A 288,358-nucleotide genomic window follows, 5' to 3' on the forward strand; every position below is an offset into this window, starting at 1 on the left:
ACATTCCTGCAGAACTTCTGTGATCCTTAGGTATAAGTTCTACAGGCTACACATATAAATGGCATAGTAAATATGCTGGTGTGGCCTCACTTTGAGTGCTGTGTGCAGTTTTTAGCACCATAGTATAAAAAAGATATTAAGCTATTAGCAAGTGTCCAAACAAGGGCCATGAGAATGGAAAAGAGCCTTGAAGGGAAGGTGAATGAGGAGCAGCTGAGGTCACTTGGTCTGTTCAGCCTGGAGGAGACTGAGGGGAGACCTCATCACAGTCTTCAACTTTCTCATGAGGGGAAGAGGAGGGGCAGGCACTGATCTCTTCAGTGACCAGTGACAGGACCCTAGGGAAAGGCCTGAAGCTGTGTCAGGGGAGGTTTAGGCTGGATATTAGAAAAAGGTTCTTCACCCAGAGGGTTGGGCACTGGAACAGGCTCCCCAGGGGAGTGCTCACAGCACCAAGCCTGACAGAGTTCAAGAAGTGTTTGGATTACACTCCCAGGCACATGGTGTGACCCTTGGGGAGTCCTGTGCAGGACCAGGAGTTGGACTTGAGGCTCCTTGTGGATACCTTCCAACTCAGCATATTCTCTGATTCTGCAAAATGCTGCTCACAACTAAAACAAAACTAAATTAAAAAAAAAAAAAAGGTATTAAGGAACTACAGTGTCTACAGGAAATCACCTGAATTCAAAAGACACAGAAACAGAGAGACAAGGTGACTTCAAGGAAGTTATTCTAGACTGTATTTTCAAATACAGATGATAAAATTCAGTTTCATTAATGCATGCTTAGAGATTAATACCTCCATATTTTTAATACACATTTAAAGAGCTCAGTAATATAATTAGTCTCAATAGTCCTAATTAGCTGCTTCTCTCACTGCAATCCAGAATGAAAATAAATACAAATTCTTAACTTAAGCACCTCTTAAAATACTGACATTGTTTTTCTACTCCTGCAGAAAAGCATTTTGAGCTTCATCTTTTTGGGTACATCTTTATCTTGAGCAATATATAATTATCCACAACGTTGTAGTGTTTGAGCATAAATGCAAATGTTTTTCTATGGTGGAAATAGCTTAGGGGAAAAAAAATGAATTAAATATTTGCTGTGTGTAAACCAATGTTAGCAAACTCCTTTGGGATCTTAGAGATTTGGATCCCTTTGAAGAGTGCTATGAAGCCTCATTTCCACAGTGTGGGTGACCATTCTTCTGTGATTGCAGAAAGAGTGGAGCTGAAGTCTGAAGAAGATCTGAACTGTGCACTGTCCACTATGACAAAGAGGAGCCAGAAGTATTTGGGCAGGATGTTGGTTAGGGTTTACACTGATGCATGTAATTTCTGTGACTCAGCCCATCTCACTTGTGCTGTTGGCAGAGGATGTCCAAGTGGCAACAAATGCTTATGGACTTGGCAGCCATCCTCAGGCTCAAACTGTCAGACATTTAGATTAATCCTGCCTTCACTATGTTGGAGTATAACCAGCAGACAAGAAATCTATAATGAAGACAGCTACAATCTGCACCAGTAACTGACCAGTATGTACTCTGCTCTTCAGCAGATCCTGAGAGCTGGGCTAATGACAGTGTATGATTGATAATTACATCTGTTCTTTCTCTTCTGTCTGCCTGTTCAGCAGAAAGTGTCTTGGCTCTCTGCAAAGACAGGGAGAGCTTACTTTTTACATGCAGCCACACATGTTTTCAAAGGTATCATTTCTCCTACTGGAAGGGTATAACATTCTGATGAAGTCATTGACATACAACTTGAAATATGACACCATATGGAATCTGTTCTTTAGATTTCACACACTTGTCACAAGAATGACTTGTGACTTTCTGTTAACTTCTGTTTTCAGACTTGTCAGTCTTAAAATAAAGTAGCAACACAGTGGTTTCATTACTTGCAACTGATTTAAAATGTCTCTATATTGCATCATTTGAATTATATATCAGAAACAAAACACAGTGCTGTTTGGTCAAGTATGTTCAGATCCTTCTGTTCTACAGTGTAAGACTGCAGGCTGATAGGCATTTATCACTTCAAAAGAATCTCTTGTAAATCAGACTGAGCACTGAGACCAGCCACCTAATTTATCATCAAGTACAATCAAAGATTACAGTTCATCAAATACCAAGAGCAAAGCTGTTTTCTATAGGTTTTTTCATAGCTCTCTTAAATTAAAAGAGGCTTCCTTCACTTTGATAATATGTAAATAATAAATAAAAGTGTCTGCTTATACTTTTCTTACTAGCTTCTGTAACAACCCCGTGGTGATGAAAACAACTATCATCTGCTAACTTGTATAACTGGCATGGTTTTAAGAACTCTGAAATCCTCCTTCAAGGCATAACTAAATGTCAACAGAAAGACATATTTCCCACCTACACAAGTAGGCTCGTAAATTGTGATTGGAGAAATACTTGGAGTGTATTTGTTCTCATTGACAAGAAATTCACAGCCTTCTTATGAATAGATCAAAAAAGAAAAAAAAAAAATTTGAAAGATTTAGGTGCATAAAGCAGGACTTAGGCAAAAGGCTGTTATGTCTTCATCTGTGGATGAATTTGCTGCCACCTGAAAACTTCTTCTCAGATGTCATTAAGACCCCTTTGATTGTAGTGGATGACCTCAAAGGCTGTAAGTTACATAGTTACCTAGTTATTCAATCCGTGTGCAGAAGTATGATCCCATTTATATGAGGTTGGTCACTGTTGAGGGCCCTTGAGTAATCTCAGCTGCCCTTGATGTGCCTGATCCTGTTGGCTATTTGGAGCATCTGTTCTTGAACCATCATATTCCCAGCAACACACCACAGCCATTGCTGCTGTCTCTGCAAGCAGATAGACATGAACCACTTACTATGAAAAACATGGTACTGCTGCTTTGTTTTCCATAGTAATGGTCACCCACAACATGCAAAGCAGGCTTTGCCTCTCCATTTCAGAGGGCTTCAAACCTGTGTCTTTCAGATGCCAAAAAAGCATTCTGCTTCTTACATACTTAAGCATACAGGCAGTCAGGCTTCGAAGGGAAAAATAGGACATGTACTTTTTCCCTGGCCTCATGGAAGAGACAGGATTGATGAGGAAAAAACCCCTAGGCTACATAAACAAAGCACAATAAGGATTATAAACCAGCAACTAATAAAATAGGCAAGAGACAGGTTTAATGTTTTACTTATGACTTCATATTTTAACCTACTAAACCCACCTTCTTTTGGAAGAGACTTCTGAGCTCAAAAATCTAAAGGACAAAGGCTCTTTCCTCCATGCTGTTGTGGGAATTTCAAATAGGCTGCCTGTACACTCAAAGCAACCTTTTCTTGTTGCCAAGCCTAGAAATCCAAATAGTCCCTTTGACATATGATTGTTTCTGTTCTTGAGCCATCCTACATGCCAAAAAACTTGCCCCCCATCCCACCCAAAATATCCCCACCAAGAAAAAAAGAAAATCAAATCAAACCAAAACACTAAAACCAGAAAAAAACACACAAGAGCTAAATAACTCGTTTCACTTACCCGCCAAAATTCTGCTAATAGCCTAAATTGTAGGCATCTAATCTTTATCACTTAACAGTTTAATGAATCAGACCATAAATTACTGGTTCAAGATCACACAGGAAGCCTGTGCCAGTAACTGAAACCCTCTCTTCTCATACTTGGCCTAGCAGTTTACCTGACCCTGAATTTACTTACTAAAAGCAACAGCAGACAGTTTGCTTACATCACTTCATCTATGCAAAACAGTGGTGTATCACATTAGCTTTACATGCACGAGGAAGACTGCAACCATCCTTGTACTGTATCACTAATTTATTTGTCCATGAAGGAAGACTGCTCGAAGGGAAAAGAATATCCACTACATTCCCCATGAACCCTGCTGAGAATCACAGTTACTGTGGAGTTTGTGAAGAGGATTCTTGATTACAGGAACTGGAACAAAATCATAAAGCTGGTTTTGTGAGACAGCTGATGTACTCTTCCTGCTCTCCACACCTGCCAGATTGCTCTATCCTGATCTTCAAATTTACTGCTGTTAGCCAGCAAAGGTCATCTTTTTCTGAAGCTCGAGTTCTTGAATAATGATGTAAGAATAAATGGCTGGCAAGAATGACACAATGACAGCATTCTGGTAGCCAGAATAAACACAGATGAATGAAAGAGCCTCCACCTGAAATACCCCATATTGCACTGTGAGAAAATCCTGTTTTTCATTTTAGCTAATTCTAAAAACCTATGGCTTCCTCAGATGATTCAATCAAAGAGTACTAAAGAAGGCAAAGAGGATTATGAGATAAATGGTTGTGAATCATGCCTAAAATTTCATCCTTTTCAACACATGGCACAGGCATATTTGAGAAAAACCTAAACTACATGAATGGGATTTTGCTGGTACTACTCTAAAAGCACAACGAGTGGACTTGTCTCTATATTCCCAGTTCATAGGAAACTAGGTTTGGGTTTTGTGTTTGCATGCAGAATTTCCCGAGAGAATGTTTCATGGAAGAAGTTCAAAGCTTTTCCACAGTGGCTGGGTGCAATGCACCTTTTTTTTGCACTACTGTTTGAACTTTTTCACTTCTTGTTCACTTTTTATGTCACAATTCAATAGTGATTGAAGCAGGAAAAGGCTCCCCTGTGCAGGATTTGAACAGTGAGTTACATCTGCTACTCCATCTATATAACTGTAGTATCTCTCCCCTTACAGGGGTGTTCTGAATGCCTGATCTGCCGTGTGTCTTTCCTTCCTCTCATTCCCCAAACGCCGTTCCTTACACATTCCCCCGTTCATTCACCCAAGATAAAAGAATTACCAGGGAAATGCCATGATGCCAATGAATTTTCAGTGGCCTGACTTTTAGGGTACTGCCTGGCCACATAGATTTTAGTCCCACCTAGAAGGAGACTTTGGGGACTTTTCTCTAACTGCTAACTATCATTCAGCCTAATCAGAAACTCCTGACTCATGCACAGCATGTCAAGTCCAGGCCTCCCTTGAAAGTCCTAATGCTCAGTTACTGCAAAACTCCTTCTTGAGGTGCCTTGATGAATCTAGCTCTTGATAAATATACTATCATGCATTAGTAACTGATATTCACAAATATTTTTTGTCACCAAGTAAGTGATGGAAATTTTGACAAGCAAATGACAATTATTTTACCTTTTAGCATTACACTTCTTTGTCCTTTGGAGTATGAAAGCACCTGCTTTTCTTTCAATATTAAGATGGGCATATCTCTTACTAAAGAATTAGGTGTTGCACAGCTTATCAGAACAGCAAAGAAAAAAGAAAAATTCTTAAGTAATTTCTCCAGTTGTATTCCTTCCCACTTGCCTAACTCAAGCCTCTTTTACCAAAAATACCATCTTCAGACTGTGTTTTGTGCAGAAAGGCTGTAATAGAAGTGTTTGATTTTAGAAGCCTTGTCTTTAGTCTTACGTGGGAGTTGCTTTGTGTGTTATTACTCACGTATGCCCAAGAATAGCATTTAATTTTACCATGTAATAAGAAAATAAACCTCCTGTTTACTTTTGTTCACCACTAATTAGATATAATATTTCCTCAACATTTGGCAAATCATAATTGCATAAAATTAAGGAAATTGAGAGAATGTTCATAAGGAGGCAAACACACAATTCAGTGAGAGTCTTTCCTCTGTCAGGTAAGTAAATTCCATCCATCTACACACCCAAACCAACATCTCTCAAAATCAATGGAAAGGCTCCCTTTGACCTCAGTGGCTTTTGGATCAGATCCAGCCTATTCTCATTAAAGTCAGCTCAGGACTTGAGCTAGATCATGATGTAAATGAATTAATTAGCATTAAATTATGAGAAACTACTCTCCATTACTACAAATTACTTGTAAAATAGCCAAGCTTTACTGGCATTAATGATTTCAGCTGTGTTAGATGAAAGTTTCTTTCTATGAATATTACTAATTGCAACTTTAGGGCCAAGTTTGGGCTTTCAGATTCCCATTCCCATTTTACATTAAAAAGAATACAAAAGCATGTGTGCCACCTCATTGTGTTAGGTACCAGTGACTTGAGATGGGCAGAATCAAACCCACCACTGTGACTCTTCTCCTGGACTGCATGATTTATTGTGTTGGGCCATCAGGAAGTTCCCATTCCTAACGAATTTTGCACAGCCTGAAAGTCCTCTGCTGTGAATTTCTAGTCTGTTTGGATTTGGTGCTCTGATTTAATATATATAAGAGAGTTTCAAGCTGGGAATTTGATGTTAGGTCTGTAGTGCTGGCTCAAGCCCAGCTGTCTACATTTGGAAATGTATTTGATTTTGGAACACAATTTTCTGGAATGGAATGTCAAGAAAATACATAATCAAGAGGGCATCATAGATAACGAGCTACAAAAACCTGTTTGTCACCCTCCTCCCACAATGGCGAAGAGCCTTCTACAGCTGCTAATTAGAAAATTAGAACACCACAAATAGATTATATTTTACTGGCAGCAGAGCGTCTTCCCCCCAGTGTTTTGAAGTACTTTTTGAATTGTTTGCTGTCAGCAAAACAAGTGCGCTACCTGCGATCCTATAGACAACAAAGCCCGGCAGCAGGATTTTAGTCAGGTGATGTCACCCAGGTAAAATTGTACTGACAAGCTTTTAATTAAAGTTTTCCCACACATCTTTCTGCTGGTCCCCAGGAGCTATTATTCATTATGTGCCGACTGTCAGCCAATTGTGAGTCGGGAGGGAAGTGTTTTATTTTCAAAGCCCTTGCTGACAGCTAGAGAACACTTTGTTATACAATCTGTTTACTTTTTTCACACACACAATCTTGCTAAAGGGGAAATGGTCATGCAGTAGTGTTTACAGTTTATGGCAATAATTAAATGCATCTGGCAGAGCAGTAGCTGAAAGAAGGTCGGTGTGGGTGTGGGTGAAAAGCCATAAAATTCCTCCTATAAACAGTTACCTTCACCTTGCAGAGCCCCTAGCATTTTAAGAAAAAGTTTCTTTGGGAAAGGGCAGGTCTAAACAGGTGTACATATTCTGAAGTGGGAATACATGGATCTAGCCATGTTGTACTTGATGCTAAGAAACACTGTCCAGGAATCAGAGTAACACTGTTCTCGTCAATGATTAGAACAGTTTGAACTTGTTATAAAACAGCTGCTTGTCCTTTATGATGTTAAATCCCAAAGTACTTACCTCTGTAAGAAGAAATGTGCACTGAGAAACAACTTACCACTAGATAAAGGCAGAAGGTAGTGTGGAGCCCTATTTCACCAAAGGGACAGTATTTAACACTTAATACCTACAGAGAAACAGTTCTTTCAAAATTTTTAATAGCGTATGATAAAATTCTTTTTATCTTTTATGACTGGTGATGATAAATATTTATTTAGAGTTATTAGCAACTTTTAAATCATGGTAAAATATTGTAAGCAATAATCACTGCATCACCTGAAGTATTTAATAGTTGTGTTTATTAAGAATAATAGGAAGTCAACAACTATGCTTAAATCTTAGCAGATGAATTAAAGCCAGTGCAATATTCACATACACAGGTAAAAAAGAAATTGCAGACCACTCACGGTGAGACTGTTGGCAAAGCACTGCAAAGCAAAGAGACTGGAAAATAATTTATTGGTCAAAATTTAAATACCATCTTCTACTGATATTATTATAAATTGCTATGTAAATTATTGAATGGATGCACAGTTCCATTGTTAATGAATGAAAATCTTTTGTTGCGGTTAAATGTCTTTAAATAACTCTATTCTTAGAAAATAATTTCATTAGATGTAAAAAAAAAAAAAAAAATAGGGAAACTAACAAATGGGTTCTTTCTTGTGGTTATCAACATTAAACAGTGGACCTTAGTTGTCGCTGGACAAGGGTGGGAGGTGGTTGTGGTAGACAATGCAGTATGCCCACTTTAAGAAGCTTTTTCTGTTTGGATGCCATAAAATTTCTGTAGCTCACCAGCATATGAACACATCAGTGCAGATTCCATTAATGAAAAGGCATATACTAAAAATTCTGATTGCAAATTTCACTCATAGGTTTCACTTTGTAGATTTTGCTTTCTCACCATTCCTGTATTTTCTACTTTCCTCTGAAAAAAAATATTTTATTCTTTTTGAATTTCACTGGATGGTAGGAGCAAGATGATATTTTTTTCCTGTCACAGACAGCAAATAAATTCTGAGATACTACACAGCTGCATTCAAATTAACATATTTGTGATCATACCGTTTTCATCTTCCCAAGCTTAATAAAATCAACATACTAAACAGTTAGTAAGCAGTTTTTATTAATCTTTAAGATCAATGTTATAAGGGAGTATTAATGTTTTAGGTTCAGCGTTACAAGAACTTACACCAAGATTTATTAGAGATTTCAGAAATCAAAGCATAGAGATTAGGTGATTTTGCCTGAGATTTATGGGGTAGAAAAAGCAAGGAAGCTTTTTCTTCAAGGTTCAAAGCTGCCCATGCATTTTAGTCAGTGCCTATGGAATCCAAAGTGCATGGAGTACAACCCCAGGCTTCTACCTGGTAAGGGGAAAAGGCCTCATCAGTCAGTATGGCCATTTCACTCTCTTCTCTCCCATATGCCTTCTGCCGCAGAAAGGCTGGGGGAGCTGCAAGACACAGGAGCCAAATATCGTCAGACAGAGCAGGTACTTCAATCCAGCAGGATCATTCCTTCAGGCACAGTGCTGTGTTAATGGAATTGCACATCTCCCTGCTGGAGCTAGTCCACATCTAGGTGATCTGAAGTGATAGGAAGCAAATGTCTGCAAGTGGCTTCCCAGCTCCCTCCCTTCCTTTGTGACCCTGTACTCGGGGTTCTCATCTAACAAAGGAAAGGTGCAAGGAATACCACTGGCTCATCAACTTTCACATGTAAAAGGAAAGCATCAGTCAAAACAACTGTAAAAGATGAGTTGGATAGATGCTTCAAACTGATATATTATAAAGTTACCAGGAAGCTGGAGAGAATTCATGTTATGAAAATAGGATTTTCAAATAGATCTAATATGGGTTCTTTAGAAAAAAATCAGATCTGTCTGCCAACATGTGATCTTACTATGTGGATGTGTGGGTGGACTTCTATCAGGACTGAACAGCATCTAACCTAATTTTTAACAGTTTGCTGAAAGGATCTATATTCTTTTTCTCAGTGAAAACTGATACTGTCATCAGAGTTCCGACAGGAAGTTAAATATGAGGATCATGCAAAAAGAAATGGACTTACATAAATTCTAAAGACCAGTCAGTTATGAAATATCATTGTATTTCAGGTTAAGAAACATAATAACCATTTTCTCTTGAAATAAAACAATTGGATTTTAATAATAAGCATGAGCCACCATCCTTCTTCCAGAATACACCATAATTTAAACATTCTTCAAGTTGCCTGCCATCACCCACATTTTCTGCTTCTTTCAGACCCTGGCCTTTATTTTCTAAATGATGTTTAAATTGGGGGAAGAAACGTTAAAAAACTCGAGACATATTTTATTGAATATTTTTCATATATTGCAAACACAACCAGATATCTCCTAGACCCCTGCCCAAAATGGTCTGTTTAGAGTGCAAAACAGATCTGCATCTCAAAAAAACCACAACCCATAAGACAGCCAAACAACTTTGACAGTTTTGCCTACCTTCTCCAGTCTCATCGCTCTCCTTTCTCTTCCGGATAAGATCTGAATAACCACCAGAGAAACCAATCATGCTTCATTTTCCAATGTGATATCCCCTCTGGCTATGTAACTTATGTCTGGCCTAATAAAGGAAGAACTACTTATGTCTTGAGTATACCCAATTCAGACTTGGAATGTTTTAATCTTTAGCTGCTCAAAAATAGTGGGTTTTGTCAGAGTTAGTATATCAAGTGATTACTACTGTATCAAATAAAGTTAGCATGGCAGAGATCATAGCTGGACAATGAACTACAACTTGTCTTTCTGCCATCTTTTGGACCCCTATTTGTTGTCTCAGAAAGTAAATAATAACTCTTATCTTTTCCTAGTGGTAACTTTCTTGAAAAAAAATTCATTTCAATACAGTTCCCATTCTTTTCTTGCCTTTCTTAAGGGCTGGCACATCCTCTTCCTTGTGTAGCATGTTTTAGCTGATTTGAAGTTACCAAAAAGCTTTTTTTAACTTTTGAAATGAGATTTCCAAAAAAGTCCCTTTGGAAACTGACAGTGCCCTGGAGGGCTCTTGCTCCAGGCAGCTGAGAAAGCTCATGAAGATAGTGTAAAATCTTACGTTTGAACAATTCTTCCTTCCTCAGCTTCAGCCAGGTTATTTCCCCAGTAAACTGCACATTAGACTGGCAGCTATCTTGCCTGTCTTTCTCTCCCTTTTGTTTTTTTTGCCTCTGTTTATGTTTTCTGTGACCTGATGCATCTCCAAACATGCCCATTACATTTTATTTCTCATTAGCCAGTACAGAAAATTGCTCTAGTTGTGGTCTCTCGCTCACAGTTCTCTCTTCAGGTGCTGCAACAGGAATTTGTCTTTATTTCCAGAACTTGTTACAGAGGAATACCTGTTTTAGCTGTTGTGTCTGTATGTGTTGAGGTTTTTTATAGCAGAGAAACAGGAAAGATATAGCAGGTATCTTTCAGTAGCACACACCACTCTTGTCCCTCTTCCTTTACTGCTTTTACAACACCATGAATGAAATAAGGGATAAGAGGCAAGCTGCATGAGGAAACCCACACAGAATTATGCTGACAGCCTGAAGAGGTGCACTGTAACTCACTGTTCATGACTGCCCACACGTGCTGGAGCTGTGAGTTCACTCCTGGTTCATGTCTCTGCAATGCAACACGAAGGGGAGTTAGCCCTGGAGACAGTATTTCTCTTCTCACACTCATCAGTGTGGGTCTCCCTATCATCAGCTCCCCATAAAGCAGACTTTGTGCTGAGTCCTCAGTCTTCCTGTACCTCCTCCTCTTCACGTTAACAGTGTGAATGGAAAGCAAAATCAGCACAAATATCAGGCTCACTCAACAAGCAGCTGACACATGGAATCTTATGGTAAGCCAGACTTCACATGGCTCAGCCTCTTGCCTTGAGCACAGAATAAACACAGACTTCACACCTGAGCTACCACACCCATTTGGCTGGTGTCTGTGAGGGGTAGTGTACTTTGAGCCATGGGCTTCTGAGCAGCCTGGGTCTGGAAGGAAAGGAACAGGTGGGAAAACTGGGACAGAAACACCTTGTCAGAACAAACATCCCTGTAATCTTTTCTCTGACAATACCTGTCAGAAGACACCCCTGAAACAATTAGGAAACAGGAAAATCTCACTCTGATGTATCTGCTGAAAGATCTGCATCTCTCAGTGGCAATTCAAACTTCTGAGCCAGAAACAGTATTTTCATATTTATAAATTTTTCTTTCATTATTTTTACCAATCACTTTTTATCTCAGATAAATTTTTTCACAACAAACCACACATTATATGAAGAACTGCCTTCCTTGTTTGGGACTTACCAATAACTTGCTTCATTTGATGACTTCAATATTATTGCAGCAGAAAAAACTGTGCTAAGTATTCATCTTTCCTTCCCATCATGAATATACATGTGTCCCATCTCTCCTGTGACATCTCCTTTACAAATGTCCCAGTCATATGAGATATTTACCTGCATAGAAACCATTCCATACCCTTGATTGTCCCTGCTTTGACTTTGACAGATCCTGTGCTCCTTTCAAAGTTGAGATACCAATTCTACATTCAATATTCACGATGCAGATGGAGGATTTAAGCAGAACATTAACATCTTCTATTTTGAGCAGTAGTTGTCATCATATTTCATAATATTTTATTTTTCTTTTTAGCTAGCATTGAGCATAGTTTCCATTGAACTACAAAATGGACAGAGTTCCCTAATACATATCACCTCAAATACATCTAACCCAAATTTTATTTGCCATTTGATCTGTGGCTCTTGCCTCATCATGATGTCCCTCTGCAGTACTTTGCAGACCTCTCTCATTTTTAGAACCTTGATTAACTTATTAAACCCTGTGATTTTTTTCACCTTATTACTCACTTTCTTCTTAAATCATTCATTGGGATGATAAACAGCACATATATCATAGAATCATAGAATCATAGAATGGCCTGGGTTGAAAGGCTTAAAGATCAACTAGTTCCAAGCCCTCATGCTGAGGGCAGGGACACCTTCCACTAGACCCATTTAAGTCTTCATTAGTGATCTCCTTCCACTGAGAAAATTTATTTCTACATTATTTTTCTCATACCATTTTTTTTAATCCATGCAAGATTTTCTCTTATCTCACAACAAGTCAGTTCAAGAATTTTTGGAGAAGAAACTCCATAGAGAAATTCTTTTGGAAAACCAAATGGCTACATTAACTGACTTTTCTTACTTACATACTTGTTGACTTCTTTAAATAAGTCATAGATCATTAATGGATTGGAATTCTTATTATAACAACTCAACGATTCTTTCCTGATATGTTTTGATTATTCACTCCTCATGTGTTATAGTCCTTTTTCTATTTATCCTTAATGTATTTATTCATGTTATCGAATCCTGTGCTGTAATTTTTACAGATTTTCTGGGTACACATAGACCTTAGAGATTTAAAAAAGTTCCTGAATGATCTAAAAAAATGCATCTTCATTCTGTGATACAAGGGAAATTATATGCTACAGTTAATATTTCATCCAAGGGAACCCATAGAATCCGAGAAGAAGATTTTTTTTAATTGTTTAAGTTCACTTTACTGATTTTTTCCTTAAGCCTGCACATTTATATCTTAATTTTGATAGGTATCATGAGATTCATCCATAAATATGAATTATTCTGTTTCCAATTTTCAAAAATCTTCTTATGAAAAATAATTCTTTTGTCACTATAAAATTATCTTTTCTGAAGTCCTTTCAGATCTCCTGGCAAGCTTCTTACTCCAGAAAAATGATTAGTACCTTTTATGCCTTTTGTAAATTGTTTCTTAGACTCTTTTTTGACTTTTCTTGATTTGTTCAAATCAATAATTATCTTAAAGTTTTTTTTTTGATTTCTCCCTTTGTATAAGAATCAAGCTTTGGCTCTGCTATACTGAGGAGGTACAGCAGCCTGTGCAAACACAGAGAGATGTAAATTCTCGGATACTCATAAGGAATGCAAAATGAAAGATTATGTTATTATTATGTCTGTTTCTTGATGTCTTTTGAGAGTGGTGGCTCAAACCTGAAAGATACCAGTGAACAAATTTGGCATTAAATCTGTACTTCAATAAGTCTGGAAAGTGGAATCATATACAAAAATGCTCCAGTATATAAGAAATAATATAGCTTGAGCAGAGAGGGGTATTATTCAAACCTCCAAATTTAAGCCAACTGACATTTGTCTCTACATACACAGCCTCTGTCTCACCAAACATTTAAGTTAAACTGTACTGACATGTATACAAACACATACACCAACAGATTGCAGCCACTGACAGAAAATAGGCTGCATGCTGTGTTCATAGGGTTTTTGCTTTTCAGGTTATATGAATGCTTAAAACCAGTAGAGGCTCCACAGTTTGTCTGTAATACTCCAAAGAACTGTTCCACAGAGCAAAAAGTTAAGTGCACTTTCTTCTAAAATACCAGGTACCTGGGGTTGTTCATGCTGTTGGGGAACCATGAAACTCAGTGGATGCATGAGTGACTTATTTTTAAAAACCGTTCTAAGAAAATCCTAAAACTCAGTGTAGAAGTTGGTCATTTTAGAGAAGGTTGGGAACTCCATAGCTTAAGTACCCTGGGTCTTAGCCTAGCAAAGTAATTTTACAGAACAAACTCATAAGATATTTTTACTTTACTAAAACAAACAAAAAAAACCCACCAAAACACCTGAAAATAAAACACATAAATTGAAATTACTTTAGATACTTGAGACACAAGTATCTAAAGACATCTTTATCTTGAGACACAGATAGGTATTTTTGTAGTCTTTAGATAGACACACCGACAAACAAGTGAACACAGAATCTCTTCCATCACAATTGGCAAAGGGAAAAATCATTTTTCTATTCCATACGGAGTGGTTTGTTTCTGCCATCTATCCATATAAGCTATTAAGGAGAACCTGAAGTGAACTGAGGGTGTTTCACATTAAAACATTCTTTACCTTCTTGAGACTCAGTGCTGTACAAGGAGCACATTTTAAATTCCCAAGAAAATTATTTCTTCCAACTAATGTTTAGATTTACTTCACATAATTGAGTTCATATCAGAAGTATATCAATAATCAAAATTAATGCTCATATGGTGTTTAATTATTTAAAAGTCGGTTTAGTTGACCATTCTGCTCCATACAGAATAACCCACTGAAATAGCAAGTGCACCACTCAGTGAAATGCTTTATGGAGAACAAAATACAAGTACTTTGTTTCATTGGAGAATTGCCATAATCTTGTGATAGTCATACTATAAGTTATGGGTAAAGAGGCAAGATAGTGCACTAGATGAATACTTTTCCTTTTTAATCTATTAATATGCTATTCTGGGGGATGATTTTAAATCCACTGCGCAGCAAAGTGACTGAAAATCATTCCATCCTGACAACTTTAAAAGATCACAAGTGAAACATGGTAAGAAAGTCTCAACCCTGTTGATACTGAACAGAAGCAGTCACCTCAGAGGACATCCAGTATTGGTCCTCTCTCTGCATTCTCACCAAAACAAATACCTTCATTACACAGAGGAGTATTTCATGCTCGGCTGGTGATAGTATGATTGAAATACATGCTAAAGCAGTCCAGGATGAGTGCACTAGAGGTTCACTGTCAAAGAATGTTTAATGTCTGCCAGTCATGTATAAAAAGCTAGGAGAACATTTTACCTGATGATGCTCGTATGAAAAGTGCAGAAAGATAAGTTGTAAAAGCATTGTCTTTTATTTTTCTTAAATTTTTAGGAAGGATAAGAGAATGGCAAAATCATCTAAAATCAGAAAGAAGCTAAATAAACTGTTTTACAGCATTATTACACTATTCTAAATTATACTTCAATAGAATACTTTTCTAACTCCTACTGCAGTTAGAAACACTATAGGAAGTTTGGTTTAAAGCATTTTTTTCAAACATGAAAAAATATTCCAGCTACTGCTGTGGTTTCTTTTCTCTTGCTAATAAGTGTAAGTATAGACAAATAACATCTTTAGTACTTTTCCCGCTGGTGAATTCCTAATTAAATAGTTCATTAGTAGATTATCTAACCTTCATTTAATGAAGCCCTCCAGATGTTGCGTCTTAAGTGAAGCAAAAAGGAAAACAGCTGAATGCTGAAAGCACAACATAATTGGATATGGTCAAGTTGGAAGAGACTGAATTCTCATGTTACCATTACTATAATAACCTATGATTTTTTCTAGAAATTGTCAATGAGTGATGACCTAGAGAAAATCCTTTAACTATCTCCAGTTATAATTTTAAATATCCTTAACTTCTATTTAACATTAGTCTTCTCCCCACTACTTATATGCAGCTGTCTCTAACACTTAGAGATTATGGCTTGCGCTTTTCTGGTTTTTTATGACACTTCCATTTTTATGATAAAGTTTCTTCTATTTGTTCCTTCTAGGAAACCATATCCAGTATAGCTTCATATTTCCTGTCCTTAATTGCTACACAGAAAAGTCATCTCAAGTTATTCTGTACGGTTTCTCATGATAATAATTGACCAGAAATAAAGCATTTAATATTTAAGTAGAACAAACAGAATTTTCATACAGGATATGAAACAACCTAATAGCATAACTGACTATCCAAAAGTCTAAATTTAAGACACTGCCTACATAAGCACAATTAGAAGCTTTTAAAACAAAATATAACAATTTATTTTCAGTAAACACATTGAACCTTATTGGAGAAGTATTAGATTTTCTTCTACACAAACATGGTAACAATTCCTTTACCTTTTCAGTTATTATTAGAATTATTCTCTTCTTATTATATTTGTAAAATTAGTCACGTGACACTTCTTTGCAGAGTTCAACAATAGAATTTAGATATAGGAAGATGAAGTATGAGATCTTGGGTTTATGATGGAAAATTCTATGAAAACATCAATTTGATGCACTCTGGCAGTCGAAAAGGCAAATCAACCATTAGGAATTAGGAGAAAAAGAATATTTTACTATGTCGCTCAGAAAATGCATATCCAATCCACATCTTGAACGGCAAAAGGTCCCTCCTTCTTGTCCCTCCTTCTCATGGAGGAGATCATTGAATTGGAAAAGGTTCAGAGCAGGGCAAGAACAGCCAAGAATATGGATCACTAAGTAAGTAATTCAGTTTCTTTAATTTAGAAAACAAAACAAAACAAAAAACTATAGCAGGGTATGACAAAATCATGTTTGGGATGGGAAGAGTTGGCAGGAGTGGCCAATTACTTGAATAGTAATAACCAAGAACTAAAAAAAGGAAGATTCATAGAGAAGAAGACAATCCTTCCAAAAGCAATGCAGTTAAGAGTGGGATGCCTTGTGGCAAAATGATATAAATACAAGGAAGCTATTAAATATTCAGGAATCACAATTGAGTGAGGAACTCTCAGATGACTGGAGGAAAGTGAAGCACCTTTTCCTTTTCTTTTGGAAAAGATTTCTTCCTTTTACAAGAACACAAAATAATAAAGTTTATAAAAAAACTCCTTTGAGAGTATTTTCCCTGTTTCATTTCTATTATTCTGTATTTTTCCTCTTTTTCCTTCAAAGTTCATGAAGACACAGATAATATTGTATATTTTTATTATTCCTTTGCCTATCAACAATTGTTCTGATCTTGAGAAAGTTCCACAGTGGAAAATAGGAAAAACAATAGAGACTTTTGAAAAGAAATAATTCCATGCTTTTCATTATTTATATTTGTTGTCAAAATAGGATAATAACAAAGTAGAAATAAAGATATGGATTTCTGGCACTACAATTTTCCAAAGAAACATGATAAGTTTGGAAATTCTAAATGAAGAATATGTTTATTTCTAACTTCCCATAAAAATGTTCAAGTACAATAAAAGTAATGTTTTCTTATAGAAGTTTTTTCTAAATTGACCTTGGTTTATTAGCTGGATATGCTTGCATTTGATGTGTTAATAGTTGAATCAAAATCTCAGAAAACTGAGCATTTTTACCTCTTTCTGCCAAGTATTTACTGTATATATACATATAAAAGTTTATATGTATAAAATTTTTACCTATTTTACCTGGTTTTTAAACACTGAGATGATTGAATCTACTCCTATTTTAAAGTTTATACACACATTCTATGAATAAACATATGTTGAAAATATCGTAAAAAGGCAAAAGGGCAATTCTGCAGTCATTTAAAACTGACATCATGAACAAATACCTGTGAGGGTTTGCTGGACCATGTGGACATGAGGAGGAGATAGTGAGGGAAAATAGTTTGATACCCTCATTGCTTTCCAAGAACTATGCTCAAAATGTAAGCAAGCAGAGGCAAAACCTTAACTCATTCCTATCTTTTGCATTAGGTGGTTGCCCTTGTTCCTTTGATCATCGGTTCTGCTGACCTCAGGCTAAACTAAAACTGCCTGGCTTTCATCCAGGTATTTATTTCTACTTAGAGACTAATAGTGGAAGTAAGCACTAGTAAACAGTGTTTTATTCAAAATGGGGATTATATGTTTATCTAAGTATTCTAAAACCTTGTGTTAGCACTTAAGACCTGACTGTCTCACATTATTGTCAGATAGTTTAATGTGGTGCTTCATAATCCTGACAAACTACTCAGAATTGTTCTCCATGATGAACGGCACCTGCACCTTGCCACTGGCAGACCATTCTCAGAGAGTGAACCATCTGCAAGGAGGTAACCATGACTGACTGGTTTTCTATCTGGCACAACTGACTGGACATTTGTATTTATGTATTTGATCTATGAGTTGTGTTGAGACTGAGTATTTGATGGAACATTCATAATAACCATTTTTTTACTTGTTAGTAAGGGTTAGTGAGAAGTCACCCACACCCCATGATCTTGTTTCTGTACTCTGATTGGATCATCTAATCTTGCTAGATTCTTTATATCTCCATTAAAACTAAGATGAGCTTTCTTTCTTTAATAAATTAAATTCTTCTTTAATTACCATGAACGCCTAAAGGAATAAATATTAGCTGAAAGTGGTAGTCATGCAGAACAAATATATGAATACAAGTGCATCAAATTCAAGCTGCCATTTGATTTTTTTTTTAAGTAATTGTGAATATTTTTCTTACAATGTCAGTTAATACCAGTAAGGATGATTTCCATCAATAAAGAACAGAATAGTCTGTCTGAACAATGAGGATGGAGGAGGTATTTGGGAGTTAGTATGCAGAAAGTACTTAAACAAGCTTTTACAAACCTGATTTTCGATGACTGTACTTAAGCTCCAGGGCTCCTAGGAAACAGATCAATCAGACTCTATTCTTAAAGGACTGTATGAATTGAGATAAAATTATTTATAATTCACACTAACTACAGTCGAAGTCTGAATCCACAACAATCCAGTGTGTGTTTGAAAACTGCATAGTAGAACTCAATGGATATCAAGGTGTTTACCGGGTCTTGGCCAATGGCTTGAAATGTGTTCTCCAGGTAAGTGCAAGTACTCCCAGGACAAAGATCCTTTGCAAAACCAGAAATCAGCTTGAGGCCAGCTGTTTATTTTCTCTAAGGATAGTCACTTAGAGGTGTTAGGAAGTTCTGATACAGCTGTCTGGGCTTCTTTGAAATCAAATGTTCTTTGAGCAATTTTCCCTCTGTATCAGAGTTGCAAAAATACATCATGTTTTCTTAATTTGACATTGCCATGAGTTATTTGAGATAAAAACATGGTAAAATATGAAAAAAAGTCAGAAAATTCCCGTGCTAGGTGTCACTAATATAAATTAGACCTATTTGTTCTTCCACAACTTACTTATTCCAATTTAAATGGCACACTTCTGTTCTAAAGTGTAAGTAAATACTAATGAACTGCTCCAAGTAATATGCATAGTAGAAATGTTTGCTTTGCACAGAAATGTAGTAATGACCAAAACTGATCTATAGTCACATCTCACACCCTACTGCAGAAAACCCCGTGGGCAAAGCTAAGCTCTTCAGCACGACTCAAACACTAATGCCTGCAGGTAGGACAAGTTAAAAAGCAAATCCAGTGTGAAAAACCATGGACAGAGACTGGTGTCCTACCCCGCTTACTTTAGGTCAAACTCATAGCCTTACACTGCACTTTGCATCAGGGGCACAGATGAGCTGATGGTGGAGCACCAGTCTCTCAAACCACATTTAATACAAGATTCAAAACCATCACATAAAATCCTATGGAGATTGCATCTCAGAGTGACAAAGGGATGGATTACTGTATCAGGGTCTGTATCTGAGAGAGAGAGTTGCAATCTTCTGAGAGAGCACAAAGACCCAAAAGACCTTTGGAAATCAAATTAGTCTGCTTATTTGACCTGTGAAGGAATAGGCCTTTTCTACATGACAAAACACACTCAAATTTAGTAGGAAATATTTTTATTTTATTTATGCTATATACAAATTTTCTGCAGCATGTACTATGAAATTAATGATGTTGTTTTTACAAGTTCCCTATCATAGATCTCTGCTATTAAATCATTTTACTACTTTTGTGTAGATCACAAACCAACAAGCAGCAGAATGTAGATAAATATTACAGTTCCCCTAAAGAGTAAATACTGTGCAAAGTGTACAGTAGCCTTTATGCCAGCAGCCTGATTATACACAAGTGTGATGTGAAAAAATCACCAGCAGGAAGGAATACTTGGAACAGAACAAACTATTATTTCATCAGTCATTTCTTTTAAAAACACTGAGTAGTGTACTAGAAGCACATTTTATGTTTGTGTGTACTGAGTAAATTCCTGTTTAAAATATTGTGGTTTCGTTTGACTGTAGTATTTGATGGCAACACACAGTTCAGTTACTTATAAAAACAAAATACCAGAAAATAGCACAAGAGGAAAATCTCTTTCAAACTCAGATTCATATGACAATTTAATTTTGTACCATGAAGGATGTCAGCTGACTTATACCTTAACACATTTTAAAGAAAAACACCAAGAAAAAATAGTAAAGAAAGCAAGAATATTAAGTTGAAAGTCATACATTAACTGTGAAAGAATCAGAGCCTAAATAGTGAAAATTAAAAATTTCTCTCATAAACCAAATGTTTTGTGTGAGAGAACAAAAAACAAAGGCAAAGGTCAGGAAATGGGATATTTCTTGCTTTGGTTTGCAAACCACAGGTTGCCTATAAAAACTTGGCAAGCACCAGAGGCTCTTCATACGAAAACTTAATGCTGAAAGTAATGGCAGCAAATGCTAAGCATATTTATCTTTGAAAGTACACATTTGGCTTTTCATTATAATTTAGTACCATAACCTTTAACCTTCCATCAGTTGCAAGCTCCTAGCAGGACTTTAAACTTATCTTCACAACTAGAAGTTTTAGAAGCTTTGTGGTAAAACTGCAAGCACCTCTATAAGAGCAAAAAGTCTTACAAAATTGGGGGCTGTATTTACACATTTTTTTATTTGTTGTCTTTAAACATAAGGAATGGTTGTGTTAGGACAAATGACAACTACCATTTTAGAGCAGATGAAATTCAAACTGCCAAAGACAAGATAGAATTGAACATCCTTACAAACCCCCTGCAGATATGCACATCAGTGATGTCCTTTAGACTCAGCTCCAGTATGCTGCCTTTGGAAATCTGCAGAAGCAGATTTAGTAGGAAATCCCACAGATTTCCTCTGACTCCTTCAGCAGGCTTTTCTTGTGCCTCCCGCAAGGCCTTGCTCTCTGTGTGCTCTCTCCTCTTCCCAGTTGTGGACAAAATCCTTGCTGTCCTCCAAATGCTCAGCTGCTCAGGTGGTGAAGTTGTCCTACTCATAGCTGTCCAGGAAAAGGGCAGCTCCCAGCCCCAGTCAGTTCCTTTTGAAGGAGATGTGCCGCAGTAAGATCCAGATGTAAAGAAAGTACTCTCAGTCATAGTGAGCCATAAAAAATCCCCAAACAAACAAAACAAAACAACAGAAAAAGCAATCAAACCCCACACTTTTCTAGTAGAATCCACTTGCAGTAAAATTGTCCATTACATAAAATTTCCCAAATGGTAAAAATACCACATTACATAATTTTCAGTGTTTTACAACAGCTTTCAGTGTTTTGTCTGAACTTGATATCATCCTGTTGCTTTGCCAAAAAACAAAACTGAAGTACAGCAAGCCAGTTCTCAGCTAAAACAAAGCACTAACTGTGATAAACGTATACTTACACACTTATCCAAAATAGAGGTGTGAGTGAGATATCATGCTTGTTCTGAAAAGAAAGGTATAAACACCCATGCTTGTCTGCTTTTTAGTTTTAAAACATATGGTTCCTCTTAATCAGACAGAATAACAACATCAGAATTTCATTATAAGCCATTAAACATGAAATATTAACCTAGAATTTCAAGTCAGTCTTAGAATTAAGAACAAATATTTTTAAGATAAACTAGATTTTAAAAAACCTCAGAATTAGTATTAGCTTACACTAAAAACAGTCAAACTGAAATAACTAGAGGTGACAGTAACCTCGAATTATTCTGGTGGCCTTCTATGATGGAGTGGCTGCAACAGTCAATAGGTGAAGACCACCTACAGATCTGTTAGACCTTTAGCATGGTCCCACATGACATCCTTATCTCCAAATTGGAGAGATGGATTTGAAGGGTGGACTATTCAGTGCATAAGAAATTTGCTGGGTGAACACAGTCAGAGAGTTGTGGTCAATGGCTCTATTTCCAGGTGAAAGCCAGTGTGGGACAAGTGGTGTCCCTCACTCATTAGAGTGAAATCAGAGTTCTGGGGTCTGTCTTGGGACTGGTACTTTTTAATACCTTTATCAAAGACACAGACAGTAAGACCAAGAGACCCTCAACAAGCGCAGACATGACACAAAGCTGAATGGAGAAGTAAACACAACAGAAGCAAGGAATGCCATCCCGAGGGACCTGGCTGCACCTGGGTTGGGGCAACACCAGACATGAGCACAGACTGGGAGAGGAACTCATGGAACACAGTCCTGTGGAGGAGAAATGGGGCTTCTAGTGATTGAAAAGCTGTACTTGAAGCAGCAATGTGTGCCCACAGCCAAGACCTGGGCAGCACCAACAGAGGAGTGACCAGTAGGTCAAGGGATGTGATTCTTCCCCTCTACTCTGCCCTCATGAAAACCCACCTGGAGTGCTGCACCCAGGTCTGGAGTTCTCAGCACAAGAAAGAAACAGACCTGTTAGAGTGAGTCCAGAGGAGGGCCATGAAGATGATGAGAGGGATGGAGCTGGAAGGTTTGGGACCACTCAGTCTGGAGAAGACTGCAGGGAGACCTTATAGCAGCTTTGCAGTACTTAAAGGGGGTCTACAAGAAAGCTGGAGAGGAACTTTCTACAAAGGCATCTGATGATAGGACAAGGGGGAATGGCCTTAAGACAAAGGAGGGAGGGTAGATTTAGATCAGAGGATAGGAGAAATTCTTTGCTCAGAGGGTAGTGAAGCACTAGAACAGGTTGCTATGTCCCTGAAAGTATTTGAGGACAGGTTGAAGACAGGTTGGATGGAGCTTTGAGCAACCTGGTCCAGTGGAAGTTGTCCCTGCCCATGGCAGGCACTTGAAACTAGATGATCTTTAAGGTTCCTTCCACCCCAATTACATGATTGATGCTATGATTCTATGATTCTAGAACTATTCCTTGTGTTAAGCACAGGCGTCCTTAAATTTGTGTTAAATTCAATTTAAATACCATCAAACCAAGAGGAATGAAGTAGTATATAATTAATAGATTTTTTTTTTTTCATTAAAACAGTAAGTTTTATTTCCCTACTGTGAGATAAGGCAGTGCGGACTTTTTTGGATGTTGCACAGACATTTTGCATCCTCTGCAATTTTCATGGAAAGGTTTTACTTTATATAGAGTTCACTCTATATGTTCAGAGGTATTAAGGAATTCTCAGAAACTGATTTGTATATATCTCGAGTTATTTCTCTGCTATTCATAACTTGCTGTTGTACTACTCAATTGCATAATTATGAATGAGCTTTTTGTTGTTTAATATATAGAAAATAAGAAGTGAAAAATTAATTGGAGGCAATTCATTAGCTCCTCTGTATCAAAAAAAAAAGGTGCTACAGCTGGAACCCCAAGATTCTAACTCCAAAATAATCAAACTCTGATCTGTTGAAAATTTGCTCAAACCAGCTTACCAACTACTCTACTATTTTCCCAAAATTAAAATGAATGTAGCAACTGGCCTTATATCTCCATGCCTAATGTAGACTTTATGGCATTCGGTCTGAGAAGATTTTGTCATGGTTATTAAGTTTTCCACTAATCGAAACAAGAATGCCTTCCCTTCAGACATATCTCCTCACAGATATCTCTATAAGCTTGTACAACAGCTTCCTATCACAAGGTACTAGCCACTTGTAAATTTAGATGCCAAAAGTTAGGCTCCAAAATCCATAGTAAGGAACCTAATTCTTTGTGGCTACATCTGAAATCAAACTGCAATCAATGCAATCTCACCTTCCTACAAATATTTTTATTTTATCCATGTGCTTGCAAATGGATTTAGAAATTTTTTTTTAGGAGACATGGTTCAGTCACTTTGGATTATTATTTTGTTTGATCCTTCTTAATCATAAGAACATGATTTCTGCAATATGGAACAGTTTGGTCAACATACTTTAAACTTCCTGCTGTAGATTCAGATTACAGCTTCAAATTATTCTTTGAACACTTGAACATCTGCAAGAAATACTTACAAATTGCAAGAGAAAATGGAAGACATCTTTTGATTTTTTTTCTTTCTTTGGTTATAAAAGACAAGTTTATTGTGGAACTGGACCATTCTAAAATCAGAATGCTGTAGAAAGCAGTCATCTGCCTCCTCAAGGTGGTTGCGATATGGTGTTGCATGCTCAAATATTGTATTTGCACATCCTTAGTTTCTACATCTCCTGTGCAAACATTTCACATGGGAAAAAATTCTGATAACACGGTTTCATGTCTTTTAAATAGCCAAGTTGGCATATTTTGATGAAAGAAAGATGCAGAAGAAGTGTCTCTGATTTGTAATTATCATTCTTAATTTGGGGTTTCCTTTCTTCATGTGGCTTACAACACTGAGACTTCTATCAGTGTTTTGTAATGCAAGAAAAATGTTGCTTCAAAAAGACCCTGGAACTCCTGTTGGGTTATTATAATTACTTATTCCAAATCTTCAATTAGATTCTTCATAACATGATGTTGTCTTGTTTATTATTTAAAACAAAAGAGACCAAGCCAAATGCTTTGAATTTATTTGTCATTAAGACATTCTTGAATATTTTGCTGATAAGGCAATGCACGTAAAGAGTTATTATATCAGCTGTTCTTTGGCACAGACATAGTCCGAATTCCACGGAACTTCAAGTAGTTCCTGAAACTTGTGCCAATGTGGAAATAAAAACAAGTCACAACCCACCAATCCATTTCTTCCTCCAGATTAATTGATCAAATTCTATTAGATACACAGATGTGAAGCTGAATTAATTCACTGATGAATCTGACATTCTGTTAGTAAATATATTATGAAAAATTAGCAACACAGAGATTAATATGACTGATGCTTAAAACTGCGGAGTCTTTGGTCTTAAGTTATGTAACCGAGCTCCTAATTTTAGGAAAAAGTCAAACTCTATGTCACTCTGCTGTTATATCAGGACATGATTTAACCTACATTTTTATAAATTTTTTATGCTCAGCACTTGAACATTTTCTTTGGAGGAATATTTCTGAGAGGCTGTTACCACCAGTCCTTTCAGAGCTGAAGCTCTCTTTAATTTTACTTAAGTGTGTTTTGAGTGCAACTTCTTGCTTATGCAGTGCTTTGACTGCTGTGGTGTAATTTTATTCACCTCTTTTCTAAGGGCCATGATGAGTGGCTTCTTTATTTTTTAACTTCAACTTCCTCCCCCTTGCATTCATTGTCCATTTATACCACCCACGTCCATCTCTTTGAACTAATTCTCTCCTTCTTTCCTTCCTCTTCCTTCTGCCTTTATTTTTCTATTTAGACCATATGCCATTCAGACCCTCCCTGAAAGTCTCTTTGTTTTTCTAAATCACTGTGTACAAAATGGACTGTTGTTCTCTGTTTTCCTTGATGCATTTAATTGAGAAAATGTTATTTTTTTCTGAGGAGTCAGGTGAGACAAATGCAACCTCGACCTAAATATCAGGACTCACTTTTGAGCAGCAGGAGGACTGTACACCAAACAGAAGCTACCAAGTGGAGCACACAAGAATGCTGGCATGCACATCATTGCACAGCAGTGGCTCACATCAGCCAAGGACTTAAAATCTTCTTAACAAACAAATGTGCTACTTCCAAGAGAAACAAAAAAAAGTCAGACTAATCATAAATTTGAGAAAAACCAAGATAATTTGTCAATCAACATGGAGAAGAATACACTGTCCCCTGCACTAAACACAGTGAGACTGAGCTGTTTGTTGCATGTGAGTTCACCTACATTCAAATTATATTGAATGACTGTGCCAGTGTTCATGGAGAGGTAGTTTCCTGCACTCAGAATTAGGGGAACTTTCTGCTGGGTTTACTATTTGAATATGGAATCAGTGTCAGATCAGACTAGAAATACAGACTAGAATTGTACAAGGCTGTTGTGCTAAACAGAGGCAAGATTTTGACATAGTATAGAAAGCACATCTGCCAGCTGGAGAAGTTCCACCAGAGGCACCTATGTGTCTTACTCTGAGTCAGATGCTACACTAAGCTGACCAGTGATGAATTCCTGCAGCATATCCACATGGAAAGCCCAGGTGTAATGGGCTGGACATATGGCTCGAATCAATGATGTACATATGTTCAAGCACCTCCTATGAAGGGAACTGGAGTGTGGAAAGAGGAAGCAATGGTGATCCAAGAAAGTGCTTCTAGGACACCCTAAAGGCAGGATTGATTGAGTGCAACCTTCTGGCAAAATCTTTTGAGTCCTTTGCCAGAAAGATACAGGAATGGATCATCAAGGTGAGGGAAGGCATAGGCCTCTTTGAACAAAAACAGATGCCGTTGGCCAGGACAAGCATGCGGGGGGGAAAAAAAGCAGATTTTGTCAGCAACAGCAGCAGCAATAGATCATTCCATGCAGATAGTGAGTGGCATGGTGACAAGCATGGTAAAAAGTAGTTATCCTTTACAGGCCTCTACAAGCTTTAATTGCATCCACTGTGTTTGACTCACCCATCAACTGAACAGGACCGCCTTCCTTCACTTGGAGGAAAAAACTGTGAGTGATTCAACAGTTTCACACACATAAAAAATACCTGGGGTGAAATATTTTGGTGGTTTTTTTTCCTTTCACTTCGATATTGAAGCCATATTCAAAGGGATATTACAACAAAGCTAACTCAGAAAAGAAAAACTTTATTCTAATAAGTTAATCATGAAGATCCAAACATTTTATCTTTATAACTCCTATTCTTTTTCTTTAATTTTTCTAACCTTCTCAAGGCCTCTGATCTCTCTCTGTTACTCTGATAGTCTTCTAATTGTTAAATCTGACATCTGTCAGGTTTTGTGCAGTTGAGTATATCAACTAGTTGCTGATTTTAACAACATTCGTATCTTTGTTCCTGGAAACTTTATTCCAGGTGGAAATCTTCCCAGAAACCATGGAGCAAATGAGAAGGGAAGCTGACCTACCTCAGAGACCTCTGCAGCTCAGGACAGAAGTAGCCTGGAGAGGTTATGTAACTTGGTCTGTGCTTGCATCTTCTGAGGGAATGACTAGAACCCAGCTCTGGAAAACAACTTATGTGCTTTCAGTGCTTCCCCATGCATCCAGGAAACTGCATGCACCTCAGTCCTCTGGCCTTTAGCTAAGGCTTCAGAGACACAGTTTGTCCCACTACTGATTATAGAAAGAGCTCAGCGTGATTATCTCAGACTTTAATGTCTGCCAGTCAGATATCAAATGTAGAACAAAAACCTGTGGGGATCTGAACTTTCTGAAATGGAGCTTCCTAGACTTCCATAGTCCTGCTGTGCACACCAAAAGCTGTCCCCTCCCTGGCAAGACACAATGCTTAGTCAGAGGTCATAAATTTAGCAAAGAGTTAATGGAAGTTTCACAGGTACCACTTACCTTCTCAATATGCATTTTGTAAAATAAGGAGTGGCATCTCTCTCCATCTGTTTTGGGAAGGAATGGCTCAGTTGATAATGACAACCTGTGCTCTGCATTGCAGTTCTTTATTTGCTGTTGACTGTCACAGATCTGACAGAGTGCTCAGCAAAGTACGTACCTGCACAAGATAAAAGACTCTTTTCTTTTTCACATGTTCCAGGACAGTTTTTTTGATCTGCTCAGTGGCTGTGGTTAGAGTCAGGCTAAGGAGACTAACTATCCCAATCACATTGTACAAAAAATTCAGCACCTGACTAAAGGCTGTTAAACCTCCTTCAATTCCTTCAGGGATCCAGCAGCAAAACTAGCTTTTTTTTCCCTTTCAGTCATTAGCATTCATGTTGCTTGAGAAGTTCTCTTCAGAGAAGTGGAAAGATCCAAATAGTAAAGACATATTCAAAATTTTTGCACTTTTTTCTTTCCTGTTGGGAAAGTAAGGCAGTGTTCTGTTCTGAGAACATCTAGGCTTTAGCAAACCACAGGTGACAGTTTTGCAGTTTTCTGGCTCATCTATGCAGTCAGCAAGTCTCCTAGCTTTATATCCTTATACCATCTGATCCTTGTAAGCCCTCGTATCTCTTCAGGGCATGAAAGCCCATTGAGATGAAACTACTGATTAAATGAACAGCAGCAATAAGAAAAACTACAGCGTTACAATGAGATTTGAAGAAAAAAAGAAAAACTTGAGCCGATACTATTGCACTTACCTGTGATGCTCATCTTTGCTGCAAATAGGTAAGTATAAGCTCAGTAACTATAACAGAGAAAAAAAAAGTCTATGCAGTAGTTTCAGACTACTATTAGTGCCACCTATCTACTTTTCCTCTTTATTAGCGTTATTTACAAATTTCCAAAAAGTACTGGGCTACAATTTCTGTCTCCACCATATAACAGTGAAAAACAAAATAAATGTGAACATTATTTGAAATGTTCCATTTGAAATGGAAACCTTCCTCAAAACCCATATAGTCAAGAGCAAAGGAACCCCAAGAATTATATACAGAAAGCTAAAGAGCAGATGAAACCACATAATTTACTAAGTGCATCCGAAGGAAATCAGTATATCACTTTCTAAGATCCTTACCTAAAGCACTAGCTGGCCACACTCACCAAGTTGAGTAAAGTACCCTTTTCAAAGGCAACATCTAAACTTTATGCCTAACTTATTAGCACATGCCGAAGACCTCTTGAGGTGAAGTGTTTCAAGAAGCAAGTCCATTAGGAACACAATACCTGAGTGGAGTTTAGGCTAAATTTAAGTCCAAAATTAGTACCAAAAATTTTCCTTGGCTGATGCCTTGCTCTGAAGGCAATGTGAACTTTACAGTGTTCAGATTTGCTCTAGTTCAAGCTAGGATGAGGAGCTGGGCACCTTGCTCACTAACCTGGTAGGAATCCCAAATTAGTCCAGGCCCCCTGGGGGACTCTAGTAAATGCTTAGCACTTCTTGCCCCTTGAATGAGTCCCTACTGGCTGAGCTGCCTGACTCATCACAACCCACAGAGTATGCCCAGGAAGCACTAATAAAATCAAGCTGCCAGCAGCATCAGGAGAAGCTGTGCTTCAATTTTAAAACCCCAGGGCAAGGCAAAATGAATGCACTTAATCCCATTAATTAGCCTATGTAGTAGGAATAGAGTCTACAACTCAGTACATCCCATTCCCCTGGTTCAAGGGGTTGAGGACACTGGACTGGGACAGGAGTTACACATAGGAGAGAAGGAAATTTGCAAAAATTTTCCGGCTCTGCAGCTGTTAGTCTGTGAGCAGGTGATTTCATTTATTGAAAAGACTGTATCCTGCTTATTCTTCCAAAGAAAATCAGCAACAGCCTAATACTGGAGAGAGGACACAGATATGCAGTGCGCAAGTGGCCACAAATGCCTGGGTTGGGCTGCTTGCACCCCAGGGACAGGCAGGATTTCACACAGCCCTGCTCAATGTTTCCTGGGCTGGTGGATAGGTTTTGATCCTGTCCTGACATACCTAATCTTCTCCATGGACTGTACAGAATGTTCAAGTCTGTTTCCAGAGAGAGTTCTCTTGAATTATGATCAAATTGGATAACTTTGTCATTTTTGCAGCACCCTATAGCCAGACCCAGCTGTATAAATAAGCACAGCTTAGCAGAAGTCTGTGTAACTTCACTGATCTATGTCTGTGTAGATTTTGGCCTTAGAATATTGATTTATTATCTGGTATCTTAGCACTTATTTTCATGGGCAACAGGCCTGATTTTTCATACAATCAAATGGATATTTTTTGAGTTGCTCTTCAGTAGTAATCAGTATTTCTTTTTACATTCAGTGCATAAAAATTGCTAGCAGCTTTAAAACCACCATAATACAGTCATGCTGATCTTTGACAAAGAGTTCTCAATGTCCCAGAATTTTGTATATGAACCAGAACAGGAAGCAGTTTTCCAGGAACAATTAATCCATCATTTGTATATACAAATAGTATGTTAATTATGCCTCCTCTTCAATCTATTTGACTACTTTAACTTAAAGTTATTAAAAAAAAAAAAAAAAAAAAAAAAAAAAAAGAAGAAGAGAAAGCATATTTGACAAAACAAAGCATTTGTCTAAGTTGATTGCTAAAATCTGTGGAAATTTTTGTGTGTACAACATGAATTTAAACATGTCAGAATTTAAGCCGGTAAGTCATAGAACCCCCCTTGGATTCAGATTCTAGTTTAGGAATAAAATTATGCAAGTATAATTATGTGGCAGAATTATGCTTAACACAACTGAGAGTAACCAAGGATTGAATTGCTTGTCTTTCTCCACCTTGTCCTCAGCCAAGTGGCAGGAAACAGCTGGCCAGAATTTTTTAGTGTCTTTAATGAAGTGAATACTTAGTTGTTAGGATTTGGTGATTAAATGAACTACGACTAATATTCCTGTGTGGATTTATGCAATATCATTGTCCTGAAAAGAAGACAACTCTCTATGTGAGGTTTAGCTAGGGAGAAAACTTATACAGAAGTTTAAATTGTGGAAAAAATTCTTAGGGGGTTCTATTTCTTAGTGTTGTTATCATTATTACAGGACTCCTTAAAGACACTGAACCAAGGCACAAATTACCTGATTTATTTTGATGTCTCACCTCAACCATATAAGTACATACAAATGGCTAAACTAAGTAAATAAGCTAAGTGAATTTATTCTGCTCTCAGGACCCTCTTACTGTTCTATGGCAATGAATATAAAGCTCAGAGGGCTATTCCAGAGTGGTCGTAGATTAAATGAAGTTCTTCAGAACAAAATCGTGAAGCTGCACAATATAGAATCCTCAGTATACAGGAAACTCATCCTGATGTTGGTAGTTTAGGTATAACAACGGGCATCAAAAAGTGACCAAAATTATTATGTTGGACATTTTGCATCTGTTTATGTTTTACTAGAGGAGAAGTAAGATATTCCAGATTTACTTTCATCGTTTGGTACTTACAGTTAATGTATATTCCAGATTTGCTTAACAAGAAATATTCACTTTGTGTGAATTCACTCTCCCTCTTAGCTACACTTGTAATCATTTCATAATGTAAGCCATGAGCTAAATATTTTTTTGTCAAATGATCAAACTAGACTTGCCATTCTTTTGCAGGGAAAAAAAAAAGAGAGAGGAAAAAATAAAGCAAACAAGCAAACAAACGAGCAACAACCAAAAAAAAACCAGGGTAAACTGAGTTCACCTAAAACACCAAAACACTGTCAAGTCACTTTAATATCCACTCATATGGTTCTGACAGAAATTTCATTCTATTAAACAATATATTGAATAGTCACATTTGTGTTCAGATTATTGTTTAAAGGCACTTATAAAGCTATTTAACAAGAAATCTCAACAAATAACAGCATGCATAGACATCTTTATCTGTCATTGACAAGTAAAATGGGTTAATTTGATTGGCTATGTTATCCTCCTGAATAGCTGAAACAGTCTCAGCATCAGCCACTTCCCCTTCTAGAGCCAAGAAAGGGTTTGAAAATTCACAACTCAAACTCTTTTTACCAAGCCTTTTTAAACATGAAAAAATACCTCCACTTACAATTTCATCCATATCTCAATTAAATAAAAGAGATATTTTCTGACAATTACAGTGAACTTTTAGTAAGGTCTGTAAACTGGCACAACCCACTTGACTTTAATCAGCTGACAGAAGTCTAAAGTGTCACATCTAGCTACTGCGTGTTATGCCTCTTGGGTTTGGTAGGGGTTTACTGCCTGACCTGAAATAGTGAAGAACTCAGTTCTATCAGTAACAAAGCAGACTGTGAAAAAGTAATTAAAAAATAACAGTGTCAACAAATTCCAGGGGAAAAGCACAAAATAATGGATCTAATTGGTCTTATTTTTTCCCTTTTGCATTTCTCAAGGCTTCCAATATTCTGATGGTATTTAAGAAACTTTCTAACAGTATTTGAATTTTTGTACGCATTGCTCAGCTCCTGTTATTTTCATTTTCGCCTGTAAGTGGATATCATAACAGCATAACCTAAATGTCCACAATACTTGCTCTGATCTTTGAAAACCTAATGTTTAAAACACTGATAATATCTATAAAGAGAAACCTCTAAAATCTAGATATTTAAGCAAAATGTTATAGTGGGCACTTATGAGACATTAGATCTGGACACTTGCCTTCCCAGAGCTGGGCCCCAGTCCCCCTTGTCAGGCACAAGCTCCTTAAACTTGGGAAGGCAAAACTGATTTCCCTCTGGACCTTAGTCAAACCAAATGGACAACCTTGGGCATCCTGACGAAATCCTCCAAATTTCTACTGTGAATTCCTGCACATTTTAGATCCCTGTGTCCTTTTACATTTGTTATTAATGCTACCACAATACTGCCTGCTTAGAGTCCAGCCTTCTTTCAGAAGCAGGGGATCTGCTCAGCCTAAGACTGCTCTTTTCCTGTTACTTCAGTAGAAAGAAAGACATCTCCAACCAGGAGTAGTCAGCTTCACCCCTGAATGCTACATCCCTCAGTCCTTGTCTGAGACAAGGTCATAGAGGTCATAAGCAGCGGAGGTCATTGTCCCATGTGGCACAGTCAGGCACTCAATAGGTCAGACTAACTACCCCTAAATTTGTCTTAATTATTATCTCAGTCTTTCCTGTACCCAGACAACCCATTTTTAAAGCATATGAAACCTTATTATATAGTGTCAAAGAAGACCAGCACATGGCTATTGGCAAGACAGGAGCATATTAAAGTAAGATATTTTTAACTGTAAAGTCACAGACACTACCAGGCACAGGCCTGTTCAAATACATTTCAATTGCCTGCCTGAATTGGCATAATTTTTAGACAGTGATGCTCTCCTGATCTGATACATAAATTATTGAGATTGATGGGTTTTATATGGCATAATAGACTTTTTTTTTTTTAGCACTGTTGGTTGACTATTGCAAAAAATGCTTTGATACAATTCTTTTGTTATTATAAATACTAATCAAAAATTACCAAACCTTCTGAAACACAGCATCTGAGGTCAAAATGTGCTGATGATTTGCATAAGAATCAATTATGCTAGAGAGAAGTGTCTGTGCACACGTGTCAGCATTTGTGTAAAACACCAGGAGAAATAGAGATATATGTATCCATACATGAAAACCGGGGATCTGAATTCTTGCTGGTGTGACTCCTAACCAGCATAGTTGTGAACTGCAATTTCCATAAAATTTTACTTCCTATGATTCCCTATTTTCCCATTCCCTTCTTGGATCTCATCAACTTTTAGATGTTTGTTAGTCATTATGTCACGTCTTATTTCTCTGGAGCAGCTGAAAGGAAGAAAGAGAAAAATATACTTTTCTCTAACACAAACCCTTTCTGCTGCTAAGTTCTTTGGCTTGTTTTCCTTTCTAGGGGTAATTTTTTGGGGGGAAAGAATCACTGACTGACTAACCAACTGACTCAAGAAAAGCATTAGATACACTATGAATGCTCTGGCAGGACTAACACATTTGTCAGTTTAGGCCTGGCTTGTCCATATCCTTTTCCCATTTAGGAAGACAACAAATTAACCAAGGCTCAAATCCTACAAATATTAATGTAAATCAGTAACTTTAAACTTACAAATGGCTCAGTGCCTGCACTGACACTAGCTATCTGCATACATTCTTGGACAGATATGGAACTCTGTATGTGTAAATTTAGCATGGAGCCTTGCTGCAATCAGTTAGTTACAGCATATTGCAGCACTAACAGTTGGAAGAAACAGAAAGTCTCCAAATAACTACAGCCAGCAGTTGCAATCCCAGAAACTCTCACATCTGAATAACATCAATGTCACAAATTCTCATGCTGGATTTGGCAGTCCTCACTCAAATAAGGTAAATTACTTCACCAACATAACTGTTTATAGGATTATGTAATTCCCCGCTACACTTTTTCCATCTTCAGCCCACAAAAAAGACATAAAAAGAGAGAACACATACATGTATATATATACATATATATTTATATGCATATAAAGCACATGTATGTGTACATTCACACACACAGAGACATGCATACATTTAAACATAGTATGGATGATGAGTGACAAAAAGCCCACTTGTGTCATTTCGTTCCAGCGCTTGCTTCTTGATTCAAGAATCAAGTTTAAACAAAATATTGGGGCTACAAGGCCAAACACTAAAAAGTTAGGAAATCCACTAGCAAAGGCTAGTTTTTGAAACAGTGCCTCATTCTGAGGGATCTGTCTATTCAGCAGACAATCAAGTGGGATGATGCAAGGCCTAGGAAAGAAAAAAAGATAATCACTTCTTTGTTTCTCAGTCTGACAAAAATGTTAATCGTATGAAATCTTTCCAATTCTCACATCATGGACAGCAGCATTGGAATCTGAATTCCAGCAGAAGTTTTTCACATGAAAAAAAGGGAATAATCAGCAGTGATTTTGGTTGCACTGGTATAGAGAATAAGAGATATACACTGCCAGTGACGTGCTAGTTATTTAGTAAGTAGAAGAGGAACTCTGAAAAACAGAAATCCTGGGTCTTACCCCAGGTCCTGGAAGATTATGTGTTTGGGTGGTCATAGACCTTTTGCAGTCTTTTCTAACCTGTCATATTCCACCCTTATCTTTTCCTTTGGACAAGCTGTTCTCACTTCTCTTCCTATTTTTTATTGTTTCTACTGCTTGACCTTGTCTATAACCTCTTCTAGAGCCAGTTACCTCTTCTTTCAGATCCCAGGTCCTGCAGACATCTCTCCCAGTCCCAGCTCTGCTCCCCACTCAGACTTTGATTCAAGGCTGATTAATCTGTCCTTCTTCAGACTGCCCTGAACTGATGTGGACAGCAATGAAGGAGGAATGAGAGCAGAAAAAGAGACAGTATTCTTGCCCTCACTTCTAGAGTTACTGAGGCACATAAGAGAAACAATTATGAGGAATGACATGCTTAGCTCTGTTCTGATTGCCAGCCTTGAAAATACACACTACAGATGAAATCCACAAATAATTAAACTCTAAGCTATTATATCAAATATATCCAATGATAATTCTGCCAAATGGGTGTGTATTTTTACAGGGAAAGAAAAAAATGCACCTCCTTTTCGCCTCAAGATACCTCCTTCTTAAATTTAAATCATTTACTGTAAAGGCGTTTATTCAGTAAGGTCACGCAGATTTTTAACATTACCAAACAAAACAATTTCTCCCTATCATTCCTGGAAACAGTTAAACTGTTTTGTTGAAGCTTTCTTGTTATATAAAAGCAAGACATGCAGTGTGCGGCTGACATCAGTCATAAAAAATTCTTGTCTGAAGGATTACATCTAACAATAAGAACCACACCAGAATCTTATATAAAAAGAAAATGTTATCCATCTTTAAATAGGAATCTTACTTTTAGCTCCATCTGCAGTGTATATATACATATAAGTGTTCATTGAACATTATCTGTTTTTAACAATCTGCCATCATTGTTATTTTGCATGCATTTCTAAGGTTTTTTTTGTTTACCTGTATTTGCATGTAATCATGCCAAATCCATGATCTGTTTCTCTTGTTAAATTCACATAAAACTCACCAGGCCAAATGCTTCTGAACAAATTCACCAGTCTCTTTTGAGTAACATGAGTAACTGTTTTCAACTAAGATATGCTTAACACTCATGTGGAAATATAAATGCACTTAGGTTTTCTGACATGGAAATTACTTGAACACTTTACAGTGCTCCAGGTTCCTCTTCAAGGTCATATATTGAATGGAATTGTTGAAATCCTGTTGCACATAGTTATTTACCACTCCAAAGGCTGACTTATTGACAGTTTAAGAAGAAAGAAAAAAAAGCCACCTTATTTAGAAGGACTTTTCCTCAAATTACTATAAATTCTGTCCTATTCTCTTTATATAACATAGTAAACCCTGAATAGTTGGATAAAAAATATCTTCTTTTTTTTATCTTCATTTTTTTGGTTTCCTTACACGGGATTCATGTAGGAGAAGCTTACAGAATATAACAAAAGTTGCAAACATAAATCTTAAATGAATTGATGGAAAGCCTAACCTCATTATGGTTTATCTATTATACCTCTAAATGTGTTTACATTCTTAGATAAAGGCAACCGTATTCCCTTAAAGTCAACTCATAGATCCTTCTGTATTGATTCATGCATTATTAGCATATTTGAAGAGATTAATATGTTTAATATGTACCCACATAGAGCTACAGTAACACGATGTCATGTTTTCAGTGTAAAAAATATTTTACAAATATATAGTTTTCCTTTAACTTGGGTACTGCCAGTGTTATGTTACAAGTTGAAAGTTCTGTCTCATCAGATAGACAAATCCTGGCTGAACATTATAAAGCTCCGATTCTGGTAAAACTGTGGTTTCCTCCTCCTCTCTCCTGTATATAAACAAACCACATTTCTCTTGAGAGTATTCTCAGTATTAGGTACTTACTTTCCCCCCAGAGGAAAAGTAAAGGAAGGCCACAAAAATTGCCCTTCTTTACTCCCCACATCAAATAATTGTGATGACTAAGACATCTAACAAGGAACAAGTCTATCTCTGCCACTGGTAGACGCTGTTCCAGAAATATCTGATGGCTTTGACAGATGAGGTGAAAAGAAAGCAGTCAGGATAAGCTCCCAACAGTCAGAATAGTCCCAGATCCTCATGTTTGACACTACCTAATGTATCAGTCATTCAGTGCAGCTGATGATGAGCATACACAAAATACTGGATTCTTACTGAGGAGGATAGGTGATAAGAGTTAGTTACAGCACAACTTATTTTTATCTCTTTTTAAAAATGTGGAAATAGCATACATGAGGAAATATCAGATCTGACATATTTCATACCATTTGATTCCCAGCATATTGCCCTTTGCCAGTGCTTGTGCCTCACACATTTGCAAGGCAGTGATTTCTTTCTCTCTTTCTTTCTCTTTCTTCCCCCACCCATCTCCTTCTCTCTTACATATGGGGCCTCCATATGACCCCCACACATCAAATGCAATTGCCTGACCTGATCTGTGATGTACTAACCAGCTGTGTCTGGAATCACAGACTGAGAAGGAAGCTATAAGAGATGGAAGAGTGCATCACAGCAGATTTCTTCCAGAAAATCCCAGAAGACTCCCAGATCCAGATCAGGACAATAGCCTTCCTTGTCACATGGGCAGTGTGCCTTGGAGGCAAGATCATCACAGTCTTGGGCTCCAGAGGTAGCTGGAGTTTGGCCACTGCATGACCCAGTTCAGGGAGTCCAATGTATTACAGTATCAAAAAATAGACAACTGAAGAAACTCATTTAACTTATTTATTCTTTCAATTCAATCAGTTGGTAGTGTGAATACTACATAAACAATGGCTGTGGGATCTTACTTTTATCCTCTTATGCATATGTTTTACAATGAAATAATTATTTCTATGACCACACAGAGTTGATTTCACTGGAGTTCTCTCCATTCTGTACAAAGGTGGATATCCACGGTAGCAATTTTCCACCAGAAAGATGGTATTTTCTGTTTCATTTTTAGGCTTGTATTCAATAGGGCATTTTAGATTTTGAATTTTAGAACTGGCATACTCTTCTATTACCCTTAAATGCAAAAATAGCTAATTCATTAAACAATATTAGCAACTGTTTTCTCAGTATTAATTGATGAGTGATTTCACATACTTTAAAAGAGGACGCTTCCCACATCTGATTTTTTTACAGCATATCCAATACGTACTTTTATTATAATATTCTAATGACACTGTGATAATGGAAGAAGATGACTGAAGCTGTATTACCCACTGAATCACACAAGCACCTAATGCATTCATATTTAATATTCCCAGGCATTATAGACAGGATTAGAATAAAAGAAAGAAAAAGGAAAAAAAGAAAAGTGAGACACAAAATATAGATTTATCTGTTGTCCAATCCTTTCATTATCTTGAAAACAAGTTTATTATGGATTTACAGTGTGACTTATCTTCAGAATCACAAACCTAATCCTAATCCACTAATAAAAATAATATTATATGGATGCTATATTAAAATAACTTAAGGATGAATTGTTCAACTTTACCAGGATTTTTAGGACTGGATACAATAACAGAAATTGGACTCAGCTGTACGGATTTTTCAAGGATATTATGGACCATATTTCCATGGACATTTTTATTGTTTCTAGTCCTCTAAAACATCCCGAAAAATGTGCTTTTATCTGTGTAGTTTCTTCTGTTTATTAGTTTCTGTAAACATTTTTTTCCTCTTATGTCAATTGCAGGACTATAATTTCATTCTTGCTATTACAGATAACGAAATTTCCTTTTAATGCTACTTCGTGAATATTTAATTCCCACTGAAGTTAGCTGAAGTAGAATTATGTGTGTTTGTAATTCAGAAGGGGCTTTGCACAATGGTGGTTCAGAGGATTCCACTAGATTGTTCTTTGTAACTGTTGTAAAAAAAAATTGAAACAATTTGTTTGATATAGCAAACTTTCCATACTCAGATAGGAAAGATAAATAATGTGTTCTTACATGTTCACCAATAATATTCTCCAATTCAAATTATTTACTATTTATTGCAAAAAAATTCAAATAAATTGGATTTTTATTCCTCTATAAGCACATTTTGCAGCTCTAACAAGAATTTTTTTTAAAAAAAGTGTGGGCTAATGAAGAGGGAAGTGCTAGTTTACAGACATTAGTACCAGCTAAACACAGAGAAATAGAAATGTAATCATACAGTTGCTTTGCTGACAACAATAATATTTTAAAGTAAAGTTAGATTTCACTGTTTAAAGGAAATCTCATGCTCCTTTTTGTGGAGAGTTTTTTTTACTTCTAAGCCCCAGATCATGGAACGGAGTAATGAGGTAAGTATTCCACATTTCACAATTTTATAAATTAATACCCCTCTTCCAAACTTAGAGTGTAAAACTTAGTGTGAAAGAAGTTTGAAATCAGATGACAAAAGAAAACCCACCAAAAAATATCTGGATGGAGAAAGAAACAGATCTGAGCACGGCACTAGAGGTTTTGGGTTTGGAGAGGGTTGTTTTTTCCCAGGAGAAACATGTGCTGAGAATAAGATTCTTCTCATGCAGCAGAAGAGCAAGCAGGAAGAGAAAGAAATCCCGCAGCTTTCCCCTCGCACTCCCTCTCACCACCCCATCGGTGGGACTGGGCCTCACCTGCATTTCGGCGGCTGCCCCAGAGAAGCCCTCTCCCTGAACATGAAGCCACCTCACCTGTGTGCAGATATCCCATACGAAATGCAAAAAGTGGCAAAATGTGGCTTAAATCTGCTCCTGTCACAGGCACACACAGTTCCAAGCTCAGGCAAGATAATGTCCATATGCTGGAGTCTGCCTCTCCAGGAAAATCCTGCTGTCTCCCTCACAGAGAGGTAAAGAGGGGGAAAGGGGTGGGAGGGGGCTTGCTCTCTCCCCCTCTCCTAATGGGGCTGTGCAGAAAAAGGCACAGCTCTGGAGAGGCAGAGGCAGCACAGAGACATGGTTGCATGGCCAGGAGGTTAAGTCACATTTTCTATCTCTACTTCAGAGGTTTTGTGTTGGTTTTGTTCTGTGCTCTCACCAGCAGGAGCAATCCCATCCCATGCTGGAAAAGGTGACCGCCTCCAGCAAGGAGTTAGGGTTTTAGGCCTGCTTGGAGAGAGTATAGCAGCCTGAGCCCTTCAAGAACACGGGGTCAGCATGCTGGGGTCAGCATCCCAAACGTGGTTAGGCATAATCTTCTCACCTTTGTAAGGCTGAAGCTTTTCTAGACATAAGGGAAGACAGCACCTCATTTCTTGGGTGAGTTTAGGGTCAAAAAATAGTACAATCCTGAAGCCAAGTGTTCCCAAAGATAAGAAGCCAAGTAAGACCTTTCTTTCCCATTTACACCTTGTCTCCTTCTTGAACATAGCCTTAAGCTCCTTTACAAGCAGCACAGGGAGGTCCTGATGCCTGGAGGCCTGTCCTTTCTGATGATAGTTTTTTGGGGTTTGTTTTCCCAAAGAGCAACAAAAAACCAAGGTACTACACTGAAGCCCACATGGTTTACAATGTGAATCCAGAACATATGGAAAAAACCCACTCAGGGACCAGGTCCTAAAGTTCATCCAGACCCGTGGTAAACACCCACGATCCAGAGGCTTGATAACAGCTTTGCATATCTCTTGGTACCCACATTAAAGTTCTCTCTCTTTAAGACACATTGCAAATGCACTAACTACCAGGTACATCCCTACAGGCAGGGGGAAATGTCATACCAGAAGTAGGAAATACGCCCGTCTTAAAAGCTATGAAAATCCCTTCCACTTCCTTAAAACGTGTGAGAGAAATGCTGCAAGACATTGCTCCCCCTTCTCTTGCAAAACCAGGCCTGACCGATTTCCACCAGCACAACAGAGCAGTGAATGGCTTATCAGGAGAAGGGCAAAGCATTCCTGGCCAAAATCAGTGGGTAGCTCTGGGCCAGATCAATGCCCTGATGCAGCATGCGGCCGGCAGCCGGCAGGAACCATTTCCACGTGAGTCACCTACAAGACTGCAGGTGCTGGAGGCCTATGGAAAGTTGAATCCCAGCCACTAACAGCAATGTAATCGTGTTGCTTTCTCAGATCTCCTGCTGATAAATGCACCCAGTTACTCCTAACTGTCTCCTGTACAAAATAACACCTTCCAGAACACCTACCTCTTCAATAGATTTTAACCACGCTGCAGCTGCACAAGAAAATCCATTCATCAATTATAAATCAATTGAGGAAGAGAAATCTGCAGCTCGCCTGATTGCCCTTGCTGTCCCTGCTACTCACTGACACATCCTGCCAGGTATTATTATTATTACTACTGTTATTATTACTATTATTATTATTTCAGAGGCTGGATGAATTGAACAGATCATTCCCTCCTTTATTGATAATAACTGCAGGAGTAATTCGTTAGCAGAGCGATCATCCCTCTGGTGGGAAGGGGGCAGAGAGGAAGAGGGAAAGGGAGAAAGAGAGAGAAGGAGTCTGTTTGTGTTCCACAAAAGGCCATGGAAGTAGGGTGGGACAGATGCAACCGCAGTCCCTGGCTACAGCTCTCCCGCTCTGACTGCGGGAGACCTCTTTAAATAGGTAACTACTCCCTGAGAAAGAGCTCTGCTCCTCCTGTCCTGTTTACGCTGTCAGTTCCAAGCCCTCTCATTCCAGGAAAAGAAGATTTGCATTATGCGAGGCTGCTTTTAACAAGTAAAGCATTTGCAAAAAGTTTACTTCAGAGGGAAGGATTAGGGGGGCTTGTTGCTCGATGAGGAAAAAATGTAACTGTCTGGATAAGGAGAAGCAAAGGCAGGCTGGAAATGTTAAAAGGACTGGAAAGCACTTCAGGAAGTTTTATCCACTCTCTGATAAACATAGCTGCATTAAGGATCATTGGCAATGGGGAGGGGGGGCATGCTATATCAAAGTCTGAAAAAATATAATTAAAATAAATTAACAATAATAATAGTAGTAATAATAATAATAATAATAATCCGTGGGGGAGGGGGGATTTTTTACCCTCCCCTGCTGAAGCAGGTTTGTGTATATTTTTCTATTTTATTAAACTAATCACTCTAAATATGACAGTATGCTAGTATTTCTGGAACTAAACAAGTAGCAGGACAACTGGATATTTTACTCTTTTTTTGGTGTTGAGTGTTCCGAGGTGACTAAATTTGCCTTGTTGAGCCTTGTAAAATCCTGACTTAATCATGTAAACTTCTGTGTAAGCAAAATAGATGAAACTTCAAAGGGTCAAAAACCCTTTAGGGATTTGTGAGGAGACGCCAGCAATAGATCCTAATCTGCCTCCAGAATCCTGGCTGTATTTGTCCAAGAAACTGGTACCAGCAAACTCTCGAAGGTAGAGATAGTGGGTTGATTCAGCCTTTATCCCCTTAGAGAGTATTGGCTTTGTGAGGCTCTAGGCAGCGCTTCAACGCCAGGGGATCTTGCCCAAACCCTCTAAAAATGAAGTACAGGAGTAATTTGAGATAATGACTTTGTAACAGGCTTGGGCAGACCTTGGACAGAAGAAGTGAGAGATGTTATCACCCCAGCATTCCTCTTAAAATGCAGTTTTTCCCCCTGCTTATTCCCAGTTAGTCAAAGCTACATTAACATTCCATCCAGGGCTGCTAAACAGAATCTTAATTAGTCCTGATACTCTTGTGCAAGGGGTTTATTCATTGCACTCTTAACTAATGGTTGCTGTCAGAGTATTTTTTTTCTTCTTTGGGTTCTTTGGGGATATCGTGTTCTTCTGCAAAGCATGACAGAAATGTAATGTGCATGCAAAAAAAAAAAAAAAAAAAAAAAAAAAAAAAAAAGAGAGAAGAAGAAGGAAAAAAAGCTTGCAGATCTGAAATCTTGCGACTGAGCCTGATTCCAGCCTTGTCTAATGGCGAGACATTGTTAGGACTAATGAGAATAACTTCACCAACAGAAATATCCCTGCAATTTTTTTATCTTAAATTTTAGTGGTACACACTCTCTCACTCTTTTTTTTTCCCCGTGACAGAAAACAATACATACTTGTTAGTGTTTTGAGTTCAAGCAGCTCCCAGTAAATTTTTAGCCCTCTGTATTTTGCATTAGCCGCCAGTGGCTCAGTATTTAGCAAGAGAGTCTGAAAGTGGAGAATTAACAAGTTACCGAGCAGCCCGCTGAGCCTGCGGGACTCTTCTCTCTGCATTAAATCGTATTTATAACCCCGCTTTACAGCCATTCCTCCCTCCGCCCCTCGTTTTAACACCCACACACGCGTACACCCGTTTCTCTTTCACACGCACACGCGTGTCCGTCCCCGCAACTCTCCGCTCGGACTGGCGCCGGTGCCTTCAAGGGAAGGCTCAGGCGCCCGTAAGAGTTGTGCCCACACATATCGTTTGAGGTGACCATTCCTCAAGGTTATTTGTGGCTCGGGGCTTAATCGTGACAGTGAACAGCCACGACACACACCACTAAAGCCAAGGAGAGGCGAAGCGGGGGTGCCTCGCTCTCCGCGCTGGGCTCTTTCGTTAATCAACCGCGGCAGAAGCTGCTTTTTGCTTCTAAATCTACGTTCAGCTACACCGATCTTGGAAACAGATTTATAAGGCTATAAATTACCGTTTCTTTCTTGGGGCTTGCAGGAAAGAAATAAAGAGAGGGAGAGAGCGAGAAACAGAGACACTGAGAGAGAAAGGTGTTTCTTTAAAATAGGAGGTCCGTGTTACTTAGCTGCTGCTCACCCCTATTAAAGCCTCCTTCCCATAAGCTTGCGTAACATTGATTACTCACAAAGAGTTCACAATAACTATCATGTAGCTAAACTAATTGAGACAATCATGCTAAGTTATAGTCAGCCTAAAAGGTACCATTGATGTGGTAATGCCTATAGAAAGTCAGACATGCGACTCACTACCATTTAATTGCTCCTTTAAACCTGTTATTACAATGTTAACTGGCTTAAGTATATATCGCTCCCTTTTATTGCCTTGATGTGACAAATTAAAACATACACTCTGGAAGCGGCATTCATTTGCGGACGTAGTTGCAGGAAAAAGGGAGCCGGGCAATGTCAAACCTGTCAGGATGAATTAATTTTAAAACTTGCATTTTGCACTGCAATTCCCAATGCAGTTCTGTTGCACTGGGAAAACATTTTTATATATAAACGTATAGCTGTTACATATAATATCATATACACTTATTCCACCTCCCTCAGAGCTACCGTAAGACGGGCCCCATCGCGCTAATAAATAAATAAATAACTCAAACAAAAAAATACCACCCCTTTTGGCTCTGAGACCTCTCCTGACGCTAAATTAAGTAGAGGTCTAGAAAAGCGGGCAGGGAGGCAACGATGGAGCTTCTACCTCGGCTCAGCGCCACACGCCTCTGCGGGGCGGTGGAAGGGGAGTTTTCCGTAGTTACCTCCCCCAGGCTGGCGAGTCCCAGGCCTGGGGAGGAGGGGGTTACCCACGCCCCAAGACCCTGGAGCAAGGCGGCAGCCGCGGTTCCTGCGGGCTGCTCTTCTGCTGTTTTTCTCCACCACGAAGCTCTGCCGAGCTCCCGCAAGGAGGGGAAAAAAAAAAATTTCGTGCTTCCCCATCCGCAGGGCTGAGGCGGGTTGAGGGTCATTAAAACGCACCAGGCTGCACCTCTGCCGCTCCGAGGAGCTGAACCAGCCCCGCACTGCGCTGCGCCTTTCCGTCCCTGTCCCCCGTGCATCCTGCGTGGGCTGGGCGGGAGCTCCACGGGCTCCAGGTGAAGCCCCTTCCTTAGAGCAATGGTGAAGGCATTGATTCCCCCAAACAAGAAGTATGCAGTTTCATTCTTCCCTTTCCCCTCCTCCGCTCGCGGGAAGATGTCAGGGGGTTAAAATGTCCTGCTCGCCCTCTCCCTTGATCTCGGGGAGAGAGGTAAGAGTTGCTGGCACCTTTATGGGACTCAGACCTGCGGCGGCTGTGGGAAGCGTCGGCCCCCGCTAACTTTGATCGGCCTTATTCATCCCAGCTGCGCTCTATTTGTTTGTCATTTCGCCTTTTTACTCCCAGAATCGTTATTTATGGTCTGAAAAGTGAAATGCGCAGTGATTTGCCTTTACATGGACTCATTGCAAAAGGGGGGGAGACACCTCCTCCCCTCCCTGCGAGGGGAGGGGGGGTGCCAAAAGAGAGGGGAAAAAAACCCTGTCTCAATCATTATCAAATCAGCTTTGAATTCATTACTCCAGAGCATTAACTAATTACCAGATCAGAGAGAAGAAAAAATAAATATCCCTTTAAATAACTGAAGGTAATTATAACCCCGTTGTTGACACTAACGATTAATAATTGATCAGGAGTTATACACAATAAATTGTCAATTTATCTCCCTATAAAAATGCACATACTTATTTTTATTTTATTTCCTAGGCATTCTTTAGGAGCCCGAGCAGCAACAGTATCCACACAGCCGCCACGCGAGGAGCAATAGGACTTTTGTTTCCCCCTGCACAAATATTCGAGAGTATTTTGAAATCCCCCATCACGGATGACACAAGACCGAGTGGAGAAGCGACTTTTTCTGTCTGCGTGCGTTCCTGCCTTTCCGAGGGCGGCTGGGCCGGGCTTGACACCTCCCGCCCTTTCCTTTCAGTCCCTAAATCCCGAAAGGATCTAAGTTAACGGTGGCCACCCCCGAGGCCGAGTGGCCGCGTCCCTCACTTTTTGCTCAGGGAAAATGCAGCTGGCTCAGTCGGGATTGGATGTGAAACGGTGACATTATTCCATGAGTCACGGCAGGGGAGGGGGCGCACGGCTCCAGGCTGCGGGAGCCCGGGTGTCACCTCGGGCAGGGCGCTTACAGGTAAAACACTCCCCCGGAGCCCGCCTGCCTCCAGGTCGCTGCCTGCAGCTCCGAGCTACCTGCGTGCCAGCGTGTGTCCCGCGGGTCGCACTTTCCTTGTGTACTTTCAAAAAAATTGCTTCAGAGACGCCGAGTAATAATCAGGGATTAGATACATGGGTGCTTTGACTGTGCACTGTGGATCCCTTTGTTTTTAACTTTTTTTTTTTTTTTTTACCCCTCGGTTTTATTTCTTTAGAAGCTGGAAACATACCTAAATTATTAGTTACTGGATGATAAACAAAGGGGTGAGCACCACATTACTTAATGTGGAGTATTACTCTAGTAACAGTAATTTTTTTTTTGCCATCATGATTAAGTTCCTACAATGGAAAGGCTCTTTTCGACTACGTGGATCGTGGGAAGCTTGCCTAAGTACCCGAGATATGTCTGAACACAGAAGGCAAAGAATCGACCTATATATAAATTCTGCCCGGGATTTTTGGGTTTTTTTGGTTTGTTTTTTTTTTTTTTTTTTTGTGGGGGTGGGGTGGTCTGTATGTTTCAAAAGTTAATAAGCAGTAAAACCCTCCCGGTATTGATTACATTCCTGCCACGGTCTCTCAGACGAGCGCTGAGTCTGAACGGCCTTCAAGTGAGATGTAATATGTGACGGAGCCAGAAACTTTCAGTGGTGACAGGGTTGTGTTTTTTTTCCCGTGAGGGTGGACACGGAGAAGCCACCAGGGAGCTGAGCGGAGCGGGTCGGGCCGGGCTGCTCCGCTCCGCTCCGGGCTGGTCGGTCCCGGGCCACTCCCGCTCCTCGCCGCGGGGCTGGCGGCCCCGCCGTGTCGGGAGCTGATTGATGCCCCGTTAGGGAGGTGGGTGCCGTCAGGTAGGGCTGAATCAGACGCTCCACCTTACAATTCCTTTCTTCGCCTGAAAAATCACCCTTCCTTCCCTCCCCAAAACCTGAAGACCACCTCCGCGAGTAGAAATTCGTGAGGGCAGTCCTTTTTTGTTGTGTTGGTGGGTTTTGTTACTTTTTTTTTTTTCCCCTTGCACCCTGCCTCTCTGTTACAGGGGCTGAGCAAGTCGGGCGCAAATATGTCACTGGAGCAGGTAGTGAAACGCAGATGCCCATTGCGCTTAATATTAACTTTCCCCTTAGCCGGGCCCGTTTCCCTCTAGCCGCGAGCTGGTGCGCAGCAGCAATTCCCATGTCTGTCTGTCTGTCTGCTGCTTGCCTGAGCTGCATGTTACCTCCGTTCCCACCCCTTCCCCCAGCCTCCAGCCAAACAAAGGTGGGCGAAGCTTTTTTTCAGTTCCTAAAGGCAGTTGGTGAGCAGCTTTCCTGAAACAATAACTCTCTTATTGAGAACAAATGTTGACATTTGCAGGGAGCGAGGAAAAAAGCAGCCCAGGAAGTGTAAAGTGGAAAGCGACCCTCTTCCTATTTGACGACAGCGCCAATTCCACCGGGATCCCACCTGAGATTAAAGCCCGAATTTCAATAAATCAGCTCTAATGAAACCTCTGGCCCCGAAGAGGGAAGGGTTTGCCTTTCCCGCTCCGAAATGAGCACAGGAACGAGGGGCGGGGGGTGGGGAGAAGAGGGAGTAAATATAGAAAAGGGTGTGAGATTTTAATCCCAGGGGGCTGATTAGCATCGTTATGAAATAAACCATACACAAAGTGATGCATTTTACCGTTCATCCCTCTTTCTTGCTACATTGAAATAATCACATTGTTTTTGCCAACAGTCTAGCAAGGCTACACTTTCCTCCTGCTTTCAATTTTGATTACTGAATCTCGAATGATGTTGAATATGCAGTTCTCGCCCATTAGTTTCTTGTTTAAAAAAATAAATTCATATGCCAAATCATTTCAGTGGCGCCCATCTGCATCCATGAGCCGTTTGTGAATTTCTCAGAGGATGAGAGAAGTCCATTGGGTTTTACATACATAGTGAATACTTGAAAGCGAGTTTTCCGAGTCTTTCTACTTTTCTTTCCAGAAAGAAATCCAGGTCTAAATACTAGCAAGGGTGGGTAGATTATGGAAATCTTTTATAAGTCTTTGGGCGTATAAACATCAAAGGAATGTCGTTAGCCTTTTTTAATCTCTGCCACAGCTTTTGGTTTTTACCAATTGAAATGTACACTTTGTGTCCAACAGAGACCTGGGACGTATAATGTGGGTGGTGGGGGCTCATGGAATAGGAGCAAGAGTGGGGGAAAGAAAGTTCAGGCATCTCCCCTGACATAAAACGTCCCTCCATAAAATCTTCCTGGACTGCACAGTAAAGACGGTCAAGGATGATTATAGTAAATATTTGCAATCTACATCATATGCTAAACTGGAGGGGAAAAAATTAATTACTTCTTAGCTGTTTGCCTAATTGTACTACACACTACATGCAGATACAATGGCATTCTACCTCAATGAAAAAGAGGATGTTACAGGAGCAAAGAAGCATCATTCCACAAGCAGTATAAGAGTATGAGTAGGCCTCCAGCTGCAAAGATCTTCACTGCTTTAGATTTAGCTAGATGGATCCCAGAGTATTCCAGGAAAACATTATTAATTTCTGCCCTTTCAGCTAAAAAACACACGCGTTTTCTCAGTCAGTTAGATGTCTTTATAGGGGTAAATTACAAAAGGGGGGAGGGGGGTGGGTTGCAAGGGAAGATGGATCATGGGAATTGTGTATATGCATTCAAGAAAAACAGCTTCCTTTCCCTCTATTTAATAAAATCACAACATATTTCCGGACTCCAGACTAGCAGGGCTCTTTATCCAGTTAACATTCCCAAGGCTGATGCCTGAAGTATCTAAGATCACTTTCAAATGCCCTTTCTAACAAGACCTGAGCAAGAGGCCACTAATTTTCACTGAACAAAAAGCCACTGGAGAGAGATCCGTTTGTCAATATCAACTGGTCCAGCAATTTCCCATCTTCAGACACATCAGCCTATCTGAGCTGGCAGATGTTTAGACAAGATTTTATAAATTGTTCAATATCAGACCATAATGAACCCCAACTGACCATTCCAAAGCAGCTAAAAGCATTCAGGATCTCCCCTGCTGGGATCTAATAATGCTCTCACGCTGGAACATTATTAATCATGGAATAAAATAGATGAGCCTCTTGAAAAATAAGTGTATGATTGATTAAAGGGCAATCTAAGAAGCTATTATTCTTGGTTTATAACCGTAAGTTATATTCACTCAATTTATCTTTTGGGGAAAATAAATGATTGTTCGTTTCTTTTCTGAAATTATATTATATGAGGATTCCCATTATTTTACTAAAAATTAAGATTATAAGTTGGCTAATTTTATGATTCAAATCAAAGCAGATATCCAATGTAACTGTAAAGATATGTTTTACTGATATAAAGAGGGAAAACCATTAAAAAACCCGAATAGGTATTGGACTTTTAATCTTTTTTTCTTTTCCTTGCATATTTTAGCCAGAAGCAGAAAAAAGTAATTAGAAGTAAACCATAGCTGATAATAACTTTCCCCCTAGAAATAGTGAATTTAAAGAATGATAACTCAAATAAAGAGCTACTTCACACCAGTATAAACAGTTTGTAAGAAACATGCATATGTTCCCATCACCTTTTCTACACATATTCATATATATATATACAAATATGTATTTGTACATATGTGTGTATTTAAAGCTTAAGTATAACGGAACAACTCAGAAGGAATTAATTTATGCAAAGTATATATTTGCAACATATTTACATTGCTTTCTCATTTTATGGTCTTAGCTCTACTAGTGAAATTAGAACTTTCCTCATTTTCCAAATAACAAATTATTATTTTAAGGGAAATGAACGAAAACACAATGTTGTTGCAGACTAGTCTGTTTTTATTTACAATTAGAGATATAAATTAGTAAAGAATTCTTGTTAAACAACCAAAGATTGTATAACCATCAACGTTTCAAATAAAAACCAGGCAAAATTTATTTACAAAAAGTTCAGATTCCATTGCAATACAACTTGCATAAATTACTAGAAGCTTTATATCGTTACAAAAATAAATATCAAATTTGTTTCCACTTTGTAAGGACTCAAGTTCTCCAATCACGTCTTTATTATCTCTACTGTATACATCTTTTACAAATAAATTTTACAATAAATCCTATCACACCTATCGAATAGATACCGTGGCAATGAAGTGATCAATTCAAGATATCCTGAGAAAAACAGATCTGTTTTCAAAAGTCACACATACATTGGGGAAACTATACTATACCAGCAAACTCACATATGTCCAACAAAATTCTGGTTTAATAATTAGATTCTGAAGATTTAATAGTGCTCTGTGGTCTTCTTTTATACAGTGGCACCAGATGTGATCCGGATTTAGAGATTTGTTATATATATTAGCTCGGGGAGAGATGATGGCTTGCTGACTTTTTTCAAAGCAATTGTGACACCTACCTGTGGACCAAGGAAAAAACCAGATCATCCAAAAATCCTTCAATTAAACTCTAACACCATTAAACGGGGTGGGCGGGAAAGGAAGTAAGGCAAAATTCTTTCTCGTCTAATTTATTCTAACAAAAATAAAAGTTAGTTGAAAAATATCGGCAAGGCGATTTTTTGTTGCTGTTTATTTAGCTCTAAATAGCAGAAGTATTCAGAGTGCCTTTGCTAGCTAGGCAAGAGCCAAGTCACAGATAACATAACCTTGCTTAAGATTCATGTCGTTCTCTTACAATTGTCCCTTTTTTTTTTAAATACGCAGTCACTGCGTGAAGCCCCACTCAGGATGTGCAATTTTAGCACTGCCACGTGAGCACAAGTGCTCTGTTTTTAAATAACAATACCTTCAAAGGTATTTTTTTTCCCTAAAGATTTCTTTCCGTAATGTTTAAGTAGTCTCTATGCTTTGCCTTACACAAGCAAAAAGTATGCAAAGTGAGGGAACTGTCTAACCTAACTTGAAAATTAAGACAAACTCCAGAAAGGTCATCATAAGAGATTTCCGAAAACAGCAGAAAAAACACTGTTTTACTTTGTGATCAAACTCTCAAGTAATGAAGCAAGAAATTAACCTTAAGCAAGTCTAGAACTGTGCAGCCCGTCTCAGACCTGATGCCAAATGATCAGTGTAATAGAAAATGTTCTCACTTACTTGCATTGCTGTGTGATTGCACTTCTATAGGTATGGTTGTACTCCTACTGTGCAGACTTCAGTGGCATCTGTCAAAATATAACCGTCAGTTAGTCACAGGACACAGCCAGCTAACTAGATTATACAGTCTGTGTAGGTCCCAACCCTCACTGGTGCAGAATTCGTAGCTAGATCCTTTAAAAGACTAGTCAATGTTTTATATTTGCCTGTATCTCGAGTATTTTTGTAGAATAAGATGACAACCATTAGTGCAAAACATTTTCGAAAAAAAAAAAAAAAAACCCAAACGAACCAAGAAGCAACCAGTTACAAAAAATGTTACGCTTGACGTAATTTCACGTCCAAGGTCAGCAATTATCTGAACCCAAAGCTGAAAAAAACCCCGTGAGAATACTGGAAACAAAGAGAGTCAAACCAGTTTGTCAGGAAAAAAAATTACAGGCAATGACACCAATGGTCTGGATAGCTTTGTGCGTAGTTTCCCTTTTTTTAAAAAAAAGTACTGTTTAAAGCTGCGCCTGCAGCCTGTGAGACTGATCTAAAAGTCGCCTTTTACATTTCCTCTTGCGGTTCTTAGGGGTAGGTACCGATAGGACGGCGACATGCCGGTTTTAATCCCCAGATTATACGAGTGCCCATCTTCGCTCTGGCAGCGGTGGCACTGAACTCGCTGTTTTCTCCAGAGAAGGTTTCAGTATTTTCAGCGCATAGGGGACGTCTACGGGTCGGGGAAGGAGGACGAGGGAGAAAAGGGAAGAAAGCAGCAGAAACAAGTCACCTACCTTTCTTAGAGTCATAGCTAGAGGGCCTATAATGTTGTTCTAGCTGGTTAGTGATCGTTTTCAAAGAGTCACTGCTCTGTTTGTGGACAGAGCTGGCATTTAGGACAGTCTGACTTAGTCCCTCGTTTGAAGCCACTGCTGAGGAGCTGTATCTCAGGATGCCCTGGCTCTGCAGAGCGTTAAAGTTCCCATAGTTTGTATAATTGCTATAAAAAGGTGAGGTGTAATAAATATGCCTCCCCAGGAGGGAGGAGGGCGAGTAGGCAGCGCTGTGCGGGGCGGAGGCGGGGGTGGCCGAGGAGAGCGGCGCAGCCTGGCAGCCTTGGCCCAGGGTCTGACTCTTGAGGTCCGAGGTGGCGATTTCGGCCAGAGACCAGAGCTTGGGCTTGCTGGCCGGCGTCGGGGGGCCGGGGGAGGCGCGGGGGCCCAGCGCCGCCTTGCTGGCGCTGCGGGCGGCGTCGGCGTGCGGGTGGCCGAGGAGCGGGGCCTCCACGGCCGCCAGCGGCGAGGAGGTGGCGGGCTTGGCCGGCGGGTCGCGCTCCCCGCCGCCGCCGTCGTCCTCCTCGATGTCCTCGTCCTCATCCTCGTCCTCGTCCTCGTCCTCCTCCTCGATGTCCTCGTACTTGTCTTTGCACTCCGAGCCCGACTCGCAGAGGGGGTCGCCCGCTCGGCAGGGCAGCTTCTCGCCGTCCGATTCGGCGGAGCAGGAGTGGTCCGTCAGCGAGTCGACTTGCAAGCTGATCCCTGCGGGGGCCCGCCGGGCACAGAGAGGCAGTCAGGAGGGCGGCAAAACAGAGCGGGAGAGAACGAGCCCGGCCGCCACCGCGCCACCGCTGCGGACAGGGGGGCTCAAGCCTTCCCGGCCTTTTCCCATTCCGAGGAGCATCCATCCCCACGGGCTGGCTCCTCCGCGGCGCCCCCCGCACCTCCCCGCTTAGCCCCTCACGGCGCAGCCAGCCGCCCCCCGCCCGCTGAGACACTGAGCGGCGACAAACGACCGGAGCGGCCGGAGGCGACAGGACGGGACAGATTTGGGGGTCGCTTTTGTTAAATGCCGCGCCCCCGCTCCTACCCCGCTGCCCCGCTCCCGGGGGAACTCGACGGGGCGGGATGGAGCCACCCCGCCGGGGCCGCAGTCACCCCGCGCCTACCTTCGTCCTCCGCGGAGGTTTCGTTGCTCTCGGGCATCTTCTCGGGGCTCTCCTCCTTACTCCTCGCCCCATCGCCTTCGTCGTCGTCCTCGTCCTCGCTCTTGTTCCGAGGGGCCCAGGTCATCTTGTTCTCCTTCTTGAGCCGCCGGCGGGCGTTGGCGAACCAGGTGGAGACCTGGGTGAGGGTCATCTTGGTGATGATGGCCAGCATGATCTTCTCGCCCTTGGTGGGGTAGGGGTTCTTGCGGTGCTCCTGCAGCCAGGCCTTCAGCGTGGCCGTGGCGTCGCGGGTGGCGTTCTTCCTGTACGCGGGGTCGTTGAGCTGGTAGGGGTAGGCAGGGCTGCCGTACGGGTGGTAGCTGATGGCTCCGGTCATCCCCGTCGTATGGGCATCGTAAGGGGAGCCCTGGACAGAACAAAACGGTGGGGTTGGCAATTTGTTATTGCTGATAGCCATTAGTGAGTTGTCAAGGCGAGATCGGCGGTTATATTTGTATTTCCCCGGGATGGTGTCTTGTATCCATATTCTATGAGGGGGAGTAGCAGCACCCAAAGGCCATTAAGTTACAATTCCCCCCCTCCTTCCCCCGCCCAGCACACAGACAAGCACACGCGCTTAAAATCGGCGATGTTTTAATCTTTCTGACTAATTTCACCCTCTTGTAATTGAATATTTCCCAATATAATTTTTGAACCGGGTAGACATTTTAAAGGCCCTACAGGTAGTGTCTTGATATCAACATTTCTCTCAAAGGTTCAAAAGATGTTTCCTTTTTCGCTATAGAAAATACAACAAAGCCGCCACTTAGCAATTCACTGCACTAATGCATTGCAAATCCAATTTGCAAATCAGAAGATATGCACCGTTTCGAATTGTTCAAATGCGATGTAATTAGCATTTTAATTCGCTCTTTAACGTTTAAATTGCGCTTATTTAAGTCTGCATAATGCAAGAAAAGTTGAAGATATTGCTAAGAAACTCGCTAACTTTCAGCACGTCTCTGAACCCCGCAGATCGGAGAGTCACAGGCTCAACATCACCCAGTATCCCGCATAGTTCACAACCTCGCTGCAACTTCCAGCCACTCGCCTACTGCTTCTCAACAGGAAAAACAAGAGAGACCCTCAGATCTTTTATACCATAGATCTTTTATACCGAATAAAGACTGCACGACAATTTATGCACTGTATTATGAACAGACGGAAAGGAAGTAGTTTCCCTGTCACTTTGCAGGGAGACCTAACTACCCCGCTAACATGCTCTCCTAGGATATCGACAGCGGCTCTAGTCTCAAATTCCGGGCACAGGTCTTTGTGTGTACGGACTAGATATGTGTCTGACTCTCTGTGTGCGTGCGTGTTTATAAAACTATATAACCATCTAGACGTGCAGTTTATTTATGTAGTTTATGGTTTTATTTATATACTTTATGCACAGAGCACACACAACACGCAATTGCAACTGCTCCTTAAACTAATAAGAAGAAAGTGAAATCCGAAACTGCGGCCACCACGACCATCTTGGGCTTAAGCGAAGCTCACAGATCGCAAACAGATGCTCCTTTTCATTTCCAAAATCCAGTTAAACCATTAGCACAAAACACACTGAAAGTAAATAAAACCACACGGGGATAAAGACCGCAGCGCCTCTAAACACCGACTTAAAAGAGAGAGAGAAAAAAAATTAGGGGAAAAAAAAAGAAGAAAAAGGAAACCCTCCCCTATGCCATCAAAGCGAAAATAAAATATATATATTAAAAAAAAAAAAAAGAAAAAAAAAAAAGAAAAAAAAAAAGGAGGAAAACAGGGGACACACACGAAAACAGTGGGAGAACGAAAGCATCCAACCCAACCCAACTGACTGAGACCATCCGTATTTTCTTAACCAAAGCGCCCTCCCGGCTCCTCAAGCCGCGCGGAGAGCCCGGGACCCAGGCCTGCCGTCACCGCGCTCGGCTGGGAGGCGAAGCGGCACCCCGGCCCCGGCCCCGGCCCCGGCCCCGGCCCCGGCCCCGGCCCGCCTCTCCGCTCGCCTCCGCTCCGCTCCGCTCGTCCCCGGCCGGGCTGCGGGGCGGCACGGAGCGGTGCGCGGCCAGCGCCGGCAGCCCGGAGGCAGCGGCGGTGCGCGGTGCCCGGTTGTGCGGCGTGGTGTCGGGGGCTGATGGTGAGTGTGTAAGGAGAAAGGCTGAAGATGATGAGGATGAGAATGCGGATACTAATGAAGAAGGAGAGGGTTTCTCTTCGGTAGTTACCATGTAGGAGGGGAATCCCGTGGCGGGGTCTGTGGAGTACTGGAGCGGGCTGGTGAAGCCTGTGGCCGCCGCCTGGGCGGTGAAAGCTGCCGATCCCGGGTAAGGGCTGAACGCCGATCCCGACGAAGACCTGGCCAGCTCCTCGCTCCTGGGGGCCGCCAGCGCCGACGCCCCGTACGCCGGGCAGGAGTACAGAGCCAGCGAGCCGGGGGGCTGGTAGAGGTAACCCTGAGGATAGGACATGGCTTGCACTGGCGTGCACAGGAGCAGGGAGGGGGCGAGGGTGACCGGCCCTGCTGCTGCCGCTGCTCCTGGCGCTGCTTTCGTGCTCTCCCTCTCTCCCGCCCGCCCTCCCGCTCCCTCCCTCCCGCCCTCCCTCTTTCTCCCTCCCTCCTTCTCTCTCTCTCTCTCTCCCTCCCTCCCCCCCCCCCTCCAGTTGGCTCTGTGCAGTTATGTAGAGAATCGGAATTGTTATAGGCGCCCCCCCATGCGCACCCGATCAGAATAAAAACAAACAGGAGGGAAAAAAAAGAACCCCCGAAAGGAAAATTAGTAGGAAAGGTCAGAAATCTATCCGGGAGGGGAAGGGCATCTGGGGGAGATGGAAGAGGAGAGGGTTAATAAAAAAAAGAAAGAAAGAGAAAGGGAAAGAAACAGGAGAGAGGAGGACAGAGAGGGGGAGAGAGAAGCGAGCCCCCGAAATCAGAAAAGTGGCTGCTGCATATGGAGTTCTCCCAGTCAGCCAGCCAGCTCCCCCAGCGCCTGCGAGCCCGTATTTTGGGGGAAGTATAGAGTCTGGAGTGAAGAGTTGAGGGAAGCAGCACTCGAGTTTCCGAGGGACATTGGAAAACAGAGCTGTCCGTCACCGCCGCTCATCTGCATAGCCCGGCGGGCCCGCCCCCTCCCGCTCCGGCCCCGGCCCCGGCCCCGGCTCCGTCTCCTCCCGCGGCCGGCAGGCAGGCAGGGAAGGCAGGCTTTGTAATGCAAGGCAGCCTCTCCGACTGCGAGCACGCTGCTGAAGCCAAAAGATGATACTGTTCATCAGCTCCTGTTCGGACTCGCGGAGCCATGAACATTCTTTCGCACACTCTCCATTGCACACCCTCTCTCCCTCTTTCTACAGCCACAGGGGCAACAGAGAAGGATGTGTGTAATAGATATCTGCATCCCCTCCCGCACGCACTCTCCGAAGCGCTGCAGGAGCGCACACGCGTGTGAGATGTGTGCGTTCGCACGCGTGTGTGCGCGCAGGGCCGGGCGCGGCGGAGCCGGGCAGCGCGCAAGGGGAGAGCGAGCACTTGATAAAAGTACTGCCCTATATGGTAGGGAGAAGAGCAACTGCTCAAATCAGCAGATCCAGGATCGCACTGTTCCTGGCAGCGTGAACTTTACAGTTTTATAAATTGCCACAAACAGTCAAGATCTAGTCATGGAAAGTGTTTGCACATGAAGGAAAAAAAAAAAATCCCACCATCTTTCTTTATTTCTATTCTTCGCTGGTGCGTGGGGGAGAGGCCTGGGTGACTTCTTCCGGGGGGCTATCTGCTTCCCCCCACGCCTTCCTCCTTTCTGAAGATTTATCTCCCGGAATATAGTCTCTATGTAATTAATTTCTTCTGCCTTCTCCCTTCGGCCCTGGACACTCTTAGCTTCCATCCAGTGCCAGAGCTGCTCCGGCCCGGCCGCAGGACAAAGTGGAAGCACCGCTCTTGTGTCCTCAGTGCAAGCTTAAATACGCACATCTATGTGCACATTGCTTTAATGGTTAGTCCTGAGCGTCCCTTCAGAAGCCGGCGGCGAGCTGCCCGCACTCAAGCTCTGCCCTCTGCCTCCCGGGACGAGGCGCGGTGCCGGCGATCGCCTGGGCCGGTGTCCCCATATTGGCGGTGGAGCCGGGGCTCCCCTCCCCAGGCACTCCTCCAGTCCGACAGCCTCGGGGCACGGCGCTGGGCCCTGCCCGTCCCACCAAGCCGCTGTCGGGGGCCGAAGCGTGCTAGGCCGCTCCGCGCATCCTGGTCCGCACCTGCGTCCCGCAACACCGCCGCCGTCCGTGCGGAGCAGCATCAGGGTCAGTCCGGCAGATAGGGCTGCAGGTCTGGAAGCCACCGCGCTTACCCACAAGCCCTTCACCTGCAACTTGCAGCAAGTTACCAGCCCAGAATGGCCTCAGTAATATTGTTTAGGTGCTAGGGAAAAAAAAAGTTAATCAAACTGCTTTTTATTTTCAACATGTATGAGTGCACACTTATTCCGTACTTAAACAAATGAAGTTGCTTGACATTTATTGCCGAGTTCTTCAAGAAGTACCTCAAGTAGTTTCAGTCAGGTAGGATGGAGAAGACGCTGGGGAATCTGTTGGCCACCGACAGGAGGGGTGATGGCAGTAGCTGAAAAATTGCGGGTGTGCAGAGCAGCCTATTGTTAATCAATTAAACATGCAGCTGATAAAAAAAAAATACACTTGGAGAAGCCGTTTCAATAGCTTGGCGCACACAGCGGGGAAAATGCCGTGCTGGAACTACGGTCAAGCCTCGGGATGTGTAAAGTGTCTGAAGCAATCCGAGCTTTCAGCTTTCTTTTTCTATCTCAGTTTTTATTTCTCTCCTTTACTCTCCTCTTTTTCTGTGAAACCCACATACCAGTTTACCCCTGCCGCTAAAAGCAGCAGCAGAGATCTGGCCACCAGACACACCGGATTAATTCCTATCTAGATCTATCAGCTGGCCTGTAGAAGAGACAATCCTTAAAAAAGCAGGTGAGGGGGAGGAGGTTAACACCAACAGGTATTTCTTGTCATTAACTCCCGACTTCCTGATAAGAGAGTGATAAACAACTGGTAAACTCAGTGCAACAGATTACAGAAAAGACATTTGCTTCCCTGCTTGGTGATTAATGCGCATATATTAAATAAAAATAGAAACTCTAAAAACAAGAGCTTTATATAAAACACATTCATATTTCAGTATTTCTATGGAATAATCGATATCATGCGACTACATCTGAATAGTCAATTGCTGTGTTCCGCAGACCAATTTCTAAGTATATGAGCTCTGCTTCTGAAAGGAGCAGCAGCTGGAAAGCCGAGAATGCAAAATTAATTATAACATTATAAAGTCATACATGAATCTCTCTAAGCCAACCTGCATGCCTTGCAAAATGTGCTATACTCTGCGTTTTTATTTGGGAAGCTGTTCTGTTTCCAGGAGAAGTGGTGTTTATCTTCACGAATTGATTGCTTTTAGTTCCTCCTCTTTAATAATTAGTGGAACAATACAGATTGGGAATACAATGGCCGTTGTGTTTACATTATAACAGGGGATTAATGCTATTAAGTGAGTGTTACAGTTATGACCTGGGAAGAGTACTTAAATAAATACCGTAATCCCGGGAGAATTGATGTAATTCAGTTCAGAGTGTGCGTAGATACGCACAGACACACACGCACACACGAGAGATACAAATCTCCATACATATCTACACGCATAGACATATGCTACACACGTTAGCTCTACGTGGCTATCCGTGTAAAATGTAGGTGCTGGTTTTGCCTCCATCTGCATGCCTTTCGTCTATGAGAATAAATTTTTGTGATTTTGGTGTGAGGAATGTTTAAATCAGGAACACTACTCCCCTTCCTCCAGACACATAGAGCAACAGATTATATTTCTGATGTTTTAATTTGTGCAGTCCAAAAATATTGTTTCATATACAGAAACAGGGTTAATTTCGCAATCAGAGATTAATGGAGTAAAATATTATCATTTCAAAGACAAGTTCTTGCGTTGATTTGATTTGCATAATTTTTGTATGGCTTCAGAAAGGAATGGATTTAGCCACTGCAAGGAGCCGGTATGCATTTTATTACAAGTACACCACTAATTTGACTCTGCACAATGTGGAGGACTGATAGCTAGTAGGGTCATTTAAATATAGCTGGCAAAGGCTTTGAGACACACAAACCAGAAAACCGTGTCAATAATGTTTCTAAACAGCGATCAGTGTACGTGTCTGTATTTAACTTCTTCTCGGAGTTATTTCTGTTTGATTTGAATGCCTTTCACAGGGAAGAGGTTTTTCACTTGCTTGGGTCCACAGCCGAAATCCAATTCTCCCACAGTACTCCTCGTTACTAATACAAAGCCGTCTAACTTGCGCTGTTAAACGCCAGAATAGTATTACATGCACTTTTTATTGGTAATAACTGTGGCAAATTAACATGCCTACACAGAGACATTAAGACTTTACACACTGTGTTTTTTCATTTTAATAATCTATTCATTAGGTCAGAGTTTACCTTTCCAGATTTTAAGATGCGACCTCACCTTGTCTTCTTTAATTCAGTTTGCCCCAGCAGAGCTGAGAAGGTAGACGAGAGCCCCCCCCACCACCCGCTGCTATCGCTCATTGCTGTCCTGGGAGACAGGTTTTGCGTTTTGTCATTTATTAGCTACATCTCCTCGCACTAGTGACAGAGGCTGAAGTTTTCGGGCGGGTGAAGTTGAAAGCCCCGTCTGTGGGGATGGGGCTCCTGCTGCCTCTGCCCGACATTCGGGCGTCTGCCCGGGGGCCATTCACTCCGGACCCCCCTCCCCTCGGTTTTACACAAGTGAAAGAAGAAGGAAAAATATAAAAACACAAGCCTCGTTGGGGTGAAGGAGAGGTTTCCCTCCCCGGGAGGGCTCCCTGCGGCCCGGAGAGGCGCACACGCCTGTCACCCGCACAATGCCAATTGCCCAATTGTCGTGACACCGGTCACAGCAACTTTTCAAGCAAAGCGAAGTGGAACTCGGTGGGGTTTGAAGATGTAACACAATGCGCAGCTGAAACAGTTTCCTGTGACATAACCACACAATGGTCTGGGAATGCTTTCTCCTTTCGCTCATGAACTGGGGGACCGCCACCATCTCCCAGAGACAACGACGTTAAATAATAGACTATTGTATTTAAAAATAACAAATGACACACGCATACTGTGCAAGCGGAGTTGTCCGGTTTTCTAGTAAAAGGAGCCCAGTTTATAGGGCTCTTTCTGAGCGAGGTGCCTTGCGGGAGCGACCTGCGAGAACGCGGGGGAGACAGGACGAGCTGGGCGAGCCGCTCGTGGAGCTGTTCACGGGGTTAAAGCGAAGAGTGGTGAAAACGGCGAGTGAAAAAGGAAAAGAAAGAACTTTTCTTTGGCCATCTTCGGGATAAGATCGTTAGTTCAAGCCGCGTGTGGGAGGGGGCGCTGTGGCAATGGATTCTCCAGCGCTCCCGAACGCTTGCAGAGGAATTGTTCATGGAAGCTCCTTCCCTGAGATTTTCTTTAATATTTCGACCATTACTTTTATTAACACTGTTATTTAACTGTCGTCCCTTAATACCTGCACTAAAAGGTGGACTGTTCGAGTGAGTTATGATCACTTGTTTTCCCCTTATCCCAATTATTTTTGGTCCTTTTTTTTTTTTTTTTTATTTTTAATTTTCAGTTCAGGAAGAGTGCAATAGTGTGTTTCATTTTTAAAATGCATTGCAAGGAGGGTCTGTCCAGGGTAGCACCGAGAATTTAGACGACTCTATAAAACGAAAAGGGCATGAATAGATCCACATGAAACACACTCCTTGTTTGCAGCTTCTTATTAAAAAAAAAAAAAAAAAATCCCCAGGGCGTCTGTGGCTTGGATAATTTGCACTAATAACGGGCCATGTCTTTTCCAGGATTTACCTCCCTCCTTTTGAGACGTTATTGGGGGGAATGCTTAAAAATAAATAAATAGAAACAAAAACCAAACTAAAGAGAATCTCTAAAAAACAGATATGAGGCTGAGAAAAATTGCTTCCCTTATGTCACACTGTTATTAAGATTGATAGTAATTTTCCGCCTAGGGAAATATAAGCAAATATGTATCCGTCGGTATAAGTTTAAAGACCTCAAAAGCTTTCCTGGAGCCTGCTATTTTCACCTGAAAGGCAGACAGCGTTTCTCAGGGAGAAAACAAGTGTACGATCCACAGGTGGGATAGTTCATCCTTCTTAAGGGGGAGAGGGACAAAAAAAGAAGGAAAAAAAAGAAAAGAAAAGAAAAGAAAAGAAAAGAAAAGAAAAGAAAAGAAAAGAAAAGAAAAGAAAAGAAAAGAAAAGAAAAGAAAAGAAAAGAAAAGAAAAGAAAAGAAAAGAAAAGAAAAGAAAAGAAAAGAAAAGAAAAGAAAAGAAAAGAAAAGAAAAGAAAAGAAAAGAAAAGAAAAGAAAAGAAAAGAAAAGAAGTCACACTATTCATTTTTTGAACGAGCCGCGAGCAATCCAGGCTGTGAGGGCAGAGGCGCGGAGGTCCCGCCGCTGCCCAGCGGATCCCCGCGGAGCCTCCCGGGCCGGCGGCCGCCTCCTGCGCGGAGCCGCGGCTGCTTCTGCAGCTCCTCGGTCTGCTTGGGTGCCGGCCTGGGCTGGACAGCCTCCCTCCGCCGGCGGGAGGGAGGGAAGGAGGGCGGGTGCCCTCCGGAGCTGCGGGCAGGGCCGGCGGGGCGGTGAGGGGCTGGCTCGGACGCCAGGAGAGGGAGAGGAGGCCCCCCTTGGCCCGCCTGCTGCCCGGGAAAGGAGCGCTCCCCATCCCCCATTCTCCATCCCCGGCCCCGCGGGCAGTGCCACGTCTTTGCCTCTGCATTTCCTACGGGGCCAGCGCGCCTCGGGAAGGCTGCTCCAGAGCCAGCGGGAGGCTGAGTGCCTTCAGCGCCTGGCGCACTTGCGAAGTGGGTGATGGACAGAGTACAGGAAAAGTGGGACGGTTTAACTGGACAGTCGCTTTATTTTAAGGGCTTATGTTAAAATGGATTCTTTGGCACAGGGATAGTCAACAAGTAGGTTTGGACACTCTGCTAGGCACGCTCCTAGGAGTGCTTCACCCGGAGTAGTTGTTGAATAAGTGGAGTTCTCCTACTGGCTCCTCCTCATACTTATGCCAGAGTTAAAACTGTTTTCGGCAATTTTGAAGTCAGTCTGCCTTTCCCATTCTTGTTGCCATCATCTGTTTGATCACCGCTTTTAACACTAGAGAGCACCTGCTCACCTGCTTTGTGCTTTTCTCTCATTCGTTCATACATACATTCCCCTCCATGTGAGTACACGTCTATGTGCGTCCTTCATTGTAGACCCACAAACACATTTCTAGATCAAGCCTACCCACACTCCCAAAACCAGAAAGTCTTACTCTCTTCTTTAAATAGCCTTCCTGAACAATGAGAACTCTTTATATCCATTTAAAACTAGGCAGTTTCCTTTCTCAGAACAATCAATTATTCCCTTTTTATGTTAAAGTATTTCAAGGTTGATGGAGCATTACCAAAAGTAGTCAGAAAAAAAGGACAGAAGACCTGTTATCATAGTCAGGAAAACTATTACATCTTCATGTACTTAGCAATACCATGATGTATTAAAACAAAATCTATTTAAAACTAATGCATAATTCACAAACATACAGGTAGATTTATGATAATTTTGAATTTTTTTCCATTAATGGGCAGAGTCAAGGGCAATTGAAGTTTTTATTTTCATAAAATTTAAGTTGATATTTCCTTTAAGTCAATATTGAACTCCCAGTGTTCCTTGCATTTAATTAAGGAATAACTTCAAAAATATTTTTTCTATTTTTTTCCTTTATTCTTTACTTTCAAACTTTACTCTGAGTTAGAGTCTTTGAATTTGAGGGGGAATGTTCTTCATAGTATTAGTCCCTATATATAAAAGTTAAATGAGAACCCCCCCCCCCCCCCCAAATATTGCTTTGAATATTGTTATGAGCAAAACCCCACCTATTGCTATTTCTAATTCATTTAAAAATGCTATCTACATTTACTCATGTGGTCTCACTGCTTTTCTTGGCTTTGTAGCAATACTGGAGTAGACTGCCAGTTGAACCAAGTTTACAGCCTTCCCTCGCATCACGTAAAGGAAAGGCAGACAGACCATCTGGCCCATAGCTTTTCAACCTAGAACTGTGCAGATTTTAAGTTACTTTTGTCTCAGAAAGTCTGGTCATGATTTTATCAATGAGAAGTCTAAACGTGCACATTTCTTCTTGTATATCTGACCCATTTCCATCATAAGGGGCGCAGAATGAAAATTCACAAAAAAAGTTGTGCTTTCTTTCCTTCTGATATGAATATGACTTTAAGAATGACATGAGCTGTTGACTTTGTTGTGTGTTTGACTATGCTCAGCACAAGAGTGGGATCTTGTAGCTAAAATACTGTGTACAAGCTATATCTCCACTCTAGGGAAGGTTTGGAGAGGTTGTATTGTTTTGCTTGTAGTAAGACAGCTGTGAAAAAAAAAGACTGAGGTCTTCTGAAATATTGATGTTAAACTAATTCCAGCACAAACTAATCAACAGATTTTCTTCCGTTTTCAGAAATACATTTTAGTTTTAAAGTGCAGATTCCAGAAATTTAAAAGAACAAATCTCTTCATGCTTATCAAGAGGCAGTGAATTCTGCTTTATGCAGCCCAGCCTTATAGAACATGACCTTTTAATGTATCACTAAAAGGGAAATAGTGAAATGATCCTTTTTTCTTTGCTTGGATGCTCCCCAATTGTGAATTGGTGAAGTCTTAGAAGATTGTGCCTCCTCTGCACTTTTGAACATGGACTTTTGAATTTTGTTGTGAATTATGTGATGTCATTATCTTAAACACCAGAGGTACACAAAGATTAAATTTTATTTTGCATGCAAATATACCACCCAATTTTTTCATCTGGGCTCCATTTGGTGGAGTCCATGTACATGAAAGATAGGAAGTGATAAAGATGGGAAGAGAAAACCCCAAGTAACTAACCAACAGCCTCCACTATGACATTTTTTCTCAAATAATTCTGTCCTGGGATCATCATGATTATAGTGTTCTGGTCTTTCAGTTTTTTAAAGCTGTTGGGGTCTCAAAACAAAAGTAACCCAAAAGTTTCTCCCTTTCTCTCATGCTTTCCCTCCCCTGCAGTAACTCTTTTATTATCACTTAGTTGAGATTTTCTAGAAAGTAATGTTGTGCCAGATGCATCATGACTTGGCAATGGTGGACTTGCCTTTGTGACCTTCAAAGGGAATAATCTCACCGGAAGAGCTTTATGAGCTGTTTCTTGTTGTTTGAACTCCAGTCAATAGTCAGACATGTAAAATATCCTTCACTATGGGTTAGTGAGATTTCCTTATAAACTAATGAATCTTAATTCTGCAAATATGATGTTTTAAGAAATTTTTCAGCACTGTTCTTTTAAGAATGTATAATAGGTCTTTGCTTTTCACAAACACAGTTAATACAATATATGCATTTGCAAATCAGTTAATTTCTTTTTCACTTTGTTTTGTTTCTAACATCTCTGGTGCTTCAGTTGAATTTATGAACCTTATCAGATTTATGAGCTCTATCCATTAAAAATACTTCCATGAACTTGATTAAAAATTGTGTATAAAGGGAAGTATCCTTGTCAAAAGTATGGGATATAAAGAAATTTTTTTCCCTGTAAATACGCTTGTTTTAAATACGCAATTGAAAGAAGAAAAAGTACACTTAATATGCTGTGCTCTTTTTATTATTTGCTTTTACCTGATTAATAGAATGGTCTCTTTCAGCTCTCTTAAAATAAGAGATGTTGCTTAAATATTATTTAAAATAATTGTTAGTCCACCAACACTTGAAAGTGATATGTGACTTTTACTCAGAACTAGTCTTTTACTAGTCTTTTGCTCCCTCCCTTTTCCACTTTAGTTTGCCACATACTGCCTATCAGATTTACTTTTTTTAAAATCACTGCTTAAAAACACTGTTTTGGTCAAAGGAATGTGTAAGCCATGGCTGATGTTTAGTTTTCAGACTCAAAATAACATTCGTAGGAAAACTCAGTGAAGCTTTGTTGTATTTTTTTTTTTCCAAAAAGAGGTAAATAACACTTTCATTGATATTCAAGATTAGTCTTTCATATTATGTAAGAGATCATGAGACTCCATACTTCCAGGTGCAGCACAAATGCACAGATGGAAGAACAGCTCCTAACCTTCACAGTAAATAGGCCGCATATATACAAATGCCAGTGAGGAAGTATTAATGCTAACAGACTTTTGCAGATCTGTTAGTAAGTTCAGAAATATAAATTAAGTTTTTCAACTGAACACTTTCAGGTAGGTCATAAAAAGGATGACAGGCACAGAAGAATCAAAGAGAATGTTAAAAGGTGAAAGGCTGTGGAAGCAATTGACTTTTCCAGCCAAGAGGAAGGACCAAGTGTGCAGCAGGACTGATACAGGTGACCACTGAGTGAAACAATGTGAAACTTTACACAGAATGAGCCAAGAGATGAAGCAAATTAGAGACATCTTCCAAATCCACTGTGCCTTCATCCTGTGTTATTGCTCTTGATGGTAGTTTGCTGTTTCCTCTCAAAGGGGCAAAAAGACTTCTCATTTGCATGGGTATAGATTCACTCTTTCTACTAAAGGAGGACAGGGTGCTAACGACTTTGTTGTAGGATGTCATCAAGTAAACATTGTTGCTGTAATTACACTCAGACATGACTTCCTCATCATTTAGCCTGGTAGGAGAAGAACATTCAGTAAAGCACATGGAAGCATCAGCAGCAAGGCTGTTCTCTTCACTACTTTTATTAAAAAATGGATTAAGAATTACTTCCTTCACACAGCATTTGTTTTTCATCATTTTATTACATTTTTCATATTCAAATGCTGATATTTATGGCAAAACTCATTAAATTTATTTATTTAGGATAATTTGGAGCTGATCACTTGATCTTTCTTGGTTCTCTGAAACATGCCTGGGTGTCAAAATCAACAGGAGAGGAAATTTGGATTACACACCAAGAGAATCATAAAATGGTTTGAGTTGAAAGGGACCTTAAAGATCATCTAGTTCCAAGCCCTCTGCCATAGTAAGGGACACCTTCCACTAGACAGGCTGCTCAAGATCCCATCCGGCCTGGCCTTGAACACTTGCAGGGATGGGACATCCACAAATTCGAGAAGGTAGATTGTTACTTTGGCTCATACAGTTGAAAATTCTATACATTTAAACATTATGCTTTTATTGAGTTCCACAATTAAAAATTCCTTTTCTATTGGTCAGGTTATTCTGTGTGATATATAAGTTCTAGATTTTGTCACACTAATATAAAAAGGTTCTATAAAATAAGATATATATAATAATAAATGGTTTCATGCATTACTGCACTCCCTGTTTCATCCCGTATACAGGAGCTGTATATTAAAAGTAAAATTCACATAAAATTTAGTCATAAAGCTCAAAACCAAGATACAAACAGAGCACATTTTACAAATCAGGAATGTGTGCTCTCTGGACCAGCAAGAGGGATTCCAGGTAAGTATATCAGGACAAAAGCTGTCTCAGCTCACACCCCCTTCATTTCCATTTGACTAAATTAATTTCTTGTGGGAGTGTGAAGCTAACTGTGATGATTCCCATCCAGCCTGGATGACCAAGGGCTCGAGCCTGTAGGCTGCACTGTGGAGGGCACTTCCTCCACTGTGTAGACCCAAGTGTTGTGTAGGGATTAGGGCCATGGACGCTGGTCTGATGGGCATGCTGCCCATGGGCACACAGAGGGGATCACAGGACTGCCATTTGAATCAGCTGGCTGGGGAAGCTGGTATGATGATGGGTCAGAAACAAAATACTACAAGGGGTAAATTCCTGTGGTTAGGATCTGTCTGAAGAAGCTGCACCAGCAGCTTGGCCTTGATTTTAGGGAGTATTTTGGCATTGCTTCAAGAGGACTTCTGGGCCTCAAAGACATTTTCAAAGTTGTTTCAAATAGTTGCTCTCTCAGAGAACAGCTATGTTGCAAATGGTATTTTACTGTAAAGGTTATTCTGGGAAATCCAGGGCTGAGAATTCTTACTTTAGCACCAAGAAAATTGGTTGAAATGCTAATTAAAAGCAGAATTATAAAGGACCTAGTTGAAAATAATATGACGGAGACAGAACACCATGGCTTCTGTAAAAGAAATCCGTGCCTCTGTAAGATATTCACATTCTTTGTTCACATTAATTATTGGGTGTGATAACAAGAGAGTGAATACAAGAAGATTGGAAGACATGATTTATTTGGATTTTCACAAAAGATGACAAAGTTCATCCTGTAAATCTCATGAAATAGCTAGGTTCAGTAAATAGATGTTCAGTAAACAGGACTTTCTTATCAACAGGTCTATCCACTCATGAATTCTTGTTGTTCTCAGTGTGGCAAGAGCGAAGCAACTTAGGATAATTTTCAAAACCCACTTCACCTTTCTGATGGTACCTTAGCCAAGAGCAAAGTATTCTGTATAAAGGTGCAGCACTCTGACATGGTAATTGTGCTACCATTATTTTGTATCTAATTTTTATCACTTTAATAATCTGATTGTTCTTCTGAACAAAAATTACCTAGGTTTTTTTTTCCTAAACAGTTTCTATCTCTTCAATCTGTCATCGTAGAAGCTTGTCGAGAATAATTTTGTTCATCTGCCTCTGCTTTTGTTAGCAGCTTCAGCAACTAATTACAATTTTGGGCAAAGTCTTTGTTCAAGATCCTCATTCTTTATACAGCAGCGCCAGAACACCCAGGAAACAAGACTTCCCAGAGCTCCTCCAGGAAAAAAAATAAAATGACAAAGACCAAACCTGGTATTCCTATGATGTTAAAAATCCTTCAAAAGGTCAAAATGAGAAAGAGAAGGAGAGAAAGAGAGAGGAAGAGAAGGAGGCAAAGGGAGAGAAGAAAAGAAGGAGCATGAGAGAACTTTCCAGTGAATTCTGTTTTTCAGATTAAAAAAAAAAATAAAAGAGGAAGATAATAGTGATTTAACAAAAAGAAGAGTCATCCTCCAGAGAAACACTAGAAGAAACAGAAGTCCCCCATATGAATTCATCAGCACCAGAGGACTCTGTCAATTAGGAACAGAGCAGATACTTTTATCTCAGGGACATCAAACTGATTTAACCTGGTTTCTTTTGCAGCATCCTGGTACCTGCTGTGATCCATATTCATCCAGCATTACTAAATAGGGACAGCATAAACCTAACCCATGTTGACACACTCACACAGCATTTTTCCCTGTGACCTAAGATCCTGCTTACTTGGTGCTTTGGGAGCATGTGCAGATTCAAAAGCAAAGTCACTTTGTTCCTGACGTGTGATACTAAAACTGATAAACGCAGCCAAGAGTTGAAGTGGGGCATCTGTATGGCACAGCAGCAGGACATACAGCTCAGCATTTCTGGTCAGCATTAGCTCAAGGTGCTCCTCCTCCAGAACAGTTTGATGGGATTGTACATTTCTTGGAGGTCTGGGAATGTGTGAAAATACCCTGTAGGCTCTGTTTTTCCTAAAGCCCACAAGTTCTCCTTTTCTGCTTAACCTCTCAGATCTTCCTCTTATTCAGGAGAGTCCTGAGTCTTCAAAGGGAGTCTGGCATGTCCTTCACCTTGTTGTCAAAATAATTATGTATCTTTAATAATTGAAATTCACTAGTGATGATGATTCTGGATTTGTTTCCTCTCTAAATTCCAAAGAGGAAACATTCATCATGCCCATGAAAATCTAAGGAATAAAAACTTCTGAAATATGTTGAGGCTCTCTGTAAAACAAGCCTTTAAAATCACTGTACCTGAATTGACCAGGTGAGATCCCCAGCTAACATAATCTAATTTATGAGTAGGGAGACAATTTGTGCCAGCAAAGACTTTGACTCGTAATTATTCTGGGGACATATCTGTGTGGAGATCACAGGATGTTTTATCCTGGAGTGTCTGGTACACAGGCATCTGAGAAGGGCCAAAGGAGGACAGAAGGAATGTAAAAGAAAATGTGAAATAATAAAAAGCAACAAAAACCATTCATGATATAGCTGTTTCCAATTTTATTCTTAACAAATCTGGGTTTCTGGTAGGCTATTCTGGTTATGACTAAACAAACTCTTTGGGAGCACTTCCGATCTGCATGGCCAGAAAATGTTCAGTGCTTGCATGTCTTTTGGCTCTTAATGTTTAGCTGTTTGTGAAAAATTTCAACTTTTTTTTTTTTTTTTTGCAGCAGGGGCAGAGATATAACAAAAATTTTTGCAAAATTGTGTTAATTTTGTTGAATGCTTCACTTTGAAAAGTAATTTTTTTAAAGAATCAAATATTTCCTTTTGACATTTTTGTAAGTCAAGCCTTTCAAATATTTAATTTGAAATAACATTCCATTTTGAAATTTCCTTTCAATTTTTTTTTGAGAAAAACAGTTTTAAAAGGTTTTTGAAGCCACATAAAATATTTTGGGTTGCATCACTTTTGTAATGTTTCATGAAATTTTAAAACAGAAAATAGTTTTCAAATTGATCAAAAAGAGACACTTTCTTTTTTTTCTTTTTTTCTTGCCCTGAACTACCAATGAATCAACATCCATTTTTCTCCCTATTTAACCTATTGAAACTAAATGAAGAATTATTAAGAAGTTAACTCATATATTTTTCTCAATTTTTTATACACCTTTTAGAGGCTGCTTAATGTCACAGATGAAATTCAATAACTGTTTCACAGTATTTCTATCATTCACGTATCTCTAGTGCTGAGCAGCAAGACTGGGATTGGTCACTTTGGATCCCACATCTTGTGAGAAGACAGACAGAGCTTTGATGACGATCTAGACCTTTCTTTCCTTCCTGCAAGAAACCTGAAGAGACCAAAGGGTCTTTTAAAGACAATTTGTACAGAATAGAAATTAGAACATTTAACTTTATAAATAAACAATTTTGCTCTCTGTGAGGACTAAACATATACATATAAAAGAAGAAAAATTAATAAACAGCTCCACTCTTCTCCCCCTGTGTGGTGTTAGGTAGGTACTTGTTTCCAGGTTTGGTTTCAGTCAATTTAGTAACTTTCTGAGTTGCAGCAAGCTCCATGCAGTCCTCTCTGATCCCTAGGAAGTTTTCTTCCTGTCACCAAGGGAGCCTGGCTGTGCATATGTTCCCCGCTCCTTTCATGAACCTCTCCTGAACAGCAGGCTTCCATCTCCTCAACAGGGCTCTCATTCTCTTCTCGTCTCCCCACTAGACCCTGAAGAAGCCTGGGAGCTCCTCCTATCCTCCTCCTCCCACCCAGTCCTCAAGCATGCTCATCTGCTCTGCAGGGAAAGGAGGAATCTCTGCTCCCTCCAGGGGGTCCATCTGACCTAGTCACTCCCTTTTTAAAGGAACGGAGAACAAAAAGTAAAACAGATGCTGTCCAAAATAAACCTTTTCACATGCCAGAACAGAAAATCAGCACATCTCCCAGGCTTGGTTCTCTCAAATCCTCATCATGTGCATGCTTAGGCCCTCCAGCTGTTTGTTTCCTGTGTATGGAGCAATGAGACTGTGTTATGGTAACTTCTGCACAAACTGGCCAAGATCCATCAGAAATTTTTGATCCAAAGCTTTTACTCATTTCCAGATTGCAATTTGCTCATTGCATTTTACACAGGACATGAAAGCAGAGAGAGTTAATCCGAGACTGTTTGTTTCTCTTTCAGGCTAATGAAAATAGCAAGGGCTGCATGGCCATTGGTGTCTAACATGGTGTGCTTGTGGACTGCCTAAAAATACTTGTGCTACTGTGCAGGGGCTTTGATAACCATGCGGGACTTTTTTGTGTACAATCACCTCTTTCTTATCCTCCCCCCAAAATGTGCTAATTGCTATTACATTGGTAGCAAGCCCGAGTTCAAGTCCTCTGCAGCAACCTGATACAGTCTGAGAGTCAGTGCCTGTATGGACTTGGGCCAGTAATTTATGGCAGAATTAGAGAGAGAGCAGGGTGAAGTTGAGAAACATTTTCAACATTTTTAATGCTGTATCTCACTGTCTTGCTATGTTCAGGTGTCTTATTTTCCTTCATGGAAGATTAATGGAACTGACTGATGATGGTTTCATGCGGTTTAGGGCCAGAAAGGATTATTAGATCATCTTAGCCTGACATCCCATGCATTACAGCCCATAAAAGGTATATGCACATGACATGGTGCAGTGCTGTGCAGAGATACACACGCTACCTCTGAACAAATTAGCTCAGCTACAGGAAGCAATAAGGCTGCATTAGACTGGGAGCAGTGCTGAAAGCGCTACAGCTAACGGAGTCCAGGCACGGCAGCTCCCGGCTCTGCTCTCTCCAGGACCCAAACTGTCAATGCCGGACATGGCTCAGACATGGCCTCTAATAAATTTCCTCTACCAAGCAAACTATTTAGATTTAAACTTTTCAGGTTTTAGGGATGCTAAGCTGCATTTCACAGGAGAGGTGAAGACCATGGCACCACTGACTGGAGGGGATTTCTCCACCGACGCTCCTCACACTATCCCTATGAGGAGAGCAAAACCTCATTAAATCACTGCCTGGTCAGAGGCTGGTGTGAGATGACCCACAGCAGCACAGCTCAGCTTTGTGTGTTGGGTGACCCCTGTCACAGTCTACCCACAGTCTGCGTGGAGGGACCAGGCAGCCCAGCTTTTTGGCTTTAACTAGTCTCACAGCCAGTGCTTGACAGCTAAGGCAGTGTGTGGAGACAAGACCACCTCTCTGCTTCCACTCAATTATTCTTGTTTTATAAGACTGTGGATCATGTCAAGTCTATTCTTATTTTTTTCCGTACACTTGCACTGGTAGTTGAGGTGGTTAACCGTAGTATCTTTAAATTGATCCTTTTGCCATGCTTTTCTAAATTAGAACCACTCAGTGCATAGGCACAATTTTCATTCTTTATTCCCAAGTATATTACTTTGTAACATGTTAATATTAACAAATAAATTGGGCGTGGAGGGGATGGCATTTTAAGCAGGATCATTCTTGATGATCCTCTCTGTTATCTATCTCACTAATCTTTGAATTATCTGAAAAAATTATTAACAAAGATTTCTTATACCATCTTTTAGAAGACTGGCACATGTATAAAATAATATGGCTAAAAAATTCACTAAAGAACAGGAATGTCTAGTTTGAAATCTTTCAGTGAGCTAATTTTAACCTGTGTAGTCTCTGTCAATTTTAAAGTGTCCTGTGTTTTGGAGAAATCCAGATTTATTATGCTAGCCCACATTGATTGGACTCGTAATCTTGACAAAAATGGCTGTTTGGTCATAATTTTTTGCCCAAGCTTATCTGTAAATAGTATCCTAAATTTAAAATCTTTTAGTTAAACGAATTTGGGTGATCTTCTGTCAGAATTGTATTGGCACAGGAAATTTTTAAATAATTTGAAAATTCCCCATTTTTCATTTATTTACAAAACATAATGGTGGTTGCTCAAAAGTATGATTAGTTTCTATACAGCTTAAGCCTGTAAAATATTTTCATGAGCAATGTTAGTTTAAAATGATACCATCTTAGCACATATTTCCTGTGCCATCCTCTGAAGGTGATAAACTCAGTCCCTGGAACTTTATTGAATTGTGACTGGTGTAGTGTTTTGTTAAAATGACACCCCAAAAAAATTTCTATGGAAAATACACACACCTAGCTACAGTTTGCAATCTAGAATAAGCATACATAACCCAGAGATTTTCTTGGTCCTCTACATTTAAATTCTTTTTGTTAATTTGTGTTGCTGTAGTCACAGTTATGAGAAGATACTTTTACTGAAAATTTTACACGGAAAGGGCATGTTTTTGCTAAGTTAATAGATGTAACTGAAGAAAACACAGAGACTTTTGGACATGCAGTCTTTTTTTCAGGTTGAGTATATTTCAACTTGTGGTTTATAACACTTCGTTATTTGCTCAGGTATTGTATTAATATTTTATATTCTATTTTGTTTTCAATCTTCTTTTAACTAGGATATCTTCTTGCTCTGTAAAATCTGTTTTACTTGTGAACCAGGCTTGTGGGTCTCCAGGATTTTATTTTTTGACAGGTCTAATATTTTGCAAATACTTACCACTTTAAATATGTGGTTGAAATGACTGTTCCATTGCATAATATACAAAAAATAGCCAACAAAAACTATATATATGTATATATATATACATATACAAGCAAATAATTTGGTCATATATTCAGTCTGCACAAGGTAAATACAATCAGATCATGATATCGATACCTAGAAAACAGTTTGTTTTATGTAAGCAATTAACTCCTAGTTAATTTAAATAAGATCCAAAATTGAGTTTGTTTTTTTTTTATCTCAGGAGTTTCTGCAAAAATATATTAACATTTATTATTTTTAGAAATACTTGAAAGTTTTTTGATGCATGAGATGATGAGCAAGCTTCTTCCAGGATGAAATCATCCCTATTAAAATTTTTAACTTTGTTACACATTAAGGACAGATGTTAAAGAACAGTACAGGCTGTTATCTACTGTGAGCAGGTTTTGTACTGTGGAGTCTACAGACTGGCCAGTAGATTTTTTTTCAGTTCTTTTTTTTCTCTGTAGATGTTTCGTGCATAACATTTGCCTCCCATTCTGACCTTTCAGAAACAGCTAAGAATGTCTTTGATGTGAAAACCCTGTCTGTGCCTTTTTCCCCCATTTTATGCTTATGGGAAAAGCTGGAAGTTTGAAAAGCTATTTTAGCCATGACAACTCTCTTACCATATTTCCAGTACCAAATACAGAATATTTCTTCTCAGGCAAGAGCATCTCTGTCTGCTATTTTTATTATCTAGGCTCAACTCACTAATGCACAAATGGTTAAAAATGTGTTCCTTATCTGACCTCTTTTGCTTACATTATTTTGCAGAGGATACCATAAAACTGGTTTCAACACTTGAGGATATCTACTAGGATTATCCTGTTACCACCCTCTGCCTTCATGGTTACATTAACAGCAACCTAATACCTTACCTAGAGATTATTCCATCCACTACTGAGATGGTATCCATTAGAATCATGCAATCTGTCTCTGTCCACAGTATTTGTGTACTCCACTGAGTACATGCTCTTTCTCTTTAGACTACTGGTAAAATTACTCAGAAAGAAAAGAAGATACAGTGGTATAAAGAGATCTTAAACTTTAGAAAACGTGGTTTTCGGGTTCCTGGGAAAAGGAGGCATTTTTTACAGAATTGCCACAAGAAAAGGAGAAAAAGGACAAACTTAATGATATTGACCAATAAATAATTGCTATCACATTTTCCCATCAAAATATATTTCATTGAGTTAATAGAACTACAAGAGAATAATTAAGTAAAAAAAAAAAATCTCAGGGTTCATAATGGCACAAAATCTTATATAATCATGAAGTAAAATGGTCTCATTATTACAGAAGCACATGTAAAAGCACACATTAAAGTAGTCCCACTTCCATGAAGATGTACTTAAGTTCAGAAACAGGAAATATGAGAGTTTTACATTTTAGAAAGTAGCTAAAAACTATAATATGTTATTGATCTCCTTCCACACAGGATATAAATAAATAATACTACTAAAAAAACCCAGCAGAAGTAGGATATGTGTTTGTTCTCTCAGCTATGCAATGGCACAGACGGGCCTTAGAAACCCATAGGAGAAATGTCCCAAGGGGAGGTGGCTGAAGTGGAAGCCCTGTAACAAATATACAGATCAAAATTTCAGACCTTATGAATAATTATGTGGTGCTGAACAACTGAATTGTAGCCAAATCTAGCTGTCTGTGACATGTTAAAGGGGCTGTGAAACACCCGACTGTCTATTGAGTATCAGTTTTGGCATGGTGGTGGTTCCGAAAAAGAAAAAAAAATCCATGTTGGACCTTACCTTCTTCCTCCATCTTTGAAGTCTGCATTTCTACTCAGTGTCTGCTGCAACCATCTTCAGTTTGCCCATACTGTGCTCTAATTTTCTCTTCCATATCTGTGCCATCCACACAGGGAGCAGTTATAGTCAGGATATCGCACCTGGGGAGTGTAACAGCTGTGTGGATCCACCATTTCTTTTAGCATCTGCAAGAGGCAGAGCACAGGGCATGGGGTGGACTGCCTGTGCTGGCAAACACCTCTAAGGACACAGCAGCTGCCTCACTTCTGAGCTCGTTGTGAATCATGATGCCACCCTGAATTCCTGCATGGATAGGGTAGCTCTTCCTCATCCCCCAGCACTGGGTTGCAGTTGTAGGCCATGGTTTCGCTCTAAACAAGTAACCTTTACATTCCTTTTCTTCTGCAAACAATCAACAGAAATCTAAACATGTGCATAACAGAATATAGTAAGAACAGAGCTCTAAATTTAGAAGTCATGCATTTGGGATTTCAAAGCTGCTTCAAGTGCTGTTAGTACTTTTGGCAGCCCAGATTTATGTTAATTACATGAGGGTTGCTGGAGATGTCTCTTAGTGTCTGGACATTTTTGCTTGTACTCTGTCTGTCTTGGTTTCCTGCCTGCCACAGTCTTCAACCGAATGTCAATTTTTTGTTACAGCACTGAAATAATAATTCCACACAAATTCTGAGGGGCTGGAGAGAGCTGTATTGCATAGCTTAGGTTTCTGCAGCAGTATGGACTCGGTATTAAAAACCATTTAACATGTGACTACTGCTGAAGGAAGGAGGCACAGCTGGCAGCTGTGTGGATGAGCAAGCACATTGAATGAGGACATTTTTCAAGCACTGGTTGGGGACAGAGAAAAATATGCAAATAATTTCTTTGGCAGTGTTTATTTATTTATTTTGGAGCTCACCCTATTGTTTATCATCATGATAGTTTTTGACAGATCATGTGTTGTGGTTACTTTGTATTTCAGAGGCGGATGTTCTGATATAAGAAATTTTACCCACCCCACTTATTAATAGCAAGGGGTAATAAACTTCCATAACCTCACAGTTTATCATATCATATGTTACGCCTTGTCTAGGGTGAATGTTTTCATCCCTGAAAAGCTAGATAATAAATAGACAATATCTTACCATAATTTGTGACAGCCAGAGGGTCTTTGCCAGGAAATGTGATGGCCAAGCTGGGCAGACCACATGAACTGTGCTATCCAAGGCCATCCGACTACTGAATGTGTTTGAATACGAATTTGTGAATGCCCAACCAGTGCAGTCATTCTCCCCCTATAACAAAATTTGACAAATGAAAAGTCCATTGCATTTCTATGCAAACCTTCTCCTTCTTGTCCCAGGTGTTTTATTTCGCTCAGTCACATATGGCATCAAGGACAGCTGATCAAAGAGGTGTAGCAAAAAATCTGCTTCAATCACGACATCAGCCTTGTAATGTCCAAGCCTTGTACCAAATATTGCATATATTTATGGAAGCCTGTGCTTCCAGGAGAACTTAACAGGAAGCGGGGATCGCCTGTGGATCCTGGCCTTTTATACACTACCATTCCCTTAAGGTCTGTAGTGACAACAGTGAACCCCTGGCTACACAGAAAAGCAGTCTCAGAGAAGGATTCAAGATAGCAAAATAGCACTGCTATGAGTCCAAGTTAGTAGAGCTCAGTTAAAAGAAGGCATGAAGGCAAGATGCAAAACTCTCATTTGGCCAGAAGCTGGCTGAGAGATTTTCAGCGGCTGCAGAGAAAACTGAATTTTCCTGGGATGCAAGGGCCGGGAGAAGGGTGGGAACTCTTGCAGTGAAAGAGAGACGGAGAGGGGAAAGAGCAGAATTAAATGAAGAGCCAAGAGGAAAACCCTGGAGAGTTAAGGTGTTGTTTGTTTTGTTTAGTTTTGTTTCATTTTGTTTTTGTGTTTTGCTCCTGCCCAAATAGGTTGTCTTCTTTGGGCAAACTGCTCCTCTGGCACGGAATGCCTTACTTGCATATGAAATACCATCCCTCAGTGGTACAAGCTCACTAGGAAAGGGGAAAGTAGACAGAATGCCCAGGACTACTTGCTGCCTTCAGGAACTGCCTGCTTCGCCATGTTTACAGCTGACCCTGTCACTCTGTGGGGAGTTTATACCATATCATACCTCTACAAAGCACTGCTTTCTACTGATGACATGCCTTCTTTAATTTAACCTGGCAGAACTAACTGTCTTAAAATTCTTCTGGCTGCAAAAAATACTGTCTGTGGCTGTCTGTGGCAGCTGATTGGAATATTCTCTTTACTCTATAAGTACTACCCGGGGTATTGGAAGCAGATCTGAAAGAGCTAGTGCTAGTAACCCCAGCAGATGCCTGAAGCACAGCATATTCATAAGATGAAGTTGCCTTTCCGCTAGTTCATGTGCACACCTGGAAAGGGGCATATTTTCCAGCAGGGGAACTCCCATCTGCTCTACCCTTCAGGTTCCATTTCTCTAAGGCAGATAAGGAAATCACTTCCGAGGAATAATGCATTAGCATGTGTTTTTAACCTGGAACAGATCTAGATCTGCTAGTAGGCATATTATGAAACTCATGTGTGTGTGTGTGTGTAAGCAGTTCTCTGGATGTAATTTGTACAAGCAAAGCCATGGCTTGATTCTTCAGTTATGAGCCTTTGGTTCTTGGGCTACAGCTGGCCAGGGTGAATTTATAGAGGTGGCTGAGGGTACTGAGCCCACTCTCTTTCATTCATGCTGCCCCTTGCAGTGAGTGCTCCTGCCCTCATGGTGCCAGAGCTGGACTGCACCCTGCTCTTTGTTTTGCTCCCCTTCCAACCAGGCCTCTGTTTGCTCCGTGCTTATTTGTATGAGACCTTGTTGTTCAGTGATTTCCAGCATATAGTCTGGAGGCTTGTAATATTACCAGGGACATTTATTTATGCACAAAACTCTTTAAAAAACAGAAGATTAAGAACCATATCACTAGCTCCCTTTAAAAGTGGAATCCAGCAGCCACTCAGCTAATTAACATAATGAGGTTTTTTTTTAAAGTCTATTTCTCTACTTTTACAGAAAAATAGGATGTTTGAAAATTAACAGTTAAGTCTACTTCCTCTCTGAACGCAGCTCTTTATAACTCAGTCTCCCTACACCTGTCTCAGACTGGCACCCTCCCATCTTCAGTCTGCAAAAATATGTGCAAAGGTCAAAACAACAAATTGCAAGGAGATTGCTGGAAATAGAGCATTTAAATAGGAAATGGGGTTTTCTAATCTGTGTTTACCCCAGTCTCTGTAAGGGCAGAAGGTTTTATCATGGTGAAAGCAGAAGCCAGTAGAACCTTGCCCATGTAGCCTCTCTCTAAGCTGGAGACGAGGTGTGAAAATAAAGCAGCTGCATAGAAATTGCAGTACAGAAGTGATATGTGAATTGTATTGCTGCTAAGTAAACGAGGCAGCATTGCCCCAGTGTGTTCTCCTGTCTGGCTGTGGGCAGAGCTCACTCACTTCACACAACAAATGGCAGAAAACAAGTATAAGCACCGGCTGCTAGAGGGGAAGGATGAAATATTCCCTGGCCAAGAGTTTTTCCTGAACAAGCAGGTGAACAGAGTCTGGTGATCCTTTAATTGGTCTTTTTTGTTCTTTTTCAGAGTGAATCAGTTGTTCTGGGCCAGCTACAGATGCTGTCCTGGGACACTGTGCTATGGCAGACAACCAAAAGTTTTGAAACCGTTGGTGGAAAGGGATGCTTTTCTGAAAATGTACATGGAAGTGAAAAGACTAAGCAATATTTTTTGGATATGAAAGCTGACTTGAAAACGTCTTGGAATCTCAGAAAATATTGGGAAACTACATGCCTTGCCTTAAAAGTTGCTGGAGTTGGTATATCAGGGGAAGTGAGTAAAATAACCTCTGGGGGGACATTACAGACCAAGAGAATTACAGACTTTAATACTATCAGTCTCTTGCACCTTTAGTTCGACCTTGACTTCCTCCACTAGTTTGCTGTGTACCCCATCCACCATTCTGTACCATGACAAAGGCTGTCACATCTTTTTAGGCAGTGGTTGCAACAAAGCTTGATAAAGACTAATAGAGTCCAGTTAGTGCTTCAGGCTGTTTGAACAACACACTGAACTATTGTCCCTGCAAACCCCAGCATTTATAATTTGTCAGGTGTGCTCCTGTGCAGCTTTATTCAACATGAATGAGGGATATCTCAAACATCCTCCTGAAGAAAAAACAAATACTAAATATGCTTACCCCTAAAAAGAATTTTTTGTATTATTATTATGTGTTCAATTATTTTAAAATAAAGAATGTCCTCAAGTAAAGCCTTTAAGTTATATGTTTCTTTCTTAACTGGTTTATCATACAGCAATTCTACTGCTCACATTAAATGCATTTTGTAAACATTCTTGCAATGCTTACACAAAAGTAAGACCACAAATGATCACTGGGTAATTTATGAGTATGAAATATCTTAGAATGAGTAATAGTTTAGCTTCTTAAGGCCTTGTGCTCACAAAACCTAATGTTACATATTTCATCAGGTTTCTTCCTTCTCTAGTGTCAAGGCATGATGAGTAAGCCAAACAAAATCTACACCTTCTAACCTTGTTGAATAAACTCTACTATTAATCTTCTCATAAAGAAACAGATTATTTTCTTTCTACAGATATGGAAAGAGAAAGACCAAAATAAAGGAAAGGGAAGTAAAGAAAAGTTGTACAGAAACAAATATGAATGTTTCATCTGTCATTCAGAAACCACTAGCTTTGAAACATACTATAATGCTGTTTCTGAGCATATTTTGCAGCCCTAGATTGTGGCAAGATATGTTTTGATCTGTTCTCAGACAGTTTTATGCTTCAACCACAGAAAAATTTTTTTTTTCAATATATAACATTTATATTATTATATTTATATTATATTAGTAGTACTGATGTTGCCATTATAATGCCTTTTTTTTTTCCTTTCACTTCTGTTGATTGATATCTAACTTCACCCTTGAGGAATTCCATAGTTTGACCCACTGAGGGACTGTGTTATCATAGACTAACATTAGGATGCCACAGGTCTCCAAAATTCCAGCTTAGCTGTGCCTGAGCCTATTTAATGGAAAAAGCTGTACATTTATGTTTAACTCATTCTGCTGAACTGGTGGGAAAATCCTGAAAGTTGAAAGTATGTGGCAGAATCAGTGTCACAAAGTATTGTGACACAAAGTATGTGGGTGTTGCTCTCTGCTTTGGAGTCATTTATGCATTCATTTCTAGCTGATATTTCTTGCTAATGGCATCAATCCACGATTTTTCACAAGATTATTTAAAGTTTGAGGAAAACTCTTATTAAAAGACTTCCATTAAAAAGTCCTTGAAAGTTAGTTTTTCTGAGCTTCTTTTGGGTATTTGAGAAAAATTAATCAACTAAATCTTTGTTCCTGTAGCTTTGATTCCTTCAAAAAAAGTTCTGTAGGTTTGTCAGGCATCATTATCCTTCATAAAAAATCTTTTCCCCAATATTTCATGCTTATCCACGTGCCAAATAATGTGAGGCCCATCTTCTTTTTAGCTTATTTTTCCTATCCTTTATCAATCACTGATTTTATCAATAGTTTCAGATTATTGATAAAAAGACTAAGTAGGAAGGAATAAGAACTGATCAATAATATTTCCCATTTCATATTTTTACTGAACAGTTAGAAAGATTTTTTTGTTTGTTTAATGAAGGTTACTTAGTCTTCATTATTAATTTGACTTCTTCATTAGGATATGTAGTATTTGGTCAACAGATAAACAACCCTTCACTATCCTGCTTTAAGTTCTCCCCCATCATGTTGTTGTTCTTTTGTGTGTGTGTGTGTTTTTGCTTGGTTGATTTTCGGTTTTTGATTTTTGCTTTTTCTTTTTTTTTCTTTTTTTGGTAAGAGATATCTTATGGAAAAATGTATAAAGCAAGTTTCTGTAAATCCATATTCAGTAGGATCAGTTATATTAATCTTCCTAATTCTTTTTAAAATCCTATCACGCTGAATACTTGATTAATCTGTGGCCAGTGTCAGGTTAGAGGGCCTGTAATTGCTATAGACTTTCTATTTATTTTTGTAAAATATGGACACAATAGCATGTCCATTTTGGGGAACATTCCCAAATTCCTAGAAAAACAGCCCTAATAATCTAAGGTGCTTTTTTCCTAAGTTCTTTTAAAAAATGCATATTTGCCAGAGTTAATGATTTGAAAATACCTAGCTTTAACAGATGCTGTATAATATCCAGGTAATAAATTTTTCATCTGAAAGTGTTTCATCATCATAACACTCTCTACCTATATAATCTGGTTTTCTTCCAGAGAGGTTTGCCTTCTTGCATTAATTCTTGACAATTCTACCATTCATATTTTTCAGGATTTATTTTCTTTTTCATAATATTCTAAATATCCCACCTAATTGGCAATCGACTAATAGCTCAATGGGACTGTGCTTTAATTTAAAGAATTCTTCAGATGCAATTACTCCCATCACATTTATGTCTAGTGCTTAAGTACAAAAGAAGGACATTTCCAACCCCTGAAAGACTCGTGATTATGATTTTTTATATTTAGGGAAAAATGACATTCAGAGATAAAAAATATAATTGCAGAGGAGGGGATGTGATGAGGAATCCTGCTTCTGGATTCAAACAAGACAGCATAACAAAGAAGCATCTTGTCTGTCAGGAAATAACCTCAAATGCTGAAAATGGTGCTTTGACCAGAGCTGGTGATTGCAAGGAGACAAAGGACAGCTTAATGTTGTCCTGGAATATTCCCTGTGTCTTTGTCCTAGGATTCCTGGAAGTGACTCAGGTGCCTAAACAGAGTCCAGAATATATATGGACGTCCTATGCAGGGATGTCAGATATGGCATAAGAGCCATGGAAGAGCCATACACTTCTGGAGCAGCAACTGAGGACCAAGCAGGATGATGGAAATCCTCCAGAATGGGCCATGGTTAGATTATTTGGATTGTTGCCCTTTTGCCAGGCTGAGAAAGATGACTTAAATTAATGTCAGTGGTATGCATTAATAGTGTTTTTCTTGTCTGTTAGATTTGTACTTAACATCTTGAGTTCTCTTGACTCAGAAGAGCAGACAAAAATTAGAACTGAAGATACAAAACAGTGCATTTTACTAAGTACCCACAGAACTCATGTCCCAAGCATCTTAAATATGTGAAATGTTTGAAAACTTTTCATCCTAAATGCTATTTATAAAATAAGTCACTAAAATGTTAAAACACATGCTGATCAAAGACTCCCAGAAAAGGATAGTAGACTCTCATTCTTCTACTGACTCACATTTAATCTGTAACGTGGAGTAAATAATTTCATATGTTTGCAGACCCATTGACCTACTTGCAAACTCAGACTAGTTATATTTGCCACTTCTGCAGAAGCCTTTTTGCTGCCTATGGATGAAAGAGTCTATCCATAACAAATAGTATTTTAGTTTATGGAAAGGAATTTGAGGTACAGAAACACTGAGTAACTTACTGAAAGTTGTAGTTAATTCTTCTAGAGGCAGAGAATTTTCTGTCAACACATCAAGACTCTGAATCTGTAATTTCTTTAGCAAAAATGTCTGGTGTATGTATAAGCTAAAGTGAAATTGAAAATTCAGCAATGTTTAACCTCACAACAGTCAAAAAAGTGATTTATTTTTAAGGAATATGTCTAAGATTTATGCTAATTAAAGTAAGATAATACAATGGGGAAGTTAGCGCATGTTGAAAACTAATTTCTTTCGTATTTGAACTTTTTTGCCGTGGTTATGACACACCTTCTGACGGATCTGTGACCATTAGCAAGTGCACAATGCCATATGTCCTCATGCACATGGCTCTGATTCAAAAAAGGAAATAAGAAAAGTCTGAAGGACACACATTCTGAAATGAAACAGGCAATTCTCACAAGATGTCCGTCCATATTTTTCACATCCAAAACCTTTGTACAGTTCAGAAGCCTTCACGCTTACATCCAGAGTTGTAAACTGAGACTTCAAGGTTTTTGAAATTTGGCCATCTTTACTTAGTAAACTTCAATCAGAAACGTTTTAATGTTGACTTCCTGTTTCATTTGGATAGCAGAGACTTTTGTTATTCTTCTCACTTGGCCGTTTAAGCCACTTGTCCACAAAAAAAAAGGACATATACAGGTAGAATCTTCACAACCCTGCAAATGAAATATTTTTCCCTAGCATTTAGGATTTACTTGAAAAAAGTTGTGTTCTATTCCACAAAAAACTTTGATACTTTGGCATAAGGATTGACCTTGATCCTGAAGGTGTGCCTCAAGCAATATCTCCACTCTGTCAGGATTTTTATGCCTTGTAGTTTTTAAAGAATATTATTGAAATAGTTCCCTTTTATTATATTTCATGCTTTGAGAGAATATTAGGATACAGATACTACCTTGTCTCTTTGGAAAGCAGTCAGAGCTGCAGACTTCTAAAACACGCTGGCTTTCCTAGTTACCATAGTGTTTATCTAATTCGAATAACAAAGCTTGAAAACCTTTAATAACACCAAAAAAAGAAAGAAGGGGAAAAAAAAAGAACCTCTGATGAAAGGATTTTGAGTCTGCTATAATAGTACAATTCAAACCAAATTGTTTTAATTCAAGTATTTAGAATGCAGTAACACATTTCAAAACCATCATGTGTTTGTAGATAACCCAATTTCTTTATGCATAGAAATCTCAAAAGAGAGATGTGAGTTTGTTACTTAGTTTTGATCATTTATTTTGTATAAGTAATGACTATAACCTAAAATACAGTGTGTTGAGTTTTTTTTAATTTCAGTAAAATATCTCTATTCCATGTTTAGCACATGAAAATGCAGATTTTTTTGAAACAAATGCAGAAGGGCTTACAGTAAGTGGATTTTATATAAGTACAGTACAGTGACAGCAGAGCCTGGCTCTAGAGCAGACTGAGTACTCCCCCCTAATATCCCTTGATGAAGCCAAAATAGGGCAATGGGATGACTCTGGAACAGTAGATCAGAGGATGATCCTTTCCAAAAGGGGAGAACCCTGTCTCTGCGTTGTGTTCCACCATGCAGGAGCCTTCATATAGGTCTCACATATTTTGAAAGGCTTAATTTTGTCCCAAAGTCAAACTGGAAAAAAAGGAACAGCAGAATGTTTTTCTTATTTTTTCTTGGGGTAGAGACTTTTCTTCCCCATCAAAATTTTCAGACATGGTCAATATCTGTGAAGAGAAGGTGAGTCTAGGAGAGGCCAAGAGGGACATAAGTCAGGATGGCCTGTTAAAAAGAAAACGATTGAGGATATGGGGTAAATCCTTGGCCAGAATATAATTAGAAGACAGAAGGAAGTACATGTCTCTCTATTGGATCATGTATCTGGAAGTGAACTTTTTCCAAGGGTTAATACAAGGCTGTGTCCATCAGGGGGTCTGCCTCCCAGGCTTTGTCAAGCAGCTGGGAGCTGAGAGGAGGAGAGAGGGAAAACTGCCTGTCACACATTCAAAGGTAGAACAGAATAAAATACCAAAGATGGCATATGTGGTTATCCTACCCTAAAGAAACCTACTCTGAGGTTTTCCTGGTCATAGAGAAACCTTGGAGGTTGAATACCTTCCAAGCACGAGTTCATAAGTGCTGTGGTAATGGATGAGTGGAATTTCTTTCCAGCTCCCCTGTGTCCTGCTCAAAGTCTGACTGAATGGACTTAGCAAAGGAGAAAAACAATGACAAGTTGAAGGGGAGGGCGGAGGGGGGGAATTGTTTCCCTGCAGCCCAAAGCTCGGATGCGCAGAAGTTATGCTGCTGTAGCCATCCACCACAGAGCTCTCCAGCACAGCAGCTCTGTGGGATGCAGAGACAAAATAACAGTCTAACTCTCAAGGTGCTTCTCCCAGCTTCCTCTCTGCACCCTTTTGGAATGACAAAAATTGTGCAATGAAATTCAAGGACACACGGAATTAGAGGCTTCGTCTGCAATTTGCCCCATGGCACCCTTTTGGCCTCTGGATCCTTCTGCCATGAGATTTAGTATTTGGCATAAAAAGATTTAAGGTTTGGGGGGAGTTTACTTGGACTTGTTTAACAGACATTTTTAAAGCTTCAGGCAGTAAATACAGACTCATTTGGAATGTTTATATGCCTGGAGTTTGAGAAAGAACTGTATCAACTGAAAAAAAAATACATTTAAAACATTATTAAAATATGCATTTACATAAAGAGCAAGTTTGTTCCTGTCTGGGTACTTGGTTGCCTGCACACGGAAAAGACCACTTTAAAGTAAACAAATGAGTATTTTAGTTAAATGATCACACTCAGAAATGTAGGAGAATAACTTGACAGCTAGGATACCCCTTGCAAACTTGCTCCTAGCATTGCTCCCGGCTGCTTACTCTGACTTCTCCCACACTCTGACTGTAGTAGAAGGAAGTGTAGACTCCAGACATGACTATCATAGAGCTTTTCTTTTTCATTTTTTTCTAATGACTGCAATAGGCTGAACCACAGTCTTGCACAAATAATGGCATTATTACTCCAAGTGTAAAATATCAGAGCATAAAGAGGAAACTCCTGTACACTTAAGCTTCTAAATGAAAACTAAAGCAACATTACTATACTTTCTGAAGGAAATAAATGCCTAAGAACAAGTCACTTGTTCTTTTCCACCTTTGTTTTGTGAGGCTGACTCACAGCTCTGAACAGTGCCAAGATGGACTTGAATCATGAGTACATGGATGAGAAGTGGGATGTACTCTGTGAAGATGGCTTTATTAAGGAGCTTCCTCTTCAAGCCACCAATTATTACTTCTGTTTGCCTTCTTGGCACATTACAAGGTGGTATAATGTTCAGCTGCTGCATCTGTATGTGCAACAGAGATAATTCCATATGTCTGAATCCTACAATTGAGCCTATCTGGATGGTTTGCACAGGAACAGCTATGTCAATTTGTAATGTTGGGTCAATAATTATGGTAGTGTTCCAACTCTTTGTACAGAATAAGACATTTTTAATTAATGGGGAACATGAAGAAATCATCTTTACAGTCTAAAATTTGTCCTTAGCATTCACATATGGTAAACAGCTTCATAGCTACATTTGTTATTCTACCAGTTTCAACAGAATTCCTCACAATACTTTGATTGCAATTGCTTTGATTGCACAATTTTCTAGAGAAAATTATTAAAATAAGTAAGTTATCTTTCAGCTACGCCATTCAGTCACATAAGAAAATTTTCCAATGGAAAAGACTGTTTTTCCACAACTGAGAATCAACCAAGGGTATTCACCATCACTCAGAGAAGCTTTTCCAACTGAAAGCAGTGTTCTCCTATCTGAGAGGAGAGTACCCATCATCAAGATCCTCATTTTTACCCATGGTGGTGGTAATCATGGAGCATCATGGAATTCAAGAACAGGCCACAGTGGAAAACTACAGCAAAGTGACACTGTGTGTGAGTACCTTGCACTGGAGCACACTCCAATGTGGCACTACCAGGCAGGCATTTTCATCCTTGTGGACAGGCTAAAACAAAGCAGATCACTGTGAACATCCTGTTCCCAATCCAGATATATTGGTGAACAGATAAATGCTCTGACTGTTAATCTATACTCTCTGCTGGAGTTACCCTTTTAGTACTTGGTCATCAGAATGATCATCTTCAGTCGGAATAGCTGGAAGAAGAGTTTGCTGAGACATTTCTCAGCTCCTTCAAGCAGATTCACACAGGTTATGGCACAAAATCATGTTAATAGTTTAAATAATATGTCTGATTTTCCTTGAGGTAAATTGGGAAAGATCGACATGATTTGCTCCAGCATTTGTCTGTCGATGTTAGTAACTTCCTGGTGGAAGACACAGTTTGGAATAATGGTTTCCATTCTTACAGCTGGATGTGGATGGCAAAGAGTGAAATCAAAGAGTAATTTTGTGGACATGAGTAGGAATTAAAGTGTCCAAAGCATGCATCTCCATACTCTGTGATGGATCTCAATCTAACCCTAACAGACCTGGCACATGCACACAGCACAGTGACTTGTGAAAAATAACTCAAATTTGAGGCTTAATACTTGTGTAGGAACCTCTTCAAAGCTGAAGATGGAGCCGAGGAGAATGGATGCAAGCCTGTTGTACCATCACAGGACTCTACATTTCAGAACCAGTTAAAAATTCTAACAAAGTTTTGCTAAGAAAGTACATTTACACATTCAAGTGTACTACATTTTATATGCACACTTACTATATTTTCAAAGATATAATCTGCTTTTTGGAGAAATGCAGAAAGTGACGAAATCTTTACAGTAAAAAGCACAAAAACCTGGGGTTTATGATTCCATCTCAGCACTATAGGTATATTTATATATTTGGCTTTTTTGGGGGAGTGTTTTTAAAATTTTTTAAAATTGCATTAAATGCATAGTCCAACTTTCATTTACTGACCAGAATAATATTTTAATTTAATGATGTTAATAAAGGAAAAACTCCACAAGTAAAATATATAATTCTTTGACATTAAATGAATGCATTATATTTCCTGCTTTTCTACTACAGTCCAAGTAGTAGATCACTAATGTTTTGATCACTAATAAAATACAATCACCGTTCTACTCATGAGATTAGCTGGAGAAATCACTTGCTGTTATGGGCCAAGTTACTCTGTTAATCCATGCTCATGGGATTAACAGCGATTATATCCTTTGGGAAATCATGCAGCTTTCTAAATATATTTCTAGTTTTCTTCAGAAGTACTGGTAGGAAAACAAGAAGTGAACAGAATATAGAGAGTGATTTCCCATGGTCTTTGAAAATCAATTCATCTAATTGTATTACATTTACATAACTCCTAGGCCTTTTGCTTAAAAAGTGGGCTTCTTTTAATCCATCTGTCATACTTTATTCTACTACAGGATAGAAATCACAAAATACTTCAGAGAGTTAATCATTAAAGACTGTGAATTGCAGTTTTATGCACAAAAGGGCACAGGCACTGGCACAAGTACACATTATATTATTTTATCACACTATCTGCTACACACTTAACCACCTTTGATCTTATCTAATAATAGATATATTGCTGAAATAATCACCATTTAAATATATTAGGTTGTTTGACATAGGTACTACACACAAGGAAAATCAATAATGATTATACAATCACTAGATACAATGTAAACTGCATACCGCAAATGTCTTTACAGGGTTAGATAACATCACAGAAATCCTAATGAACGTCAATAGCCATTAGTTTTTAGAAGCAGCACTTGAACTTTTGGGATTTTTTTACAGTAACTAGTCCAACCTTAGGTGCAAGACTTGAAAACAAATGAAGATCAAAGGAAGAATGACAAGTAGATTTAACAAATACATCTCTGGGATTGGTCAATATTTGCTGCTCTTTTAAAAAACTAGTAAATATATATTCATCTCCTGTAGTAAATGGAATCTCTGCTAGCAAGATTATCCAGAACCTTCGGGTGAAAGCATTATTTTCACCTTTTTTTGCTATGATAACTGAGCTAATAACCACCACCTGTTAATGCTCAAAATTTGAAGGCAGGTCATGAGAGGTAAGGTCAGTGTATGGAATTCCTTAGCAAGGCTTTATTCCTCAAGATAAAGTTCAACCAAAAAAAATTACAACAAAGTGTTCAACCATTATTAAATGTGTTTTCAAAATCAGAACGCAGTTTGGGAATATTGCTTTCTTCATCTCAGCCCCTCTGAAACTGACACTCTAATATTCTAGTTATCCTTTCTTAAGTTATATTCCTGTATAATTTCTGTCTGTGTCTATTTGGCAGTATTTAATATTAAACTGAAATATGATATCTGGATTTGAAAGGTGCATAAATTAGTCTTTTTTTAATGGAAACTGCAGTGGTCATTAGAGAAATAGACAAGTTTTTGTCAGAAGTTGAAAATTGAAAGAGTTTCACATGTTTTGGAATAGCAAGAATGTAAGGACTTTCTGCAAAAGGTGCAGCATCCACCTTTAATCAAAGATGAGAGCAATTTTCTCTCTACACAAAATCAGTTGGTAGTTCTTGGTACTTTCCAGATGTAAAAGAAAGTGCCCAATATAATTACACCGACATAAAGGTCTTGCTGCTATCCTCACCAATAAGATATAGAAAAGATTTTGGAGATAAGCAGGCTTTGAAAATAGTTGCAGAGCTGTAAAGCAATTTTGTCTCAATTAACTGCTATTTTAAACAACATTCAGAAAGCAATACAGTGTTTATTTTGTATCTCTGAGGCTTTGAGTCAAAAAATTTTCAAATCTCAATTTATAAATAAACACCAAAAGAGGATAAAAAAAGTTTCTCAAAAATATAATTCCGTCATTCCTGTCTTCTTATAAAATTAAAAGATTTTGGAGGTATAGAACCAACAGTTTATAACCCTTATCTTCTATCCACTCTAACATGGCTGTCAAATTTACTGTTTAAGCTTTTCTTTGTAATCACACTATTACGCACTTCATCACCTTCCCCACCCCCATCATTCGATCTAATGGTTTTAAAGGGAAAGGAAATTACTTGTCTTCGCTGCCAGCACTTGACACTTTTATGGGTCATTTGTAATGAAGCTATTCTTTGGTTTTAATGGAGACCTTGATTTGGACCAGTGTGAATAATTGTCAAAAGGTGATTAATTAAATAATCACCACCACCCTGTAAAATGGATCAACATATTACATTACACTGATCCAAAAGTTATTTTATTCCTGCATTAGACTTCAAATTCTATGCATTTAAACAAGCCTTAAACTGGGCAATATAATTTACTACACATTAATTATACATATCATGTGGCTAAAGTATGGAAAAGTGTTTTACACCTTTTTTAACTCTGCAAAATATGCTGCCAAGGCTTATTACAATGAAAGATCCTTTAGGGGAATAATATTCTTGACTGACAATACACACACACACAAACACATGCACATATATAAAGTAAGTGTTGTCCTCTACATAAGTGTAACATTGAGAAAGATCCTTGTGTTTTAGAAACATACAGTTTAGGTGAAACATATATTTAAAAGAACCCCACACAACTTCACATTTAGTTACATCTGAACAAGAGACAAGCACATGGTTAATAGCCTGTACAGGAGATGGATAGATATGTACTGTTAAATTGTGAAATATTATTCTTCAGTTTAGACAGTCCTGTGCAGGTTCATGTACTGCTAACTCTTCCGAGTAATAAACTTTGTTAGAGCTATGGCTTTTGTTATAGCTTATTGCCTTCAGTTCCTTCTAGACAGCTGAAATAGTATTAGCAATACTATTTATAATTTGCTAATGGTCTATATAAATGAAACGTCAGGATTCTGAATCCCAATTTTCGAAACTAAATAAGACAAGACAGTGTATTTGTTGCTCAACCTTTCCAGAAGAAATTAAGCTTAAAAGTATTGCTGTTTAAGGTATAAAGAGGCACCAAGCAAAGTGCATATATAAATAGTCGTTGTGGGAAACTGGAGTGAGAGAGAATTTTTTTGAGCACATTTTTGCACTTGTTCCAGTGTCTACAAAATACTTCAACAGACTGACAAGAGAGTCACATTTCAGGCAAACATTAAATAGCACCAACACATTAAATGATGATATAAAAGGTAATAGTTCACAGAAATATGTAGGTGTCTGCTGCACACAAAAGGCAAATAGCTGTTTTGAACTGTGAAGACTATTTAAAGGTTTAGTGTACACCTTGGATTCCTGCTGCCTACATAAGTACAGAGACCTAAATCCACTGCATACTGGGACTAACTGATCAAAGCAGTAGTTAAATCTATCCATGGAAAATCTAAGTAGTCTTTGGAGGCAATTCTTTGAATGCAGATTAGTGATTTCATTGAAGTAGTCAATCAGCTGCTTTTTTCTGGTTGTTAAAATGTCACTGAGTGAACAGAGTAGATAAAAAAAAAATGATGAGCAAAAAATAGTATTTCAACTTGAACAAACTTGCTATTTGTAGACTGGATCACATGAATCTCCTTCAGTCAAGATTATTTCAGAGGTAGCTACAGGAATGAATCCCACAAAGGGACTAAGTTTAATCATCCAATCCCAGACTGTATTGATTTTGGAACTACTTGCAATGACTATATAAATAAGCCATTTCTTTGCAACTGTATCTGGAGTCGGTCATGAACCCAAAACCTTCACAACCTGGTCCAAAGTGAATTATGCCCTGCAGAAATAAATTAATAAAACTAACACGGCTAGGCTTCTCTACCAACTTATTTTCACGTTTCAAGAGCTTAAAAATATAAAATCAATAATCATTTAGTCATAAGGGTAAATGAAGCGACATAACATCAAAGTATACCCTTTAGCCATTCAAGTCATTCTAGGTAATTTATCTCATCAAAAGGCACTGGTAATAATCCTTCCCACTCTGAGACAAGCCACCACACAGCTGCTGTATTATCCTAGAGTAAACAAGTTTGGAGAAAATATTAAAAATCAATATCTGTTTCCTTCTATCAGGCCACATGGCATCCATCATAAATCTGCCTTTGTAAAGAGTTCTTTAGATTTAGCAGCTAGAGTGTGAAAGACAACTGAATTAACAATATAAAACTAAGGCCAGTTTAATAGGAATTGACAGCTGGATTTCCTTAAACTTACAATATTGAGGCAACTGAACAATTTGCTAAAATTCAACAGACATGGAAAACAATCGAGTACATTAATGTGCTATTTAAAGGAAACTTTGACTAATGTTAGACACTCTGAACAGTTAACATTAACTTCACAGAATCCATAATGGCACAAACATGAAAGACTCTTGAATTGTCATTTTTTGCATTCTTGTGGTTCTCATGCCACAAAACACAGCAATCACCTCTCCTTTGAGGGTCTGCCACACAGTCCTATTGCTGTCAGGCAGTACTTACAAAAAGTTTTGAAAGAAGGAATCCTATTACAACATCCGAACACAATAGTTGCAATGCTCAATCAGATTTTGTACTAGCTGTTTAAAGCACTGCTGCATTGAAAGACAAATCTGCAAGTTCATCTCAGTCCTTTACGTACAGCTTTAATACTGATTGCGCCACCAAGAAGGCAACACCTACCTTCAAATTTCAGCACAAACTAGGTCCTCAAAGTGGAAAAGACTTCTGTAAAGACTGTCATATTTCATGTTTTATATCCTGCCAAGGGATCTTTTCTGAAGTATTGTAGAAATAAGTTATCAGGTATCCTTTTGTAAACCTGCAGAATGGGGTGCGTCATGCTGGAGAGGGCTTTTAAGCACTCCTAGTTCAGTGTTTAACAGAACTGTACCAGCTCCCTATTGCTGACATGTGGACTCCTCTGTTCGGTCAGCCTCTTTCATCCTCCCCTACTGTTTTTACTTAAACAATCCTCTGTTCCTTGGGTGCGTCCAGAATGTGGGACTTCTAACCCTAGTCTTCAAACGTGAAAGACCCAGGAAAACCCCACCCTGTCAGTGTTCAAGGTGACATCACTGCGTGCGGCTTTTGGAGGGATTTGAGAATCTGTCTTCAAACAGAAACATTGCTGCAAGCTTACTCGCAGTGTGGCTAATCACCACACCATGATACAGTTTGATGCCAACTCAATTTCAAGGTTTGAAGCCAGAAGAATTTAGGTCTCTTCTGGTTCACACATGACACAGATATTTATTTGCTGAAGGGGCTTCAATTAGTCACTGAGTGTAGTATAACTGACTTGTGACACTATATTTCAAATTTCATCAGAAACATATGCTTTTTAATCAATCCATCATTTATTCTCAGTCATCTGTATTTTCCCAAAGTAGATGCACATTCATTTCTCTGTGTTGAAGAATGACTCAGATTTCACAACAGTACACTTCCTTATGTCTATATAGCCCCAGAGTGCAATAATTTACAGTCTTGCCAAATCTATGGCCAGGAGCAGATGAATTATTTGTTGAGCTTTTTGTAGTTCTGTATTTGGCATTAGCTAATTGATAATTTCCATATTTCCAGTTCATTTACACAAGATCATAAACATCAGGTGATAAGGCAACACATCTTCTCTCAAGAATACCTGAGAGAAGGCATAGCTTATACAAACCTTTCCAATCTTAGGGAGGATAAACAGGTGAATACTTGGGGTACTGAGAGAAGGGTTCTCAAGTCGAAAACTGGGAAGTGCCTGGGATGAAGGGCAGCTCTATTTCATAAGGAATGGGGAAAGCTTCTGGGATATATACTAGCTTGCTCCTCGGTCTCTGGCAGTGCTCCCTAGCTTCTTTTCTTAGGTACAGCAGATGTAATGGACAGAATGATCATTTGACTGGTTGCCCAGAGGAGCCACTGGCTGTCCTAAAGCAGCTTTGATAGAACTGTGGTAAATTCTTCATTTTAAGTAAGTCAAAAGTGTGAACTGTGGTCCTGTCTGCCATAAAATTGCCTGGCTGGCAGAAGGAGCAGCTATCACCCACCTTTTAAGTCTTAGCTGCTTAGGACATGGACATGGCTTAGCTTATTTGCAGGAGCCGACGTCTGGCTATCAAGTAAGCAATCATCCAGAGATATGAGACTTGGAGGGCTTCCAGCTTTCAGGATTCTTCTCTTGCTCCCATGCTAGCTTCTCTCATTCTCACGAAGATTCCTCCTTCCCTCTGCTCACTGATCCTGTTACTGGGTTCAGAGCACAAGTGACTTTGTAGTAAAATTTGCTAGCATAATAACTTTCAGTTAGTAGTTGAGCTGGAGGGCAAACAGAGTCTTGTGATATGATAACATTTTCCTATGAAACTGCACCTACAAGGAGAGCTGAGACAGAAGTGCAAAGCTGTGGGAGGAGGGAATAAGTTTGAAGATGCACCCAAAGAAAGCAAAAGCAAAAGAAAACAACAACAAACTGGTCCTCTGAAAAAGCCTGAGTAGAGATTGGCAAGATGAGTTAGATGTTTAACACAGATATAGATATGTTTCTGGGAATAGGATCTGGGTATCAGATGACTGGAAAGGTCTACTTACTATATAGTATCCAGGTGATGTGAGGCAGTGTTTCTTATGCATTTCCAGACTCCCCTTTTCAAATTTGTATCAGTATTCTCATTCACATAAAAGGATGCAGAATGAAGGACTGATTGTGCCAGAAAAGTCATTAGATTTAAGTTATTTTCCCTTCCCGCAGATCTTCCATGAGATAAGATGGTTACATTGAAGGTAATTATATAATATATGATCATTTAAATAATAAAGATGGTGAGACAAACATGTCAGCTATTTTCCCTTAAAAACTATAATCATTATGTGTAGCTATATTTGTCAATGCTAAAGGCAAAGGAGTTAAGTTTTTATTAAGCAGAGTTTTATAATTACTCTGCCTATTTTATTTCCTCCAAGTAAAGTTATTATTGATGTTATCATTTGTATGAACTTAATGTTAGACAAATAAAGGTAATTATTTCTGTATGTATTGTCAGTATTAAACAATTTATTAAGTAAAGTAGAAAGATTAGGCAAAGTTTCTTCTAAAATACAACAGCTGAAATAATATTCTTTAGTATTTTTATGTATTTTGATGTAGTTAATAACATTACTATCTCACATGGTCACAGTAGATATCAGTTAAAAATGTTTCCAGTGGCTCACTCTAGAGGGCCTAAAGTCTTGACAATACAGAAACTTACAAATTACTAGTCAGGCTTCAAATGACTACTTTTAAAAAAACCCAACATATTCCTTGCTTTTGGAGCTAAGTTCAAGTGGTGTGGACAGAGGCTGAAATATTTGGCAGAAATTAAAGATCTTTCTAGAAAAGAATAAGTCATCTACTGTAAAGGCATAACAACGACCCCACCTCATATTTATAGCTGAGAACCTTTGACATTTCCTTCATTTTGTTTGATATGGACTGAAGTACTGGTACTGACTTCACCTGGACTTCAGGAAGTGAAAACATAGTCATCCAAGTTTGATAGGAGACAGATACACACACTGCAGGCTCTTATACATGAGGGAGGTGTCAGATGACTTAACCAGAACCTCCCATAATCCTACACAAAACTGCTATGGACAGATGATCAAATTCTCACAAAGGAAAAGCGTTGCTACTTAACAAGGAACTGGAGATGAATTAACAATATTCTGTGGCCCAATAGCCCAAAAATAAAAAGGCTGCCAATGAGCTGAAGACTCAGTATCACACAAGTTTACTTTCATCACTGAGGATGGATACCTCTGCTGCAATTTGTCATTTATAGGCATGTTGTCTAGTCCCGATGCAATCACACTGTGTGCTCTCTGTGGCCAGTAGAGGAAAACAGGTGTCTCCAGAGTCACTAAGATAAACATTTAAAATAGGACAGCTGAACTGCCTTTAAGAAGCACTTCTCTCCATTGATTATAACAGCAGTCTAAAGCAAGGAGCTCAAATGTTGATGTAAAATTGTAATTGTCTAAAACTCCATCAGAATCTCATCATGGGGAACTGATATTCAGCCTAGAGAGCAGCTATATGTCTTTGCCACATCTAAGCCTAATCACATCTAAGCTTAATCAAGCTTAATTTTATCTCCATAGATAAAAGCTCAGCTAATTCTAAAATTCATAAGGAAGAAATTTTCTCTGAGTTGTCTTCTTGCATAAAAACCTATGAAAAAAGACCATTATATAGAAAATAATAATCTTTATAATCGCGAGTATTTATTTATGCAAACTGACAGTATTAAGCATGAGACTTGCTTGGACACTAGAGATCAAAATTTTACTAGAAGTCTTTATTTCTCAATAGACAAAACTGACCAAAACTGCAGTCAAGAGGATGATGTCTTGACAGCCTGAGACCTGAATGTGTCCCACTGCAGTGTTCAAGTGATGCAATTGCCACATCGAAGAAGGTATAGTCTGGAGCAGTTATGTAACAAATTGCACAGAAAGAGTCTTTGTCATGGCAGTTATGAAAGACTTCAAATTCTACCCCTTTCAGAATGAATACATTTAAATCCATGTTAAGCTATTATGCTCCTCTGGAAAAAAAAAAAACAAACCCAAACAAAAAACAAACCCAACCCAAAATTCTGAACTCCAGCCCTTGACTGGACATTCTTACTCTTAAAGAGAGTTCACAGTCACTTGTTTCCTGTGTTTTCACTTTGTTGGGAAGTCAGTAATTTGTCACATGCTTATCTCTAATTCGTTGAAATACAAATCCACAATGGATTTGTATAAACTGTACATGTTCAGTTTCTAAAGATCAAAAGTAAGTATCCTCTCTGCTCCTTTAGCATTTGGGCAAAAATATTTCTAAACTTTAGGGACAGACTGATATTTAGATACATAAATAATATAGAGCTTAACCTTAAAGCAGCTCCTGTTTATTGTGCAACCACTTCAGTTTCAATTAAACTCCATTTTGTGAAAAACATCACCTACTGTAATCTACCAGCATTAATCAGTCTGTGAACTAATCAAAAGCCAAAAGAACCTAGGATTAAAATCAGGCATACATTTCTTGTTGCAAAGAAATATTAAGTACCTATTCCTGGATAATGCCTGGCAATTTTAACACCAGTTCCCTTGATACAAGCACTTTTTACACCTCCTACAATCCAAGATTTCTTAATTTGCTCACCTTAGAGCATACTAAAACCATGGTTAATAATTTAACAGAAAAGTCTAAATTCAATTCATGCATGCACAAAAAAAAGCATGTATACGGCACAATCCTAATTTTCAAATGGAAAATAAAAAATTAATATGAACCCATAGGAGAAACTGAACCTTGTTATTTTTAGAACTTTTTTTAATGAGCATGAACTCTTTTGTTCTTTTGATAAGTGTCATGAAAAATTGAACATTCTTGATTTCCACTTGTGGTGATTCTTTCATATTAGACATTTATTTACACAAATTACTGGTCTTAAATTGAATTATATTCCTGCAACACCTCTGATCATTGAATACTTTTAATCTTTAATAGAAATAGAACAGCTTTCCACGTACACAGCATACCTAGGTTATGAAATCAGGACAGTAAAGCAATATTGTTTTCAGATGGCAGAAAAAATTAGATGACAGCTGTTTGATATAAAAATATAATCTATAACTATGCTATATGTGAATAGATTAAGATTCTTTATTAAAGCATACCTTTTAAATATTCACTTTTTAACTTGTCAGATACATAGGTTACTCCCTCTCAAAAATATATGAAATTCCATTTCAGCAAAGATATTTAGAAAAATCTTACATTTGCTTGTTCTATTGTTTTAGTTGGGATTTCTGCCTTGAATATGAGAACTGCCTCCTCTGCTATTTACATGTCCAGTTGTGTTGGAACTGGTCTGCATGAACCTCTGCATCTGAAAAGCATTCAGCAATCTGAAATAGTATGAAAGTTTTTGTGTGCCATTGCAGGACTAAATAAAGTGTATATCCTCCCTCTGAAACACAGGATGCAAAAATATTAGTAATAAATTTGATTAACCCACAGCATGCCAAAGCCGTAGAGAGGAATGAGTAAATTATTCACCACAGTAAAGCAAAAAATGCTCTGTTTGAAGCCTGCCAGCTTCAACATACAAAAATATAGTTGGTCCTTAAAATGTTCTGAGTTTTTTCCACTTTTCACAATTAACAGATTAGCCAGGCTAAGCAAGGGCCTCCCAGACACAGGTATATACTGGATAAAGTGCTGGGGCTGTGATTGGAAATTAGGCCACCAATATATCCTAGGATTTAAAGCTATTCTTATGTAGCTGAGGAGAGGAGTTTCATTTGACAGTCCTAGCTCAGAGTTCAGCAGGGATGTAGGTGTAACAGAATTTATTTTTTTTTTTCTGATAGGCCATTTTTTCTACGTTTTGGAAATTTGCTGTTATAATCCATGCTTTCACCCTCTGTTACAGTAACTGTCTCTTGTCTTTTCTCCCACTTTTACATCTGGAGCTCATTTTGGTTTATCTACAACATCTGAAGTAAGTGCCAAGATAGTTAGAGTAAATTAATTTCTGGCTGAAGTTATTTTACCTTGATTTGACCTGCATCTAGCAAGATGGGTTTTTTTTACAGAAAATAACAGGCACCTGCATTCCACAAGAAATATTTCCTGTTGTTGTATATGGTTATTTAACTAATATTTTGGTAATGGACATTTGAGCTTCAGAGTTAAAAAATATGACATCTTAATAAACTTTGTAAACACCTTTCAGAGCTCTGCCACAGGGCTTATGGTAATTGAAACATGCAGAACGTTCATAATGCTGGTCCAAAAAATAATTTAAAACTTGTCAGGTTTAGGAATTTAGCAACTCTGTAGTTTATGGAATTAAGTAGCAAATTTTTTTTTTCCAAGAGATCTATCTTGAAAAACACACTTAGTATTGTTTTGAAGCTCTATACACCAAACAAGTTGGTTCAAGGAGTGACACGCACATACTTTTCATAGTTTACAAAGCCCTTAAAATAAATAGCTCTGATTCCAGGAATCTGAAAGTTAGTTAGTAACTGCTTAAATATTTATAAACATAGTTGAATGTTGGATAAAATTAGTCAAAATCTTTTGGAAAGAAGATGTTCTTAAAGTGAGAAAACACTGTTCATTCAGTTGACTGTACAAGTGAGTTTATTACGACAAGACTATTCATTTTGCATTATTAATCTTGTATTTTACAAGTCCCAAACAGATTATGAAAAGCACTATAAATTTTGCCACAATTATGTTCTTAAGAGTCTTTGTTCATATTATTTTAGGTAAACAAACCATGAATGTGTGTTATAGCAGGCCTGAAAAAAATATCCACTAAGGCCAGAACTGAGCTACTTTCACCTCAAAGGATTCAGAAGGATGCAATAGTAATAATTCCTAGTCTAGAAAACTGCATTAAGGGATTGACTAGAGAAGTCAATCTATTTTGTTTGTCTGATAAAAAGTTGAGTGACTGTGCTTCTGTACTGTATGTGTAGCTGAAAATATTTCAGATGGAAGGGTCCTTCATCTAGCTTGGGAAGGTATAACATGGTCTTTCAGCTGGAGGTTAAAAAGAAATAAATTCAAAGTGCATATTTTTAATGATGAGAACTGTTGTCTTATCAACACAACTTGTTGAACACAAATAGTGATGACTTTTGCATTACTTGAAGTTTTAAAATAAAGGTTGGTGACTGTATAAAAATGTGTTCTGATTAAATTGTAATCTGTCAAAGTCATGTAGGAAACCTTTAGTGTAAATCTCAGCCTTCTGTTATTCAGGACAGCCAAAAGAGACTGCTATAATGGCATAATGTGATCTTTCAATTCCCTTCCTCTTTTTTTGGCTGAGATTCAGGTTTGATTTGGTGTAAAGAATGATGAGGTCTGCAGCTCTAGAGGGGTGTATAGGACCCTAGATGGTTGTGTATAAACCCTACAAATTTGAAGAATATGAACACATTGTTTTCTAGCTTGGATTCTAGCAAAAAAAAAGTGAAGAGTAGCATGCCTATCATTAAGACAGTTTGTAAGGAAATTTTGTTGCAGAATGTGCTGCCAGTCTTTAAACAGGAGTTCTTCCAGACTAAAGAGATGAAAAGAAATAATTTTTGAATCTTATATGCAGGCCAGAAATTTCTTCTTTGTTGTATTTGGACAGTGACGTATTTTAAACAATGTATTTGTACATTTGCTGCAGAAGTTTCACCACAAGCACAATCCATTTTTCCAATATCTTAGGACCCAGAAGCACCCAATATGAACATTCCCTACCACAACTGCTGAGATACTGCTGATGAGTCTGCATTATCCATTATCTTTTCTGGCAAACTCAGGATCACAGCTGCTTAGATAACATCCCGAAAGTTGTTATTTAGAAATCTGATGCTGAATATTTGCTAGTACTAGAGAAAATAATGGTCACAGGGACAAAGGACACCTAAATTACCTCACTTGAACTTCAAGGAAGAAAATACTGGGAATTATATGTAGCATTAGTTAGAGTAATAAATGGATCACAGCACTCTGGGATACTGACTGCCCTGTTGACCCCAGGAATGACAGCAGAACGTGCAGCCAGGATTCCTGCCTCCCAGGGCTCTGGGATGCTTCCTGCAAGTATTTAAATGCATCTTACCCAGGCGAAGATGAGACTCATATCTTGAGCTAAAGTGCAGTGTGGACTGTCAAAAAGGTTCAGTATCCTAGGTTCTGGGTGCCTGGAATGCCCTTGAACTCAAAGCTCTTGGGGAAAACTTTGGGACCACTGCCACTGAAAAATGATAGCACATGTGGCGCCTAGCTTGACTTCTAGGTGAGTAGTACAATTAGTGTCTTACCACTGGCTTATTCAATGGGCATAGTCTGTCTAAAAGGGGCAGTCCAGAGCATTCAGGGAAATTCAAAATGTTCACGGAACATAGGTTGTTTACAGATTTCATTGCATGGAATGGCTTAGTGCCAACATATGAGAATTTGAAAGGGAGGGTGGCCTTGCCAGTGTTTTGATAGAGGAAAATAAGATCTTCATCAGCATGAATCCCCTTTGCAATGACATTTTCTTCTGTTTTGGGTTTTCCTGGCCAGGTTTTGGTAGCAGGGGGCTACAGGGGTGATTCTATGAGGAGCTGCCAGAAGCTTCCTCTGTGTCTGTTCTAGTCCATGCCAGCTGGCTCCATGATGGACGTGCCACTGGCCAAGGGTGGGCCAATTAGAAATGGTGGTAACACCTCTGTGATAACATACTTAAAAAGGAAAAAAAAAATGTTTTTGTCAAGATGTTATTGTGGCAAGAGAAGGGTGGGGTGAGAATATGTGAAAAGAACAGCCCTGCAGACACTAAATCAGGGGAGAAGGAGGGGGAGAAGCTCTAGGTGCCAGAGCTGAGGTTCCCCTTCAGCCCATGATGAAGAACATGGTGAGGCAGCTCTGCCGCTGCAGCCCATGAAGGACCATCGGGATGCAGATATCCACCTGCAGCCCAGGGAGCAGAACCACGCCAGAGCAGGTGGATGCTTGAAAGAGGGATGTGAATCCATGGGAAACCCATGCTGGAGCAGGCTCCTGGCAGGGACCTGTGGACCTGTGAAGAGAGGAGCCCAAGCTGGAGCAGGTTTCCTGGTAGGAGGTGTGACCCTGTGAGGGACCCACACTGGAGCAGGCTGTGCCTGAAGGACTGCACCTTATGGAGGAGTGACCCACACTGCAGCATTTCATGGGGAATGTTGCCCGTGGGATGGATTCATGTTGGAGAAGTTCATGGAGGACTGTCTCCTGTGTCAGGAAGCCCAGCTTGGAGCAGGGGAAGGACTCCCCTCCCTGATCAGCAGCAGAAACAACGTGTGACGAACTGACCATAACCCCCCTTCCCTGTATTTCTGCACTGATGGGAGGGAAGAGGTGGAGGCTGGGAAGGAGGAAGGGGTGGGGGGAAGTTGTTTTTAAGATTTATTTTATTCTCATTATGCTGCTCTGATTTTGTTGGTAATAAGGTCAATTAATATCCCCAATTCAAGTCTGTTTGCTGGCAATATTACTTGGTGAGTGATCTCTCCTGAACCTTATCTCAATTCATGAACACTTTGTTATATTTTCTCTGCCCTTTCCAGTCGTGGAGCTGAGTGATGGAGTGACTTTGGTGGGTGTCTGGCATCTAGCCAGGGTCAACCCACTACATCTTCCTTCTAAGGTGCACTGATACAATAAGAAGGAGTTTTTTCTGAGACATCAGGCTCTGCTTTGCTGCCACTTTCTCCAAGTTCCCTGGACTTGCATGTGACATCCCAGCAGGAGACACTGATGGAATCTGAAAATCTTGGTGGTGGTGACTGAAAACTCTCTTCAGTTTTGGGCACACTGTTGAGGATGAACACTACAAATATTTTCTGGTACACTGAGAAGAGAGTCAATGCAGATGGGATCATTTAGCTGAGTCTTCCCAAGAACCAGACATAGATGGGTATCTTGCCTTCTCTCACATGTGTCTTTGTAACTCTACAAAGACCTTTCAAATCTGATGGTTTGACCAGTAAGTAGCATTATGGTGATTATACACTGAGACATTTTCCCCAGCAATTTTGTCCAGTCATATAAGCAATGCTAAATAGACAATAATCTATTTTTTATCTTTGCTAAAATATAGTATCTATTGTTTGTTAACAGCAAGCTATCAGGAAATTGTTCAAAAGTTTATAAATAGTGGAGTAAAAATATCAAATAGTTGATTTAAATTTTTCTTTTTTCCATGGTTCTGTTAACATGATCAAAGAATAGTGGTATATTTTTGAGGCATTAAGTGACCTTTGCAAAAGTAACTATTTTTCAGCTACCATTATGTTGCATAACTTTTCTGTCTAACCTAATGACCTGGGAGATACTGTCCATGGTCACTTGTAGTTTAAGAAACTTTCTAATCTGTCATTCCCATACTCACGCTTGATGAAATAGAGGTATATCAGCCTGTTGATATACTAGTTCAGGCAGTTAGAAAAACAGGGTAGATGTTTTGGACAAGAGCTTAGACACACCAATGAAAATGCTAAGATAGTAATAATAGAAATCATCACAATGATATTCAGTTTACTTTAGAGTTTTCTGTTTTGTTGCTTTAGTGTCTTTGTTGCCTGTATCCACTTCACAAGAATAGATCTAGCATACATAATTCCTACCCACTTAAATAAAAATTCCAGTTAATTATGTTGATATCTAAACAATGTCCATATTCCCGTTATACAACAGCAGTTCTAACTAGGAGGAGCACTAGGACAATGAATACAGTTCTGGTATGCCTAAAATATTTCATATTCAGCTGTCATTTGTCTACGTTGTTGCCTTTTTTAAATGAAGAATTTATGTTTTACCTGTGTTAGTTGATATTTTAAAAACCAACTAGATAGTATTTGGGCTTGATTGAATAGAATTTGTTGAACTGAGTTTTTTTGTGTTTGGAATAAATTGGCCTTCTTTCTCTTGAATACTTCACTGTTGATAACTCTTGTACAGCTGTAAAATACTCACTGGAGAACAGAAAATTTTCACTTGATGTTGGAATGTTTTTAGTACTGTATTTGATAACTGTATTTTCTAGCTTACTTTTATCATGTGAAGATGAATTGGAAAAGGAGAACTAAAGAGGCACTAGCAAAGCAGACTAATGTGGCTGAAATTAGGGTCACTCATAATTTATGAGTGATATGGATGAAACTTGGCAATGCATGTTGGATACTGTCATGGTCAGTCAGACCCTGTTATGTATCCAGAGTTATGTATTCACATTGGTGCTTATATCAGAGCAAGCCAGAAGCTTTCACTAAACTCAGTGGTTACTGCTTAATATTGACTGTGTTGTTGGCAGGCAAACTGAAACTGGAGTCTCACTGGCAAGTGTGGCAAAACATACAGAATGTTTTTGTACTTTCTCATAGTATTTCTCAATATCACTCAAAATATTTTTCCCAGACATTCCCCACTTGAAAGAAACATATGTGCCCAGAAATTCTAGTCTGCTGCAACAAAATGTTACTTCTGCTGATTAGTATTTGAGGAAGCCTTTCAAAACATCTACTACTTTTTCTGAATGGCTGAAATTTTGAATGCTAGCACTGTCAGTGATCTCAGCTGAGATACAGTAACTTCCCTGATTCTGACATCTATCACCAGAAGTTTAATATTTGCAGTAGTAGTCAAATAGCGTATGGTATCAGCCCAAGAGTATAAAGCACAGAGCAAAGTGGAGCACCACAAGTGTCATGGTATTACGAGCAGAAAAAAACATTGGAATAAGGGGACGAGGTCATAATAAAAAAATCTAACCACAGTCTTGTTGTAGCACGCCGTGGAAGTGCTTGAATTCCCTCACTAAGTTGCTCTAAACATGTACTTCATGACTTTAATTTCAATGGCAGCTTAGGCTATCTAAAACTGTAATTTTCTTCTTCCTGTTCTTGACTAGAGTTTCTGTTCTCATGCTCTCTGCCAACACAAGTTTTTTTGAGCCCACGGTGAAATGTGTGTTGAGAAACTTCTCTGTCTGCTGGGTTTTTTTTCTTTCATATTCTAGCTGTGTTTAGAAATGAACCTCTCTTGGTGTCCTCTGGGCAAACCTAACAAATTGAATCACAGAATCATAGAATGGCTTGTTTTGGAAGGGATCTAAATAATGTCTAGTTCCAACTCCCTGCCGTGGGCAAGGGCACCTTCCTCTGGACCACGTTGCTCAGAGTTCCATCCAACCTGGCCTTGAAAACATGCTGGGATGGGACACCCCCAGCTTCTCTTTGCAACCTGTTCCAGTGCCTCAGCACTCTCACAGTAAAGAGTTTCTTTCTAATATGTAATCTAAATATACCCTCCTCTCCTTCTAAGCCTTTCCACCCTATCCCTCTATGACATACCCTTGTGAAAATCCTTCTCCCACCTTCCTGTAGGCCCCCTTTAGGTACGCTATAAGGTCTGCCCAGAGTCTTCTCTTTTCTAGGCTGAACAGCCCCAGTGCTCTCAGTCTGTCTTCACAGGAGAGGTGTTCCTCTCAGGCTCTGTGATCTATTTAGTGGCCCTCCTCTGGGCTCCTTACAACAGGTCCGTGTCTTCCTTATGTTGGGGGCCTGAGAGCTGGATGCAGTGCTCTGGGTGGGGCTTCAAAAAGGCAGAGTAGAGGGGCAGAATCACATCCCTCACCCTGCTGGCCACATTTCTTTTGATGCAACCCAGGATACATTTTATATTCTGGGGTGCAGGTGGACGTTGCTGAGACATGTTGAGCTTCTTGTTAGCCTACATCCCCAAGTATTTTTCCCCAGGGCTTCTCACAATCCATTCTCCACCCAGGCTGTACTAATGCTTGGGAGTCCTTCGGCAGACATTGGGACAGGCTTGCCTTGGGACAGGCATGCCTAGCAACACTATCTACTGATGTGCACGCCAGGCCACCATGACATCATTAGAAATGATGTCAATCACAATTCTATGTCCACCTGATACGCGTTATACTGCGTGATAGCACTACAAAGTCCTGAAAGCAGTTCTGTTGAGCACTCCTTAATTCCACCTACCTGAGCACATTTCTGTCTCCTTTCCATTCTTGCGTTGGGTGGTGAAGCTGGGGTCAGAGGTATCTCTATGGTGTCACTGCAGAACTCTGGTATCCCACAGGGAAAAATCCCTAGGGAGAAAGTGTATTCACTCATGTGTTTTGTAAGAGTCACTTTTGTGTAAAATCTCCTAAGCAGATTTTGCTAACTCAGCTCTAGGAACTATGTAGACAATATGTCAACCCAGTTAGGAAATAGTAAATCCATTGATTTAAAGGGGACTTAGCCTGAACCACTTACAAGACTTAGTGCTCTTTAATGTCAATAACAGTGGCAAAATTGAGTTCTAGATGTAAAAATGTGCAACAGCTGTCTTCATGAGACAATTTCTTGATCTTTTCAGCTCTGATTGGGAGCTCTAGGAAGTAAACAGCAAATAGAGCTTGTAGGTAATAATCTGCTGAAATGTTTTACCAATGGAAAAATCAATTTTTTTCCTCCTTGAACGGAATTTTTTGATACTCTAGGATATACCAGCCTGATACAAAAATTACAGTTACTTGATCTTCTCAATAAAATACTAGTCACTGTTCTAGTTGATGAACTGGAGTACAGGCAGATGGCAGAAGGTCCCAATCACCTGCTCATGGCTTCTTTTTCTTCCTCCAAATATGGCTGCAGGAAGAACAAGATACTTGTGGAAACCTTTTTGTGGGTGACCTGATACAACATGTATTTTATTCCTCTAGAAAATGTAACATTTTGCACTTGCTGGGATTTCCATGTTATATCCAGCTTTGGTGTCAGAATGTCTGCCAGATCTCATACAGTAGCAAAAAAAGAACATTTCTGTTGTAGCATCTGTTACTACAGTGATCATTTAGGTTGGAACTGATATGCAGGGGTCACATGCTTTATGTAATAGTGTAGAAATTCATGAACTGGTGGTCCTGATTGCAACCTTAGCTCTAGCTAAACCCATGTTTAACTCAAAAATCTTAGCACAGGCCAGGAAATTGAAACAGTAAAAGAACGCTTGAACTTAATAGGAAGAAATTAGCAATACAGAATCACTGACAATAGTTTCAGTCTCACTTATGTTTCCTTCCATACTCCTGACTTAAAACCACATTCAACATGGTTAGAAATATTTTTGTGTGTATGCGAATCAGGTAGCAACAATGCTTACTGAGCATTCAGCCTACTGCTTCAGTGAAGAAAAACCTCAGAGGAGGAAAATAAAGTGAAACAAAAAAGAAAAGAAAAAAAAAAGTAAATTAAAGCAGACTGAAGAGTTCAGAATATTGAAAAAATTGCTTCTTTATGCTTCTCTTAGCATGAAGTAGTATACGAAAGTAAATGGCATTTTATTGATTTTAGCCTTTCATTTCAAACAGAATCATTGATATTGTATTGATATTCTCATATGTAACTACTGTTTAATGCCATGATCCTATTTATTAAATGTACTTGTCACAATAAAACATTTTTGAAGGAAAAAAATATCATTTATCTAAGTAAGGAAAGGTAAGCCAAAACTTGTGCAATTATATTATTCACCTTTTGATCTTTAAGAAGCCTATTTTCTAAAGAGAAAGTGTGGGTGCTGTTTAGCTTTCCTTGAGCTAAGATCAAACCATGAAAAGAGATGCAAACAAACAATAGAATGAGTGGTTTTCACAGCAGTGGAATTTTGTCAATGAACTGAAGCTTAGTGTTATTAAAAAATAATTAAGCACTTGAAGCATGGTCTTTTACACTTGCTAATTTTGGTGACTGTTTACATGCTATAGTTAGTTAAATGGCAAAGTTTATTGATTTGGCAAATTCAGTACCACATTGTATATTTTTATTCAGTCTGTGTTCCTACATGCAGTTCAGCATTTTTAAATGTCAACTGCAAAGTATTATTGATCTGTAATTAAAAGTGCAGAGAAAAATTAACATAGTAGAAGTTTATGGTCATTAGTACAAGTACTGTTAGGCAATTATTTAGCTTGCTTTGACATCTCTTTTTTTCATTTATTGACATACAGTACAATACTCACCTGCACATTTTTATTTTGTTAAAAAGACAAGTTGAATAGCTGCTGAGCAGTGGCCCTTTACAGGTTTTTTGAAATAAAAACTTTGTGGAATTATGTAAAAATCATTTCTCTGAAGGGTCTTCTTAAGTGGAAGAATATTAAAGGAAAAATAGCAAGTGTTACAAGTATACTCACTATCTAGAGACATTTGTTGTCTGAAATCAGAAATTGCTTTTCCCACATGAATAGAGATAAAAAGGGGATTGGACGTTTATTTTTCTAGTTTGAGACATAGATGCATTGATAAAGTACATAATATGTAGCATATATATATTTTTTTCTCTAAAAATACTTTTTTCTTCCTTAGATACAACACATGTCCTTTGAAAATCATCTAGCACAGATAATTTTGTTTCTGATTCACCTCAAGATCGGGTGAATAATAGCTGGAGGTGACTGGCAACTCTTCAGTGGCCTAAGCAAAAGGTCTTCCACATCCAAGTCCAGTTTCCAGTAATTATCATAAATTGATGGTCTTGCTGTCCCCTCAACAGAGGGGCTGAGTGACTTGAAGACAGGACCTGCTAGGCTGACAGGAGGAAGAGTTTGCAGCAGCTGTTGCTATCCTGCTGGCTGCTATATGAGAGAGGGGCTCCCAAGCCCATGCCCTGGGTCCCTTTATAAATACTCATTTATTAGTATCCACACTTGCTGTAAAATGCCAATTCATTGATGTTTAAGAATAATTTGGAATGTATGCAGACACTTGAAAAGTTGTCTGCTGGTTTTTGTTGGTTTTTTACAGGATTTTTTACAGGTATTTATCTTGTAATTTTGAGGTACTGGTACAACCCCATTTTATATGCATTTAAAATAGGGAAAGGACAATCAACTGAGCTCCAAATCAGTTCATCAAACTGCATTTCCCAGAAATGCCTCCTGGCTTCATGTCTCTCCCATGCAGCAGTTTTCCTGGTGAGACTGCATGCTGCACCACATCTCTGAGTATCTTTCCATGGCCAACACAGAAAGGTTATATGGCCCAGAAAATCACCTTAAAGGCTACAGTCTGGCTGCTGAATCTGCCCTGAGAAGAGGCTGCAGGTTTCCTGAATGTAAGTTCCTCTTTACATGAGGCAGCAGGCCAGCATAGGAAACACAGTTTAGAACCACTCAACTGAATTATGCAACTGCTAAGGAAATAAATAAATAAGAATTTCCAGTTTTGCTGACACTGCATTCTATTCTGGCTGCTTTGGCTTCTTTGTTTTCTAATGGCGTCTGGTTTACAGCAGATACCAGGTAAAATATTCCAGCAGTAAAACATAAAGACTTTTAATTTAGCAAGACCTGCATGAGGAGTCTTAAGAAAGTCATGATATAGGAGTCAGACTTTGATGAGTAATCTTTTTTCCCATTGTTGACAATGTGTAATGCTTCTGCTGAAACCTTACCTGAACATAAGCCATTATATAAATACTGAGTTTTCACTTCTAGAGAAAAATAAATGCCTCACCCTCTTAGTTACAAGTTGTCAAGGAAATTGTAAGGGATTACAAGGAATGTTTTGTAAATTGGAGCTTAAAAATTTACAAAAAAATAAGCAAAGAACCATGTTTTAAACAACTGCTGTGTTAAACCTATGACTGCTATATGTATATATAGATATCACATATGTTAGTGGTGAGGAGAGAGACATGTGCAATGTGTTTCCATTCAAAAATTCAACTTTTTTTAATCTTCAATATGACAACAGGGCAATACTTTTAGGTGGTAAACAGGTGTTAATAAGATAGTACTATCTTTGCAGAATTTCCTAAAGACTTTTCTTCCTCCCCATTATATTAAACTATGGACAATAGTTTTGCAAAGAATGCAAATGGCTTTTCTTTTTGCTTTTGAGACTATTTCACTGAGAACAGAAGAGTCCCTTCAGGTTTGAAGAGTTCAAAGATCAGCTAATAGTAAGGAATTACATTCATGGCCCATGTGTATTTTGTGCTTTGTTCCACCCATGCAAGGGTTTTCTGTAGTGGGTTATTTTACAGAAATTGAGTAGTACCTATAATGTTTGTTGCACAGCTCTTTTTGTTCTTTTTATCCATCATGACTGTGACCATAAGATATATGAACATTATATTTACAGTCAGTTAAGCTAAATAGAAATACAGATATTAATTTTGAAAATTAAAGGTGCTGAAACTGAAACCCAAACTCCCACACTTGTTGATATGATCAATTACACAGTGAATTAGAAACCCCTGAAACTTTTAATCTCCCAAATTTTAAATAAATATTTGGCTGAAAAATGAAGTAAAAAAAACTGTATGTAATGACAACATGAACTTTTTGTCTTTCTTTTCTGGTAGCTATAGAAAAACATTAGAAAAATATTTTGAAAGTTTGGTTGTGAAAAAAAAGATTGTGCAATTTATGTAGTGTGAAATTATTTTATGGAATTGTAGAAACTTATTCATCCAGGAATCAGAGACTTTTTTTTGTGCTAGTGTAGGATCAGCTAAAATGAAAATGTCTTCCCTTGTCAAGTGAAATTCATATTTTTTAAATACAAACTTTGGTAAAATAGAGATTTTATCTTTCTTGCTGAAAGCACAAAGAGCAAAAATTCTGTTTCATTAAATTTTAGGTAGTGGTTGTTTGTCTTTCACTGTTGACAATATTGAAAGCAGCAGTGCAATTTCTGTACACCAAGTCTTCTCTTTTTTGATGATTGGAAATTTAACTGGTAGTTGAATCAGTTGATTTTGTGTGAAACTCAGAGAAACGAGGGCAAGAGTTCCTATGACAATTTCACACAACTTTTGGTTTTGTGCAGAATAAATATTTCCTCTGGTGCACACAGTAAATATAATATACTACATGTGTACCAAGGATGAGTATGGACCAGAGTGATCAGGAGATATTCCTGACCCTCAACATACAATACTGCAGATCTTTCATACTTAGCTTAAATCAGCACAATTTCTGGAACAGTCACCTTCTCTCTGAAACATTCAATGGCACTACTATATGGGAAAGGACTGGAAAATAAACTTGGAGTAGAAACCCTGGCCCAAAACAGGTTCATCTACATAATCCAGTTCTTGGGCTGAGACCTTTAGGTCAGCAGGACTAGTACATATAGAAAGTGCCATACTCTACACACTTTTTAAGTTGTGCACTGAATTACTTCTTCAGTAGCCTCAGATGGTGAGGAAACATTTTCCCTTTAATTAGTGTATTTTTGCTGTCTTTTTTTTATCTCTTTGCTGATTTGTCATTTCAACTGTAAAGTGCAGTATATGCAGTGTTTTGTTTTTCTTCCCAACTCATCAGTATCTAACATACAGCCTTTTATCAATATACAAATCTTTTAAATACTGTAAAATAATACTAAAATATGACATGGCAATATTTTATAGGGCTTCATATTCCAAGGCATTTTTCTAGCTTCTATAGCATGAGAAAAGTAGCATCAGGTTGTGCAGCATACACAATAAATGACTTCTCCAAAATCCAAAAGTGCCTAACTATTTCTTTAAATTCACAATATGTTGACTGTACAACATGACTATATAGCAGATCATTTCAGATCACATTATATTCTACTTTCTTTCTTTGAATGCATTATAAAAAAAAACCCACCAAACCCTCAACAGTGCAATGTTAGAGGCTTTTGTAGAGCCTTTTGAACAGTACTCTGTTACTTTGGTAAAATACACACACATGCACATACATATACACAGAGAAAATATCATCATAAACATTTCCACTGTAATAGTAACCTTTCCATAGACTTTCCAACTTGTCTGGTCTTCCTTGAAGGTCGATTGGGTTTTCAACTCTGTTATCTGCGAGGTGTTTGATGGAGTGGTCCAGATAACAGAGGAGAGAGCAAAGGAAAAAGAATTTTTTGAAGATCAAAAGTGTCTGTTCATTTTGTTATCTGACCCTATCTGTTGTCATAGTAACAGGTTTCTTTTAAACTCTGCCATCAGATGATTTGTCTCTATCTGCTATGAATTCTGCTTTGACTGAGTAGCTGCTGGTAAGGTATAAAGTGGGTACCATGTTTTCCAGTTTCCTACTGCAATATTAAGAAGTGAAAGATAGAAGATGAATTCTCTTTTCCTATTGGATTGCTCAAGATTCCCTTTTTCAGAAATAGTGAACTGTCATCCTAATTTGACCAAACAGATAATACTTCCAAAATGGTCACAGAGTAGTCTCAGTTCCAGGACTGATAGGATAGAAATAAAAATCCAGGACCAAATACCGAGAGGAAAAGCCTAATTCCTGTTTAAGGCTACAGAGCCTGAAGTTACTCATTAAATGCTCGCTGACTCCTCACAAAAGCAGGAGCAGGTTGTGAAGGGCTTAGTCACAAAGGGGTCCAGAAGAACCGTATTCTGCGCCGGATGTGCATAATGGCAGGTCACTGTAGTAGTTCCTATTTGCATGGATTATTAATTCTCTCCTCCCTTGGGTGACTTAATCATCAACCAGCATATGGAAGGAGAACACAAGATTATAGAACTTGAACTGAGTCATCATACCTGTTTGCCTGCCACTGCAGAAATCACAACATATTGCTCCTTTCAAAAATAGGACTAACTGATCAGGTCCACCTAAAAATTACATTCTTTTTTCTTTTTTTTTTCTTTTTCTTCCCCCCTTAATTTCTTCTGCCAAAAGGCAGTTCCAGAACCTCATGGCCATCATCAACAGACAACCCTTCACCCCCTTATTTTTGTCAGGTTCTCTGCCAAGTTATTTCAGTCTCCTCTTGTAAAATGGACTCTGAAGCCAAAGCAGAGATCTGTGCAATTAGAAACTATGCCTATTAATTAGTAATTAATAATAGTTAGTTAAATCTAAGCATATTAAAATATTTTAAATAGCAACAGGATACAAATATTTTAGAAAACTCTAATGGCATAGCCAGGCACAATGTATAGGACTTTACATAAAAATGTGAACACTGTGACTATCAAAGGGGAAAAGATGTGAGAAGTTGCAGGTAAGAAGCACCCACATAACAAACAGTTGGAGGACAAACAAACAACAAGCACATGGACTAGCTGAGGACAACCCCTAATGAGAGGGGGTTAAATAGCATTAGAAATAGACAAAGGCAAGGCAATTGGAGAAGAAAGGAAACTAGTCCATTTCTGTTTCAATTTCTCTCCCAAAAGCGTTCTTGAGCCTGATCACCTTGTAATTGTGCATTCTTGTGGCAATCAATATACACAGAGCTAAGGACACAAATGTTAAGAAACAGCAACTTTCCATGTGTAGTGAAAATAATTAAAAATGTGTAAAAACTGTTAGCAAAAAAGCATATTATTAGTGAAAGAACTTGGTAAATTTTGTTCTAGCCTTTAAAGCTGGCCTCATTCATTATCACAGTGCAGTGATCTCTAACCTATTTATATATATAAATATTCACTCACAGTAACTCTCCATTCTTCCCATCATTATAGCAAAGTTTTTACTTCAATTGGTGTCTATAGTGCACTTGACTCAAAAGTATTTTCTACAATGGTCCCCTCAGCTTCTAAGACTTATCTTCACCTCCATAAAATTTCAAAGCCCTGGATTTACTACCTACCAAACTACATTCCATACTCCAGACCTCACATTCTCAGTCATTCTGAAAGGTTAAAAATTTTGAACCTTTTTTCCTCTGTAGGTTGGAGCAAATGAAGTATCATTTTTTAGTTAATAAATTTCCTCTGATAGGAAATTGTTGTCCATAGATACTTGCTCAGTTCTGAGAGCATTAAACCCTAAGTAGGAAGAACTCATCTTTATATAAAAAAATTGAGAGTTTGAGAAGTGGCTGGGACGAGTACTAGAGCAAATTGTAAGTTAGCAATTTATTAATGGTTGTTAAACCAAATTAATTAAATAAAACTTATCAAGTTATACTCAAATGTCTTGTCAAAGAATGGTAATGATAAATGAGCCTGCAAAAATGAGGTCTAGTATTCACAATGAGGTTTTTAGCACTATGAAAACCTAGCCAACTTATCAGACTAGTTTCCTAAAGAAATATGTTTTATAAAGGAACATTTATCTAATGTCTTCTGAAATTGCTAGTAAATGTCTAGCAAGTTTGTTAAAAGAATAGATATTTCAAAAAATAAGAAGGTTTCACAAGGTTGAAGGTGTCTGAATGGTAAAAAGCCTGCAGAAATGAAAGATATACCATGATTTCTAATATTAGAATCATAAGATTCATATGGAAATGTGTTATGGAGGCATTAATCCATGAGACACAGGGTAATTCAGTGAAAAAACAAAAGACACAACAATCCAGGCTTCCTAAATTCTGTATTTTGTATAATGGCTACAGCAGCTATTGATACTTTCAGTTGTGAAAAACTGATTAAGGATTCCTGAAGTAAAACACCCCTGGACCGTCAGAAGGCTGGGCTGGGATTGTGCTATTTGCAGCTGACTGCTGAGAAGTTTCTGAGGGATGTGCAGCAGAGAGGAGGTTTGTGGACCTGCTAAGAATAATTGGCAAAAGTTATGCAATATCTACAAGGTAAGCAAAAGAAGATTTTTAGAACCTCAGATTGATTACGATACACAGAGTAATTTCTTGAGCTAGATATGTCTTTGAGTTGGGCTTCCTGGCAGCAAGGTATCAAGTGAAGCTGAAAGACAACCTGTGACTAGGTTTCCAGGGACCATAAGTGTTTCCAAATACAGAACAAACCATTACCAATTAAGATCACAAAAAATGCTAACTGATAGGAATTGCCTGTGACTTTTGTCCATCACTAGACGTGATGATGTAGATGAGTAACAATATTATTATTTTTAACTAACAGGAAATTTGTAATGGGAAATGAGTGCTTTGAGTGGGTTTACAATAGTTATAGAGAATCCACATGGGAAACTTTCCAGAGAAGCTGTTCTTCATTTGCTAAGAATAGATTCTAAGCGGTTAAGTGATAGGCTTTCCTAAAATGTATGCACCCATGTATTTTGTGTGTCAGAAGTTAAGGGGAGGATTTGAACTTGACTTCTATTAATGTTAAAAAGGATTTCACATCTGTATTTATATGACGGCTGTTCACTCAATATTAATCTGAGTGCCTGATTGTACTTTGATAATTGATTAAAATTAACAGTTTGATAGTCTTGTTCTTAGAATTCTAGTTTTTCATTGAATATTTGCTCCTTAGTAGTACAATCTAGCAGTACCAATATTTTCTTCTGTAAGAGAGATGCCTGTAGCTTTTCTGTAAGTGTCTGTTCTGTTTGAAGAGCAGACTGATTTCAGCCTGCCTGAAAATCCCCCCTGGTCTTGTCATACATATCATGAGCTTTCTGGAATGATCTTGAGCTACATTATTTGCCTGATATCAGCCACATGAGCAGGTGACATGGGCAGCTGCAATGTGCAATGGCAGCTGGAATGTGTGCTTTGTCACTAGCTGCTTTGGGTAGGCATGCAGCTAGGACTGTCCTGAGAGGCAGTAGAAACCCAAATTTTCCTGTGATTTATCTAAGGCCTTATGTTGCCACGGGAAGGGGAGATCAAGTTCTAGCATCATGGAGATGCTGAAGGTATAGTGGAGAAACACTCTGCAGGACAAAGGAGAAGCACCTACCTCTGACTACTCATGCTTCTAATTTTCTACTTCATCAGCATAATTATTGCTGGCAGATAAAGTTTTGATTTAGGACTACGGATCTCAATTCTGCAAATACTTATACATATGTTTAACTTTAGGAATGCAGATAGTTCCATTGTGGTTTATGAAACTAGCCATGTGCTTGGAGTTATGCATGCGCATAAATGTCAGGATTGCTGCCCAAGGACATAATTTACCAATAATCTGAAGGAAAAAGAAATGTCTTCTGTAGAGGACAGCTATTTCTTTCAGAAATGCCTACATGGGATATTGTTTTTACAGTCATTTTTAGACAAGTTACTTTCTAAAAATCCTGGTTCATGGGATTTTCTTTTGAATGCTTTATGGATATATCTTCCTCTTTTATTGAGGTATTTTCTGGTGAGAATTTTAAAGTAGCTTTCAAAAGCTAGTCAGGCCCAGCTTCTTCTCTTTAGAGCAGGCGCGGGTGGGCCTGGTTCCTTTAGATCTGCAAACTGGGGAATCTACAGGCAGGTCAGATCTCAGGAGAGGAGTTTGTCATATGGAAATGTTTAACGGTCCAGCTTACATTCTGTATAGTCTCTCTTTTATCTTTTCAGGGTTTGAACATGATCCTTTCAAAGCCAGATAACCCAGAAAAATCCTCATGACTGCTTGGCTTGCTCCCTGATTCCTATAATCACAGTCCAGGAGGAATAGGTTACTATGACAATATCATTGCAATAGTTTTGTAAAGTGTTTTTAAATTTTTTTTCAAGTCCCTCTCAGTGCTTAAGTCCTTTTCTGTTCTGCAGAATGATACTTTCTGTCATTTTGCTTATGCTACAACCAAGAAACAAAGGAACTAGAAAAGTATTTTGCTACATGAACAAGCATTGCCTCTCAGTATTTATATAAGTGGAGGAGCACAGTCAGAGAAACCCGTTTAGAAAACCTCTTCAGCTACATGTCCAGCTATATGCTGCTGAAATACCTTTAGACAACTTTTGTTTGTTCCCACATGTCTAATATAACATAAGGATCATATTCTTTTGTCCCTTTGTTATACTGATACAATAATCATCAGGGACTATGGACGCTGATCACGTATTCCAGTTGATTTGTGCTTTTGAAAACATTATGCTTTTTAGCAATAATCATAAGGTAGATGACAGAGAACCACCAGGCAAAAAATACCACCAGATGGGACCAAAGTGTATTAGGTCTATCTTATCAATATTTCCTATATTTTTTGAATTCCGGAAGTATTATTGTATGTGAGAATTAAAATAACAGATAAATTGATGCAATTTAATGTCTTGATTTTTGAATTTTTTTTTATCCTTATGCTCATAAGGTCATAAGGATAATTCATTGTAAGGTTGTAAATGTCTTAGGAAGGTCTACAGTACAACCCCTTGATCAAAGCATGGTAAGCTACAAGGTTAGACCAGGTTTCTCTGGGTTTATCCACTCTGGTGTTGAAATCCTCCACAGAAGGAAATGGATCAGTCTCTCTTGGCAACCTGTTGTGATGCTTGACTATCCTCATGTCCCAAAAAAGTCTCAGCAAATTTGCAGAAGACTGGGATCAAGATTCCTCTCCCTCAGTTTCACTGTGAGATTTTTAGCTTGGGTCTGCTTTAGTTACTTATGTGAGGGTGCAAGTCCTGATATGAAAAAAGGCACCAGTGCACTGAAGTAAGAGGAGCCCCTGCCATGCTTGAAATTATGAATCTTCTTGATGCCTTGCTATATTAGGATCTAATTCTGAATGGTAGACTTACATGGCGCAAGGAACATTTTTCTGATATTGGCTATAGTGACAAATTGTTTTTAAATATTTCACTCATGATGGTGGCTGCTTTACTAGGGTTGCTACAACATTCTCAGCTCAAGGCAAAATTCCAGGTTGAAAGGTGTGGTCATGCATTAATATTAGATTGTTGCAAGGAGAGAAGAATATGTCTATCTGCAAGTAAAAAGAGACTGTGCAGAAATAACTTGCAATTTCATGTCTATTTTTGAGAGTATTTTGCAAATAGTTGTTCTCCCATAAGTAATGCTGCTGAGAAGCCAATGGAGTGTTACCTTGGCAAAACATTATTGTTTCTTTTTCTCAGTATGTGCTGTTCAGAACCCAGAAGGGGACAAGGTAGTATGAGCCTTGTTTCTACCTTGAGTGTAATCAAGTCAAAGCGATCTAAATTTTGCTCATAGTGAAGACATATATACTTATGATTGATTATAGGATGCATAAAATGAAATTTTTTATATATAACACAGTATAAGAAGTGTTTGGAAAGAGTACAACATAGTTTATATTACAAGATAAATCTTAAATGATCGTAAAGCCTTTGAAAAAGGATGATAGAATAGAGAAGTATATCTAAAGTCAAATAGATAGAATATTATATTGGATTATATATTATAATATTTTATATTATTAGATTATAATAAGGACTGGATTCCAACAGCAGAGAGTGATTGCAGCACCTACATAGACCTCAACATCACGGAAGGAGAAGCAGACAGAAAGAGATAAAGAACTGACTGTCTTGTGACAAACCTTCCTCTGTCAGCAGAATTTTGATTTTTGCAAAGAGTCACTGGCCTTCAAAGAACTTGTCTTCCCCTACCTCTTTTCAGGCAATAAGTATATTATCAAGATGATCAAAAATCCTCTATCCTCTGATTTTTTTCATCTTTTGCACTTTTGATTTATTTTATCAAACAACACAGGAACTTTCCAGAAATGCTAGTTTTGCTATAACACCACAGAAAAGTGGTGCCAAGCTTGGCCAGATAAAATAAATAATAAAATGGAGGATAAAATGGAGGTGGAAACCATCATTTGTACCATGCCCAGATAACTTGGAAGGTAAGCAAGGATACTGGAATCTGGTTATCTGGTAACAGGGAGATCAAGGCATGTGGGAAAAAGGGCCGGAAACATATGGGGTGCAGAGACCACATGGGGAGTGGGAGAACTGGCTGGACAGCTGGTCCCCAGATGATACTGAGATCAAATGACTGAGTACTTCAGCATGGCTTAAATAGCTAAGAAGTGTGGAGATGGAACTCTCCCTCATACACAAGAATGTGCGTGTATTGCCGCTCTAATTAAGTCTCTTTCCCTGAGCATCAGAAGAAACCAAAGTCACTGAGATGGTTTCCCAGTAAAGATGAGGACTTTCTCAACCAACTATAAACGTCCCTGAAACGTCCTAATCCTTGGAGAAACCACGCAGTTTACAGGCTATGAACCTGTAACTCATTTGGGACTTATTCACCCCAGCAAAAGAAATTTATCTATCGTACCTGTTGTGTCACTGAAGACACCAAATGGTGTGGACTTTATTGCAACATAGTAGGCCAGAGACTTTCCAAAAGCTGTGCACTAATTACTAATACTGCTGCTACTTCATTTCTCTTGTTCTGGTTTGTGTCCTCTGTTATGTTCACTGTGAATATGATTGTTTGTACATGCTTACATATACTATAATCACATCTCTACTATAAAACAGAGGCAATAGAGGAGGAACAGTTGTGAGCTACTGTGTTTCAGTCCATGGTGCCTTACAGAGGTTGTTCCTTTTAATAAAATCTCCTGCAGCTTGTTTAGGCTGAAAAACTGCCTAGGTCTGGTTGTATTTTTCAAAGACAAACTTATTCAGAAATTCTGAAGACAAAATCACAGTACACAAGACAGAAATCTCACTTTCCTCCTCTTCCTAGCACAGTGTTTTAAAATCTGTTGTTAATATTTGTGGTAATAAGAAAAATTCCTGTACTGAATATATTCTGTGAAATAGAAAAAGCAAAGAGATATTGCTGATAAGGGAAAACAAGAGGTGATCAAGCTGGAGGCTTGCCTCTCAAGCATATAATAGATGACCCTTTGTTCTGTTTTAAACTTGCTATTATTATTAGTCAGCTAGATTTTTGGGCATTGTAGTTGCTGGAAATGGGCATTTCAGAAAGATTTGAAATCACATTGTAGGTTAGGAGCCCATCTAAATATCTTCAGACTGTGAAATTGAGACCCACAGGGAAAGCAGCATTCCCAAGATCACATGGCAACCTAGAGAAAGCTAGAGATAGATCACAAGACATCTGGACGGCTTTGTCAGGGGCCTGTCCACTGGCTCATGCTGTTTCCTCTAGGAAGCCTTACTCATGCAAATCTTAGCTGCTCCATATCCAAGCCTGTGTTGGCTAAGTGCATCTGAGCAGGCATCATGTTTGCACATATCCAAGCCTGCCCTTTCTCCCTATCAGCCTTTCTCTCTGTCCAAGAAGGAAAGTTCAATGCAAGGCCGTTATTCACACACCTCCAAGTGTCAGGAAAACACTCCCAGTAACTCAGCTATGGATAGAGACTATGCACAGAAAATTTCATCTGAAAAACAGATCAGAAAATTAGATATCACCAGAGAAGGACCTGAAAAGGAAACTGTTGGATAAATGCAAGTACGAGAGTCTCTGTCTTACCGTTACTCCCACTGCTATAAAAATGTTGCCTATAGGGCGATGAGATCAGTCTGGCCACAGCTGTCATTGTCTTTAAAAGACAGACAGTAAAGAATGTTTGTTTTTACCTTTCTGTGTTTGTTATTAAAAAAAAAAACACTCTAAATTGTTCCCTTGAAATGAGAGCAATGGATGCAGACATTCTTACCTAAAGAGAAAGCAGAATCTGTAATAAGAGGATTATGAATAAACCATTTTTGTTCCATTATTTTTAGCCTCATCAAAGAAGATGATTTCATACTCTTAACAACATTCACTCTAGTATCTTCACATCACAGTTCATAACACCCAGGTGACTAGTCTTTGCAGGAAGATTTCACATGCTATCCCATTACAGCCTATTCATTTGCCCTCTGGAAACCAAGTTCTCAGTTGGCGGGATTCAACTCCCCCAGGAGAAGACGTGCCTGACCAACTGACACAGACAGGGCTTAGTCTGCAGGGAGAGTTGAATTTCCTTAGCATGACAATGGGCAGGGTTTTATTGGCACAGACGGTTTGTGTCAAGCATGTGAACATATGTTCCTGAGGTCTGCAGGAGGAGCACTTACAGATCTCTTAATACCCAGCTTGGGTTTTATATAGGCCTGCTCCTCTAGCTCAGGAATGAGCCACTATGGGGCTGAGTTTACCAGGGCTATCTACTCCAGAGAACAAATGAGTAACCTGGCTGATCATGCACTGAAGTGTTTGCCAGTAGCTTCATACCACATGATTTAATATTTCTGATTTATGTTGAGTTTAAAATTTAAAATAAAGTGCCCTGAAACCCTCTAAACTCAGAAAAGAAAAAAGTGTGCAGGTTCTCAGTACAGTATGCAGGTCCAATTACTTCTACTGATTTCAGCCCATACAGATCTCCAGGCCACATCCAATAAAATATCTGAAAATCTGAAACCAAAATACCTAACATTAGGTACCAGTTTTCTGGGTTAAAATTAAAACAAGACTCACAAATAACTAAACAGACTTCTCAGGCTGGATGAAAGTTGAAAGTATAAAGAAACCGTGTGCCTGAAATCCTGTTCAGTTCAGCTCTAAAGGTCACAGAGAGCATTATCTGCTCAGGATTGGCAGCCTGAAACGGTCTGAATGACCACAGTTGGGATTCATTTCACTGAACTTGTTTATCTAAAAGTAGAAGAGACATCTAAGTCTAGGCCAGTAATTCTGGGCTACCCTTGTGGTTAACAGAAAGGAATAGACACTGACAGAGGAGTATCTCCTGCTCAGAGAGATATTTGGAAATAGACCAGATGAATTACATTCAATAGGTGTTTCTTTGTTATTCCCTTTCTAGGAGCAAAAATCACTTGCCACGTCTAAACCAGTGGATTCAGGAAGACTTGGTCACACATGCTTCAGTGTACCTGTTGCTGAAGGCAGGGGTTCAAGGAACAAGAGGTTTTTGTCTAATAAATTCAACCCTGGGAAATGGAAGAATGATAATTTATTTCCCTTTAGGTTAAGTGATAAAATACTGCTCATGATTTGAATCTGTAATGTGCACAAAAAAATAACAGCAGTCAGTGAAGGATGGAAGACCAAGTATGTCATCCCTAAGATGATGGTTACTCTGATTTTTAAATATTTAGATGAGGTGGGCAAGGAGAAAAGAGGTGCCAAATCTATGGCTATCCTGCCCTATGTGTGACGTGAAAAGTCAATCTCATTTTATCTCTACTTTGCCTTTTCACATCTTACGATCAGGAACCTTTAGACATGGAAAATAACTTTGGGCTTGTAGGATGTCCTGACTCACTGTTCTCGCATAAAATTTCTGATCACAGATGTAATCTTTCCAGGGTTGAGCATTTGGGAAATTTAATTTAAAGAATAATAAAAGAAAAAGCTTAAGTCACCCCAAAACTTTGGAAGCATTCAATGACATTGTGATTAAAGATAACTCCTTAAAAAGACATACCACAGAGATGGATGATTGGAGGTTTGTTGCAATGATTTAGTGTAATTCAAAGGGAACATTTACTTCTGTTGAAGAATATAAAAATTTTGCAATAAGCTTGTTGAGAAGAGTATCAGAAGTTTTGTTTTATAGTAGACATAATAAGGCCATTAAAAATATAAGCTATTACAGTCATATTTCCTTTTAGAGTTTCCTACTGACTTCCATTGTCTTTTTTTGCAATTTAATTTTTGAAATACTACTTTATTGAAATAAAGCCCCTGATTTTGAGTATCATTTCTTTAGAACAGCTTTTGTCTTGCACTCCAAATACCTTCAAAAGTATATTTAAGGCTGTCATGAGAGAGTTAACAAAAGCTTGAAATTTAAAGATGTAGGAGAGAGATGAGATTTAGGTGGCATTTGATTACTGTAGCATTTTCCTACAGATGAATGTACTTTTCTGAGATGAGGAAAGGTGTTTGAATTATTTATATTTTCCATGAAAACACAGGGTTGTGCTATGAGGGCAAAATAGTTTTATCAGCCTTGAAATATTGCAAGCAAATACAGCTTATTTCTAGCTAATTGGAAGCAACTAACCTGTTAAAAATATTTCCTTGTATAGAGCATGGCACTTATGAGGATAGCTCTTTTCTCAGACCTTCACTGCTAATGATTTGTACAGGTGATTTGACAATATCATTAAGGGAGAATATTTGTTTATGACACCTGAATGTCTAGAAAATCTGGTCACTGCACACTTGCTGGGACTAAGAGAGATTTCTCATTAAATCCACTGGATATATTAAACATATACCCAGTAGAAAGCATTTGCAATTTAATGTGTAGATATAACCATAAGGAGACATTTCTTGGTTTTATCGTTAGCTTAAGTTATTAAATAATAACTATGTTAGCAAAATAAAATAAATTGTTTTTTAAAAAAGACAAAACCAACAAATATTTTTGCTGGACAACTATCTATATAATTTTGTAGCATTTGAAAAACTGCCCAGGCACTTTCTGGTTTGTCCCTTTTTCACAGCATCCTAATGCCATTTTGGCAAGTTTGATATTTCATTTGAAGAGAAAATAATAAAGTGTTTTCTTTGTATTGATTGAAGAAATATAGTGCTTATTTTTTGCTTGGTTTTCTAGTACTTATTCAATAGGTTAAAGGGCAATACCATCTGTTTCCTAACAGGACATTTTGTGTAAGATTTGCAAGTCCTACAGGTACCTTTAAGCATGGATAAATATGCACTCATGGTTTCAGCTGGATAGTTTTTCACCACCAAAGGATGATTATGTTGTGTGCCTTGAGACATAGGCTATAATATATTTCCTGTCCCTTTATTGCATTTTGGAATCATAAACAATGACTGTTTGGCTCAAAGCCATTTATTCAGCCCAAAAAGACATTATTTGCACAACAAAAATCAATAAAAATGTTACTAGGTCTGGCTGGATACTTTGCTTAACTGTGATATTTGTCTGTCACTGATGGCATGCCATCTCTCGTAGGAGACTGGGGCCAAAACAGAGCTATTGATCCAGTCATCAGTGATGGATACTGGCATTTGGAACGGGCTGCTGCAGAGAATCTCGATTAAAAAAAATATTTCTATGTTTTGCCTGCAGCAGAGTCAAGATAACCTGAATGAGGAGATTTTCTCTTTTATATTGGGTTTCTCCTCTTGTGGTTGTTAAATGCTCTGGACCAAAGTTCATTATTGAAAGAATTAAGTCAATCTATGTTTAGCCAAAGGCTTTGACATCATATCAAGCTCTCCTGATTTAGACACAAGGTAGTTGTCCTTTTCATCACCTTAAAAGCATAGGGGAAGCGTTTTATACACACCAGTGATAGAAGTGATATGCTGGGGTGTGCTTACACTTTTTTCTATTGTAAAACATCAAATTATGTGTAAGAAAAACAAGACAAAAACTGATTCTCACACAATGTTATATAAACACTGCCCTATCCTTTGAGGCACTGGGTACTCTCTGCTCTTGCTTTATCAAAAGTTTAAGATACTTAACACTTAGAAACTCCCAGTCTTTAGCTCTAGGTTATCTAATTAGGAAACATCCCTGCAGCTACTTAAGAAAAATAAATAGCAGATGAAATAAAGCAATGTCTTAGACTACTGTCATTGAAAAGTATTTTAAAAGGCCACTGACATTTTCAAATTTTTTATTTTAAACCCAGACCTCTTTCACCAAATTAACTGATTTTAATAAATGTAATATTTTATAGTAGAAAGAAGAGCATAAAGCAGCCTCTTAAATCAGTCTCTGAGAAATATCTTCAAAGTAAAGGAGTTCAGATTCCTGTCATTGAGTAAAATTAGATTTAAGGAATTTACACAGGGTGGGTGGTGAAACACTGGCACAGGTTGAGAGAGGTAGTAGATGCCCTGGCCCTGGAAACATTCAAGGTCAGGTTGGACAGAACTCCAAACAACCTGATCTGTGGAAGTTGTCTCTGCTCACTGCAGGGATGTTGGACTGGAGGACTTTTAAAGGTCCATTCTAACCCAAATCACTCTATGAATCTATAATTTTTTCTCTCAGAGGTCAGAACTTTCACACGAACTCTGGTCATGAAAATACTCCAAGAATGACTGAAAATAGGCAAGCTTAGTAGAAATAATAGCATAATTCACAGCACTGATGGGGATTCAGGATTCATTGAGCATTTACTCAAGCTGATTTGCATGTTATTATATTAGCTCTGAATAATACAGGCAATAACAAAACAAGTCTGATTTTGACAGGTCTACCTGAACTGCACAAAATCAAGCACACATGATGGCTGTACAGAGATCATGATCATCAGAACAGTGGCCAAAGACATGTAGGAAGGTTAACATTTGGCCTGTCTTTTTATGTTGTTACAAACTCTGAGACAAATTAATCGACTCATCCATGCAAGGAAAAACAGAAATAGACTAAAAAAAAAGGAGTCCTCTGATTGAGCTTTTATTGTGGCCATTCAGTGCCTGTTGACCTGCATTGCCTATTTTGTACTTGGACATGGGAGCAGAGGACAAATTTTATGAAGGGTAGATTGCTGGGTAGCAGCAATTTTATAAAGGGTAGATTAAGACTTTCTGTATAGGTTTTCCTTCCAGGCCTGCTCAAAAGAAGCAGCATCAGAAAAGAGCTGGTACACAACTGGTACTCTATGACTCCCTCTCCCTTACCACCTAAATCCACTTGCTCTTATCCTGCCACAAATAATAAAAACAAAAATCTGATTCTCATTTAGCATAATTTTATTGTCTTCCTTATCAGCGGATGTTTTCTAGATTCATACAGAGCTTTTACCACAGTGAATTCTTCATAACTGAATGAAGAACAACTGAAAATTTCTTCTCTTTGTTTTCTCTCTGAAGACACAGTTGGGGGTAACTTGTTTAGCTTTTCTGTTTCAGACAATTATTAATAATATTATAAATTCCAGCAATAATATGCTATAATTTGTGCTTCTTGGTCTCCTGATATTTTTTCATACTTCTACAACGCAGTTAAGGTCTATATAATATGACCTATTTCAAAGAGAGACAATTTTTCTGGAATTAAAACTTCAGGATTAAACATGAAGTGTGTTAGGAATGCACTTCCAGGCTTGCCATTCTTGTAGAATTTCTAAAATACACTTCTCTTTGAAAATTAGATTGCATGAGTTCTATGAGACACCTTTTAGACAGGCTTTCCAGTCCAAAATCTTAGATGAAATTAAAATTATTGGAAATCACATTATTAGATTTTTTAATTATTTCTTAGATGAAAAATAAAAACTATTAGCATTAAGATTTTACATTTTAACAATAATAAATTATATGTGAACGTGGAATGAAATGCTTTCCATATTCCCTTATATCAATAATAAAAAATGATATAATTTATGTATATGACAGTATAGATGTTTACACGTATGTTTTTACATTAGTTGTCTGTGGAAATAGCTTATTATTTAGATTTTTTTCTATTATTATTGTGAGCTAACTATGTAGACTAATATAAAAATCATGTACATTAGCTGAATTCAGCTCTTCAAATGGAAATCTATTCTAGCATAATAAGGTAGCTGAATTAGCCTTATCTGTACTAAAATGTTCAGTGAACTGAAATTGCTCTTGTAAAGAATGAGGCTGTTGATGTCATCTCATTTTTCTAAGGTACAGATGTGTTTTCAGTGGCAAGACAATTATTTTGCATAAAACCCAATATTTATGACTAACATAAGAAATAGGGTCAAATCTCTAACAAACTAAAGAAATGCATTAAATATATTTAATTTTATTTTCATCAAATAGTTGAAGTACATTAAGCAGGGGTTACATACAGATTGTGCTTAAGGAATCTAAATAGGGATTGTAGCACACGGTAAAGATTTAGTAAATACTTTTCTAGTCTAAAATCAATGACATCGATTGTCATTAAAGCAGCAAGCTAAAAACAATGAAGTGGTTTCTAATTTTCAGGCTCCTGCTGGAGTCTGCTCTATCTCTTCCTTTTTCCAGTTAAGAGCATCATTAAATGGTAAGAGCAAACAGCATATTGAGAGGCCAAGTGTTTTATTAATTCATCATCAGAATTATCTCAGCACATTAATATTAATAGCCTCAAATTGGATTTCATTTAGGAGGTGAAATAAATATGCTGATAGTAAAAGCCTACATAGCCAATGAATCTTTTGAAATGGCACTTAACATAGCAATACTCAGACCAGATTTGATAAGTCATGCTGACTTCCTTTAGTATAGGGGCACCTTCCAGGTAAATTTCAACTTCTGAAAAAACTTCTTTCTGCTTTAGAAGATTGTTGCTTAAATGACTGAAACAGATGTTCCTCCGTTTTTCTGACACATTTTTATTATCTTTGTTGATTGATGTCATCCCTAAAATCCCTAAGTTTTGGTTTTCAAAACAGTGTGCAACTACATATCTAAGACTATTACTTCATGCTTGTATTTGCTTTGACCCACTGCTAGTGAATTTTTTTGTCTCTTTCATTATTAAATTTTCTAGAGCCACAGAGTCATAGATTTTGTGGCTGTTTGCAGGAAGAACTCTTATTCCCGAGTAGGTGCCAAAGAACACAAAATGTCCCCCATTTGCAGGGATGAAAAATGGCCCAAGAAGGAGATGATTGGAAGAGTGGAAATGAAGCTGGAGCTACACATGGACTGTGCACCATAAACACTTCCTTTATCTGGTGAGTCAGTGGTGATAACTCAGGCCTTCTCTCATCCCTTCCTTCCTCCAGCAAACTAGGCTGTTTCTATACCTTCCTTTTCCTAATACTAATCTGTTGGCTAATGGCAAATCAGAAAAAAATGTCTACCCAGAAAGAAAATGCTCTTTCTTTTTTTAAATAAGGTGCCACATCTGCATTCTGGCAGCCTATCTAATAAAGCCATTTTGCCGGAATGCCAGATACAGCCGGATTTAGATGATGCAGACAACTCCACAGCCACATTCACCCCTCTGTTATTTCCTGCTGTTTGTGGCTTTAAGGGCACAATTACATTTGTTGAGGACCTTTATTACACAAAGATGACCCAGTTGCAGAGCCATTCAGTCATTGAAGGAGCCTGCCCTTAGAGCCCAAAGCAACCAGAAGGTTTCCTGACTTCAGGGTGCTTCTTATTGTTAGCAGGGAGACACAAATTAGTCATCCACAGCACAGCATATGCTTAAGGGTGTAGTTAATGGAGACACTGGATAATGAAGTACCAGTTTAAATGTTCTGTTCTGCACTCTTTCTCAAGAAAACTCATAAAACAAAACTGCACCACTGCAAATGTAATGCTGCACAGAACATTGAAGCCGTGTTCTGAGCCACAGTAAAGAATGCATTTACTGCAGGGAGTCCTCCACTTTGTCACCAGCACTTAGGGAAAGTAGACTACCCCTTCAGAAATGTGGGAGACCTTGAGCAGGGGTTGGAACTTGTCAATGTATCCATCCACTGGTGTTTATCTCTGTCTGTATGGCTGATAGGGACAGGGGATATCTTCTCACTTAATCTCCATGCAGTTTATGAGAGAAGAGGTGGAGAACAGGGTCAGGACAGTAATTGTGAGCTAGATGTGGCTCCTTCCTTCGGCCATAGTGTGATAGCAGGAGAGCAACACTGGGTGAAAGTGTTGGGGCTTGGGCTTGCCTTTGCCTTGGCAAGTGAAGCAAAAGGAAGGATGTGGCTCAATTTATGTGTTTCTATCTGGAGTCTTTCAGTCTCTGTGGTATTTGGACTTCATAAAAATATAAAGTAAGTATTCCCTTTAATGTTTTTATATTTTATAAATGTATTTAATTCAAATACTTCAGAGCAGAAAAGCAACAGTGATCTGAAAAGAGCAAAACTAGCCACATGCTTTGACTTCCTCCAGGCAAACAATGGCAAACCTGCCCTGAGCAGGAGTGTTGGGATCAGGAGAAAAGCAGTTGAATATTCTGCCTTCACCTGGCAAGATCCTCTACAATAGTGGCCATGCATGAAGACTGAGATGTCACTGGATGGATTTTGGCACCATTCAGCACTGAAGAGGCAGCTCTGGCAACTACGAAGTGCCCGTGACACAGTGTGTCTGCTTAGCCACCTTTTAACTAGGCTAACAGAAAGAATAGCTTCAGGAAGGGTTCTCCCTCTGGTCAGACTAAAAGTTAATTTTAAAGTCATGGATCAACATCCAGCAGCTGAAGGTACTGGCTGTCCCTCCAAACAAACAAGATGCAAGAAAATTTTTTAGTGCTTGAGACATAGCTCCTAGTAAGGCACAGTCTACATTTTGAATCTGCCTGACGTCTGGATCTCCAATTTCAAGCAGCCCAGCCTGTACATGTTCTATTAGTGTTTTGCTGCAAGCTTTGTTCAACAGCCTTCTACAATCTACATAAGAAAATGGAACGGTTGTTTCCATGCATGATGAAATCCATGTTAAACAGGGAAGAGAACTCTGTGAGTGACTTTGTGCCCCTCTCCCTCCCCCTTTTGCTACCAGAAATGTAGAAGGAGATTACTCTTGTGGTTGTGGCTGTGGACTGAGAATTACAACACGATTTCCTGGCACTGCTACAGATTTGTTGTCTGTTCACTTAATTTGTCCATGTTTTGGAACCCAACTGACCTCACAGAAGGATTCTTTCTTTTATGCAACCACAATGAAGATGCTTTCTTTCATGTTTGTGAGGGGCCTAGAGTCTCTGGTGAGCAGAGCCATGTGGGGCTTTTGATACACCAAGATTATATAAATTTTATGTAAGTCGTCCTTGTTACCTCAGAAAATCTGGGCTCTTCCCACCAGCAAACAAGCCTTGCAGGCTATGGATTTTCAGAAGCGATAATGAAATTGTGTATTCGAAGTATTTATCTGCCAGTCTCTGTTGGCATAAGCCTCAAACATTGTTCTCAAGCTAGCGCTCCTGAAATTTATTATGAACTAAAAGACATTCCCAAAAGCCTGCCACTATTACTGGAGAAAGAATGTACAACAGGGACTGCCATTTAGGCCACTATTTGGAACGGCATTTAGGAACTGCTGCCTGGAGTTGACATCCAGAATAATGAGGCTGACATTCAGAGGACCCACCCAGTAAAGAGAGGCAGAAGTGATCTAATTGTTGCTGCTTTCTTTCAGAATTCTACCCCCACTCTATCTTTTCCTGGCAGTTCCCCAAAATAAATTACTCTAATTGTAGCAAAAGTCTGGAATGGAGAAGAGTTATTCTGTTTAGTTTGTGAACTGGTATTTTCAAGTTTCCTTAATGACTAATATAATGGAGAGGTTATTATCAAAATATTCTGGGTTCAGAGTATATTAAAGCTCTCTTAGGACCCAGTTTAGTATCTGTTACCGTTCAGTCAGCCCAAACACAGCAGGTTCAAGTCCCTTCTTACTTTTTTGGTGGCTGTTTCCCATAGCATAACAGGGAACCATATACTCAGTAAGGCAGTATTGGCAGTCTGCCTTGCTGCTGGCCAGAGCAACAGCAAAACATTCATACATCACATTAGGAAAATCAACAGGCTTCTTTTTGTCTGTTCAGCTCTCCTCTCCTGAGGCAGAGAGCAAGTGACCAGTTATCCATGAAGCTGTACATTTCACTGGCTACATCTTGTCCTCTCTTCTGTCACATGAGCTCTTCTGTTGTATGGAAGTTTTCTTCTCCCTTTCGTTTCTCATTTCTTCACCATGGTGATGCAACACCTGCACCGGTACAAGGCAAGTCCATGATAATATTCATGCCAAAACTGATACTGCTGGAAAGATTCTCCGGGCTGCCCTGTTTCACCTCTATGCAAAAGTTCTACTTGTATGCTCGATGTAAAAGAATAAGTTTTTATCTCTCCTTGTTCTTCATTAAAAGCTGTGTATCTTCTCTAAACTTTTTAGAATTGAAAATGCTGTGTCTGTTCCCAGAGAAGATTTTCTGAACAACAAGACATTAACAGGATTACAGCTTCCTAAATACTAAGGAAAATAAATGTGATTGATGGGAAATGATTCTCATTCAGATGATTTAGAAGATCTTTGAACTGAATGAACATCTATTTAAGATGGTGTGTAAAGATTGAAGTTTCTGTCTGAAACACACAAAATTTAATGCTCAATTTAAGTGCAGCTGAGGTGGATGTCGAGGTTTCTCCTCAAAATAAGAGTCCTTGCCCAGCTTACTGACACTGGTACAGACAGGGCTAAACTTCTCTGCAGACACTTTTTGCTTTGTCTGACCTGAAGACAAGACCCTGAAGCTCACACTTTAACACTTTATTCTGAGTCTCATTAGCATGTTGACAGTTTGATAGATTTTGGCCATTGAGCAGACATTTATGGCTCTCATGTTGGTTGATGTTCCTAGATTTCCATGATGTTCCCACATTTCCATGTCTCCACGACTTGTATAGTCTGCAGAGAAACTTCTCTTGTTTCGTGGTGGCGGAACTCAGCTGAATGGGTGTACATGTTTCTGCCATAATCAAAACTCTTTAAGGCTTCACATTAGTTTCACATTAAAAGTAAATAGGAAAACCAGACCTGATCTGAATCACATTTCGAATGACTGAAAATCTGGAAAAGTATCAATTGGTTCAAGGGAATTAAAAATCACATTTTCTGTCAAATAGATGCAAAATAGCTCTGATTAAACAGATATGCAAACAAACACACAAAAATAGTCATATAAGGAGATATGTACTTAAAATTTCATTCACAATGGACTTGGACAAGGAAGGATGTTGACTGAGAGACAGCAGTGAAGGAGAAGGGAAAAAAAGGTTATATTTTAATACAAGAGGAAGCTGATAATGGACTATGTAAAAAGGCTTTATGGGTGCTTAAATATTTCCGTAGATGGACTGTATGAAGGGCTGGAACAGCTCTGCTGTGTTGCTCAGATTGACTGTGTCCTAGGATAAGCCAATAGGAATACGACAAATCTTGGAGAAATTTTGTTAATGAACAGGACAATTTGCCCTGGTCTTTGAGTTGATCCCATTTTTCAGGGATTTTTTAACTGAATGCTCCACAGTTCAAAAGAAATTTCTAGATCTTTGCAGCTCAGTGAATATGTCTCTTCAGTACAGTGTCACAGCCAAACAAAACAAACACTATATTTAATTATTGTAAGTAGAGGATATATAACACTTCAAATATTAGGCTTGTAAAAAAAAATATATATGCATGTATGTGTATAAAAATATATTTTTATTTATCTATTACACGTGTGCAGCTCAAATTGCTAGTGTACATATAGTTTTGAAATATATCAATATAACCATTGCTTGCTTTTTTATTGGTGAACACATGGATTCTAGCAGACATTTTCAAATATCGTCTTTAGTTTATGTATGTTCCAGGCCTCCACTGCATCCTTCAAAAAAACACACAAGAACTTCATTTCTAATGGTTAGAAATGTTCTTTTCATTAGCTGAGAAGATATATCCATAACTAATTCTTGCATTCTTTTGATCTTGTACAAGCATATTTAGTTTTGACAATCCTTTATTTTCGCTGTGTTTATCAAATAAGTATATTTATAGAAAATAACCATATCCTGCCCCAACTTTTGTTTCACTAGTCTCTTCTTTTAAGATTTGTTCTCTAAAACCCCTTATCATCTGAGTAGGCTGGTTTTGCATTGAAATTACTATTCTAAACATAGCTAATCAGAACTGAGACTGATATTCAAATGAAGTCTTAGTAAAGACTTGTACAATAGAATTAATTTTTTCTTCTCTTTACTTAAAATACCCCACCTGCTGCTTCTTCAAATTAAATTGCTTGGGGATAAATAGCATTTAGATTGCTTTAGCATCAACAGTTACGTACTGTTCCCTTTTCCTTTTGTTAGCGAGACCCCTGATCTGTAGCATAGTTTCTTCTAATTTGTTCATAAAAGCTCTGATTTTGCACTTTGGCTTAATAAGACAGTTAGTAATATTCTCCAATTCTTGCTGGAGATGTGTTGGTCTTTCCACACATGAGCAATGAACTGCAACTGTGATATTTGAAGGTCCATAAGAATATAACTTATTCTTTCTTTGAAGTGATTTGTGATCATATTAGCCCTCATTGTTAGATGCCAGTTTTCAGCATCACTATTGGGAACTGCTTTCACAAGTTTTCACACACCTAAGAAATGTATGCTCAAATTGCCAAGCATTACTGATGACGAAGAAACAGATGTGTGTAAATATAGTGATTGGCAGAGCAAAACTAAAACATTGCAAAATACTGAAACGTTTATTATGATACAGTCACAAAACTCAATGAGAGGAATCTAAGGCCAAACAAAAAACAAAGATATTTTGATCATTTTTAATATTCTATCATGCAAAGTACAGAAAGAGATCTCTTGCATTGAAGCACAGATATAAACAAAATGTGAGAAAGAATGCATATGTTGAAAAAGAACAAGATTTGAATCTCATAGGCAGAAGATGCCTATTTAGGGAGTTTTATGATCTGTCTGACCATTAAAGGAGATGAGGGAACAGATAATTCAGGTAGAGTTGTGGCATCCTATAGACATTCAGCTCAACATAAGCACTATAACACAAACACTTTCTGCTAGAAACAACTTAGAAGAAATGTATCAAGATTTATCAACAGCAAGATGATGTGATATTATCATCTTATTAGCTTACTTAGGAACACAATCTCTGCCACAAATATATTTAAAACTTTTTCAAACAGTAGCAACACTCTGATGTACCCATATTTCTTTAAGTGTTTTTACTGAAGACTCCTGTGTGATGGATTAGAAGATGAAAGTTGAAAATTCCATTATCAGCAGGAGGCAAAATTGCCACATAGTTTCTGTTGTTCCTTTGATTCTTTTCTTTTTCTATTGAAGGGGGGCAGGGAGGGGTGTCTGGATGCAGAAGCCTCCAGAAGCAGGATGCAGGAGACATTTCTTAATTGTTTCCTAACTGGTTTAATATTTTATGTGTTTCTTTACTGTACTAAAAAAAACAAATGTTGCCTTTGTCCTCCTCTGGAAGCTTCACGCTCATTACATGGCAGGATAACACTTGAGAGTGGTCACCCATTGGCAGTAATCTGTGGTCCTGGAGTCATTTGACAAAGTGGACAGAGAGGACTCATAAGTGGCTCCACTGGACAGGTGTTGAAACCGTGCAATGCAATATACCATTTTAGACTTTTTTTTCCCCTATCTGAAATGGATTCACTTTAAGGTGCTCTGGAACCCAGGGCTGAGTTAACATTACATATGAGATGGTGCATTATGACAAGATATTAACAGTTGGGGCTCTAATGAAGAAGCACTGGTCTCCTAAGAGGCAAGATAAGTTCTTCAGCTCGCAGGAAGTTACCTGCAAGTTGTTAAACAGAAGAGGAGCAGGTATTTTTCTTTTTGTCCCAGCTCTTCCTTTGCACCCTTTTCTGAAGGCAGTCAATCGGATGAACAATTTATAAAGTAATGGAGTGGGAGGATGTTAGTCAGTTTACAGTATTCAGGTGGTTCTAACTATTAATCTAAACCCATAATTTTTCACTTCCTGTCCATACACAACAGTAATGCTAGATAAAACTACGAAAAAAATTCAGACCATTTGAGTCTAAAGGAAGATTTCTTAGCTTTCTACACTGATGGGTACATTTAATTTTGTCCATGTTTCCCACTGCACTAAATCTAGGATCAGCATCCTCAAAAGCTAGTGAACACTCAAGTACTGTCTGAAGTCAAAAATAAAAGAAAGTAACTGACAGGTTTGGTGAAACAGAATAATCAAAGAAGATTAATCAGTAAGAATTTGAAATAAATCAATTGTTGTGCCAAACGTGCTCAATTATAACAAAGGACACATTTAGCCAAAAGGGGAACAAAGTGTCTGTGGTGCTCACAGAAGTCATGGATTGACTGAACTTTATCTGTCAAATGTTTTTAGTACCTAGAACTAGAGTCAAGCTGTGAGTAGTATCAGTCTCACTGACACAGAGGAATTATGCTACAATACCACAACTGTTCTTCTTCACTTTTTGATGAAACTTGTCTTTTAGAAGCTTCATTTCACTCACTGTCTTAATAACATTTTACATTCAGGTATATTTGTAGAAGAGAACATGTGTACAATATACAGCCGGTTGTAAGAGACTACTGCACAAGGATCTTCAGTACATTAATTCTTATTGAAGTCTACAAGATAAGCATTCAAGATTAAATAAATTTCACAGACTCACAGAATGGGTAAGGTTAGGAGGGACCATAGTGGGTCACCTGGTCCAAACTCCCTGCTCAAGCAGGGTCATTCTAGAGCACATTGCACAGAATTGTATCCAGATGCAACATCTCCAGTGAAAGAGACTCCACAATGTCTCTGGGCAACCTGTTCCTGTACATGGTCACCCACAGAGTACAGAAGTTCTTCCTCATATTCAGGTGCAACTTTAAATGAATGCAATTTCTGCCCATTCCCTCTTGTCCTGCTGCAGTAGTATCTGAAACATAAAAGTATGTTTCAGACTTTTTGTAATGAGTATAAAAGGGTATTAGAAACAAAAGGACGTGATCTGTCAATGCAGCCTCTGAGAGCAGTAGTTGGCAATCACTTGAAATGGGAAATCTCTTAGATTATAAATTATCTTTTGTCTCTGTTATCAAATTACAAGGAAACTAGGGATGGGGAGGTAATCCCATTTGTTTGTTATATTATTCTGAAAAAAAGATTGCAGAATACAAAGAAAGATTTTAGAAGGCAAGAATCGTTTTCAGTGTGGGTTCAATACAATTTAAGTCATTGAGAATAGGAAATTAGACAGAATCTGAAACACTGAAAAGGGAAATGAGTGGTATATAAATCATTAAAAATTCTTACATGCAAAAGGAGCAAGACCAGATATGATTCTGGATGGACTTATTCCTAGAGAATTAAAAGTGTCTATTAAGGTAGCTAGAATCACCCCTGAATTTAAATAAGCCATAAATGAAAACTTTATTAAAATTCACTGCTATCATTAAGACAAAAGGAAAATATTTCAAATGTCAAAACCCTTTAGAGGAATAAATGGAAACAACAAATCTAAAGAAAATAGTCTTGTTTGTTTTCAAGCATAAGAAGAGTTCAAAGAAATCTGATTAATAGTTTCAGAAACAGTAGAAATATATTGAAACTGAGCAGAAAATTTTTAATGAGTAATTTATTCAAGGTTAAAACTTCATCATAGGAAAAGGTCTGAAAATGACCCTTTAAAATTCAAGGTGAAGGAAACTCCTACTTTTGTAATTCTGAACATCCAAATTCCAATCAAAAACCTGTGTTGCCAAGTAAGAGGAGGAGAGAATCATGGAATCACAGACTCACAGCATCGCTGTTGGTGCTGGAAGGGATCTCTCTAGATTGACTAGTTCAACTTTTCTGCTAAAGCAGGTTCACCTGGAGCAAGTTGCCCAGGATTGCATCCAGGTGGGTTTTGAATATCTCCAGAGAAGGAAGACTCCACAACCTCTCTGAGCACCCTGCTCCAGGGCTCAGCCTGACACTAAAGAATTTTTTCCTCATATTCAGATGGAACTTCCTGTGTCTCAGTTTGTATCCTTCACCCCTTATCCTGTTGCTAGCCACCACTGAATAGAATATGGCCCCATCCAACAAGATGTCAGTATCTAGAATACTTAGTGATAACAGTCCATGTTAGAAAGTCATTTGGTTTTGTTGCAATTTATGGAACATAAGAAAATGCAACAAAAACATTTTCTTCCATAATCCCTATTAGATGCAACTATTATCCATTTTCTCACATTCTCTTCTCTAAGGATCTACCACATAGCAATTCATCCATCAGGGACTTCTTACAAAGCATGCAGGTTTTTTCAGAATAGTGAAGTACATAGCTTTTTGGGGTAGTTCCAGACTTTTTTGGCTAGATACAGAGTATGATAAATCTTATGTCGGCCCATTGTTTCTCATTAGTTAAACCATTATTTTAGACTTTCTAACGATATTCTATAGATGAGCAAGAACACACTAATAGCAGCATGTATTGTCTAAACTATTTTGCATTTTCTGAATATGAGTATCACACACTTAATGTTTTCTTTTAGTATCAGCCTGATAAAGCCTTCTCCTGGTAGAAAAACCTGATCAGATTTAAAATGAGTAAACTTAAAGATAATAGACCTGAATTTGTCAAGAATTAACTCTAGACTATTTTGTTTATTTAATCAGTGGAAGGCATTTCTTTTGTAATTGCATCTTCCTACCTTTTACCCATTGGAAGATATTTGACACTTTTCCCTTACTGTAGCAGCACTTTCAAGATGAAGCTTTTGACTTGTACATATGATAATTTTAAAAAGATGAACTTTTTCTGTTATAGTGTCTAACAAGGAGAATTTCCACAGTGTTCTTGGTGAATAAAGATGTCATTAAAATCTGAGCTACTAGGCACTAAACCTGTACTCAAGTGATGTCTGACCTTCAAGACTTTAGTATAGTCATAGCTATATCTGCATGCAGCTGTAGCAGAGCCGCAGGAACTGCGGATTTTCTGCTTTGGTGAGAGTGAAAATCAGAGACTAGAAGTCTAGGCTGTGTGAAACAAAGGACTTGAATAAGATATGAGAAAAATTCTTGCATATCTATTGCTGGAAGTGGAAATCTGTATTACATGGGAGCGACAAAGTTGTGGTGTGTTAGAAGTCCCAGGGGACTGCTTCTTCATCCAAGCAAAATTAATTGAAATAGCATTTTGCATAAAGAGAAAGTTTTGTGGTCACCCATTTTTTGAGTAGAGCATGCCCAGTTTTCTAATCCAGATGTTTGAGTATGTCAGGTCGTTGGAAAAAAAGGCGTCAAATTCATTATGTTCTGGGGCTTACAAAGCAGGCAGTCTCATAATACAGATGCATTTGTAAAATATGCTTAAAAATCTTTAGTACATCAAGACCCTTAATTATAATTCGAGTCTATGGACTGGTTTTCCAAATAAAAAATAGTTAATCATTGGAAGTTATCAGTGGGAAATAAGAAATACCGTGCCTTCATCCCAAAGTTCTGTCATCTCAAAATCCTTTCTCATTCTAGCTAGAGAAGATGAGGGAAAAAACATTACTTTCCTCATGAACTTGCAAAAAAAACAAAGGAGGGGGGAAAAAAGAAAAAAAATTATAAAGAGGAGGAGATAACATATAATAGCAGCTATATAGTACCAGTGGGAATATCAAGCTGCCACAGAGGAGGGGGAATGAAAGTTGTTGATTGTCTGCTCCACTGTTGCTAAAGGTTCTGAGACTGAAAGAGTTGAGCTCTGAACTCTTGTACATTTTCCTGATCCACTGGGTATTAACTTCACAAATCACAGCATAATACCCTTTCCTAGAAGCTTCCTCATGTATGATAGTAAGCTTCTTCATTGATGCCTCATGCCAGGATTCTCCCATCCTCTCTCTGCCACTTATTTTCACCTGGAAAGGATGAGGGTGCTGATATTCACCAGGTAGTAAGGATGCTGGCTGTTAGCACATGAGAAAATTGTAGGAGGCTTTAGGACTGCCTATGTGTGTAGATAAGATATTTGTTCTAGATGACCCAGAAACACATAGTGTAACATGTGATGGAATGATAGCATAATCAAGGTTGGAAGAAACCTTTAATGTCATGAAGTCCAATCACCCACCCATCACTATCACAGTACCCCTAAACCCTTAAAGCATGTAATCCAGTGCCAGATCCAAATACACCTCCAAGGGCTGTGACTCCACCACCTTCCTGGACAACCTATTCCAATGCCTAAACACCCTAACAGTGAAAACATTTTTTCTAATATCTAATCTGAGCCTCCTGTCTCAACTTAGGCCCATTGCCTCTTGTCCTCTCACTGCAGTTGCAGGAGAAGAGACAGGTCCCCACCTCACTACAACCTCCTTTTAGGGAGTTTTAGAGAGGGGTGGGGTCCCTCCTGAGGCTTCTCTTCTCAAGGCTAAGCAGAGAAGGAATGAGAAGACTAAATAAACCTAAGAAGAAAAAGACAAAAATTTCACAAACACAAACAAGGCAGAACTGGACATTTTTATGATTATTTCACAAAAATCACTGGATTTCAGAATCACTGCATGTTTCGGTTTGGAAGGGACCTCTGAGGTTTTATATTCCAACTCTAGATGAGCTTTGACTTTCCTAAACTCATTCCAGAATGTAGTGTCACTATATTTGTCCTGGGATACCTCACCCTCCTTCCACATTCTGTATATTTCCTTTTAATATTTGAGTTTTATTCAAGAGCCCCATGTGCATCCATGTTGGCCTCCTGCCACCTTTTCTTGATATTTTTGTCCAGGGAGAAAGCCACTCTTGAACTTGGGTGTGATTAACTCGATTCCTGAAAAACAACAAGCTCTCCTGCACCCTTCTTCTCCCCACAGTTGTCCCCTGTGGGACTCTTACATGCAGATCCCTGAGTAGGGCAAAAGCTGCTCTACTAAAGTCCAAAGCTGTGATCCTACTTTCTGCCTTGTTCCCTTTTCTCTGGATCCTGAGCTCCATCATCTCCTGATCAGTGCATCCAAGGCCTTCCCTGACCTTCCCACGACCTTAAAGGTCTTTATTGTTCATAGGTATCACACTCAGAAGAGAATCTGCCCTTCTCTGAACACTGATGACCTGTCTTAGGAAGCTGTCATCAACTCTACAAATTCCCTGGGCTGCTCTTGGCCTGCTGTACTACCCTGCCAGGACATATCAGGGTAGTTAAAAATGTCCCATGAAGACAAGAGCATATGAATATGCACTCCTGTTATGAGAAGGGCTTATCTGCTTATTTTTCCTGTTGAAGCAGCCTATAGCAGATATCCATGACAACATCACTCCTGTTTGCCTGCCCTCTAACCCATAAACTCTTGACTGGCTTGCCATCCATCCCAAGGCAGAGCCCCATGTGTGCCTGCTAATCTTTCATATAAAGGACAACTCTCTCTGTTTTTCTTCCCAGCCTGCCCTTCCTAAGGGGTCTGTACCCACCCATTGTAGTACTTTAGTCACGGGAGCCTTCCTATCACACCCCTGTGACCCCATCATAATTTGAGCCTTCACCTGCACAAAGATCTCTGGTTCCTCCTATTTGTTCCCATGTTGTGTACATCTGAGTATTGTCTCTTTAGCTAGTACATGCTGATTTGCCTCCTCCCAAAAGTGTGAGAGCTTTTCACACAATGCTGCTGTCTTGATACCTGTATGTGTAGGTATTTGTGTGCATAGGCTTGAGGTGGACCCCCTTTGCATAATTTGACTACTTTCAAAAACTGAGGTTTTACTCTAATTTTTCCTCAAAGAATTCAGTCAGCCATCTGACAGACATTTGATAGATATTAATTAAATGTATGAAATAACATATTTGACAAGTGTTTCTAGTTGTTTGTCTCTCCTAGAAGGATCTGGTTCAGAAACTGTCTAAAAAACAAGGCTGTTTTGCTGAATATTCATTTAAAGATATCTTAAAATACATGATGCATAGCAGTTTTGTTAGCAGTCAGCATAGACTTCAGGATAAAGAGAACAAGAGGATAAAGAAATGTTACACCTTAGGTAGTAGACTCTTAGATCTAACTCAGTGAGTGCATGCATTTCTGAAGGGGAAGTTTGAGCACACAAACAGTTTTTAAAAAAAGAAAAACCAAACAAAAAACCAAACCCCTACCTGTCTCCCAGCCTGGAACCCGAACACAGCTTCTTCCCACAAAGGAGTCTGAAGAAGTAGCCAGCTATGGGATCAATAATTGTTGACAGAACTTTGAAAGATTTATTCTGTTGTAGCAGCCCTTCATGGGTCTATTTGACATTTTGGAGGAGTTACAGAAACATAAGTTTACATAACCTAGAAATACTCAGATTCAAATACAGTTTTCCACTGTTCAATATGCAGTTCTTGCAGTTCATGGTTCTATAATAAAAACTACTCAATTTACAGACTGAACAAAACTCAGCAAATTGGCTCCTTAGCTTCAGTTCTCCTTCAGTTGTCTCACCCAAGACACTATAAAGAACTGCCTTGTAGGCTTTAACTGTGAATAGTATGCTCTGATCTACTCCTGCAACTTCGCAATATTTGAACTTTCTGTTTCCCAGGGCACTGCAAAAACCTTTTGCTCCTGTTACTCTTGAAATAAAAAGCAGTGTTCTTTATGAATTTTTAACACAGCACACTTTTCCTGCCAGTGCTTTCAGGCGAGTCACGTCAGTATCTGGACACTTGAATTTGAAGCTCAAAGCCTGACTGCCTCTATTTGTAAACAAGTGTGAACAGCATGAGCACAGTAGTGTCACTTCCCAGTAAATTCAGTGTTAAGAAATTACAAATGTATGTACTATAGAACAGTTTGACAAAGCTGTATTGAAATACATTATTCATAGTAATCTTTTTCAAAACCTGACATTTTTGAAAGTTTTCCATTTTGTGCATCATAAAATTGTAATGTTGGTTTTGAAAATGGGAAAAACATCAACAAAAAACCCGCTGAATGTGTTTAGCCTTTTGCTTTCAAAGAATCTTTTCCAAAGTAACAAATTCTGTTGCTTTTTCCTCACCTTAAGCACTGTCCATTTTTTCTCTAATTATTCCAAATTAATTACTGATGATCTTTATCCACTGTGCCATTCCCAGCCTGCATTCTGTGTGTGTGTGAGTGTGTGTGGTCAGGGGAAACAATATGTGTCAAGACTGCCTTATAAAATCAGTTCTAAGCCTTTAACCTTCAGTAGAACACTGAATAATTGAGGGGGTCTGTGGACACTGATGTTTATGGCAAAGCAGGAAAATAGATGTCTGTTGATGGGGCTCTATCTCTGATCGTAGTTCACAGCCCCTTTCAGTGGTGGAGTTAACATTACTTCCTTGATGTCAGACACTGCAGTGTTGGCTGCCAGATGGTAGCAGGCTGCCAGTCCCAGGTCTCTTGTGCCATTGGAGGCTGTTTTACTGGCGTGATCAACACTATCAGTACTTATTTCTCCCGTGTTTGTCCATGCTAGTCTCTCACTTTCCCTTCGTACTCTTTACTTTTGAAAGATGTTAGCACAATGGAAAATAAAAGAGAGCATTTACCAACTTCAATCTTAATAAATTTCAGGTTTTGTTTCACTCCCATTTCATTAATATAGCAGTATTTATGAATGTAGTTTGATTTGTAAGAGCTACCCCCGAATGCAAGGAAAGTTTCTGTGCTTGAAAATATTATTGTGACTTAAATGGATTCGTCAGTTTCTTGAGTTTTGCTAAATCATTGAATTATGCTTCTTTTGTCAGAAGACTTTATCACACTTGTGAAAACCTAAGTGGCTGTTACAAATCTTATCTGAAATAACTGTTACAGATTTTATAGGCTTATGCTTATGTATCTTAAACATTCATGAGTCTTTAATTTTCAAAATGTATTTTTTCCTCTACTGGGAAAATGTCACACTCTACAAAAATAGTTTTCCCACTCTTTCATTAAAACATTACAGTAAATTAATATTGATTACCTTTTCTCTTCATTCTAATAGATAAAAAAACTGTTGTGAAGAGTCTGTGGACTTGTTCTGAACATGAGGGAAGCTGGAGAAGGATGCACTCCCAGTGTCCCAACCTCTGACTTGCACTGTAGCCTCTATCACAAGTGCATTTTTCCAAGGGAAAGAGCCTAGCTCTGTAGACAAATCAGATCAGCTCTGAAGCAGGTGTACTAATGTGGGGAAAAAAAGTTGTCTTTTTTCCCCAGTAAAACTCTGATCCACCCCCACAAGGGTAAATGTCTGTTTTGGTCTTGCTATAGTGAAGACTTCCAATAGTAATGTCCATCATTTTACAGCAGCTATTTCCATTTGATTTTCACTGGAAGCTGACAAATTTACTCATAACTTTAAAATAACATATTTTAAAAAATATTATGTAGAAGAATAATGATGTTTTCAATATCAGCTGCTGAGAACTCCCACAAATAATAACTGTTAATTAATACTTTCCATAGCCTAATGATCTTTCTGTTGAAGAGGCAAGTTACTTTGGGTGTCCTAAAACCATCTGCTCAGCTTTGCAATTCCTGTTTGTTCAATTTAATAACGAAAAGTTGTATTGAGCAAAAAAATTCCAGTCCATGAGCAACGTAATGCTATGTGTATGTTTTGTTAGCTATGTGCTATGTGTCATAGCACATAGCTAACAAAAGCCTGTGCTAGGGAATCGAGGTGTCCTTTCCTTCCTCCTCTCTTTTTTTTTTTTTAATGCTGAACACACATTTATTGAGTTTTAAAAACATAAATTGAAAACTGGTAATTACACCAGAGATGCAGCTGAAGAAAGGGGTAAGCAGTGAACCAGTTCTCATATTTCCCAGTGCTTTAGACACTCTAATGTGTGTGTAGATATACAGTCCTCTTTTCACCAATGATCATTTACAGGTTTCTGCTGCCACTCTCCAGTTCTGTCAGTTGAGCTTCTGTCCCTGCTGGCCTGGCTATTCTAAAGTAGCAGGTAGCCCATCACTGTGAGACACACATTAATTTTACACTTCTTTTCTGAGCTATATATGTGTTGCTGATGCCTTCTTCAGCCTAACACAGATATACTCAAAATCTTACAATACTGAAGATAGCTATTTAGATGTAAATCTAAGCTCTTAGATATACCTTATAAATATAAATTTACAGCTACACCTGCAACTATAAAATTAATGTCTTTATTATATCTGTGTAGCTCTGTGTGTAATGTCACACACCTGTAGTATATAGCAGGTCTGTAGAGAATATCTAAATATCTAGAAAATAAATCCCTAAATAGGGATATATAAATAAATATTTCTCTCTGTGAATACAGAAGTGCAAGGACCAGATGTATAAAACCTGTGAATTAAGCCCCAGGATGTGCAGTAGAGGCAGTCATACTCCAGAAAGCAAGTCCGCCATAAAATCCATTACAGGAGGCACCATCTTCAGAAAAGGGATTCCCAAATGAAGAGTGGGGAGCTGCCTAGCTTACAAGCTATGTGGCAAGCACTGAAGACATGGGTTGGTTTGATCGTCATGGTTAAAGCCAATGGGAAATGACAGAGTTTGGATTCTTTCAGGGAAAGGACATGAAGGGTCCTAGATATCCTGAATCCTTCATGAATACTGGTTGACAAAGTGATATCAGGCACACTCAAGATGTGGAAAGGTGTTGACTACCCCACTTTGTGCATCTAATATGCCCAGTGTACCAGACAGAAGTTTTCTTCCCCATGCATGTTAGGGGTGGGAACTGAAGGAAAATGAAAATTTTTACTTTGTACTCATTATATTTTGCTAGAATGTGAGTTTTGTTTGCACTGCCTTTTGCATGTTTCTTGAAGAGTTCAACATGGGGAAGCATTAAGTCCTGTAGCTGAAGAGAAAAAACCTCAGGTGTTGAAGAATGGTTAGAGGATCAGGGGCATAGGTCATTGATAGAATTATGGGATCAATAAAAGAACTGTACAAGCAAAAGGCCTGCAAGCAAAGGTTAGTGTGAGAAATTGCCTGCATGAGAAAGCACCTTGTGTGAGAAACAAGCCTGAGAACAAAAAAGGGAGTTTTGAGGATGTGCAGCTGTGCAGATAAGATGTACTGACCAGGAGAAGGGAGGGTGAACTCTGAATTCTTTAATCATAACATAGCTAGTAGAAGCTTGCCAATGTAGGCTAATTATGTAGAAGCAGAAATGCGCTTTGATAGGTTTAAGCCACTTAAGAGTTAACGAGCTGGTATACTATATAAGTGCCTCTGGATTTGTAGTAGTCTGGCCCAAAATACTCATTACTGACAGGATTGCTAATAAACAGAGCTTGCTTTTTATCAATCATATTGGTTGTTCTGCAATGTCTTCCCCCGCTGAAGTCGTCAAACTTTTTCAACAGTACAAGCACAGTACAGGCACAGTAGAAGCCAGCGTCTGACTGGCTGGAAAGAAGCTTTACATAAAAGAACCTGGGGATCCTAGTGAGCACCAAATTGAACATCACCTGACAATGTGCCCTTGTGGCAAAAATGGCAAATGGTGCCCTGCATTAACAGCAGTATTGCCGCAGGTCAAGGGAGATGATCCTTCTGTTCTACTCAACACTGGTGAGGTAACACCTGGAGTGCGGGGTCCAGTTCTGGGCTACAAGAAAGACATGAACACTCTGGAGGCAGTCCAACTAAGGACCACTAAGATGATGAGGAGACTGGAGCATCATATGCACAAGGACGTGATGAGAGAGCTGGAACTATTTAGCCTGGAGAGCAGAAGGCTCAGTGGGGAATCTCATTAATGCATATAAATACCTGAAGAGAGGGTGCAAAGAGGATGGAGTCAGATTCTTTTCAGTGATGCCCAGTGACAGGACAAGAGGTAATGGGCACAAATTGTAACACAGGAGGTCCTATCTGAACATCAGGAAATACTGGCACAGGTTGCATAGAGAGACTGTGGCATGTCCTACCTTTTCCTACACATGTCCTATGTATGTCCTACATAGTCAGCTCTAGAATCCCTGCCTAAGCAGGGACATTAGACCAGAAGACCTCCAGAGGTCTCTTTCAACCTCAGCCATGCTGGGGCTCTGTGACAGCCATGATGTAAATTTAGTGATGATACTCAGAAGAAAAAAACCCCACAAATAAATGCTGAAAGATGTAAGTGTATCCAGTAACTGTATAAAACTACAAACCGTAACCAATATTTTAGAATATAAAACCCACATAGCACATTCCCCACTGAAAACAATTCAAAATGATAATTTTGGTATTTGTTGTTCGTTGTTACCTCATCTATTCAAAATAGTTTCTTTTTCCTTTCCTTTCCTTTCCTTTCCTTTCCTTTCCTTTCCTTTCCTTTCCTTTCCTTTCCTTTCCTTTCCTTTCCTTTCCTTTCCTTTCCTTTCCTTTCCTTTCCTTTCCTTTCCTTTCCTTTCCTTTCCTTTCCTTTCCTTTCCTTTCCTTTCCTTTCCTTTCCTTTCCTTTCCTTGCCTTGCCTTGCCTTGCCTTGCCTTGCCTTGCCTTGCCTTGCCTTGCCTTGCCTTGCCTTGCCTTGCCTTGCCTTGCCTTGCCTTGCCTTGCCTTGCCTTGCCTTGCCTTGCCTTTTCCTTTTTTTTCTTTCCTTTTCTTTTTCCTTTCCTTTTTCCTTTCCTTTTTTCTTTTTTTTCTTTTTTTCTTTCCTTTCCTTTTTCCTTTCCTTTCCCTTTCCTTTCCTTTTTCTTTTCTTAAGTCTGTTATAAGCCCAATGTTGGATTCTTTACCATATTTTTTGTTACCATAGCCCTGCCATTTGTAATTTTTCTTTAATTTTATTGGTACTTGTTGAAATAAACATGAAGATTAAGAAATGAGCAAATTATTCAAGGATTTTTAAAAATCCTTGATTTTTATCAGTTTTTTTCAGAGGATCTCCTCATATCAAATTTGTAATTCATTTTGCACATTCAGTTACCAATATAAATGTCAATAAAGGATGATGTTACCTGCTCTTTTCAGGATAAATCTAATTTATGTGGTTGACAGAACTTTTGCCCTAAAGGTAGTTATTATTTCATATTAATTAGTATATTAATTATTATTATATTAATTATTATTTCATATTAATTATGTCTGGGATTAATCTTTGAATGTGATGAGGGTTCTTCACAACCTCTTGACTTTGCAGAATATGAGTGTAATCTCATATCTGGAGAATTTAAATATTTTTTCTCAGGAATTTCAAATCTTCTGCTTCACTTTAAGCAGCAGTTCCAGTCCCAGGAACTTCAACATCTTCAGAGTGTTGTGGCCAGTATATCAGAGACTGCATATTAATTCATGAGGAACCCTTCAGCACAGTATAGCTGACAATGCCTGAGTTGAAGCTACTGAGAGGGTGATATAAACCTAAAACTCCGCGGGCATAGTGAGTAAATTACATTCTTCCTAGAACTGGTCACTTCAGGTCAGATTTTTAGATTAACAGTGAATTGCTAGGGATGGGTAGAAGTGTCACAATGGCTGCAATCCATGCTTTATATTTTCTAGACATAAACGGAGAGAATGGAGAGAGCACAGTGAGGCACAGTGGATGTGAGATCTTGTTTGCAAAAGGCCAGATTAAGGATGATAAAATAAATGGAAAATCACAATTCATAAGAGTTTGCCATCCCACTGATGTTACATAGTGTTTAAATAGAGAAGAGCTCAGCTTTGAGAGACAGTAGTTCTTCTACTTCTCAGAGCTGTATAGTATGAGGATTAACTAAGGAATGCTCTTTGAAGACTTCTGAATGGATAGCACACAGTTCCCATGTGTACTGTCCATTTTTTTATATGACAAGGAGACATTGCAAGTGGCTGATAGAAGTGTTTGTTGTTATGTATTCATTTAGGATTCAGTTTGTCTTTCTACTTTTGTCTTTTGGGCCATAAGACTGCTAGAACCTTTCCATAATTTGTTAAGCAGACACAGCAGCATCTGAAATAAATGTAATGCATTTGTGTCAAATCTGAATGCATAGTCATGCTCATTTTGCACCCTATAGTTCATTTTGAATAGCATATAATTTCATTTTTACTGCAGAAAAAGCTGCAACTCCAATTTACAGCCCAGATAGATAAAAAGACAGTTGCACTTTCCCAATCCTAAAATTGTGGATGAAACTTGTGCTATCAAAAGATTAATTTGATTTCATAGATTAATTTTGTGCTATCAAAAGATTAATTTGATTTCATTGTCCCAATGAAAGACAGATCTTCAGCTGACAGAATGTCTCCTGACATTGGTGGAAGTTCAAAGTTCTCTGTACTACAAAGCACAAAAGCCTGTATAATTTTTAATATCTTTCATTTTCAAATTATACTTGTATTCTAATTTGTGTAAATTCTTGTTGAGTAATAACTTTTCATTTTAGAAATTACCATATAGAGGTATGTATATCCACAAGTAATTTTATGTGTCAGCAACACTATTCAGAAGATTATGTAAACAGTGCCCAGGAGTTTGAAGTAGATTACAGTAGTCAAAATACAAACAACACTGCTTGTAATCCTTGTGTTCAAGGTATGTAGGATATGGAAATTGTTTTAATCTATGACACTCACAGTCTGACTACCTTTTAGTACAGAAAATGTCAAATGTGGAAAAGTCACTGCATCAATACAGAAATGGCACAGACTCATAACCTGGACAAATAGTAGGACTGTAGATTTTAAGAGCATAACTTCCTTCTTTTCTTGAGGAATAAAAAAGTAAACATAATAATAAGACTTTTTGAGATGGGTGTTAGATACACCGAGGATAGCTGTGAACAAAACATAAGTTATCATCCTGTGACTAGGAAAAGCAGAGGCAGTCTGAAAGTTTTGCACATGCTGGAAGGAGAGACAACCATGAAAATGAGTCTAAAAGGACAGATTTTTGCTTGGCAAAATTGGTTACCATTTGCAGAACTGGATCAGATAACTCTCCTCATCCACTTTCAGTGTTCTGTGTACCTTTTAATCATTATTGTGTATAATCTGATAACTAGTAATTGCAGTTACAAATGGGAGACTTAATTACTTACATAAACCCAGTAATAGGAGGGGTTTGAAGAAAAGTGAGTAATACCTTGCTCAAAATTAATGAATACATACTTGTTCTTTTTCTTTCTTTCCCTGAAAAAGATACCATTGGTGACAAAGATTTTTTGCATAATTCAAAGTAAAAATTAGTTGCCCCAAGCCTTTTTTTTGCCCAGACCATAATTTTTGGAGGCCATGGACTGTAATTTGTAGCACTTGAAGGCTTCTCTATTGGAACAAAACCGTCCTCACATTTTTGCCCCTCTAGTCTTGCTATCAAAATGATAAGTATTTCTATTTAAAGAAGTCTTTCAGAAAAAGTCACTTTTAAGCACCTAAGATTCCTTGCCATGGTGACATTTGAAAATGTTATTCACAGTTTGCTTTTTCTCATTGCAAGTTACAATGCAGTCATTTATTCTGAGTGAAATATCTGAGAATGTAAATACATTTATCAATTAAAAACATCATATCATCCACATCTGCTGATAATAAGATCTCCATCAAGCTCTCAACTTCATTGGGCAAGGAGATTTAAAGGATTTACATGAGTTAGTGTCAGACATCAGCTGATGAATGAAAGCTCCTAAACTCCATATGCTCCACCAGCACAGCGTTTGAGCTTCAACGATTATTGGACTCAAAAGTGACAGCAGAAACATTCTTTAGTTTTCTGTCTCTGAGCTGCTGATTTGCCATATCTTTTCATATAGAAAACAATGGAAGTTGGAAGGGTTAACTTGGAAAATGTTTCATATATTCCTTTCAGTAAAGTGATTCTATACTTTGAATCCAAAGTCTGCAATTTTCTGGAGTCAATCCTATTTAAAAGGAGAAACCAGATCAGCAAACCAGAAAGCAAAAGTTCTAACTCATCCTCTTGTCTCTCAGACAAGTAAGGGGTGAGAAAAGGGACAGAGTTAAAAATCTCATAGAAATTTCCTGGCAGGATAAATCCACGACTGCGGTTATTTAATCCAAAACAGCATTTCTGACTCTAGCCTCCTAGAGAACAAATATTGGATTGGCACTTCTTGGATGTTGAGATTTTCTGGACCACCAGGTTAGGGAAGGAATAAATAGATCCTTGTACAACTTGGAAGAAAAATAAAACATCAAAGTAACAATGTGACCTTTGTAATCTGACTGTATTTGACTTTCCTCCATGCCATCCAGAAAGAGTTGTTTTGTACCCTGAAGAAAGGAACAAGATCATGGTATTTGCATATAAACCGGTGGAAGTACAAGTCAAACACTGCTCTCACATTCAAAATCAGATGAAACAGATAAATCTACAGTTTCTACCTTGTTGAACTACTGAGATTACATCTGAATAGATAGCCATGGGACCTGAAAATAATTCCATTTTGAAGTCTGTGTTTTAACTTTTCTATGTCAAATAAAGAAGATGAAATTGTCTATTTGAAACAACTCCCAATCACTGCTGCTGAATATGGTAGCCTCCTTGTTCCTGATCCCTGATATTCAACCAGACCCCAGCACACTAAAAGGGAAAAACTACTTCCATATGTCTGGGTGTTGTTTCAGATGTGGCAGATTTTTCAAACCAGAGTACTGGAAAGAACAGTGCCAGGGTATTAGCATCCTTAGCACATGATTCTAATATGTAAGTTTGGCTTATATAAGGTACAAGTAGTTCTAGGTCCTTCTATGTAAATAATAGTTATTAAAAAATCTTTAAAATAAGTCTCAGTAGTATCTGAAAGACATGATGACAGATCAAGTGGTGGTGTTGGTATACAATTTTTCAAAATTGGATTTGTTTAATAATGTTACTTGTATTTAATCATCTTTGAGTTAAAGACAGATCGCATTGTGAAACACCTTCTGAAGACAGTACCAGCATTCAGAATGTTAAATGCCCTTACTACTTACATGAGCAGCATTGCTCTATTATATCTTAACTGTCACTAGAACAAAATTAGAGCTTGTAGTCTTGTTACCTCTAAAGCAGGTATGCTCTCCTCATTGCCCTGAATCTTTCACTTCTCTCAAACTCATTTTAATCCATCCCAAATGTGTTTTTTAAATAATTACAAAGAGCAACAGCTACAATTTAAGTGTTTGCTCTGACATGGATCTTAAATGGATTTTCAGGCATTAAATTCTATGGGATGTTTAATCATTTTCCCTGGATAATGTAAATATTTTCCTGCATTTTTAAACAGTTCAGTATATCTTAGTAGGTTTTGCAAATGGAATATTTCTCTCCCTCCTTAGGTTAAGTCGGCTGACTGTTTTCTGCTTAGTTTTGAACACAATAGTACTAACTCATAAAATTAATTCCCATTTTGTGGGATTGTCAGAAATGAGGATTGCTCTGACCCCTGTTTGAACTCATCAGCTGAAATGAAGTTGTTCAGTGAGCTGGAGAAGACAAAGCTGAGTTCCAAGAAATTAATCAACTCCATCAGCCTCCATGATAGGCCTGAAAATGGCACACATCAGACTGACCCTGAGCAGCTCTGGATTCCCTCTGTAAATGAAAGTCATCATTCCTGGCAAGGAAGATACTAAATTATAGGCTTTTAAATTTAATTTTCAGTTTACTTGTGTTTTCGATTAGTGTGCCATGTTTCATAAAGATGGTAGTACCTTTAAGTAGTAAATGCCCTTCATCTACCAGCTCGATCCCTGCTGTAATAAAAAGGTAAATTTGAACTAAAAACTGTTAGCAAATGAAACATGTGGTTGGTTTTTTTTTCCCTTTTCTCTTTTCTTTCTCAGTGACACCTTAAGCAACAACACCAAATTATTTTCTTCATACCAAAATCAATAACAGGCTTGGAAATAAAAAGTAGCCCAGCAGCCTGAGGCCACAGATTTTCATGACAGGCTACTAAAACTATCTTTCAGTAGCCTGAAGGTCTGCCAGCTAATCATTCACTTTCCTTTCACTATTTAGTTGTCGGATATCTCTCCGGGCTAGTAAAACTTAAAGGCTATGTGACAAATTGTCTGCTAAAGAAACGTTGTCCATTTTTATCTTTGTGGAACTTCAATCTGTGGCACATAGGCTGGAAAGTTCACATTGCTTTGGAAGGAAGACAGAAATTCAAATGTCAACGAATCTTAAATCCTTAAATGTCTTCTTATTTTATCAAATGCAAAGCATAAAAGCTATTGTTGTGTGCCTTTACAAATCAGTAGTAGTAAAAATAACATTTTTTTTGGAGAGACAAGATGGATAAAAAAGGGAAAATAAGATTCTTTAGTTCAGGTCTCAAAGGTGAGAGAGAATGACAATTAAGACTGAAAAGCTTAATGAGGCTTTCCCTATCTTGTACATATGCATGACAATATAACCTATAAATATAGGTAACTATAAACATAAAAAAAATTATAAATAATATATAATCCATATTATATATAAAATTATAGAAATAAATATAATTATAGGTAACCGTAGGAATTCCCAGCGTTGATTGTAAGTGACACTAATCCTCCAGCAGAGCTGATAAGAAATTGGAAGGTGATGAATATTGTTAACTCTCCTCAAAGTTCTCTTTTGTACAGGTTTTTATTTAAGTATATAAATGTATACATTTAGTCTCGATAGTAAAGCTTCATTTCTACCTTTTCAAAGGGTCAAACAACTCTAATGGTTTACAAATGAAAAACCTAGCGACTGCCTAATAATGTCAGCAGTAATTTCCCATTAACACATTTGGGAGATATTTAATAAACTAGTTGATTAGCATCTTTCTAGTATTCCAGACTGACCATGTGTTTCTAGATCTGTACTTATACAGTCTTTCAAGTGCATGGCTTGAGGCAAAATATGCACCTTTGCTTCTTAACTATTCTTCAACATTTCTGGTGTTTCCCTTTTCCCTTTACACCTCTATTCCCTCCAAAATATGTCCTGGAAGGGCTTTTGCAGATAAACCAAACGAAAGCTTTCAGATACAGAAGTATAATCTATGCTAAACCTTTACATCATCTTAAACAGATTACATCAATATAAGTCTTTAGATCATTTTAAGTACTTCAGACCTATTAATTTGTTCTCTAATAGGCATTTAGCAACAGAGGTGCACAGATAAGGGGTGGCTAGGGTGGGGGCAAGACAGTTAAACCTTGTCTGAAGTAGCTGAAGTGCTTTGCCACAGTGGCTATGTGCTAAATTTTAGTGATTAACCTTCATGGCCCCCAAATATCCTGACACAGTGGATAGTGTATGTCAGTTTAGCTTAGTTAAAAAGCAACAAGCCTTCTCAACCTTAATTACTGCTTATTGGCTTTTCTATCTGAGAAGCAAGTTTTGAGGTGTTTCAATTCTCTGTGACTATAATGGAGAAGTAGCTTGAGGAGTCAATTATTTCAAAGTTTTTCATTGTGAACAGGGAAGTGCACTCACTTGTATTGTATGTGTGTATTGTACACACACACATAAAGGAAAAAGGTGATTTTTACTCTTTTCCCACTGTTCTTTTAATGCAGGCACAGCCAGAAGCAGCAAACTCCCTGTCACAGTTCCTTTCTGTTTCCAAACTACCATTCTCCTTAAAAAATTATCTTGCTGCTGGTGAAAATTATCAGAATAAAGGTGTGATGACTGCTTTATTGTAAAACCAGGAAAGAAGACTATAGATGTTCTGAACATCTAAGGGTAGCAAATTTGACCAACACTTAAAATATCCTTTAAAGGGACTTTTTGGAGCTTTGAACACCTTTTAATCTGAAGAGAAAGTAGCACAGACAGGTGATAAGATTTAAACAGAATGGTAGCAGTAGACATGAGGTTCTTGGAAAAGCTTTTGAAACTCCTAAGTTTTCTTCTCAAGGCAGGAACCAGGCAGCTTCATAACTTCACTCACTAGAGTGTGAACATCCACACTTGCATCAGGTCTTGCATACTTCACCTTAGGTCGAGTGTAAGGGACAATATTCATGTAACTATGTCACCTTCACATGATATTTTCCACGCTTATTTTTTAAAGCAAAGAAGACTGAGTGTTATGTGACTGCCATGGATGGAGATAATGGTTCATCAGGGTCACTAAGACACTGCTGATGCTCAGTGCTCAACTGAGTTAGAGTGCACCCTCCCTGCAAAGTAGAAAGGCTAAAAATCTCAAAGTAATTTCAAATAAAGGTGGCCAGTTTGGGTTGAGTGAATGGGTACTATATAATTAAAAGCATTTTGCATATTTGGGGGAAGGACCCTGTAAGAGCACTTAAACAAAAACTTAATAAACTTCTTGCTTCAGAGTGTTTGAAGTATAATTACTGAGACATGAGGGAGAAAGTTATTGTTGCTTGATCTTACCATGTGTCTGATATAGAGGTTTACTTGGTAATATATATAGCTGGGATAACTAAAGAATTGTTTTCAGTTAGCTGCCCATCCTGTCGCTTGCTAAGATCACCACTGGAGAAAGAAGGAAATAACGGTATAAACTGTTGAACTTTTTAAAGCTTTATAAGGAGAAGAATATTTATGCTAACAGCTGACCATTTTAGTTTATATTAACAAGCACTAATTCTTGCATGCTAGCTCTTACAAAGCTAGTCAGAGAGAAACATGAAATAGAAATGCAGGCAGTCAGATGTCTTACCCAAACTGTGGATTAATCACAAATGTCTCGATATTGCATATTTCCACCTGCAGTTCCACAAAGATGCCACAATACAAATGTTCTGAAAAGCATTCTTATTATTTTCCCCAGAGTGTACTCTCCAACAACTTGGAAATTAAGGTCTATCTACACATGTATGCAGATGTTCAGTTCCAGTCTCTCCTTTGTTTTGATAAATTACATTTCCATGCTGTGCCCATCTCTCCCTATGAAGGCATCATTTGTTTTCTTCCCCTTGCTGGTGCTGGGCGTCAGTACAGGCATCCACAATGACACATGCTGGTGGAAACAAGGTGAGAACACTGGTGCAGACCTCTTCTGCTCTGTGTCAGTTATGCCATTATTGGCACTTGATCTAGTGGCACACATTTGTTTAATGAAGCATGGTTCTTTAACCTTCGAGACCATCCCCCTCCGAGAAGCATCAGCTCTCTCCTAGAAATTGAGTCATGACACAGTAACGTACCAGTTATTATGGTAATAAAAACTGTCCCCCCACAGCAAAGACCACAGCAAAGAGTAATTTGATAATCTTCTACAGCTATATGTACATGTTACTCTTCACATGAAGTGTTAACCCATTACTGGAATATACTAAACATTATTTTATTGGAAAATGATGAAAAAATCCAGTCCTGAACTTCTGAATTTGTTCTTCTTGTATTTATCCCTTACATGACTTGATTCAATATAGAAATGAGGCCTCAAAGTCTAATGATTATAGTAGTAATTGTCTTTTGCACTTAAAATATTAGTAGGAACAAGCTTCCTGTCTTAATATTACCTTGAAAATACCAGCCTTAAAAAAGATGTTATTTACATTAGCTAGCCTGAAAAATCCTATATATTACTAGAATTTGGGACCTCAGTCACTTGTTATTAAGTAAGTACAGAGGAACAGTTCTATATGGCTAATAGATACTATAAAGGTTGTTTTATTTCTATGTTAACATCAAAGACCTACTGCAAACATCAAAATCAATAAGGGATTTAATTCAACTGAAACAAAGATGTGTTTGAGGCAAATCACTGCCGTATTTCAGGAGTTCTTTTCCTGCTTTTTCTTGAAATTTTTCTAATCAGAAGGTGACTACTACTCTTACAGCTAAACTTTATTCTTAGTGCTTGATTCCAAAACAGCTGCTTGTGCCCCTGAAAGAGGAATTCAGCTAAGCTTTATTTAATACTTCGGATGTATACTCTGGCAAGTCACATATCTTCTAGCTTGACTATTAACATAAATCAAAAGACCTTGTGAAAACAACAGACTGTCTAGGAATTGGTAGTGCTATAGGGAATATGGGCTTGGAAGCAATGCAAATGTTCAGATATTTACCTACCTTTCTTTGTAAATAAGATATTATGAACAGAAAGATTATGAATTGTAAAAATGCAAATAAATGGTTGACTATTTCTTTGTGCGCTGTATTGAGTTGGATACATTTTCTAATGGGGTTTTTAAACAAAGGCTTTGTGATACATGAATACTACTGCTTGTGGTTATGATGAAAGCTTGATGTTACTAAATCTTCAAAGGCAATGATTCAGTATGAATTTCTCTGATTTGAGCATTGGTGATAACCTTTGTCTAAAACACTAGGCTGGAACACTTTTATTGTTAAACACTTGTGCTGCATTGACCTTTCTCAGGATTGTTTGCAGTTGGATATTTCAACACACCACACCTGCAATTGTATTGACTAGAGTATTTTGCCTGTCAGGATTAAGTTAATGTTGTTATCTTTGGCTGTAATGAGTTTTGAGCCTGCTGATGCCTGCCTGCAAATGCAACTGTAAATTACTTTACAGTACGACGTGATGATTTGCTAAGTCTCTTGATAGGTTCTTTAGTCAGATTTAGTGTAAAATACAAGAATGAAAAAGTTTTTGTGCTCTGGCATTCTGCATTGCAGTTGATTTTTTCATAACCTTACTTCTTATACATATGAGAAATTTCATTAATTTCCTGGAAATTTTAATACTCTTTCCTACTAAAGTAGGGGGAAAAAAGAGTAAAGAAGAAATAAATGGTCATGTGATTTCAATTTTTCCATCTTATTTTTAAAATTACTGGGAACTTCTAGGTTTCATGTAAAAATATTTATAACCTTGTAACTGAGCCCAGTTGCACAGATAATTGGCACACTATCTTCAAGCGCTTTCAGCAAGATCTACCAATGATCTCAGGCTTCCTCATATTTCCTCTTCCAAATCATATGGGTGAGACAAAAAAGCAGGCCAGGACAGAGAATCTGAGAGTGCACATTGGCTGTTCCATTGTTGATGTACCTGGTGTATCTCCTGCCCAGCCACAAATGCAAAACTCTTGCACAATTCCTATAATTGTAGGGTGCATCTCACTTAGTGTAATACCCTTTTTCTACTTTTGACAAATACAGTGCTACCTTGTTTATATTTGTTCAGGACAAGTCTGTAAAAATTGCTTTCTTGGGCAGATACTAACTTAGACTTTTGGTGCTGAAGAGTTGCCCTTTGCCTATCACACCAAGCATCAAGCTCCCATTTTCCAATCTGAGTAGTTACTGGAGCACAGCTGCATCTTACTCATTATAATGCTGAAGTTAATGGGAGATGATCCGAAATGGGTGCTGTAATATAGTGACCAGTGTCATCTCAGAGATCTGAAAGGACACATTGGCCTCAGCAGGGCGACACATTGGGAAATGCTGGGAGAGGAAAAAGGAGCAATACTCTATAACCTCCACCCAAAAAAATCCCCCTTGACACTGATTTTGGCAAACATGAAAATATATTTAAACTGAAAAACAAATTTGATCTGGTTGAGAAAAAAATAATTAATTTAGAGATGCCTAGAGAAGTAAATTAAAAAAACCCTTATTTATTTCATTTAGAATGAAAAGCTGAAACTTAGAAATTTCATAAAATGGAAATGCAAATTCATATGGTTTAAGACTGCTGAAAAATTTCATATCTGCTGCTTTTGTTTAGACTTTGTTAGAGCTTTGATATGTACAATTACACGTTGTACACCATTACACTGTAGTTTATACCAAGCTATTAATGCCAAGTGAATGAAAACACTATTGTAAAGAAATTTTGGGTTTTCTTTGGTGAAAATATAGTTACTACATTTCATGTAAAATTGACAGATTATAATTAATCTTTTTTATTTAAAAGACACTGAACCAGGATTGTTTGGACTGGGTTTACAGATTTTTTGCTGATGATAACCAATTTAATTTTGGGGATAGGATGGGAAAGTGTGTTTCTATCAGAGCAGCTGTGGTGCCAGTCAGCTGATCAGAATTCAGCTTTCAGTCTGTTTCCAGCTCTATGGACCACAGCTATGGGATTCAGCTCATCTGCATCTCAACACATATGTTATAGAAATCTGGCTAGTTTTCTAGGCTTTCCTTATATGAGGCAACATTTAAGGTGGTTATCCCTTTCTTCTGAATATAACTGGAGTCTAATGATAAATGATTAGGAGTAACGCAGAAATCTAAGGGGAGTTCAGGTGAATGCTTGGTATGAGCAAATTGTGCACCAATGTCATTACATTGGTTTTGATTTCTGTAAATCATTGGTTTCAAAAGGCAGTAGAAGTTTAGGAGGTTTCTAGGTTTTGCTGAAAACAAATAAATAAACTCTCATGATGACACAGGCTCCAGGACAGGGTCAAAGACTTAACCTATAACTTAGCAAATCTCACTTCATATTCTGCCACAGTTGGGGAAGCATGAAGAGTTAAAACCATTAAAGTGGTCATCTTTGGCTGATGTGTAAGTCACAACTGCGTTCACAGATGTATTAAAAAAAACCAAACAGGCAACAATATCATGAGATAGTTCATAACAAAAAAAGAAGAAAGAAATATTAAAAATGCATCAGTACATATATATGTTATAGTACTGGACAAAAAGCAGATATGGTATTTATATCTGGCAATATTCATCCTCCCAAAGTGTGCACTCTATTTGGGGAAAAAAAAAGGATGAAAAACAAAGAGGGGGAGGAGATAACTGAATTTCTAAATTTATAAATAAATAAACAATAAGGTAACAGAAGAAAACTGTCTCTTAGCTGAGTGAACATCAGTTGACTTATACTTTCTCTTGCCAGTGTTTCATAACTGTCATGGATGAGGTGAGGTAATTCACATATTGCCAGAAAGGTAGCAGCACATCCTTGAGTTTCAGGGTCATCTGTTGAACCCAAAATACTCATAACTAATTGTTTCAGGAAAGGCTTTTTTTTTTGATTGTTTGATTCTACCTTGTCACCTATAAATATTGAAGTCCCTGAGGTGGAATGCCATAGAATAGATTTTGCATATAACAGAAGTTGCAGCTGCTATTGCCCTGATTCCATCTGGATACTTAGAGGAGGTTCTGTCATGTTTCAGCCAAGAAAGGCCCTACAGTGGCTTTGCTGTGGGAAGAGAGCAAGATGTGCTAATTCAGACTGGCATGTTATGACCTAAATGTTTCTTTCAGGTTGACTGGAAGCACAAAGATCTCCAATGAAAAAATTTAAAACATATATTTTAAAACATCTTTTCCTGCCTATGATGTGTGATAAAATAATTATGCAGCATAAATTAAAGGAATTTTCCAAAAACTTGTGAAAGGATTTTGAAGAAAGGTTTAGCAGAGTGTTCAGCGCACATGTAAGGGGCTGTACGTCACTGAAAGAAAAACCATGAAGCAAATGAATACTTTGGACAGAAAGAATATACAAAACTACTTGTCATTATGAATTTTCACTCCAGCTGGCTGCACATCTTGCAACAAGAGCTGATTGTATCATAGTATTTTTAGAAAAATTAAAACCACAGTTCTTCCTCCCTACCTGTAGAGCCAGCTCTTAGTCTCCATCTACTGCTGAACTTGTTTCACTGTTACTCACACCATTGTTAAAGTGCATGCTAAAAATTGTAGATTATTTCTGTTCGCTGCACACTACATTGTTTTACCATGGATAATATTTTATTTATAAGGAAAATAAATTGTCAGAGTTAAAAAACACAGTGCATTTTGTTCTAGGCAACACATTGCTTTTATCACACAAATAATTCATTGGTTCTGCTCCCAGACGAGTTCTGTGCTGACCTTTCCAGGTATACTGAATATTGCTGCATAATTCGTCTTGTTGGGAAAATGTATTTATTTTAGCCATTAATACATGCTGTGATAACCTTTGTGTTGAGGAGCAAGTTTGCTGTTCTAATTCTGATACATATTTTTACAGATGCATATACAGAAAACAAAACTTCCTATCTTAAAGCCTTTTATTCTGAAGAAGAGAGACAGATTTGAATCCAAACCTACCATATAAGTTTTGGTAATGGGTTGAAGTAAAACTAGAACAGCCCTAATTCCTGGTTACAGGGCAGACACAGTCCCACTCGAGTGCAGAACCAGCCTCTGCAAATTGTCAGAAAAAATGGCAGGCACATGTTCAGAACAGCTCACTGCATTTTAGTAACACCTCATCTGAGCTTGAATAACTTCAAACATTGTTTTGCAGCATCACTGTCTTATGCAACCAAATCAGCCACCACATCAGCCCATCCCTAGGTGAATATTTACTTTCAGGTTCTATGGAAGAAGGGTCTGAAAGCTGAAGAAATGTCAAAACTACATTTTTCTTAATCTCAGTTTATAATGAACAGCACACTTGGCAAATTTAAGTCACAGTAAAGATGTCCTAAGACTAAAACCAAGCTAGAGTAGTGAAACCAATTAGAATAATGAAATGCATTTTGAACATAATGCACATAAATGTTCATGCAGTAGTTCAGTTTGTATATTGTTAAATATATGTCTAATAACTTATTTTGAAATAACCAGTTCAAATTTTCTCTTCTGAGTATCCTGAAATTTGCATGAGAAAAAATGGTTCCTTATAATAAGTGCAGAAAAACAGTATGCAAGTCTGTGTCTTACACTTCTGGAAGAAATGAATCTCTGAAAATAAAGATACATCTGTTTTGTTTTTTTGTTGGTTTTTTTTCTGAACATTGAGCACTTAATATCTGGTGCTCAATTTTTGTAGTTTTCAAGTCCTTCTACAAGCTGCTCAACGTCTGGTCTCATGCTTGGTATTTCCCCACTCAGAGAGTGTTGGTGAACATATTATTTATTAGTTTGTTGTGTTTTTTAAGGAGAGGGAGAAAAATATTCTCAAAGCAGAAGAATGTTCAGGGTTGGAAGGTGAGCAATGACTTGCAAACATTTTCCACTTCAACAGCTGCTCCAGGAGTTTAACATCACTTTGTGTTTTTTTATTTCAATACACCTTCTGTTTAGACAGCTGCCTGAATACAGGTTTATAGCACACAGAAGAGAAAACCCTCCCATAAAGTGTGGCACTAGTTAAGAAGGCAGGCCATAAATTGGAATAGGCCTACCTCTACAATTCTTCTCTCTACTGTAATTAATTTGGACACTTTCTGGCATTTGCTGCCAGAGATTGCTGAGATTTGAAACATAACAATGTTTACACTTGTATGTACTCATGTTCAGTTTAGTCAACTTATGATACAGATGGTAGGAAAAAGGAATTAAAAAATTCATAATTATGATTTTTTTAAAATTCAGACAAAAATGAGACATTCCCCCCAAAAAATCCCAACAAAATATGCAAAAATATTATGAGGAAGATCTTAGTACCAGGATTTCTCCTGCTCTCTCTCTGGCCCATTTATTTAATATTTATTATTTAACAGTAATATTTAATTATTTATGTGAAGTGGAATAGCATCAACAAGAGAGGCTGGGGAAAAAAAAAAGAACCAACCTGACTTGTAGAGAAGTGGTTATTATACTTGCCCATGAAGTGGAAGAAGGAAGATGGAGGAGTTTATATTCCAAAGCAGGGAAAGCTAAACTTGAAGCTGTTGTTTCCTATCATATTTGTATCAGAAGATTAGGCTATTTAATGACAAAAACTCTCTTGCCTTATTTTCCTTTCTAAATTTTCATGGGATGGTAGTACAATCCACTGCTGCAACTTCTTGAAATAAAAATGGCATGTCAGTGTTGAGAATGGAAATTATTCCCTTTAGCCTGGAGCATCAGCTTGGTGTCTCACTAGGCAGATACAGACATCTTGCCAAGGAGACACAGAGCACCTACTTTTGATATACACATTCTCGGTCCAATCAGTGCACAACTTCAGCTGTTTCAAAGGATGATAAGGAAGGCCTGTGGACTATTGGAGATGACTTGAGTTTATGTGAAGGAGACAGAGATGTCTTGGAATATCTGCACCTCTCTAGAGGAGGTACCTCAGACCTGCAAGAACCAGCCTGAATATTTCTGTTATTTCCAGTTTATCAGTGCATGGACTTTTAGAAACAAAGATGCTAAAGGGAAGAAGCCCCTTCTCTCCAGTTTCTTCCCTGGGCTGTAGGGATACAGAATCCATACCACAAACTTTCTGGTAGAATAGTCTAGCTTGTAACACTGGGTGACAGAGAGAGAACAAGAAGCTGCCACTCCCAACTGGTGTCAAGACATCCAGAAAAAGGAACTCCGAAATTTGAAATGTTTATTTTTGGTATAGTTTGTTGCTTAGATTAAGATCACCCAGTCTTAGCAGCTGCAGTATCTGGAAACACACTCTCCCACTCCGTCCCCATCCCAATCCCCACCACAGATTCACTTCCAAAGAAACAAAAATTCACCTTTCACACCACCAACATCAGTTGTCACCAAGAAATCTGTTCCCTCATGTACCTGTTGACACGGGTGACTGCTGTGGGGAAGAGACAAGAGTAGCAGGAAATGAGGTAGATAGCTGCATTTATTCCATTCATTCCAGCTGCTGGTCTAGTTTCAGGGGATGTAGGAAGGACAAGGAAAGAAACAGTGCTAGGAGAAACCCAGTGCTGACACTTCAGGATGCTGAGCTCATTCCAGGTCCTTCTTTCAGCTGGGATGGTTGTAGAAGGGCTGGTAGAAGGAAGCCCAGCCTGCTGAAAGGCTACCAGGCTAAAGAAACAGTACAGTACTTCTGCCTGGCTCTGGAATAACTACCCCTGTTTCCATAAAAATGCAGCAGAGAAGATGAGAGGTTCTCGTAGGCTAGACTGGGCCTCTGGTGAAGTGTGCTGTGTTAGGCAAGCAGAGACTGGAGCCCAAGCCCTCCCCTCTAGCAGAGGCATAGCTACCAGCGAGGCTCTGCAAACTTCACAATCTCTATTCATCTCTAGAAATCAGGACATTCAGTACTCCAGTGGTCTCTCATCAGTCTCCTGGTGCTTCATGCTCATGACATACCCTGGTCTGAATTTATTCATGCTTGGAGTGCGGATGTGCATGAGTATCTTCAGAGAGATTGCTCAGCAATACGTCCTCTGTTTCCACACAATACTCAGCTAAGAAGGCCCACTATCTTTCGGTTTCATCCAGCATTCCCTAAATTTGTTTGAAAATTAGATTTACATCTTTTCTTTCTTTAGTTCCATGGTTGTTGTCCATGATTCTCTGTTTCTGTTTCCCCTTCTGCTTACTGGAAAATCTTGTGTGTAATTTCTTTTTCTCAGAAGACTTTAAAAAAAAAAACTTAAAAACTTAAATGGTGCCTCTTTTCTAATATTTTAAAAGGAAGCTATAGAAATAGCTATCTATTACAGAAGATTTTTGATATTTTTTCTGTTTTATTCCATGTGGTTAATACAATTTTTTTTCAAATCAAATTTCACTGTTATTTTCCAGCTTTTCTAAGTAACTACATTTTAAATCTTCACCACAAATCATCATAATTCTCAGAGAGCAGTCTCCCCTGCCCACCTTCTAAAACTGCTTTCCTGAGTCTTTGCCTTCTTTGAGGTCAGATGGCCTTGAACAGGGTGTATCAAATCAGACCAGTTTTAGCATAGCATTGCATTTAAGAAGTTCAGAGCAGCTGCTTAGGAGACAATTGCCTCTGTCCATTAACTACAGGTCACTTAGGTCCCTACATTTCATGAATCTGAATCGTAACCTTAGTGAGATGTCTAAAGTGAGCTAAAGTTGCGAGAGTGTTTCTTGCTGTAATTGACAAATGATTTGAAATTGGCGCACTCGCCTGTAGAACAGGCCCAGTCAAGATGAGGATATATATTTGTTTGAATTTGACAGCAGAATGAGGACATGCTCTAATTATAATGTTCACACAGCTGCTGTGCTTCAAAACAATTCCAGGCCCCAGCCCTGGAAAAAGATTTGTTGTGAGGTACTCTTTGGCCTTGAAGAGTTTTATTGACTTCAACGAGCCTACAAGTATGTATTGGTGCCAAACACTGCAGCTGCAATAATTAATTAAGATTGAGCTGTCTAAGAGTGGGAAAAGGTACAGTATTTCTAATTCCTTTAATCCACTGATGCTTTGCTTCACATGAAGATCTAAAAGTTTATAGCATGTGAACGCCATGATACTCATGACCATCATTTTAATGGTCAGCATGCTGTATACCCAGTGGTAAGTATGCCTCAATGCCACAAAAAAGTTGATCCATCACCAAATTCCATTCCTCATTCCCATTTTAAACATGTACAAAGTGATGGCTTGGACTTGAATATATGTAACATGCAAAATACTTGATTGTTTACATAGCAATTTTTTTTTAAAAGAGGGCTCCTTTTGGATTTCTTGGACTGTAGGAAAGTATTAGCACCTAAAATACTGCTAAGGAACTTGTCTCTAGCCTCCTCTTCACTCACTATTTTCTTCATTTTTAAAAATACATTTATTTTAATTTTCCTGCAGCTTTCTTCTCATATGACATCTCAAATACTTCCATAGTCAGTTGTCAGCATCCTTCCCCACCATTGCTCTACTCTTGGACCAGCAGTGCTGGGAACACCAGCTGTGTAATAAAATTTCACTCCCTCTTGTGGGAAAAAGGAGTTAGGAAGCAGCAACGTGGAGAGATGACTCTGAGAGTCAGGTAGGCAGAAAATATTATTTTATTATTATTATATTTTACAAAATGATACGCTTACTGTTAACAAAATTGAAAACAACACAGATTTGAAATTGGTTTTCTAGACCCCACCATGGGGGCTAGGAACATAATATTTCCAAATTAAAGGTTGGCACTCCAGAACATGTTAGTAGCAAGAGTTAAATTCTATGGCCAAGGAATCACTCAGTCTTGCCGATACATCTGCCTTGTTAGTAATAAATCTACGGGAGTCATTAGCAAAATCTGCTCCCAGCTACATCCCCTGTGGTTAAAGTTCCTTAGCTTCTCATAGGCTTGGCCAGAACAAGTCTGATCAGGACATGGGCAAGAAAATTTCAAGAGAAATTCAGGATACTTTAAGCAATGTCTTCTTTGTAAAGCAATGCTGAAGCCATGTCAGCTGGAGTGGTAGAAGAGCATATCCTCTTGCTAGAGAGGGTAGCCAGGCTGCATGCTAACCTGCTTTGTTATTTAACCTCAATCTTTATATGCCTGAGGAACATAAAATGTGTGTTCCCATCATGCTAGGCAAGGACAGAGCACTATCACTGTTCTTACCCCAAACGGCTTGCAAAATGAACTAAGGACAAACAATGACAGATTGCTATAGAAAAACATACAAGAGGAATGATAGGATGATAAAAACAACAGCAATTTCAAAATTATTTCAGATTTTCAGAGGTCCAGCTAACTGACCACCTTTTTTTTCCTCTGTTCTTGGCTCTGTTTGACTAAGAGGCACTCTACAAATGGTATTCAAACAAATTCTTCAGTGTAACATCTAAATCTTTTTGTCATTCCATCAGAATGAAAAATATTACAGAAGAACAATATTATTAAGATGAATTTTTCAGCTTACTGCATACGTTATTCCTATTACAGCATCTGGAAAGAGGAGATCTGCCAGGTATTTTAGAAAGTGCAAATTACAGTTGACAAGGATAATTGATACTCCTGGGCTGCCTTTTCTCTGTGGTCAGCTGGGAGTTTTGGAGCAACACAAGTTTTTATAGATCCTTCAGCTAAATTGAAAATCCAAATGTAGGATGCTGTACTAAGAACGGTACGTGGATTTGAGGAAGTTCCTGAAAAAAAAATTAAACCCAGTGTCAGTGAATAGGTTCTACTGTCCTATGGCTGTATTATACTGATATGTCTTTTTAGAGACAGTATTTTTCTTTTAAGTAGGTACAATAATCACTGTGGCTGACAATTATGGAATAATATTGCACATATAAAGCACAGCAACATTTCACATCCATCCCACTTCACTCAGAAGAAGGTTGGGCACTGGAAGGGGGTCCCCAGGGAAGCAGTCACAGGACACAACCCGGAAAGGTTCAAGAAGTGTTTAGACAATGCTCTCAGACGTATGATGTGATTCTTGGAGTATCCTGTGCATGACCTGAATTTTGATGACCTTTAAGGGTCTCTTCAGGATATTCTATGGTTCCATGATTCTGTGACTTCTCAGGGAAGTGGAAAGCAGGGACTGAAATCACATTTGTGTACTCTAAATCTTACCAAAAGTATTTTCCTGGAGTGCTTGTGAATGCATGAAGATGTCATACATAGGAATTCTAGTGTTTTGTCTATAAAAATGGTCTTGTAGACTGGTGCCTAGGGCTATCCTTCCATGTTTTAATAGATGGTCATGGTATATATGACCTGAGGGCAGGACTCAGGCCTGCATCTTAAATGAAGAGACAAACTTGAAACCCACAACCAGCTGCTCAACCTCTGCAAAATCATAGGAGTTAAGAGAGGTAATTGTGTTATTTTGGTTTTGGCTGGGTTCTAAGGATTGATTTTCACAGGTATCTAACTTCCATACACTGAGTGGGAAGCTTAAGTACTGTACTCTTACAGTCTTATCTCAGAGACCCATTTAAAAATCCTCAGGTCTTTTATGCTCTATTTCCCCGTATTGTTCAGAACTCTAGTCTTTTCTTTGCCATGTGAAAACTAAGGAAATTTTTAATTTCTTATTTTCCCTTTTTTTTTGTCTTTTGTATTTTCTTCTGTTTTGAAAAAGAATACTGGAAAATAATTTCCCTTATAACTAGCAGGCCAGGACACCAGCTGAAGACTTCACAGGTCTCCTAAAAATAATCAATTACATTTGCAAGTAGGGCAAAGAATGAGGATGATTGTTTGAGTCTTGAGTTTGTGTAACATTTTTAATACTCACTGAAAATCCTCTTAGCTGTCTTTACAAAATGGTGCATTTTTAAGACTCTTTGCACCTTGTCTTAATGATTTGGGATAGAAATATTTTAGCACTTATTTTAAGTGCTTGCTTGGTCATACATGAAGTGGTGATAGCACTTCAAGAAACAAGCCCACTGCATATAAAGAAAGTTGCAAAATTAGAAGGACATGTTCCGCTCCTCCTTCTCTTGGGAGAAATCTGTAGAGACTTTGATCTTAGCCATGTCACCCTATTACTTGACATAACACGAGTATTTTGCAATGCGTTTCTAAGAATTTATAGAAGGGCATAAATAATGATTTCTTAAGAGCCTTTGTCAGTTTTAATGTACATAGAACCATTTAAAAATCTAATCCAATTAGTTGATCTAGAGATTGCTTCTCTGATATCCAGAACTGTTTCTCTGGATATTTAAATCAATCAAAAAGCATTCTCAGTGCTGTCTTTCAGTTAGTTTATTTTCATTCCTATCCTGATCTTATCTAGTGTTTAGGAAATTTGTGAAGTTATATTAAAGTTATCAATGGTGAGATGCAAAATAGAAGATGGATCTGCTACTTCAGATATATTTTTACATTGTTAAAGACGGCAGTGCAAATAAAACTAACCATCATGAAAAACCACTGAACACTTTACATGTACCCTGTATGAACAAGACATTTCCCACAAAAATTGCATTTTTCTCCTGTGTGGGCAAATTATCTTCAGTTTGTTTGGAAGAAGCTTTAGGTCTTAGGAAGACTGTTCTTCCAGAGCCATATAAAAACCATTTGAGGACATACTATAAACTCCTTGTAGACATCACAGGTTACCTAGAGCAGGTTTGTGAGAAGAGCTCATCACTAGCACACTTTTCCTCTCAGCAACTTCAGAGACAGCAGGACAAATAGGGAAAAAGCAACCAATATTTCAATGGTGTCTGGAAATCCAGAGGCATCGAGGCACTTGGATTACAGTAAAACAATTTTTTTCACTAAGGAGATTGCGGTGAAATGAAGCCACCTCTAACATCCAAAAGGTGTTAGTGCATGATCTGGCATAACATGGGAGCACAGCAATCCAGTATCACTGCAGTATCATAGATAGACAGCGCAGCAGCAAGGTCTCTATTAGGAAGAAACCACCATAGAGTTAGGTTCAGGCATATGGAGGGGAAAAGTCAACACATCCAGTCAATATTTTCCTGAACATCATTTCATGATCCTCTAGACCATGTATTTGATGCACCTGAGATGCAAAAATATATCAATTGACTTCTTCACACGTCTGTTACACAAAACACAGTCTTCATGACCCTTACTGAATATACCAAATTGCAAGTTAGAGCTCTTCTGGGCCCCTTCTAAGCCAGCCTCTGGAATATCAGAAATATAGCCACCTTGAAAATTGCTGACTAAACAATTTTCTCCTCATTTAAATTGCTGACTAAACAAAATCACTGCTTTTCAAACAGAACACATAGAGCCCTGCTTTGAATAATTTCAAATTCCATGTTTTGATAAAAGTACTGAAGCTCTTGTATTGTATTTTGAACTTGAAAACCCAAAATTTGCTCTTCACATTCTGAAGGAACTTGGAAAATGGCGCTCTCCTCTTCTCTAATTATTTCCAGGACCCAGCTTTGTCTTCTGGGACAGCTTGAAAGAGGATTTGCTATCCAGCTGGAAGATCCTGGCGGCAGGCTATGTGTAGATGTTTACTTTTAATAAGTTTATTAACACTTGATAATGATCCCTTATGTCAGCCCTCCATTACATACAAATCCACAATAGAAACATGTTAGGAATACATTGCAGAATGATTTCCATTACTAATTTCTGAAGACTTTCATCTCATGGGAGAAAATACCTGAATGAATGCTAAAAATGGCAATACCATCACTGTGACATCCTAAGCAAAGATCTACCTCAAACCCACCACGCTTTTCTAGAGAAGATTGACATCAACAGAAATGGGCAATTTTTTGGCCTGAAGAGGATTTTTTTTTTTTTTGGTTTGTTTGATTTCTTTTTCACTTCTTTTATAGACAGGCTAGAGTTACATGAGTACAGCCAGAGGGTCAGGAAGCCTCATGAAAACAGCACACCAAGAATATACTTCCCCTCTTCAACTGTAGTGATGCTCCTGTGCAGTGAGAGATACTAATCCAAATTAGTGTGAGCACCAATTAATTGGGTCCTGGGCTGTGGTGCTTGGCTCATTTCTTTCCTCTGTCATGTCATAAATAGTGCCTGTTCTCAGAGAAAGGAGAACTTGTGTGTGACATGAGCAGTGACTTCAAGCTTTTGTAGAAAGTAAAACAGGAACTGACTAAAGGATTGTGAACAATTTATGCACTTGTTAAGTTTAATTTGAGAATAGTTGCCATATCGGGCAAAGAAATCTCTTCCTACACTCTGCTTTTTGCACAAATGAAAATTACAGTACTAAATTTTTTCAATGAAGAGTAAAAGGAACAGTCTCCCTGCCTATAATGCATTGAAATACCAATTGTCTGCCACTTTTCAGCAACCTAGCATTGTTAAATTGCCTTTTAATCACTATGTTTGATATTTGATATGTAGCAGTAAAATGTTTATACTGTGAATTGTACAGTAAACCTTCAGTTTAGGAGCAAATTAATAGTCTGGAACCGTGAGAATCTGACTGTATCTGAATATTGATGATCTCACTTTCTGAGTCTCTCTGGGACTGGGGGTGCGAGGTGTTGATCATTGCTTCTCACTGATAAGCAAAATATTTCCAGAGCGTGAAGAATTCTGTGGTGTGTGAGAAGGATAAACCATAATCTGCATCAACACACTAACTTCTCCTCTGCCATTTGCATTGAAAATCAGGTAGAAGTTATGCTAAGCTCTCTATTATAGCCTCATGTATGTGAAAGGTCTTCCCCTTCATTTGAATAAGGCTTCTTATGCATGTGAAAAAAAGCACATTTAAAAGGAAGGTTCCTTTAATTAGGGTGGCATTTAGAATTCTTAAATGTTCACTTTTTGTGATGCTAAATTGTGGAGTATTTTCAAATATGTTGGAGTAGTCATTTTCATTAGCCACTTTTATTTTTATTTATTTTTAAAAGGAAATGACATGCTCTACAATCTGAAGTGAAGGAGTAGATTAATATGACTAGCTAGATTAAGGAAAATTTAAATCAGAGTGTTTGATGAAATGTAGGAAAATGTTTAAATATAGGATTAGACTTACAATATAGAAAGCAGTCAAGGAGATCAAAAGAACTCTGTTCAGAAAGTCCTATTAAAAGGAGACGAAAAAAATCTATTGAGCGAATTCTTATAACTAAATGATTAAAGTGTTTTTAATATATTATATTCAATCTGACTTAAAAATAAAAATAAACAGTAAAGAATGTGCACGAAGTGGAGAATGTATTCATTTTTGTGTAAAGACCAAATGAACTGGGTCTATGTGAAGCCGTCATAAAACACGTATAGGAGACCACGGAATTTAACTTAAAAGGAGTTCCCTGGAGAATAATTTTAAATCTTCCATGCAGCTTTATAGAGACAGAAGTTAACTGATTGGCATCTGTATGAATATGGATTTCTTTAAGTCCATATTTGATTTTCTACACCTTAAAAAAATCAAATGTAACCTATTAACTACATCTTAAGCAAACCTTTGGAAGAACATGCTTAATCCTCTAGGGAGTCAATAGAAATGCCTTTAACTTTGGTACGGTATGACTCCCCAAGATCATAGTAGACGCTTCCATACCTGTCAGTATCTTCTCTATCTCAGCAATCTGGGTTTGTTTTGTCTTGTTTTGTTTTTAATTGATGTTAGACTGAGTTCTTGAGTCATTGTTAACTCTCTGTGTTGACAGGATCCTGCATGCTTCTTTTATTCCCCACTGGAAATCTTTACAAGAAATGCACAAGGAATAATGTGGATTAAAATTGACTTTTCATATTATTCTAAGGTATTTTCCTTTTTTGCTAATTTCAGACTTTAGCAGGTTTTCATTACATAAAATAAATAAATAGTGGGCACATAAATATCATACATCTGCATGCACACATCACCTGTAAAATGCCTTTCCCACCCTACTGATTGTTTTAGTGCTTTAAAAAGCAAAAATAAAAAAGAATATTTAATGTAGTGTACAACCCCTCAATGCTCACATGAACCACAGAATTCTTTCTGAGTTGATTCCCAAGTCCTTCATTTACGCAAATAAATATCTCTATGGAAGTTATGAACTTAATCACAATGCATGACAATTTGTATTTCAAAGTCCTGTTTTAATTTGGCATGATTATTCACTAGTCAATGTGGACATCTTTTCCTAGTTTCCTTTATCTCCAGGTGTACTTGGTACAAATATAAAAGAAAAAGAGGTAATTTCATTAAGGCTCCACCTTCCCCTTTGTCCTTCCCAATGACATTTACAGCCATGCTTTCCAGATACCATCTACAGCAAAAGTGCTAGTAGTTTCAATACTGGTGTGTGGAAGGGACTCTTCTCCAGCTGCATATTAGAAGTAACTCTGCTATCAGGCCAAAGAGATGATAATTTATTAATTAGTAAACAGTAAAGGAGATACATTTGTCCCATAGTTCAATAACTACAAAATACAAGAGGAAATACTTTCCCAAATACAAACATATCTAAAAAATATTATTGATGCAAACGGGTAGTTTCAGTTTTCCATTTTTATCAAAGAAATTTCAAGTAGGATTAATTTATTACTCCTTCTTGCTATAGCATCGCAAAGACACGATCAGTTGATCAGTTTATTAATGCACACTGACAGTGTTTGAGGGCTGCATTTAGAGTCTGGGATATCCTACAATCAGAGGCAGGGACCCTTGTGTCAGTAAAATTTCCAGTTGTTCCTCCAGCAGATTTAGTTCCACAAATTGGAGTTAATTGTGAGAATACCTTTATATAGAGATACCAGTACTGTACTATATGACACTGTACTACATTTCCCAGCACTGGTGAGACCACACCTCGAATCCTGCGTCCAGTTCTGGGCCCCTCAGTTCAGGAAGGATATTGAGGTGCTGGAGTGAGTCTAGAGGGCAATGTACCTGGTGAAGGGTCTGGAGCAGAAGACCCATGAGGAACAGCTGAGGGAGATGGGGTTGTGCAGAGGAGGCTCAAGGGGGGACTTTATCACTCTCAACAAGGACCTGAAAGGAAGATGTAGCCAGGTGAGGGTCGGTCTCTTCTCCCAGGTAATGAGACAGGATGAGAAGACAAAGTTAAGCTGTGCCAAAGGAGGTTTAGGTTGAACATCAGAAAGAATTTCTTCGAAGGAAGAGTGATTAGACATGGGAATGGACTACCCAGGGAGGTGGTGGAGTCACCACCCCTGGAGGTATTTAAGGACCTGGCACTCATTGCCATGGTTTAGTTGATATGGTGATCTTTGGTCATTGGCTGGACTCAATTATCTCAGAGGTCTTTCCCAACCTAATTGTTTCATTGATTCAGTGATTGGGTAATTTTTGTGCCCTTTGGTACCACTGTGAGGGCAGCTTGGCATTGCAGCTACAATCCATCAGCTGGCAGTTGCTACTCTGCAGCAGAATGGGAGACTTGCTGCCTGCAAGGAAAACAGTAACAGCAGCAAAAGGAGGTGGAAAGGAGGGAAAAAATCTTGGATGTCCAGAATATTCAGGATCTCAAGAGTGGAAGAAATTAAGTTGGAAAAAATCTGAAAACAGCTTCTCAAAAACATAGTTTGAAATAATGGAAGATACTATAGATTAAAATAGTGAGGGGACAAAAAGTGCCAGCAGTGAAGACTGTGCATGTGGCAAGCCTGAAAGGACAGGTGACCACACAAAGTTTTGAAGAAGCCACTAGGTTCCTGGTTTGCAGTAAGTAAACATGATCCACCTCAGTCTTACCAGCTGTGTCTTTCTGGTGGGAGCCCAAAGGCTGGCTTGGTCCTTACTTCTATTTCTGATGCTTCACTGCTGACTTCATCACTTTCTATTACACATCTACAGAACTTTTGCTTTATGTTTTCCACCCTGGCAGTTGGGAAGTCTCATGATTCAGTTTTTTATTAATTCCCTCCTGCAGTAAGACCAAATGTAAAAATTAAAATTGATATTGAATACCTTTGGCATCTAACTAGAGTCAGACATATCTGAGTTGAATGTGACACACTATCACTCTATTAACTTCAAACTGTCTTGTCAGTAACTTCCTAAATTTTCATATTGACAAACATTCTTGAAAAACATGTTTGATCAATCCTGCACAGGGGAGAGGTCTTGTTATTGTGATGTGAAGCAAATACTTCAATGAAAGCAGAGATAGTAATTTGTAGAACTAGAAGCTGGAAAGAAGCTGCTAGGTGTCCAGGAATCAGGCAGAGTACTTTCATACTGACATTAATGACTTAATACAAAAGAGAAAATCAAATGATAATACAAAGCAATATCTAAAAAGAATCAGATGATCTCAGAGAAAGACAAAGCAGAAATGGGATGGCAATTGAAATTTGAACTATTGATTTTTTTTCTGTGCAAATATAATCTTTTGATGTATCAGACAAGCTATTTCTGGATACAATATGTTATACCAATTATCTATTTGAAGATGAATTACACCAATAAAATACAGAAGACTGCTACAGTAATCAGGAGAATGGAAAGCACAACTGATGAAGACTTAAAGAAATGGGGCTTCTTGTCTTGACAGAATAAGGGGTAAGAGGATATAAAATGGACTGCTGCTATCTTCAGGGGCAGCAGAAGAAGGATGGAAGAGCAGAAGAGAGACTACAAAAAGGACCATAGAGTGATGAATTACATAAGCTTAAATTCAGTTTTGGTCAAAGAACTGCAGGGCTATGAACAAGATCAGGAAATAGTAGGAAGTATTTTAATTATCATAGAGTAACCAGTGGAGAAGAAGTGAGCCTGATGTTCTAGAAATCATTTCCTCACTCTTTCCTTTGCTAAGAGGAATAATTTTTCAGTGAAAACCAGGAATTACTGCAGCTACTGTCGTGGATTAATTTACACATAGTTAATTAATTCACTTAGGACGTTCTGGCCCTTATCACACAACAGTGGGATTCTGTGTGCTTATGTCCATGAACTTAATGGCAGAGGCCACCAAAAAATACTTGCTGCCAGCGTATGAAACCTGTGTACTATGAAAGCTCATTTGTACACAGTAAAAGGCATCTGAATCACACAGTAGATGACTTCCATGTGGACCCTCAGAGTCTGCAAGGTAACTTTTTCTGCTTTCATCTCACAGTGAGTTAACATTGCTGACATGGCAAATTACTCCTGACTAGAAAGGATGAATTAAATTCACACCTGTAGCACATTACAAAAGAATTTTTCCATGTAAATGTATCATGAAGCTACGAGGAATCTAACTGTAGGCTGTGCACGTGAAGGGAACTACCTGCCAGGAAAGACCTCCTATCACAAGCAAAAGGATTCCACTGAGGAAATTGTGCTGACATACCTGGCATGTTAAGATCTGACTTGATAAACTTTGCCTTCCCTTTACAGATAAGTCTTAGGTATGAAAGTTCAGTCCTACTGTTCAACAAGTAAAGCTTAAAAATTTATAGCCTGGTTCACTTTTCTATCAGAGCAGTATGAAACAGGGGTCACAACATGGTATAGCCCTTTTAATTCAAAGAGTAGATATGGTATGCAGCTAATGAGCTTTCAGAAAAATTGGATGAAAACACACTGAATCTTAAAACTATGAAGATTATTCATAGAAGTTGGTCAAAACCTTTTACACTGTCCCATTGTAGAAGTCACAGGGTCATTCTACAAAGTTAGTGATTAACAGTTGTAAAATGAATGAAAAATTGAATTTAGCACAGATCTTAGCAATTTCAGGAGCCTTATTTTGAATGATACTTCTGAGGTGTAATAATAACACATGGAAAACTCTCTTCCCTATCTGCCACACTTAGCCCAGCAGGGTGGAGCATCCAGGTAAGAAAGAAATTCTTCAAAGGAAACATTGGCTCTCAGGAGGTGTATTATGTTAGCTGAGTTCATGTACAAAACCTGAACTCTACCTGCCTATAAAGTAAACAAAAACATGTTAATTTTAAACAAAACTACATTTATCCATATCCTCCCAAGTGTAAATACGTGTTAAAACATCTCTAAAAATAGAGTTCAAAGACAAATGCCTTTCCTATGGGGATCAATGAGAGAGAATTTCTTTTCATCTCAGTAAAACCTCAATTCAAAAGGAAGGCTGAAGCCTTTAGGGAAATATCTAAAAACAATGTTAAGATGTTTCAAAAACTGTTTTCCACAGTTTTGAAACAAGCTCACCTGAGTTTAAATTTCTGAGGTATGACAGATCTTGTTAAGTAATTTAAAAAACAAAAGCAAAAGTAGCAATACAAACCCAGTAAAATGCTCAGATGTCTGTTTCCTTTCTATGCCTAAAAGCAAATATATACCTTCAGCATTGTTTCACTCAAAAAAAAAATTAAAGTTCTAACGGAATAAACCCCACTGTTCAAGGTACTGCCTGAAGCTGCTATGAAAACCTTCACCATACCTTCTGCAGTCTTGGAAAAGTCCCTCCATTAAGTCAAATCTTCTCCTCTGCCTCTAGACAAAGAATTACAAGTAATGAAACGAACACAGTAATGGTACCCCAAAATCACAAACATCCTCACTGCTAGGAGCACTTTAAATTGCATGCTTGACCTGTACCAGACCTAAAACTTTATGAGCCAGACTCACACTCAGTCTAGTACCAGGCGTGTGTCCTGTGTACAGATCATTTATTCAGTATTCCAGGAAACATATTAATTGAAGCAGACTTGCCAATGCTAATGAGCTATGGCAAATGTTGCCTATGCACCTACTCCTCATCAGCCCCCAAAAACATAAGTTCTTGAGAGAAATTTTTGTCATAACTAAATAAGTTCACTTCCATGTGTGAATACTTCCTAGACAGTCCCAGATGATTTTGCCTTGTACATATCTACAGGTCACCATTACAAGGTCCTTAGCATTTTGCTGAAACCAAAGATCAGTTTCTTTAACCCATTATATCACTCATTTGTTATGCAAATGGGATGTTTTTTATTGCTACAGTAAATTTTGTGACCTGTCATTGCAGTCTGGCTTTCTGTTATACCAGGTGCTGAGTAAACCTGGAAAAGTGCATGATCCCTGTTTTGAACTGTTTCCAAGCTAAGTAACTCCAAGGACCAATGAGTGTTTTTGGACTTACGCAAGATCTGTCGCATTATTTTCCAGCTCATTTCTGTTTATTTGTTTACTTCTAAAAATACTTCTTTATCATCCTCTCTCACATATTAGTTTTCTGACAAACAGATTAATAAATACTTAGGTTAATATGCCAGAAGAGTTTATAATGTGTAGCATTGGTCTTCATGTGAGATATATCAGACTTGAGAAATATTTTAATTGCAATTAAGACCCAAAACCTAGCTGTCTCTGGCTTGATATGCTCCAGGAGAAGGAGATGAAAGGCTTGTCTGTATGTGTGGGTTTGTGGAAGAAAGTCGAGTATCCAGGTACCTACTTCTCTTCCAAAGTAAATGTAATCCATATAGAAAAGCCTGAATGCCTTTTTCTCCTACACAAATTTAATGTTTTCAGATATTGCCAATTAAATGATGCACTTCCTTGCATTCTCTGTTCTCAAATCCTTGAGTGAATGTCATAAAATTTATATAAGCTTTTACTAAATTACTTTTTAAAGTGAAATGTATGGGGGTAAAAAGCAAGATTTCACACTAAAATTATCGAAGGTGAAAAAGAAGGAGATCTGTATTCTCCTAAAATGTCTTTGATTAAAATGTAGACTTATTTTCTTTTGAAGAAGAGAGGAATTTGATTTTGATTTTAAGCCTCCTGAAGTGCCCATGTGTGCATCTCAACTGTAAGATATGAAAATGACATGCAGGACAGAAGATCTAAAACAGAAAAGAATTTTAGAGCAAGATGATAATATTTCAAGAAGATATATATATATCCCATCAATTTAAAAGAGAATACTTAATTTTCTGTAAAAATAATTCATTGTACTTTTACAGAACCTCAACCTGTAAAATGGCTGAAGTTTATATAATGATTTAAAATATTCAGTGTTTGAGATAAGTACAGACAAATTTTTCTCTACAGATATTATTCTGGAAGTGTAAAGGAGAAAATTGCCAGGACCTATAAAGCACATGGTTGATTTTAAGTATATCCAAGGAATTAAACATATGTGTATATAGAAAGGAAGTGAAAAAGAAAAGAAATTGTCCTGTAAAGAGGATAACACCTGGTTCCATTTGATCAGAAATAACTCTAGGATTTCCCTGCCTTCACTTTTTCATAATTTCTAAGAATTATTTTCTTAGTTCATTCACCTTGTGGGTGTTAATTTTCTGATTTTATACATCACTTACTGAAGGTTTGAGTTAAATAAAAGGTAAGACAAGACATATGCTCACTATCTTTGATATTTATAAATAACTAGACACAATATAGAATGAAGTTACTAAATTAGAAGAAAAGAAAATATGTGATAAGAAGGCAATGCCACTTGTTAAATTTACTCTTTTCCGCTTTCCTGGGTGATATATCACAGAAAGGTTGTCTGAGCTGTCACTGTGGCATCACTAAGAGGATGTACACAACATCTTCCATTCAAATTACCTTTCAAATCAATCACCCTCATCAGGCTGCTATCTTCATCTGATGGCTGTAGGACAAATGTTTTGGCTTATAGGTAGGAAATGTTAGCATTTGAAAGAGCTCTGAGAAAGAAGGTTCCATGGTTAACTTTGATAAATTGTGTTAGGAAAGGGCAGCAAATAATATGATTGTTGAAATCCTTCATCCAACTGGTTTGCAATTTTTGAAATAAAAAGGCTGTTCTATACTTTCTTTTCTTTTTCTTTCTCTCCAAACTGAGCAAAAACTATGTCCCCAAATAACCTAGAACAAATTCTTACTGGGTTTTTACAGGGATGTATTATTCAAAAATGCACTAATGTGGCACACCCTTGTATTGATTGTAGAACCATGTCCTGAGTCCTAAATTGGTTTATCTGTAAGACTGAATTTTCCCACTAGCGTGTGTGTGTGTGTTTGTGTATGCATAGAAAAGCGTGAGGCAAACAGCTGGGGTGGCATGAAGGTTTTTGTTATGTTCCAGTCAGATTAAACTATAAATCAGAAGCCTGGGTATTTTAATAACACATTAAATAGTCCTATGCCCTTAGTACTGCATAATTGTGTGTTAAACAGCAGCTTCAAGTATTTTCTGTGGTATTCTCATTTTTTATACAGTAGCTTTTTAAATGTGATAAATGATACTCGGCTTCAAATGCATTGTAAATACTGCATGTATATTACCAATAGACATTTTAGAATTTTCTAATCTTGCTTTAACACATATGGTATTATCAATTACTTATAGTATTTTAATATAATGTAACATTACTTTAAAATGACATACAATTTATACTGGATGTCACTAGCCCCTAGACTACCTTGGCACTTATTTATATATTTCAGCTACAATTTATCACTTTGTGAAATATACTTTGCGTAATTGAAAATAATGACACAAAAAATCATCTACTCCTATACAGTGGTAGTATGATATACTATCCTGATAGCTTAGTGTACTATATGAAGTCAGTCTGCACAGCCATGCCTTTGAAATATGATTTAAAACAGAATTTATAATGTCGCAGAATTACATAAAACTGTGTGAAATTGTGCAGATAATCATTTAAATCTCCCTACATGAAAAGATAATTGCTCCAGAAATTAGCTGTACCTGGGGTTCATTCATTTGGTCATGGCTAGTTTCTTATATAGTGATGATTTGATATTACAGCTAATTAAGATCAGGTCAGAGTTGCTGAAGGTCAGACATTAATGCACAGGATCATTGAAATGATAATTATAAACAGATTAGGAAGCTACGGTCTTTTATAAGGGGTTATTAGATAATTACTGTGAGAGTGTACGGCTTACTGTAATAATGGATTATCGACTACTTACAGCGTTTTAAGGGTGAGAGTATATTACTTCCTCAAGGACTAAGAGGAATAATGTTGTTGGAACTCTGTAAATAAAATAGCACCAATTGCTTTTCAATTTTCTTCTAGAGAATATGTTCCCTCATTGGAATAAACTGTATCATTTTATCTCCATGAGACTTTAAATAAGAAAGGTCTTTAATTTTTTTCCCTTTCAGAGATGAAAGAAGAAAATAAATTTTAAAAATAAATATTTTATTCTATTTTAAATACATAGCTAGGACTGCCAGAAGCTTTACAAACAGAAATAGAATGGGAACAATAAACATTTTACAGTGATTTGGGAATAGGAAAATATTAATCTGAAACATATGGGACATAACAATTCCACACTTATTGCTATGGCTTTTATTCTAACATACCCTTTCACAAATAAAAGAAGAGCAAAATAAATAACTGAATAATAAAATACATATTGTCTAGCTGTAGCACACCTTGATCTACTACTGGTTGAACTCCATTTCATTTGGAGCTCCGTGCATCAGAGCATGACCTATAAATCAGTAAGGGGGAACACGGTTTGAAAAGAGTTTCTGGAAAGGCAGCATCATTTAAATACTGCAGAAGACGCTCAGAGACAGGTTCCAAAAGCAGCTAGTGTAAAGGAAAAGAGAAATCATTTCTGCCACCTACGGTGACAGTGACTATGTGACCAAAAAAGTAAAATAAGCATGAGGGACACCTGTGTGGTCTCCTTTGAAAATAAGACTGTTTATATTGTGTAGTCCCTCTATGCAGAACAAAAGAGATAACCTTTGGAAACACAGTACTTTATTATCTTGGACAAAAATTGTCATATATAATAGCAATGTTGAGTTGTAGGTGGAAAAGGTTATATTTAGCTCAATCTTTTCCACAGAGGGAGGAACAAGACAAATGAATATGTGTCTTCCCAGGTGGGTCCCACACCTGGTTGTAGAGAAGACTGGAAAGGCTACAAGGGAGCTGAGTGGTGCTGGCAATGGAGAAAGCAGACCACTTACACCTGCAGAATCCTGAAAATATTTTGGCAGCTACAATTCAATAAAACCAGCTAAAATCAGGAACAGAAAGGGGGCTTTCCTTGCCCGCAATTATGAGATGAGATCTCCACCATCTGACTGTCCTCAGATCTTTTGCCATCCATGGCAATAGGTGGCTTGTTATGCCCTACTATGCCTTAGGACATGCTGCAATACTAGGCCAGTATTTCAGCATAGGAGACAGGAAAGTCCCCTCTGTTTCTTGGAAAGAAGCAAGCTGGGAGGAGCTTTGAGTCATTGTTTTTTCACCTAGGAGACAAAGGCATTCTAGACCATTCTTATGGAGGCCAGAATCCAACATTTCTGCCTCTAAAAAATGTCAGCCTTTTTTGGATGTGAACTGATCCCTGATCTCCACTCCTCTTACACCCTCAAGTTCAGGCATCAGACTGAAAAAAAAGCCATTATCTTCCCAGTTTGGCCTCTAAAATGTAAACATCAATCATTCACAGAAACCTAGAACTCATTGAAACATCAAGGTTGGAAGGGATCTCCAAGATCCTCTAGACCAAGTGTCAACCTTGCATCATCCCAGTCATCCCTAAGCCATACTCCCAAGTGCCAGGAATTAAATAAATAAATAAATAAAAGGCAATAAAATAAAGGGAAGCATTAGTATTCATTTAGAATTTAGCCTCATTTTGTTATACAGGCCCAAAGTTCCCCACTATCACATTTGTATATCAAAAATGCTCCAGATGATTCAATTTTCATTTGCATATGTTTGAGGTCAGCCTGCCCTCTATCTTTTCAATACATGGGTATAAATGTTGCAGCATTGTCTCATAAACTCAAGAGTTAGACAAATCTATTGGGCCACATCCTCAGTCTTCCACTGAGACTCTTGGGGCTGCTTGGAGCAATAGATGAAGGAAGACTTTACAGAATATAGTACCGGTATAAAAGCACTTCTCCTGGATTATGGAGAACACAGGTCACTTATCCCCCCTCATCTCTTCATGTGAGGGAAAGTCTGACTCACCTGTTCAATTGTAACAGAAAGCCCTTAAAACTGAAAAAGTTCTGCACTGCCTCTTTGAAGAAGATTTGCATGCTTATATGTGAAAGAATGTGGTGCATTAAGGCCTCAAGGATAACATCCCACACTATGTTTTTTACACCAAAGGTTAGTGTTTCTGTAACAGAATAGCTATATTTATTATATTCAATAGTGAACAATGAATACTGATGTCCCACTGCCTTTGAATGTTGCCGCACAATGAATATGTTACACATTTTCTTACTACACAACATGCCTACTTCTCATCTGAAAGTTATTTTAAGCTTCCACTAAATTTGTGGAATTGTTGAAAGCGGCAACATGCTGACTTTTTTCCCCTAGTTACCTGTTGAAATACTTTATAACTTACAGACTGTCATTTGCCTACTGTATATCAATTGATTATAGGTGCTGAATTGTGATGGATATTCATGTGATAACAGCAAAAAAACATGCTATTCTTAATTAGTTTTTTTTGTTTTGTATAATTCTATAGCTACATTTAACCACTCCAGTATAAAATTCTGACTTTTCTTTAAAGGATTGAATCAGAACAAAACAGATACCTGATCTTTATCATGTTGGTTTTTTCAGGCATTATTACAAACATGTTTTAAAACAAAAGCACTTTACCTTAAAGGAGGAATCTAATTATAGTAGATATGTTAGATTAAGCCTTCTGTGTGTGAGTCACAGGATTTTAATTGAAGAGAGACTTTTGTTTGTTGCTATTCAATCACTGAGTCTACACTTTGTACAATGGAGGTGTTGAAAGAAGATTTACACAATCATAATGTTATACCATCTCTTTGTTCAGCTTTTGTGGAAGAAAATTACATAGATCTCAACAGTTCTCGGAAGATTAAATCTGCAGTTTAAATTTGCCATTTGAACCCTGTATTCAAAACAGCATTCCACAATTAGTAAGCCATGCTGTGTGGCCTGGGGTTAAACTAAGCAGGAGACAAGGGCAAGGGGAGCCCAGGACCAGTGTTTTCTGTTAGGGTGTGTAAATAATGGTGCTTTGATATTGCAGTTCTCAGCCTACACAGGGCTCATTCATATGTGTCCGTTTTTGACAGTTATGCAGGTTGGAAAAGATTCCCTTCCGTGGGCGAATAGTGGCAGCACTTAGGAACAGCATTACTGCCTGTCAAAGAAGAGAAGAAAATCCTGGATGTTTGGATCTTCCCTGTCTTTCTTGCTTTGCATGAATGATACTAAGATGGCCATGGAGAGATAGAAAAACAACTCTTTTAGAAGCTTAAAAAAAAAAAAAGAGCTGAATATTCACCACAGCTTGCAGGCCCTAAAATACTGTTGACCACACGTCAGTTTTATCTGTTTACAGTCAGTGAAGGCTGAAGTACACTTTTCCTGAGACATGTGCAAAGTGGGGTGGAGGCAGAGGAAGGGAGAAGCAAGCATAGAGGGGAACTTGCAGACAGTGAAACCTTAAGACATGTTCAGGAACTGCAGATCACATTGACTGTTTCTTGAGTGTCTCACAAGAGCTAACAAAAATCTCAGAAAAACAATACATTTAATGTACTTAGGATGGGTGTACAGACAACACTTTATTTTTACTCTGATATTTATTTCTATCAATAAAGTCATTACATTATACTATATCTTTAATAAATAGTGCATACATGTTTTAGATACTTATTTATAGCTAGGAACTACTGATATATGTATTTGAGCAGGGTTTTTGTTATGCTGAAGTATTTTTTCCATCTCAGCAACAGTAAAACACTTACACGTAAACCTAAAGACACAGTCTATGCATGAGTTTGTGATTAAGTATGTGTGTGTCAATATGTGTATAAAAAAAAAAGTCTACATAAACTGCATACATGTAGAATGTTTTTCTGAGTATTAGAAGGCAAGAGAGATTAGGGTCTGAGAATATGTAATAGTGGGCAATTTCTCTCTGCCCACAGCTTCATCAGGAAACAATTCCAAAGCAATGACTTCACACACTCCTTTTTTTTTTTCTTTTTTTTTTTTTTTGTAGGATAATGTAAGTCACAGGTGGGTTTAAGGCTTAGGTTGAAAAGGTTTATCTTTTCTACTTGGGACCCAACAGGATACTTGCACCCACTAGCTATGGTACTACAACAAATGATGTTGACACTTCAAAGCCTTCAATACACATGAGTAAGACCCTCAAGAAATAAAATTTCAAATAAATCTCCTTTTGGAATTTTTCTTTGATTTCTTTTTTTTATTATTATTATTATTATTATTTTTTAGAGCAATCTTTGTAGCTTTTGCACAAACATTTCCACTGCATGAGGCTGAGAATTTTTTATATTGTTGAAAATGAAATTCATAAAGTACTGTGTTGGAAATTGGAGTATGGATGAATGAATGGAGACTGAGAGGTAGGACAAGAATTGGAGGAGAAGTGAACGGGAACAAGAAAGAAGATATAGACAAGAAATAGGAATAAAAAAGAAGATATAGGGAGCAAAATAAAGGGCTAGAAATGCAAAATAAAGGAGAAAGAAAATCTTGGGAGGTGCAGAACAATGTGCTGAAGTTAGGCAACAACATGAACTTGTAAATATTTTTTGGTAATCTACAGCTTTATACTGTTTCTTGGGAGCAGTGTAACCTACCAAACCAAATATTATCTGTCTTCATACCACCCCTCATTCATCTAACCTTTCTCTGACAACAGAAACCCCATCACATCACCATGCTGGCACATTGTACCTTTGCTCAAGACATCCTTTGTGTTCCTCTTAATTTTTTTTTAAATTTTCCCTCCATTTCAGAAATTTTATCTTCTCAAAACAGTCACCATATTTTTGTTAGCATGAATAAATTGCATCCATTTCAGAATCTATCAAAAGAATTCATATTAAAAAAGAAAATGAAAAAACCTTTTTAAAAATATTATTATTTTTGAGAAATGTACATTAATTCACTATTACAATGATTAAGCATTTCTAGGTTGATGTAAAAATGAAACAACGATTATTTTAATTCATGCCATGTCCATAATTTTTTGAGAAGTTAGGGGTTTCGATTTTCAAGATATATGTACGACGGGAAACTGTTAAAACCAAGAAGCTCACAGAGGATGACTTTTTTTTTCTGGTTACCCCTGAAGTCAGCAAGTCCAGAGAAAACAAAATATGTAGCCATAGTCCAAAGGACAGACAATAAATTCCTCATGAAATCTTGATTGTGCCAAGGCATTGTGAGACGAAGATCCTAGCAGGAGCTCTGTTGAAAAAATAAAGGAGGTAGCATGATCCCTTTTCAAAGGGAAAGAACACCAATGTTTCCCTTCTCTTATCCAACCTTTCTTTTCTGTTGAAAGAAGGATCCCCTACTTTTTTGATTTTTAGTAGATGATCAAATAAAAGAACCAAGTAACAACCCTCAGGTTTTTTAGTTTAAGATTTTGTCCTCCTTAGTCTTCTGGCCTAATCTTCAGCAATAATGGGAAATGAAAACACATCGGTAAAATATTGTATGATTAAGTCTGTGGCAAACAGGAGTATCTGCATACTCCAGAAAGTGGTGTAAGGATCTTCAGAGTCCAGTCCATGCTTTGGTATCTCTCTGCTCTAAAAATTGAAGCACAAGAGATTTAGAAATATTCAAGCCTCAGTGCTGTTCAAAGTTTACATCTAAGGAGGACTTATATTTGCCTTAATCACATTATAAAAAGCGAGAGAAGGGTACAAAAGAACAATTCTACCCTCATAAAGAAGTTCCATTCTCTCAAATTTTACAGTTTTCCAGGCTGAGACTTCAAGTGGGGAAGACAGAAAGGTACTGCCTCACTGCATGGTTGCAGGTAAGTGGGAGAGATCTCAAGGACAATGAGAGCAGGGAGAAATACCCTGATGTAAGGATGATCTAGAGGAGAGGTGTGTTCAGGGAGTTTATGGATCACTAGATTCCTCAAGTGCAAAATTTGTATCTGGAGGAGACAGATGTAGTCTTCACTTGCCTCTCTAGCCAATTCCCCATTATTTTTTCGGTGCATACCTATACCAGCCAATAGCTGCTGTTGTTGCAGCCATTTGTTTCATGATTATGGTATGCTTACCAAGAAGATGGGAGAATTGATTGGAGTTCTGCCCTGAGTTGGGAGAGTCTCAGCTAGGATCTTGCAGACTTGTATTTGCAGAATTTTTAATAACTCCTTGTGACTTCATTATAACTCCCAGAGAAGAAAGGCTTGGTGAAACAGACATATAAAGAATTATAGTGCTGATTTTTAATTTCATTAAAATGCTAAAAAATATTTATTCTCTCTCATAATATAGAAATGAAGTTTAATATTTCTAAAGATGATCAGAACTTCTTTTACATTTCTTCCAAAGGCCATAAAGCTATATTTTTGGGCAATCATCACACACAAATTCTCAGTTTCCCTGAGACAGAATTCATTATTGTGAAGTCATTCACTGGCACATGAGAATTTCTTTTCCTTTATTTAAACCCTTAGAAGAAGATGTTATATTTTCACGTCTTGATTTTCAGCAATTACAAAACAGCTCCAAATATGTTTATAAGTAAATTCTATGCCTATCTAGAAATGTATTGGTATTTTGATGAAAATAAGAGATTGATTCTCCTTCCTTGGCTTGACTAAGTCAGTGCTCACTGCTCAGTGTAACAAATCTTAAGGTTAACCTCTACAGAAGTCAATCAATACATCTTTATTATTCTGTGTATGTGTGTAAAACATCAAAGACTAACTGACAAGAGACAGCTAACGTTTCATTTCTAGGACAAGAACCTGTGAAACCTTACTGTATGGTTAATGGCTGAATCTTAAATAATTTTAATCTCATATTTCAGTGTCTGAAGAGCTTAAAAAGTTGAAGTACATACATAAAGTGAAACAGAAAAGAATGTGAGTGCAGGAGAAACTAAATACAAAAAAAAAAATGGGTAAATTTATGGAACTATTATAACCACCTTTCTCTATGGGTATCTTTGTTATATATCTGCCTTTTTTGAGCATGAGCTACTAGGCAATATTTATATTATTTAGGCTGGTTGATTTTCTTATTTGATGAAATGTACGCTTCAGAAACATGTCTAGTTGGTTCAGAAGAAGTCAGTCTCAAAAGCATGCATTCAATTCCCATAGTATATTGTACCTATATTTATAGTTGAAAGAACGTCTTTCCAAATGCATTAAATGATGCTGACAAATTTCACCATTTCAAATGGGAAACAAATGAAAAATCTTGTGCAAAAAAATGTACACCGTCTATGTTAATTTGGTATGTGATTAGTATGATTTCATAAGACAGTTGCTCTATAAATAAGTTGATTTAATAGGAATGTTATCACATTATGAAAATGAAAGTGTTTTAAAAAAATTATATTTAAGTATCTACAGAGCAGTTATCTAGTATTTTCCCTAATTCCCTTTTCAAACTTTATGTAAACATTCAAAATAAGATTGTTCAACTGTTTTTATTATATGAAACTAAAGTAAAAATAATTAATAAAAACCCCTCCATGTTCTTAAAGGTTGAGAATATTGTAAACACAACATCAACTCTTTTGTTGTTACCAGTTCCTACAAAGACTTCTCACATCACCCTTTAATATTTGCATTATATCTAAAGTCAAACCACTTTGAGTCTTTAGCAGGATGAAGCACCTGGCCTAGTTCTATATCCAGTGTTTACACACCTCTCTAATTAGGTGCCATGAAAATATATCGTGCTTGTATCCCAAATGGTGCAGGAGATACACATGTTAATACATTCCAAAAAGTCTCAAACTCATGATGAACATCCATTTCAAACAAGGGAGGCTCACTACTTACACAGAACTAAGTGTGATCCAAACTGCTCATGATCCTCATATCTGTCATTCATGTTTGAGGTGCTTGAGGGAAAAGGGGGGCAAGAAGGGCAAAAAAATCTCCAAAGATAAGGAAAACGGGATTGCTTAAATAAATTTGCTGTCTGTATTTTGAAGCAGTAGGTGCCCATTAAGTAAAGAGACATTTTACTAAAGAGTTTTCTGTCTAAGCCAGGTAAAAACATAAGTTTAAAAGAAATTGTGGTGGGCTAACCTTGGCTAACAGCCAAACTCACATCCATTTGCTCTCTCTCACTCCCACTTCAGTGGAGTGGGACAGGGAGAAAAGAAGAAGAATGTGAGTGAGAAAGCAAGCTCATACGTCAAGGTAAAGAGGGGCTATTTTCTCAGTTACTCTTGCAGGCAAAACAGACTTGACTCAGAGATACTGAAGGTATTGACAATTAAAATGAATATTTTTGGTAGCAAAATAAAAACAAAATCAAAGACACATACATTAAAATATCATCTTTCCTGTTTCTTTTCTCAGAGGCAACTTCACACCTTCAGTCCAGACTCCCTTACTCTCCACAGACCTGCCCCAAGCTGCACAAGGGAATAGAGGTTGTAGTTAGCCCCTAATAGTTTTTTCTTCTGCTCTTTCTTCTTCATGATTTTCCTTGGCACCAGAATGTGCTGTCCACAGGCCACCACTTCCAGCAAGAGTATCCACCTACCCCAGGGCAGGTTCTTCACAGTCTGCAATGAATAGGCTGCTGCCATTGGGCATTTCCTCCTCCTCTTCCTCCTTCTTTGATATGGGTTTTCCGGCTGCTGCTTCTCACTCTTTTTGTGTCTATGTGCCTCCCTGTATATCCAGGATCTTTTGTCCTTCCGCCCTATGGTGGGTCTGTTGGAGCCAACTAGAACAGGCTGGAAGCATCTATGTCCAGCACAGGGCAGCCCCTGACCTCTTCTCACAGTGGGTGCCCTTGCAGCAGAGACCCAGATACCCATCCAACCTTGTTTTGTGGTAAATATCACAAACCAGAGCAGAATCTTGCAGCTGAAAAATTTGCTAGTGCCAACAAGGTATGCCCTGATGTCAAGAGAAGCATCACTGGCTGTGAGGAATTTTTTTCAGAGCACCTGTCAGCAGAAGACGAATGCAGCATTTATTTTTGAGAAATTGGATCCCTAAAACCTAATCATTAGATGAAAAGAAGCTCAAACAAAATCTACCAGCTCTAGTTAGTGTCAGAGGAATGGAAACTGGCAAAAAAATTTTGAAAGGGGCTCCGAGAAACAAAGGTGACAAATTTTCACAAGACCTTGTGACACTGAATGACAAGGGTAAAATTATAAAAGAAATACTGATAAATGATCAGTAAATTATATGAGGAAGCATAACCCTAGCTGTACACATCGGGTGAGTGACCTGAAATTATTACCATTGAAGAAGAATCTCAGAATTATTGCTTTAAAGTGTTAGTACTTCAAAACCATCCGTTTAATGTTCAGTTCATCTGACAAATAGATGCTGAAAATGTAAGGCATTATTAGAAACAAAAGACAAAACACATGAAACCACTGTGTAAATCTAGTGATCTCACTTTTTAAAATATCGCATCCAGATCTAGTCTATTTCTAGACACCGTATCACACAGTAAAAGGAAACCATCAATGAGTTATGACAGGAAGGATGATACTGTGAATGCTGGATGCCTCAGTTTATGAAGGGAGGACATACAGAAGGAATGTTAGGTGAGATATGCTTAGCCATCTACAAAAGAGCCATGTACAAAACAAACTGGGATTTTTGTGTGTGTTTTATATAATTTTGATTGCAAATTTGCATTTAAAAATATAATCATAACTCTTGTTTAATGCATGTCTTTTCTCTTTTTAAAATTTATTCTCATGGAAAAAAAGCATAATTAAGGTATTTGAAAACTTAAGACCTATTATGCCTTTTGAGATTCGAAATCAAAATAAAATGGTTTGTGAAATCATTCTTGAAGAACAAGAGTCTCAAGACTGGGCCTCATAAAGGTCTTCTACAATGATGAGAGACACTTTAGGAAAAAGGCGTTCAAGATCATTTAAGGAATCTGAAGGTGTACAAGTCCATGGGATCTGATAAGCTACATTGTTGGATCCTGAGGGAACTGTCAGATGAAGAGTTTAAGTCACCATCCATCATACTTGAAAATTCATGTCAGTATGGTAAAGATCTCACTGACTAGAAACATGGAAACATAACCCCCATTTTTAAGAAGGAAAGTAAGGAAGTACAAGGGAACTACAGGCCAGTCAGTTTTACTTCTGTGCTCAGCAAAATCACGGAGCACATCCTCCTGGAAATTATGCCAAAGCACATGTTAAATAAGGAGGTGAGTGGTGACAGTCAACATGGTTTCACTAAGGTCATTGTGCCTGAAAAATTTGGTGACCTTCTATGAAGGAGTTAGAGCACTGGTGGATATGGGAAGAGCAATTAACACCACCTACCTGGACTTGTGCAAAGCACTTGACACTGTCTTGCATGACATCCTTGTTTCTAAACTGGACAGACATGGATTTGATGGATAGGCCACACAGTGAATAAAGAGTTGGCTGGATGATCCTACTCAAAGGGTTGTGGTCAATGGCTTGATGTCTAAGGGGAGTCCAGTGATGAGTGGTGTCCTCAAGGATTGGTATTGAGACCAGCACTCTTTAACATGTTTCTTGGTGACAAAGATGGTGGGATTGAGGGCAGTCTCAGCAAGTTTCCTGACATCACCAGGCTGTATGGTGCAGTTTATATACTGGGAGGAAGGGATGCCATTCAGAGGGACCTTGACAGGCTTGAGAGGTGGACCTGTGTGAACCTCATGAAGTTCAGCAAGGCCAAGTGCAAGGTCCTGCACCTGGGTTGAGGCAATTCCAGTACAAATAGAGGCTGTGTAGAGAATGGATTGAGAGCAGCCCTGCCAAGATGGACTTGCGGGTGCCGGTAGACGAGCACCGTAATATTGAGCTTGAAGCCCAAAACCATACCCTGGGCTTCATCAAAAGAAGCATGGCCAGCAATGCTAAGCCTGGCAGAAGAATATCTTTTCTGATGCACAAGAAAACCTGACTACCTGGGAAAAAGCCAGCAGGACAAGTAGGGCTCAAAGGCCCGCACGGCCTGTGCCCACGCCCGGGGCCGTGGCTCAGGCCCGAGCGCGGCCGCGGTGCCGCTGCAGTCTCGGCGCTGGGCAGTAGAGGGCGCTGCTTCGTTGTGCTGCCGGAGGGAGCGGGGCTCTGCCGGGCGCCTGGGGCTGCCCGGCCCGCCCGGCCCTGGGGCCATGCTGGCCTGCTCGCTCCCGGCCCTCCACAGCCCTCAGGTCGCCGCGAGTTGGTGCACGCTTCCATGGGGCAGGCAACATGGGTAATAAAGAGGAAATCCCTCCGCCTCCGACATCAGTACGTGCTGCTCGTGCACCTCCAACCTGTGCCTACAATCTGTTCCAGCACTTGGATCAGCGTTGGAAAACGGCGAACTGGTAATTTGCAACAGAGCTTTTTGAGGAATGAGTGTTGCTGCTTTTATATTGTCTTGGAGCAGAAGCCAGCATGTACTGTGTGCTCAGTCTTTGCAGGTGTTAAATATTGTTTCATTCATGTTCATTCTTTCTCCCTTGGTCTAAAGGACTCAGCTGAATGCTTTAAGCTTTGTGAACACAGATCTGGTCTGAGAAACTGTTGCAAGGAAGCTGATTCTCCCATGCAACCCGGACAGCTAAAATGGTCATAGAACGTGGCATATGGCATGATTACAGTAACACCAGGCATTAGAGAGTATTTACCACTTGAATCAGACCTATTGTCACTCTTGCAACTTTACTGGAATTAGAAAAGTTTTGAGCTTAGAGCAGAGGCTGAGAAAATTGGCAGTGATTCGATATTTGTAAAGCTACAGGGCTGAGAAACTATTAAAATACAAGGAAAACTATGTTGTTGATGAAAAACTACACAAACCCTGAAAATTATTATGATCCTACAAGAGAAATGCAAACTTTGAGGAAAGGATTGACATTATCTTTTGCCATTGTCATGGATCCCTATCTAAAATATGTGATTTTGCCAGGAGAATGGGTTCTGTTTTGAACATGAGTAGTTGTAGTCATGCACTGTTAATGATTTTGTTACACTGGTGAAAAAAACTCTAAAGCAATCTCCCAAAATCCCACATGTGCACACCAAATCAGGCTATTGAAGCAATATGTGATAGTGTCCCTTTATTTGCTATATCTGTCCTGTAGAGACAGCATGCCTGCATTTATTTCTCTCTAAAGATCATGGATTTCTGCAGGGTTTTGTGTGAAAACAAAGAATTGCCTATAGAATAAGCAATCCAATAAGTATAAAAAATGCTGTATATATATGTATTTTGCAAACAGTACTTTTGATTCTCAAAAGGCAGGCTGGACTCCAGAATTTCCTAGATGACATTACTACACTTAGAAAGATTGCTGGAGGTCATGAGAACAATATACAAGCATCAGTTAGACTAGGCTGAAACAAAATGTCCACATATCTCTACAAAGAAACAGACATACCTTCCTTGAAGGGTAAGAAGAGCAGAGAACACTATTTCCATCAACCAAAGAAACTGGTCTAAGTAATTTATTTGCAATTAAATTAATGTCATGAATATCCTTGAAGATTCGGGGTGATCTAATTGTGGCCTTCCAGTCCCTGAAGAGAGCCTACAAGAAACATGGAAAGAAACTATTTACAAAACCATGTAGTGACAGGACAAGGGGGAATGGTTTCAAACTGAAGAGGTTTATATTAAATATTAGAAAGAAACTCTTTACTGTGAGGTTGGTGAGGCACTGGAACTGGTTGCCCAGAGAAGTTCTGGATGTCTCATCCCTGAAGGTGTTCAAGGCCAGGCTGGATGGGGCTCTGAGCAACTGGTCTAGTGGAAGGTGTCCCTGTCCATGGAAGGGGGGTTGGAAATAAATGATCATTAAAGTCCCTTCCAACCTAAGACATTCTATGATTCTATGTATTTCTTACAATTCATTGTATTTAATGTCCTGGTTGAAAACTGTATTCAAATTACACTGACATGGAGTTGCTACAAGCAGGACCCACATACCCATCATAGACTGCTCTGAGCTACTTCCTGAGGAAAGAAGAAAGAAATCTTTGGACATAATCACGCAAGATCGTTAGGTTCTGTGTTAACTATACCTGTGATGACTGAAGGCTCCTATTGCTAAAGAATTTTTCACTAGTATTCATAACCATTCTATGAGGATCATTATGTTTATTTTCCAGAGAAATACTTTGGGGAAAAAAAAAAAAAAAAGAAGTATTGAGAGAAGAATAAGCACAAGAAAGTGCTTATTTGCATTTTGGCTACACAAAAATCAAGATCCTGCTGTGGAAGACACAGATTCAAAAGAACCATAGATTACTTGGTGACAGTATGAGAAAACAAGGACTCAAAGGGTGGGGATCTGAATTATCACAGAGCTGCTGAGATTCCTTCTGTTCTCATATGACAAGAATTACACAAAAGACCACTTTGAGTGCTTGTTCTTCATTAGATACTTCATCAGAAGATTGAGAAACAAGGATAATTATTGCATTAATAAAATTTTAAATTTAAATCCTAACATGTATAAACTATCATAAAACAGGTGAAGCCCTTGCAGTGATATACTTAAAAATACTGAAAAGCTTGGTATAAGGTCCACTCTTCCATATAACATTTGTCAGAAAAGCTATGAACTAGATATGTGGTATGACATACTCATTTGCTGTGCTGAAAAGAATAGATGAGAAAATATCATGCAGCCTAATAAAATGTTAGATCAAAAATCTGACCTAAAGATAGGCATTGGTTATCACCATAGGATATTTCAATTTAAGGCACTCTAAACTCTTGTGTTACTTCCTTGTGGCCATTTGACATGCACAATACCATGAAGTGATATAACAACTCACTTTGTCCTAGATTCATCAAACCTCACAACATTTGATGTCAATCCATTTGACAGTGTAGCACCTGATTGTCCTGATTTAAACACTATGATTATGACTTCAGAACAGGTCAGAAGTAGCTTTCATATCTCTGTGCTGATTTAGGTTTTTCAGAGAGAGAGTACACACCATTTTATCTGTGTACTGTCTTCAAGCTAGTTGAAAAGTGGAATATGTCAGTATTTGAAACAGAGTTTACAAACAAATAATCTGAAAGGAAAAACTTTACTACAGACTTTCCTCCATTTGGCATCTTCTGAGTTGCTGTTTTGAGCAAAGGTCTAATTGAACTCTAGTAGACTGTTGGTTTTACTAGACCTTTGCTCAAAACAGCAACTCAGAAGATGCCAAATGAATTTCTATATGGAAAGAGATGTGTTAAATATTGCTAGGTTATGGATGCCTAAGGCTAGAATATGAGTCCAGATGGCTGAAGTTCAACAGATGCCACAGAACTACAGAACTTGCATAAATATGTGATGTCAAGTGTGGGAAATCAGAGTGACGTTTTTCTATGCAAGTATGAAAGCCTAAGTATTTTACCAAAAAAAAAAAAAAAGCTCCCAGTCTTTTATAGTTGCATTAAGAAAGAAAAAGAAGACCATGTTCTATGTTTATATCCTATCTATCAGATATCTATGGAATTTTTCTTGCAGGTACTTGCAAAAAAATTCAAAATATCTATTGTAAGATATCAAAGATATAGGCTTTCTTATCACTGATCTAATGGGTTTCTGAAGATTGATCTCATAATTAGAAACATACCAAAAAGGCTACATCGTCATATTCAACTCTCAAAATACAATGCAGGGCTGCTGAGACATAAGGTTTCACAGTAATATTCTTTTCTGTAGAGAATGAATGAAAATCAGCATGCTTGCCCCGTGAGAAAATTCATGCTGAAGATTTAGGGCCTCCAGATGTATCAGGTGGCACAGTGTGAAATAAAAAGATAAATGTCACTTGCATTTAGTGCCACCACTTCCCAGAAATAGATGTTGGGCATTAGTAATGAGAAGCAGTGGTCACATGCAGTGGTGGTATCCTGAGAGATTGGTTCAGTGGTCATATCAAGTCCTCAAGGCACACAGACACATTTGGCAGGAAAGCAGCCAGTGCTTCATCCAAATTCCATGAGGGAAAAATTGCAAGGGGCTCTGGGAGCCTCAGACAGAGAGCCAGGGCAGGTGAAGGCAGCTGAGCCATAGGATGCATCATGTCACAATGAGAGCTACTGGAACCTTTACAGCAGCAGTGCTGATGTCTGAAGGTGCCTCAGAGTGATTGAATATTGTTTTGTGGGTAACAGTTTTTAGCCAAACAAAGCACAATTTCTGGTTCTTTTATTGAAAAAATCACCTCTATTAACATAATGGAAACATTATTTGGAGAGCTTATGTTTGAGAGGCTCAGGTGGGATGCCTTGCAATGAAGTCAGATGCTCATTAACTTCAGCATTGAGAATATTCCTCAGCTCTGTTTATTGCGTGACACACATTGCCCAATAGAAATCTATTTTAGTTCTTTCACCAGAGTATTTTTCAGTGTACTAAGTCTACACCTTGATGAAAATGAGATCACTGCCACTTTTTTATCTTTGTGATGTTTTACATTTTTTTCTTTATGAAATTTGTGCATTCCTGTCTCAAAAATCCAGTAATTACCTCTGCTGACAGTCTTCTTCAGGAACATCTCCAGCTTCTCTAAAATTTCCTTTGTCCATTTAAGATCCTGCTTTTTAAATATTTTTTTATGGTCAGACAAAAAAAAAGGAAATTATTTGCCTTTAGTGTCTAGTTATAATTCTAAACTAAATATTCTAAAAATTGAGTGGCGAGAGGTGATGAAAAAAACTATCAAAAGTAATCTGATCAAAAATAGTTTGTTATACAGGCAGGATATCTGAAAAATAATTTTCAATGTCTTTATAAAAAAGGACGAAAATGCAGCTATATTGATGTAAAAAATACCTCACCTGCCTTCTACAAAGCAGCTTTCCTCAGTGATGCTAGATTTGTACTTCAGGCAGTAGCCACTACATTTGGAATCAATGATTACATACCTTGACTTTTACCGTTCGTTATAATATAACAAATATGTACGGATTTTTATTTTTTTTTCACCACGAACACTTTACAGGACATGAGTTAAACATATGTGCGGCTCCAGACTGCATGAGCATAATCCAAGCGTAAAATAGCACATTATCTCTGAAGTCTCACATGTCCTTTCTTTAAACTTTCCAGTTGGGTCTGAAAAACCTTGCTAAAAAAGACCCTTTGTATACAAATAATTGGAAGAAAGATGAGGGTTCTTTTTTCTGACCTTGACATAATTTAAAAATATTTTTAAAAATACAGGAAATTATGAGGGCAGAACATAACACTGCAGATCATGTGTTTTGGTACAAATGAAGACCCTTTGATGTTAGTAAAAAAGGAATCACAGTTGTGGAGAAGTAGGCCCTCTAGCTGACAAAAAATAATGTCTGACTAGAACTTTTCAGAATTCAGTTATTTTAATGAAAAAAGAAAATAAGATGAGGCTGTTGTTTGAAAAATAGAGAAGATGATTGCTTTTTCTTTCTTTTTCTTTGTGTGTCTGACCCCCTGCCCAAGAAAGCTGTTTTTCAGTGTTTGCTTTCTCTTTTTTAGAACTGTAATTGGATAGATACTTGTAAGTCATGAAGGTTTATGTTGCACACTTTTGTTCTATGGCCAATTGTTTTGCTTAGATTCTGTAATAGCTTTTTTTCTTCCCAAGGCTGAATCCTCCTTTCTTTTCTACTGTGTTTTAATATTAACTGAATCAACTTATGAGAATACTATATCTAAATATGTATGGCAAGTCAAACAGCTGCTGAGAGTGGAACAGCCAAGAGACCTGTATAGAGAAGAGCCAGCATCCATTATTTTTCTTGATGGAACCTTTATTGTGATTCTATGATGCTTTCAGTACCTCTGAATAGCTGAAGAATTTAGAATTTTGTCAGATGTCAAGGCTTCTAACTTTACAGTAAAGGAAACAGACAATTGCTTAAAAAATGTCGTGATTGGCAAATAATCTGGTAGAAAATGAAAATGTATTAATTTCTCCATAAATGTCCTAGTTTAAACAACTCCCATAAAACTATTCTATCTAAAGTGGCAGCTATTAAAAAGACAGACCCAGACTCTTACCCATGCAGAGCAAAAACGAGTCAACAGTCAACAAGCTGAAGCAAGGAAAATACTGACTAAATAATATGAGGAATAAAAAATTCACAATGAAGGTAGTTAAGCAGTGGAAAGAGATTTTTCTAAACCTGATTTGAGAAGACTATGAGCAGCATGATCTAACTCTGAAGTTAACCTTCCCAGATGATTTCCAGAGACCTCTTCCAACTTTTTCTATGACCTGTATGTATATGCATACATATATAAATGTGTGTGTGTATATAGGTAAGTATTCTATATAATATCTAATACAATATATTTTTTGCTGAAAATCCCAATAAAGAAAAAAAAAATAGCATCTTCTGTCCAGAGTCTTTCAAACTGCTAACTTGAAGAAAACCCTAAGGGAAATAGATATCCATCCAAGAGATCAAAGGCACGAAGAAGCTATTGGGACATTTCAGAACCATATCTACATCCATGAAGGAAAACATCCTTTCAATTGTTTTCTCTCAGTAATTTCTATTTTTTAAGGAATCATATAAAAAAAACCAAACACTTTTTGTATTTATAGAAAAAGAAAAGCAGATTTACAACAAGGCAGGACCTAGAAAGACAGTGTGTCCTACCTCATAGCCAAAACTAAGTGATCTATCCTTCCTTTTTCTAATGCTAAAGTGTATTTAGCTGAATTATTCTGGAGCGTAAATGCATTTTATCAATTAATAAAATTTCTAATCTGCATCTTAATACTCAAAAATAAATTCCATTTCCTATTTAATTCATCTGTCCCAAATTAAAAAAAAAAAATCTTAGAAATGTTTTTGGATTTAATCAAATTGGAACTTTGAATTTTTCTCTCAAAACTGTGCTTTAGAGTTAGGAAGATCAAAGTTCTGCAATTCATACCATGAAACCTTTTCTTCACTAATTTTTAATTGAGAAGAAATTTTTGCATGGAGAAGAAATTTGTTAAGGAGTGCTCTGGCTGAATGTCAGGTTTCTGCTACTGGGAGTGCAGCATTACTGCAGGGAAGTTTAAAGCAGGCTTTCTGACTGGATGAATGGATGATTGCCTGTTCTGCAGTCGCCTTATTGAAACCTGCTAGTCACACAATCTTACTCCTAGAAGGAATAAAAATACCATAATTCAAAACTATAGAAAAGATTAATTTACAAGCACTTAAGACTGACTGTTGAACAAAAGGTCCTGTGTAGTCTTACACACATGCCAGTAGTATATAATTCTGCACCTCTTACAAGAGTAATGCCTCATTACCCGAGTCATACCCTGGGTGAAGACCACCTGAACGATGTTAGATTCAGGCAACACAGAGGTGGAAAGAGGAAAATATTTAGTAATATAAATCACAACTAAGGCCATCTGTCCTGCAATTGTCAAGGCAGTACACTGCCTCAGGCTCCTCCTGGGCTCTTCATCACTACCAGCTACCTGAATAGTAACAGCTGCTGCACTTTCTTTCATCTGTGGATAGTGAGGAGGCAGTATTCCAGCTTGTCAGCTGCTAGTGTGCCCACAGTGAGCCATATATTTTTTATCTTTTGAATCAGGCTATTACAGTAATACACTTCACATGGGAATACGTTCCTATATATAGAAAAATTTCCAATGTCTTAACATTTAAATACAGTAGATGCACTTCAACAAGCAACTTTTTTCTTTGATTAAGCACTGACTGTTCCTCAGTTATCAAATCAAGTTTGAGATCTTAGTTCTTGGTCTTCAAAGCTCTCTAGAGAGTGGATAAATTTAGAAATATAAACATTATAATCATAATAGGCTGGAAGGTTGCATGAAGAGAACATCTAATCCATCTTTCCTGCCAGAAGGCATAATCAACAAGGCAAATATCACCTCAGGTATATATTGGTCCAAGTTATTTTTATATATCTCCAAAGGAGAAGTTTCACAGAATCCTCAGACAATCTGTTCCCGTGCTTCGCTAACTTTGATCACTATAAAAAAAATTCATATTAGTAACCTAAATCTTCCCTGTTGCAATTGAAACCCATTACTTCCTGTTCTATCCAACTTGAATGTGGAAAACAGATTTTTCTTTTCCATTCTGCAGCAGCCTTTTGCATAGCTGAATACTTTCATGCCTATCTTCAATCTCCTCTTTAGGTTAAACAACTCTAACTCATCAGGTATATTTCCACAAACCTTCTCATCAATCTCAGCACTGTCTTTCAGACTCTTTTCAACTGGTTCAAAACTGAACAGAGTGATGCAAATAAAGCTTTATATTAACTTCTGAATAGATGAAATAAAAAGGCTAAAATATTAAAAAATACAGACAAAGAAAATTGTCTTTTCAGCTTAATTCTGATTGGATATTAGTAAGGTAATATTTTCAAAAGAGATGAAAATGTGTTATGAAAGTTGAGCTACTAGGTAATAAGAACATGAACAAACATGGAAGGATATATTAGATGAAATATACTGAAAGACATTACAAAAACATTCCATCTGGTTCTGAAGTGGGCAAAATAAGAGATGGCACAAATAGGTATCAAACTAAGAAAGGCCATAACCACACTGAAAGGGGAACAAGAATAAAGTATTAGGCATGTGCTTTAGCCACTCTAAGTTTCAGGTGATGTGTAAGTATCCATGGAAAATATTAGAGAGAGAATTGTGACAGGAGCTGTGAACTGGGTCAAGATATCTAAGACTCGTTTCTGAAACCTACAAATGTGCCCATCAAATCCATCCACCAGATACTTTTGCACATTCTACTAATAGAGCTAGAAGAAAGGGGAGTTTAATTATATTCCTGAACACAACATGGCCTAATTTCTGTGGAGAACTATAAAAAAAGTACATAAAGAACATGTCTGTCTAGTCCAGAACACTCCATGGACTCAAGATTCCCTCCCTCCCTTAAATGTCATCCTGAGAAATTAATGTTTACTGTGAGCAGTTTTACTGGGGACCAAAGGTAATGGTGATAATTTAAATCTGGTAGACTATCTTTCTGAAAGTTCTGTCACGTCACAGATAGTTAATAGTTCTTTGAAGGAAAACTAACAAATGACAAAAAATAATCCTCCCCTTTAACATGCTCTCTTTTTTATGCAAAAAGTGGAATCTATCAGCCCTATGTTAAATACAGCATCCACTGGCTTTGGATCATGCATTTAGATCATCTAGTACAGAAGATTTTCTATAAGCAAGTAATAATCCCAAATATATACTTTTAATATATACTGTGGAGGTCTTCCAGATGTGAATGGAGCTGTACATGAAACAGCAGTGTCTGTTCAAATCTTAGACCTACTCCAAACAGTGACTCAAGGCTATGAACTCTCTTATCCCCTGTTAATAATGACACTTCATTGCCACTGTTATCTATTTAACAAATTCAGCCGAAAGCAAAGGCAAAGGAGAAAAGGTGTAGGGATGAGAGAGAAAACATGGAGAAGCAGGAATTAGTAGCTGTTTCAGAAAAGGAGGGGAAGGGAGGAAACAGAGCAAAAGGAAGGTAATATACTAGAAGAGGAAGCAAGTGGTAGAAGTAGCAATGTCTTTAGACAGTTATTTTACATTGAATTGTACTGAGTATACCAAACACCTCTTTGTTTAGACTCAAAAAATTAGGGACTTCAGTCCAAAGGAAATCTGTGTGTATTACAATAAATTCAAAAGTAGTCAGTGACATTTACAAGACATCTTTTTCAAAAATGCAGTTACATTGCAGTGACAGGCCATCTCTGTTATGTAATATTAATGAAAAATTCTGTTTTTCTAGAATAAACAATCATATGGTGGAGAAATCCAGTTCATTCATCATCTCTTAGAGTTTTGGCAGTGCTATTGAAAATGCTTGGGAATGATCATTTAGGTCTCTTAACAATTTTCCCACTCCTATATCCTTTTGGAGATTTCCATCTGAAGAAGAGTGAGCAGGCCAAGAAGAGCATGTATTTCTGCCTAGATAGTTGTGAATCTTCCAGGATGTCCTCCATTTAGGGATATTTTTACCTGGAGGTGAATGTACTTAGGGGTAACAAATCTTGGGGAATTTGATTTGTGCCTGCTATTGGTAATCTCACTTGATGACTACTCACTTGTCTGAGCAGCACTTCCTTACCAATCCTCCTTGTTTCACACAAAATATTAAAGTCATGATCCTGTACTTCATCAATTATCTCTTGCTGGATTCCTTACTTTTAATTTCTTAATTTGGAGTAAAAAAATACAAATCTTTTAGCTCAGTCTTCATAAACAGTTTTTGTACACTTTTACTACCCTTTCCTGTAGATGTACTATCTTACTATATACTTCTGAGGTGAGTGGGCTAGAAATATAAAGTGTGTACAAGTTCTTGAGTTGTCTACATAACTCAGACAAAATGTTTTCTTTTCCATTCCATTCATTTTAACTCCTAAAATTTGCTTGCTTTTCTGAAGACCTCAGTGGACTGGCCTGAGGTTCCAGGATTCTGTGAGTGGTAAAATTTAGTTTAGAGCTCATTGGTGCATATGAACAGTGAGGTTTATTTTCTCATGTACATTACTTTGAATTTACCAACATTGATACTGTCTACCATTTTATTTCCCAGTCACTCAGTATTATGAGTGTGTCCTACAGTGTTGTCACCCAAGTATTCTCTCTCTTAGATCATTAATGCTTGTTGTAAAATGGAAGTCCCAGCACCCTAGTGTTATCTTATTCTGGTGTTAATATCATCAACTTTTTATTTATCTGCTTTCTATCTTTTTATATATCTATTATTAGTCCATGGAAACTTAGTTTCATTATAAATCTTTACTGAAAAATCTTATTAAAAACTTCCTGAAAAGCCAGTGTCAAGCAACTATTTTCCACTTGGTCATTGATTCTTTGAATAAACTCCAAAAATATACTTACAAGAGGCAAATTATTTCTTCCTCTTTATGCTCACACCTATCTATAGACTTAGCCTATTTTTTATTCTATTTTCTACCATTTTCTCCAGCATGGAAATCAAGCTTTCTAGTCTGAACTTCCATAGTTCAGTCTGAGAACCTTTCTATGAACTGAAACTTTATTTCCCACTACCCATGCTACCAAGGGCATTTTATATTTTAACTGAATCACTTACTGCAGTGCATCTTTTTCATATTTTAGTCCTTTTGAAACTCCTAGGTGAGTACCATCTGGTCCTTGCAATTTGCTACAACTCATGTTATTGATTTGTTCTTCATAAAAATGTAAAAATGACTGCACTATGTCAGACCAAAGGTCTATCTGCATCAGTATCATTCTTGGACAACACCAGATGTCGAGGGAAGATTATAAGAAAGAAGGAAAGGTGTTTTGGTAGTTCCTTTAAATTCTCCCCTAGCCTTGAACCATTTGTGATTCAGATATGGCTGAAGATCAAATCATCAGTTTATTTTAAAACTCTCAATGATTTTTTCTTCTACAAACCTTATACTAGTGGAAGAAAAGGCTGGACTGACTTCTCACATCTGCCAGACCCTGTAGCAGAGGTACTGTGTGCTGTGCACAAAGAAACAGATCCTTTTGTTTTGTTTCATGGTTTTAACTTCTTGCAAGGGAACCTACTTCCTTTTCTGCATCTTCATTAAGTTTACAGATACTCATTAAGTTCACAGACTTCCATCTCATCCATCCTTGATTATGACTTTTCCAAGCTGAAGCATTTTAGCTTTTCAATTGTTCATTACATGGAATTCTTTCCATATACTTTCACGACATTCCTGCCTCTGTGTCAACCTTGTGGTGGGATGTTTTTGTGGTCAGCAAGCAGTCTCCAAGCTACTTCCAAGTATCATAACTTTTCAAATGCATCTTCTACTTTATTTTTAATATATTGTCACATTAGATGATTTCCCTGTTTGAAACTAGAGTCCCACTCCCCCTTGCACCTGAACCCACCAGACAATGAATGTGTGATTACAATCTGTCAGCTCCTGAAAAATTTTGAACAGTATCCCAGTCAGTGCTGATAAGCACTAGGTGTCTTCTCTTGGATTTGCTAACTAAAAATTCCAAAGAGGGGCTTTCAGCATCTCTGGATGAGATACTAGAGTGTAATCTCTCTTGTGTCCTAACTGGATGTTTAGCCAGGCTATATATGATTGAAATCTGTTTTCATTATTGAGTTTGCTGCTGCTGCATTCTTTCTGGTTTACTTTTCTGTTTCCCCAGTCACTGTGACTCTCATGATTTGGGGAGTAATACAGAAATTGTTAACATAACCCTAGTATTACCCACTTTCTATTCAGTCATAGGTGCTGAACACTCCTGATTGATAGTAACCTTATGCCGTTTCTCATTTGACCCTGTTTATACTACAATGCCCCAGTATGGTCAAGTGCTGGGATAACTGGTACCTTGTAATTATTTTCTTATTACTTATTTTCCTTACACCACATTTGTAATTTGGCTCTTAAGGCAATATCATAATTTAAAAACAGGCATTCTAGTAGAATAGTCTTGCTTTTGGGAATCATCTCTTCCTTTGGACCCAGTGAAGTGACTTGGCAGGGCTCTGTTGAACTAGATTGAAAATTAGATTCATTGCAGTCAGGGTAAATGTCATATCATGTAGATATTATGCTTCTGGGAATACATTTTTCATCTGTCCTTCTCTACCTTTTTAGATGCATTTTCTTGCTCTCTTTGATTTGCCAACTATGAAGGTAGAAAATAACACTGATAAGGAACTGATTCCTCAAGAAACAGAATGTGCTTAGAATAGTTACTTGTTCAGTCAATGCCTCTCATTCTATTTACTGCAATTTCTGGGAAAACACAACTCAAAGAATAAAGGAAGTTTTTCTGCCTATCTCGGGAAGATCCTAATTTCTTCCAGTCACTCTCTACAGCCAACCTCTATCCTTCCTGCTTTCAGCAGAGGTCAAGATTTTGTTCTCCATTCATTTTATCATGCCAAGAAAGAAGGGGAGGAGAAAATTTAGTCATCAGTCCACACAAAGGTTGAGGATAGTCCATAATAGTCTGTAAGAGCTGTCATGAAAAAAGATGCAAAGCCCATGCCTGCAAACATAGATAAAAAATGGCCTGTTTAGTTTTGAATTAGTAAAGTTCTGACTCAGCAACTACATGAAAACAAGATACTCATATCACCTTCCTTTTGAACTATCAAAAGATGAATGGGAAGAAAATATTGAGAACAGAGACATTAGCAGGGCAAGCAGTGCATGTAAACTGGTGTGAAAAAGCTAACTTAAGTAATTTAGAAAAAGAAAGAATGAACAGATATACTGACTAGTGAATTGTGTAATGAAGATAGATGGTTTGGTGCTCTTAATTTAGTCTCATAATGTGAGAACAAGAAGACACTCAATTACTCTGAGTGTTAGCAAATTTAAAAGTGATAAAAGGAAACAATTCTTTATGTAGTGAATAGTAAATCTTTGGAACTCAAATACTCTAACATTCAGTTACCTGAGCAGTTTAGATTATTTAGAACGAGTCCTTACTGAATGAAAATAAGCATAGCTGTGGTTGCTGTTTTGAAATAGGAAAGCACAGTGAATTAGCATCACTGTATCTAGAATGCCTTTTAGAATGCTGGAGAGCATTTGTAATTTGATTTCAAGAGCATGTTCTGTGCTGGACACTCACAAAAATTTGTGACACCTTTTGGTGTTTTATGATCTCTCAAGGAGCAGCTATGGTGTGCTGCTTAAGTCCTCACCTACAGTGGCAGATCCATTCTCATGTCCTAGTCAGAGAATTGTAGCCAGCATGCCATGTGAGGACTGGAATAAAATCCCTTGGGAAATTGAGCTGACTACTACAGCTAAGTCTTAGATAAACACTTTTACTTTGTTAAGGCACATGGAATGAATCTTTCTTCTCTTGTTGGCATTATGCTTGATGACATCTCTCTTCATATTGAGCCATTATAGCTGAATTCCTGTTCACTGGACAGTTTGTTTATCTGCATGGTGTAAGTATCTGTGAGAAGTGTGCTTGGAAGAACAAGGTACAAGCTGATTAAAGTGAAGAAGCCCAGGTGAATATTTACAGCCACCAAGGACAAACTTCAGATGTTAAGGCTTTCAGGCAACATTTCCACTGTTGAAGTGATGATCAGCTTTTCTCAGGATTAGTTTCAACATCATTGTCAAGTCAATCATTGGCACAGTACAAAAGATATTTCACTGTGTTAAGATTTCACTGTTAATGAGAAATGTCCTCCCTAGGGCAGGCCAGATGTCCACCTAGCCTAGTGCTATGTCATGGGCAGGTCAAAGGATGCCATTCTAGCAGAGTACATAAGTCTGTCTAACTTGCAAGCCATAACTCATGTACTCCACCAGCTTCTGCAGCTACTGTATTAGAATATTGCATGTGAGATCGTAACACACGTTTTTAGGATCTATTTGTGACTCTGTTTTATTATTTTTTTCTGTACCTTTTCTTCTTCAGATCTTCCTGCTTCTACTGCCTCCCTGAGCATCAAGTTCCAGATATTCTCCAAACACTGGTAGAACAGTTATTTTATTTTAAATCCACATTGTACTAGCTTGGAGCCACCTTACTTACTGCTGCAGCATTCACCTATTGCTGAGTTTAGTGAACAACCGCTTTACATTTCTGTTAATCTGCCCCTTTGAATTCATAACCCCTGGTCATGCCCTTTCCTTAGCCTTCTGCTAACCTGTCCTTGTGATGTAGCTACTCCATCTCCTTGACCATTTCAGTTTTTCTTCTCTTGTATGCACATTCTCTATATCCACTACATCCTTCTAAGCTGCAGAGATAAAGAACACTCAGGCTACAAGGATGTAGCCATGCCAGAGGCAGCCTTTGCCACAGAAATGGCCTTAACAATCCTATATGACTTCTGCATGTGTAACTGCCAGTTCAGAGCATATCCTAATTCACCCCTCACAAGAAGTCAGCAGCCTAGGAACACAAGCCCATCAATTATCCTCCTACTCAGACTCTAAAATGTCTTACACAGGGCTTGACATTTGCTGCCAGTCAAACTTCCACTTTAGAGACCTCATGTAACTATTTTAGTTTCCACTGCTGACAGTTTGGTTCAGTTACAATGAAGGTTCAGCCAAGTCTTCCTAATGTAGGCTCTTTCGTTGCCATACACGGAGATTATGGGTCTCTGCCTGCCCCTCAGAACCTTCATGAATTTAGACAATGTTACTATGCAGGTCAGGGACTTTAGTCCCCTACCTAGCAGACTGAATTTAGCTTTCAGTTTCCCTCTTGCATTTGCCCCCTGTGACTGGACCGACAAGTTTCTCTCCTGCATCCTTAGTAGGTTTAGTATTTTAATCCACTTGACTGAAAATAAAATAGTCTCACATTTGGATGTTTCCCTTTGGTTTTGGGAAAGACAGAAACTGTTACAGTTATGCACTTGTATGTAAATGTGGTGGGAGGGGTTCTGTGATGGGTGGTAGAAGATTTTGATGCTAAGGGACATGTTGTCTGAGATTGCCAGAAGAATGTGGTTAGCTGAAGTACTTATATTCATAGTTATGAATATAAGTACTTAACAAACATTTTGTAGGCACGACATACCCCCTGTTGTCTATGGAAATAGTGTTCAAATGTCCTGCAGTCTTCATGACAGAAGGGGTGGGAACAGATCTTCAGCTCATCTGTAGAGTTAGGCTCAAAGGCCCTATAGTATTCCTGCTGTAGCATAGGATGTTTTAATGTTCATCTTTGCAGTTCATCTTCTCAGCATTTATCCAACTCTGATTCCATGGTCACCATGACATGGCAATTCTCTAAGGAATTTCTTTAGCACTTCTCTTTTACTTACAGAGTCACAGATCTCTTCATTAAGCATCACTGGATAATTTTTTTCTCTGCTTGCCCTTTCTGCTACCTACTCCTTTGCACTGCTGGGGCCAGCACTCAGGTTGTTACTACAAATTAATATTTTTTTTCCTCAAGCTCCACACTTTTGCTTGCATTGACATAATTAACATACACAAATCATAATTACCATGCTGGAGTGACCTCTTGGATGGATCTCTTCTCAGCTTTGAACAAGCAGGAAATATGAAGATTTTTGCAGAGCTATTTTTGCAGCTCCTGCCATGCATCAGATGCTGACACTCCTGCATACACCCTGAGGTTCCCAGCACTGACAGTGCCCTGTGCTCAGGGTATTAATTGGCCAGCCAACAGCAAAACAGCCAATCAAACAGCTTAAGTAACAAAGGCAGCATTGTGTATTTACTCTGATTATCTTACTCTTGCCTAATGAAGCTGCTTTAAGGTTTCTCTCCTGGCAAGGATCCAAAATGCTTTTATCTTCCTGCGTGCAGTGGGCTGTCAAGCTGAGAGAAAAAGCCTCCTTTGTGTGCACGGTCTGTCTTGTTTTCAGAGGAGTTGCTGCAGAGGAAAGGGTTGGTGCCTTGACTTTCATATGTTGAAGGAGGCCTGTAATGGTCTCTTTTTCATAAATGTTCTGATTTTTTTAACTTTGATCCCAGTAAATGGAGTGGGTGTTGAGAGTGCATCAGGCACACAGTTTCATCACCATGTGGCTCCTCCATTTTAGTTAATTTCTGTGTCACTAGTGGTATTACTGGGCCCACTGCTTACTTGCTAATGCCCTCTGGATCTGCATCTGCTTGATGTATAACCTTGTCCCTTCCTTCCCAAAAAGAATGGAAGGATCTTAATGCAATTCTTACAAAGAAACTTCTGAAGGAAGAAATCAAAAAATAAATCAAGAAATGAACCTGAGAAGGACTTCAAATTGTACATGGCCTTAGTTTCCAGTGCAATATCCAACAGAGTCATTCAATTCTTTAAGGAAAATGGCAAGAAGTGCAAAGAGGATGTAAGCAGGATAAGAGCAATCAGGTTTGTGCTCTCAGGAAAAGAAGTTTCACTAGTTAGTGTACTTATTTCTAAAATTTTATTCCCAATTAAAAGCTTCTCTGAATTTACAACAAAATTTATCTTTAGTTCTAGAGTTATTTAAGACACTTTAAACAAAATTTTCTCCTAAAATTTTGCAAAGGTATCTCATACTACAAATAAGAAGATTTTATATATTGTGGAACTTTTTTTCCCAATTATTTTATAACTGAAAAAATATGTTTGCACACTTGTTTACATATAAGTTTATTTTTCATTTAAGAAATTCCTTTCATAGTCAAGTGATACACCTGCAGTAACTATAGGCCCTGCAAAGAAACTTGTGCTGGAATGAGTTCATACTTGCTCCCACCAAGTATGTAATTTTCACTGCTCTATATCAGAGTGCTTCAGTATACTTCAGATTGAATTTTCAAAATACTGTTTTTTCCACTTTTTTTTTTCTTATGTTTACATAAACATTTATAAAACAGGACTGCCTGGCTTCATAGTTTCCGTAGAAATACTGCCACCAAACTGAAACTCAAGGAATTTGTTTAGGATTTTTTTCCAAATAGATGTCAGGGTGCTGCCTGAATGTCTCAACTCGTCATCAGCAACGATGGTGCCCAGATCTGTGCAGGGACTGAGGTGTCCCTGAGTCCTGACAGCCAGATCCCAGTAAGGATGTATTAAGATCACTGGCACTAAATCCTTAAAAGAAATGCAGTAACCTAGAGAAAATACAGGGTATTAAGACAACAGAGACCAAATTGGTGGAAGGTGGTGTTGACTTGTTATCTGCTCTTTCATAATCAAGATAGTTCTCTGTTTTTTATGGCCACAATACCTGAATTTACAGATTTTTATGAGTGATTTGGTAAGAGCCCAAGAACAGAGTGAGTGAAGTATATGACGTGTTCCAGGGAAGCTGGCATGGGGAGCAGCATGATGACACAGCATGTCTCTGTCAGACACTTTCTAAAAGTAGCTACTTGTTTTTCCAGTGGCAAAGGAGGGTGAGATGCATCTGGAAACTTGAAGGAAAAAGAGGCCACCGTGATTACAAGCCTTCTTATGCTGAAGTCGCCATTTGCCTCCATTAATCCATTAGTCATCTATTAATAGGGTGACTGAATTAAAGAGGTAGGAAGTGAGCTGCTAGTGGGACACTGGAAACCTAATTCCATCCAACTAACTCCTTCCCCTTGGAGAGTCCTAATCAATGCCAAATCATCCTGGTACAAAAAACCCTTTAACATATGCAATCTTTGTAATGCCCAAACTCTTTTTTTTTTCCTCCTATATAGTCCTTTTGATCTCATTTCCCTTCTGCTGCTATTTCTATTCTAAGTCCTTAAGTAAGAAATTTTTTTGTCCATCCTGGTAGTGCTTACTGGTAGTGCTCTAATAATAATTAATCAAATGTTGTTATTACTTTATTATTTTTATTTTGTTATCCCAGGGACAATGTTTTATCTCATTATATAATTTGACACTAACCATTGAAAACCAGATGAATGAAGAATCTATTTTATCTAACAATAAAAGGTAATTTTTCATTAATATGCAGAACAGTTTGCATTTTTTTCTACAGTAGTTACTTATTTAACCATTCAAAACTTAGATTTTTTAATGAACAACAGTGTCAGAAATTGTTAGATCATTTTGCTGGCTTTTATAAAAGAGATAATAAGTACTCTTCCTTTGCGTGTTCAGTGTGAAGTAATTGTAGCTATCTTGTGGTTTTAAGAAATGTTCAGCCACCATAAACAACGTATTTCAGTCTATGAAAGACGTACCATATATGTCACTTTCTGTTTAGTGTGTGCCTATTCCAAGATACCAAAGGACCTGAAGTAGGTTCATAATGGATGCCGTTGTTTGCTTTAGGTAAAACAAATACCTTTTTTTGATCCTGTGTGTATGAACAGAAAATGCTGTGTGACAAATCCATAGATAAAAGACATATGCAGCTGCTTCTCAGTATCTCAAGCATGGTGCAGAGCAAATAACTAATCAATTTTCTTTTAGGTCAGTAACAAGTCATGTATTAATGAGTAAAACCTGTTTCACAGTTACGTGCCATATGAAAATTCATCCTCTGGAAACATAACTTGGTTGCTGGACAACATGCAATCTTTCTGTAGCAGTCAGTGTTCTATTTCCAGTATCATGTTAAGCTATTGATAACCAGCCCAAACACTCAAATATCTTAGGTCACTGAATCAACAAAACCCTTTTGCAGAAAGCCTGTTACTTCATTGATTATAATCCAGAATTCAGATTTCCTTGTACTTCTTATGCAATGATAAAAGAAAAGAGGAAAAGAACAACAGAAAAGCAAACCAATCTCAGTTCTGATAAGAGCATAATTTACTTCTTATTTCTGCATACCTGTTACTGACAGGTAACTATTAAGTGTTGCATCAGAATGGAACATTCCCTACAGTGAAAATGAAATAGATTACTGCTCAATATAGCAAAAATCTAATTATAAAAGCTTGAAATGTTTTGTGTTTTGACTCATTTTCACTATTACAGTATCTTTAGCCAAATATTAGCTACAAATTTACATTTTAAGAGAGGTTATTTCACTATGAAATTATTTTTTTAATATTATTACCTTCCCTCCATGAATCTTTTAAAAGCAAGAAAGCTCTTACATTACTGTCTACATAATGTTAATACATTTTTCTTCCTGTGCAGAGTCAACAAAAAATCCAGAATCATAGAATCACGGAATATGCTGAGTTGAAAGGGACCCATCAGGATCATTGAGTTCAACTCCTGGCCCTACACAGGACACTCCAAGAGTCACATCATGTGTGGCAGTATTGTCCAAATGCTCCTTCAACTCTGGTTCAGGGCTGGTGCTGTGACCACTTCCCTGGGGAGCCTGTTCCAGCCCCCAGCCACCCTCTGGGTGAAAAACCTTTTCCTGATATCCAACCTAAACCTCCCCTGACCCAGTTCCATGCTGTTTCCTCGAGTCCTGTCACTGGTAATCACAATAAACCATAATCTCTGTATAAGTGGGGGTTTGTGGGTGTGAGGTTAGGTCTTAGGTCTGCTAAAGCAGAATGTAAAGGATAGTTGGGACTGCCTTTGTCTGTGTTATGTCTGCAGTAGCAAGTAGACCAGTAGAAGCAAGATCTGTAGTATGAAACTCTTGGTGTTCATGCCCACACAAGTCACATTTTAATGGGGGGGGATAAACTCTAGGCTATCCTCTAGCCTCCAGCCCATTTTGCAGCTGGTGTGCATTGGAACTGCTCCTTCTTCCTTAGTTTCACCCAAAAGGATTTCGGTTCAAGTGCTCCATGGCAGCTCCGTGGTGCTTATTAAAATACAATAAATAGGGACAATTGGCAGTTCAAAACTGCTCTCCTGATACAAATTAAAACACAGATGTAGGCAAATATTCTATATCTCAAAAGCCATAATCAGGCCATAATCAAAAAGATAGGAAATGGCTCTTAAAATGCAGCAACAGGACCAAGAAATGGCAGCTCTAAATGAAAAGTGTGCTTACTCTGGATATCAATGCACAAAACCAATGCAATGAAATGAATGCTGTAACCTGATCAGAAGGTATGAGATGTAGAAAAAAAAGAAGCAAATGGACACCTCTTAATACTATAGCTAAGGGACATTAGTATTTTCTTCATAATATTAAGAAACAAATGGAATTAAAAAGCAACATTCACTGGTCTCTATATGAAGAAGGTCTGTCAAACAATATAATGAAAAAAACACAAATATTCAGCAAAAAAGTCTGTGTAGGGACAAAAGACAACATAGTTGTAGCATGTTTCATTCCAAAAAAATAAGCTTATAGACAAGCTTGTACAAGTAGAACGACTGGAGGATTTGAGAAAATGTAGAGTGTGCAGAACCATCTGCTGCTGAAACAAACAGTGGATTTACAAACTGAAATTCTCTTGAGTTGCACTGGACAAGAGCCCCTTTTCTCCTTCTCACATACTTTTCATTGCAGTTACATGTGTAGCAGCATGATATATGAGGGAAAGAATAATAAAAGAAGAAGGGAGCAAAGCAACTGCACAGATGTCTTCCCCCTGCTCCTTGCCCTGATTATTTCTACAAGTTCTGCTGAGACATTAGAATATCTATAAATTCATTTCCATCTAATGAAGAAAACTGACTCACAAAAGGAAGACCTTATTTCTTGCTATTTGAATGGGAAATTCCCTCATAGCAGAACACCTGTTGCCATCTAAACAAAATGCAATAATTAGCTGGAGCCTACTTTGTATTTCTTGAGCAATGTGTTTACTGTAATTCACTTGAATATATATAAATCTGTACTAATAGTTTTTTACTAGGTGCTATGCTTGACTCAGTAGGTGTTAACTTTGATTTAGTAGATTAAATATCTGATTCAGCAGGTAATTCACATGTTTCAACAGGTTGTACAGTTGATTCAACCTATGAAGTATCTGGCAGTGTTTATTTTTTCCAAAGGTTGTTTTATCCTTATTAGAATTAACTTTGTTGAGTTCTCCATATGGCACATTAAGTGCACGTTAAACATTTTATTGGGAATGTATATTGTAAATTGTTCATTTAAATACATTTATACAGCCTTTCTGAAGTTCAAGTAAGAGATTATTCCCTTGTGAAAAGTTTTGTGTTTAAACATTATTCTTCTATTAATATTAGTCTTTCAGTTGTCATACTGAAATTTCAGAAACAAAAAATAGATTTTTTTTTTTAACTATTTCATACCTAAAGGATAACAAAACATAAAAGCAGAATAGGGAAGAGATGCAGGTTTCAGAATATGGTGGTTCATCTTTGACAAATGGATATGTATTTTTTGCTTTTTCTTTCCATTTCTTTTACATCTTACAGGATGCACAGCAGAAACCAGTTTGAAAGAAACCTTGACAATAAAGCAGACAGAGGAGAATTGGGATGGAAAAATATGAAGAAGAAAGAGTAAGGAGAAATTAAAGAATAATATGGTAGTGTTGGATGAATATCTAAGGACAGACTGTGGAAGAACATGTTACAACATACTTCTGAAGTAAATGTTTTGGCAATAGGTAACATTTAAGTTCACAGGACCTGTATCAAAAATGAATGCAGAAAAGAACCAAAGCATTTCATAGGGACATGTGTCAGAGCTTACAAAGGGCAAGTCTTTTAGGAAGCACCACAAACATCCAAGGAAGTCCTTGCCCTGTCACACCACCATCTAGTGGTCCTTGCTAAGATTCTCACTATGCACAGAAGTAAATGAAATATTGGCTAGCAGAATTGACTGGTTCTGAATCTTTTCTGGAGTTTTAGCAGTAGATTTAGCTGGATTTTAATTGCTAAAATCATGAAATCAGGTAAGCAGGAGTTGACAAGTGGGATCCTAAGTACTCAGGTCAAGGTCCATCATAGTGAGACATATATCTTTTTACACTCATCAAGTGCTCGGTCTTTTGTACCTGTTTTTCCTTTCACACATTAGTCTGCTGATGGCAGGACATAAACCTGTAATGAAAATCACAGGGCTTTATTTTGTTTGACTTCTTAGAGATTTCACTGAAAGCTACTACTTCATGCAACTTGAGCATCCCATAGTGGCAAATATTCTTTTGTTTAATTTGACTTCTATTGTTTCTTGTTCTAAATGATTGCAATTCTTCATTGCAGGTGATTAATCTTGTTTTATTTTGCTATTATTGTTTTATTTGTATTTTAATTATATATTTAATGTTTTCTAGGTATAAGAGGAAGTTGAGTAGTTCTGGAAAATACCAGCAAACAATACTAGGAAAATACAAAATAATAAATAGGTAAGACAAGAGAAGAATAACTGCTGAACTGTTGTTAATGGGTTATAAGATTTTAGCCTTTCAATCTTATATTAAGTTATCCTAACTTTACATTTCACAGTCATTATACTGACTACTGGCTATACTGACTGTTTTTATTTAGATCTACACGGATTGATAAATTAAGACACAATTTTTGCATTTCCAACCTTAATCTTTGTAAAATGCAGAAATTAGAATCTCCTAGACAAAGTGATTTCATTTACTGAAATTGATTTTGGATGTTTCTTGCCATTGACTTTTTAAACAACTATGCTAAAGAACTGTAAATATGATGTTGATCTACTATGCTCTTGAAGTACACTGGAATGGGCCAAGTTTTACCTTTGTAATGCATGACTAAAGGTATTAGAGGTAAAGCAAGCATGAATATCAATCTGTTTCTGTACTCAAAATGACCTCTGGTTTTATTAGTAATGGAATCTAAGTGACATCATCTTTTGACAGTCATGATCTTTAACCCAGTTTGATCTAAACCAGACTCCTTTGGAATGATATCATTAAGGTAAATCCCTGAAAGAAGAGCAAACCATTTTATTATAAACCATTTAAGGGTATTAAGTTACTGGGAATGATTTCACTGATTTTTTTCCTTATAAAGGACAAACAATTTCAAGATTGCAGGTTTATATCAAGACACAACTGAACTTTGAATTTTTTTCCAGTTGCATTAGGTTTAATCTTCTTAAATACATTGTAAGTCTTCACATCTTTTAAAACATGATTCAGAAGTCACTGAGGTATTTCTTATGTGAACATTGCAGTGCAAACTATATTATTATACCTAATTCTATTAAAAAAATGGCACTGCAGTAAAAATGAAAAAAAGTAACTACTTTATACAAGGAATCTTATTCTTTCCACCCTATCCACTCTAAACCCAGCCCATCTGTCCTATGAATTCATGATTTCTTTCAGGAGCTGGCCATCCTGGGATTATTCTCCTTTTCTGTCATATATTGACTAAGAATTTAATGAATTAACCAAGGTCTTTTTTTTTATGATGTATCATATTTAAAAATTGAATATTGATACTAAATGAAGAATAGCAAAGTTTTGATCTGGTATGAGAGAGAAAAATATTGTTCAAAATACCCACTTGGGGAAGGAAAGTTGTAAGCAAAAGATATGTGATTTGATTGTGATATAAATTTTTGCTCTTGATTTGTTCCATTTTTAAAAACCTTTAAGTCATTGAATGGAAATAAAAATAGCAACTAAACACTCCCAATAGCAAAAATGCACAAATACACTTTGAACAGCTTTGCTGCTACCAAGAGAAACATTATCTTTTAAACAATTGATTTGTTTTGTCAATGTTTTTCCCTGAAAGCAGATTGCATGCAGACAGTGTTATAGTGGCATTATCTTGAGCTTAATCCTGATATTTTTGGTAGCCTTACTTTTGTTTTTATCTTCCAGCCAGGTGTTTCCAATAGTTTTGACTGTAAGATAACCCAATAGCTGGTGATTAATGTAGCCATCGTAAAGAACATAAACAATCCCAGAAACAGAACTCAAAGTTCAAATATGGATGCTAACAGTAATTGCTTTTAACAAGTGCAAGGAAGAAGTGAGAGGAAACCTGGTATTGAATTTTGTGTTGCCAAAGAGCAACTGACCAGCGATAACAGAAGCATCAGAAACACAGAGTGCAGAGAGGTAGCACTTTGCACAGGAAGTATCATGAAACAGCCCATGTCAGCCCAGTAGTAATTGGGCCTTTGAAGTTTCAAATGTGAGAAGAGATGAACATTCATCTTTAAAGTGTGCTGAGTCTCAGGGATTACTTTTGGTTAAAGTAGGAATGTGCAGTTATTTGAAACCTGACCCTGAGGTCTCTAAAAAGTTTGGCTTAGGTTGTGCTAGAACTGACCTTGTAAATTTAGACAGCTGCTAGACTACTGCTAGGAGCAAATTATTACAGCAATTGTGATTTTCATGACTAGCATAAAAGCAAAGGGCACCTATTTAAGACCTGTGAGGTCAACTTTCACATTTACTACATTGCAGAGAAGGAGAAGCGGCGCAGTCTCGCGAGAATAAGATACTGTGAAGAACTTTGAGATTCTGCATAAAGCTGGAGGAAGAAGAAGAAAACCACACATAAATATATGAGAGTAGTTCTTTCAAGACATGAGGTATTCTGGCGAAAAAATATTACTTCAGAATATTTTATTTTTTAAAAATTCTCATTTACAAGCAAGTATTTAGAGAGAATGTGCCAAATATTAAAAACATATAGCAAACCTTGAAATCATAACAAGTTTTTTCATTTGATTGCTTTGCCTCTGTATTTAAAAGAATAAATACTTCAGCAAAATAGATTTATCAAAATTCAGTTTATTTTCTGTCTGAGTTTGTTGCAATTGAAGACTGGATATAATCCTAAACTCCAAATTTAGATATGATTTTGTGGTCACTTTATTTAATGCCATGTCAATCAGATATTGAATTAATCAATTCTTTATTTGAACTTTGGAGTGGTTTCTATTTTTTTTAATTGTTTGGGTGATTGGAATCCCATGATTTTATTGACATGAATTTTAAAAGTTGAGAATTATTTCTATATGTGAGATTTTAGGATTTCATGTGGAAGGAAGTTTATTTTTTTACTTCACTTTTTATTAAAAAACTGAAAGTAGCAATAATTACTGCTATGATTTTTAGCCTGTTCACACATCTGCATAGCATTTGATTATGTGCTTTCCTCAGAACCCTTCATTTTTGATGGACCCAGAATTCAAACACTCATGTACACTAATCTTTCCTTATTCAACTTACTGGCACATCAGAACTAACCAGTTTATATGGTTTATTTTCACCTTTGTGACTTAAATGTTTATCAGCAAACCACCTGAATTCTAGAGAAAAGTATAAAATCTGACTTTCTGTGTCTGTACTGAGATGTCATGGTTTCACAGAGATATGTGGAATCCAAAAAGCTATCTCCCTCCAAAATGTTGAAAGCTGATTTTGATATGGTTAATACTACCACAGTTTGGAGCTCAAACTCATGAGCTTTGTTGTGTTGAATACTATACTCACCAAAATCAGAGCTTACAAAAGCCAGGTAGAAAAAGAAGCAGCAAATTTGATTTACAATGTGTGATATTGGTTATGGTGTTCAGGTATTTGTTGGGAGTATCACATTAAAAAGATATGTTGAGGAAGGACTCAGTGACAAAGAAATTGGAAAGATTAAAAAAAGACCCTAAAAAAAGTAATGGAAGATAGTCAGAAGAGGATAGGCATTTTAATAACAGATTGGAGTGTGTGAATAGCTGAAAGAATGAGGAGAGTGAATGTTAGTTGCCTAGGAAGATGCCTGTAGGCATTTGGATGAGAGTGGCTTTGACTGATTGCAATGCACAGGATCTTATTTGAGAGGCACAGGATCTTATTTGAGAGGATCTAGGATGGAGTGCATTTTAATTTGTGTATAATACAGAACTTTATTTATCTCAGAGGTGCAAGACAGATGGATGACCTGGGCAACCAGATCAGTAAGCTGCACATATATTCAAGGAGAAAGAGCCACAGGAGTTTTAGAAGTGTGGGGAAAAAAGGAAAATGCATAAGAATGAACTCAAGAAGGATCACCAAATGGGCTGGATTCACTAGTGAACATGTAGGAGTTGTTTGGTCTTGGGTTTTGCCAGTCATTATTTGAAATGAATCGGTGAGCCCCTATGTGCTGAAACAGAGATTTGAGGAATAAGGCAAGTGCCACAAATGATGATGTGGACAGAGCACGTGAGTTCTAGGAAGAAAAGCAGACTTGTTTAGCCTGAACATGGGCCTGCTCATTAGATAAATGCCAGAGCTGAAGAAGAATATGAATTTAGATATTTCTTAAACATTCACTAATGGTAAGAGTACCATCAGAATGACAGAGTGCAATAATGAGCCATGGTTTGCAACCGTACAGTAGACCTTGCAATACAAGAAGGAAAGGTGATTGAAGGACAGGAGAAAGTGAGAAACAGTAAAGATCACAATTTAATGATAACCATGGGCTCTTTGCCTTTGTACATGTTCAGCAGTCACCTCTTCCCCATTAGATCCATTAATACAGACAGGAAAGGTTTTGTATATTTATATTGTGACTGTTAGCCCTCTGTAGCTAAGTAGAGCTAAATAAATCCTTTGGTGTCCTTTATGTTTTCTAGAACTGGAAGGCTTCCTGTATGTCTATTCTTAATCCTCTTCAGGTTTCAACAGTTTTTTAAAGTGTGTGAACAGAGGTTAAGTTTTCTGGAAGGTATTTAGTCTATATTCAGTCTAAGGTCACATCACTACATATTGTCATGCTCTTGGTGCATCAGTTAAGTCTGTATATTCTAGTATCTTGTAGTGTTTGAAAAACTTATTTTTCTGTCTTTTCTGTCAGTAAGGTTTACATTTTCATGGAATTCACATATTTTGGGGGATATACTGAAGAAAGTTTATGGAATTCAGAAATCTTTCGATGAATTAGTTCACTGACTGTGCTACAAAAAGATCTTAGATGGTGGTAAATATGCATCTAGAAGCCTCACTTGTCAAGGGGAGAAGTTGGCAGGTACAAGAAGCATGTATTTCTGCTGCCATGGTGTAATTTTGCTATTGATTCCAAGAGCAGAAATCAATTCTTGTTCATTAGGATTACCCAGGTTGACCCCTACCCTGTGCTGTTTGATGAGTTTTTTCTGTTTAAAATATATTAAACCTCTTTGTTGAGCTTACCCCCTCTCTTCTACTAATGAAGTTATCATTTTAGTATTTCCTAAGTGTTTTATATTTGTAAGTGACATTAACTATCGTGTACTCTGCTCTTTCTGACTGGCACTTCACACATAGCCCTTTCACTCTCATCTCAGAAGTGTAACAACATTGTTCACTATATTTTAGTTGTCAGTGGAGATGAAAGTTATTCCCAGCAAAATCTGCCATGGAGTTGGCAGTCACAGAACAACTGACACCAAGCACAAGTCCGTTTCTGTCAGGGTTGTAGCATGGTACTGATTGAAATAATGTTGGGGTTTTGCATGCCACCCACCTCTGGTGAATACACAATAGGTATGCTGGTTGGACATCTTCTTAACACTGAACACTAGTGCTGGTAATTGCAGTGGAATCTTCTTGAAAGTTAATGCATTTTCTTTGTAGTCAATTATTTGCTCTTCAGCGTATAGAAGTGCTATAGAAGTACTATACATATTTCTTTGTAAACCCTTATAAAATACTGGAACACCTATTAGCAAAATACTAAGATGTAAAGACTTAAAAAAATATTTATGTAATCTCACCTTTATGGGCATCAAGCTCTTCTAATGGCTTTGTAAAAGATGGAGATTGAACTTTGTTTGTAGAAGAGAGTCCAGTCTGTCTTTGAATATTCTGCAATTTAGGACCCACAGATGGTTTTGCTCATGTAGATCTGATTTCATTTGCTTTGTCAAATGCACTAATCCTGATGAGCAGGCCACATATGCAAAGCTATCTTAGACAGACTTTGTCAATAACCCTTTATGGTAATGAACATTACTTTAAATTGTGTCCAGTGTTTAAGCAATGTGTTGTCTAGAGTGAAAGTTCTTAAAGATGGAGGAAGGTAATGATCTGTGCTGGTAAAACAGGTGAGATTTTGAGAGCCAGAAAAGTATGGCACCTAGATAAACAGACAAAAATATCTTGGATGAGAGAAAACATTTCTCTAGTTTGAGTGAAGAGACACAGAGGAAATTCATCACTCTGGATTTTCTAATAATTTCTGACAAGTATTTTCTTTTGGAATTTATCTTTCTTGTTCCATTTTATGTCTGAAGTTCCAGTCTTATATTGAGAGGGATTTCTGTGTTTCCTCACCTCTGAAAACTGGCTCCAAAATAACCAAAATAAGTCTCCAAGCTCTTTTGAGCTGTCCCAGCTTGACTGATATTACTTTTCCATTGGAGTAATCACTATGCTGTCAAATAACACTCACGCTACTCCTTTAATCTTAATTTTAGTGATGTCAGGCTCCAGTTGCAATTTATGCATCTTCTCAACATTAAAAAATGGGGAGGATATGTGTGTTCATAAGCATACTGACTAAAGTGCTTTAAGTAGACTGTAGTTGGTGTGTCTTACAGAGAAGACAGAAATTAAAATATCATGACTAAACTGTATCTGTACAGCAGCACCACAGTGCCACTAGTTTAGTAATTGTTTCTTTCATCGCTCAGTGCTTACTAATGGATTTTTCCAACTTTTACCCTTGATTGACTGGACTGATCTTGATATACTCTAGGAAGAGGATGGAAATTTCTCAGGAACAGGCAACAAGGATCTCCATATTAAAATACTTGCAGAGCACATGCAGCACCTGAGATCTCTCAGAGTGGTTGACTGTAATGCTACAAGGTAGTTACTGTAATAATAATATGTCTGTTAGGATAAAAAAGTCACTTCAAGACTATCACTGCAGCATTTTCATAGCCTTTTTCAGATATCCAGGGGCAGTTCTAAATAATCTTGATTATTCTATCATGTACTTTACACTTTTGTGACTTGTGTTCTGTGTTTTCCTACACATCGAGAAACAGCGTTGTTGTTTTGCCAAGTAACCTATATATGACCCTCACCCCCATCAGTTATTAACACTGTGCTAATTTAAAGAAATATTATGCGTTACAGTTTTGCTATTTATACAACACCTGAAAGCGTGTTTATGTTGCTCCATTTCAAAAGAAACTCACTGCTCTGTGAAATACTTGAGGTTGTCTCAAGTCCGGTCAGGGCTCACATCATTAAATAAATATCAAAGCAAACAACTGAGTTTTCTCTTTGATTGGAGAACTTCAAGGAGTAAATATGCCAGTATACTTTAGTCCTGCCATAACTTTACCATGATTGCTTATATGCTTATGAAATGAAACAGTCTATTAGTACAAAGTAAACGTTAAAAATGCGAACCAATATTTATCTCAATCATAAGCCAAACTGTTTCCTTTCCAAATGGAACATTTTTACAGTTGCATCTGCCTGCTGTGACTGATAAAGCTTGATAGTACATTTGGTAAGTGTGTCTCAAAAGTTTTCCATGGATATTGACTTTACAACCTCCTGCAGACAGAACAGCCATAACATAAGCTACCTGTTAGAAGGAATTAAGAAGTTATTTGTCAGTGTTGCGTTCTAGCACTCTGAATACTACTGACCTTTTTAAAGCACGGGTTTGCATGTATTTATTGCAAAAAGAAATTCTATTGGATTTCCATCACAAATAGTAAATGGTAAGTAAAACAGTGGCCTAATTTATAAGGTGTAAATGGCTTTCTACTAATTAAACGGATTCAATTTTGCTGCCATGTAGAACTTCAGTACAGGTCTGGGTGAATCAAAGTGGTACTGCTGTACTAATAACCCACAAATGTGCACAGAAAGGTGGACAAGCCTGCTATATTATGTTCTACAGTTAAGGATGTCTGATGAAATTTGGAATGAGAAGTTTGTTCCAAAATAGCTTACACTGCTTTTTTTCTTCTCCTCTGAATAATGTTGCCACTTTTTAATCCCTCATTTTGCTTTGCTAATTAGGAAAACTCCTGATCGCATCCTTTCTGGTGGCTTGCAATGCTCATTTGAAGTTGAGGCAAATATTTTTATTGTACATTTGAAGTTTTAAGAAGAATGTGAAACTTACCATAAAAAGGATGGAAAATGTGCTGTTTCATAAAGCAAAGAGATTGAACCAGGAAAAGGAGAGAACTGGGGGCCTCAAGAGTGTCAGGGTTTTTCCTGGCTTTGCTGGAAGCTGCTTTGACAGGTTCAGATGTTGATTACGACCTTGGTCAGAACTGTCAAGCCACCTTTTTTTTTAGGACTTTGAGTTAAGTACATGTTTATAAAGTAAAAAAAATAAAGTGTTTTGGATAGTCTGAATAAAAACCACTTACCTTCCAAAAGTTCTGTTTACATATTTTTCCTGTTACTATAAACTTTCTAGCTCAGTTTATTGCTACAAATATTATCTTTAGCAGTCTTGTAGAATGGCTGAATATATTAGTTAGACTGTTCTAAATCTGATTTTTCACTAAAAAAAAAGTACTCCAAAAGTGTAGGAAATAGTGAAAACTACTATGTTTCAGACAGCTTTATAAGTCAATTGCAACTATTCTAACAGCAACTGCTGGGAAACTTCTTTGAATTCTTTCGATACCATATCCTGACATTACAAAATCTGTCATTGTGATATATCTTGAAGTGTAGAGTAAAATATAGTACAGGCTTCTTGCATGGTATGAAAAGTTTCAGTTTTATGACTATACTGTTATTCAGCCTTTCATCTGCAGTGCAGATCAACATTTCTGAATTTATTACATACATCTGTCTGAACTCTTGCTGCTCAGTGGGGAAAAACAACAGTTGAACATAGGAAATTGGAACTCCAGTTCTGGCAGGTTTTGTTCTAAGTAATCAGAATATATCACAATATTGTTTGAGGCAGATGAGCTAAAAACAAAATGAAGCAAAATGAAAAAAACCCAAACAAACAAAACTCCCATGTTTTCCCTTCTATAAAATTAACAGAAAAGGTATTTATTTTCCCTAGAAATAGTCTTGTTTTACATGATTTTGATTCTCAGCTCAAATGATCTTTAGTTGCTTTCCCATGAATGTCTGAAAATCTTCTGAAAATCATCTGTAAAATTGGCATTGCCATCTTCTATTTTTTAGCTGTTCTTAAAAATGGACCAGGATTGAGGAAAGCATAAATTAGATAATTAAAATCCAAAGTAGAATTTTTTTTCTTGGTTTATTCTTCAAACTTCTAGGTGTTTCTAGGAGGTAGACGAAAATATGCCAGATAGCTTAGCATCAACATTAAAAAATACAGGCAGTGGTGTAAAGAATAAGGAGGTTGCATAGAAATAAGAGGGAAAAAAAATATTAATTCATCAGCATAATATGAATATTGGATGGAAATAAGAAGGCAGAGATGCAGATGGAGGAAAAATGCAGAGTTGGGACAGAATCAACTGAACTACAAGAAGTAAAAAAACCAGCTTCTAAATCAGAGTCTGCTGAACTATTTGTATCAAGAAATGCCTTTGCACCTATATCTATTCCTTCTGCTGTTGTAGTGGCTTCAACACTTAATGGAAAGCAGAGTGTTTGTGTTCTTGGTAAAATATCACTCTTTCTTCCACAGCCTGTATAGAAGGGGAAGAGCACAAGAGACAGAGAATAAATCTCTAAGAAGGCAGGCAGTTTGGATGGCAGGGACATTTGCTTCAGCTTGCCTCTGTTTAGTCCATCATGAACAGTATTTCTCAATGCCGGATTTTTTCTATTAAAGAAAATTGTTGTCTCCCTCCCTCCCCCTCTCCCTCCACAAAGCTATGATGCCAATCATCCAGTAAGAGAGGCTTGGTATAACACCTTTCTTCAGAGGTCCCTTTGTAGTCCACTTTTGAGGGTTTTTCTTTTCATTCCACACATCTGGTCTCTAACAATCCACTTCTATATTAATTTTATTGTCACTTGCTGTGCATTCTATTCCATAACTGACATGATTCCTTTTATTCCTCCTTTCTCTCACTGAAAGTTCTGGGTTTGACAACAATATAGCAAATTGATGTCTTCTCTTTCTTTCCAGATCACCCTGATCTCCTTTCTCCATCACCACAGATAAATGTCTTCCTTCTAGGTCCAGATTTCTCTTCCCTGTCCTTGTGATATCTCCTTTGCATACAACATACAGATCATATCCGGGTGATGAAAGATATTTATTTTTGAACAATAACTCTGCTGCTGCAGTGGTTTTCTGCCTAATTACTGATCTGTTTTCCTCAGGTGTAAATGATCATTCCTCTCTGAAATATTGCTTCCATACTTATGTCTCTCTTCTGCTACTCAGGTTACAGTGAAATCCACCTGTCATGTCTTTCCACATCAAATTCACATGTCACCATGGTCATGACTCTGTAATTTAATTCTCTCTTCTCTTTCTGGTGTTCATCTAAGCACCATCATAAGGTCACTCTTCCATACCCGCTTCAAACATTGAAACACCCTTTACCTCCACCTCTTTCACATTCTGTAGCAACATATAATGAAATAATTATAAATCTGGCATTTATTATATTAGGTAAGGATTTCTACAAACTAAAATATGGCATATTTATATATTCATTACATGCAGAAATACTGTGACTTAAATATGTGTAAAAATAAGATAATAATCTGTATGTGAAATCCTACTGATGGAATGTTTAAGTGGCTTTTATCTTTTTGATTTTTGTCTATGAATCCTAGCAGACTATTTTATAAACATATTTTAATTTACCTCTATAATAAAACAAATTCAAAATTTGTTTTCTTTCTTCTGAAATACAACACTAGTCTAAAAATTTTATAAATTGCTACCTTCATCTTTATTTTGAATGTGAATGTTTCTTCATTTTTGCATGCATCACCTTTTCAATGACTTTCTCAGGGACTAGCTAATAATCTAATGCAGATGTCCAGCTTTGTTTAATTCACATTTTTGCAGTCAGCTTACAAGACATAGTGCCCTCAGCCTGTGAGCAGGATTCAAGAATACTTAGTGCTGAACACATAAGAAATATAATCCCAGGGGCCCAGATATGTCCCCACCAGGGAAAGGTGACCCTCTTTTTCAGTTTAAATAGTGATTCCTGAATTTGTGTCCTGCATAATTTCCTGCACTTATTTTTAAAAGAACAGATAAAATATACCCTTGTTTTATTGCACTTTTCTATTTGTTGATGGAAGGAGATCCAGATGAATTTATATGGACATCATCAGACTTGAACAGGGTTAATCTGCTTAGGCTCAGGTGAGTTCATTTTAGTCTTGATTCACTTCATTGCACATCTATAATGGTTATTAACAAGCTTAAGGACCTTTGGGAGCTTATGGATAACAATGCAGCACCATGGAAGGTGGGAAATCATTATCCTCATAAGGCTGGTGTAATAATTTGCAGTCGCACACAGTTTCTGTACTAATCCTTGGGGTTGGGGTAGGTCACTAGGTCTGTAAACCTTTCATCAACTTTATACATTTTTTGCTCTTGCTCTTTAATTAATGAATATATAGTAACATAAAAGTAGATGTAAAGAGTTTAGCATATAAGTTTTTTCAAGCATCACTGGCAAATTTTACTGCCTGTATGTGTATATTCATTTTAAATACAAGCAAGGCTTATGTTTTTTCTTCACTATCATATATATTCACTGTCTGTCTCACAATAATTGATATACAATATTTAAGAATCAGAAGAAGCTCCGTTGACAATTTTAAAATTAATGGTAATTTCAGGTAGTATTTCTTAGCATATTCATTTAGTTCAAACTTTATAATGTATTTAGATAATAACAGGTGTCAGAGTAATTCTATATGTAAAACAGATGCTTATTATGTAAATTAAAAAAAATATAAGTCCAAATATTGGAAAGAAATGAATATAATAATATTATAATAAGCTGTGATTACCTAATATTCAAAACACATATGTTTTCAATACCATGTTTTTCCACAGTTTTTCAAATAATTGGTCATGGTAAGAGGATATTGTACACTTTCTAAGAGAGCAGAGGTTCTGTAAGGTTGAAATTCAGAGCCATTTTTAATCTCTGTGTTTGTCATGCAAAGAGCAAAACCAGCTTCTTTAATATTGTTAAATTTTGTAATGAAACACCTTTTTTCCCCCCACATTTTTGATATTCTTTTCCTCTACATAAGCATAAGTAATCGCTTTTAGTCTGAGCAGGAGTAGCATGAAACATGAATTAATAGAATAATCAGTTCAAGGGTTTTATAGTTACCAACTTAATGCTTTAGAGTTACTTCTGGAAGACAGGAAAGTTGTAAGAGCTATACATTTCTACTATTTTTGCCCTTCTGGCAAATTTTGTCACATTGGACCCATTAGTCAATCTGAAACAACAGGCTGTAGGGCAGATGGCATCTGAGACTGTATCCAAAGCAGTCAAAATGTTGAGAAGGGAATTACTGAGAGTTATTTAAGCAGTTAAATCGCAGCTTGAGCAAGCCCACGAGAGCTCTCAGGCCCACAGCCCACTCCATTTCAGAAATATCAATGTAGTCCACTCAGCTCTCACTCAGAGAATTGAAGAGGTCAGAGTAGTTGCACTTACATTGTGTATTCTGGAATTTTTTTTGTCAAGGAAGACTAGAATCAATGTCATTCTCTCCCTAAGTGAGAGAAACCAACTGTTTCATATCGTGCTACTCTGAAAAGTGTCTTTTAGCTCCTTCTAGAGTGCACATTATTAGGGAGGATGGAGGCAGATGTGTTACTGTCGTTTTGATGCTGTGTCCTAAAGTAACAAAGAAGTCAGGAGTTAGAAAGAGAATATACAAGAGAGGAAAATAACCCAGTAGTAATTGGGAGATGCAGGAAAGAGAGGAAGTGAAACAGCAAGGTTCTTAAATTTCTGTGCTGGCTCAGGAAACTGAATTTTATATTGGATAAAGTATGACTTATAAAGAGAATACCGACATTTCTGAGAAGGTTTCCAGAACCTTATAAACTGCTACTAGTAGGCAACAAAAGTTTTGGCTTGGGAAAGCCATACAGCTTGTCATGGGTATAATAAGAGATTATAGCCACTGCCCTCTCATGCCATTGGACCTATGACAGGATGCTGTCCAAAATGAACATATTCCCTATTATTGTAATGGATGCACATTTGATTAGTCAAAGGGTCATGGTAGCATCTTCCAGTGGCATGGCCTGGTATATATGCAGTCTGCTATTACTCATCAGACATAATTTTGTCATATGAAGGGAGATATCTGAATTTTGAATGAACAGATATACAGCTGGCCAAGAAGGTACAAGACTGAAGGCTGTCATTGAGCAAGAGTGTTTGGGTATCATTTCCAAGTCAGTCTTTCATTGAGCCCTTTACAATTATTTGTATGTTAATACACTTTTAAAAATTGTTTGGCAGCTACTAGACAATCTGAACTAAGGCAAAGTTTTGCATCTTGTTTTCAATAAGGAAGCCAACAATTTCTGGTGAAGAAAGAGTAACAACCTGCCTTTGGGGGCTGGTGTGTGTAGCATAATCTATTGTTTCACTGGAAATTAGAAAGCATGGGTATCTCTCCTGGCTACACTCCAGTAGAATGCTTTAGTTTGGACAAATCACTTAGCTTCCGTGTGCTTCACTTGCTCCATCTGTAAAATGGAGATAATGATGGTATATGCCTCTCAAGGATGTTACAGTACTTAATTAGTGAATTTTTAATTCCTTGGAGGTCTTCAGAGGAAATATATTATATGTTAAATATGTCTAAAGCATATTCAAATAATTTTTAAATTATTATAATCATTCCCTATTTAAAACATATCTTTTTTCTTTGAAGTTATGGAGCTTTGGGACAAAGAATGAGAGATTCTTAAGAAAGTATGAAAAAATGGTTTTACCCGCTTCTCAAGTGCTTGTTGGTCAACTGGTTACTTTAAAGGCTATGTTCATTCATTGTAGCAAAAAGAAGACTAAGGTTATAATTGCTTATATCTTCCAATATGTTGTGGAAAAATGTTAGAGGTGGTGGGAAAGCAACTAATTTCAATGAACAATTATAGAATCACAGAATTATAGAATGGCCTGAGTTGGAATAGACCACAAAGATCATCTAGTTACAACTCCCCTGCCATGGGCAGGGGCACCTTTCACAAGACCAGGCTGGTCAGGGCCCCATCCAACTGTAGCCAAGGGCTACGAACCAGCCATGAATTAATGTAGACCAGACATTGAAAGCAGGTTTCTTAGCACAACCAAGTTTCTAGAACCGCTGAAATTTGCTACAAAGTTAGCAAAAAAATTTTTTTAATGTTTAGGTTATCATCAGGCAGTAAGTGAAAAGTGTTATACATAGCAGCAGTTGAAGTAGCAGGGGACTGTACTCAAACCTTTAGGACCTGCAATTTACTACAGCTGAGTAAGCTTTGCAATACATAGCCAATATAAATGTGGTATTATGTCATGGCCACAGAGGGAGAGCAGCAGGCCCTAGACAGGCTCTATCTCTGCTATGTGCATCATATCTCTGTTATGTGCACAGAACCTGTATCAAGCCATTCTGTCAGATCTGATATACAGCAAGGAAATAGTGCCATATGAAGGAAGTTGCTCATACTGCTCTGTGATATTCAGAAAAAGATGATCATATGTTTTATCAGTTATAAGTTCCTCATACATTTGCTTTCTGCTCAAGATATATGTAACATTACAGTTTTTAGTTCTAGGACTGAGCAAGAGCCAGCTGCCTTTTTCAGCTACTGAGGAGATAATCTGTGCCATATAGAGTGTAGTTAGAATAACCCATAGAGCCATACATTGATCTAAATGGTTGACATGGGTAGAATTAAATCTCACTCAGCACCCTCTTTTCAGTAACTCAGTTGTGGCATCTGGCTTAGATTCAGCCTGGTTTCAGATTAAGTAAATGTTACAAATATCTAAAAATATCTGCTAAACTGTGAGTAACTAAACTTCTCTTTTTCTTCAATAAATCAATAATATAGACATATACACAGTAGATACCTTTCTCATCTTTGATGCAACATCATACACTTCATTAGTGGAAAAAACCCAGTTCTAAAATACCAATTAAAAGAAACAAACTAACTGAAATATCTCTAATGAGCTCTTTCATTATGAAAAAATATTGTCAATGATTGTGTGTACATTTGCATTTTGGTTGAGAACAGCACTGCTGTTTGAAAACAAATTCCCTGGCCAAAGCATTTGCTGGGTTTGATTTGGATTTGTAGAGCAGTTTTACTGCACGCGACTGGATTCCTAACAGGGAGAAATGTTCTGCTCTTGTTGCACACCAAATGCAATTCCAAACCCAACTCCAAATTCCTTTATAAAGGTATAAAATATCCCCATCTATGACTTGTCCTCCAGATGTCTACGATCCATGACATGGTAAGGACAGTCAGCCCAGGGGACCAAATCAAATTAAGTACAGAGTGAGACCTTGACTGAAAAACCCTTTAGATGTAGGAGCTGCAGCAGCAACTGTTGTAACCTGCTGACTCCTTCTATTGCACTAAACCATTTTTTAGGTGGTATCAGCCACTTTTTAGGTGGTATTTTAGGCCAGTATTAGCCTGACTGCAAATAATTTTTCATGTAATTCAGTTATTTTAATTTGATATATGAATTTATGAATCTATAAAGACACACAAATACACAAGCATGTATATAGGAAAACACATCCTGCATGCTTTAAGGCAGAACCATCTGCAATTTTTTAAATTAAAATGTACAGGAAAAAGGTTTTGAAGTTCTTTTCTCACTTCAGTGATGACATTGTTAAAGTTCTTATTCAGAAACTGGAACTTAGGCAAAAAAGCACAATGTTGTCCAATATTCTCATTGGCTGGAAACTTCTGTAAAATGGATTATAGAAGTGAATTACTGGTGAATGGTAAACCAGATTGCATTCAACTGGTGTGTACCAGACTGTTCATTTGCAATAGCCCTATGAACACTAAGGACATTCCAGAGGACTGGAAGAAAGATAACACCATGCCAGTACTTAAAAGACTAAATGAGCCAACCCACATAATTATAGGGCTGTCAGCATGACATCGATCCCAGGCAAAATAATAGAGTTACTGAAATGGGACTCTGTTACTAAAAGAATGAAAGGAGGAAAATGGAATGAATGCCAATCAACATAAGCATATGGAAAATAGACCCTGTCAAAATAACTTTCTTTTGTGCAAGATTACTTCTTTGGTTGCAAAATGGAATTGTGTTGATATGAGCTACGTAGGTTTCAGTAAGACATGACATGTCTTACAAACCTGTATATGTGACATATATAGCCATAGACATCATTTCAGTTCAAAAACAGTGATTCAAAATTAACACAGTGCACAGTGAAAGAGCTTGTGTTATGGGTCCTGGTATGTAAACACAGAGTTAGCAATGAATGTGTGAGGTTTGAGGTCAGTATTGCAGGGATTTTCTTTTATTGTTATAATCTGTTCAATATTTTGTATCAGTGATGAGATGTGAAATAATTGAGAATTGATGCATTTTCACCATTTCTGGCAGTAGAAAAATTTGAAGAGATAGTGAACAGGATAGGTTACTGCAACAGAATATTCTGTTTATCTCAGCTATGTGAGTGCAAGCAAATCATGGGATGTACTGTGGTCACTTAAAGGACCTGCTATATGTCAGGGTTCAGATTTGGTTGCTCTCATCGCATCCAGACCACACAAAACAATGGAGCTGGTTTTTATTTTCTGGAAATTCCTTACAAGGAATGGGATGAGGAGAGACAGGGAAAGCAGTGAAGCTATGCTCGCTGACTACTGGAAGCAAACCCAGGAGATGTTTCCATCCACTTACTTTTCTACAGTGAGAAGGTTGCTGGCAACCTCTCCCATTCCCATCCTCCATGACAGGACTCTTCAAATGATATTTTATCACTCACAGCTTTCCCTTGTGGCCTCCCTGCTTTGTTTCCCAAATGTCTTAGGACTCTTGTGTTCCTTCCCCCCTTAGAGTGCCCCACAACTGACATTTTTCCACTTCCTGTGACACCAAGGAGCAGAACTCAGTTGCTCAAGAGCTACCTGTGTATTGTACACTCTTAATATTAAAGAGGTTAACTATGTTCAAAATTTTGGAGGCGAATTCTGTAGGGCTCTGCAGACAAAACAGAATGCATGATGCCCATTCATTAAGTATGTAGCCTGGGTCTTGGAGTATGACTCTGAGTTAGTCAAGTAAGTTCCTTACACAGTGTCCAGGAAGAGTTAGTTCCCTTGCAGGGGGATCCAGAAGAAACAGGATACTGAGTTATCAGTATGTGAAACACAGGTATGTCTTAAAAGCAGTACCACACAAATAACTGGCTGTGGACAGCATCCTTTACTTTCCTTTTTAACCTCTATTTGAACATTTTAATTTTCTGTGGCTGCAGGCAACAGACTAATGTTTCACAGGCTGCATGCAGCCACTAAGTTAGAGGAAAAGCAACTTCAATTTTTTTTTTTTTTATTCCTAAGTAAGATATTATTAGAGGTAAATTGAGCCTTACCTCAAAACTTCTTGGCTTATTCTACAAAGACACACAAGACTTCTTGGCTATTCCACAGACATTTGATAAAGCAAAGAGAAAGTTAGATTTTGGAGAAAGCCAGTGCTGCTGCTGCTTTCAATTAGTGAAATAAAATAGAAAAGTTAGAAATTATCAGAGTTAGGTTCAGATTTGCTTGGACAAGATTCTCAGCTGATGTAAAGGAACATAATTTTCTATAGTTACAGTTGAATTCCTTTCTTTCATACCAGCTGAGAATCTGGCAGCTATTATTTATTTAAACTTTCAGTATGACATGAAACTGCTCTGAAATACTTCTCTTTTTTTCTCATTCAACCATAAGCCAATATCCAGAGTACAAATGTTTGGTAATAAATTTTTCTTACCACTGGAATTTAGACTAGATACAAATATAATTTAGCTGGTACTTTATTTTACAGCTCAGGGGATTTGTTGGATACTTACTTAGGGCAAAAGCATTTCGTTTTAGATATTGACACCGGCAGTGCTGTCATCTGGCAAACACTGGAGCACATATAGTACTTAGGAGAATTATATTTGGTAAATAAAAAAGATGTGTAAGTAAAAAATATGTTGATTGTAGTATAGGCTGATATTTTAAGCAGTCACAGATGGCAATGTACTAACTAGTTATTGACAGCAATATCAGCTCTAGAAAGGGTTTTGACAGGTCTCATCATACAATGATTAATTACTGCGAGGCACTCCAATTTCCTCCCTTGTTCAGCTCATGGCTCAGAGTAAAATCTGTTGCTCTTATTACACTCTACAACACAGGAAATATCTTCTCACTGCTGTATCCAAGGACCAATCAAAAGCCCAAAAGTCAGTCAAATAAGACTCACAGTCAATGCTGGAAAGTCCTTTCCTCAAGGGATTGAGAAAGGAAGGAAGTTAATATGGCTTTGCTCTCCGTGTTTTAATTTGTTTTAAATGACCAATGGGTAGGAGAGATGAATAGGTTTTCTGAGGAGAGCAGGTGGGTATTAGTCAAGTCAGTTCTCAGATTATGTATAAAAACATATAGGTGAAAAATTAAGCGGTGAGAGGAATTAAGCATAGTAGAGCTCATGCCTAAAATGTATACACTGGAAAAGAACAGGGACAATAATTGAAACAAGATCTACATATGTTCCTGAGACTGTTCCTAAAACAGAGACATTGCCTATTTGGAGGATTGCTTCTGTGCCCCTGGTGTTGAATACACAGTGATATTGGATGTAAACTGGTCATTGAGATTTCCTAGAAATGGACAGGGGCAAGTCCTGCCTGATCAGTTTTAGAGAAATTATTCAGCAAGTAGCTCTGTTAAGAAGGCTTTTTACAGTGCATTGGTTTTTAATAAGGCAAAGGGGATGCTACATTGTGAGAATACTGAAATGTGTTTAAAGTCTAAAAGTTCTCCCTTGCGTGACCCGAAACAATAGGAAGCATGTATGTGGGGTGAACTGCCTTACAATGTGGAATTCTGTTTAAGATTTTCAGGCTAGCTCCAGATGAGGTAGTAGATCTACACATCTGTACAACTCTGAACAGAAATTATACTCTGGACCTGGAAGCAGTGCAGATGCATGATTGCTGCACTGAATTATGCTTTGGCTAGTGCAGTTATGCTGACGTGGCTATGCTGCTTCCAGTGTTAGCCTTATTTTGAGCTAGCTTAGATCTCTCTGCCCTACAGTGCAAACTTACCCACAGTCTTCACCCTTACAAGGATCTAGAAATGTTGACACTTTTAATATACCATCTTTTGTATCTGGTAAAGAGAGTGGGAATGCTCAGAGGTATGTCCAGCTGTAATTAGCAAGCTGTACTCTCAGGTGGGCATTGCTCTTTATTTCTCCTTTCCTTCCTCATGCAACTAGACATAGGACAATAGATTGCTAAGAACTGTGCCTAAAGCTAGCAAAGGCAAACTCTTTCTTTGGTTCTTGGTGGCTGTGTTTTGCATCAAGTTTGAGGATTGGGCTGACTGTCTGATTAAGGTCAAACCTGACTTAGATTGACAGGGTTTTAGATGCTGGTGTGTGTGTGTGTATCTGTGCTGAGTGTAAAGGTGTTTTCAACTTCCTTCGCTACATAGAATGTGGTTCAGCTTTTGGGAATCATCAGGGCAGCTCTCACTTCGTCAGTTTTCTAACATCAAAGGATCTTTTGGAATTACTAATGCCTTGATCTCCACTTCTCAGTCTGTAGCACAGAGCTTATTCTGAAACAATTTGGTCTAATTAAAACCTTAGGTTTTGTATGAAACTGAGTGATACATAAGCTTTGTGATACAAAAGAAGAAGACCACATGACCATCGGGGTTGGTGATATGGTGATCTTTTCTGGAATTATGTTCTACAGGTCTTCATCTTCTCCCTGTGGGACAGAACAAGGTAAGGATATTATAGATATCCAAGAACTTTAAAGCTGCAAGGAAACCTGCCTTGAATTTACTTTCACAGAATCACAGAATGAGTCAGTTTGGAAGGGATCACAGTGGGTCATCTGGTCCAACCTCCCTGCTCAAGCAGGGTTGTCCCAGAGCACATGGCACAGGATTGTGTCCAGACTCCTCTGGAATAGCTCCAGGGAGGGAGATTCCACAACCTCTCTGGACAATCAGTTCCAGTGCATGGTCACTCACAGTAAAGTTCTTCCTTATGTTCAGGTGGAACTTCCTGCACAGGAATTTCTTCCCATTACCTCTTGTTCTATTGGTTGGCCCTATCGAGAAGAGGCTGGATCCATCTTCTTGGCATCCCTGCTTTACATATTTATAGACATTGAGGTCACTTTTCAGTCATCTCTTCTCAAGGCTGAGCAGGCCCAGATCCCTTGGCATTTCCTAAAAGGAGACTTGCTCCTGTTCCTTGATCAACTTTGTAGCTCTTGCCTGGACCCACTCCACGAGCTCCATGTCTTTCTTGTACTGAGGAGCCCAGGACTGCACACAGCACTCCAGATGTGGCCTCACCAGGACTTAGTAGAAGGGCAGGATCACCTCCCTCGACCTGCTGGCTGTGCTCTTCCTAATGCACACCTTCATGGCTACGGAAAAAAAATGAACCCTGTCCTTGGCTGAAACCAGGACAGAGGACTGAATCTTCTCTCACCTAAATGCTATTCAGTGATCAAAGGTGAAATATATTTGTGTTGCCTTTTAGAGCTGATTACCATTGATGAAGCATGAGTTACATTGCATCAGTAAAACAGGCAGACGGTAGTTTGACATGTCTCTTGTTGAGAGCATGGGAGCACACCACATAATTGCTTCATCCAAAGGCACAGTTGATATAGCTATGAAAGGAGCTCTGCAGAAAGAGAAGAGCAGGGAGGCAGGTGCTGTCACATGATTTATTTCAAACCTATAAAAAAGAATACACAGCCAGGAGCCACTAAAGAGAAAAAATTAACCCTAGAAATAGATGTGTAATTTTCCACAATTGAACAGAAATGAAGAGATAGAAAAAAACATGTCCTGATGTGCCTGACCCTGCAGCCTATCTGATCAAAAAGGCCCAATGTCACTAAAGTCAGGCTAACAAGCTATAACCTCACTTGATGATAACTGAGATTTGTAGGTTCAGACTCCACCTGTGTTGTGCAGTCTCACAAAGCCTGAATCCCAGGTGAAACACACACGGCACTGGGGTGTCACAGAGTTGTGCTCAGCAGAGTCGCAATAAAAAGCCAAGAGGAAAAAAATCCTATGTTATAACTGATGTCTGAAAATTATAAAGGATGTAAAATTAATGCTCATGACTTGAGATGAATACTACGAATGGTGAGGAATCATGAATTATCCTTAGGGGACATTAAGAACCCAAAAGGCAGTCAAGTGATTTAGGAAAGGTAGAAAAATTGCAGATGTTTTTAATGCTAAAAATTTGCTCTTCAGTATGTCCTTCAAGGCCAAACATATGCCATAGTTTTACAGCCAAAATATTTGTTTTCTCTCTTTGGGGCCTCACTTTAGGTTACTAATGCTGAAAGCTGATGCATGGAATTGTCTAATGGCTGCTTGAATGTGTGCACTAGGATTGTTAATGTGGCATCCTTGCTTAGTGTAAATACAACTCCTTACTATGAGAATAATTTTCTAAGTTTTGCAACTCAGTGAGTTTGCAAATTGTTGCAAATCAACATCAAATCTGCAAAATCAGTTTACAAATTCAATCTGGTATCACTCCCGACCTAAACTTCATCTCATAGTACTTTCCATATTCGTTGCTTTCATTGAGCATTTAAGATGATGGGGGTTTCTTTCAATTAACATTACTTTTAACAATCCAGTTAAAATAGATCCTGTAGATCTGCTTAGTCTACTGATCTAAAACATAGACATAAATATGACAATAACATATTGAGTAGTTTTTATGTGCAAGGTCTTGAGAATTACTGGATCTTCAAGAGTTACAGCAAACTTTCTCTACTTATTTGGAATTATCTATGGGATCTCATTCCCTTGTCCTTAATCCTTCAGGTAGCAGTGCTTTTTAATAGGGCCTTATTGATTGTCTATGACTACTGTTAAATAGCTAAAATAATTGTCTAAAAGTAATATACTCATGGAAATGATACAATTGTCATCATTGTATTTATAAAGTATTGAATATATATGTAATAGCCATATACCATAATTACCAGATACATAGCTAGATATACATTATATCAACTTTTATTTCTGAAATTTAGAATTTTTTATGGGCTTTAAATGTTATTGCTTTATAGTTCTAATGGTTTTAATACCTTTGTTCCCCAACTGAAATATTTTTATATTAATATTTTTTTACCTAAAGCTGAGGTGATACAAACCCTGACCATGTTAAATAATGAAATAAATATATAAATAAAATATTGATAAAAATATACCGACTTTTCAGAAATAAACTGGACCATGCAGACATGCATCTGATTAAAAAGAGAGATAAAAGTTGTTAGCTGAAATGGTTTATGGCTTGAAAGCTGGTTTATCTTAAGAAGAGATGATAATAATGTCTCTGGGTAGAACAACATATTTTGAAGAAAAAGCCAAAATGAGTTTTATTAATAGTAGAATGAATCTGGAGAGCTTCCATATTTGTTTACTCCTGACATATCTTTTTTTCCTTTTTTTTCCCCCCTGGTCTCTAAATTACACAGGAAAAAATTTCTGGTTAGCATAGCTGTCATGGGGAGACTTAGTGAGGAGATGATGTTGTATGTAAGATTTATCAGTCAGTGGGAAATCAGCAGTGAAAGAATCCAGAAGAGTAGGTGTAGTGTTCAAGGGGAGCAGGACTGTTGATAAAAGGTATCAGCTGGGACTCTGATCTGTGGAGGGCTGGATGGAATTCAGGTGAGAGAATTTAGATCTTATGTAGAAATGCAGCAATCCTTTGAAATGAGGCTTTTTAAGACAGAGCTCCAGAAGAAATGTATCTTTGACCAGGAGGAATGGGGAAATTTGGGTTTGGAGATCCTTGAAATAGAAAGGGAATTTTTGAGTGAAATTTTGAGATGTTTCCACTAGGTGTTCCTATCCTTTAATCTCCCTTTGCAGAGATGGTGACCCCTTCTCAGGCCCTTATAAGTGTTGTAGGCTTAACTGTGCCCTCTGAATTCTTAAGTTTGAGGAGATTAGCATAACCTTCCAAGTCATGCAAAGGAAAATGAATGCCTGCAGTATACCTATGGAAAGAGTATGTGGAACTTCTGTATCTTTATCGTACTAGCCAGTGAGGAATATATAGAGCACTTGCTTTGTTACTCAGAAGAGGTTAAAACAACAATGTGCAGCCCCATGTAACCAAACCTGTGTGTTGAAAGAATACACTGTGGTGTGTAAGCAGTGACAGACCCTAATTATTTTCACAGATATAAAAAACAGGACCAGAAACCCCCAGCTTTTTTCTCCAAATGAATGGCTTCTTTCCTATCTGCTCAAAGGTAAATGGCAAAGCTATAATCAGGCCGTAAGTAATATGGGGTCTACACATTCTTCCATGAACAATTAAAGACTTTCTGCTACTGCAAATATATCACCTCTTATGGCCAAGGTGATTTCAATCCATGATACTCAATATGAATACAATCTCACTATCTTGTCCAACGCAGCACAGCATTCCTGCCACAAAAATGATTTAGGGGAATTCTGTGTGGTGGCATGGGTGGCATCTTTTCATCTAACCAAAAGAAGTGAAAAGCACATCAGAGTTTCATGCATTGCACAAAGAAACAGCTAGACCCTCTCTCAGTAAAGTGATGGGGAGTGGGCTGATTGCCATCTAGGATGCAACTAATTGGTGTGTTCTCTGAGGTGTGACAGGATATTGGACTATCAGGCATAATATTACTGTCTTATAAAGCTACTGCATAATGCAACCAGCAGAGTGTGCCACAAAGGTTATACTAAAGGACAGCATGATTTTAAAGTCAGTCTGGTGTTCTGTGATGAACCAAGGATGTTTCTACATGAGTAGGTTAATGCAAAATCTGGTTCTAGCATGCAGGCTTACAGTAACATGTAGTTAATACACATACAGATCTACATGTGTTCCTGTATAAAGATGTGAAGAGAGAATTGGAGACATTCTGAAGCAGTAAAGACAGACACTTTGCACCCTCTATGAACAGGAAGCAGTGCAGGTATTGTACTGGTAAAAATATTCAAGTGATGATAAGGAAGCTGTATGAAGCAAATGTTGTCATAAAGAGAAAGCTTTAAATAAAAGACTCCAAAAACCTAGGCACATACTATGATAATCGAAAGGAATTTTCATTTGCAACAATAAAAAAGAGAAAAGTTGAGAAGAGAAATAAATAATACTTTGGCTAATGCTTTTTATTTTTATTTTTATTTTTATTTTTATTTTTATTTTTATTTTTATTTTTATTTTTATTTTTATTAATATTTCAATGGCAGGTCATAAAATAATTTTTACAGAGGAATTAGGGTGGATTGAAGAGGAAAAATGTACAAATGATACACTCCCATGTGCAGATGATGTCACTTATACTGTATGTAGATCAGATCCCACTTATACTATTTTAGGCTCATAATATATTGAGTTATTACAGTTTGGCCCCCTCTCCACTTCTAAGTTTATGCCAAGTGAAAACCATTGTAAAGGAGACATGAATCTAATCCAAGACAGAGACCCCCCAAAACCTCAGACTGCAGTCTGAAAGCATTATATGCATGACAATACCTGACTGTAATTCTTCATTCATGCAATTTGCTGAGAGATGTTTCTGAAGCTCAATGGCAAACACTTCTTTACTGACCTTTGGCAAGTAAGATGCTGGGACACAAGGGGGAAAAATAACAAGGCTTTTATTAAAGATGCTAGGGTTTAGGGGTTAAGTGGACTGTCACTTATTTAGATAAACTAGGGGAATACACTGATCAGAAATACTGGTAAAAATAGAGCTTACAGCATCCAGTCTTTAAGGAAGCAGAATTTCTCTGGCAAAATGTCAAGTGAAAACTTGGTACTCAGTAGCTTGAGGATGACATCCTCAATCTGTGCAATAGTTAATAAAAAGCCAGGTGTCTTTGGTAAAGGAGTAATAGGAAGGAAGGAGGGATAGAAGGAAGGGTGACTAATGGAACATAATTGCATATGGATATTGGATATGGATTTTGTTCACTCTACACAGCAACTAGGGATATTTTCATACGTGTTTGAAAAATTGTCCTAGGGGACAAGTGTCTGTTCCTTAGGATTTAAAAGAAAATACGGTTGTACAAAAACAAATTTGCACAACTGGTGAAACCAATGAAAATCCTATTTCTGTGGAGAAGCAAAATCCTCCTTCACCTAGCTTCTTATCTCACCCACTTTGCTGTAAGAGAAAGATACATAATTATGTGGCTGCTTGTCCATACAGTTGTGGTAAATTGTATGCCCTTACTTTTAGCCTATATAAGAGAGTGCTACTTGTCAGTTATTATAGGCAGGATGGTAGCATCACATCATTACTAATATTAAAATTATTATTATCAATAATTTTCATTATCAGTCCCCATTTTATGTTACTATTATTCAGTTGCTTATAGCTTGGCACAACTTCAGTCCTTGGGGTGGAAATTTCTCCATGTTTTGTGTCAGCCTCAGGTTAAATTTCTTATTTTTGCATTTTAATTTCAAACAAAGTGATCCAGCAGTCCATTATTTCTTTGAACAACAACCCCCTCCTTTCAAACGGAGACTTGAAATATGTGTCAAGGATGTGTTAGTTTTTGTTTTTGTTGTTGGCCCCTTCAAAATCTGTTGAAATTTGGCCAAATAATAAACATTTGAAAGATATTCTCCGCCAACTTCCTTTATATTAAAAAGCTAAAATTTCAAAAGACTCTTTCTCCACAAGCATGTGTCTACTGCTTGTTGAACCATATGTGGCCCCTTTCACAGAAAGCAAGGGAGTATCCTGGATCCTATCATTGGTCAGAGACTTCCATTTTACTTGCAGGGCAAGGGAAAGGCAGGAACCAATGTCAGAATGAAGGTCAAGTTGTCCTGTGTGTTTTGCTTTGCATGTGGCCTCCAGCTACCACTCAAGAAATCTGGAGAAAGGAGGGGTTCAAAAGACAGATCTGGAGAAAGATAAGGAGCAGAATTAGGTCAGCAAGTCTTGTGAGTCATAATCTGGAGTGTGAATCAGAGCTTCTGCCAAGGTGTTATAACAAGAAAATACTTGTAATGAGGGAAGTTTGGAAATGAGATGAAGACACAGAGAGAAAAGGACTGGGATAAGCGTAGACAGATTATAATTGGGTAGGACGTGATTGGTTATTACTACAAGTAAAACCAGGATTAGGACAAGTTAGGAAAAGATTGGGTTAAAAATATTACTGAACAGAATGTGGGTTGCACAGACAATCATGGTTAAACAAAGAGTAAGATGAAAACTGGATGGAATGGGTAACAGATTGGAGCAAGTGCATTTGAGTGCACTCTGAAGAAAAGAGAAAATGCAGATTTATCTCTGCATCCATTACTTCTTTTGCCTTGTGGCAGATATTCATAAATTGAATGCAGTGTAACTTGGCTGTGGACAAAAATGTTGATTGCTAATATGTCAACATTTTTCCTTACTTTTAAAGATACAAACCTATAGGGTGTGTAAAACTGAAAGACAAATGTTAAAAATGCCATTAAGGATGTATTGATAAAAATTCGTGTGATAAAAAATAATAGGCGACATTTTCAATATGACATTAGCCTGAGTGATTGAGGCAATTTCAAGTTACTGAAATTATAATTCCAATGCATGTAGATTGCATGGAATCTAGTTCTGCTCCAGGTAGTTTCAGTTGGAGGTACTGGCTTTGCAAAAGGTGGCTTAGTTTGGTTGTATTTTTATATTAAGCTTCAGGAAGCAGCAGGTAGAAGTTCTGGGATACTGTGAAGATACCTTTAAGCCAGAACTTTATTTCCCTTTTCCATGTACAACAAGTTCTTTCTGAGGTGTTCTTTTAGTCAGCAGCTCCACCACAAACTTAGTTGTTTCATCTATGGTTAAAATGCATTTATCATATGAGCTATGTTCTTGTTTGAAGGACACAGATTTACTCATCTGGGCTTTCAAACCTTTTTCTGCACAGGTTACCATCCCTTTGCAGGAATAGAGCAAATTCTAAATCCTATGAAGACTATTCCTTGTCTGCAGTAATTTCTGAACTCTTACACAATCAAGTATTATTAATTGTTATATAGTATGTCATGTGGTTTTATGCTCAATTTTTTATCACTTATTCATAAAACTGTGAATTTTATAGAAGTCTAAGTATATTACAACATTTACCTTTATGAATTATAATTGTCACTGGCAACAAGTCATATTTTTTTAATTTTACATGAGCTATTTCAGGTGAAATTATGGAGTGTTACTATCCTCTCATAATTCCCAGATAACCAGGATAACTAGCTTTTACTTATTCATCCTTTTGCCCTTTTGAAAGGTTGCCACACAAGATTTTTCCCACTCTTCTGAAATTTCCCCAGGACTAACTTGAGGTCAGCATTAAAGATTCACAAGAATCTCTTCACTGCTGTAACTGAAGGCCTAGCTCCTAAATGGTAAAGGCTGCCTTAAAGTCTGTACGAATATATCTGAAATAAGGGTTGTCACTTTTCCATGTCTATCTTTTTACCTATATACTTACCTTCGATGAATTTCATCTAACAGTTAATTGCCCCATGCCTGAAGGTACAATACAGTGCCAGGTTAAGAGTAAGAAGTGACTGCAATATCTGAGTTCCAGTAGCACTATCTGCACTACTTCACAGTGAGCTCTTTTTTCTGCTGCCTTAAATAGCTTAATATCATAAGGAACTGTTTACACTTTATATTCACCCTCCCTTCCAGTTATTTAGAAATACACTGAGCAGTACGAGACCCAAAAACATGACTGCAGAGCTTCACAGGGATCCTCCTTCTACACTGAGAAGGGACTCTTAATCTCTGTTTCCAATCTTAAACAATTATTTATACATGCAAGAATCTTCTTTTTAATCTTCTAACTTCTCAGTTTCTTTAAGGACCCTTGGTAAGGGATCTTGTCAAACGCTTTCTGGAAATCCAAATAATTTGTATCATCAGAGTGAATCTTATTCATTCTCTTGTGTATCATCTAAAGAACTTGTATTGATTAGTTAGGCATTAGTTATTTTTATAGAAGTAGTTCTAGCTCCTTCCTATTACATGTAATTAATTAATATGTCCACTGATTATATTCTTTGCATTAGTTCCTGCTGAATTGCACAATATAGATGTTGGAGCTCCCAGTCTGTAGTTCCTTCATTACGCATAAGCAGCCTTTTAAAAAAAATCTGTTTTCACCATTGCTTAGTTAACAAATTATTTCAAACAAAGATTGTCCATAACAATTCAGATAGTTCATTCTTCCATCAGCTTAGAATTCTTGGGTAGGTATTATCTCTTGTTAGTGACTTAGCACTGTTCATTTTATATTTTTGTCTGATAAATGATGTTAGAAACATTTCATTATAAAGTGGACTTTCAGAGAACCCCTTATTTAGAAGAATTGTGGCTTAGGAATTTATTCACTTTTTTCATGTCAATCACTAATAAAATTTCCCTTCCCTTCCCTTCCCTTCCCTTCCCTTCCCTTCCCTTCCCTTCCCTTCCCTTCCCTTCCCTTCCCTTCCCTTCCCTTCCCTTCCCTTCCCTTCCCTTCCCTTCCCTGCCCTGCCCTGCCCTGCCCTGCCCTGCCCTGCCCTGCCCTGCCCTTCCCTGCCCTGCCCTGCCCTGCCCTGCCCTTCCCTGCCCTTCCCTGCCCTTCCCTGCCCTGCCCTGCCCTGCCCTGCCCTGCCCTGCCCTGCCCTTCCCTTCCCTTCCCTTCCCTTCCCTTCCCTTCCCTTCCCTTCCCTTCCCTTCCCTTCCCTTCCCTTCCCTTCCCTTCCCTTCCCTTCCCTTCCCTTCCCTTCCCTTCCCTTCCCTTCCCTTCCCTTCCCTTCCCCTCCCTTCCCTTCCCCTCCCTTCCCTTCCCTCTCCTCCTGTCCCCATCCCCGTCCCTTTCCTCTTCTACATTTCTCTACTGTGATGTGCATGAAAAAGCTTTACTAAGTTTTTGTGTACTTACTGAAATTTAGTCCTCAAACTTTTGTTAGGTCCATTGTGTTGTTTTTACGTTCACCCTGCTTAACTTTATGTTCTGTTCCCTTTTGCTTGTTTACAACCCATCATATCTCTGATGAGAAAGGAAAATGGAAGGAATCTTTTTCTTACCTGTTTTTCTGCCTTGGGTGGAGGTTGTTTTTAAGTCTGTCTTTGGACATTTTACCCCTATGAAATAAAAGAACAAGATGAACTTTCCTTCATTACAAAGTTCTCCAGCTAAGTTGGAAATTTCCCTGATCTGTTAGTTCCTTTGTAAAAGATCAAGTTCTCCAAATCCAAAGACTATATTGCCAAAACCAAGCAAACTTATCACAACAGAGAGTAACAGTGAAATATTTCAAAACCGCTCCTTCAATAAAGGATTTTTGGTTGGTTCAGCCTTTCTGACTCTTCCAGAGCAACATTAATTTGGTGACAAGCAATATATGCCTGACACAGAATATGTAGGGTGTTTGAGTTCTAAACACCATTTGATACTCAGAAATGTTTCTAAAGTGATCAATAATTCTGAAGTAGTTTTCCTGTCATTAAACAAAACCCAACAGTCAGAGAGAGAGAGATGGACAAATATTAATCAAATTTTAGAAACCTCTCTGTGTCTGTATGCATATATCTGACTGTATCTGGGCATTTTATTGAAGTAGCACTTTGTAAATCATACAACTCATCTTTATCTTTTAATTTTTCATAAAGTATTTACCAGATTTGGAGAGCTACTTTTATGACAGTAAAATACAATTATAAGCCACTTTAGGTTAAAATTATACAGTGCTATTGTCAAAAGCTGTCGATGTTGCTTTCAATAAAATTAAAAATAGTAATTGCTCATGGTTGGAACCTGAGAATTCCTGAACTGAAATGGATGAAGATTGACAAAGCTTGGCTTCATAAAAGTCCCAGAGACTTTGCAAGACTTCTGTGTGTTCAAAGTGAAACACTGTAAACTAATGACTTCATAGTCTTATGCTTATTAAAGGTATAAGTGTAAGAGATCTATATATATTCAGTATTGTGAAGAAACCTATTTTGTTTTAACAAAATTAAGATCTTAATTTGTTGGGTACCTATAGGTATCCATTCTTTTTTACCCACTTGTGTGCATTTAAGTAATAAATATCAAATCTTTATAGGCTACTCAGAAGAACTTAGAAATACTTCTAATTATCTTTAAACCAAAATTTATCAAGAAATATTTACTGTGTATTTCTTAACAATTTCAGTCAGGAAAAACGTATTTGACAGTGTGTTACCTTTTCTTTCAATATCTATATCCCATGGCATTGGTTGTTAGCATGAAATATATTTTATTTATTGTTATCCATTGTTTTCTAGATGCCTCCTTTAGTATCTGCTGCTGCTGTTCTGTTTATCCCCTCCCACTCTTGATGCTGCTGCTGCTATTCTTCTACCCTTGCTTTTTCTACACTTGTGGTGCTCTAAATCTGTCAACCAGATGTAACTTCCAGGAGTCCTGATTACAAGCAGATTTGCAAGCTCTTGTATGTTACTTTCTATTTTAAAAAATTGACTTGGGATTTGAAAAAAGCTCCCCATTTAGTTCTTTAAATAGAAAGAAAATACTGTAACTCAATGTTGGCTGCTGGTAAGCACTACTGAAACCAACTCATGGCTGGAAACAGATTTGTGGCATTGTTTGGCTTTGTAGATGATAATTTATTTTAATGCTATCAGAAAGTGCATGTAGAAGAGAGTTTGTTTTCATTTTAAGTATTTCTAAAGGTGTGAGGCCTTGTGGTGCCAGGGAAGAAGACAAGGGAAGACTGTCTGGACTCCTGAGAAAAATACACCAGTCAGCTTCCATGACCTGTATGAGAGCTACATTTCAACCATAGGGCTGTTCTAAACTCTTAAATTACACTAGGAAATGTAGTTTGCTATTCCCTCCCTAACATTCACAAAAGCTGCATGGCAAAAATGCTGCCTGTTCCCAGGCTCTTGGCTCAATGACATGTCTGCAGTGGCAATGGGGGCTTCTTCAGCTGGGCAGTCTTCTGATGCATTCTGTCATGCCAATGCAACCAGTTCTGATAAGCAGCACATGAAACTCCTCTTTCTCCCCTCCTTGTATCGGCACAAATCTGCCAATGGGTGGGCAGCAGCAAGGCTGAGTGTATTTCAACTGCACAGCTAGACACTCATCTGGATATTGGAGTCCAAAGACAGAGAAAATATGAGATCTAGCCATGAGAAAAGAGACACTGAGACGAAGTAAAATGTGCCTCTGAACAGTGGCCACGTGACAGCATTCCTTTAGAAACCATCAAATTATAACACTTTTTGAACTGTAGCTTGCCAACAGAGGGGATCAACAATAGTGTATGGTTCAGGGGGCTTTACAATGTAATCCAGTTTCTTTGTTCCTAAAAGGGAATACTTCTTTGCCTCCAAAAGAAATTAAGGAATAATTTTATATTTAATGAAAAATGGGATTTCCTCATTTGTGGTAAAGACAGAGAAAGCATCATTGAAAGGGGACTAAAATTACCTTTAAATTGAGAGTTGTAATTTTACCTTCACCATCATCTAGTTTGTTATGAACCATGAAACTGATATCTTTCATGTATCACACAAGAAACTTTGCATATATTTTGAATGTATTTGAAAAAAAATATTATAAAATTGGTTAAAAGCAGTCCCCAGTATTTTAGGTGATTATATATTTTGGATCAGTCTGCACATATGAGGTGTTTAAGACAATGTATCCATCTGCCAAAGTGATGAAAATTCACCCCAAGGTGTAGTAAAATGACCAAGCATGGCCTTAGCTCTGCACTCTTACTGCTGCCTCAGGAAAAATGAGTCATTTTAGTGGCAAAACAGATCCAGAATTATCTTGAGATCAAAGACTGAAGTTGTAAGGGGATCTTCCTCTGATTGCTCAAGTTTGGGAGGATGCTTATTACAATATCCTGCATATCAAGCCAAAGCTATTTGCAATTCATATTATCTTAGTTTATGTTTTACAAAGTGTAATCATTGTACAGACTCTGCAGCCTTTCCCACACTCTGAGTGTAACACAATAATCTACTGCTTCTCAGTAGATTATTCTGTCTGACGAAATGTATGTGATTCTAAAGTGATAGCATTCCCATTTGTATTTATTTGTATATTAGTTCTATTTATATTTATTCATAGAATGGGCCAATCCTTCATGTATTTGACAAATAGACGCATCATGTTTGTTATGGTGTTGCCATGAAGTGGAAACCTGCAACAAAGTTATTATAATAGTCATCAAAGTCTTGCAGCACTGAGGTTATAACCAGTTGCAATATGAATAAGTATGTATTTGTATATAAAAATTACCAGTTTTGAAACCAAAATGCATTGAAGGTATTTCAGCTGCCAACCTAGAACAGAACAAGCACTTTTCATTGACAAGGGGTCTATATATTTGTGCTCCATGTGAGAATGCCTGTTCACTGTTTGCAGCAGCAAGCATTAAGCATGGTTATTCTAGATGTTAAAGAAAAAGAGATTTTATTTTACTGCTTTTTCTTCATGTCATATGACTGTATCTCGCAGTCTTTTGATTAATTGCTCTTGGATGTCAATGAGTGTTAGCTAATATTTGGGTATTAATTCTCAGGGATTTAAAGGCATTACAAAGATTTATACTCAGTATTGAAAACATCGCCATCATGATGCTGAAGTACAACTGAGCACAAATAATTATGTGGACCAGTCTAATATTTTTAATTAACATAAAACCCAAGATAAATAGATTATATGAATTTCATAGTACCTAGTCTAAAGTGGCTGGGTATTTTTCTCCTGCATTCACCAAACTAGGTAACCTCAGTGATATTTTATGCATGAAGCTGTTTATATTTCCCCAGCCTGCAACAGCACTATTTCCTTCTTGAAAATCTGACTGCATCCTAACCAGGTTTAGTCCGAGAAGGACATTGTTTTTCCACATGCAAAAACAGCTGCTGAACTGATATTCTGAAGTCTTTTCAAGATCAGAGTTTTTACGGACAATACCTTCACATTCATGACTGGCACATTAACTCATTAATATCTGGTGCTTAAGGAAAGCTAAATCTTAAAATGTAGCAAAAGAAGGTAAAACTAATCATTTTAGAATCCATTTTGTCATATTCAAATGGTTCCAGACAGGCCTCATGTGACTGGTTCATTACCATAGTATTTTAAAAGATAATGTAACATTGATTCTTTCTATTTTCTTTTTGGTTTCAGAGTCTTTGGAGACACTAAAGACCTATTTTCAAGATTTTCTCTGCCAGGACAGTTAAATGTACTTTCAAAAATATTACAACAGAGGTTCACGGCTCCACAAAATATCACTACCTGCAAAATAATCAGTTTCACTTATTTATGTCACAGGAACATGTGGTCTTCCAACCCATAATTGCTGTAGAGTTAATGGGGATTGTGCTTTACACAAAAGGTAAAGTTGCAAAAATACAAACCCTATTGGAAAACCACCTTTTTTTTTTTTTTTTTTTATTGCATGTGGGACCCGTAAGTGTTAGGAAAGGAAATCAAACTGTACAAAGAGGGCAAAAAACATCATGTAGAAGAAGAGGGGGAAGTCTAGAAAAGCAACTGGTAGCAGAGAAACTAAGGCAGCTTTTTGCAGTTTTGAAGGCAGCTTGCCTTTGTTAGGAATTTATTTTTACATGTCTGCAATCTGATATTGCCTGCCATTTTGTTGGAGCCATGAGAGTTCCCAGCTCTTATCTTCTGCTTCTTAGTTCCCTCCTCTAGTCTATTCTGATTGCCTTTGCCATTCCCACCCTTTATCTTCTCACATCCTTTTTTTCTCCTCCAGTACATATTCCTTGCAAAAGGATGAGGCCCAATATTTCCAATTAAGGTTCTGAAGTATTATGGACTCTCCTCTTCTTACTCATTGCACCTGGGAAGTATGGCTGTTTTGGGAAGGTTAGTTCTGTGGCCTTCTCTTCCATCTGCAGGGGACTGGCTGCTATCACCCAGTGTCTCATGATGGGGACAGATAGACACTGGGCTAATTTAAGGATCTCTCCAGTCAAATAGGATAAGCAAATGGGTGCTTGGAGGGGATATGGTTCTTGCAGATCACTTTTCTGTTGGCAAAACAACGTAATTGCTACATCGTTTTTATGTGTTTATTTTTTAAATGAACTTCCAATGAATTTGTTGGAGAAGTGACAGCAAAAAACTCAGGGATTTCCCAAAGGAAACATGATCTCAAAACCCAACAAATTTATTTTCGAATTTAAAAATGCCCATGTAAATTTGCCTGGAAATGCTGAGTGAAAAAGAAAAAAATAAACAAGAAGCTTCAATACTTCTATGGAAAAGAACAAGGAAGCAAGGAACAGAGCATTACAAAAAGCTCAAAATAGGGTGTATGTGGGGCATTTTTATTTTGCAACAACAATTTGCATAATAAAGGATAAACTGACAAAAGAAGTGATTTAAAACAAAAAGGGTGAGTTGAATAATTAAAAAGCACATTATAACAACCAAACTTAACTGTAGCAAGATGAATAGTTCTTACATTCTACAGTGAGATGGTACATAAAATCCTCAGATAGAAGCAAAGTTAATATGGAAATAAACTGCTTTAAAAAATCATGTTTTCAAGGGGTTTTTTCAGGAAGACAGAATTACATACCTGCATGTATACTTTTTTCTGTTTTTTACAAAGTAATTTATATTTCTATCTGATATGTCTGCCCTAAGGGTCCAACAAATACAAGTGGGAAAATATAATTAATATAGAATTATAAAACCAACTGCAAAATGTATTTTCTTTATTTCCTCATGATAACTAGAAAGAAAGAAAAGCAAAGGGTACGACTGACATTCCTTGTTTAATGCAGCTTACTTAGTGACTGGCATAATGATAAGTGATGGTAATTTACCTTAAAAACCTTAATGAGTGGATCATTACTATAGAGAAATGGGAAGAAAACTTTAATCCCACAGAGGCAGAGCTCCATGGTTGGCTGTGCAATAACCAGACAGAACTCTGAATGAGATTCCCAAGCTTCTGTTCCCTAGATAAAATTTTCTCTCACTCCACTTTTGCAAAGGTAATGAGGAGGTAATGAGGCTTGACTTGAATTTTTTCAGCACTTGATTCCCTTCATTCCCCAGCAGGTTCCCATAGGATAGAGTAAGATGTTGGATTTATATAAAAGCTGTGCTGATAGATAGGTGGAGGAGGTGAGCCATGTTATTTGGTTTTGGATTCTGTCTGTACGAGAAGGGGTTCAGATAAATTTCAAGTTCTTTCAACACTGTCAATTCACTCTGATAGCTTCCACAGAATAAGACAATTTGACGACATGCAGACCTTGTCAGGGTTGTTGACTGTTTATTTTGTCACTTTACTGATACTAAACACTGACCTTTCTGTGCCACCTTTTCTTCCTCTTTCCCCCCCATTTTTCACTAACTTAATGCACACATCTGAGTAAATAATAAAACCCAAAAAGGTAGGCAGAAATGTTGTATTAGATCATTAGCTTAATTTGAGCTGAAAGGTCTTTGTTGTAAGTTGGGGGTGGGAAGGGACCTGGGGACCTTTGCAAAGTATTTTGCTGGCAAGCTTGTTGAGATTTGATTGCCTTTGTTGTGATAATCTGAAATTAATTTGCACTTGAACCCATCTTTCTTCTGGGCTCAATTTAAACACGGTTATAATTATGCGCCCTGCATGAAATTGAGAACAGACACTGATATGACAAGTCTGAATTTTTTAATTCCCCAGGTACTAAAGGCTTTTTTCCCCACTTATCTCACAAGGTAATAAAACAAAATGTTCCAGTGAAGCACATGCTTAAGAGAGAGGTATTTGCCTGAGGGGAAACAGTAATAATCAGTGTATTGCTACACATTTACTCATGTACTTTCTCAGTAGGTCAATCTCTTTCTTTTAAAGTGATGTTAAACTTCTGCTAATATTGGTTGATTTGTACCTGGTACAATATTAAAAAAAAAAAAAAAGTAGAAATGATATGTTTTATTCTATTTTAGCAGCTCTTCATTTAAAAGGCTTTTTCTCAAGCATCCATTTTGATAGATATTTTTGTAAAAACCCACCATTGAAGACTACCTCCTAACATCCACAATTGATCTTAGCAGTGCACCTTTCTTGTTCTCAGTATGAGCTGTAATATCCTTATCAGCATTCTTTTAGTTTTAACCCAGATTAGTGTTTTTGGTGAGGAATCTCATTAACTACAGTAAGCCCATCTTCTTTTGTGATTTCCTTTGGAATTGTAATGTACGAAAAGGCCACCAAGGTCAATGCCCTGGGCACAAATTCCTCTTTAAATCATCATTCAGCTCAGAGTAACAACATTCTCCTTAGAAATAGACATTTTTAAAGATCTGGAACAAACTGCTCAGTTTCTTGGAAGTGAAAATCATAAGGAAGAGAAGCAGAAATTAAGAGCATAGGAAATTAAGTGTAGGGATCTGCAGAGTAACTATTTGTTAGATACATTCATTTCCTCTTCGCCAGTGTAATTCTTCTTCTCTCTGCCCTCTAAATTTGTATACTGTATCTTTTTGAATGAAGAAGAGGACATTTTTTAGTTAAATTACCCTACATTTTAGCACTGGTTTTGAAGGTATTAATGATGCTACCATGTTACATGTTTTAAGCTTTAGTAACAGCAGTTTTTCTCTCTTCAACCCCGCAAACTGCATTCAGTTGAGTTTCTTGAGCTAATTCAATAATTAAAAATATCCTGTGTTTATGCCAAGGAAAGCAGTGGTGTTATTTCTGCCGCATTATTTTACTAGTAGCAACTTAAAAAACAAGCATGGAACATGTGCTGAATGCTGAATTCACCCTTCTCATTCACGTCTGTACTGCCATTGCACAAAAACAAAGTAAGTGAAATAACTGACTAGCACCTCATTGTGGTTAAAAAGAAGAGCTTGGCCCCTGCCTTTTTAGAGGAGTCAGTATTCATTTGAATACTTTTTGGAAATTTACTTAATTTTAACTAATGGTGGTTAATTTTAACTAACTGGCTCTAATGGAAATCAAAATGAAAATGGGTGGTGTAAAGTGAAGATTTATCCCACTCTGCCTTATAAAAGGAAATGTTTTGATCAGGCTGGCACATTTGAAGATAAAGAGAAAAACTAGAAAAAGTAATATTCAGAGTTATTACTTTTCTACATTGAAGTTAGTGACGGTTGCAGTTAGCTTTGCCAGAAAATCACTTTTTATTTTAAAAGTTGGGTATTTTTTTTTCCCAAATATCAGTTTGCTGAGAGGAAGGGGGAGTGGAAGTGATGTTACCTAATTTCAGTGAGGGTGGACCCATGCAAAATATGGTGTGACAGTGGACACTGACACGACTCTTTTTTTTTTTTTTTACTGAAATATCATCACAAGTCCATGAAGCTGATTTCCTAGATTGGGCCGCTATACACAAAATCTCGTTAAAAATTTTTAAATGTATCTTCTACTGTCTTCCCTGCCTCTCTATCCTTTTGTTCAGAAATAAGTTTAGAAACAATGGGAACAAGCCAACCATACAATAAACTTCTTAGTCCACAGCGTGCCTATTAAACAATATAGTAGTTCAAAGAAGCAAAAAGTCACTACTGTGGAGAAATGCATAGTTTTCCATAACATGAAACCTAGGAATCCTACAGTATCTTCTGATCCTAAGGTAAAAATATGTTTAGCATATGACCAGTGACAAGACATCTAAAACACACCAATAATAATATGGGATGACATGCTAGGAGAGTCCATACGATAAGAACTGTGTGGCCACACATGGTGTGGTATATTTTCACCCCTTAGTTTATGTGTTTTGCTTTCCACTTCCACATTTTCTGGTGACTTTATCTAGTCTCGTTCAATCATGCTGTGCACATCACAGTCACTTACTGACAAGCAGCCCTGGCTGAAGCATTCAAAGAAACAACCTTCCACAAACAAAGCAGGCAAGTCCTGTTTCTCTTAAGATAAAATCTGCTGATCTCATTATTGATTGTCTGCTTTCAGGGGTTTTGTTTCCTGAAAGTTTGATATGGGGGAACAGAGGTGACAAAAGATTGGCACTGCGACCTGGAAATTAAATGGTCGACTATTAGATCAACGTCAAATAGGGTGAGGCTGAAGTGTTTGGCAAAAGCATTAGATGCTGTCTTGACTTAATCTCTCTCTCCCTCTTTCTCTCTCTCTCTCTCTCTCTCCTTTATCTTGAATCTGTTTTGAACCCTCCCAGGCAATTTACTATACTTGTCATTGATTTTTATCACCTAGTGTGCCCCTATGAAGAATTACTTTTTGAATGATAAATCAGCTTCCCCATTTAAACAATTGTATGCCTCACCTTAATGTGAAAACAGGCACTGAAAGAAAATAAAATATATAGTAAGTGTTAACATTAGTCACTGACCAGTGGAACCCTCGTGATTTTGAAAGGAGCACCAGATTTTCTTTTATTATGGAGGGGATAATTGTACTAGAAATAAATGATGAACTCTCTTTTTATTAAATGCTAACTGCTGCTAAGAAATAAATTACAGTGGCAAATTACAGTCAGTGAGCTAGAAGGAGAAAAAAGAAGAAATAAAATAATTGTTCAGTAAAGTGAACTTGTAATTGCTATCCAGTGTTTTCTGCAAATAGGTAGCCTATGACATGCTCAGATGTACTCTTCCTTTAACAGGTGTTATGGTCTGGGTATGTAAGAGGTGTTTAAAGGAAGACCACGTTGATAATAAGTAATAGACTAACCTTTTCTAGTAACCCTTCCTCACTCTCTAACTTTCCGGTCATTCAACTGGCCTTTGCCTCATGTACATTATAAAATCTATCGTGTTGGTATTATAAAAATTGATAGCTATTCCTTACAACATTAAAAAAAATTTCTGGTTTATGATGCAGACACATTGTTTTGGCCACCTGAATGTATGATCTCTGATCCTCTCAGTGTTGGTCGCACACACAGGGTTAACCTTTTGTCAAATCCATGAATTTTTAGGAGTCCACTTCTCCAAGAGAAAACTTCAAGAAAAACACTGATCTAATTCTCCTTTTACTCCTACTCTAAAGGATGGAAGAAGGAAGGAAATGGTTGAAGGCTTTACAAACTCTAACCAGAGGAATCAAAAATTAATATAGTGAAGAGATTGGAAGAGAAATGTTGCAGTTTGTAACAACTGCATAAGACTAGATGGCTTTATTTTATCACTGGAAAGGAAAATGTTTCTGAAGGTTTCCCTACTAACTTATCTCTAGAACATACATTAGTTCTTCAAATACATTGGCACTGAAGTTTATTTTGAAAGTCATATTACTCAAAATTTAATTTAGAATTTTATTTCAGTAGCTCTTTCAGACACCCTGGTTGTATTAAATGTAGAATATCTACGTATCTTGGTCCTAAGATGTCAGCGCTACCAGTAGAAATACTTGTTTGGGATGTTAAAGTGGTGATACGGTAACAGTGACAACTTCAGAGCTCTCTAATGTGAAACTGACTTTTAACTGCTAATCTCTTGAATCAATATGTGTTGCATTGATTCACTCTATTCTAGAGTAACTCAGGAGTGTGCACATACACATCAATCTCTCCTAGCCACCTCTGCTCTCACGGGATGTTATATAGGGAATGAAGCACATTTAAAATGTTCCATTTCTGATCTATAGAAACATTTTGTCACCATATTCTCTCAACAGCTCTGGTTTTCTTATTCTGAGGTACTGAATTCTTCATTTTTCTTGTTTCCTTAGCAAGAAAAGTAATACAATGCTTTTTCAAAATGAACAATTAGAACCACACTTCAGTCCTTTGAACCAGTACATAAAGGTCTGTGGTCAAGTTGCCTATACATTCCTCTAGCCTGCAAGTACTTACAGGGCTTCTTGGCACTGTGAAGTCTGAAGCTTTGAATTATATTGCATGTGTCATCCTGCAGTAGAGGTATTGAGGCATGTGGGCTTTTTATGCATCTGAATCTAAGGTCATGCAGAATTTCTCTTCCTTTTCTTCTAGTAAGTTCAATTGTGTATCAAAAACTGCACTAAAAACTTACCATAATCCTATTTAAAATTAGCCCATAAACAATTGAAAGACGTTCCTTTGCAACAAAATGTTGAAAACCAAAAACTGCAAACTAAATCCCCAAATCTTTACTTATGGTTATGTAGTTTAACTAAACTCTTCTCTTCCTCTGCATTCTCTTATATGAGGCAAAAAATAAATCCACTTGCTAAGCAAAAGGAAAAATATGTCATCCAGTCTGAGTCAGTCAGAGTGCCTTGGTTTCTCAGTCAAATATGATGCCATTTCTTTACACTATATTAAATCTGAATGAACTCAGATTTGGGGTTTGAGAATGTGTAGAAAGGTTATGTCTGTCCTGCCTTTAACAGATAAAAAAAAAAAAGTAGAACATTTTGAGTTGTCCATAGCACCGAATGCACTGAATGAGTAGTGATAATACATGTGATAATACACTTTCAGAGCCTGACCCCTCTATGGATGGGCAAAGTTGCAATTTCTTTCACCTCCAAATCCCATGCTTCATTTTTAGCTAAGCCCTATCAGAATTTTACAGCTTTTTTTTTCTTCTGTTTTCTAATAAATCTTTCTCTCAAGCCCATGTAATGACACTGCACAGCTAAACCAGAATATTTAAGGTGTGATTGGAAAGACTAAATATTATCATCCAGATAACAAGTTAGGGAGTAACTATTAGTGGTCTTATGCCAGCAAATCAGTGACGGCATTAGCCCTAAGGAGGGGAGGAGTGGAGAGCAGCTGAGGACAGGCTGAGGACAGAAACTTCTTAACTCCACGTAGCTAAAGCTAGAACACAATGTCTGCTGTTGCATGTCACCTGCTCTGAAATATCTGTTGTGTATTGGGCTTTTCAGCAGAACTGCTGTGGTGGCTGTGCTGCCCCCAGGAACGGCTTCTGGGACCACAAAATTTCCCTGTAGGAGGAGGATGGCTTGTCAAACCTTTAAATTGACATACTGGTAAATTTCCTGTTAAAGATACATTTTTTTAGTCTATATTGTTTAGGGAACTTACTGAAATCAATAAATATGAGTAATTTCCTTACTTGCAGCTATGATTTATGAGGTTTAAATTTTGCCTTTTACCCACTATCCATGCCAAAACGGACAGGAATCCCAAGAGCACACAAATTAGTGCAATTTTCAAAATATAATAGCATAGCTATAAAAATTTAGGGAATAATTCCTTCCTTTTGACTTGTATATATGCTCACACATTTGTTATGTGCTTTAGAGGAATCTTGAAGCTTCTGTATTTTTTTTCTGGCTGAGACTAGAACTTCAGAGATTGCAAAGTCTTGTCTTAAATTGAGATGTGATTGAGATTGCATCTCAAACGTCCTACTTATCAAGTTTGTGGGGGATTAGGATTTACCTATGGCAGCTGAATTCTCCTTCAGGCTGAGAAAGTTATGGGCTGATTTTCATAGTCTTGTGATCCTGGTGTTTTCTGGTGAACTCAATAGTAATGACTGAGTACACTTGGTAAGCCATTCTGATGCTGAGAAACTCAAAAATGGCATATGCAGAACCTATCTTCAAGACCTTGTTTTCAAGCATATGGGCTCTAGTATATATCCTTTTGAGAATTTTAAAATACAAATTTCAAAAGGCTGTAGTCCACATATGTAAAATAGGTTTCTGTTTACATGTTGTTCACATGTTATAAAACATATAGGTAGATGATGTAGCCTTAATCACATAAGGAAACATTGGACCTCAAGCAGCCCAAATGATTTCTATGGGAGTTTTTAGTCTGTAAGGTAGTGTTCAACATTTATTACTATATCTTGTTTTCATTTTAAATTTTTGACAACAGCACTGCTATGAGTGTATACAAGGAGTTGGTACAAAGTTGGATATTCTGTTTTAAGTAGAAAAGGTTGTACTTTTTGTTAGCTTGCTTGTTTTAAATAAATCATGATGTATTCTTGTGGGAATGTTTCTGATCACAGACACTTCAACTCGTTGAGAAAGTAAAGTTTAATGTTTTGTTTTGCTTGGCATTAATAAGGGGTTTTCTAGGCAAATCCATCAGCTCTGCTCACTAAAATTACCTTCTTCAGAAAGATTTATTGGCTGTATCATCCTTGTCCCCATGGGGGTACCTGATCCCCAGGGCAGTGACTGCCCTGGCTGCCCCTGACCCCCTGGCTTGTTCTGCATCCTGACACAGGGAACAAAGGATTGACTCCTACACAAAAAGAACTGAATTAAGTATTAATTTGTAATTTGTGGAGGATAAATTCCTTTGTACAGCAAGCCATACCTATTTCACACAAGTTCACCTGTTGGACCAAAACATATTCTTTGTAAACCTACTGTGCCCCATTGTGGATGGCAATACCGTAATAGCAAAGAAAATACATTTGGGATGTTCTCTTCTGAGGGTGATATGACTGCATGGAGTGACTTGCACAAGATGACAGAAAAAGTATTTTTTGAAAGAGTAGTATGTTCACATGTTTTTAACTGGGGATGAAGAATGAAAATGCTATTTTTGGCCAGCAGGGGAGAGACCAATGGATGACAGAGCCATATTTCAGCTTTTTTCTACATAATGAATATATGTTGAAAGGGAAAATTCTATACTTTTAAAAATGATGTTGCTTATATTTTATCCATTTGGGTTCTCACTGGAAGAAAATAATTTGTAAATATTTAAAAAGTTGAGAAAACTCTCAATTTCAGCAATAAACATGTTTTTACAAGGCTAGTCTTTTCCTACCAAGGACGATCCTGATTTGAATGAACTTTATAACTTTGCTCAAGACCCTTGTGTTTTTATAAACAGTGATTTAATATACTGTCATGTTGTTCTGAACAGTGTAGGAGGATTTCTTTTCATTTCTGATCTTATTTTGCTCTTGGACTAATTAATTTCAGATTGTGTGTATGATACATTGCTGTAGAATGGGAAAAAATATTGGGGAAGAAAGGCAGTGCTGAACCAGCTGCTGCTTCTGCAAGCATAAAAGTCAAGAGCTTTCTTACTCCTCAGCCAAATGTAAGCACACCATTAACTTTATGCCTACTGAAATCCGTCAACTGATTTTGGTAGATGTGGAGTATCCTGCCATCAGGTCTCCACTGTTCTCAAGACCTAGCAAAATAAGAAGATAAAGGAATGTTTGTCTGAAGAAGAAAGTCATCAAAGAACAAAAAAAGAGTGTGATTTGATCCGTTCAGGAAAGAAGGGCAAATACAGACAAACTGGCTTTGAAGGTTGTGACTGACCCCAACAGAACCAAGTAGAGTAAACCATACACACAATAAGCAGATGAGCTGAAAAGCACTAACAGTGTAGAAATTCCACAGTATTGGGCATAGCAATTGTTTAGATGTGCACACTGACTCTGCCACTATGCATATTTGTTTTGCACTGGCTCCTGTTGTGCTGCTTCATGCATACATTGTATGGGGCCAGAAGGGAACAGAGAAGACAGACTACTCCTGAAGTCTGTTGTCCTTCTCTTGGCAACTTCTTGGAATTACTGAAAGACGCAGTGGTTCTTCAGCTTACATTCCATTCCCCCTCTGCCTCGTGTATGTTTGTACTGTGCTTTCCCCAGTGACAAAATGCTGAATAGCTCCAAACACACATTTCCTTGTATTTTCTGACTATGGATTTTTGGCTTCCAACAGTACACGGTAATTTCAGCCAAGAAGGAAAATAATATCCTTTAGATGTGATGTTCCAATAGTAAAGAGTTGATTTCCTTTATCCAGCTGCAAATTGTTTTGGACTGTGAATTATGCAGATTGTGCAATAAAGGCATATAACACTCATGTCACATGTCCCCAGAAAATAGATCTGTTTTATAGGGATATAACTCAGTTTGAATGTGGTCCTTGGTATTCTTCACTAGTCTCTACCAATTCATTAGTATTTAAATTTATGTTAATTTCATCAAGGTGTGAAAAGATCTTTTTTTGCATATACATGAACAAACGATGTTACTATTCAACCAGTTATTTTCCCTTTTTTTTTTTTTTTAACCCAGGAGAAGCTTGTTGTATTAACAGAAAGAGAAAAGGGGAGATAATAAAAGTGCATTTTTGAAGACTCAGGAAATGTAGCCATTGAATCTGTTTTTAAAGGGGCTATCTGGTATTCTCTTTCCTGATCTGAGTGAAAATTTTGAATGGTACCTTCATGGCACACTACACTCCCAGAATATATATATATATATACATACATACATACATACACAGAGAACCATGGGTACGTACATTTTTATTAATCTTTAAGGCTACCATCCTGGGACATGTTACACGTTACATGTCCAGTGTTGCACCTTAACTATGAAGACTCTATAGAACAGCAATTGTGCTGGCAGAAGTATTTGTTACATTTCAGAGTTGAATAAACAGTGGATGTCAAAGTTTTTAAGGTACGTATTTTTTTCAGAAGTGACCATGCAAATTAAAAATTTGAAGGAAGTAGGTTGCACCTTTGACCAGAAAACAGCTATGGTTTTCTCTTAAAACTATTGTCAATTAAAAAAAAAAACCTTAGAAAATATTCTTAAGAAGATTTAACTTTTGTTACTCCCTTTTAATGTTGTCTACTACTAAAGTCAATTTCTGAAATAAGCTACTATTTCTGCTGGGCCAAAATAATTAATTGTCCTTCTATATGGAATTATTATTTATGAACTATATCCTTTTGTTGACTGAATGAAGACAAAAGATACATTCAGTGCATTTCCAAAGACCTTTTAAGTGGCTCAGCAAAGCACATAATGCAGGCCTTGTCTTACAAGTCTGTGATGATACAGTTTAATAGTGTTATAAGGCTATGGTGGTGTGTAGTTGTCACGATGGTAGATTGTGCTGGTCTGTATAGATTTACTGTCATTCTTTAGGCTTTTCATACATGACAGAGGTTGTCTGAAGCACAGCAGGGACATGAAGCTTGCAGGGGTTAAGTGTTACTTGCCTCCTGGCTTGCTACATAGTCCTCCCCGCACACATACAGAGATGAGGTGCAGGGTACATCCGTCACCGGGCCGATGACATGATGGATTACTCATGTCATTGTCAGTACAGTCAAAATCACTCTGTTGCCGATAAGGTGGCCCCTTTTCTTTACTCTGGTTGAGTGATGCTATTTTTCCCTCTGGTTTTAAAACTGTAGCTCACACAAACATCCCTTAAATCAAAGATGGAGAAGACAATTTTTAATTGTACACAGTAGCTTTGGGCCATAGGAGAAAAATTCCTTTGAAAATTACTTTCAAAATAGACAGATGTGTATCAAATGTTTGCATCACTTGATTGCTTCTGATCCTGAAAATAAAATATCTTAAGAGGGACAATGAATGCTTTTCTGAACTCATTCTTTCTCAAGATTTATCAGAGGGTTTGAATTGCTAGCATCACTTCCTGACTCTCCTTCTCTGTGTGAGAAGAGAAACAGGTATCTTTGTAGTACCACTGGAAGAGGATAAAACTGGAAAATGGCAGGACTTTGGAAATGTTTGTAGGGGAGCTTTGCAAGAGCTCTGCAGTGCAAGTGAAAAATTCAACAGGGGCCCTAATGCTGCTTGGCTCTGAGCTAATCACAAACTCTCCTGCATGCAGTGTCTGATGCTGCTGTTTTTCCCCCAGCTCGTTCTGTGAAACCTAAAGGGGGTGACCTGAGGTACAGACAGTAAGTACAGCTTGGACAGGAGTCCTGAAATCTCAGCTGCAGAAGAGGAGTGCTGAGCACAACATTTGTTTTCCTGGAAAATTACTGTCAGAGAATTCCACGTGAGTTGGTAGTTATCGCCACAGCCTTTCCTGACACAAAGTTTTGCTCCATAATGCCTTTTCTACCCTGTCCCCACAAGCCTAAAGGTGGCACTAACACTTGAACTCACTTTGTTAAAGTTTTGTAAGAAATACAGATGATCCACAAACAGGCAAGTGTGTTTGGCAGACAAACGTGAAAGAGTCTTGCTGGGTTTTTGATACCACAAGAGCACTGCTTCCATCCCATATGGAATATTATAAGGTTTTCATTGCACACAGAGGTGCTGTTCCATTCACAGTGGCATGGTGATAATTCAGCCTATTTGTTTCTTATAGTCTAATCCTGAAGTCAAAAGTTCTACTGGAGAAATAGTGCTTCGAGAAGGAAATCATAGTCACTGTCTGGTTACTCGGAAGAGATTTAGAAGAAGCATATGCAGGCATACTTTTAACTGCAAGAATATTTTATGATATTCAAGCCTTCTTGCAGTCTGTGCTCTTTACATGAAATATATAGCATGATTTCCAACCCATTGTACTTTCCATTTTATTTATCTTTTCATTCCACTATACGTACATATACACGCCATACAGAGCATAAACGTTGTGTGATGTCTTTATATCTCATCTTTGCAAATAATCATAGACAGCAAAAAGATTACTATATTATTTCTCTCTGAAACCCAGAAATTCTTTGAAAAAACACACAATAACATTCACCTACTAACAAGAAAATCTTTTTACAGAATATACGTGGCAACTGAGTTAAAGAAAAACAGAACAACTGAAAGTTTGTGCATGCATATCAAGTGCACAAAAGATACATACTCTCCCATACTTACACACCCACGTATGCCAATACATCTAAACAGCTTTGTTTTGAAGTTTGAATCAGATTTAAATGGAAAGTTATTGAAGAGAACTGTGTGGTCTGAATTTTAATCCCTGAACCCACCGGCTTCTTTTTTATTGCATGTGGTGTGGCCTTGAATTGCAGAATGTTTTAAACATACATAATGAGCTCAATGTCAAACTGTTGAGCCTTTTGTCTTTAACAATAAGCACTTAGCTCAACTAAATGAATAGAAATTGCTTTAGTGAATTACAAAAGCCAAGGTTTTACAGTGCACTAATACTGACATTAATTAATGTAGACATTGTCATATTTTACAAATATGTGGGATTAAAATCAGCGGTTAAAAAATGCAACAGACATCAGTAAACAACACAAATTTCAACAGTCAAAGATGTGGCATAAAAGTATTTCTTCCACCATGAATAACACTTTTTTTCTGATTCATGTGCATTTACATAGGCTACATTTAGAACATATATGGTACTGGTCGTATGGCAAGAATCGGAAAGAAATAATGTAAACAGTATGTGTAATTTCTGTAATTTGGCAAGAGATTAGATCTCTAATTCACAACAGACACTTTCTCCTACCATATTTCATAAAGGGCGCTTGCAACGGAATAACTTTTCTAATGTTAGAAGAGATCTTGTTTTCTTTCCCCAAAATCAGGAGGAGTATTCAGAAATTTACAGTAAATGGCAATTCATCCTTTAGAAATTCCTTCAACCTACTATTAGAGTTGCTGCCAGAGATCTGAATGCTTTTGCCTAAATCTCTGTAATCCAATAAGCTTTTGTGTTTAGCAGCTTGTTTTGAAACTTGTATAGCACCCCAGCCTGTGTCTCTGTATGTTCGTTTGCAGGCAGGTGAGTGCCCGAGGGCCTGATTATTATTCAAGCCAGGAGGCCTTCACAGCCCCAACCAGAATGTAATTTGTAATTAACTGTCATTTACTTCTGTCTGCACTGACTTGTTGTTCAAAAGACAATGTATTTGAGCTGGTCACTAGCTTCTCTTTGTTGTGGATATGATGTCTTTCAGATCTGGTTGTATTCATAATGTTTAGAAAACCAAGTACTTGTACTCTTGAAACCAAAGCAGAAAGGGGATTTCACTGATTTTTCCTAAATAAATTAGGTATATGCAATTATGAATACTTAGGTATGTAGTGTGGAGTATTTGATGCACTGGGATGAGTTTCTGGGCAGAATAGTTAATGTCAAATATGTTTAATCGAAGTCTGTTAGAGCATTTCTGATTTGAACTTATTATAGTTGAGATCTGTAAAATGAAAGTGCATATTTAAGTTGTGGGAATTCTTCTCAACACATTTTAAACATCACAACTGTATTTTCTCACTGAAGCGGGACCACTAATGTATTCTGTGAATGTACCCATATCATGAATTTGTAATTGTCCCCATGGTAATCTTTTGTTAGCTGAAATAAACAAAAGAATAACATAATATTCACATTTATTTCTTTAAGGATTGTGCTTCGAATTATTATTGACGTTATTTTAATTCACAAGCAGTAAATAAAAAAAAAAGCCTTTTTCTGTTTAAACTCTGCTTCATGCACTTCTCTGTGAGAAAGCAAGCGTGACATTGGGCAACAATAAATATCCACACATAAAGCCACTTTAAAAACAGGTTAAACTTATCTGATTCTGACCTTTAGCTCAGCCTTAAAGTGCTATACTGCTATTTTGCCAGAGCAGTTGGCCCGTTTCATCTCTTTTGTCGCTGCTGCTACTACTGCTCCTGCTCCTGCTGTTAATGTTGCCTCTTCCACCTTCACAGGTGCCATTGCTGCACATCCTCTGCGGCAGCTGGGGTGAGAGGCTCCCCGGGGAGAAGGACCAGGACACCCCCCCAGCTGGTCCCCAGCCCCTCCGCAGAAAAGGAGCACCTCCCTCTGGTTCCAGCAGCTCTTGGCCTGCTCGGCATTTCCCAGCACTATCATGTCAGATTGCATATTCTGGGCAGTATATACCGGTCAAGGGGATGCATAAAGAGGCTCAATGGCATTCTTTTGTCATACTTAAAAGGCGGGGTGGGAGGGTGGGTGGAGGGGGTGGCTGGAGAGAGAAGAAAGAGAAGAAAGAGCAATGTCTATAGGAACAGCTTTCCCCCCACGGTGATTTGCATAAAGTTGGATTAAGCAGCGCTTCAAGCCCCCAAAGGCTGATTACTTACACTGGGCCTTATTAATTATTTCCTTCTTTATTTGAAACAATTAAGGGGAGAAAATAAACACTGTGTCACTATCTCTTTAAGATCAGGAGCAATAAAAGCATAAGACCCCAAAGAAAGCCTTCTTTTTGTGGAGTGTTTTCTGTTCTCGCCAGCCATGTCGGGGCTGGCAATTCCCATGTGTTATCAAAAGAGACAAGAAGCAGCAGGCTTTAGCACCTAGCTGAGCGGGATTGCTACATGCCACTCTAAGTGCGATTAAGCTTCCTTTAGTGCACCAGTGACATCACTGATGGCTCAAAGCTGCAGCTACTCAAGAGTATTAGAATGCATTTCATGCTTGGCTTACTCAAAACTGCAGAGCTAAAATTTACACCTTATTTGATGTTCTTCTCCCTGCTGTTAATTGGTAAAGGGATCTCTGACCCTTTTGATCTCTGCTACAATCCTCTAAATGCCCAGGTCTGCTAAACTGTTCAGCAGGAGATGCTCAGCAGTTGCCCAGTAATGTGAAGTCTTTTTTTGGCTTTCGTGCCTTTGGTTTACATCCAAGTTGCACAGAAATAAGAGATGACAGTTGTTATAGATATGCTGGTTTAATTACTTGTCAGCTTAGAGCTGATATCTCGGCTAGCCAACGTGGAAGCTTAACTTTCTTCTAGTAGCTTAAAGCATGACCAACTGCTAGTGCTTTTGTATTTAGCTATAAAACTCTGGATACATTTAAGATAAAAAATAAAATAGAGGAAGAGCCTTTTTGATTTACTTGCAAAAGTGATCAGCTTTTGGTGCACTTGATTTCATGTAGATCTTAGGTAGTGCAAAATTATTTGATTGTATTGATATCTAAGTGAATATTGGACTTGTTTTAATTCCAATTTATAACTGCATGGAGAATACCAAATAAAATTCTCCCCTGCTACCTTTGAAATGGGAGATTTAAAATCTTTATGGGAATTAAGGAGAGGTGTATTGTGTTGACTCGACTACAAATATTACTATACAAAGTTTTACCAGCTTTCCTTGAAGAGGCATCTCTTCAAAAGGAGCCTGGTGCAGATAATCTTAATGTATATGTGACTAAAAGCGATTAGCATGCACACACCTCTGCATATGGCTGAATTAATTGCACAGAATACTGTGAATTTTAATGAAGGTGAGGTAACCATTAAGCACCTTTGAAGAATTTGCTTAGTGAAGAACAAATGAGGAATACCCTAATAATTGTTGCCTATAGGTGAAGGCTGGCTAAAACGTGACCTGACAGTCGAGACACCATACTCTCCCACTCCAAACCCTGTCAGAGGTTTTTAGTGTTTATCCCAGGCTTTGTTATCCACCAAGATACATAGTTTCCATTGAAGTGAAACAGATTATTGGTTACTATAGTTTCCCTATTGCTCAATTCAGTGCTGTGAAAAGCCAGGGACAATAGGTTTAAAAGTCCAGTTAGGACAAATAAATCCATGTTGAGAAGAATGGGAGAGAAGATACCTGTTCTTCTGTCTTTGATGTATTCTTTATTTTGTAGGATAGAAGGGGAATTAGTGGAGGGTTAATTGTTCGGTGCTTAGAGCTCTGTCTTTCCAGTTTATTGCAGAGTGAAATATAGTGCTATAAAGACAAAGTGAATATTGTTTGACTTCGTCCCCTCCCCCCTCCTTTCCAGTTTTCAAAATGTGCCAGATACTGTAGCTATGCTGTGGAGACGGGAATACAGATTTCTGGGTTTAATCTCTGGCATTATATTTTCCTTTCACCCAGTAGCATCCATATAGTGTTTCCATGCCAAAATGGTAAAAGACATTTTCTTAGATTCTGAGAAAATAACTCAACCTGGAATTTTGAGGTTAAGCTACAGAAAATTTACATTAAGGAAAGTGAAAATGTCAGCTTTCACCAGGATACATCAAGAACCAACCATCTAAGCATGCTGGCAAAATTAATGTATTCTAGAAGGCCAACACACAAATGTTAAGAGGGACTTGATGATACTGTGCAGATTAAAGCAGTGGCTTTTGTGCCTGTGGAAGCTATGTTTGCATTCAGCACAGTATGACCAGGGAAAAAGTTAATTTGATTTGATAACTGAAAAGGTCACACATTTTGTTCAGCGCCTTGCATGCTTTTTTTCCTTAACTAGATTCTCTGTTTCAGTCAGAGCTCACTTCTAAGGATTTCTGCTTTGCTTTAGCCCATGTTGGATCCTGCCAAGAAACAGGTTGTGGGCAGCATTCTACATGCGTAATACAATAGCAAAATGGAAAACCACTGAAGTCAAACTGTGTTCCAAGCTTATTTGGCTTCATTTATCCTATATTTCTCATTCTTCTGTGCAGGTGCATGGGGAAAAGGGTGGAGGGGAACACAGTTAATCAAGCTCACTCTGCAAAATACAGTGCAGGTAAACTACAGAAAAGCTTAAATATTGGCAATCCCTACCAAAAGTGCAACCTTCTTTTCTGAAGGTGTTATTTGACATTGCTGAAGGTTTCATCTTGATTACTTTCAATAAAATCCAAAGTAAGGATGACTGTCTTGGCTCACTAAGCAACAAGGTTTTATCACTAATTACAATCCTTTATTACCAGTAGTTTAATAGGTTTATGATAGGTCATAAAACAATTCAGCATGGGAGTACATAAAAGGAATAGGTTATACAGCTGTGACATCTTAATATCTATTCATTGTAATCATTTTATGATCTTTAATGGTAGCATTTTTAAAATAAGTTTGTATGCTTTTACGTTAAATAGATGGCCACCAAAAATGGGAGGTGAAGGAAAACCACATAAATATAGAGTAAAATACTTAATGAGGCATTTTGAAAACTTCTAATGTCAAAAGCATGTAGACTGTATCACGCATGTGGAGTCTCATTATGGGTAATTATAATAAAATTATAAGTGCTATAATAATTCTAACCTTGAAGGCACAATAAAGGATAGTTATATTTGCCTTCCTAGCCCACACATCTGAGACGTTTTCCTCATTAATTATATTTCATGTAAGTATAATTATGTAGTGTAAGACTAAAATTTGAAAGCATTTGCTAAATCACTGTTAATGGCAGCCTTATTCTTCAGAGCTTTAATATAACTAATTATATCTAAAGTTATAGGCTGAAATAAGAAATGGAAACAAAGTAAAATTTACACTGGATGGGATTTTTTTCCCTACTGATTGTTTTAATCTGTAATGTAATTAATGAATGGCAAGTGAGTTAGTAGAGAAAATGGATTATTGTTTGAAACTATAGTAAAAGTCAAACCTAATTCCTCCATTATAAGTTATTTTGACTTTGGCTTCACTGGAATCATGCTAGTCTAAAACTCTACATTTTCTGTGACACAGAACATTATGTTACAGGTTTACAGACATTTTTGGAGAGGGTATGCCTACACAAAGTATTCTGGTAGTTTCTGTAGTGCCTAAAATATTTGACTGATTAAAATACCAAGTCGCATTGTGCATTATAGCAGGAAAATAGTGTTTTGAAATGTTGTAATACTTAATTTACTAAGATTTGTCTTGTCAAATTTTTCACAAGTCTGCACTTTTCTCCATCCACTAATTGCTACACTAGCAGCTTTGTTGGTAATACAGTTATTTTGACTTTACCTTGAAATTAAATGTATACTCAATACCTCAATATGGAATAATTCAGTACAAAGATATATCTTCATTATGAGTATTATTTAAACACCTATGAACAACACTATATATTTCAGGATAGAGAAGTAAATTTGCTTCAGAAATAAAGGAGAAGAAAAAATACTCAGAAGGTAATGGAAGTTTTAAAAAATTTTAGGGTAGATATTGACTTTAGAAAAATAATACTTAATATACCAAGGTTTTTTTTCTTAAAGATCAACCACATAATAGCTGGAGGGGGGAAATCTGAAGTTCTTTCCAGTGATGAAAAGATGACTTACAAATTATTGTAAGCTGGTTTTGAAGAGGGAAAAATACACAGTGATTCAACAGGCCTCCTCAAACTTAAAGCTATACTTTTATTTTCTTTCCTTACCATAGCTTTTTAAGGTACTCGTACAATAATGTACATAGCTGCAGAGTGTATGTGAGAATTTAACACACCTAACAAAATAAATTAAAATAAAATGTGTTTATTTTACCTGTGCACACAAAATCACATATTTTTAATATATTCCAACATTAACTATATCATGACTTCAGACTTTATCGGGATCAGTGATGCTGAGGTTGAGACATTCCAAAAGAATATAGTAAATCATCTTCTAATTATTACTTGCTGCTGGGTGTTTCATATACCTGCAGATCTATTCCAAAGTAGATATTTATATGTATGTCACAGGTTTATACACTTTGGATGTTCCAGACAATAGAACTTCTTCAAAAAGCAGTGTTTTGAAATACCTTATAATGGAAGAAGAATACATCAGACTTGGTAAATTTCTTCTTTCCATGGGGAAGAGAATGGGATGTAAAAAAAACCAGAAAGAGCAAAATCCATGGAATGGACTACATTTGTTCCATAGTCCATGTAGATGCAACAATCATCCATACCTGTGTCACATCAGAGCACCAAGTTTCATTTAAAGTTATGACCTAAAAAGCAGTGGAAGCAAGACTAACAGGGAGCAGGTATTCAGCTTCTTAAGTATAATTTTGAACCAAAGCACCATAAATGTTTGTTCCCTTGGTTGCAAAACTGCTTCATCTTTTTTTTAGATGAAAATTACACCTGATTCTTTAAAGGGATAAGGAAAAGCAAAAATTTTCTGCCCTTAATCCCTTTCTTTTGATACTGTCTTGGTCAAATTTCAATTCGTAGAGCAGTTAAAAACCTGAGGTCCTCTGGATTTAAACTGGAAAACAGAGGGAAACCTGCCATTTCAGAAAATTCTCCCTGTTGTGGTCCTTATCCGCCTTTCCTTCCAGAAACACGCTGCTGCAGGACTAACCTATTTAGGTGGGATTTGCAAGAGAGGATTTGAGGAATTGTACTGAGGTACAGAGCTGGTGTGGTAGTATTTGGATTTATGTTGAGGCTTTCTCATGGGATTAGTTATTAGTTGCAGCTGATACAGTGTTGGTAATTTAACTACCCAGTATTTGAAAAAACCAGGCACCTATTTTTTTAATATATTTTATATCCTAAGAGAATAATGTTGCCAGTTATGCTCCCAGGCCCTGTTACACATTTAAATAGGAAGATCTTATTGTGCTATCAGTCGCTCTTTGCACAGAATGCAATTATTAAATTGTGGTTATTCTGTTTCTGATAAAATGAATAATTTCCCTAAGCAAATAGTCAGTAATAAGTGAAACGGCTTTAATTACTTTGATGCTATAGTAACAATTTATTTTCTTTTCTTATGTTCTCATTACTGAGGGTCTATCTATGAAGGCAGGGCTGTTGCTAATAAGGCATGTTGCTAACAAAATCTTTTTCACTCTTTTCTCTTATTTCACATCCTACTTGGCAGTGTTTTGCAGAGGTTTTGTGGGAACAGAATATCACAATATGGTACTATATTTTGCTTTCTAGGTCCCATTTTCACTTGCTTTTGGCTACTTTGCACATTCTATAGGATACTAGATAAAGCCATGGGAGGATTCAGGTGTGATAAATGTTAAGTGTTGCATAAATTAAATCCAGTTAATGATGTTTAACACCTACAAATTAATCAAAGCAGCACCTAACTTTTCAGTATCTGGCCCTCAGACAACAATTAAAACCCAATGTTCCTAATATCTCTCTAAAGGGCATGGGCTGATCAGCAAGTAATCCTGAAGACACACAGGTGAAGTGAGGAGCCAGCTGAAGCAGCTGATAAGAAACATAATGTGATGCTCAAGTCTGATATCTCAAGCTGTTCTTCCCTAGAGGTTATCTGAGGGAAGAAGGCATAATGGCACTGTCCTTAAGATATTTATGTTTTGGAAGCCCCTCTTGAGCATCGTTGAAATCATGCCCTTCCACTGAGAAGAACAAGGCTCTTTTCAAAATGCCATTGTCAAGATGATAGGACTGTTCTTAATATATTTATTACATTCAAAACTAGTGTGCTGAGCTTAATTTTCCTTGGAGGAAATCACCTTGTTTTAATGTAATTGGAATGAATTTTCACCTGTGAGGTATAAACTGTCAGAGCTCTTTCTTCTTACAAACTCATTGTGTTTTGAGAGAAATGAAGGAATCTTCCTTCACCTAAAGAAGACCTAATTCAACAAGAATATTCAAGTCCAGTCACTTAATGGCATTATTGAACAATTACTTCACTGTTTTGCATCTGTTTGCTTACAAGTCCTCTTTTTGTGGAGCTCCTTTGGATTTCCTCAGACGTTTTTTCCACATGCATTAATGTAAATAGATTTCTTGGTGTTCAACAGGTCAATTTTTGTTGTTAGGTTCACTGTTTGGTGGGGGGTTTTTTTGTTAGCCAAAATGGCTAGGCTATCTTGTCCCTTAATGTTGTATTACCACCTTCTTAAAGGCTACAGGCTTAGGAAAGTTGCCTAGCTAGATTCAACTGAGTGTTCCTGTAAAGTATCCGTCAAATGCTTCCTGCAAATCTAGGTCCTTTACCATGCACTGAGATAATTAGAATTAGATCTGAGGCCCAGGCCTTTCCAAGAAATATTGCACATTTAAGACAATGCTAATGCAATAAAATTACAGAAGTACAAGTCTTTGCATAAAAAAGTGCAGCAGGACACAACTTACATCTTCCAGTATTAGGAGTAATACAATGAAAGCATTTTACTTACATCAGTCTTTCTTCATTATGCTATTAATTATCTGGTGCAAATATGCTCATCTATTTCAGTTTTTTTGCCTTTAATTAACTAGTTTCATGCATGCTTTTATACCTTTTTTCTATTTTGATGCCTAACTTATTTTCAGCATATATACCTACTCTGTACTAGAGACAGCATCCAGTATTTTAGCAGTTTAACCAAATTTCTTGATACAGTCCAATTTTTGTCTCACCTAATTTCTTCTCAGGGATAGAAAATGCTGCCTAAAAAATTACCTTTATGTCCTCAGCGTATGTAACAAAATTTCCCCATTTTAAGTTGCATCAAAATAATTGCTGGAAGACAAAAACCTTCTCTACTTCCTAGATGTAATTCACTTAAAATTTGCAGTAAAACTTTCCTAAAATAAAGGCAAAGTGTCAGTAAAATTGGTGAACAAATCAAGTTTGTATTCTAGTTAAGATTTGGTTTGGTGTCCTGTTAGTATCTGTTAAGTCTGACTCGGTACTCAGAGGTTAAAGGAATTTTATGTTTCAAAGAGAACTTGCAATCATCAACCTACTTGAATATGACTCTACAGAATGAAATGTTTATATCATAATGAACATTTCAAATAAGGGCACATAGTGCTCTTTTATTGGTATTATTAAATTTTAAAATCTCTCTTTCTTAGATTTTTGAAACTTACTTGGATCAGGTTTTAGATGCATGTAAACTATTTGCACTTAAGTAAAATTTCCCCATGAAACAATTTTTAAAGCTCTTTCTCAGTTTTGTTTATGAGTAACCACAAAATAATTAAAGTGTAATTGGACACATTAGTTTTTACTGTACATTGGAATGTTGTCTGCTACTTACTTTAAATAATAATCTTGCCTCAAATGTAATATATGCTTTGATTACAAAAATTTCTCTTTTATAACTGAAATGTTGATTCCATACAGAACTGAGAGAAAAAGAAAGCATGCAAAATGTATATGCATCACATCAGTTTGGAAGCTCACGATTCTGTTCCTTAGGGTGATTCTGATCTTCCCAGACATCTGGTATATTTCATGGTTAGAAATGTTAATAATTTAAATAAAATTTGGAACGATTTAAATTATTCTATAAAAAAGGCAGTTGAACAATTTGGGAAGGCCCCACACTGCGTGAATGTGAGTGCTGCTGTCTCAGAGAAAGAAGAGGATAAAACCAGTTCAGAGTAGAACTCCTCTTAACACTGGCAAAACATTCCAGTTATCTTATTCCTGAAAACCCTGGATTGAATATTGGCCATAAAGGATGTATGGGAACTTTTACTTGTTTCCTCGACTTTCACATTACTTCCACTGGTGACATCTTGTTTTCATTTGCCAAGTGTCTTGTACCCTCTGGCAGTCACCTCTCTACTGTTTACAGACCCAGTCACTGGTGCAGTCAGCTCCCATCCTTCAAAACACAAGTTAGTGCCCATCTACCATTAGGGTTAAATGTCACAGGAGAGAGCAATTTCAGTCCAAGAACTCCAGTTTAATGTCTTCTGTGTACACCGATACACTGGAAACACATCACTTGAATTCATAAGTAATTTCTCTTTTTAGAAGTCGTAGCAACCACTTTGAGCTAAGCACATTTCAATCTGGCTCATAATTATTTATTATGCCTCCCAAATTCTCTGTGTTTCTTTTGCTGTATTACCAAAAACTTCCTTAGGAAACCAAAGAGAGGAGAGACTTGGGAGACTGCTTGAGGTCTGTGGGACAGGAGCACTGAGGGAAGGGTGGCATGTTTGGCAACCTTGAAGTCATCTCCACTCACAGAGCTTCAGACCTGCTAGACATTGAATATCACTACTCTTAAAGCTTCACAAGTTGGACAACATTCTTTATTAGAGCTGAGAGACTTTAAATTTGACATCAGTAGTAACTAGCACAACTGCACCAGTTCCCAGCCTCATTTGATTCATACCCAAATTAATACCTCTTGGGCAGGATCTGAGCCAAAAGCCTCAGCATGCCATTCAAGTGGGTCTCGAGGGTTTCATACATGCTCAGATTATGCATGCCTTTAATCCTATTGCACATTAAACAGCATGAATAGGACAACATCTTGGTCAGCTGAAATCCTAAAACAATATTTAGATCAGACTAACTGGTACTAAGCATCTTGTACTTAGCTGCTCCCCCAAACACAGTGTTTTTCCTGACAAGTCTTTCCTTGCCCACTGGGTCAGGGATCAAAAAGACTAAAACTTACAAATGATCCCCTGCTGGCTTCCAAATCCCAACAACAGAATCTGTGCTCAAAATCCTTTGGAAGAGTAGAAGTAGTCACCGAGGTGCATCTGTCAATCAAAATTTTCTCACTATTATCTTTTATTCACCTTATCTGTTTGGATTTACACACTACTGTCACTCAAACTTTTCATTTGACTCAAGGCTGAAACAGCATTTTGTCAAAGTTGCAAACTCATGCCTGAATGAGTGCATGCAGTGCTCTAGAAAATATGGTACAAAATAGCAATTGCATGCTGAAAGAAGCACGTATCTTTCCTACTCAGAGGACTATTTTGATTTTTAGGGGAAATTCAGATATTTTGGAACAATGTAAGTTATTGCCTTTACTTAGGGCGTAAAAGACGCCAAAGGAATTTGGTAGTTTAACTGTTCAGAGTGACAGAAACAGGATGGAAATTATTGTCATGGAACACATTGGGATGTGATTGGGATGTGATTGAGTCCAGGCAACAACTTTGGGGACTGCAGTCTTATCAGTTGAAAATTATTGAAATGGAGGAAAACTTGTGTGTACGTAAGGATGCAACTAATGTGACGCAGTTGTGAAAAAGAATGGCAAGTTCCAGGGTACATCAGACCAGGTTATTTTATCACAGGCCAGGTTTACTAGTACCATCAGGGAAGACAATCATAAGACTTCTTTAGGAACATTATATGCAGGACTAGCTGTCTGCATTCAGGAAATATAGAGCTGAATGCAGGAAAGATTTGTTAGGAACATGCAGTAGCTATTTTGTGAAGATAGATTAAAAATACCTAACTTCTTTAGAGATACCTAACTTCTTTAGCGTTAATATAAGAAGGTTTAGAGGAAATGTAATAACTCAGAAACACAGGGCTAAATATTCAAGAGGAAGAAGGGTTTTTACATAATGGAATTAAATGAATATAAGAGAAGTTATAATAAATTGGTTGCAAATGCATTTATTTTGCTAACTAGATGTTTTCTAACCATCCAAGAAATTAGTTTTTAGTTCCCAAATAGGAGAGTGCCGTGGGAACTTAATGCAAGATGGTGATAAGGAGGAAAGATTTTAAATTTGCAAAAGAGAATTCTGGGAAAAAAGAGATTAGGCTTGTGATAGGAATTATTAGGTATCCAATGTGTCAAGGGAGTTGAAATGAGTGCTGCCTATTTACATTGCATATAAACTGAATTTATCTTGTGCCTTGCACCTCTCATGCACGTTCCTGTAAGAAAGGAAGGAATATTTTCATATCTTGATAAAAAAGTTTCTTACAGGAAGGAAAATTCTCTTTTCTGAAGAGTTGGAAATTGACCATAACTAGAGAAAAGTTACAGGAAGGATATCCAGATGCTTTTACTCTTATTCTAGTGCAATTAACAGTCGGTGCCATACTACTTTATTTCTCTCATTTATCCATGATAAAATGGCCACTTGGTTTGGCTCTACAAGGCAAAATTTCCATTATTTGAAATTCAATGCACTTTCGTACTACAGAGCACAGTGCTTGCTTTCTAGGCTCACTTGAGAGTTTTATTTAATTGCTTCCCTGCTAAAGTAGGGACATAGCTATTGGAGGTGACCGTAACCTCCTCTGTGTCCTTTCTGTGGCATTCCGTAGTTGCGACTTTTCCTGAAGATCCTAATTTTCCTTTGGTCCTGGGAAATGTGACAGGTGGAAGAAAGCAGAATAGATATTATGTGGATAAATCTAAAATAAACATCTATCACATAGTTAAGTGAGATTGAATGAATGGACTCAATGACCCAACTGATGCCTCCCAATCCAATCTTTTAGAATCTCTCAGGTCCCAATCCCATGACTGCAAGCATTTAATCCTTCCCCTGTGCCACCAGTTCGCCATTAATTTCACAGATTGAACACTTGCTCAAATACCACGTATTTCTCACAAATACACTGAAGTATTTAACATTCTCCATCATCATCCATCTCTGATATAAAGATGTGCCTTGCAACTCTCTGGAAATTAATCACTTTTCCATCAAAACAGCATTACTCCCAAAAAAATGCAGCATATTTTCATACCACCAGTACAAAATTTCCCATGTTACTAATCTTCCTTTCAGACTCATAAATTTTCTCTCACCCTTTACCAGAATTATCACCCACCCAAACCAAAGCCTTTCTAAAAGTGAGCAAAACATATCCCATTACCATCAGACAAAAAGACCTTCTGTGTCTGGTCCAAGTAGTTCTTCTAAATAAATCACTCCCACAGAGTTCTGTCTTAATGTTCTTTTTCCATGTAAAATATTTTGCATTTCTTTTAACATATTGCCAGCACTTCTTGGGGATATGTCTTTCCCATCTCAGTCCTGGGAGACAGGTCCCTTTATGATCACATGGGGAAGGTTCATTCAAAACACAGAAATACTGAATATTGAATGATGAATACTGAAATAATACTTGACTTCAGCTGCATGAAGAAAGGCAGTGAACCCAATCTGAAACTCTAAAAAAATACCTTTCCAAACTGTATTGCCATTGTTACTGGCAAACAGACAGTGGGAAAGTGCTGTGGCGAGTTCTGAGCATGTTCTTAGTTACCTGAACAGACTTACACTGAGAATTTGTGCTCAAGGAGCATTTTCTGACTATATGTCTAAGGAAAGTTTATCCCAACCCTTATGTTAAGCAATCACTCACTTAAGATGGACTGATGATACACTCTCAGTTATTAAAGAGGGAATGTTTTTAATGAACACTGTGAAAAAAACTGGGCTTAAATCCCACCTTTGCCATTCCCTGTGTTACCTAGGCAACGCTTATATTCTCTTTATATCTGTTTCTTCCTGTGAATATTTGCTATACTAATTCTTGACCAATTCACAAGGGTGTTGTGATGTGAGCACTAATTAATTCACACCTTCATAGCTAAAAGATGCTAGGCAAGTATTAACACTATTATTTTTAATAATATTTGTTTAGGCTATGTTAAAACCTTCCAGATGGATACCACTGATTTTACATTTTCCTTCAAATTTCTCAGACTGACTTATCTAAACAGTAGGAAGAAAATGATTATGCAGAAGGGCCAAGTATAAGGGTAGCTACCTTTTAAAAGCAGACATTTTAAAAATAACGTGTAAAATTCAGCAAAGCTAGGGAATAGACAGGGGTTTCTGTCAGGTTGGAATGATAAATGAAAGGGCTCTAGTGGCCCTTCTGTTTGTTTAGACCTCTTGCTCCTGCTACAACGCTGCACAAAACTAGCATTGAAGTGCCTACTGTTAAAACATAACATAACCTGACAATGATCAGCCCAGAGGGCTTTTCCAAGAGAAGGCCATATTGTTCTGCATGGGGAAGTGCTCTAGCTCGAGATGTCCTGAGACGTGAAGGAAAGCACCGAGTGCGGAAGACTTTCCAGTACATTAGTAGTATATGAAAGGGGCTGACCACTCATACATTAATATTGCCTTGTCCCAGAGACTGACATATGGGAAAGCACTGCATCAGATTCTCTATAGACAGCTTGTTTTCTCCTTGTTTTAAAACAACAGATACAAAGTGCAAAAGACACCAGATTTAACATTACAGGGCCTGAACGCATTCCGTGTATGGTTAAGATACGTAACTTTTATATTGTACAGATGACTGAACAATTACAGATCCCATTATTTTTTTACTATGCACTATTTGTAAAGCCACTACAGAATGTTTACCTTGGGAACAGCTTCAACATTAAGCATATTATATACCAACCAGGCCATTTGTAGTTAAGCAGTTTTCTGCTAATGGCTCTAAAGTATTCTGTTTTCGACTCCAGAGGATTTTTAAATGTCATGAAAGAGACTGGGTTTTATGATAAATTTAAGATCTTTATTCAAGTGAAGTAAAGCAGCCTGATACTGTCTTGAAAACAAAATAAGAATGAAGGAAAATGATCATGAAAATTAATGTAGAAAGAATAATAACAGGTATTTTCAAAAACTCTACACAGAAATTTCAGAAATGTTGCTCTGAATTTTTCTGTCTTTTTCTTTCTTTCCTGTTGTTTGTCTTTATGTAGAATATTAACATATCAAGATGTCTACTTATGCATATTTATTTGTGTAGTTTTAAGAAACAGTAAGCATCATATAACTTGAAAACTTTGTGGAAATGCATCTCCAGTTTACACAGGTAGATTTCAAGTATGCCTGAATTTCACCAAAGTTTACACATCTCAGGGAAGATTATGCTGCGGCCAGCAGGTTTTTCACAGCTTGATTATTTGGCTAATTCACTTATTCACTGCAGCTTTTTTTTTTATATCAGCTCTACTAACATGAAAGAGCTGGAAAGGGTCCACAGACATAATGCCTGACAGATAGCTGGTATAGCCCTAGTACTTCCCCACACAAAAGAAGAGTCTCTTCTGCTTTTGAGATGAACAAACCTACATCAAGCTGCCTCTGACTTACAATAGCTCAAGGTTGTTATGGTTGAGAAAAAATGAACTTATGGGTGATGAATAAAAACTGGGGTGTGATAAAAGACACTTCAGTGTGATACTTGTTCTACCCAGCATTTTAGGGTCAATTTTCTATTGATTCACAGTAGCACAAGCTAAGAATCACTGTTGGCTAATATGACATTGTCAGAGTTTGAATATTTTTTCAGATCCATATACAATGACTGAATGTGATCAGTTCTCAAGAAATATTTTGGTGAACATTGTCTTATATTTCTCTGTAAAACCGAGCTGGTAGAAAAAAAATGCCACCTATCTGTAGAACTATGAAGATGTCTCTGCTTATGCTGACAGTCCTCAAAAAGAATTTCATTTTTAAAGGAATCCTCACAAGCAACATAATTTTCTCATCATCACATATAATGAATATTCCCTTTGCTATTCACTAGATCAATCCATGCAGTCAGACATACAGTGAAAGGATCCAAGACGCAGAGAAATTAGCAACAGAAAGAAATCAGCAAATCAACCTTTATGCATTTAATAGACTGCTGCACATTCCCTCCAGTTTCAAGCTCTGCATGAGCATATGTTTTCCCTTTTTTTTTCTTTTCTAGAGAGCACTCAAGGGGCCTCTATGAAAGTAGCAGGGGATGACAAGTTGAGTTTGCCAGCACTTCCCTGTGCAGGTGCTTTGCTCAGTTTGTGGACACTAAGCTACACGAGTGATTCCTCCTGTTTACAACTATGATACAACAGCACAAACTCAAGGAAAGTCTCTGTGCCACTGCTGGTTTTCCCCAATGTCTTAGAAATGACTAAATGCTCCCATTGAAGCAGATAATGATGAACTCTGTGGGAAAAGATGATTTTTTTTGTTCTGCATTTACATGCAGACAGTTTGAGATGCCAAGAATACGATTATTAATGTGCATGTAAATATTCTTGATTCACACAACATTTTTCAGGAATGAGCCCTAATTCAGATGTTGAAATCATGGCCAGTTATCAGCAGGTGGTGACTAGGTGATTATCTGCTAATTACAGTTCAAAATGTCATTTTATTAATTGTAGCTTGATACAAGCTAGGTGTTTAGCAAATGTCTTAGTGTTGGAAATTATAATTGAGGGACATACCTAATTTCTAGTTCTTAGGGTCTAGATTTTAAGGGTTGACATAATGGGGAGTGTAAGGTGTGAAAGATGCACCTAGGAATCCCTCTTCTCTTTGTGGTACATTTTCACCTGCTGTGTAGAAATTCCAGGCAGTTTCTTTTTCTTCTGCTTTGCAAAAGTCACATTAAGAGTGTACAGTAAAAAAAGTTCTTACTGTGTCAAAGACCTGGGCACTGGCCTTTCAGAAATGCTGTATACAACCTAGGATGATTACCACAGGTCTTAGTGTTAACGCTCAGTCTTATTTTCTTCTATTTCAATTAAATGTCAGGATCCAACAAGTAATCAGGAGGATTGGCAGAAAGTGTTTTCTTGATAATTAAATTTTATATAAGTAATTAAATATGTATTGTAACATGGCTAAAAACACAAGTTATTGCTTGTTGGGATCCTAAGCTGTTGGGTGTTGAGTTGCTGCACCAGTGGATGTTTAATGATTTTGAGCACAGTGGAACAGAGGCAATGGGAGGATATGACAAACAGGCAGACTTCCTGGAATATGCTATTTGGTGGTGATGAGGCACTTCACAGAGGCATGCCTGCTGAAGCAAAGTAGGAATTTGGGCTCTGGCCTCCCACATAGTGGGTCTGTATTTTAACAACTGGGGTACTGTAAATAACGGGACTGCTTCCCTCCGAGGTCCCTTGTGAGACAGAGCTCATCAGACCCTTGCACAGAAACACAGGAAAAGATGACTGAGTATTCCAGATGGTCGTAATATTCTGAATTGGATGAAAAGGGGGGGGTTTGAACCTCAGGCATGCTGGGCCCTATTTTGCTTCATTTAAAAGTAGTTTACCTTAAAACTTCTAGGATTTTGCTCCAGGACAGTAAGATTTCAACAGCTTCCTTTTCATGCTCTGCAAGTTCAGGGTCAATTCTGGAAGCAGTCTTTTGTATGAATTGCTTTCCAAAAGTAGATTTATTCCTGAAGACAGTTTCCTTCTGAATGTTCTTGCTTAGGAACAAATCCTGCTGACTTTCTCACCACAAATGCACTTTTCTGCTTGTTTATGCTTTGACATTTTCCTATTTTAGCAATATATAAGGAAGAGTGAAAAGGTAATGTTCAAACACCTTTCTACAGGAGTCACTCATCTTGTACTGACTAGAGAATAATCCATCCGTTTCAGTCACAAAATGCAAATTTGCTCTAACCCTAACTTGGCCTTGAAGACCTGTTAAAACTGAAAGAGTGATCTAGAGGAGATTGTAGTAGTATCATTTTAAAGCAAGAAGCAAACGCTTCAGGAAGTTATGACAGACTGTAGACACAGGGCCATGCTAAAAGGACGACAACTTGAATCTTTATTGCTAAGGGCAGAATTAGAGTGAAGAGCAGTTATAGAGATGTGTCATAATACCTAGTTTGGCCCACATTTATAATGGGATGGAAGAAATCTCATCCAGTTTTCAGAAACTGTTGTGGGTTTTTGTAAACTGGATAAATTTTGAAAACAGAATAGCTCAGATACAAGAAACATTACATATCACTGATCTGAAGGGCTGCAGAGGAGTCACATGTAGTGGTGTTTTGCCATGATTCAGTAATGTTCAATGAGTAACTTTCAAATACAAGAAGGTGATTTGTATGCTGAAGGCTTTAAACTTATTGTTGCCAGGATTTTTACCAGGAAATAGGAAGCAAGCCAGATTATAAAACAGGTGTTGTGGTATTAAACTTCTCACTTTAAAGTTCAGGCCATAACAGAAAAAGAATGCTTACTTGCATCTGACATGTATTCTCCAGTAAAGGAATAGTGTTTGGAAATCATGTGGGTACTAAACTATTGGAATAACAACGTTGTTTCAATACAAGCTGCCCTAAGAAAATGGGAAATAAGAGTTTTACCTTCCACTTCTGACCCCAATATTTCTTCATCTTCATTGAACGTGTTTAACAACAATGCTGAGAATCAGATTGTTGAGCAAAGCTATTCAGTGGTCAAATGTATGTTGTCAGAGGGTTCATGAAAAAGTCATTAGCTCTCCTCCCCTCCTCTTTCACTGTCAGGCAGAATCATGTCATAAATACAGCCACTTGTCTAGCAGGATATCAATCTATCCAGGTATCACCCACTTCCTGTCTCTGGCCATATGTTTCTGTTATTTATGTCAAGAAAATAGCATTTACACAACCGCTGCTAGTTGTTTACAGAAGTTTAACTCCTGTGATACAGTCCCGCTTGTGTTGCATGCTTTTAGCCCATAGATAATACATGAGATTGTACATTTTAAAATATGCTACCACATGCATGATAGAATAAACACAGACCTGAACTGACAGCACCATCTGCCAAACACAGTTGATGTCAGGGGAATGGTCTCTGCACAATATTCCACTGCTCCCCCATGAGATAAGGCTATTTTTTCTCATGGTATAACTACACTAAATTAGACTTGTTCTTTTAGTACTCAAATTGTTAAAAATCTCAGAAGCAGAAGGGACTTGGTCCTCCTAAGAAACACTGCAGAGGAATAGTGCAAATTGAACAATTCTCACATAGGTTCTTCTTGTTCTTAACACAAGTCACATTCTTGTTTACATACTTACACCAGAAATAAACCTGCAAGCAATGTATACACGACACCTAGATTCTCAGTGCTCTGAAGTCATGGAAAATTCATAACATTAATCTTTAAATGGCCCATCTGAAAATTATATAGGGCAATCTGCTTTCAGATGCAGTCAAACTGCTTGCAGTGAGACATTAGTAATAGCTGCATTTTTTTCCTGCTAGAGGCCCATATTATTCACAGTCACAAACAAATCAAAAAGGTAAGGTGATACTTAACTTTTTTTCTTTTTAATATTTTAAAATTTATAGATATTAGCCTGTTCATTTGGACTCCTCTATTCATTCTCAGGAGCTGGCTTTATTACCAGATAATGGAGATAGCTCCTAAGATTAGGAGGGTAAAAACACTTTTGCATGCCCTACAACAGCAGCAAACTCAAAGCTGGTCAATCCCTACCTATATAACAAACATAATTTACAAGGAAATGAAACAGAATCTGCACCAAGTTTCTGAAGGAGTGTATTTCTACCTTCCAAACACCAAACCTTACAGTGCCAATAGACACAAGTGACCAATGTCACTAACCAGTCCCACTGGCAAGAAGCTAGAAGGCCATTTCTTGGAAGGAACTTATTGACAATGACAGTTGTCTACATTCCACACTGTGGTAATCTTAAAAGCGTACGTACTTAGAATAGCTGTTGGCTGGATCTATCATAGACCTGGATTTTCCTCTGCATTGTCCTTATGCCACTTGTGCATGGGCCCATGGAGCCAGGACATGCAAAAGTCCTGGAGAAACTGTCACTGTCAATCTCCTGGTGAATACATCCATGAACGTGCAGAATGCCCAGCACATTCCAGCTGCATCCAGCTCATTTTGCTTCCATGAGTTAGGGGTGCCAGGCATGTTTGGCACACTTCAAGAATGCCTGGGCAAAAATGTAAACTCTACTGGCAGAGAGAGGTTTGGGCTGTCCACAGACGAGCTCAGAGCTGTATTTCCAAATCCTAGGTTTGCCTGGTAGGAGCTACCTCTCTTACACTGGAGGTGCTGGATTCTGTGTTTTTATGGAAAGGTGAGCTTCGTTTCTGGCAAGGTGTATCCTGGACCTGAAGAAACACTTCTTGATGAAAGTGTTTTCAGAAATGTTCCAGAGAAAAGTTTTAGTTTGGATGAATCAGCTTTTTATCACAATAAACTTCTATTGAAGGATTCCTGACCATCCCTACTTGCTGGTATCCAAATTTCCCTCTTGCACAGTGAAATCACATTAGTTCTGCTATTGTCAGGGCCTTCTCTCACTGCAGATGGCTGTGGAACAAGGTTGGTGCTGCTCTATATTATTATTTGATGTAACACAGATTTGAATATAATATTTTGTTTAATGTTAGGCATTCCTTGCTATGTAATGTAGGTATTTTATTAGATCTATATTAAATAAGTTTATAAGGAGATAGAAAATGAAAGACATAAGCAGCTTTATTGTGATTCATTATAATTTTGCTGCACTATTTGTAAAACAAGATATCTTTGAAACATCCTCCTCTAAGAAAGCCCAAAAGAAGCCAGGATTTTATTGTTTCCTCACAGATATGATTTATCTGAAAAGTAAAATAAATTTAAATTGTCATATTCTTCCATTAAAAAGTTGCAAAACAGACATATTTTCAATTTGTATATATATATAGAGAAAGAGAGAGAGAGCACTTGGAATGTGACTATATTTAACTGTAAAATTAATTTTGCCAGAATTTTGTAACGTATTTTCTTTATGGTTATCTCCTTCCTTTTGCACTATGTATATAGAGGCTACTGTGGATGAGAGTTAAATACAATACAGATTAAATTGTGGCTTGCCTCTGTGAGAAATCAGTCTGATTGCAGGAAAATACTTGTATGTATGAATTTTTAAATTATGTAGTTTCCTGATGTATTAAATAACATCAATAAAGAACTGCTGAAGTAGACATTCACTTTGGAAATATTTGTGAAACCATTATGCTTTTAGATTAACTAATAAAACTTTCCTGAACACTGACCCATACTGATGAAGGATATTTGCGGTTTTGTTCACTTGAGTGTATTTATTATTAGAAGATGGAAAGCTGTATTTAATATCTATTGAAATTTTGATATTTGTTGAATTTTTTCCCATCAGTAGAAGTTTTAAAATCCCTAACTTTCATGAGAGTTGTTTTACTTCATACTAACATTCAAACTGGCAAGACTTATATTCACATTTGCTGCTTATTTGTGAGACCCATGATTCTGTAATTTCCAGATTTCAGTATTATCCTGCCTTTGCTGTAGTAAAAAAATTGTTTGTTTGTTTGTTTTTTTCTTGATGGTCCCTATATCACAGCAAGGGTTTCACAGGCCTAAAAGCAAAACCAAAGTTATTTGGATCTGCCGCAGTACAAGGAAAATCTCGCAAACAGGAAGATTTCTGATCTTGACACATCCCTTGACTTGGACTTTTGGGTAAAGTACTAATTTTGTTCATATACACACAGAGAAAATTTACAAATTACATATATAATGTGTGTTTTTGCATGTGTGCACTTGCAAATCCACTCCATTATATCCCATAGCATTGGTGTGTTGGCTGTGGAACCATATAATTTGGGTTTATACTTCTGAGGTGCCTATGGTTAAAAGAGATCTTTTTATAGGAAGCTTAACCTGAAAAACTGACAGATTTTTCAGATCAAAAAAATCTACTGTATTATCAAACCAGTAAGAGAGAAGGTCAATTGTGTATAGTCTGAATTTAGTGGGTATCACCACATTCCAAAAACACATTATAGGTATATTCAATGATATCTGATGTTCTTTAAGTAGGTGACATTATACATTTAAACATCAAAGTGATGTTAAATAGCTGTTATTAAGAAAGCAATGTGCCTCCTGATCCTGTCACTCCTATAGATTTAAATCATCTGTTAAAACTAACAGGAGTTCTACATAAGCAAGGAATAAAAGATTTGAGCTGCTATAAAACAAATTAATTCCTTTCACAGATTTCTCAACTATATTGGTGCTCACAAATTGGGTACCCAACAGGTGAATCAGTAAGAATGCACCTCAGTAGATTACAAATTCAAATACATATTTAAAATACAGCTGAAAACTCAAATTACAACCTACCTGAACTCAGACGTAAACATTACAGAATTCAAAGTGGAGTCTTACTGTCAAAAGGAAAAAAACACTATTCTAGGGAAAAAGATCAGTGCAAATCTGACATCTTCTCATAAATTAAGCTTTTGAGGAATTAAATTTTTGGAAAGTATTATTTACCCTATAATATAGGGTATATAATATATGGTAGGTCAAAGTTCCTTTCTTTTGTATTTTCTGTGAAAACATCTTTTTTTTTTTTTCCAGGGGATGTTGGAAGGCAATGGGGTGGAGGAATAGAGATTTGATAGTACAGTAGGTTTTTTTGAAGAATCACTTTTGTGAAAGCTGTAGCATTTTTTCAGAGCAGAGATTTCTGGTGTTTTACTGGTTTAGCATGCAGTCATAGAAAATACAGAATTAAAAAAAAAAAAAGCAGGTTAAAGGAACTTCTCTTCCAGCCTCCTTCTTCAAGAAGGGCAAGCTTCAAATGTTGGTAGGTTTACTCAGGATCATGCATGAGTCCTGGATGAAAAGGATGTGAAACTCAGCAACTTCTTCTGGTAGTAAACTACTACCACTGTGAGCTGTTTTCTACTTGCCTGTAATTGGGATTTTGTATGCTGTACACTCCAAGTGCTGCCTCTTGTCATTTGGCTCTGCATCTCAGAGAAGTGTTTGTCACCCCTGTAAGTTTTGTACTTCCTGTTTAAGAAAGTGGAAGACCTCAATTAAATCTCACCTCATTACATTTTCTTTTTTAGGCTAAAGAAATGCACTGCCTTGTTTTCCTCCCTGTATGTTGTGTGCTCCAGCTCAAAGCAGACAAATGAAGAGTTTTGAGAAATTTACGTGCACATACAAACACACACACACACACACACACACACACACACACACTCTCTCTCTTCATGCTCCCACTTCTTCATCCTGTACTTTCTTAACATTGGTACAGGTTTGGAAAGATAGGGAAAGAGTAGTGAAGTCATTCAGGTTATTTTTGCTGCACTACCCTGCCAGTTTTCCAACGCTGAAGAAGGTGAAAGTCACAGAAAAAAGGAAGAAGATATAGTTCAAGATAGAGAAAGGGAGTCTTTGTCTCTTATTTTGTAGGGCCCAAATCTAAAATGGAAGAAAAGAAATTGGTGGGGAGAGAAACAAAAAATTCCATCTGATTTTGAATTTCCTGTTCAAAAAAAGTGTATTTTAGGTCAAATTCACAATAACATTGAATTCTGGTGACCTGGGATTTCTCTGGATATTTTGATTTTGTATATTTTGTATAGTTTCTGTGGTAAGTTTTTTCTCAGGAAATGGGCTTCACATGTTGGCTGACCTCCCCTTACACATAAGACTACTCCATTTTAGCAAGGAGAATAAGGGCAGAAATGCAATTGTTCAAGAAGCAGTCATAATTATGGTTATCAGAAGGGAAGGCAACATATGAAAGCTGCTGTTCCACCAGAATAGTGCAGCACACTCCCAAATCCAAACTGAGTTTGGCCACACAGAGCTGACCAAAAGGGAAGTCACCATAGCAGAGCACAGACGGATACTGAAATGGAGAAATACTTGTATTTTGGAGGATGTATGAGTCTTATAATTTTTGATTTTGGTTTGTTTGGTTGGGGGGTTTTGTCTTTGTTTTTCCCCATCTTTTGTAGTGAAACAGCACAGAAACCTAATGCTGAAGATAGGAAAATAGCCTTATAGTTACCTTATTAGAGTCCTAACACTAAAAGACATCTGTAAGTGAACTACTTTAACTGCAGCACTTGTCTATTAAAATGCTGGTTGCTGTGGGAACCCTGCAAAGAGATCAGTGGGTGGGATCTGATCTTGAAGTGTTTCACTGTTTTGTTGGTTGAGTTTACTTAGATAAAACTTTAACCAGCATATCTGAATCAATTATTCATTATCTATCTACATTCTTTTAGAGGATAGAACTGTATGTTCTGAGTAGGCTTCTTTATTATTTTAAATTAAATATATTTTAGTAATGTGATGGTATATCACACCATTGTTGCTGCTGCAGAGAAAATACACAGTCATCAGATCAGGTCAGAAATCTCCTTGTTTGTCCTTTTGAGTGAAGAAATGGTAGGACAAAGGATATTGTGTTTCATACTTTCACTTTATATACAAAATTGATTTTATACAAGATTTTTGTGAGTAGAATCCGAACTCTCCTTCAGTTTCTAAGTCAGCTCAATGATGTCTTGAACCACACATCTGAAGCAAGAACCGTCCCATACATCTTGTTGAGGTATTACTATACAAACCTAGCAACAGCAATGTTTTATTCATCTTTAAAGCATACAAAACTTGACAGTTACAGGCCTGTGCAATGTCTATATGTGTTCTGTGGACAAAGACCAGACTCCTGGGATTCAGGCGACAGTCACAGGCCTGTGCCATGTCTATGTGTTCTGTGGAGAAAGACCAGACTCCTGAGATTCAGGGAGAAAGGCAAAATTTCCCTTCTATATTTTTCTTTAACATTTATGCACAATTTTTTCTCTCTATTTTGCAGTGTAATATTTAAGACAGTTGTAAATAAAACTCAGAGTATAATTTACTATCTAAATTACATATGCAACAGATGAGCACTACTGAAAGTTGCATTATTGTCTATTTTCTCTAGAAACTTGAACAGTAATACCTGGAGGGGGCTCAATGAATACTGGCTAAAATAACACTGCTACCTTTTTTAGTTGATATCAATCTTAAAAAGTCTTTGAAAAAATCTCCTCAACAAAAAAGAAAACTCAAGAATGATCCCAAGATTTTATTTTCTCCCCTGTGGTAAACAGATATTTTTGATTTTTCAGATCTTACTAACTGGTCCTTTTGCTATGCTGCTACTGAGCACATATTTATGGATCAGGGTAATTTCTAGGACTCCCTCATTAGGTGGTTTCACTGAGATTATGCTGAGTTTCAAGATTTTCCTCAAATTCCAAGAATTTCACTAATAGTTTCTACCAGTCCCAATCTAGCAATTAACTCCAAACGAGTATCCCACTGGCCTCTCTGCTCCTCTTGCAGTTCCAGTTCTTCAACACTCCCGTTCCCTTCTCAGCCTTAGGGAACATGACACATTTCACAGCAGGACCACACTGAAATGGGTGAGAAAGTAGGGTAGGCAGCCAGAAAAGGCTGAGATTTAGCAGCACTGAATATGTAGCCCTGGGCCTTATTTACTTAACTCCCTTTACCCTTTTCTGAATATTCAATTATTAATTTCCTTCTGGACTTTCCTTTTATGATTTTGGTCCCTCGATGTCAGGGTGAATAATTACAGTGAAAGCTGTTCACAGCCTCAGCCTTTTCAAGATGCAACATTACTAGAACAGATAACCTGAGAAACTCTAACATTGGAAAGTTGCAAAGCGATGTTCAGAAGCATGTTTCTTAGCTAAAGTATATTTTCACAGAGATCACAAAAGTATATTTTTTGGTTAGATTATCAAGTCTGGCAAATTTCAGCTGAAAATATTCCTAGATTAAAGATTTTCTGCAAAAAAAAAAAAAATACCATCTTGCAGAGTAATGGCACAGAAATTTTTCATCCTATTTATTAAAAGGAGGAAATATCCTATGTAACTCAGACCAAGATTTTAAAAGTAGAAGTTTCCAGTGACCTGAATAAATTGTTCCTTTTATCTGGAAATATCACTGTCCCTCTTCCCCTCCCTTCATAAACTGCCAAGAAAATAATCTACTTTGACCATAAAGGTTTTTGTTTTTTTTTTGTTTGGTTTTTTTTTTTTTTTTTTTTTTTTTGATACAGGATATAGAGTGTTTAAACTCTACCAACACTTAAAAAATTTCATCACAAAATTTTTCCCTTCAGGACAGTTTGTGATGACTTCCAAGATCTCTGGGCAACTGGGGCTTCCTATTCAAGCTTGCTATGGGATCAGCATGATCCACTTACTCCACATAGCATCAGTGGCATTATGTGGAAGTGATTTTGAACATCCAGCCCAGCACTGGCAGTCGGGGTGCCAGAAGAAGCTGTGCTTCAGTGCCAATCACTTTTGAGGCATCCTGAACCACTTCAAAAATGTCTCTGACAGTGTCACCTTTTTAGATGGGGTGTACCTGGCCTTGGATCCTTCGTATCTCCTACTCCAGAATCTCGGGGACTGTTTTCAACTCTCCTCTCCACAGGTACTTTTTGCCAAAGACTCCAGGAATGACCCTTCTCCACAGCCACAGCTTCTGTCCAGGCTGCCCCAAGGCCCAAGCCCACAGGGCTCCAGGCTCCACCCCCTCATGGCTACAGCAAAAAATTAACCCCGTCCTTGGCCTAAACCAGGAAAAGTCTTCTAAACTTTGTCTTGTCCATGCCCATGTTCAGGACAACAAGAAAATGTGATAGGCAGCACGCTTGGATGAATAAGGAACTCCTAAAAAAAAACAAAACCTCAGACAGAAAAGGAAGCACATGAATTTGCAAGGAGGATCAGCTCATCCAAAGTATAGAGAGGAGGCCGAGCATGTAGGGATGGGGTTAAAAAAGCCAAAGCTTGTGTGAAATTAAATTTGGAGAGATTGTGACTGGAAACAAGTAGGGCTTCTACAGGTCCATCAGTAACAAAAAGAAGACTGAGGAAAATGCAGCCCTGATGCTGGATGGGGCGAGGAACCTTATGGCAAGGGTAATGTTAAAGGCTGAGGCCCACCCTGACTTCAGGAGTGGAGAAGTTTGGAGGAATGTGGATTTAACCAGTAAAGGAAAGCATAGTTAGGGAAAATTCAAACCAGGGGACATACACAAATCCACGGGACCTGATGAAATGTACTCACATGTGTTGAGGAGCTGACCATTGCCATTGCAAGTCCAATTCAATTATCTTTGGAATGTCATAGCACTTGGAGGAGGACAGAAAGGAAACAAGGCAAGAAATATAAGAAGTTGCAGAAAACTACAGGCCTGGGAATGTGATGGAACAAATCCTTCTGGGAACAATTTCCAAAGATTATTAAAATCAAAAAGATGATTTGGAATAGTCACCTGTCAGTGGGGAAATAATGCCTAGCAAACTTGATAGCCTTCTACAAATTAATTGCTTGGTCAGTGGATGAAGGGTGATCAGTGAATATCTTGGCTTTAGAAGGCTTTCAGCATTGCCTCCCATAACATCCTTGTTGACAAATGGATGAAATAGGGTCTAGATAAGTGGATGATGAGGTGGATTGAAAAGACCGGTCACTGGTGTTGCACCCAAAGGATCAATACTGTGGCCAGTATTATTTAGCATTTTCTTTGATGACTAGGTGATGGAACAGAATGACACTTTGCAGATGACAAAAAGTTGGAAGTAATGGATGGATGATACACCCGATGGTTGTGTTACCATTCAGACGGACTTTGAGAGGCTGGAGAGCTGGTCTGACAGGAACTTCGTGAAGTTTGGCAAAGAGAAATGCCAAGTCTCATCCCTGGAGGAAGAAACCCCAAGCACTGATGCATACAGGCTGAGGACTGTATTTGTAGAAAAAACCCTGGTTGTAGAGTGGACACCCAGTGAAACATAAGTCACCAGTGTGGCCTTGTGGCAAAACTGGCTGGCAACCCCTGGGGCTGCACTAGGAAGCGACAATAAGTCGAGGGACATAATCCCACCCCTCTATTCAGCACTTAAAAGAGTTCATCTGTTTCCAGAATCCTAGTTAAGACAAAGACCTTGTTGGGGTTTGCAGTGGTCATCTGACTGTGTGAAATAGTCCCTCTTGAAATCAAAGTGACATAATTTTTCTCTAAAGTAGCTTTTAGTATCATAGTTTGGTAAGACAAAATATATCTACATGAAAAAAATTATTTTCAACCATCTTCAGCTGCCTAAAGGTTCTGGATGAGGTTCCTATTCTAATAAGCCAAGACAGACAGAGATGACAGAAATTGAGTCATTCCACCAGTTTTAGACAGCTGTCTCAGAATGAGATAAATTACCTTCTATTTAAAACTTTGTATTCATGTGTGAAAAGTGAGCTTAGAGAAATGGTTAAAACTGTATGCTCTGCTTTTACATGACTAGAAGTAGGTGAAATTTATTCCAAACTGAGTGTTTTATGCTAATTAAAACAGATTTATTTTGGAGGTTATTTTTTGTTTGTTTTCAAAAACATGAAGCAAATTCCAGTAATATCTGAGAAAGCAACATCTGCTCATAACATTTATCTAGTTATTGATTCACCCAAGTTATTGATTTATGGTTCAGATACTACAAATAGAAGATGTAAATTCATCACAAAAAAAAAAAAATCCAATAATTTCTCTAATTTGTCCTTACTGAGGTCTTTCTCAAGCAATGCTTGTTTAAAAGTGTTGTGCCCCCACCTCCTTATTTAAGGCTTCCTTCATAAGAAATAGATGTGTATAAAAATGTGATTAATTTTACTTTCTGGAAACAACATTATAAAATGAGCTCAAATTGAAGCAGCACACATTGAATATTAAGGAATCTTTGTACAGTTTTTCACTACTGTGTTTTGTTGAAAAAAATAAAATTAACCAGGCCAGGCAAAAGCACTTTTGAAAAATTAAGTCACAAACCCCCATAAATAACAAAAGGTAATGTATCTTTCTGGGGAGGGGTTTGAGAAGGATGCAACAGAAATGTGTGTAAACCAAATCTTATTTAACATCTTCAATAGTGATCTATTATTGAAGATCTAAGATCTTTCTCCTGAAAGAAACAGGAGCTAAAACATTAATGAAATGCATTGACACAGCTAAATCCTGAGGACTGCCAAAAGCCAGGCAAGAATGTGAAGAGAAGTTGGAGAACATCAAACCAAAATGTTATCTGTACAGCGCTCTCTAAACATGTGATAGAAGAGCAAAGTGCACTAAAGAACTAATTCAGTGGATGACTGTGTATCCCAAGAAATTGGTGGATGAATCCACAGTACAGCCAACAACATAATACTTCAATACAGCAAAATTCTTTTCTTTATGCTTGTTGAACAATTACATAGGACTACATCTGAACTCTGTGGAAATTTGTGGTCCATTCATGGCTCTTGCTAAGTTCTGGTCCTCAAGGATCCTTTTTGGCCATAGGTTTTACAGGCTGCATATGAACTCAGTGGAGAATTAATTTCCTTTAAAATAAATGATTTATAATTTCATTCAAGACCTAATTTTTATTTTGAAAAAATGTGAACAGATCTTCGTAATTGGCTTTCAAATTACCTTTTTTGAACTGAGATGATAGTCACTAATTGGTGGTTTGGATATTTTTTTGAAAATTAATTGATAGTAACACATGTGGGACTTGCCTGGGAGGAGGAACTTGGAAGAGAAGCCCTAAATGTAGTACTGTGGCCTTTCTTTCTCCTGTTTCTGCAGCTTACTCTTCCTTGTAGCCACAAACCTTTCTCTTCTTCCTCCTTTCCCCCCACACCACAAAATTGCTTCCTGCCTGCCTTCAGAGCAGATCCCTCTTGCTGTCTTGTGTCTGGTGGGTCTCTGGCAAAGGAGGAAATGGAAGGAAATGACAAATTAAGGGTCAAGTCCTGGGACAAATGGTTTGGATATCTTGTGCTATACTAGTTCAGAGGTTGCAATGATAATGTAACAAATATGGATGGGAGTTAAACTTGAGTTTTTACTAATAAATGCTACTGACCCTTTCTGGTTCACTTGATGTCCAGAGCCTCTGCCAGTAAGCCAACACACAGCCTGACCTCTCCCCCTTTCACAGGGCTTGCAGATGGACTGTGTACTCTGCTGTAGCCTAATTTAATAACAGAAAACATTCACTTTACCTAATATTTTTCAATGTCCATGAAAATTTGAAGAACTGAGCCACTACTGCGACCAAAGATCAAAGGTGCTAAATAGCCACTGGAATTCACGTTACATGAGGTGACTTTGCTCCAGCTTCACAGGATTTGGCTTTTTTCTATCATTTGTTTCTATGCACTCATTTAATGGACAACATTTCTCCAATATATAATAGGACATTGTACAACCCACAATAATACTTGCTTCAAATCTGTCTTTCAGAGAATTTATGATAATTTGGACTAATGTTACCTGGAGACTATCAGACCCCATTCTTCCTAGAAAATTTACACCTGCTTTTACACCTGACTTAAAAAAAAGATGTGAGTTAGAAGAGAACCACGCTCCCGACACTTCCTACTTTGAAATCTCAAATTTATGTAAAACTGAACATTCAAATCAGGTTGTTATATGTACTAGTTTGAAAACAAACCAGTGAGAGGCACCAAGTCAGAATAACAATTTAATGGAAATTAAAGAAAAGGAACAGAAAGTAAAAGAAAACACTTACAGAGTCAAGATACAACCTGAGTCCCTGTTAGGCAGGGTAGTGGTAGCAGTCTGGTGGAATGGTGGCTGCAGTCCTCTGAAGTGGTGATCCTGTAGTAGAAGGGGTCTGCTCTTCCTCAGAAAAGTCCAGCAGTGGCTGTGTAGCTCCTATCCTCTGGAAATCCAGTGGAGCCAGTGTCTTTCACGCTCAGAGTCCCAGTTATATCCACGATGGGATGTTTGGTTCCTCCCTCTGGGTGGAGCATCTCACAATGGAGTAATGAGTCATGAGGCCAAGTGTTGATTAGGCTCGTTAACAGAAGATAGTCCGGAGGGAGTTATCTCTGAGTCATGCAGCAGGACAATGATGGGCCATTAACAGCAAGATAGTCTGGGGGGAGGAGGCAAGGAAACACTGCCCCACCTGATTTCAACAGCTCATGAGGATGGTAATAGAATACACCTCAACCCAGGACATTATATAAAAATCCAAATTCTCTAGAGCTAAATGGAGCAGAGATGGTGAAGGGGATATCATTCTCTGCAGTCTAGGTCTTCACAGAACCTGAAGTCTTACCTTGGCCCATTTCTTCTCTCTGTCTCAGGGACTGAGAACAGGCTTTGTGGAACCTGTGTCCCTGAAATAATGCTTTAAAATTTCTATTATCATCCTCCCCTTACTTTTAGAAGCTGTAATGACACACAAATTGCATGGTGGGCACAAAAATATGTTCAGCATGAAGGAAAAATTTACATGCTGAAGAGCCCGTTAGGCTTTTTTTGGCAAAATGCAGATTTTTTTGGCAAAATAGTTTAGTGATCAAGTTATTTTGCGTTGAATAACTGGTATCAATATTACATATTTCTAAGAAAGTTCATGCATAAAAAATATATTAAAAATTATCAGAAATTACTAAGTGCGTTTTCTGCTTATAACTTCACAAACTAAACAGTCCAAGCAAATGAGCTGTGATCATTTAGACGAAACTAATGCCTTATGTAGTACTGAGCCACAAAGATACTAGAATTTATGATTTTGAGATTTATGAGTTACTCATGTTTAGATGGATCAGTCAAAATTTCTCTGATCAATCTATGTGTGCATCTGCAACACAATCTATTGTTTGAACCTATACAGCATGGTACTATTGATAATAAATATTATTTGTTCTGCATGTTGCATTTTGCCTCACAATCCCTATTGAAAATTTCTGATGTCAGAATGGTGCTCTCTTCACTCTGAAATGCCCATTTTGTTAGATATAGAGCTTATGTTTATGGTTATATCTCCAAGGTAGTAGTTTTTAGTGTTTCCTTGCATGTTTCTTTAATTGTTATATAACAATGAAATGGGTGAGTTGATAATGTACTGATTCAATTAAAAGCTCCGATTAGTATGTATGTGTGTGTGTCCCTCCCCCTCAAATAGTAAAACTGACTGATTTTCATATATGGCTCTGAAGACTTTAAATACATTTACTGGCAGGCTACTGTAGT

General features: G+C 37.8%; 1 protein-coding gene across 1 annotated transcript; it reads right to left on the reverse strand.

The window, feature by feature from the left end:
• Positions 1-49,063: 49,063 nt before the first annotated feature.
• Positions 49,064-54,784, reverse strand: IRX2 (iroquois homeobox 2). The gene is made up of 5 exons (XM_069004218.1): positions 54,451-54,784; positions 52,199-52,604; positions 51,048-51,791; positions 50,266-50,333; positions 49,064-49,568 (listed from the first exon to the last, which is right to left on the reverse strand). Exons 1-4 carry the CDS (start codon positions 54,691-54,693, stop codon positions 50,290-50,292), a joined length of 1,437 nt encoding a protein of 478 aa, XP_068860319.1. The 5' UTR covers positions 54,694-54,784; the 3' UTR covers positions 49,064-49,568; positions 50,266-50,289.
• Positions 54,785-288,358: the final 233,574 nt, after the last annotated feature.

Source organism: Aphelocoma coerulescens, chromosome 2 (assembly GCF_041296385.1).
Source record: "Aphelocoma coerulescens isolate FSJ_1873_10779 chromosome 2, UR_Acoe_1.0, whole genome shotgun sequence".
Lineage (NCBI taxonomy): Eukaryota > Metazoa > Chordata > Aves > Passeriformes > Corvidae > Aphelocoma > Aphelocoma coerulescens.

Excerpts from the sequence above, each read along its gene's own strand:
- IRX2 (XM_069004218.1), bottom strand. The coding sequence starts at position 54,693 with ATGTCCTATCCTCAGGGTTACCTCTACCAGCCCCCCGGCTCGCTGGCT. Across the intron at positions 52,605-54,450 it reads CGGGATTCCCCTCCTACATG|GGCTCCCCTTACGATGCCCA; the intron begins GTAACTACCGAA and ends TGTTCTGTCCAG. Across the intron at positions 51,792-52,198 it reads AACCTCCGCGGAGGACGAAG|GGATCAGCTTGCAAGTCGAC; the intron begins GTAGGCGCGGGG and ends GGGCCCCCGCAG.